We start from the raw sequence: 259,442 nt of genomic DNA on the forward strand, positions 1-259,442 counted from the left end.
CTGACCATTAATTGATTCCATCACCTATTCCATATATTTTTTATTCTATGAGTTAATTTGTAGAGATTCTATTCCTCTATGTTATTTGAACATTTATGTCTTGAACTAAAACGTGCAAGAAAAAAATGCACTGAACATAAAGTGTAACGCAGCAGCCCCAAATTTCCACCAAGTGGCAGTGTTGTTATTGTCAGTGAATGAAGTGGAATTTTAAAATACCTATTTCTTTGTAATAACGTATTCCCACCTTAAAGAAATGTCATGATAGATCCTCAATAGTCCAGTCTTGTCATTGATGGTAATCCCCTTGCCTGACTCATCTCATTTTCTGAACTACTTTATCCTCATTAGGGTCGGGGGGGGGTGCTGGAGCCTATCCCAGCTGACTCCAGGCCAGAGGCCGGTAACACCCTGAATCAGTGGGCAGCCGATCACAGGGCACAAGGAGACAAAGGACAACCATGCACACTCACACCCATACCTAAGGGCAATTTAGAGCGTCCAATCAGCCTACCATGCATGTTTTTGGAATGTGGAAGGAAACCAGAGTACCCGGAGGAAAACCATGCAGCCCCAGGTAGAACATTTTCGCCACACAGGTGGACCGACCTGGATTTGAACCTAGGACCTCAGAGCTGTGAGGCCGATGTGCTAACCACTCGCACCACTGGGCCGCCCTTCTGCCTGACTTGTGTATGCAAGTAATGTGGGTTCATTTCCCACCTCAAAGTTGGTTGTCTGTGCCAGTCTGCTGTGTGCTCTAAACCACCAGCCCCCAACCTTTTTCTCACCGCCGAAAGCTCTTTCGATTTTCCCGCGGACCAGCTAATGGGTCCGGTGGTTGGGGACCGCTGCTCTAAACCATCTCTTTATTAATGGAATGCAAAAATAGTATCTCCATGATGTTGGTTTACATCATGCACAAGTGTATTGGGAAAAACATTCTCCTAGTGGACATTAGGGTGTCATATATGATAGTTTCCATGAAGTGTTCATAAAGGTATCGACATTATTTTTGTTATACTATATGTGCACTGCAATTTGATTGGCAAGACTGTTCAAAAGTAGCTTGGATGGGCTGTAGGTCAACCGTGACTCATTTTTCAAGTCTGACTAACACCGTACTAGAGGACTTTAGGGAAGGAGCTAATTGGCTGGATGCCTTTGAGTTAGGATTACACTGTTTAGTTGTTTCATGTCCATTATTTTCTTTGTGAAACATCACAAATGCCACCTTATGGATTTCTCTTCACCTCTTGGGCCAATGTAAAATAACTTGGCTTTGGTCCCTTCTTCATTAACATTGGTTTTTGTCTCCTGAACACGCCCCCAAACCTGACCGAATTTTACACCTTGTTGTTTGCCATCCTGTTGACTGATGCCTAGAAAAGAGGCATCATAGTTAATCAATTTGACGTCCGCAGTTCATATTCATCAGTGTAGAAATAATGAACATTTGCAGCTGCTTGGCCTACCGTTTTCCAATCAGTTTGGGGATAAAAGGTCATGCCTAACACACCCCATATCAGATGATAATTTGTCAGGATAATCTTTCTGACACTTGGCAGCATTGTACCTTTCCTGACTTGATCACAGTTGCAGAAGGCTGCTAAAATGTGGCCTACATTCGTGTGCTACATCTACAATCTTTAAGGACTGAGGAGGCAGGCCAGTCTACTTCATAGCAAAATGACATATTTGCAAATATTCCAAAATATAACGAAATGCTTCCTGCAGTCTTGACATTTGTGTATTATTTATTGCAATAATGTGAAATGCTACAGACTTGTGAGAGCTTTGAGGAAGTTTGGTCGGCTATTTTGAGCTGAAACGCAACAATCATGACATGATTTTTGGATTCAAACCCATGTTATTGTATATCTTGATGCTAAAAAGCACCCATGCATCATTTGTCAGGAACCCATCACTCTTGTGTGATTTCAGTCCACAGTGGATAGAACAAAAAGCCTGATCCATTTGACCAACCTTCAACTGAAGTGATAACAGAAAAGAGCAAAACACATAGAGTTTAATATTGCGTGGAACAAACCCTGTAAAACCATCCTTGTTTCCACACCTTGACTGTTGACATTGTCTTTAGTAATGTTTGTTGACCTCAAGTTGGCAGTGCTCTGGGAATGATGGTTACAGTTGCAGATGGCAAAATGACTAATAACTATGACTAGTCGCACTAATCACTAGGCAGCGGTCCCTTCAAGCCCTCCAATTAACCCGCTGCTTGTCGTTAACACAACAACTTTGTCAACTATAGTGTGGACTTGAGCCAGTTGGATGAACAAAGCATATTTCACATGTCTGTTACTTTGAATGCAATTTGTGTGGTTCTAGGTTAGAATCAGCTCAGCCAGTTACTTGTAAATAAGAATAATCAGAGCCAGCATTCTATTGAACACACGAGGGAACCTTAGTTAAGACAACAGTCAGCGCAAGCAGCATTTCAAGCAGAGTCACCAGATTGAAGGCATTTCTTTGTAGGGCATGCAGAATAGCCCCCTGGGAGTTCACCAAAAGGCACCAAAATGAATCACCGACCATGAAGCTCAAATCCATCCTTCTGCTGGTGTAAACAGTGAACTGCAATGGCAACAATTCCTAATAGGATGGATGGAAAATCCCAAACTCCTCACATCAATATCTTAGTGATACGATTCGTGCTGAAAGTGTAACGTATGAGACGAAGAAGACAGAGGTAGAAATATTTGAAGATATTTAAAGAAGTGTTGTAAAATTGCACATTTCATCCATGAAATTGTGACGTGTAAATTAGTCTTGCATTGGATTTACCTCAAACTGCCATGCCAAGTTCCTTGCAATAGATTTCCTCATTATAACACTTATTGAATTAACAACTGAGTGTGATATTTGCACAACTAGGGAGTGTAAAACAGCAGCAGAGACGACGTATTACTTGTTATAACATTGTTAAGAAAATAATGCAAGTAGCAGCTCTTATCAAAATTTTATTTGCTTTCTTGTAGAAAAATCTTCTCCATTTTTTTTCACTGTAAAGGTAAGTGAAATCTCTGGTCAGTTTTGTATATATAAATCATTTTCATTACTGATATACCACAACTACTGTATTCAATATGAGTCATCATGCCACAAATTCTTTATGTCACAAACTTTTCTGATCATCACAGATGGACCATATGGTGTCGAATGAAGCGACCCGCTGCTCAACTCTGTCATGTGACTTGATGATTTTACAGTAGGGGGAATAAAATGAAGGATGGCAACAATGAAGTCGTGGGCGGGCAGAAAGTGGGTGACGGGGAAAGATCATTAGAGGAGAACATATTTCTTTTCTGAAAGGAGCAAAAAAAAAGCGATTGGGTTTTCCCCTTTTCTTATATATCTTCCGATGGGTATTTGGTACCCATAGTGAAGCTGCCAAGTTGAATCATCTCTGCTTGCAGTGAGTGACCACACAATATTACATTAAAAAAATAATTCAAAATGGGTTTTTTTTCAGTGCCCAGGCAGACAATTAAAATCACGTATTACGTATATTATTTTGCTGTCATAACTTGATTACAACTACACACAACACATGCCCTAATGTAGGAAAATTGGCCATTACAAAAACAATGCTTAATTCTTTTCATACTAATCGATACTAATAAAATATGTGGACCAAATTCATAGCAATCCTAATGATTCAATGGTACAATGCCTTATACAATAGAAATGATTGGATACGTATAAATTGGCTAAATTGTAAAATATTTGTGAAAAAAGTATCAGTTATTTGTCTTTGCTTTATGTTTGTACAGAGGCAAAAGTTGACTGAGAAATGGAGCACCATAAGGTTGAGACAACTAACAAGAGGGAAGGGAATCCTCATTCATCCACTTTATTATTGTGTTTATAACATCTGGACAGTTGTTTAACTCTGGCAAGAAAGGATACATGTGTGTGTTGTTTGTGTTTTGTGCCTCAGGGAGCCACCTGTTCAGTGTAGTTATTTAGGTTTTCAAGCCACTCAGAGGGACATCTGACCAGACCAGCCTTGCTTTCCCATGACTCCCTCAGGCCTGAGGGCAAGCCACACAACACGGTGAGTATGTGTAAAAAAAAAAAGACTATTTTCGGTGCAAGATTCACGGCTGGTCTTGCACATGAAGTGCAGGCAGAAAGATATGCGGCTCCACAGACATGGGAGTCAGGTGATCAATGTGTTTCACAAATACATAGATTATCGGGACACCCATAGGACTCTCACCCAGAAGCTTTATTTGATTGTAAATTAGCAAATTCCTGACTTTCTATTTTATATAATTTTCTTACTGGCTCGAAATTGTTAACAATTTTTTTATAGGGTGCTCATTTAAATATTTTTTAATCAATATTTAGAGTGTCATTAAGGCAATAACGAATTGGAATTTCAGGTATTTTTTATTGTATAATTTATTGTTATTCTTTTAAATGAGCAAAATTAGTCATTTAGCCCATAACATTTTAATAATAGAGTGGAATTTAATCTTGTCCCACTCCAGACCTTCTGCTCTCTCACAACGTTAATGTGAAATGGCTGAGTACTTGGAAATCACGGCCTTTGATCAATTTGCTTGTCATTGTGGGGATGCTTTGCCTCGCTCACTTTTCATTTCTTCCCTTATGTTTACAGTTATGGCAAAAATTGTCCTTTTTCTTCCAAAAAAAGCTCAGTTCATTTCCATTGGCAAAAACTTTGAAGTTTTCTCATTTCAAAACCTATTTGATCCTACATCTTTCATCGAAATGACATAATTTATACATTAAAAATCATTAAAAAACTACTCATTTTAATACAGTTTTTGCCAAAAAATGTACAGTTCCAACAAACTTGGACAAAAACATTCTCATTCATTTCCAATGGGAATAAATTCCCTGAGATCAACAGGATGTGAACTGAAAAGGCCAAAAATCTACAGGACGTGACCCTAAAACGCCCCCAAATGTACAGCAAGTGACCCAAAATCAACAGGAAGTTACCATAGGTATAAAATTAACAAGGAAGCCACATCAAATTAATTTTCTTGTCTGTGACAACCGTAGACATCCAATTCATTTAAGATGGGAGAATCAGGACTAGTATTCTGGAAGGGAGCCCATCGGGCAAGTGGTTAGCGTGTCGGCCTCACAGTTCTGGGGTCGAGGGTTCGATTTCAGGTCGGCCCTCACTGTGTGGAGTAGGCATGTTCTCCCCGGAGCTTGTGTGGGTTTTCTCTGGGTACTCTGGTTTGCTCCCACATTCCAAAATAAAGCATGGTAGGCTGGTTGAACTCTAAATTGTCCCTAGGTATGAATGTGAGGGTGAATGGTTGTCCGTCTCCTGGTGCTCATAGTTAGCTGGGATAGGCTCCAGCACCCCTTGCGACCCTTGTGAGGATAAGCGTTCAAAAAAAGTATTCTGGAAATAGTTTTGCTTGCATCAAAAGTACATGAAGATTCTTAAAAGAAACACAAAGCTCATATTTCGAAGTTTCTAGTGGGAAGAAAATAAAAATAAAACAATCGACTTAATGCCTCTGGACTTCAACTAAATTATTCCACAGTGCCGTAGATCTAATCTATAATAGAATACGGGCTATTGAACATTTAGTAGTTGGATTTGAGAATGAGTATTGACTACCCTTGCGTGGCAGAATTGAATGCAGTAACCTAAGTTAACCTCTTGAGCGCAGGTTCCGGATGTGAGTCGGGGCACGGGGTCGAACGCTGGCTGACCCCCACGGAGTTGCCGCAGCCCGGGTGCAAGCTACAGGGTGAGATCGGGCTTCTTTTTTTTTGCGCATTTCCACTGCGTGACGCCCATGTACAATGCGTGCGCGTAAACGTGTACGTTGTGTGTGATAAATGGAGACGCGGTGAGGGTTGGGACAGGAAGGGTTAGCCGGAGGGAGGCTTGACTAAATTACGAGGAGAGTAAGAACCATCTAAGCGAGCGAGCCGTGGACGGAAAGGAGTGACACGAGGAGAAGGACAAGGGGAGAAAAGCCGGGACGCGATCCTTTTTCTATTTACATATTTTCTTTTTTTCTTTTTTGGAGGATAAAACGGGGACGATCGGGATATACGGAAGGGTATGAAATGCGATTTCATTCATTGTGCTCGCATGTGGGAAGCGGTTGATCGGTCTCAGGTGCGTGTGAGTGTGGCAGGTGCATTCGTTTTAATTACAAGATGCAAGAAAAGGAATTAAAAGTCAGAAGAGTGTCTTGTGGAGAGTCAGTTTTTAGTGTAATAATCGGAGAAAGCGCGTTAAAACGATGTTAATTGCAGCTCAAAGGCGTAGTCGGAATAGGGGGATCGGATTAGCTCCACATGCTGGAGCAATCCGATCTTGAGGTAACTTTGTTACTACAAGTGGTGTTTTATTCATCGGGCTGTGGGAGAGGTGGGCAGGTGTCCCCCGGGTGACGAGGGTGAGCAGGGTGAGGAGGGTGAGCAGGGTTCCTCATTCTTTCTCCCGTGAAATAACGAGCATCAGTCACGAGCCGAGGTGAGGAGGAACAAAAAAAGTGGGATTGAAGAGAAGAGAGTGGATGAATGGACAATGCCACTCACACACTGTTTTTTTCTCCCCTATTTGAGCTGTCAGTCAAACTTGCTTCATGTTACTCCACCATCTTTTCCTCTGAATTATTCTCTTACACTCTAATTCCTTTGAATTATTCTCATCATTCCCCCCGTGCCCATATCTTGTTTTGTGATTGATTGCCACTTTGGTCTTAATAGGTACCAATAAAATGCTTCAGTAGTTTTAGGTAAAGGGAACATTGTAGGCATCTTTGTTTTATAAACTAGCTCTCTGACAAAGTAAAAAATCAGGTTATTAATTGACAAGAAAATGACCTTCAGATGTTGACTTTCCTTGAGTAGAAGTCTTCAATTATACTGAAGAAATGACGGACAAGAATTTCAAAATACAACTTCAGGTTGGCCTTACTGTTCTTTTGAAAATTTTTTCAAAAGTGCCAAGATATTTTAATAATACATTTTTGAACACATTCACACAGTTGAGAACATTCCAGATGCAAAAATGTGATAAAATGGCCAAAGAAGATGCCATGTATGCTTTTCAGGGGTCATTTACGGAAAATTAGTGCCACTGTCAGTAAGTCATTGGCTATCAATTCGGTTCAAAAACAATGGGTTTTGTTTAGCTGATATATGATCAGTTGGCTTGCAAAAGCACAATCCAACACAACCAAGGGTGCAGAAACTAAAGTGAAAGTTTTTGACATGGGGGTTTACTTCAGAAATATCCAAAATTTGAGGGGTCGTGTCTAATTTTAAAACTGTCCAGGAAGCTCTTATTTTACAGTTGGAGGGCTCTCAAATTATTTTCCAATTTTGGTTATAAAAATTTAGTCCAAGTATACTATGTGCTAAAATATGATGTATCTAAGTCTAAGGAGTAATGCCCTCCATTAAATGATTACTACACAAGCGTACAAAATAGGGTTTAAATTGTTCGTGCTTAACTATCATTTCACATTTATGAAAGCGACCTTGTTGATGTTCTCTTTTCCATGTAATTTCTTGGTATTCTTCCACTTTGTATGAGTGATGCTGTAATGCACAGTGTTGATCAATAATTACATAATTTGTCATTTCTAGTATAGTGATGAAAAAAAAACTTGTTTCAATTTGTGTAGCTGAGGTCATTTAGTGTTCTACGCCTCAAAACGTCCCCTTTTTTCCATTTAATTCATTTGTATTCTTCAGTTTTGATAATATAGCTGTGCTCTTCCATAATAAAACCAGAAATTGGTCGCTGAAAGTCAGTCTCTTTTCTTCTCTTCCTTCCGACACTTTGACTTCTGCTCTCCTTCCAACAAAGTCCTCTACTGTTTGAGCCTCCTCCGTGTGGGCGTGGATGTCCATAGCTGATCTGTGGTCAGTCTAGAGTCCAGACACTAGACTGTCCAACAGCCGTTTATGTCATTGTCTCCGAGTGGACTTTGTACTAGACTCACTCTGATTCCAGATCAGCCCCCTGGGCTATGTGGGGGGCAGGGTGGCAAGGTGGGTCTCCCTGACCTATGAAGCCTCCCCACAGTTGAATAGCATTCTTGAAGTCTGTCACTTTGTGTCTTGTCTCAATAAGCTTTTTGCTCAGCTTCTTTTGCCATTCTTGCAGGTCTATGTTGCTGCTGGTGAAGATGTTCTCTCAGGGTTATTTGTGGGCTCCGCTTGTGTTCCTGGCTGCTCTTTCCAACTTCCCCAGTAAAGCACAAGATCAAGGTAAATTTCCCCGATTCCTCTTCAGGCCGTATGCTTATTTGAGTCCTTTTCGCCCCACATAAAATCATTCTCTTCCTGCTTTCAATTTCCTCAACCTCTTAAACTTTCATCACTTCTCCCTCTGCGTCACGTGTCAAAGTGGCGGCCCGGGGGCCAAATCTGGCCCGCCGCATCATTTTGTGTGGCCCGGGAAAGTAAATCATAAGTGCTGACTTTCTGTTTTAGGATCAAATTAAAATGAAGAGTATAGATGTATGTTAAATTTCCTGATTTTTCCCCCTTTTAAATCAATAATTGTAAATTTTTAATCATTTTTTTCTGTGTTTTTAGTTCAAAAATCATTTTGTAAAATCTAAAAATATATTTTAAAAAAGCTAAAATAAACATGGTTTCAGATCTATAAAAAACTGAATATTCAGGGCTTTTAATCCAGTTCTTTTAATCCATTTATAAGAAAAAAAATCTAAATATTACATAAAAAATGGTCCAGCCCACATGAAATCGAGTTGATGTTAACACGGCCCACGAACCAACCCGAGTCTGACACCCCTGCTCTGCGTCATCTCCGGTTTTGACGAGAAGGCTCAGTCCAATCAGATGACATTACGCATATTCGGATGTTATCGCATCTAACGGGGTACCGTTTCGGGCCGGCATCGTGGCGCCGCTTGCCACCTGGCTACAGATGCCGCCACGCTTCACGGCGGTTTTTAATATATGTGCTGTAATAGCTTGCTTCAGGCTGTGGTGATTTGCTATGCGATGAACGCCACAACGTATACAACGCTCCAGTGTGCCTTGCAATCAACTTCACCTCAGCAAACTGGATTTAATCAAAGTGCGTCCCATCACAAAAGGGAGCTGTCTAGTTTGTACGGACTGATATAAATGAATTAGCATAGTTGTGTATCCTTGGGAAACCCAATTTGTGTTTACTTGAGTCTTTAATAGATGTTTTTTAATGAATTTCACTTGACGCGTTTAACCTTCAGGGAATGGTGACAATGCACAAGGGCGTGTTAAAACTAGGCAAGTATGATTATCATTGCGGCGATAGTTAGGGTTGATATGACAGGGATCATTTCAAACTCATTTTAGCCAACACCTCTTGCTTGAAACATAATCAACGTAATGTGTATATATATACATATGTCTGTGTGTGTGTGTGTGTGTTTGAGAAAGAAAGGGAATAGGTAGTGAGGCGGGAAAAAAATGTGCAATCTACGACATGCAGGAGGTTAAATACTGTACTTATCGTGATAAAAGAAATAAGCCAGAGGGAAATTTTATCATTTTGCTTTTTGTAATCATATTCACACTGTTGTGTGTTTGAAATATTTGTACAATGAAAGGATTTGAAATGAAACACGTTTTCAGCAGGGATGCAATTCAAGACAAAGTTTCCAAACAAACATATCATATGTAGTAGCATCTTTGTTTTTGATTTCATTTCCTGGTGGGTAATAGGACTAATCCGAGAAAAGAAACGCAGCTATTGTACCCTATAGAGTCACTTATTTCATTTTTAGGTAGAAATAAACAGCAAGTGTGACCAATGTGTGTTGGTCTAAATTGGACTGGTAACTGTTGCCTCAAGGTTCAGCATCATATGGGTGACCCCTGTTCAAACCCTTCAATAGGGGGCAGTGGAAAGACAAGAACACCCCTCATTAGGAACATTTTCCTTAAGTGGGATATTAGAGTGAGAATTAGTGTATGTACTGTATTTTAAGAGTAGATTTGTATATTTATAATACTTGCAAAATCATGTTCAGGTACTTTATATGGGACATGACACCATATTAGAGAATTTTTGCAGGTCCAAGTACATTTAATTCAACCTTGTATCATCTCATTTTGGAAATCTTCCAGGAAAATCAGAAAATTTAAACTTGGGGATTTTTTTAGTGAAAATGTTTATTTTAATAAGAATGTAAATGTTGCATATGCATTGCTGCATATCCCGTCTCATGGTTATTGTAGTTTCTTTATTGTTTTGTTGTGTAAGCCTGAGTCTGTTCATGTGTTCTTTTAAGTTTATTCATTTTGTTCCTTACTCGGCCCACAGAGGGAGCAAGTAGAAATAGTTTACGATGTTATTTTGATGGTTTTTTTTGCAGTCCAATTTCTCAGTCAAGCACTCTAGTGTGTGTGTGGGTATGTGTGTGTGTGTGTGTGTGTGTGTGTGTGTGTGTGTGTGTGTGTGTGTGTGTGTGTCCAATCCAGCCTGTGTGTTCAATATCTGCATGTTTATTCATTTATTTCGATTGGTTCTGTTGATTATCTAATTACCACAACCAAGGTTGAAGTCCAAAATCAAGTGATGTTTGCTCGTGTGTCAGCATTGATCATTCATGCATTTGTGCACTACAAGTATGTGGGTCGAGGGCAGAAAATAAGCGTGGGTGAGTTAATGGTGCTCCCCGGGCCTGTGTGGGTTTCCTCCGTGTACTCCGTTTTCCTCCCACATTCCAAAAACATGCATGGTTGGCTGATTGGACACTCTAAATTGCCCCTAGGTATGCGTGTGAGTGTGCATGGTTGTCCTTCTCCTTGTGCCCTGCAATCTTGGCGTTCCCTCCCCCTGGCCCGGAGACAGCTGGGATTGGCTCCAGCACCCTCCGTGGCTCTAATTAGGATAAAGCGGTTCAGAAAATGAGATGAGTGTATGGTGACCAATGATTCAAGATATAATGAATGGACTGAGAATAAAGCCAATGAGATGAAAGTTTTAATTCCTAAACAAAAACCAGAATGAGGTGGAAGCAACCTGCTTTGAATTTAAACAATGCTAATTTATCCAAAGCCATTCAACTGGCAGTGCCTCACCATTCAATGTCCGTTGACTGTAATCCACCTCGTCATGATCTCCCACTCCGGGATAAATGGAGCATTGGATGTGATGTGAAATGACCCCACTAAATTACCTCCTTTGTTATCGATAGAAAATAACCAGTGAAATCAGGATCACTTGATGGGAGCTTGAAATAAGTAAGGAGGCTTTTTTGTGTGAGGATGGACTAAAAGTAGAAGAGATACAATTAGTGTTCCTCTGAATAATTAACTGGAGGGGAGAATTGTGTCACTTCAACCAGTGTGTGCGTTATTGTGAATTGTGAATTGTGTTTATGATGTTTGTAAAAAAAATACAGATACCGTAATTACTCGAATATAACACGCAGGTTTTTGCAAAATAATTAATTCCAATAGTTGGGGGTGCGTGTTATAATCAAAAACTAATTTTTTTTTTTTTTTTTTTTTTTTTTGTGTGTCTTGTTACATGGCCCTTAGCCTGGTGCTTTTTCTTGCCAAATAAATTGAATTGAAATTGAATTGAATAAAATAAATTACAAATTTTCGATCGAAAAAAGCATTGTCAAACTCACTTTGACGCACGGATTTTACGTCATCTCGTAGAGCCGACGCACGGATTTTACGTCATCTCGTGAAGCCGAGACCACCACTGCCCCCCTCTAGCCTCGTAACCGTCTCAGTTCACCCTCTCTCAGTTCAGTGTTATAATCAATAACTAAAATAAATTACAAATTTTCGATCGAAAAAAGCATTGTCAAACTCACTTTGACGCACGGATTTTACGTCATCTCGTAAAGCCAATCGGATGATGTGTTGTGGGAGGAAGAGGAAGTGGATGAAGGAAGCAATGGACGTTGATAGGATTCTCAACGAAGAGATGTATGAGAGGACAGACAAAGAGAGAGAGGAACTTTTCATTTGAAGGATTCTAATGAATAAATTTGTTTGAACAAAACAATCGTGAAACGAAGAAAAAAAGGTAAGATTTCTGATTTTCGTCAGCGGGAAATTTTAGGTGCGCACTATATTCGAGTACTGCGTTTTTCCAGATTTTTTTGGCCCAAGGTTATACCTGCGTGTTATTTTCGAGTGCGCGTTATATTCGAGTAATTACGGTAATAACATTTGTTACAATACCAAAGTAGATCATCAATAATAAAACTGTCTTACCGTCAGGGGAAAATAATTTCAGCTTGTATGGTGAAAACTGTTTGATCACAAAAGAAAGAATACATCTCCACATTTTACTTTCTCCAAATATTGATGGCATGGCACCAAAAACAATCAAAGATAAAAACAATTCCTCCCACCTCCTACTTTTGCCAATTGCAGTGGTAAAAAAAATAGAAAATCATTTACTCAAGGAGAATGCAGAGATTTTTATCAATGATAGAAAACTGTTATATTCCATCTCTCTATCCATTTTCCATCCCGCTTATCCTATTCAGGTGCTCCAGCATTTTGCTGAAATTGCTCAGAAAGACTGACAAGACCCTGGACTGGTCACCAGTCCTGCACAGGGGAGAAAAAGTTATTTTGGGTGGTGAAGAGAAGGGTAGCAAAGAGGGATCTGACAAATAACCCAAGTGTGACCGAGGATGTCGTCATTACACTCCTGTATGTCTCCTCATGTTTGTTTGCGGTCAGCGTGCAGTTTTATGGGCTGACCGCACTGCTACTTTCCACCTGTGACAAAAAGAAAACTGAAGAAAGCTTCAGGACAATATGAAAGAGAGAATGTGAAGGAAGGTAACTTTGCTGCTAGCACAATGTACAAATTAATCATTGTTTAAAATGCTACAGGACAAAATACAAACAACAAAAAATCATATAACCACCAGAAATGACTGCTGGGCCTTTTTTTCTATTGTGGGACTCATGCATTGTTTCAGATTGCGCTAATTACCGTTTTAAAAGGCCTTTGAATGGAAGTTCACAGCACAACGCAGCAAGCACATTTGCACGCTATTGTTTGAAGCATTCCTTTAATTTACAAAAGAAAAAGAAAAAACAGAACTGTGCATAAAAGCCTTAATGTACAGTGTGTTTTTTCACCTGTGACTTTTTCCTCGTGCAAAAATGTTACTAAATAATAGTCACCATTGTCCTACTTTGAGGATCTTCTTTAAATTTACTGCCTTGCATGATTTTAATTTAAAGCAAAAGGAAGCCACTAGAAATTGACATTTGAAAATAAATAAATGTACATGGAATAATAATAATAAATCAATGCGGCCCAGTGGGCAAGCAGTTCTGGGGTCGAGGGTTTAATCCCAGGTCTGTCCTCACTGTGTGGAGTTTGCATGTCCTCACCGGGACTGCGTGGGTTTTCTCTAGGTTCTCCGGTTTCCTCCCACATCCCCCAAAACATGTGTGGTAGCTGGTTGGACACTCAATTGCCCTTAAATATGAGTATGTGCACAAATGGCTGCCTGTTTCTTTGTGCCCTGCGATTGGCTGGCCACCAGTTCAGCGTATTCCCCACATTGTGCCCATTGGTTGGCTAGGATAGGCTCCAGCAGACCACAACACTTGTGAGGATCAGCAGTATGGAAAATGAATGAATAAGAAATCAGGATTTTCATGGGCTCACTACCTCCTCGGCCTTGGGTAGGCCCACCTTTTCGCCGACTTTTATGCCCATGCTGAGCTCAATATGACACTTATATATAGCCACTATATTAGAGGACTTTCATATCCATCTGGGCTATGATTTAACACCTTGTCCACCAGATTCCAAAGCATTTTGGCACCTGAAGCAGCAAAGAGTGAAATATAAACCCTGGATTGCCTTCATATTCTGGATGTGGCAGATGTGCTGACCTGTGAAGAAGAGCTTAAATAAGGGACCCTCAATTTTAGTCCGCATGCACAGCTATTAGCTTTATTACATCCATATTCATTAATCACAGTTATGGTCCGATTCAATATACAGACCTTGGCATACATTGAGCATTATAGCTGTCTCCTTCAATTTTACCTTTGTTAATTATAATTCAGTATGTGTTAGAGTGTGTTCTTTGACATGCAAAGAGAAAGCCGTGTTATTAATCTCCAGCCAACTCCATTCAAACACTATCAAACAGATACCAAACATGACCAGAGTTATAAGGTTCCCAGAGGTTGTGAATTATTCATCGTCTTATTGTAGTGAAGTGTAATTATATAGTTTTGCACAATGCATTTGGACTATTTGATGGTTGATGTGAAATGAATACCCGATATTGCAGTGAGTAATGGCAAAACTCCTGAACTGTATTTTGTCTTCACACCGCAATCAAATCAAATAATAAGGGAAGGAAAAAGAGCATTTGAAGGGCAACAACCCAGAAATGAACTTCCTCAACCCATAAATGTGGGTGATTTTCTTTGAAGACCCTTTTTTTTTAATTAAAACTGTTATTAAGTTTGGTATTAATGACTCGAAATTTAGGCTGCATTTCAGGGAGCCTACTAATGGGATCACATAAGCTACCATTGTTTTCTTTGTACTTATATGGTCAGTATATGATGGTGTACTGAATGTAAAATTGTTTCACGGCAAGTCTCAAACTCAAATCTTTCACATATAGAGTGGTACCGCTACTTATGAATGAGTTTAGTACATACAAAATGTTCAGGTTTTTTTTATTGAATGTGCGTATGTATGTTTTCCACATTAGAAAATATCTTTGTATTTCTTATTCATTTTACTGGCTTAATACAATTAATACAAATTTGGTATACTTTTTAAATGGTTTATGGCCAGTATTAAAGATCGTGGGACGAAATAAGGTAGATGAATGTAAAATATGCTTCTACTTACAAAAAAAAATCCTAGTTACAAAACCACATTTGGTACAAATTAATTTCGTAAGTAGAGGTACCATTATATCTGCAGAAGAAGGAAAGCAATTCCTTCACTTAGCTGCAGTAGCGTCCCCGTTGACTGTGAGCAATTTTAATTAATATCCTTTTGATTAATCGACTTGTGACTAATTTCCCATGTGAGAAGTGTTGATCATTATATATTCTTTCAGTTCCAGCTCCGAAGAGGCTTCGTTTTAAAGTGCTGAAGCCAAACAACTTGCTCGTCTCATGGAAGGAGCCTAAAGGCAACTTTGACAACTACTTGTTCCTCTACAACAGCATACCAGGTAGGATGCATTTTTTGTAAAAACGGCTCATATAAATGATTCACACTCGTAATTATATCGTACAGAGAATAAAAAATGGTCCCATGAAAATTAGAGTTAACACAACTTTGAGAATAAAGAGCTCATTACCTGTTGGACTCTCTGTATCTCTGAAAGAATCGTGCAATTTGGATGTTATCTATTGTCCTCTGTGGGATCCACTTAAATTTGATTTAATACAATGTTTGTGTGATTTATCAGGAAGTTGAAAAGTGAGGATTTTTTTCCTAAGTAACGTCATTAATAAGTTATGATGAGTCAAACACAGGATCAGTGTGAGGCACAAGCTGCATACATAGCAGCAAGATGCTGTATCTCATCCAGACTTTTACAAATAGTTGGAGAGTGGTAAATGTGTGATATGACCTCGTATATTTCTGGGCTTGTATAGCGTATTCACCAGTCACCCTAATTCCCTTTGATATTTCTTGTAATCACAGTCTCTACTTTCACTATCATACGTCTTTGTCACATAAAGTCCTTGACTGCGACGAAGCAGACCTCACAATTATTCCATATTAATGCCATGCAGAAACACAGCAGATAATTCTCTCATTGTGAAAGTGAAGAAACATGTCTGATTAAGCAGGTTGTAACATAAAATATGCTCAACCACAAATAACCCATGGTAAGAGAAGCCGTGGCTGACAATTTTGCACAACGTTTACTGGTGTAGAAAAGAACAACAACAACAAAAAAATCTAATTTACAGCCGTTTTCTCTTTAGAAAGAATGGAAGTGCTGTGGTGGTTCTTTGGCACTCAGCACATGCAGTAAAATGTTGGCCTTCCACTGTGTCCTTTCCGTATCACTCACTCTGAAGATAGTAAAGCGGTCCATATGAATGCATTCAATCACAAGCAATTTGTTACCTCTAATTTCATCTCTGTATTATTTCATATGCTTAGATTTCTGTTAAAACAAATTGCAAAACGGTTGCATCTAAATGGAGACCTAGCGTAAGTTTTGTTCTGAGGCTTACGGTGTTCAGCCAGGTTTCGCCAATCCATTGGAAGTTTGGGCTCACTAAACTCTTCCAGTTATTTGATACCATCGTACAATTATTCTTTGATTGATTAATCCACGGGATAAGAAGCAGGCTCGGGGAACAAGGAAGGACTTTAAAATGAAAGATGTTTAATGGTTTTCTCTGCAGAGAGTTGTCCAGAAATTTGCAATCTGGGAACACAGACCGAGGGAGCTGTCCACCCCTCTGCCCAGTTGCCTTTAATATCCATCTGGCACATATTTAGTTTAATAATTTGTTCCACTCGGCACTTCTCAGGTCGTAGGTAGGGCAATGAAAAACAATTGTTGAAAAAGAGAACACCAGAGTGTTTCCAAATATACCCCTGGTCTAAAAGACAACAATAAGGATTAATATTTTCTAACAATGGAGATTATTTAGCCCGGGAACTAATCTGTTCCAAAGTGTTTTATAATGTATCATTATGTTCTCAAATACACATTTGTTTCAACTAAAAATGTTCGGGGTTATGTGCAGACCAAATCTGCGACACATTGGATTGGATACTTTTATTGGATTCAATTGGATAACTTTGTTCATCCCGTATTCGGGAAATTTTATTGTGACAGTAGCAGAGGGTGATTAGACAGAACAACAAAGCAAAAGCACAAAGTACAAAGGAAATCAAAGTAAATGGGATCATTAAGAATCACCAAATCATTAAGACAGAAAAGCAGCAAAAACACAAAACGAGCAAGAGTGGACGGCGCTACCGCTGCAGGCTGCCACTTGAACGGCGCCATCTTGGTTGCGGTAGCTAAAACGGACACAGACTCAAAAAGACGTTGTAAAGTTGGACAAAAACTGGAACCACACACAGGAAGTCTTCCACAAGATGGGGAACTTCTGCAGACTGTGATCGAGGTAGAGAATATGCAGAGTCACTCTTCCAAGCTTATCCGCACAGTTCCTCAGTAGTCTGGAGCTGAAGACAACAGCAGCAGAGCAGGACTCGGCTTCCGGCCTGGTAAGCGCCGACAGCTCTTCCATCTTATCCCATGATGGAATGGTTGGTCAGAAGCGTTGCTTCTTCTCCCGGCACTTTTGTCCAGTTCCGAATTTCCAGCGGGATTGAGGTGTTGCTCCTTCTGCTGCGTATTGTAACCATGTGTATGACAGCGTAGGCATGGCTGATGGTTCCAAAAAAGAAGTGGCAGAAAGAAGCCAGGCTAACAGAACAAAGAAAGTTGTAAAAACATTAAAGTAAAAAGTATAAAGTACAAAGTAAAGTAAAAATGAATGTATTAAGAAATATTAAAATGTAATTAATAAAAGATAGAAGGGCTGTAAAACACGAAAAACAAATAAGAGTGGACAGAGCTACTGCCACTGGCTTCCGCGTGACAGCGGCATCTTGGAAATATCAATGATAACACTGTACCTTCATTCAGTCAATCTATCACTACCACCATATACTTATTCTTACCATACCAAAAATATTCTAACTTTAAGGCATTATGCTTTCCCCGGTTACTTACACTGACTGTCCACTGTTTTTTCCCATATAAGTTTAGAGGCTTGTTAACGCAAATTCCTCTTTAGTCCAACAATGGCATTTCTGTGGGCGAAAATGCCTTGTTGATGCAAGACCTGAATGGTCAGACTGATGGCTGAAAAGAGTGGCACCTGGTGTGGTCTTTTTCTCAACGTTTGCCATGTTGCCATGTTGTATGTGCAGAGATGCTTTTCTGAATACCTTGGTTGTAAAAAGTGATTATTTGAGTTACTGTTGCCTTTCTACCAGCTTGAGCCAGTTGATTCTCCTCTAGCATATACAAGTGCAAATTATATGCCAAACTACATTACATGCCAGTCTTAATAGAAAGTCTGCAAAGGTGAGATTTTAATCTATTTATCTAATCACACGCTACAAATTTAATATTTTTTGGTCTATTAAGATGTTTGACCTTGTGTGCAGCCTGGGGAAAAAATGGGAAACTATTATTCACACACAGGAACTGCTGATTGTGTATCGCAAATGAGTGCATCTAAGTTTCAAATAGATGTACAGTACCGAGCTGTGCAAAAACATAAAATCCTTCAATTAATGATACAGTGTTTCATTTACTGACATTTGTTTTGGATGAGTGCTATTGCTGAGCACTGCTGTTTCTTCACCTTGCCATTGTACTAAAGACATCATTATCAGTTGAATTGCACGGAAAGGAGATCGTAAAAAGCATGCACACACCTCAGTGATGGATACATTGGTTTCAAGGTTAAAATATATAATATAAGGTGGCTGATTATGTTGCTTCTGAGAATGAAATAAACATACGTGCTATCATCCACACTCCAAATAACACCATTCTTAGAGTGTCACACACACACACACACACACACACACACAAAGAAAAGCAATAGGTTGGCCGTAACGATATCTTTGTGTGTACGCAAGAAATATAATGATTTTATTATTAGAGAACCGGAACATGTTCGCAAGATTTATTTGGCTCTTTTAATGAGTGCATCATGGCATCTTATATAAACAAACTGTGACATCTGCTCGTTAAGTTACATTGATCTTGGACACTTCAAACTTGTACCACAATTATATGCTTCAATTTGGTGGCCATTGGTGGTGATGGGATGGTCTTGGCTGCCCCCTGCCAATTCAGTGCCAAGTGCAGGCCTTAAATCAGCAAATTTGAAGCTCGCGAAAGCAAAGAACTTCCCGTTGACGTAACACATTTATATACGCTCAGCGCATATCAATGACACATCTGAAAATAATTGTTTTTGTCCTCATAATTGTTTACAAAAGGAACAGACTTTCTCCAGGTACCTGAACGAAGAAGCTGTAGTGGTAAGTGTAACTAGTTTTTCTTGTACTCTGCTTCTGATAGGTGGCCACCAGAAGGAGATCATCATATCAAAAAGTGGCAGTAAAATGTTGATAACAGACTACGACCCATCCAAGGACTATGTTGTCAGTGTAATTTCTGTCAGCGGCAGCACTCAGAGCAAAGCACTACTAGGAAGATTTAAAGGTGGGTTTATACATTTAACTCTTCAGTATATGATAGCTTCCACTACCATTTCATCTTTAAGTTCTGTCTAAATATTCACAAGACAATTTAAGATCTGAGGTGATGCTGATATTCTCTCTTTAGTGTGAGGGACTTGTTTACATTTCTTCCATGGGAACATGATTCATTTTCAGGCACGATAGGGAAAATGGTTCCTTCAGGGAGGAAAGGTACTGTACTGTAATAATTTCTGGCCGTGTGGTCTTGTTTACTGGACCCTAAACTGGAGGTGACAAAATTTATTACAGTGAACCCCCCGTAATTATAAACCTTCAAACAGGCGCAACACATGCAAAAGAGTGCGTACATTATTACAACAATTAACAGTTGGAGGAGCAACAGAATGTGTCTGCCTTTTGCTTCTGATATGCTACATCTCTTATATGAGACCTCAGTGGGGCTTGACATATTTCGGCACAATGCACAAAAGGCTTGTGTTTAATGTTGTTAAATTCACCGAAAAAAATTATTGGCTACCTGTATACAGCATAGGCGCAAACAATGAAGCGTGATATAGTGGGGATTCAATGATTTGGGCATCTTGTAACATTTAAATTCCATGTGCAGCAATTGAGAGGGGCAGTGGAGAAGGCGAGAGGGAGCCACAGCATCTGACCGATTCATTGCTTCTTCCTGAAGATGTCAACGAGATCTCCGGAGGTAAGACTAATACTCACAAATTTGCCAGGAGGAACGGCCGACACGTGTATTAATGTGGTGCTCGGATGAATAAAAGAAGACTCAAAGGTCTTGACTTTAGTGATGAATTGACCGAGCACAAACAGATGTCTGGGCCACGTCCAAACAGCAGCGTATTACAACCCAAAGCCCCAACGCGTAGTCTTTCTTTCCATGTCCAGTTGGATGCCATTGAGAATTTTTTCTTGCATGCTGAGTCTTTGTGCTTCCCAGTGAAAACAAAAACCCACTGTTTGAATGCAGCACACAAACAGAAATCAAACGCTAATCGTGTTTACACTTTTGGTAAATCATTCAGAGTTGTGTACACAGCGCTGAGTGATATATATGTCAATGAAAAGCTTGCGTCTTTGTGGTTTCCTATAAACTTGAACTACCTTGTCCCAGACATGTCTACATCTTAAACCCAAGTTATTATTTGAACTGCCATTATAAGTATCCACGCAACATTTCTTTTCAGAAATATCTTGAATTTCGAATGCAATGAAAAGTAAAAGAAAATAAATTAGGTATTTTACACATAATTAAAGTTTTGTTAACCATCATCTTCCGCTTAGCCGAGGTCCGGTCACACAGGCAGCAGCTTCAGCAGGTAACCCGAGACTTCCCTCTCCCCAAAGAAATAATTAACCGTATATCCTGATTTTAAGAAAGATTTAAAACATTTTCCCACCAAAAAAATCAACATTTTTGAATTTTATGAGAATTATTTGAACCCTTAGAAACATCATATCCAGACAAAGCTTTAGAATCAAATTATTATTGCCCTTGCTGTACTTCTCCATCCTCTTTTTCTTCATAGATTAGGCAGTTGAATTTCCTTCTGGTTGCGCTATCAAAAAAGCATTCACTAGCACAGAGATGACCTTCATTAGTGTTTTCCCTCACACCGCTCTGCATTTATAATTATTTGCATGCAATGAATGCACCGTCTGTTTCCAAGCCTTTGTAAGCATAGTGATGACGATAGTGTGTTGCCCTCGATGAGAAAGGTGTTCTCTCATGTTCCACTGTGACTTGTTAGAGATCTATTATAAGCCAATCTTTTTTTGATGGGAGGATAATGTCATTTTAATCAATGCAGATGTGTTAATTTGTATTCCTAATTCAGACATTTGCTCATTCATGGAAGATGAATAAACCCCCATTGTGGGCTATCACTGAAAGTGTGGTGCAAACTCTCAACTCATCTCAGTTTCTGAACTGCTTCATCCTCATTAGGATCGCGGGGGGTGCTAGAGCCTATCCCAGCTGTCTCCGGGCCACAGGTGGGGGACACCCTGAATCGGTGGCCAGCCGATCGCAGGGCACAAGGAGATGGACAACCATCCATTCTCACACCCATACCTAGGGGCAATTTAGAGTATCCAATCATCCTACCATGCATGTTTTTGGAATGTGGGAGGAAACTGGAGTACCCGGAGGAAACCCACGCAGGCCCGGGGAGAACATGCAAACTCCACACCGATGGACATAACCTGGATTTGAACCCAGGACCCCAGAGCTGTGAGGCCGATGCGCTAACCAATCGCCATGGTGAAAACTGAACATGCAAATAACAACATTCTGCCTAAAAGTTCTTGGGTTTGCGGTTGAATACTGTTGTCTGCATATTCACTTTTCTCTCACAATCCCACATAACATTCATTAAAAAACTAACAAACAAATGAGGCATAATAATAATACCAGTAATGCTTAGAAAAATTAAACAGAGAAATTAAATGGAATATATTTTGTCAGATGGGCATGACCCCCTCATTTAAGCTATCACCCTATTCTTGTGAAGGTCTGCATCTTAAAAGCTAAATTTGTATAATTGATCAGTTATAGTCATTTTTCCCTATTTCCTTGCATATCAATCTTGAGGAAAACAGGGTAAAATACAATAAAATGAAAGCAAATGTTATATTCTCATTTAATGTAATTCACAATATATTAATGGACTATGAAGAAACATTTTTCCTTGCATGTGTTCTGTTGCTTTGACCTTCCAATGGAGTATTATTGGCTAATACATCGGTTCATACCAGTATCTTTACAGGCTAAGTATTTAGACATATGTTGATTTATGTCCCATTTATTTTATATAGATAGCTTTACCTACTGGATTGGATGAATTTCATCCAACATCAATTCATAAATAAGTCTCCCATGGCAAAACATGTGCATGTTTAGCTTGTCAAAACAGGAACAGAATCATTCATGAAACTAGTGTTCCGCATTAATGTGCTTTCTTTGGAAGTTGCCCCTTACCAATGTTTCCCAAAAATGAGAGCTGATAGATGATTATTTGGACAGCTGTGTGGCATTACATCAAATAGAAAGGGAGCATGTGCATGTGTTACAGATGTTTTTCAGCTGCCACCAGTAGTTGAATGGATGTTAATCTCCCATTGAACATGTCTATATTGACTAAATTACAACTGGTCTTTGAAACTGCATTTTGTTTCCCCTGAATATATTCCGTTTAAAACTGAAAATTTCACTAAGTAAACAAATATCTGTTATAATCCTCTTCAATATCGCCCCCTTTTTAAGAATCCATCCAAATGATCCTTAAAATTTCTCGTTCTGTCGGGAAATAAGCCCCCTGAACAAATTCTGATTATTTTAGAATCAGTGAAAATCTGACATTGCATTTACATGGCAGACCTGATACCTTTAAAACCTATTGTAAGGTACGTACCCGTTATTATCAATGTCAATGTGTCATTACAGTTTCTTACATAACGTAATACGCACATCATTACCTTCTTTAAGTGAACGCATAAGTCACTTTCTTAGAAGAATTGCTAAAACTCTCAGTATTAAGTATAAAAAAGGATTCAGTTAGGAACAGGCATTATTCTAAGAAGGCTTCCATTATTCTAAGAAGGCTTCCAAATGCCAACATCATAAAAAACCCTCAACAAGCTGATAATAAAAGCACACTGAGCACAGACATGAACAAATGAAAGAACAACAAAAGCAATCGGAGATTCAAACCTGCAGGACACACTCACAAATAGAATTCTTTAAGGAATAAAGATCAGTACCCTCTCCCCTTTTTATTCAATTTATTTTTCACCAGAGGTATGAACGAATCAGATGAGTGTTGCCCTTCACCTTGTGTGACTGAATCTTACAACCAGCACGCACACAAGGAAATATTCACACACTCATGGAATGAACCCAAGGGACAGATGCAGTTAAAGTTGAACTAGAGGCCAATGAGATTCAGCATTACACTAAATGCTATGATAATGAGAGATGGAAGGAGAGTCCTCAAGGAGCCAACACCTCTACAAAGTCAAACCTAGTACGTACGTCTGTGTTAGACTGCCTGGACTCAATCCATTGCAGCATTACCAGGTCCAAGTCTTTGTTCTCAAGCAGTTGTTCACAGAGATAAATATCCAATGACTTGACCTATGATTTGTAATACCAGGCACAGATTTTCAATGAGGCAGTGAAGGGAAAAGAAGCAGAGCCACAGGTCATAGGTTATCAGCTCTGCAAAATTTTGCAAATACGTTTTAATCTTGCAAATTTTAATGGTGTCCTATCAAGGGCATGCTGCCATCAATTTTCTTATGCACAGACAGCAGCCTCTTCTTCCACTTGGATGCTTCCACTTCTGCCTTCATTGTTTTAATCAATTTCTTGTTTGTGCGTTTTCCTTCTTTCCTCTGCGGCAGAAAGATTTGAAATCCTCCAAAATGAAATGCAGAAACGCGTCACAGTGTTGTTGAAATATTGTGGCAAGTGACAGGGTAGCCCATTGAAGTCTTAGTTTATGGTTTATGTTCCGAATAGCGAAGAGTGATAATGATGATGATGACAGGTGGTGATTCAGAATATTGTAAATAGGACAGGTGGAAAAGCAGTGAGAGATGTGGTGAGGATTATTGAAAAATAATGAGTGTAAACTTCAATGCAATCTAAGATGGATGCAAAAAGGAAAGTCATTTTCCTGTTCTTTGCAATTGGCACACTCTTTCTTTTTGTATATTCCTTCAATTTTGTCTCTTTCCATTTCAACAACGTGTCTTGGCACACTCTTTCTTTTTGTATTTGCCTTCAATTTTGTCTCTTTCCATTTCAACAACGTGTCTTGGCACACTTTCTTTTTGTATATTCCTTCAATTCTGTCTCTTTCCATTTCAACAACGTGTCTTTAATGCTTTGCATTGCGCTTAGGCTCACAGCTAAATCCTTGCCATACAGACCAGGGCCACCAGCGTATGCACTTGGTGTGCATTCGCAATCTTTGGGAGCAGATTGACTGTCGCTCATTTTGGTTTAACGGGCTTGTGAAAGAGAGGGGGCACTGTGCACTACTCTTCAGACTTTTGTCCTTGTCCTCACTTATGTAATAGGGTTCACAGCTAGGTTAAGCTAATTGCATGACACTGCACTTTGGTGGCATATGGGTCACTTTTGGCAGGGACTGGTAAAGTAAAGAGGTCAATTAAAATGATTTGTGTCGACTTTTCTCCCTTTCTACCTCATAGAAAAGGCTTAAAATGAAAGCACTCTTAATTGCAATCCTGTGCATTAAAGTCACACAGATTGATGAAAATAGACTTTGGGAAGAGAGCCAGGTTAAATATTATATCTTTTGGAATAGGGAAAGAAATGCGTCAGTATTTTAGGTAATTAGTTACAGTTTGCTAGGTGGAATGAGGGGCTTAAAAGCCATACATTCTCAACACTCTCTCTAAATCTTTAAGTGCGATCCTTGTTTTGCCAATGCTATTCCGGAACATTGGCAAAATACATTTTTGTAAATGATGTGTAAAACACCCGTGTGGCCAGGTATAATACGCGATTTAGGTTAAATTACATTGAGTTTCTCAATTTAATTCAATTTACAGTCAATTTCCAAACACACCTTAAATTTAACTACTACATGCCCGCTTAAAATTAGCAATGCTGATGACTTTAAATCACAAGAAATCCAATCACGTTTGGTCAAATGGCCATTGTGTCCAAAGTCATCCATAACAGCCAAGAAAAATAAAATGCATTTGCCTAATAGGTGCCTACCCAACTCAACAAATATGTGAGCAATGAGGCAAGAGATTAGGTTAAGACAAACAGAATAGAGAAAGCTAGGGAAAGCCAATAGAAAAGGTAGAGAAGAGTCGGGTTTAGGGAAGCTTCGTGCTTTATTGAGTCAATGCATAAAACATATGTGGTGTCATAACGTCTTTGCAGTGCGATGAAACCGACAAAGGCATCGATTCAAGATCAAGAGACCAAGGAAGGTCTTTTGTGCAACAAGACAAACTGTCAAAATACATCTGTTGGCTTAAGCTGTAAAACCCATTGAAAAACCTTCTACCAAGGTGGGCTTACAAATTCTTGCAAGTTTATGGAGGTGATGTGAGGACCACTAAGGAAATGGCAAAAGTCACAAATCACGGCATATTGCCTGATTTAATAAACTTGGCAACAAAGTAGAGTAAAGCTTCCATTTTGACCCCTTGTCAGATTTATCTAAAAATTAGATTTCAGCTCAGGCAGGCTTGGTTGGTGGCGTCTTTTGTGTGACAAAATACACTTGGGATCCTACTTTAAATGTTGTCCTTCCTTCAAAATGGTTGAAAACTGAATGAAAATACAAAATGAATTGATGCCTTTAGGAAGCTGTTCATTTAAAGATCCTGTCAAATGGAAGCAACATCAATAAACAATTTGACAGGCCAAAGAAAAGAGTGGTTTTGACAAGCCTGTCAAATTTAAATCAGGCTTCAAAATCAGGAAAAATAAGGCTGGCCTGTTAAGTCACAGGAGCTGTCATAAACATCTAGCGTAGGCTACTGCCACACGACACACTTCTGCCCTATGATGCTTCCCAGGGTCTCTCAATGGTTTTTTTCCACCTCCTTTGCTGCATTGTGGCTTACAACCACTCTTCAGTAGTTGTTATTCTGTGCATGATATCATGAAGCCCCAAATAACATAAAAAGCCTAAACACCCAAGGGAAGATGTATTTTTGGGCGGTTGTAATTTGAAATCATTTCTTGTGCCCTGCGATTGGCTGGCCACCGATTCAGGGTGACCCCTGCCTGGTGCCAATAGTTAGCTCGGATAGGGCCCAGCAACCCCCGCGACCCTTGTAAGCGGTTCAGAAAATGAATGAAAGAATGAATGCTTGGCCAATTTATTATGAATAAGGAAGTCGTTATCAGGCTGAATAGCCACCGATAGAACTTCGCCTTTATAGAGTACAGGGGGCAGGCCAAAAAGCCAATGTCAGCAGATCCTTTATTTAGGCCCTTTCAAAAAAATACTGCTGGCTGAGGAGGTAAAACAGAATTCATTAGTACAACTCCGAAATTAAATACTACTTAATCTTTGCAGATGTTTTCATCAAACATATTTCATCTATCCAAAACAAAGCAGTGTATTTCTTGCAATGTTGTAGAATGCTGAAGCCGTCCTAACTGATTTATGGCAAGCTAGGGATACTTTTTTGGCCTGCCACACCAACAAGTATCCCATTGTTTTATTGCAAATATGTTTTAGGTTATATCCTACACATTCATGTAATGCAAAACTATTTAAAATATATTATTTTTAATATCTTTGCCAAAAATTATCTTTGTTTATGAGTGAAATGCCACCATGAAAATAGTTCACTTTAGTTTAGAATTCAAAGTTCAATAACTAAGAGAAATGTTGGTGTCATTGGTATTTTTTTCCCACTGTCTGCTATTAGCATAATTTGACATTCATTTCAGTAGATGACAGTAATAAAACCCTAAAAGAGAAATCACTTCACATTATGTCTAATCCTTCTCTAAAAGAAGTCGCTTTTAAATCAAGGCTTTACTATTTTTCTTATTAGGCAATTTATTTATTTCCCACATTTTTTTGTTCCATATAGGTTCTGTAAAAAGAAGCCTTTGATAACATAGTTGCATGCTCCCCTGACTTTGGTGCATGCATCTTGACTTCAGTTCCTAGTTAGTGACACGAATGTGAACGACAGTATGCCTCTCGTATACAGCATGTGTCCTATGATTGACTGTTGACTAGTCAAGGGTGTCATCTGCCTGTTCTCAGCGGCGCAACGTTCAGCTGTGCAATCAATAGAATAGATAGAAGTAATGGATGGTATCTATAAAACCTTTTGCCACAATATCAATACATGTGTTACAGCCGCTAAAACCTCTCCGTCTTCTTGCTCCAGGTTTTGTTTATGATGTGTTTCTCTGCATGTTAACAATTGCTCTCCTTGAGGCGTCGAGTATACAAGCAGGAGCTCCCATTGAAACTGTCACAGTTTCAGTCCCAATTTAAGCAGCCGTGCTTGATAAGGTGGTAGTCACTTACTTTCCCCATTGGTCTGCTCGGTGTTCGAATGTACCTTCAGGTGGATTGTCTGTTCAACCATGTGTTTCCATGTCAATTGAGGATGATGTACCTCTTATTTATATACTTGCCTGTAAATAGGATTAGTTACTGCATGGAGCTTTGCTCATCATGGGTTTATAAGCAAATATGGTTCAAATAGAGTTCAAGTATGATACATCAACACCAAATTAGCACCAAATGCATTAACTCTTTAAGTGCTTGAATGTGAAGACTAAGTGTTTTTCTTCAAATCTGGTGGAACAAAAAAATGTCATGCCATTTGCCAAGTTTTGCTGCAATTATAATTTGTGTAATGTTTTCAAGTAATTTTCAAACATTTCCTCGCCTAAAATGTTCGGTACCAATAGTTGGTACTCGGACGCTTGGTCGCCGGATGTTTGGTTGCCCGTACGTTTGGTCGCCTGGACGTTTGTTCGCCGGACGTTTGACAACATGACAGAGAGTTTACCGTTGAAACCAGCTCTCAAAATTATATTCATGAGAGAGAGAGTTTAATATCTAAATATCTACTGTTGAAACCAGCTCTCAAAATTGTATTCACCCGGGCGACCAAACGTCTGGCGACCAAACGTCCGGGCGACCAAATGTCTGGCGACCAAACGTCCGGGCGACCAAACGTCTGGCGACCAAACGTCCGGGTGACCAAATGTCCGGCGACCAAACGTCCGGTCACGCCAATAGTTTGCAGAAGGCTCCTATGGTGTGTAATTTAAAGCGGTTCAACTTATTTTTATTATAATTTAGAATCCGTCTATTCAAGGTGAATGGACTGTCGTAGACACTTCCTTGGCCATTCTACTTTGTAACATAGACTGAACAGAATGTGTCAGATCCTCTCAAAAAGGCTTGTCGCCTTCCCGGTGTATCTAATTTTTTTTCCCTTTCATTTTTCAATACGAGTGTGAATAAGGAATGAGCTCTCACACGCTATAGCTCCGGATATGTAATTTCAGTTGGAAAGAGCAAAGGGTGTGAGATGAGAGCAGAGAAGAATGGGTGTTGGTAGGGAAAAAGAAAAGAACCAAGGCAGATGAGACTTTTCCTGGGGTGTAGATGCACCTTTGACCGGCCGACTGTTATCTATCTGCAAGCCAGGCAGTGTGTAACGATGCTATGGATCCTCCTGAATGACAGTAGCAACCGAACAATCCCTCCAACATTAACAACACTGTATCCATATCAATGGGTAGCAATAAGGCATGGCTTTGATTTGATGTTTATTATGTGTGCGCATAACTGTGAGTCAATAGCTACATGATTTCACTAATTATGTTTATCGGATATGTGATTTTGGATACCTTGTCAAAATATTGGCCAAATTTAATTTGGGAAAAACATCCTATTATTATGAAATGCTACTGAGATCATACAAGCTTCTGCAATTTTTAATCACAGCCATGCTGAATTTGTGAACGATTCGTTCTGCAAGGTCCAAATAAATCTGTTCTAACTTCCCGATGTTGATTTTAATGAGACACAGTTGCAGCTGACTTGATTCTCTTTGTAAAATCTTTATAATAATTGAATATGAAAAACCGTAAAGATTTTTTTAGGTTATGAGTCACATCTTCAGACACTCCTAATTTGTTTGAACCATATTGCCAGCTTGGCCTTACCATTTTGCATTTAGTGTGTGATTAGTGTGGCTTCTATGGATTAGCCATCTTGTTTTAATTATTTATCCAAGTACCACATACTGTCGATTTTGTTCTAAAATGGTCGTTTCTTTTGCCCTTTCTGTGCACGAAATGGGTGGATCAAAAAGCAGTTTGGTTTGTCATCGGGGTTGTTTTAATTGTCTGTTATGAATACAGGATACAGTATGTAATATAAGTGTTCTTCTGGAAGGTTAGTTGTTGCCCAACCTGGGCTCAGGCCCTCGCCCTGGTCACCATGGGAAATTAACCTTGAGCAAGATGCTGAATCACATTTCGTTCCTGATTCTTCATCAATATGTAACTGATGAGGTAGTGTCAAAGCACTTTGAGTACCTGCAAGTTAGAACAGCACTATACAAGTGAAAGCCCATTTATCTTTTGCTCAACTGGATATAAATCTAATAACATTAACAATGTACATGGAAAAGGTGATGCAATTAACAACTATACACATTTGAGCTATACTAGCAACGATGTTGTTTCAGAACTCTTACAAATCACACCTCTGATGGAGAGATTTAAAAATTCATTTTGGATTGGCTTTTGGTAAAGAAGCAAAACAAAACAGATGTGTTTATTTTCATTTCATTCATTTTGTTGTTATTCTGCTGACCTGAAGTGTTGCTCACTATTCAATTATGTAGACGGGATTGAACAAAAATACCCTTCTTGCCTTCGTCAAATTGATTAGGATTATTCCTCTATAATAACAAGATTAGTCATTAATGATTTTGGAAAGTTTGGAAATGAGTGTTGCAAGGTCAATGGATTTTTAGGTGGATCAAAATTCACTTTGAGATGTTGTAATTTATGGATGGATATAAAATCCACTTAATTAACCCCATAAATCATATCTTTCAAACCAGCTATTTTTCATTTTCTGAACCGCTTATTCTCACAAGGGTTGCGAAACGTGCTTGGTGAAGGTCAGAGCTGTAAATGAATGCCATTTTGTCATTTGGTTTGTATAATTTGTTTCCCCCCCAGCGGACCAGTTTGTATGTCACACGGAGTCCATAGCAGACATTGTAATCCTGGTAGATGGCTCCTGGAGTATCGGTCGACTCAACTTCCGACTGGTGCGAATATTTCTTGAAAACCTGGTTAACGCCTTTGACGTCGCCATTGATAAGACCCGAATAGGTACGACTACCAACACCTTGCTATTTTGAATTTACTATGATTTTTAAAAATATAATCTTTGGTTGTAGGTCTGGCTCAGTATAGTGGCGATCCCAGAATAGAGTGGCACCTCAATGCTTTCACTACCAAGGAAGCCGTCATTGATGCTGTCAAGAACCTTCCTTACAAAGGAGGAAACACTCTCACTGGTACTTTTTTTTTATTGTTGCCATTTTTATTTTACTCATTTCCCCCCAAATTAAATTAATTGTCCATTTCATAGATCTGGTTTACATCTCAATTCCACAGAACATTATGTACTAAACCATTTGTCTTTTCCTAGGGCTTGCACTGTCCTATATCTTGGAGAACTGTTTCAAGCCCGAGTCTGGTGCCCGTGTTGGCGTTCCTAAGATTGGGATCCTCATTACCGATGGCAAGTCTCAGGATGACGTCATACCTCCTGCGGAAAGTCTGCAAAAAGCTGGAATTGAGCTGTTTGCTATTGGTGAGATTGGTAACACACCAGAAGACAAGTGTTGTGAATTATCCCGTTATAGCACCATGCAAGTGCCCACTATTAGAATACGCTGAAATTCCCTCGTGTATTCCCTCTTCTTTTGCAGGTGTAAAGAATGCTGATGAGAATGAGCTGCGCTCCATCGCCTCAGAGCCGGATGACTCTCATGTATACAATGTCGCTGACTTCCATGTTATGAGCTCCATTGTTGAAGGACTGACCAGAACCGTGTGTGAACAAGTGGAGCAGCAAGGCAAGGACATCAAGGAGCGTAAGTGGATAATGAGGCATAAAGTAATTGATGGCTGACTATCACGGAGGAATACATGGACCACCCAAACCAATGCAATTTGGAACCAATGGAAATTGAGGTTTAGCTTAATAATTGTAACTGTAATGGAACCCATATCAAAGTCTGATTATTTTAGTTGTTTCATTAATTAAGTGAAAGTCATATATTTCCCGCCACCCGATATTGCAGTGGTTATTCCGCCTGACTGGGATGCGGCATAGAACCAAGCAAAATCCAAAATCCACCCCACACTGGTATGGATAATAAATGGATAAATATATTACCCTATAACGATTAATTACAAATAACACAGCAGGTCAAAATCTACAGTAGGTAGCCTCAATACTGATTTCTGTAAGATTGTATTGTCATAATTATAGAAATTCCATCATGAATATGTCACTCACCAGTGAAGTTAATGAATTGATCTTTTTGGACAAACCTTAGAAATGATTTGTTTGCGGCCGCCGTGGAAGAGCGGTTCGCGTGTTGGCCTCATAGTTCTGGGGATGAGGGTTAGATCCCAGGTTGGTTCTCACTGTGTGGAGTTTGCATGTTCTCCCCTGGCTACTGTGGATTTTCATCATTAGTCATTGGACAGTCAAATTGATGTCTTGTTCCTTCAGTCATTATACTGAATTTTGTTCCTGCAAGGATGCATTCATGTTGTACTCTAAGCCTTCCATTGATTTCAGGGTATCAAATCTCTGTCTTTCAGTACATCCACCAGAAAGTATTGGTGCACCTTCAGATTTGGTGACATCGGAGGTCACAGCCAGGAGCTTTCGAGTTAGATGGCGTCACTCCCCTGGAAACGTGGAGAAATACAAAGTGGTCCATGTTGCTGTTAATGGAGGACAACCCCAGGAGGTAAAGGATTTTTCGTTTTTGGTGGTAGAGTGTGGCTCAAAACACATTTTAGTAAATGCATTTTATCATAAAAAATATCAGTGACTGGTACACACCTTGTCAATAAATACGTAACTGTGGATAGACTTATGCTTTGATTATTATTGGTAACGTTATTATGGGGGAATTCTTGAATGAGTACTGAGTGTGGGAGAACTCAATTTCACCTTCCCAAAAGCTTTGTTCTCATTATTCGCTCAGAAAAAAAAAATTGAACATCGATACTTTCTGTTTTTGAGGTATGAATGGATGATGATTAAACATGATCTTTCTATTTTCTTGTCATCTTCCCAATAGTCCGATTGTTAAAGCAACACAAATGTAGGAAGGATATTCAGATGGTTCTAGATTTCTAGCTCATTATGACTGAGAAACTATTACATTTTATGCCTGCATGATTTAACAGTCACTATAGTTAGTTCTGTGAGTGAAGAAACATTAATAGAATGACCAGAATTTTAGCAGTGTGTCCCCTAGATTGTTATTTGTTCAAAAGGGTGAAAGGGGACAAGATTTTTCATCATCTGTATCACGGTGTTTGAAAAACCTTTTTCCATTCTTTATTCTATTCTTTCATTTTATTGTTGTGTCCCAACATTGATTTCCCCACTTTCCCTCGACCATCTGTTCCCTGGTCTCAAATGTTTCTCTTCACACTCCTTGTACGCACCGCAGGCTGTTGTCGACGGGCGCGACACCTCTGTGTTGTTGCAGCATCTCACCTCACAGACCGAATACCAGCTGTCCGTGTTTGCCGTTAATGAAAAGCAGGCCAGTGAACCACTAAGAGGATATGAAACAACCCGTAAGTGTTTATGCACATGTCTGCTTTTGCATGGGCCTCATACAAACATGTGACATCACAAGTTTAGTAATGGAATAAACGGTTCATAGGTTTCCTCCTGAAGCAAAACAAAAGTAATTTATGTGTTATACTATCGTGTCCTTTACACCTTTGTCTTAAAAAAAAAAGACAAGCATGTATGGTATTCATATATAGATCATACAGTATTAAGCAGCTCAAATGTTAACCATTAAAAAATAACAAAATAAAACCTTGCATGTTTTACATGATAGGCCTCCAATACCCAGCTGTTGAAACACCTTTTATTCAGGTCATTCTTTTTGTGAATAAAAGTTATTCCATATGGAGTTGCAACTCTGTCCAGCCAAATATTACATTTTCAATATTTGATGGTATTTTTTTTGTTCTGGCTGTGTTACACTGTGTGGGGTTGTGTGCATTTGCAGTGGCTCTTCCTACTGTGACCGGCCTCCAGCTTTTAGATGTGACTCACAACAGTATGAAAGCAAGATGGGACAGTGTGAAGGGTGCATCAGGCTACATGTTGCTTTATGCACCGCTCACGGATCACAGAGACTTGGGCGAGAAGGAGGTAATGTTCAAAACGAATGTTAAGCTTAAATACTATTTGCTTAGATAGCAAAATACAAATTTAAACACACAAACCACGGTCATGATGGTTGAAATTTTCTTGGTTTTACAGATCAAAGTGTCAAAGGCAGTCAAGGAGTTAAATCTCGGTGGTCTGAGCCCCCACACTGAGTATACTGTCACTGTTTATGCTTTGTACGGAGATGAGGCTAGCGACCCCATTACAAACCAGGAAACAACCTGTAAGTGCTACATACCATAAACTGTGTTCCTCTTCCCTGGGTTATAAAGATAGTAGATTAAGATTTATGCATGGCTGTAAGATGACATAAAAACCTCTCCTACTCAGTCCAACAAAATGTACTTTGTTTTCCCTTTAAAGGGTTATATTTTAAAATGTTATTGGATACCCTTAAACTACACTGGTTTGTCTTTTCACATGTTCAGTGAGTGTATTGTAAACATTTGCCACTCTCATTTTTTTCTGGTCAGTACCACTGAGCGCGCCTAGTAATCTCCAGTTCTCTGACATCACTCACAACTCGGCCCACATCAGCTGGGACCCAGCCTCCAGTGGAGTTACTGGTTATCGTATCATGTGGGTTAAGTCAGATGGACGAGTGACCGAGGAGGTGCGTGTGTTATTTTGCTCACTTTATACCAAATGTGATTTTCAAGCAATATAGTACAATTACTAGTTTAATATTGGTAGAAATTATGTCAATGAGAAATCAGCACATCACGACTTATTATTAACTTTTAAAAATGATTCCTTGCAAAATATCCAACGAACAAGTAAAATTGTTATCTAAGGTTTAATTAATGTGCTTGGATGTCTTTCAGGTGGAAGTTGGTCCTGTCAGTTCTTATGATCTCACTGGACTGACATCCCTGAAGGAGTACTCAGTGGCTCTTTATGCTCTCTATGATGAAGGCCAATCAGATCCGCTCACTGACGGATTCACGACAAGTAGGCTTCTTTTGTTGTTTAAATTGTCACTATCCAGGCTGGACATTTGTTTTACTATTTGTGTTTTGGCCAAAAGGTGTAATTGAATTTCATGAAATTCAATACCAACTTATAGATTTGAGAGTTTTGGGTCTTAAGGATAGAGATCTGTGCATATCAGTGGCGAACCATGGGCACTGTAACTTGGTTTTTACCTCAGCAATTCCCATCAAATACATCCATTCTCATAGCAACAGCATAATTAATTGAACATGCACAACTGCAACACAGTGTCTATAAAAAGGTGTATCAATACTGTTCAAAGGTGATACATATTTCTCTCAGTGCAAAACTGTCTTGAGTTTTTTGCACTACTGGTCCTTCTGAAATGTTGGCTGTATGCCCACCTCATTTACACCTCAGCATAATAGCCTCAGCACATTAAAAGTTAATTTCTCTGACCCTGACTATTCAATCATACTAACGGTTATTGATTGGTCAGAATATCCCTTTAGCAACAAGTCAAAATACCTAATTGCCGAGTCAGATGAATGAAATAGACTTTTGGCAAAAGCAAACTACTGAACACTTTCGTCATGAACATGAGAATGTTTTCAATATCAGTTAGTTCAATGAAGAAAAGGCCTTTTTTAAAATGGGATCACAAATACACAACTATCATGTGCAACACGTATAACAAAAGAAAGATTTCAAATGCTTATGTAAAAGAATAATTATAAACTTCATCCCTCAGCTCCAATTCCAGGTCCTCTTCATCTCCGTTCCAGTGATGTCAGTTCAGACAGCTTTCAGGTCAGCTGGGATCACTCATCAGATGACATCATTGTCTATAGGCTCTCCTGGGCACCCCTCGCCGGTGGCAACACAAAGGAGGTGAGCCCAGTACAAATAATGAGCACTTCCTACTATACAGCAGCAGTTAATGTTGTCTTTGAAGCGTTTACACTGACAACAATGAACGTGCGAACCATGAATACTAGGTTTTTAAAAGCCACCTTTTCTGTGCTACTCCCTTCTCATCTATTTGAAAAATATTACACGAGTAAAAAAATAATTTGGAGCCAAACATTGTTATCCTTTGGGATGTCACAATTGTTCAATAAGACAGCAGTCTACTTGTGGCTGTGTGTGCCCTGATAAAGTGGAATGCGGCGTGCCGCTTGGACCTAACTGCTCCACTAGAGCTGGTAAAGCCCCAGACATGACTGAGTATAAATAAAGGCTGAATGGTCCTAGAAATGAATGGTTTGGGTGTTTTATTACACTGATCTAGGCTTTGGAGAGAACTGGGAGGCGGCGATAGAGCGCTCTAATGTCTGTAAAATCTATGTGTGTGTGTGTGTCTGAATGTGAGTGATCAGTGCTGGAAATAACACTCTTGGGAGTTGGAAAGGTAGCCTGGAAGCACAGATAGGGCACACTTTGTCTTTCATTCACTCAGCAAACATGCACCAACACTTAGGGAAACTGTTGAGAAGGGGAACAGACACGACACCACCACCCAAACCCCAGTGTCCCCTCTCTTCCGACACGTTTTTACAGCCATTGGAAAGATTCAATTCCTTGTAAATTCTAAACAGTTTTTGTGCGAAGTTGCTCTGAATTGCATAGCGCATAGTTGTCTCATAGACGGTTATTTACACAGACAGCTAATGAGACAGACATATGGTACCTGCTGATCATGGCAGCAATGAAAACTACGTTATATGAGACAATGTATGGCAGTAAACAAGAAGATAATAGATAAATTTAGACACAATGTTATTCATTCATCCTGAGAAAAATTGCCAAGGGATGATTTTGCATTTTTAAATGGTGCACTTGAAAGGAGGGTGCCAAACAACATGCTTAGTAGTGCCATTCTAGTGCAACCTATTTACAACTGATGTGAACATTACATGTAGTATGAAATAAAATGATTGTAATTTATCGTCATAACCTTTAAAACAACAGTAAAACTCATTTCAAATGTGTTTTTATACTTCTGGGTTATCTAACTATAAAGTAAAATTAGGTGTATTTCTTTGAGAATGCAATACTTTAGCTGATATTTTATGCATTTTTTTTGCTTCGTGCTTTCTGTGAGTCTTTAATTATTTTGCTGCATGTTGTCTTCTGCCATTGTGTTTTGAACTGAACTATAATTTGGCTGTTGGATTATTTAGTTTTTGGGCCCTTTAAGAACTGCAGCAGTAGACTACAATTTACTTGTGAACAATTGGAACTCTCCACCCCACTTCTGAAGTGATGGCTGTGCCCGTGTCAACAGCTATTTAATATTTTTACAATACAACAGTCTCACTAACTTTATAAAATGGTTCTGCTAAAAGTCTTTCTTTGTGAACTTATTTACTTGAGACCTAAGATGCCTTTCGGATCCTTTATTCGTGTTTTGCCTCCGTAATGATTTCTTTCATAAATTAGGCAAATGCCCCCGAGGGCTTTGCATAGAAGAAAAGGTACCATAAATAGATAAATAGAAGCCGCCTCACTAAAATGGGAAAATAGAGAGATTGACTCATGAAGGATCACTGCAGTGCAGTTTTTGAGTCAATGCTAATTCCAGAGTTACTCGGCATGTACATTTTATCTTGGGGTTTCATTCATATTTGTCTCGTACAAATTCCAAATGTTCTTTGGACTTCTGCCACTGCAGCCACTAAAGCTGGCAGTCACTGTTTATGTTACAATTACTATCAAGTTCTTGTTTAAGATGTTACTGAGACTGCAGTAAGAGTCGAGCCACCTAAAGGAATGTTTATATACATACATATATATATATATATATATATATATATATACATATATATATATGTATATATATATATGTATATATATATATATATATATATATATATATATATGTATATATGTATATATATGTATATATATGTATGTGTGTGTATATATATATATATATATATATATATATATATATATATATATATATATATATATATATATATATATATATATATATATACGTATATATATTTCATGGGCATAATTTGGATAACAACTCAGAGATGGATTTGAATTGGCGAAACACTTTTTGTTTTCTTATATGAATCCTGACTTCTCTATTTGGTTAAAATGCAGTTCAATAATTGTGTATTTGTGTTTTAGGTGGCCCTGAGTGGTAGTGATAACCAATACACTTTGAGAGTTCTGGAGCCTTCCACTGAATATGAAGTTATTGTGAGGGCAGTTTTCAAAGATCAGTCAGAGAGCGACGCCGTGTCAGTCACAGAAACTACATGTAAGACATATTTCGCAGGCACCAGAGATGTTTGTTATTGGCTCCAGGACTTGATTTTGATGATCTAATTGATATAATACAATTTCTTGACTTGCATACCCTCACATTGCACTTTGCTCTAAGGACTTCAATCAGGACAAACATGTGTTTAATCATAAAAGAAGACATGCATTTTAGTACTTAGAGTCTTGTGCTGAATGTGACTAATTGCATTGACTTGTTTGTCCTTGTTTATCTCAGAGGAGGGAAATCTATTTTCCCCATCAATGATTTGTATGTATCTATCTAATTACCTGAGCTATTGATATCGAGAGTAGCTGTGTTTCGCTCTAATTATGTGATTGATGCTCTCTGTTTTTCCCCAGTGGCCAAGACAACAACGATCGCCACCACAACCTCTGGTGAGAAATACACAAATAACTGCAGAAAGAGTGAAGATGTACCTTGTGATACGTACCGAAACATAACAATTGGACACAAACTATTATTATAAAGTATTCACAGATTCACTCAAGATTCATTTGTACTTGTCAATTTATTTACATACCATTAGCCTTATCTAGCAAACATACAGTGCTTTTATAGTGCATCACACAGCACTTTTTTATTTGTAAGCAAGGTGAAATAACCTGATTTCATGAACACATTGGCAATCATTGGCATCGTCCATACACAGTAGAATGTTATTATCCCGTAAAAAAATACCTGAAGCTGAGATGTGTTCATATCAAAAGAAATTGTTTCTGTAAAGCTTCGTAAAGAGAAAAAGTCCACAATCAAACAGTTCTTCCTTTTATTGACCACTAATGCAGAGCCTAGATGAATTTTAACTAGTGTTTAAAGTATTTCAAGGCCTTCCATTCTTTAAAGATTCACTTTTTTCCACTCCACTTTAGTCTTCCTGAAATCTAATGAGATCAACCAAGAAATATTTTAAGAAGGTTAAAGCCTTAGCGGTTTGCTTTTCTATGACAAAATCAAATTGGCAATGAACAGGGTTATGATTGTACGTATTACCATATTTCACCAAAATTCTCCTCTGCAACAGTGGTTCAAACTGATTATTTTGGGGTCTGTCTTAGGCGTTGTTTCTGTCCTGCAGCTGATTGAGTTAAAGTAATTTCCCTAGTCAAATCTTTAAAAATTCAAAACCTAATATAACATTGCTAAAGGCTTTCCTTGGGATTTAAAAGACGGAACAATCCCAATTTCATGGTTTATATTTAATAGTTGCTTGACACAAGCAATTTAACGCATTTGAGCAAGTCACGTATACAAACGCTTGAGTTTTATGCCTCAAAAGGTGCGATGAAGACCAGTGGGATAAAAGTCTCCTTTTGCTAAAGTCTTTTTTCTAAACTTGACATTTTAAATCGGTCCATCCCACAGTCGACAGAAGCACACTTAAACCCGCTGCTGGCTTTCATTGACATTTTGATGAATGAATCTCATCCTTGAATACCTCATGTCTTGCTCAGCCCCCCGCCAAGCCGTGAGAAACCTTCATCTGACTCATGAGACCACGCAGAGCCTCAAGGCTTCATGGGAATTGAACGACCCCCGCGTGGAGAGTTACAAGCTGTCCTATGCCAGACTCGGGGCCAATCACAATGAGGAGACAGTGAGTTTGTTAAGCTTACCAAGTAGAACTGTACAATGTGGGAAATTCACTGGGTGCTGTTGCGTTTTCAACAAATTTGCCAACTTCTTTTCCCCCCAAACCTCCATCTGAATTGTAAGTCAATGTCTGTCAATTTAAAGTGGAGTTGCACTAAAACCTACAAAAGTTCCACCTTCCCTAATATGATTTCTACATTATATCTTTTTCCACGCGTTATACATTCTTGTGTATTACACATTGAGGTTAGAAAACAGACAGCAATGCTGTTTTTCCTCAGAATTGGCACTGGTTAGTTCTGGTGATCATTTACTTCCATTAGAAAACCTATTACACGTTTAGTGCCGGTCCACTTGGCCTTTCCAATCGTTGATATACAACAAGCGACTACCTTACCTCCCCTCCATCTGTTCTCCAATCTGATGTCGCCCGGCTCTTCTCCTTTTTTTCCCCGCTGTGGGATCAGATCTGCACAAGATGGAGAGCCCTGACCGAGCCAGAGGACATTCCATTATCTTTTGTACAGCTATTTACCTCAGAAATGGGTCACTGTGAAGAGACAAATAAAAGAAACTAGCTGGTATGAGGAAACAATCGCTAAAAAGTGGGAAAAGAGCTTAAGTCTCACCACTGCCTCACACGTAATTGTTGTTGGCTTTCTTTGGTAAAGAGAAACTCAGGACAAGCGTAATGGCTGTGCAGTGCCTCACATTGGTTTTAGGGTGATGGTGTGGGATCAATTCCCACTCGATTATCCATTGCGCATTGAGTTGTTGTTGTCGCGCGACTGATATATGGCTTCGTTTCCCTCTCAACTTAAGTCAGCTGGGACAAACACCAGCCCTTGCTGTAACTCTCAACTGAATGTCCAGCAGAAAATTGATGAATGGGTTGGCAAGTGTGCAAAAGTAGTGGCAGGTTTTTACCAGTACATGGGCTAATAGTTATTTATTGCACACAGATGTTATTACAAAGGATGGTTCTCTTGGTCATTTCTACAAAATTTTTTAGACATGTTGTATTTGAGAGCTTAAAGTGCCTTTTTGCATCACAGATTATCATAAGAATGAGCTTGCAAAATAAAATGTGTATGTTTTCAAACATTAACTAATTAAGTGCCATTGAAAGACACCTGTATTTAGAATCGATATCTTGAATTTTAAACTTGGAATCAATTTTATTGTCATACAACCACCAGCAGATGGACGCAATTAGCTATATTTTTATCCTAGATCAGCCTTGTTTCAGAGTGCACAAGTTTTTTTTGTAAGAAATGGTTGCAGTTTTTAAAAAAAGGTCTTTAAGTTCATCTCATATATCATCAAAAGATGTAATATTACTTTCTGAAAGTATTCTCTAAATGCCAAGCAATGAAGCGTACCACTCAAGTCGTGTGACATACCAACCTTACTCCACATCAGCAAACAACAATCTCATTAATATATATATATATATATATATATATATATATATATATATATATATATATATATATATATGTATATATATAAATTATGATGATCATATTTGAATTTTCTCACAAAATTTGTATCTAATCTGGAATCCACCATAAGATGCTCGTCAGTCAAGCTTAGGGCACACACACAGATAGACAGCCATTTGCACCCACAACTGAGCCAGAATCGACCCCACACTGCCCGCACGGAAGACAGGCAATTGAACTACTACACCGTCAGGTGGCTAATCGTTCTTGCTGTTTCGTAAATTGCACAACGTGACACAAACTTCCTTCAACTCACGCGGAACTTGAAAAGTTTTTGTTTTGAATTGCCTGTCATATACAATTTCAAAAAGTCATCATCATTTAGTATCAGTCTGGAATCATATCATCCTTTTGACAAGATCTCAATTTTCAGGTTACTTTGTACAATATGCTAAATTGCTACTTGGGTTATTCATTTATCATTCATTCCCCCTTTGGAAAATGTTTATCCTCTTTGCTGGAGCAAATCTCAGGACACAAAAACAAACATACTTAAAAGAGAATGTGGGACGATCACAGGAAGGCATATCTAAACCCACACTTGTCGGATGTATTAACCAATGTGCCAATTTATTTGGTGGGAACAAGCACATTTAAATGCTGAAAGAGAACCAACCTCAACACCAATAACTGACTTTAATTGCTCCTTCTCACTCTTGGCCTCATCTGATTTTATTGACTGTGCTGAAGTGAGCAGAATTGCTGAACAGTTGGGCTTTAAATCCCTTAAGTTACACATGCTATGCTGCTATCTGGCACTAAATACACTTTGTGCCACCCCATTCATCTCATTTCTCCAGTTTATGGATTGTATCTCACTTTCACTGTCGTAGTTGTAACGTAAACCTTGACTGCCACATTTCACGATGGTGTTTGTGTGTGTGTGTTTAGGTGTTAGTTCCTGGTAGTCAGAAAAGTGTGTTTCTGGAGTCCTTACTTCCTGGCACGCAGTACAAAGTAACCATCACACCAGTGTACAATGGTGGGAGTGACGGCATCAGTGTGTCAGCAGAAGGAACTACATGTGAGTCCCACAGGCGCATACATGCACAAACAAACAATCAATGAAATGCAGATAAAAGGCTGTTGAAAATAAATTCTAACATCTCGTGAAAATGTAGATCAGTGAAATGAAGTAAAATTTCAGTGAAGCAAATGACAAACACTGATGCCTCATTAATGGTTTTAATGAGCCCCATTCATAATTACAGCAGTCCCTTTCATTATAGAGGCTCTACTCACTTTCTTATTGATTACCTCAACCATTCCCGTGAGGAATACTGATTGCCTCCTCGTTAAAAACGGAGCAAAAATGTTGGATGAGATGTGACTTTTTCATATGAGGTATCCATAGCTGGCCTTATTGCAAATGAAAACCCATGTGCGCAATCATAAATCAAACCTCAGAGACCCACGTATGAACAGCAGGACATGATCATTTATTTTGTGCCCAGATAAAACTGTCATTGCACATAAATTATTCAGGAAATAAACATATTAAACCAACTGTAGAATGTCAATGGAACATTTTTTTTGCTACTTATGAATTTTAAAGCATGGATGCAATGTATAAACAATCCATAGCAACTATCCAGCTGTGCATTGTTTTCATATTGTTAGTTCAAAAATGGCCAACATATAAATGATTATGTTAAGACATTGACTCAGAGTTAGAATCTCACTATAGTTTTGATTAAAGAGACAAAATAGTTCTAAAATGTGCCCAGTATACCACATACTGTTCAGTGTTTCTTAAATTTTTTTATTCAATACATGGACTTTTTGCCATTGTCGTTGTTTTTCAAAACATGTACCAATAGTATATACTATGAGCAAACATTTTCACCAAATAGTAATTATAGCACGCTCAAGTTACAATAGTTTGTCAAGCTAATTAAAGTTCCGCTTTCACAGGTTTTTACACACAGGAATATATCAAGACTGACACATCCATAACTATTGAAATTGTACAATAAAAGTCATTATGGTAACGGTTTGCCTCTGCACAGTCAAAACTGTTGACGTTGATGGTAAGGATTCCGATAGAGGGTCTATAACTCACTGGGCAACGGCAGTTGAGACTTGTCTTTATCATGCATTGAATTGAAATACAAAATTGAAAGTGAGTTAGTAGAGGAAGTAAATCCCAAAGAACAGGTGGAGATTTTCGATTTTACCATAAAAGTTCAAACCCGAGGCAAAATCACCATAACACGGTACATGTGAGTGAGAGAGAAAACAGAGTGTGTGCACCTGACACAGAAGTCTCTGGGGCTCCATGAGTATTGGATCTCAGGCAGCTACTGAATGAATAATGAATGATGAATAGCTAACATTGATGACTCTCAACTCTACAAGCAAGCACAGCGATTGAAACCTTAAAAACCTATCATCTGAAAATAATAAATGCAGGAATTTTTATTGCTTTACTTTTGGCACGGCCATGGCAAAAACCTTGTTGTTTCAGTTCCAATATGTTATTAACAATCTTCATTGGCAACTCGCCATTTGTAACTTGGTCAATTTAGTCTTCAGTAAGAGGTTTTGATCAAATCAGCAGAATGGGTTTCTTCCTAGTTGGTCCACTCAGCTCAGCGCGTGTACCGGATGGGGAAAAAAGAGGCTTATATCAGCTGTGTTCATGTTGGAGCAATTTCGTACACAACATGTATTAACCAGTTTTCCGGTAAAACTAGATTTTGGAAGAAAAAAAAGCAAAATTGGTTTAAAAGGTTGTTTCGCTATTTTGTTGTTTTATTTTTCAAAGGAAAGGGGTACGTGTTTTGGCAAAGTGAAGTCCAATCTATCAAATTGAGTAAAGTACCCCCTGAGGGGATAGCAGAACATTAAAGTGCAATCCCAATTAATTCAACAAAATGATAATGTGGCTCTGCAAGTAGAATTTCATTTTGTTTCACCCATGTCAATGTAAAACTAAGAAATTGCATATTTTGGTGTTCTGTATTTATGATATGAATGAAATTATTTTGAATTCATATATTTACTCATGTTTCCCAGTGCCTCTTTTATCTCCTGAAAATCTTCGGTCATCAGAGGAGTGGTATAACCGCATCAGGGTCTCCTGGGATCCCCCACAGTCCGCCGCTCTTGGTTACCGGATCCTTTACCAGCCGGTCTATGGTAGATATGCTGACTAAGAGAAAAACTATTCCAAAGAATATGCTAAACTGTCATTAACAAAGGGTTCCTTTCACCTACATTCAAACATTTTTTACATGAGGCTTGCCGCATATACAAATTAGCATCAGTGAAATTTTTATCTGGATGAAAACAGCAGAAGACTTTCGATTATTCTGAGTGTGTGTTTGTGTGTGCAATTGTTTGTCCCTCAGTACCAGGGAGCATTTTGGAGATGACCGTGGGTGAAGACGTTAACTCGATTCTCCTCCAAAACTTGCAAAGTGGCACGGAGTACAACGTGCAAGTGACTGCGTCCTACCCATCAGGACAAAGTGAACCATCGCTAGTGAACGCTAAGACTTGTGAGTTTGCACCCAGTTTTATTTAAACACTTCATACTGCTTCATATTCACATTTTTAAAAAATGCCCTTGGTAGTATTGAAAACAACTATGTGAGTTAAATAAAATATGAAATGGAATCTGTCATGCAGTCAGTTTGATGGAGCAAAAGGTTAATGATGACAGTGTGGTTAAAATTAGATCTTAAATTGAATTCCTAAGCTAGAATGGGACATTGCTGTCAGGTTAAGTCTTCTTTTCAGATTTGTGGTAAGGACAATGCGATTGAGGAAGGACGGAAAGGATGCAATACCAGCGAAGGGATAATTCGAAAAGGCATATGAAATGTTCAGATTTCTTTTGAGACTCCAAAACACAGCCCAACAGTAAAATATTGATATTGCCCAGTCACACGAAGAAAACAATCTCTTGATATTTGGATTTAGTTTTAGTGGCTGTACAAGCCAAATGTGACTTACGCCTCATCCGTTTTCAGCAGATTTAGACAAAAGTGTGTGTAGAAGTACCGTAATTACTCGAATATAACGCGCACTCGAAAATAACACTCAGGTAATTTTGGGCCAAAAATATCTGGAAAAACGCAGTAATCGAATATAGTGCGCACCTAAAATTTCCAGCTGACGAAAATCAGAAATCTTACCTTTTTTTCTTCGTTTCACGATTGTTTTGTTCAAACAAATTTATTCATTAGAATCCTTCAAATGAAGAGTTCCTCTCTCTTTGTCTGTCCTCTTGTTATGATCGCGCCGCGTCGCTGGGTCGTCGCAGCGCGATCGGGGGCATCTGTTACGGTCGCGCCGCGTTGTGCGACGCGACCGTGGATGGAGGTAGACCCAAATACAGGAAGCAGGAGAGGACGAGGCATTCAGCGTGATACGGAGTCCTTAATGAATCAACCAAGGCGTGGAAACAAACGTGGCCGCATGCGGCGCGCATACGGACAGAGGCAACAGAATAACGACAGCTAGCGACCGCTAGCAACCGCTAACAACAGTCAATGATAGTCAACGATAGTGAACGATCCGGCGACGTGTGATGACGCGTCGCTACTTAAATACAGGAAACGAAAGCAAACAATGGATTGGCTACAGCCGGTATGCGTCAACTTCCTCTTCCTCCCACAACACATCATCCGATTGGCTTTACGAGATGACGTAAAATCCGTGCGTCGGCTGTACGAGATGACGTAAAATCCGTGCGTCAAAGTGAGTTTGACAATGCTTTTTTCGATCGAAAATTTGTAATTTATTTTAGTTATTGATTATAACACGCACCCCCAACTATTGGAATTAATTATATAGCAAAAATCTGCGTGTTATATTCGAGTAATTACGGTATGTATAATATGAAAAACAAGGTTCTGGCATGATTCATTCCTCAAGCTACATACCTCACATTGAGGTTTTATTTATTAAAAAACAAGCTTCGGTAGCTGAAGAGAGCTCAACTCACAAGTGCAAACACCAAGAGAAAGTTTATAGTTCAAATTTAAATCTACCCTATTTTTCGGACTGCAAGTTTAAGTCGCACCAGCCAAAAAATACACAATAAAGAGGAAAAAACAATATACATGTCACATTTTTGAAAGGGGCTTTTTTATTATCAGAAACTAAGAACAAACATACTTGAAATTAACAATAGTAAAATGGAGAACAGTAGGCTAAATAGGCATCTGTTAATCCTAACATTTTTTCAGATATTTATAACCTAAAAGAACAACAAAACAGGCTGTCGGTGGTCAGAATTCAAAAATTCATATACCTATAAGTCACACTTAGTGGCAGACCAAGGCCAAACTATGAAAAAAGTGCAATTTACAGTCCGGAAAATACTGTAGTCAATTGTAGAACTTTCCTGACACACATAGTATATACACCACGTTGCAAGAAGTTGAAATTGATATCTGGAATACAAATTACACTTGCAAGTTGCCAAGATTTAAAGTTGCTGCCGGCCTTGATTCATTGGTGGATCTTTCTAATGGTAGCAAACGTGCATGGTTGCACCAATAACTCACAGAGGAGCAAATAAGTGGAAGGAGACTTGTTGACGCCTCGTGTACTGCTGAAAATCTTTCCTCATAATTAAGTTGTATGTGGTTTGCATTCAAATGTCTCATCGTACTGTACAAAGCGGTTTCACACAAATGCATACAAGGTACTTGCAACATGCACTCAATATCTGTTTATGCTGAGCAGAAGCGACTCATAGCTCGTCTGCTACAACACACTACAAATAGCCTTAATTCTTCACTGCATTTATCAAGTTTTATTTAACCATGTTCTAGTTTTCAGTTTTCCAGCCTATCCAAAGCTGCCTTTATATTCACAAACTGTTCCCCACTGCGCTAGAGGCTTTTGTTTAGATTTTATTTTACTTAATTGACCTCTCAGGGGAAGTTCTTGTTCGACTCTGAGAACTTATAAACAGTATGCCAAAAACTGTAAAACTTTATAAATGGCAATGCACTTTTTAAAAAATCTATAGCGAATAAAGCCCACTAACATGGCAAGTGTGTTTGGAATATATGACATAAGTTTCAATTGTGTGTCTGTTTAGGCTTGCAGCGGTTATGCTGAAATGATTTGTGCATTTTTTTATTCATGGTTCGTTTTTTTTTTATTGAAAAGGAGCACCTGGCATATGCTTACTGCACTAAATATCAATTAGGTGGCATTGGAACCGGGTTTATTTCTTACAGTCAGCAAATGTTGTTAACAAGGGGGGAAGTTGTGAAAGGAATCAAAGTGAGGCTGGAAGTGGCTCCTTGGAGATTTGCATGCTTCCAGGGCTATTTAAGTTGTTTACCCTGTCATATAATTCTGTAAGTAGCACATAGTAATCAACTTTTTCAATTTACAACCACATTTCTGCAATGCTGCACTTACACACGATCTAAAACATTTTTTTTTATCAAAACAATACATTTTACATTACAAATCTCATGTCACATAGCAGATGTCCAAAATTTGATATGTTTGAATTTGAGCAGAATTAATTATTGAGGTTAGTCAAAGGGACCGTACAGTTGTGTTACTTTCCCTGTTTTTGTCTGTAGTACTTAAATTTTCATCACCTCATATTGCTATCAACATGTTAAAAATTTACTTTTAAAACAACATTGATTCGTAAAAAATCAAGCCATACCTCAAATTAAAGGCGAAGGCTTATTTAGAGCTATTTTGTCATTTTGGTCAAACAACACATGACATTAAAAACAAAACATACACAATAATGGCCAGAGTTTGAAATTGATCAGTTATGAGGTGAATAAAGTTTTTTTTCCCCTAAAAGACTATTTCTAATTAGTTTGACAACATGGCAACACAATGTACATGACATATCAATGAGTCTCAACATCAATTAAACATGTTATGTTCTCTTATATTATCTGTTATGTTTTTTACTCCCCACTGTGCAGTGTTCCTGGGTATCTCTGACTTGGCAGTCTACCAGGTACGCCATAACAGCATATGTGTGCAATGGCAACCACATCTGCACGCTACTCATTACAGAGTTTCTATCCAGTCGACACTCAGTAAGTACAATACATTGAATGCATGAGTGCTGATTCAATTATTTATGTGTAATTTTTGCGCCCCACTCTTTTTTTTCGTTTTTAACACAGCAATAATTGTTCAACAGATGGACCTACTGTGTTCAGTTACAAATTTGTATTCAATGTTTGTTTGATTTTCTATGATTTGATTCAATCAATGTGAAGTCTAACAGTTGCTTAAGCACATTAGGTTTATTTGTACTTTTTTTTTCTTCCCCAAATTGTCTTGAACTTTTGAACTAACAAAAAAGGCAACAATTTTAGCATTAAGGTGTGTTCACTGTGTGTTGCAGTACCACATACTATTCGGTACTATGAATAAGAGAAGCTGTACCAGTTATGTAAAGTCTTTCCAAACTTTTGAAAAAAAAGTGCAGGTAGATGAGAAAACAAATCAATACCGTTGTATTTCCATTTATTTACTTGGTTTGTTTTGTCACCTTTCACGAAAGTTGTGTTTGTCCAAAGGTCACATGGACCTGCAAGCTATTTGAGGATTGCAATCGAATATAACTGCATCAAAATATGTAGTTTAAAGGGTATTCACTACTAATTGAGTTTTGTGTGTTTGTATACTTGTGAGTCCATAGAATGTTACGGCTTGAAATAACACAAACATGAAATGATTGCATTTTATATAACCCAGTATGTTTCAATGGGTGAGTCTGTATAAAATAGTCAGCGTTTCAATATCTTCACCTAAGCGGCTTACGCTCTGAGAGCTTTTGCCTTCATTTTTCGAATTTCTTAAACTGAGATTCAGCAGAATGAGGGGATTCCTTCTGCCTTCACCCTCATGTGTCTGTTTTCATGTTTTATTGCAGACAGTCAGCGACAAGAAGTGAGCCTAGAAAGCGGAACTTCCCGACAGTGCTTCTACGACCTTTTTCCAAGCAGCCAATACGAGATCAGCATTTGGACGCAAATGCAAGAAATGGAAGGACCTCCTGTCTCCATCACTGACATGACATGTATGTTGTACAGAATTTGACCAAAAAATGACCCCAACTTTTGTCTCTTCTTACGCACTAATCAAACCAAATGCTTTGTAGACGTGCTGGTTTATCATCTAGCCCTGTTGCGAAAATGCTTACGTTTATTGAAGAATGTAATTGTGGTTTTGAGTTAACATTTTCACTGTCTTGCTTTCTTTAGCGGTGGCAACGTTGGACTCTCCTTTCTGGATTTTGGTCTAAAATGACCCAAAGCTGCCATTTGAATTTGGTCCCATTATCGCTCACTCTGCATTTTGCTTGGCAACCTTATACGTTCAGGGGCTGCAGACCTGAGGACAATTATAGTTAAATAGAAAATATACTAAAAGTTTATAGTTTGGATTCATTTCCTGGCTTCTTGTATGTAGGGTATTCTCTATGGTAAATATTTAGTAAAAAGACTTCCATCATTGCTATATGTATGAACACCAAAATGGGTCAGTGTATTACCAAGGCTTCTTCATTTTCTTTTTTTCTCACTTTTCCTCTCACTAAATTACATTTTCATCTTTCTCCACCAGTCCCTTTTTGAATCAGTGTCACAGAGCTGCCTTTGTGCAGCCGTCACTTTGACCTTCATCTTTTTTTTTAAGATACATTGAGGACTCTCACAGGTCACTTTTGCAGTTCATTGGTCAAGTGATGAGCTCAGTTGAATCATACCACTCCTGGGACCTGGAGGGCTCGGTTCGCTGTCAGTGTTTTAACTGGATCGCACTCAGATACTTGCACTCAAAAACACACAGATTTTCTGGTACCTGCTGTTTTTATATATGCCTACCAAGACTGCTTTGGATGAGCCTTAGTTAGAACTTAACAACTTGTATTTGTTTTGGCAAGTCTGCTTTTCTTCACAGAAAACCATTTTGCTGTAAATCTGAATTTGAATCGCAGATGAAAAAACACGATTGAAAAACTTTATATCACATGCACATTCAGTTTGTTTTAGTTCAAATACATTAAAATACTTAGGGTTAGTGTTGTTGTTCTATGCTGAAGTGGAGATCGTTTTGAAATGATTGTTATAACAAGACAACAACTAAAAGAAAAGGAAAAAAACAGCAAATGAGCAACATCTCAGTTCCAGTATAACGAGATTAGTATTACGGACGGACCAGCCCATTCTATTGAAACTTTAATCCAATAGTGAACATATCCCTAAGGTCGAACCAAGAAATATAGAGGAATTGAAGTAGAATTTACTCTAATGTACAGAAAAACTCAACTTTATGAAAAACATACTATTCAGTTATAATCAAAAGTGGTTATACAGTTAAGTATTAACTTACAAGGATGTGCGGTATGGAAGATGAATGAATAATAGATGGAGACATACAAAAAGACAACACAATTGCTCTCACACTTGTTGATTGTCACTACAGGTACGCCCCATAACCAGGGTCTTCTAATACTCAGCTATCGGTGTCAGAAAGTGGATTAAAAACATTAAAGTTGACAGGTAGAATATCAGCAAAGATTTGTTATCTAATAAATTTGTGCTTGTGTCTCCAGTGCCTGCGCCCACACAGCCTCCCACCGAACCCCCTGCCACAGAGCCCACTCCCACCATCCCACCAGCCAAAGAAGGTGAGCAAGGAGTTGAACACAAGCATTCTAAACTCTGCTTACTCAAAATTGGACCTCCACTTTTATGTCTTGATATTAGTTGTAACATTAACAGGATAAGCAACAACTTGTTTCAAAAAGACCTACAACCTTGAGTTAAATTATTTTTCCTTTGTTCAAATAACCTTTTTTTACAGTCAGCAGTCAAGTCTTTATTTAAAAGAATTTGCATTTATTGTAATTTTTTAAAAAGACTTAAAGTAATTCAAAGTAAACTAAATTTATTTTTGCCACTGATTGGGGGGAAGCATCACAAGCGGGAAAATGTTTTTCCTCTACTAAAATCTCATTTTATATCAGTTTCAAGTAACGGAGACAAGCAATTGAAAGGTGAGAAAGAAAAGGAGTCATTTTTTTCACTATACACGCATCACCCCCACACCGAGTGTTGTTCCTGTCTGATAAGCTCAGTTGACAGTCTGACCCGTAACACAAAAATTTCCACAGACATTATCCGACACGCCTGCTGAACCCTTTGTTGTAATCCAAGTTTCCATTTCTGACCTTTGGCACATTCCTATGTTCAGACAAAAATAGCATTTATACTAGAAAATACTTACAGCCAAACATACCTTAGTGAACGTAGTTAGTGATTGGAATCGTAATGATCGGGACTCAGGCAAGGAGATTTTTTTCCTTTTGTAGGAAACATTAGCCAATACATGTAAGGAAAATAAAATTAATGAAAACAATGCGAGAAATTGCAAAAAAAACAAGACATTATGGCAATGTGAGTTAGAGTATGTAAAGATCTGCAGTTGTTTACTTCTGTATTTGACCGTGTTTTGTGCAATGATTGAATAATGTCTGGACATAAGTGGGTTTGTGAACGCTGAACTTTCCTGGTGTGAATATGCCCAGTATACTATACCTTGTTTTTAGCTAGAAAGCTCCCTTTATATATATGGTATTAAAATGTTCCGCAACTTGTAAGTATAATGTCCACATCTCCTGAGATGGTTGTCCATATCCTGTATGTACATAGTATGTGCTTTATATCTGTCTGTCAAGTATGTAAGGAAGCCAAGGCGGACTTAGCCTTCCTGGTTGATGGCTCCTGGTCCATTGGAGATGACAACTTCATGAAGATCACTAATTTCTTGTATAGCGCCGTTGGATCACTGGATCAAATTGGGATCGATGGCACCCAGGTGAGCTACGCTGTTGTTTATCCTTGATATCTGTCTGGTGTATTTTTGCCTCATGTATTGGATACAGTACAGGGCAAATTTTGGGTGGATTGGGTAGAATTATAATGTTAATACTCGGCTGGCCCAATTAAGAAACAGAGCAAGCACTAGAGTATGTTGACATGAGCCATACTTTGAAAGCCCATTTGGTCCTAAGATATTTTGTTGATGATTTTTTTTCAGACAACTACTCACATGCCACTAAATCCTTACACTGATTCATACACAGACATTTTTGGGGGGGACTGCACTTGTAACAAACAAGTTGTAGAATCTTATTGAAGTGACATTCTCAGTTTTCTGTTGCAAAATTAGCATAGAAATAGTCTAACACGATATTGAGATAATGAGCAAAGTTTCCAATGAGCAAACATTGCACCAAAAAGAGTCGCTCTGTTTTTTTCTAAACAGCATTTAAGCATCGCAGTTTATTTTCCGCTACTTTGTTTTGTCCCTGAGAAGTCTACTTTCTGGCAACTTCATTCCGAATGCATTACTCTTTAAAACAAATATCAAGTGGTACCAGCACCAGTGCCTCAAGGCAATAGGACTACTGGAAAACACAATTATCTTGAGCCTTAGCATAAAATCCACCAGGAGGAATACTTAGAATCGGTTGCCAGATTGAATGCTACAATCTCTTCAGCCTCACAGCGTTTTTCTTATATATCAGGTTCATCAATAACGCCAAGTTGTAGTAGACACTCCACCCTCCACTATGTCACCAGTGCTCAGTTGCTTCATTTGTCACTCTGGAGAGGTGCTTGCGAAACGCTTTTCTTTCATTTGTTCAGTACAGTATGTGCTGTTAAGCACTTTGTTCCCATCACCAAGCCCTGCAACACCGGTGTGGTGGGCAACCAACACCGAAACACAGGCTATAATGCCAGAAAATTGCGGGCAGTCTAAATTGAAAATTGTCTGTTGTTGGTTGCCATGAGCCAACAACTGCCCTATTAGCAGTTTGGATCTATCATTGTTCTACCCTGGGTAAGGCACTTTTGAATTTGGAAATTACTCTAATTTTAAAAAGTGTAATATTTCAATTAATTTTCTAAATATTTTCCTGTGGAAAGACCACAACTTTAGTTCAGTAAAACAAACGATCCCCTCATTATACTTGTGAAATGAGGCTCATAACCTGCTTAAAAAATAGCTTCTAGTATGTCAATTTCCAATGTACTGCACTAATTTACCGTGTTGTGTCATTGTATGAGGGTGCAAGTTTCAGTAAATAAAGCAATTTTGATTTAAAAAAAAGATTTTAAATTTTATTGCATTTGCCAAAGCAGCAACTGGGACTCAAAATGTTGATCATATTTGAATGTTTACATTTAAAATGACACTGAATTGTCATTTTGTGTAGTGTGTTAAGGACACTTTTAATATCAGCAATTTTCTTTAATCAGGTGGCCATTTGTCAATTCAGTGATGATGCTCGGACAGAGGTCCAGCTGAGTTCCCATGGCGACAAAGAAGCGCTGCTTGAAGCAATTCAGAGGATCAAATACAAAGGAGGCAACACAAAGACAGGTCAGTCCATCTTTTAGGAGTCTAATGTGAAATTTAGCGAGACAAAAGCCACTTGGCTTTAGCACACCAGTTTGCACTAACGACAAAAGGTCCACGAGCAGCCGTTCTGAACTTTTGAGTGGTACCGCTGGGTGCCCAGCAGCAGATGGAGTTTCCCCAAATGTAATATTAGGTGAGATCATTGTTTCTAAGGGCAAGAAGCAACTGTCGCTCTCAACTTTTAAGAACACAACTTTGCTCGGATGACATGGAAATGACCGCCCATCTCACCAGAACATCTGTTCCTGTAATATACTAATCAAAACACCAGATGAGCATTAATTAGCCATTTTAACAGATTGTCTTTTCAACTGGTAAACAAGTTCAACGTAAAATGTATCCCACCTGTTCCAGTATATAAGGTATCAAATTTCACAGATAATTTCTAGAAACGTGTAGGAATTAGAATTTGCCTCCAATTGGCCTCATTTTGCAGGATATTTATGAAGGCGCTCACATACCATACCCAGGAGACAGACTCTGAGGGTGTGAATTCTTAACAAGTAATGTGGTTTCTGAATCTGTTGTAATATTCATGTGAGAGTGTCCAGCTGTGCTGGTGAGCACAAGGTGAATGTCGGGAACGTTGAGGAGTTAATGAGGCTTTACAGGGAATGTCGCTTGTTGAGTCCATTTAAATTCTGAGTTTGGATCAATGACTGTTCAGAGAAACTCTGTCCTTGTGCATTTCTGACAGCTTCTCATCATTTTTACATCATTCATTACTTTGCTTTTTATCTCCACCTGATCCCCTCCTCACCCTATTCTTTCCTCTTGTAACGTTTCGGCATTACCGTTGCACTCTAATACAGCCAAGTTAAACCACGTATACACCCTAATCACACAAGAGTCTCAAGTGGCTTCACAAACCAGCAGTTCGAAAATATCACTGACCTCCTCGGGTCTAATTTCAAAAGAAAAAAAATGCTGCACATGTCATTGGATGTCCTTTAGGAAGAGTATATTATGCGAATTGTTGATTTTTGCGAAAAACACTAAGTTGAGAGTGGATTTGTCAAAGCTGAAATGAATTGCATTGGCGGATATTGCAAGTTTAGAGTATCAGTGCTCGATTTCTTTCTCTCCTTAAAATGCAAACACCTAATGTTTTGCCTTCTCATTCAAACTCTTCTCATGAAGTCAGTTACGACCCCTCACTGTGCTTCCACCCTCCAAATCCTCTATTGAAAAATCAACTTTGTCCCTCTTTGACCTTTTTCCTCTTGGCAACGACATCCGACATGGGGGGCCATTGATGCCAACAAGAAACCCCACAGCTTCAACTCTTTCTATTGTTGTAATATTATGCCATTGTTGTTTCATTGCTGTCACAACAAATGGCAGGCCGGCTTTATCCCACTGTGTATGATGAAGGTCAGCCACACTTTATGTTTTTTGAACACCAATACAGCATTGATAGTTATTTGTGTTCATTACTCAACCTTGTTTGGTTAAAAAAACAAGGCACATGGGGAAGTTTCATTTCAACATCATAAACAGTTTAATAACCGCACCTTGTTACCTTTTGGGAATGTTGTATTAGGTGCCCTTCGTCTTTAATTTTCTTACAAGAGTTTGAGTGTGACAGAGAGAGACACAGACCAGGAGGGAGAATATCCATACTGTTGCTGAGTTTCCCTAAAACCTCAACCACGTGCGGTTGATCCTTACACGAGGATAGAGAAAAGTGTCACTTTTGTACATGTTGATGAATGTTTGTCAGCAGGTAAAGAAAGTCACTTAGAATGACGTTATGCATTGGCCTAGGTAGGAAATCATTCATAATTCAGTTGTTTCTGTTATTGCTGAAGTTTACTCTTTGTAAGGAGTACATATTCTAAATTGACCTAAAGAAAAGTTATGCTTCTTACATTTGATTTTTTTTAAAGAATGCAAAACTGGGATATTGCAAAGAAAATGGAGCCAAGCTCTGAATAGACGTTCTTGATTGGTCCATTGTTTCACTCATAAAAAATGCCAAATATGTTTATTCTTGATTATAAAATGGCAAACACACAAAAGAAAAACATAAGCTCCTTGGCAGAGGTAAAAATATCTTGCACAAAAGAACCAAGATTTGTGAGGCGGTGAGGCTTTGCGGGCTAAAAGAGGAGGAGATTATTTCAAGCCTTTTCTATCTGTCACATCCCCACTGATGGTGAGACAAGTGAATTTTTGAAAGCAGCCCGATCAATGCTGACTGGGTTGACTAAACACACACTGAGATCACTGGTTAGTTGAGTTGCGGAACCACAATTCCATTGCATATCTTAATATTTCCGTCTCACTGACTGAAACATCCTGTCCTCCTGTCTTCTCTTATGTTTTTTCTTTCCCGATTCTTCTCGTACAGAATGCCATGGTTGCGTCTTAGAGTTCCTGAGCCTCACGTCGCTATTGCCACGGTCCGTGTCTCACTTCATGCTTGGCTAACTTCTGTAATTCCATTCTCGCCCCCATGTGATCCCAGGACAGTGTAGAAGCATGTATCTCTGGGAGATATCTGACAACACTACTCTTTATTGCCAACTGCAATATCATTTGTCATTGCTGACAGATATCTGCGAAAAAGAGGTGTAGGCTGTGTAGATTCTCAGTCATCCAGGTCATGGTAATCTGCAAAAGTGGAATTGAAGGCTTTCTTCTGGGTTGTTGAAGACATTTCACCTTTAATTCCATAGATTGTGTCTGGTGGGTGCTTCAGTACTTGTGCTCGGAGAAAATACAGTTAGATAACTATAGAAACTGTGCAGTATATAGAGCTATCCTAATGTTGGTCTGCTAATTTCCATCTTGTGCTTCTGTGGAGGTAAATTGAATTCAGTTTTTTTTGATGGTCTGACAACCCCAAATTTCCTGGACCGACAATAATGAGGCTTGTGACCTTTAAGATAAAAACTTAAACACTTTAACTTAGCAGCTATGATCGTCATAACATGTGTGTTTTTAATGTTTTAATTAAGGCAGCAGTAGCGGGGTCCAATTGAAACAAATCCGACTTACTACCAGAAATACAGCCTAAACTCTGACCTCAGCCATACAGGGACAAAACTGCCCTTACGAGGGGGCCCACTGCTCACGGAGAACCCTTCACACGGTCGAATGCTTTCTTCACATATCCACAAAACCCATTGAGACCCACTGGGGGAACTCCCAGGGCCTCCTGCTGAGGGTTGGAGAACTGTTAGTTAAAGTTGAAGGCTGAGATTTAGAAATTAATTTAAGAATTCCATTACACGAAAGGTTTAAACAATTTAACGGGGTTGGGTTGACGTTTTATATCTGTTCTGTTACTTGGTTCCATATTTCTCAAATTCCAAATTGTGCTCATTTTGCTCGCCCACAGTACCCAAAAGGGAAATGACAGTCCGGGTAGCTTTTAATTAGTCTCAAGGCTCTTGCTTGTATTAAGCAGGCCTGCCTGAGTGCCTGTGATGGGAATGCAGAGAAAAAGAATAATCTGCAAGCAAGGATCCTCATCTTGAGGGAATGCGCTTGTCAGGTTGATTTTGGAGTCTTGGGAGGTGGCGATGTAGGTGAATGCGACTGATGTCTCCCATCCTCTAACATGTTCTCAAGAGGAAATTTAAGCAGGTAGAATTCACATAAGTACTGGTGCAACCTTTCTTTGACTCAAATACTCAGGGCACAATGGGACACACTAAAGACAATTTAGAGTGTGTGAATGAATTTACCACACATGCTTCTGGGATGTGGGAGGAAACTGGAGTACCTGGGAAAACCCACTCAGACACATGAAGAACATGCAAACTCCAGACAGGAAGCTCCGAACCCAAATTAAACAACTGTAAGGTGCACGTGCTAAACACCCAGCACCCATTGTGCCATCAATGAATTAATTTTCATTTTTTTTTCTACATCTTAAAATCACATTTTTCACACATACCTCAAAATTCCAATTATGAAGCTTTAATTTTGTATGACTACATTTACTGAGGTTCCAGGTTTGTTTTTTATGTTAACATAAGAGTAATTGCACATCATGAACAAATATTAATAATGATCCATCCATTTTCAACATCTTATCCTTATCAAGGCCGCGGGGGTACTGGAGCCAATCCCAGTTGATTTTAGGCGAAAGGGGGACTACATCCTACCAATCAGTCAGGGGGCACACACCGACAACCAGCAGCATTCACAATCACACTGCCAGAGTAGGAATCGATCCCATGCTGGATGCAGTGAAATCAAGTGAATGCACCACCACACCATCAGCAACATGTCTTGTCAAAACAATTGATTCAATAACTAAGTATAAATCAAAATTTAAATGTATATTTAGAAACAAGTTGGTAGATGCATCTGCATCTGAGAGCTATTGAAGCCTAAAAAAAGAATAATAATGTGTTGCCGTATTAATGGTCTCCTTTCCAGCTCTGTTGCCATTAATAACTCAACCCAAGCCAGAGGAAACAGAAGAATGAAGTTAATTGACAGGAGCACTTGTGAGGATAAATGATAGCGATTGGCCATGCCATTATAAAAAGGTCAAGTGGAGTGTCACAAACTATAAATACTAATCTAAGTAAGGAAGAGCTTCAACTTGCTGTGTGGTGTAATGAACTGTTCAATCAAGCCTATGAGGACAGATTAATGATCTGTATTCTTTTGCCATTAATTGCCACCTTATGTTTTATAATAGGTTCTTGACATTAAATACCCATAAAAATGAGACTTAGTGTATGTGTTTCAGATGAGTGTATTCTCGTATGTTTTTTTTCCAGAGGCCAGTGAGGACGAATTTGGTGTGGAACAAAAACAATATCAAATATTTATAAGCTCAAATCCCACTTGATGGAGCAAATGTCTTTGAGCACCATGTCATGAATAAAATGTTTGTTTTGTCATATGGCAGGGTCTTACTTAAAGCCTATCTAAACTGGCCGCTTGATGTTTGTTGACTGATTAAATCCATTAAAGTTCACTGCGAATGACATTTTTAAAGTTAATCAATTTTCAACCTCTTCTTTGTCTTTCTGTTAGTCTTATGTGTAAACATAAGGCACTCATTTGAATTCACTTATTGTAAATGCAGTGGGAAACACTGGCCTTAGCTTTGCTTGCTGCATAATTTTCTACGTCTTGAATTTACATGCATACGTTTTGGCCTTTATTGTATACTTTATTGGTATTGTGGACAGAATTCAATTGTAATGTGTTTTTTGGGGTGTGGATTTTTTCTGGATACTTTGGTTTCCTCACACATTTCAAAAACATGCATTGTAGGCTGGTTGAGCATTCTAAATATCCTCTAGGTCTGAGTCTGAGCGTCAATGGTTGTCTGTCCACTCGTGCTCTGTGATTGGCTGGCCACCGATTCGAGGTTTTCCCCCGCCTGGGGCCCGAGGTCGGCTGGGATAGGCTCCAGCACCACTTGCGACCCTTCTGAGAATAAGCAGTTCAGAAAATGAATGATGTAAATTTTTAATATCTTCAATATTCTCCTGCATTCTGTCTTGTTTCTTTTACCAGGTCGAGCCATTACGCACGTGAAGGAGTCCATTTTCACCTCGGATGCCGGAGCCAGGAGGGGCGTACCCAAAGTCCTGGTTGTGCTCACTGATGGTCGTTCCCAGGATGACGTCAATAAAGTATCCATGGAAATGCAGATGGATGGTTTGTTTCTGTTATCAAATGTAACTCGAGCAGAGAATTCCATAGCATTGCAATAATTTGCAAATATTTATTGGCAAAACAATTCGGTGGTTGGTTGTGTACTGTGTGTGTGTGTGTGCTGTATGTTGTGTGTGTTTCATTCACATAAGGCAATCACAATCAGAATCTTGATACAAGTGAGAAACAGATCAATGTCATTGACTGAATCTTGATCTCATTTGGTCCCACTTTCAGGATACATCATTTTTGCCATTGGCTTTGCGGATGCAGATTATGGGGAACTTGTCAACATTGCCAGTAAGCCTAGTGACAGACACGTCTTCTTTGTGGACGATTTGGATGCTGTGAAAAAGATTGAGGAGCAGCTCATTACTTTTGTCTGCGAGGCAGCCACTGCCAGTGAGCCCCACCATGTTGCAAATCAAACAGATGTGCTGTAAGGATAAGACCTCACTAACTCCTTTTTTTTCCTACCACTCAGCTTGCCCATCCATTCTAATGAGTGGAAACAGCATGGCAGGTGAAGGCTTTAAGTTCACCTCAAATACTGCATAATGTGATCATCAAATGCAGGTGAATTTGCAATGACATTTTTGCCTCCTGCAGGTTTTCGTATGATGGAGAAGTTTGGTTTGGTGGAGAAGGAGTACAGCACAATATCGGGAGTTTCTCTCGAGCCAGGCTCATTCAACAGCTTCCCATGTTACAGACTACACCGCGACGCTCTGCTGTCTCAGCCCACCAAGTAAGCCGAGTTTTCCCAAATCCTAAATTTGGTGCCACTATCTGCCAATAATCTTAAATGTTATAGACCTGTATTGACATGAAATGTATTTTTAATCATTTTGAATTGTTTTAAAAAATTAAGTAAAATCAATTCAAACAAGCTGGATTTCATCAGGAAGTGGTTTAAGTTCACTTTCGAACAGAAACCAGTACATAGTAAATAAATGCACACTGCATTCCGTGAAACTTTGCATTATTGTTATTTTTCAGTGACAGATAAAGATTGTAATTGGTCATGTGATAAAGTATTATAATAGAGCACAACAAATGTGCATGCATGTCATTTTAGGCTGTATTAATTATAGCAAGAAATGTGCACATTGTTTTCTTCTCAAAATGGGCATGAATCCGGTTTAAAAAAATGGGTCAAAGCCATTTATAAACTCATCTAGTTTTGGATGACTTCCACTGCTTTGGGTGTCATAAATGCAGCGTTGAGATGCTTTCTCTCCTGAAATGATGACAAATTTCATCCAGATCCCACACTTATTTTGACCTACTGTATATTTTGTATGCATGCATATGTAAAGAGTGAAAGATTCCCGTCCAATGTCACCTTTAAATGTAGCACGAGAATTCAAAGGCATTCAGAAGTGCTGCTGTAAAAGACTGCTCTGTCTGTGGTGTTTTTTTGGAATTTTTTTGCCAGCCCGCTTTAAATTTAGCCTCCTTAACTAGGAACGCTCAGTTTTTCAAAAGTGACATTGGCAAGAGTGCTGGGTAAAAAAAAGCTGAAATCTTTTGAAGCTCAAGTGCTCAGAGGCAGCTCCCCCACCCCAAAAAGTTTGATTCTCTGATGAAAAGAAATTGGGACTCTGAGAGTGTTGGAGGCAGCCAAAGCTCCGTAAAAGCTCTCTGCCGAGCGGCAAAGAGACTGGGAAAGACACCCTGTGGTTAGTACATACCTTTAGGGCACTGTTAACTCTTTCTTGGGTTGTGTGCGTGTGTGTGTGCGTGTATGTGTGTGTGCGTGTGTGTGTATGTGTATGTGTATTTCTACCAGGTACCTTCATCCTGAAGGTTTACCATCTGACTACACCATTTCGATGACGATCCGCCTTCTTCCCGAGACTCCACGGGAGCCCTTTGCATTGTGGGAAATCCTCGATAAGGATGCCAACCCATTGGTGGGACTCACCTTGGACCGTGGGTTTACTTGGGATCATTTTCCTTTTTTTGTCTCGATTGAGATTAGTGGTGACTTCTGCCATCAGCATTAGCTCAACATTAATTCCTGCATGATGTTGTGGATCTAAAATAATCGGTTTGATTCTAACACACTGTAGATATGGAATTAAGTCACATGAACTTTACACTTGAGAAAGATGTTGCGTTATTAGAGTTGCATTTTGTGTCGTTTACGGAAAAAAAAGATGGATGAGGCGATAACCGTCACAGGCAATTAAATGTACCGGTACATCAGTTCTATGATATAGTACAGCAGACATGAAGAAATATGTTTTATATTTCACAAAAATTCATCAACATTTCGAGAGTTTTCAGTGAATAAAAATAGCTAAGCTATATAGACATAATTCTTTTCCGCCAAGATGCCATGGGATCAAAGCTTTATTTTACTTTTGGCATAAAACTGTATGTTTTTAAAAAGCAAAGGAAGACAAAATAGGGAAGATTTTTTTTTTTTGTGTACAGACAGACAAGTTTCTAAATTGCAAACTATATGTACATATAGTTATATATATGTATTGTTTTACTAACCACAATTATCAACATTTTGTTCAATTAAAACTTCTTGGATTATGTCCATGAAAAAAAACCATCAATTTATTTCTGTAAAACCAAAATTTTAATACACACATAAACTTCATCTAAGATTCTACGTGGTAATCTTTATCTGTCATTATTTCCTCCAGACTCCATGAAGAGTTTGACATTCTTCAACTACGACTATAAAGGGGAATTTCAAACTGTTACCTTTGAAGGAACTCAAATAAAAAAAGTCTTCCATGGCAGTTTTCACAAGGTTAGTGCATCGACTTTGAGTTATCGATAGCGTTTTTTTTCAATTCTTTCTAGTCTGCAAAAAGAGAACATCTTGAGGAGCCTCCTGATATTTTGGAGTGTCTTATTGTACCGTATGTCATCATTCAAGTCTTTGTTTTAAAGTTGAACTTGCAGTTTAGTATTGCCTTAACTCTGCCCAACAGTAATTATCAAATTGTAATAATACCTTGCAATAAATAAATGAGCATTATATTTGCCTCTGGGCATCGCACAAGAAAACATTTCTCTGATATTCAGGTTTAATGATTTTCAGTTTGCATTTGATTTATATTTACCTTACAAAAAAGTTAGTGAACATATTTTCTTTGTCGTAGTTCTGAATGGTTGTTGAAAAAAAATCAGGTAGTTGATTGAAATTTTTGAAAATATCAAGTATATTGAGATTTTCAGAGAAATAACGTCCTTTTGAATTTGAAGTGACTTCTACAAAAGATTAGCTCGTGCATTAAACCAGAGTTTTCAGTTTAACCATTAGACTGCCTAAAGCAATTTTTTGCGAAAATGTAAAGAGTCTCATGACAAGCCAAACTGGCAGCAAAGTACTCAAGAAGTGACATTTTCTTTACACAAATTAAGATATCAGCTCATCGGCAATACAATGCTAGACACAACACAAACTGGTGCTTCTGTGACTTCCACACCAAACGTAGTATTTTCAGCATATAGTATATTTCAGAAGAAACTTTTATTAAGTCAATTTTTTACAGCCAGATTCCATGTTGTTTTTTCCCTCTGTTTGTTTAGCAGTGTTTGTATTTTGAAGATTAGAATCACTTGATAACCTCGTGTTATGGATTCTTGCTCTCACAGCACAACAGAGTTAATAAATTTCCCTCAAATCATATGTGCAATATGAGTGATAATGCATCACTCTGCAGAAAGAACCAAAAGCAATTTGTCTCATGTCTCCAAAACGATAAGCTGAGGAAAACTAAGAGCTGCTTTCTAAACACCAATTCATACAGTTTTAAGTTGAAGACCATTATGATGAAACACAAACATTTTCTATCAAATGTTTTCAATTTTTACTGTTTTATTCATCCTCATTCATTTATTTATGTTCAACTCGCACCCTTGTGATCTCTTCCGGATCACCATGACTTGCAAACAGACATCAAACCACCAAAAATGCTTTATTGCATCATTGTTCATTTACTGATAAAAAAAATTTATGTCAACAAGCTAATACACCCAGATTATATTTGGTGGCTTATTTATTTCTTTTTTTGCTTATGAAAGTTTCAGGAATAAGCCTTTGCCTACATCATTTTCTTTATTTCTATAGTCTTTTGACAAACATGCCTATGTATTTAATGCTTCTCCTTCTTTAGCTCCATGTCACCATCAGTAAGACGGCAGTGAAAGTGACGGTGGACTGCGTTGCAGTCGGAGAAAAGCCCATCAGTGCAGCTGGGAACATCACTACTGATGGCGTGGAGATTTTGGGTCGTATTTTGCGGTCTAAAGGCAAACAAGAGCACTCTGCCCCGGTCAGTATGGAATGTATTTAACCTGCCTGCATATTGACCGCTGCCAGTTAAGATAATTAAATACTGTGCTTGTACTTGTAATGTACTTCTGAAAATAATATCTTCTGGAAAATCTTAACCACGTTCCAGAGAGGGGTGGAAAGTAACACATTGCACTTACTATCGTTATGGTACGGTATTTTTCGTGTAATTAACCATTCATCCTTTCATTCATCGCTTAACCTATCCCAATGAGGGTCGCGGGGGCGCTCAAGCCGAACCCAGCTAACTATTGGAAGGAGGCAAGTGGTTCCCAGCCAATCACAGGCCACACAAGGTAGACAATATTTGCATGTAGAGCGTTCAATCAGCCTCTGAAGCCTCAACCATACGTGTTTTTGGGGTGTGGAACGAAATACCCGGAGAAAACCCATGTAGACAACATGCAAACTTGACATAGGAAGCCTGAAGCTTGGGATTGAACTCTTGATCTCAGAACTGTGAGGCGGACATGATCACCAGTCTCCCATTGTGCCCTTTTTGTTTAATTAAATAAATGAACGTAATATCAGTAATTTTACTTTTACCTAGGTAGGTTTTGTTGGAACTATTGTTTTTAGATGCTTCCCCTGTCAAAGTAAATAAAACAAAAAATTAAATGAGTCGATTTTGGGGGGTATTTTTCCCCACCGCTGCTCAGGAAATTCGTGTGCGACTAAACGGCAAATGAATGATGCCACCACAGGCCAATTTAACAATATCCTCAGCTCACAAAGTAAGCTGCCATGCAGATTTGATTGCGTTTTCACTCAAGGGGGCATTATTTTATCACCAAGCTGCAAAATTGCACTTCCAAATTTATAGTGTGTGGTGAATGACATCGCTCATCACAAATCATCCTTATCACTGCATTGGAACACACATTTTCAAACATTGGTGAATGAATAAAGATTTAGTTGGCTTGATTTTTAATGTGAATGGGTAAGCAGAGCCTCTAGAGAGGGTCAACCATTTGTGTACAATTAAGAGTTCATGTATCCCCCCCTTAAAGTATAACTAAACAACATCTTTAGTAAAGAAAGTACAACCATCTTTTTTGTCGCAAAGTATAATTTATTATATAAAACTGTGCTGTAGTGGGGGAAAAAGACATTTTAAACAAAATACCATTTATTCACTCATTCATTTTCCGTACCACTTATCCGCTCAAAGGTCGTGGGGGGTGCTGCAGCCTTTCCAAGCCAACTAGGGGCAGCAGTTGGGGGCTTGAAATGTTTGCCAGACAATCACCGAAAATAAATAGATCTTTAAATATTTCAATCAAGCAATGCAACCACGGAATAGTCAGACAAGTGGCCTTTTTGTCGATTGAAGATACTACTGAGCCTCAAACCTAAGATGAATCCCACCCCCATCAGCTCATTTATGAGATCTATAAAGTATGTTGGTTGTGTCATACCAGCCAAAATATGCTGAATCTAACATTAGGGTATTGTATGTATTTGCAGTTTCAGCTCCAGATGTTTGATATCATCTGCAGTACATCGTGGGCAAGCAGGGATAAGTGTTGTGAACTGCCAGCTTTGGTAAGAAGAAATCCATGTGCACACACTTACGCTCATCATCTTTCAACGTGCGAGAAATAGCAATGCAAAATACTTTGTAGGCTGAACATAATGTCTGTTTTCTGGTGTGTTGCTCTTAAAGCGAGTGGAAGAGGATTGCCCTTCGATGCCTCAGGCCTGCACTTGTTCTCAAGACAGCAAGGGGCCGCCAGGACCTTCTGGACCACCCGTGAGTCACTATTGTTTGTGTGATCCAAATTTAAGATTAATGAAAATGTGTAAGTTAGTCAACTTTTTTTTGTTGGCCCCTACTTTATCGAAGTTTCTTTCTCTTGTTGGTTTCTTCTTCCATCCTAATTTTGCATTTATGATTCACTCAATTGGAGAAATGAAAGAAAACCCATCCAAAATCCATTCAGGAAGGACAGAACCTGGGATTGAACCCTTGATCTAACAACTGTAAGGCTGAAGCGCTAATCAATCATACCTCGGGCCGCACAAAAAAACACGTCTAAATGAATTAATACATTTTTAGTTTGAGACTAAGCTCACTTTCAAGAATTTCTTTCAATTCAGACACTTGTAATTGAGAATGTGTTTTTTGTAAATTGAAGAAGATCGTAGTCTATGTAACACACAAACAAAGCTGATTTATAGCCTGAAACTTCTTGACATGATCCTCCATTTTTCAATTGTCACTTTTGTTTACTGTGTTTTCTGTTATTCGCTTACAACGCGCCAAAGTCTAAACTATCGTTCGTTGCATTCGTCTCCATCGGCAACATCAAGTTTGAAACGACAATTAAGTGGCAATTCCATTCATCATAGGCGATTGATATCTGCTACAATTCCATTCCCACGGCAACCAATTGATATGAGGGATGCACATGTCCACTCTTGCCATTTTCTAATTACCTCCCTAAGAAGCCTGTAGTGCGACAATATTGCAGCCTAGCAACAAATAGCCAATATACATGGTAATGCTCAACTTTCCCCATTTTATTTCCCCCCTTCAACTCTTTTTATGTGTGAATTTCTATTTCACGTACATTCTTCAGCCAACAGCAGCGCAGTATGCAGCTGTGATGCGGTCTTTGGGGCCATCCTATTATTTTCTTTTATGTCCTCGTCATCCCGACACTGACTCTCTTTTTGCTACTGCTTTATGTCTCTTTTCACTGTTTGTTTTGCCCTGCAGCTTTGAATAGACTAGTTAAATCACCTTGTAACTTCGGCATATGGCAGACGGTAAATCTTCATTGCTATAAAAGAGCAACGGTCATCATGCTAGATGTGCGTCTAGCTTGTAAGGATTCATCATTAAATATAACACACTCCATGTTTTAACGTGTTACATATGAGTGATACAGGCCATCAATCGGCTGATTTCATGAATAGAATGCAAGTACGGTCGTCACATGGTGCCAATGAAATAACTCGCTTCACCATAAGTTTGGCAAAGTGTGAAAAAATAATTGGAAAAAAACGCCTATAAGAAGTTTAATGCCACTTCTAGTTGAAGTTGCTGTTAAACCAAACACCTGCTGGATCAAATTGCTGGAAACCAATTCAGGGTGTACCTCAGCTACTGCCCATAGTTAGCTGGGATATGCTCCAGCACCCCCGCGACCCTTGTGAGGGTAAGCGGACCGGTATATAAATGAATAGAAGGGAATATGGAAAGCAAAGAGGATTCTTTGTGTGTTTAAAACATCGACTTCACTGTAGTTTTACCTTTTTTTAAAGCCTTTTATTTAAATGCTAAGAATGATTTCAAATGCATTTTCAAGGAACAGGTTACACCAAAACATTTAGGATATTTAAACCAATCAGATCTTAAGAGAAACAAATTTCCTTGGTAATGGCCATAATTTTGACTTTTAGAACAAGCGAAGCAAACAAAGTAGTAAAGTTTATTGACCTTTACGACATTTGTCTATAAGGGCAACGAATTAAAACAGTTTACTTCCCTGAAATTTCCATTGCTATTTTTTGCATCATGCATCTAATTCAAAATGAGACAATACTTACAAAAGCAACAATTTGATTATATACTTTCATCATTAAATATCTTATCTTTGTAGTCTATTTAAGTGACTATAGGTTGCAAAGTATTTGGAAATTATTGTATTCTGTTTTCAAACAAATATCTATCCATATTTCACAGAAATTGGGGTCGGTAAAGATAAGAAAAAAACTTATTTTTATTTTATTTCCTTTTTTTTTTACTCTTTTCCATATAGTATTTTTTTTCAGGCCATCCGTCTGGTTTATCAGTCTATTGCAAAATTCCAACGTGTCCCTTGGGCACACCGCCCTTGCTTTACGGTCCTTACTGCACTGTAGTACTTATAGCTTGTGTTGAAGAAATGAATTCACTGCGGTCCTGGTTCTGCAGTGGTGACGAAGCGCACTCATCTTGCCCTATCACACCCCTACGTGACCTATCTTTTCTCCTTTTATCCTTGGGTTGCCCCCACTCCACCACAAAAAAAAACCTCTCAGTCCACTGCAATATGAACAACCACAACTCCCATGCGGTACATTAAATCTTTTCATCCTATAAATACACTCAAATTTGCATTTTCCGGAGACAAGCAGCTGACCAGTATACTAAGCATAGTAGAAAAAAAAATTAAAAATGAGTTCAATTGACAAATTCAGCAATTTTTGTGGCATCAGACATTATTATCTTTAATCATGTACACACCAATAATGTTTTTGTAAAAAGTTTTAATTTTTAATTTCAAATAATTATGTACATCCTTATTCTCAGAGGAATATTATGTATCAGAAAGATTATTTAGTGTTGTGTTGTGCTGTATTTTAGGGTGGTCCGGGAATACGAGGCACACGAGGAGACAGGGGGGAACCTGGAGTCACGGTACGTAAAGTCCTTATGTTCCATTGTAGCTGTGTGTCCCAAAAATACATTTTTTTTAGATATAAATGTTTAAACAGGCTTCATGTTGGAAATAAATTGTGTATTTGGTGATGTCGGAACAATATTTTTCAACGGATATTACTAGCTTTTTCCAGAAACCAAGAAAAGTGTACTCCTTGGTGAAACATGGTATTTTATCTTCACTCTGAAAAGAGAAGATATTAAAACATTAAAATTAATGAGTTCTTATATATCACTTTTAAAATCTGTGTTCATTGACCAAGAATGGGCTGAATAGACATAGTGTGGGGTCGTATAAGGGAAGACATTTTTAAACTCTTATTCCTGCGCCTTGGTCGATTTGGATATGAGATTTAAAGCTTTCACCACATTGTGCACAAATAACAACAACAAACAGACAAATAAATAGTAAATAAGAAACAAATAAACAAGTAGTAGATAGCGGTCTTGTTCCGTCTGAAGTCCAGGATGAGTTCCATGGTTTTGGAGACAAGTTGTTGAGAGCGCACCACCATATATAAATATAATCAATAAATAGTAATAGATAAATAAGTGGTCAACCTAATAAAAAGGTAGTATAAGTAGTAGTAATAAGTCTTGATTATGCGCTTTAAATGTGTTTTAGATGAAGGAAGCACTGTGACTTTTTTATGAGACAAATACAATGTAGTCTTTGAGAATGCCCCCATATAAGGAACAATACTACAATACTACTTCGTGTTACGTTGGACTACAAAACGGCGAAATATTAACGTGACGTCGACTGGGAGCCATGCTAAAATATCTCCACATATATCCAGGAAGAACCTCGAGATGTTTATTCATGGACAAGTTATAAATACAGTACTTATTCTGAAATAACTTTGCATGTAAGAGTGTTTATGTATACGTGAAAAGGAGAATTTAAACAAATTAAGATGTACAATGCAACATATTTATTAATCCCCCATAAATGTTTCGAAAGAAAAGCAACATTAATTTTATTTTTTATTTTTATTTCATAATCTTTAGACATTGAAACTTTTGTCCCCTCATCATATTAATTTATTCAACATAATCCACATTTGAAAACTGAGGATTTCATCAGAAAAATAACAGCTTTTTCCAGTAAAAAAATAAAAAATAAAAAAAATAAAAACATGGAATTGAGCAAGTGCAATCACGAAGGAAAGGAAGAAACTCTGGAAAATTCGAGTGCCGGCAACCGAGCAGCAATAATTTGTCTGCAAAAAGTCTCGCGATCAAAACTACTATAGTGTGTTTCTGCCTTAAACTCTTGATTATTCCGCATACATTTAATGGTTCTTCACTGGCGACGACGTATAGTTTCTTTGATAAAATAGAAAAACAACGTGCCCAAATGTTTGCAGATGCAGCGAAGAAAGCAGCCACCATAAGTGGCGACTGCCTGCTCAAAATCTTCTGCGACATGTGGTGAATACATTGAAGCAAAAGATTCTGCTGCGTTTTTCATTCACACAGCGACGGAGCAAACCCCGTAACGCAGTCGTTTCATTGCAGAGCCCTGAATTAAAAGCATGCGTTTTTACTTTCTGGTTTCATCGTCCCCACCAAAGCCATTCCACAACACAATTGTTGCGATCTGATGTCGGAGCGTCATTGCGTAAACGGGCCTTAAGGGAGCATCAATAAAACCGCCCACTTCATCTCTCAGAAGTGTTGACAAATAATTGCTGACTATACATTTTACATATGTTTAGTCCACGCCTGATCTCCTAGGACAGAACAGCGCCCATCTATTTGTCAATTGAAGTGCTGCAAAAAAAATACTGGAAATGGGGAAGGCTTATAAACAGTCTTTTGAGACACCAACTTATTAATTCTTGAGGCAAATCACTTGGAAAAGGCAAAACAATGTCAGTTTTGTCTAAACAGTGGACAAAACAGGGTAGACTTCATTTCAATAGATTTAAGGCCTTGCATACTAATTTAATGCATTAGAGTCCTGATTATGTATATGGAGGATTTTTAAATGTGGTGTATCTTTTTATATTCATCCTCTGGTACCGCGTAATGAACAAACAGTTCAGCTGTGAAAAGAGGTCCGCAGTTCCGTGCCCCCATCCTTTTCATGGTCATTTAATCCGACATATGGGAAACGTGTTTTAGATAGGGTTCTTCCTACCACTCGATCATGCAGGGTGGCCTTTCAGTAAGTCAATGAGAAAATACTTTCATTATTGGGAAGAGTCTCAAGCTAAGAATATGAGATGGTCCACCCAAGTGTATTTTGAAAAATTCCCAAAGATGAATTACGGGCATAAAAAAGGGACATTTTTATTCTCGTATATAAACCCTATTTGAGATGCATTTCAGGACTCTGCTGACACATTTGTATGCCGAGCACATACTTGCCTGCAAGATCACAATTGCATTCTTTCTACCGAATTCTCTGCCACGCTTTTTGAAGAGCTTGTGTTGACTCCAAGAGCAAGTTCCCATTTATTTCTGGCATAAATGCTTTAGAATGGGATAAAATAGAATTATTAACATTTCAATATAGTCTACCTAATTTTCATCTTTATATGTAGACTAAGTATTTGATGAAGACTCAATTTCTAAGGTAACCAAATTGAATAAAAGAAAAATCTAATGATCTAATGACGTTATATAATAATAATGTTAAGCTCAGTGGTTTCAAACTGGTGGCTCTGGGGCCAGATACAACCTGCTGCCTCATTTTGTTTGGCCCCTAAAATTAAAAACCATGCATTGACATTATGTTTTTGGCTGAAGTAAAATTGACACAATTTTGTACTTCAAAAAAGGAACACAGAATAGGTATCCATTTCTCACATTTTTATAACTGAGAATGTTTTTCCTTTTTTTTAATTAAAAAAAAACAAACTACAATTCCCTCTCCATCTAATGTTTTTAAAAAAGCGAATAAATATAAACAGAGAAAAAATAAAAATTGTTATTCAGAGGTTCAAGAAAGGATTTAGACAATTGGAGGTAAGCAATGTCTCTAAACGGTATGTTGACTCACAAAATAAAGGACAATTCATTCGCTCCTTTGTCATTTAATCATGTCAGCCATAGTTTACTTGCCATTGACGGCGCACAACGTCCAAATCTTTTTTTGACTAGGTAGAGGCAAATAATCGAATGTCCCTATTATGTGAATGACACCCATTAATAAATATTAACATGGATTTTCTACCATGACGGCCTTCCAAAATAAACCATTGCTACAATTTGGCCTGTGTCAAAAATGTGTTTAACACTCCTGATATAGATTGTTCTTTTACGATTTGTTCAAAGGGACCTCAAGGGCCTGTTGGAGAGGCTGGGCCTGCCGGACCACCGGGACCGCCAGGTCTTCAGGGACCTGGTGGCCTATCTATTCAAGGTCCTCCGGTAAGATGTGCTTGTTGACATGTTCAAAATTAGGTTTTAAATTATTGTACTAATCGTCCATGCATAGATCCGAAAAATCTGTTCTCACAAGTGGGCAGAAAGATCACATTGTGTGTGTGTGTGTGTGCGTGTGTGTGTGTGTGTGTGTCTGTGTGTGGGCTATCAAACCCATGCCAGCATAAACTGTCAAAAAAGGTCCTGGCAGACATATTGAGGCTGCAGTCCAAAGCACACTCAAGTTGCAGGAGAACTTAATGAAGAAAACTGATGTTGTTGTTTTTTGCCCCCTTGACATCTGCCGCCATGACTGCTATCGTTCAAACAGCTGACATGTTGAACACTGTTTGCAGGGGACTACTGGGGAGAAAGGAGAAACGGGTGACCTCGGCCCAGCTGGTCCAATGGTAAGAGATGCTGTGCAACTATTTGAAATATCAAACCTTGTAGAAGTGTAACAAATCTGTCAGACATGTTGCTTATGATCAAATGAACTGAAACACAACTGTGACTGTTTAGAAATTCTCCTTCTCCATGTATGTGCGTGCATGAAATAGGAATACAGATGAGCAGATGATGTTTTATCGTTAGTGTCTGCAGCGTGTGCACCGCCATTATAAAAAATTGTTGTCATAATAACCCACAATTAAACGACCTGACTTGGTTACTAATAATAAAACGAAATTCATTTTCATTCATAATTAAACATAATTATACACATTATTCTTTCATAACTGTGTTCAATGAATGGGCTTCTTTCAATCTTGTGAAACAGGGAAAAAAAGGTTACTGAATGAAATTGGCAATTTACCTTGAAAGCCTTTCATGAGCAGGAAAGTTTTGCACTTCCAGTCTTTCTTTAATTTGCTGTTATATTTCACTTTGCAGCCTGGACAAATTCAATATTAGTTACTGGCCACTGTTAGACCAGTCCCACATAAATTGTGCTTTTTAAATATATATTAGTGCTGTTTAGTGCCATTTTTAAAATCATAATTAATTTGATGTTTTCTTGGTTAACTTGTGATTAATCTCATTAAAAAAAATATATTATTTTAAATGGAATGCATATTTTTTGTTTTAAATACCATATTTACTCGCAAATAAGCCACCCTGCGTATAAGCCGCACCCTTAAAATTGTTGAATTTTACGATTTCTCGCGTATAAGCCGCCCACGGATTCACTTTTTTCACCTTCATGTTCATGATTTTAATAGGGAGTACGAATGTGTTACATTGAAGGGAAAATCTTAAGAAAAATCATCGTACGTGGAATTTCTGAGATACTGAGATTTATTATTTAAATTGGTGTCATGCAATTCAATAATAAAAATGGCACAATAAAAATTGAGAAATCGTTTTTTACAGTAGGCTTTATCAAGATGATTTAAACCCTTTTGGTTTTTATTGTGTTTAGGGTGTTCCTGGAAGCCAGGGATCCCCCGGTAGAGATGGTCCCCCTGGAGTCAGAGTAAGACATCTTTTTTTAATTGACTTCAAGTTTATGAATTTTACAACATGCACTCACTTTAAATAATGTGAGTGATTAGAACATTTGGCGGAAAACGGTTATTATTAGGTCTTACCATTTCAGATTACTATCTCCAGTCTTTATTGCACTACACATTTAATCACTGGCTACACTGAGGAGGCTGGGTTGTTAGGCCCATGGCTTTAAAATCCCAAGCTTGGCTAGTCACACTTTTTCATTTCACTAAAGATTTTTGCAGCCTTTTTTATCACTACAGTAACTGGATTATTCTTGTTAAATATGAAGACAATCACATTTTTGTGCATTCGGGAGATGTGGATCGCCCTTCTCTAGTGGCTTGGTCAGGTGATTGCTAGAAAGCTTGACTCTTGGGTGCTTCTCACGCTTCAGTGATTTGTTCGTGTGTGAAAAATGTACGTTTATCGTGCCACTGGAGCGAGTGTTTTCATTTGGACAGATGACGATCCCCTTGATACCCTAAAATGAAACACCGGAGGGAATGTTCTTAGCAATCTTTGCCTCACTAAATAGGATTTAACAGTGTAGGTAAGCTAAAAAAAATGTAAGTAGAACTTAGAGGCTACTTCATTGGAGTATCTGGGGTCTTGTATCTTCAGCTGTGTTCAATATTTTGAGCAGTTTTGTTGCTTTGTGTTGGCTTCACTTCATATATGAAAGGAGAATCGTGAACGCCAAGAAAACTTGTTGAAAGGGCAGCGGGAGCCTAACGGAAAGCAATCCTAATACATTTTTCCAAGTTGGATGATAATTGCAGTTTAAACAGGTTTCCAAGGATGAAAAACACTGGACTTTTGCAGCTTTGTGCCAAAAGTGCAAAAAAATGAAGGTGGATTTGCACAGATAACCCAAATCTTGAGTACATCTCCGAAAACCGAAACAACTTAGAAGTGGAGAAAAAAAGAGCCAGGTCACACAGTATAAATTGTGTATTATTTGCCCATTATTTTCAGGGCCTGCCAGGTAATAATGGACCTCAAGGTCGACAAGGGCCACCGGGCCCTCTTGTAAGTTCTCTCCTAGTAATTTTTTATCAGATACTTTGAATTATTGAGCAACGCTTTCCCTTTGGGTTGCTCAGGGGGCCCCGGGTGCACCTGGAGCTCCAGGACCGATTGGATCAGGAGGTCCTCAAGGGGAGCAAGGACCTGCAGTAAGTTGATTTATGTTCTATCTTTTTTTAAATTGAATGGGAAATACCACTGCGGTGTTTACAATTTATCTGACCATGAATCCTTGAGAAATTACAAATGATTTTGGCTTCTTTAGACATCCAAGCAATTTGAATACGTGGGGGATTTATCCATAATGTGGCCTCAGTTTTCAAACTATACTTCCCAAATTTCACTTGACTCCGTTAAAGATTTTTTTTCTATGATGATGCTTTCAAATGTAACGTGAAGGCATAAATGATAATGTTGCATGTGCAATTATGATTTGAGTTACCGTAACTCCTGTTGCCCTAAAATTCTGAGATTACAGGATTTTCTAATGATAAAAATGTTATTTTATTCACATAGACAAAAAGCTAGCTGAAGTGACTATGCAAGTCTCAAGTTTATTTAGCCTAGAAACCACAGCAAATAAACTCCAGGTCCTCTATTCCACGTTTGTTATTGTAAGGTCTTCTGATGGCTAACGTGTCCACTTTTGACTGTGTTGTTCATGTAGGTGCATATTTAATGTACCCTTAAGGCACAGGTGTCAAAGTGACGGCCCGGGGGCCAAATCTGGCCCGCCGCATCATTTTGTGCGGCCCGAGAAAGTAAATCATGAGTGCCGACTTTCTGTTTTAGGATCAAATTCAAATGGTTATAGATGTACATTACATTTCCTGATTTTCCCCTTATTAAAATGAATCATTGCAATATTTTCAATCCAATTTTTTTCTATTGTGTTTTTAGTTCAAAAAGCATTTTGTAAAATCTAAAAATAAATATACAAATATTTTCCGTTTTCCACTTAAAAAAAATATTTTGTTTCCATTTGAAATAAAAAACATGACATTTTCCAATACTAAGAAAAAAAAGCTCAAATAAACATTGATTTAGATCTATAAAAACTGACTATTTAGGGCTTTTGATCCAGTTCTTTTAATCCAATTTAAAAAAAATAAAACAATCTAGATATTAGATCAAAAAAGGGTCCGGCCCACATGAAATGCGGCCCGCGAACCAACCTGAGTTTGACACCCCTGCCTTAAGGAGACAAATTGGAAGAAAAAAATGGTCTGGCCCAACAGTGTGGCGTTCATCAATAGGACCATCACATTCCCCTGGTAAATTGGATGTAGCCATTTGCGGTTGAGCACTCAATCTAGAGCAGCCAGGAAGGAATTACGATATTTGTTCATACACGCATCTTGTAAGCACTCGGAGGACGTCCTCTTAAAAAGTTGTACCACGCTTTAATAAAGCAATTTGCCTCGCGTCCTCTACAATAGCAGTGTCAAATAGAGCACATCACTCAGGAGATAAAAAGAGTTTTAGTTGGTTATCAACTATCAGGAAGGTAATGTTTATCTTTTATTTGCCTGGGGATTACAATGTGCTGCACTCTGATATCCATTTTGTGTGCTCTTGGCAGCTTTTACTTGTATATGGCGTGGCTCGATATGAAATCTGTGTGCGTTGCAGTGTAGCCAATAGCCCTCTAAGCCAGGGCAATTTTTTGGTGCACTTTTATGTGCGCTCAGAAAACCCCATGGATATACTTTATCAAAATATAATTGCGGCAAAACTTCAAAGCACTGTTTGTGGTAGTCACTCACTGTAGAGTGCAAAAAGAAAAAGGACACGCTACTTTTGATATAATGAGATGTGCTTTTACACCCAAATCTCATTTTTTTTCCTGCTCATGTGCTTTTATTTTGTAGGGTCCTGCTGGTATCAAAGGAGACAAAGGGGAAAGAGTAAGTCTCTCTATTTCCTAGCCAATCAATGGTGGTTAGAATTAATCCAGTGTTGTGAAATGGAACTATTACTTGCTCAGACTCACCAACGGCGGTCTTGATTTGAAGGAATCAATCCCTTGCTCCTCTCATTAAATTGTGCCGGGGCCTTCTTTAGAGAAAAGAACAAAACAAGTCAGCGTTCATGCCACAGATTTGCAGCACAGAAGAATTGCACGTTTTTGACAACGCAATGATTCGAGAACGAGGCGCACGGCTCTCCCGCCCTGAATAAAACCGTCATCCGTCCAATTTTCCCTACTTTTACGGTCGTTTGCGCCCCGCTGCGCCTCATTTATTGGAAGAGAGAAGGTCTCTCCAGGATTGTTCTTTTCCCCATCAATTTTGTGCCTGGTGGGCATCGTGCCGATGATAACACTCACTTTTCACAGCAATAGGGTGGTGTATGATCATTTAACGCAGAGAACTTAAAACATTTACTGCAAGGAGTCACATGAAATATTTAGCTCGCCACTACCACCCGCATCTGTTGTGGGTTTGTAATAAATGTAGCAGACAGGATTCCACAAATTCGCTGGAGGGATTTTAAATGCCCTGCAGAAGTGTTGTGGATGCGTCAAGAGAGCAGAAAGTTCCTCCTGCACTGTGCTCCAAATGGACTGTCAGGATTTGGACTTTAACCCATTAATTGCCCCATCTTTATCTTCTACTTGGCGTTACCATAGGTAGCAGTTTGTAGGTGATACTGCTGCTCTTTTTCTATCACAATACTAAGTTGTGGGTACTGTATAATTATATTCCTCATACAATGATTACACTTTCCTCCTTATTGTGTTTTCGGTACTCGGACGCTTCGTCGAAAGACGTTTGGTCAACCGGACGTTTGGTCGACCGGACGTTTGGTCGACCGGACGTTTGGTCGACCGGACGTTTGGTCGACCGGACGTTTGGTCGACCGGACGTTTGGTCGACCGGACGTTTGGTCGACCGGACGTTTGGTCGACCGGACGTTTGGTCGACCGGACGTTTGGTCGACCGGACGTTTGGTCGACCGGACGTTTGGTCGACCGGACGTTTGGTCGACCGGACGTTTGGTCGACCGGACGTTTGGTCGACCGGACGTTTGGTCGACCGGACGTTTGGTCGACCGGACGTTTGGTCGACCGGACGTTTGGTCGACCGGACGTTTGGTCGACCGGACGTTTGGTCGACCGGACGTTTGGTCGACCGGACGTTTGGTCGACCGGACGTTTGGTCGACCGGACGTTTGGTCGACCGGACGTTTGGTCGACCGGACGTTTGGTCGACCGGACGTTTGGTCGACCGGACGTTTGGTCGACCGGACGTTTGGTCGAACGGACGTTTGGTAGAACGGACGTTTGGTCGCCGGGCTGTTACTGTTGAAACCAGCTCTCAAAATTATAATCATGAGAGAGAGTGAGTTTAATATCTAAATATCTAATATCAAAATATCAACAGTAAACTCTCTGTCATAATTTGACAGCGAGCGAACCCGGCGACCAAACGTCTGTTCTACCAAACGTCCGGTCGACCAAACGTCCGGTCACGTGTGTTTTCCTCTCGCAACTATCCATACGATTTCTAAAAACGTAATTATATGTTAAAGAATTGCATTCATGCTAGTTTCTTTTCTATTTCATTATATGTCAATATTTACAAAATTGTATAATACAAGCCCAATATGTTAATAATATATTTTTTTAATTGGATACTATAATTCAAAAACTTGAACTAGATGGTGGAAAACGGATTCAGTCTAGGATTCTAACAAGTGTCAAACCTAACAGGAAATAATTTAGCTGGATGATGTACAATTTGTACATCAGAAAGAACTAGTGTGCTCCAATGAGTTGAACCAATGAATTTCATTGAGAAAAACCCTCACCAACGGGTCTACATCACAACTAATGGTGTGAAGAAAAGTATACTATGAGGTGAAATATATTCGTCAATGGGCTGTAAATGCATCAGTCTTTGTCTAACTGTATTTTCTTCAGGGTGACGTACAGTCTCAAGCTGCCGTGCGTGCTATAGCAAGACAAGTGTGTGAGCAGCTCATTCAGAGTGAGTAAATCTGCGGGGAAAAAACGTGCACACTTATTGTGTATACTTTCACAATAAATTAAGATTAAATGCAATATTTCCACAATCTTGCAGAACATTTAAAGTTATTATAAAGAAAGGTACTGTACATTCATGTACCACTATATGGTATTATTTAGGTTTACTCTTAAAAACGAGAAATGAGAAGGGATGTTTCAAACTAAATTTAACATCATTGTTAACAAAGGTTTTTTTCCACAAAAATGCTTTGGTTTTTTTGCTAAGAAAGGATGAAGACCCAACATTTTATTATAAGAAAATAGAGGTTTGCATGCTGAGAAAAAAAAGTGCAAAATGAAAATGATGTACTAAAATTTAACCAATAAATTGCCCTCTTACATCATCATCGTCAACTCTTCCTCCTTACAGGCCACTTGTCGCGCTACAACTCCATACTAAATCAGATCCCAGCCCAGTCAGCTACTTCAATGCGCACAGTGCCTGGACCCCCTGGCGAGCCTGGGAGGAGAGGACCCCCAGGACCACAGGGAGAACAAGGATCAACTGGCAGGCCCGGTTTCCCCGGTGCTAACGGGCAGGGTGGGCGGCCTGGAGATAGAGGTGAGCCATAAAGATCTTTGAGTGACATGCGTACAATACCCTCTTATAGAAGAATTGACATGTTAAGAGGCAGACAGTAAGAAATGACAGTACCTGTCAAGTTAAAAACAAACAACAAAAAACATGACCTCTCTGATTGCTTTGTAATAAATTGTCATTCTTTCACATAATGCATTAATATTTGTATAGTTATTCTGACATGTTCATTAAGAATCTATCCAAGAGGTGCAGTGATTCACAAATAGTGATTCAAGGTGGGAAACTAGTATACACTTACTCGTGTATATTAGTATACAATTTCACTATAATTGGGCTATTTATTAACTCCAGTATTTTATTTCAACAAATAACTTCCATATTTTTTTCATCCGTCTACTGGCGACGCAAGGCTAAACAAATATAGTAAATGCCTTCGAATCTATTTATGTGCTTTGTATGACACATCTGAGTAAAATGTTTATCTATTTTTCTTATGGAATATATCTAGGTTGGCAAGCACTGATTTATCTAGGTAATCATTTAAGGGAAATGAAAATTATGGTATGTCACACACTATCTTCAGGTCTAGCAGGTGAGAAAGGTGAGAGGGGGAGTCCTGGTGTTGGGAATCAAGGGCCAAGGGGACCCCCTGGACCTCCAGGTGAGACCAATTTTATATTATTGTGTGCAACATACTGCCTAGATGGATTTTTATGATGGCAATTTTCAATTCAAATTTGATAAGTGCATTCCTCTATTAAATTTCTGTACCGCTTTTCCTCACGTACCAATACCACTGTAGTAAAATATGGAATAATGTAATAATAATAATAATCGGACATAGGCTTTGTCATCATCATTGACCTGACAAAAGCCTAATTGTCATCATACCCAGCTGCGTATGACGAAATTGGTAGTGCTTCTCCATTAGGTGCGCTTTCCCGGCAAAAGGCCCAAATAAGTGATCATTTCAGACTCGTTGGCATTCTGCCGTGATGGATACATCGCATCATCACCCGAGCGGATCACTTACCTCTCACTGTCTCCTCACTTACCTTCAGTCAGCCAGTAGGAGGCAGATCACCGCCATGTATGATTATATTGTGTTCCTATGTATAGTGTTTGGATAAAATCGGACTTTCTTTTGGCGGTTAACCCCAGATCATCAATGTTTACACAGTTCACAGATGACAAATGCTAAGGTCTTGGCAGATCTGGGTCTGCATTCTCACTTCCAACCAGTACTCTTTGATCAAAGCTCAATTCCTATTCAGGCAAATCAAATCCTGAACTTCTTTTCTTACAACAAAGCCATGTTTTACTAACTGATAAATAGCCAAGACTGGTTGTGCTTTGTAGTAGATCCACAGTCAGCTTGAGGGAGTGGGTTGCACTTACATAAAGAAGAAGAGCTTGATTTCCTTGTAAGCATTGGGATTTGTCTGCCTCTGCCTGGTCATAGCCTTGTGGAAAACATTCTTGTGATAGATCATGAAATGCCTTGAGTGAGCCGACTTCAAGTCAAAAATAAGATATATTTAATTAGCTGCTGATTTCAAAATCATAGTGAATTGATAATGCGGTATGTGTGCACCACTCTGGTCTCCAGCTTAGTTTTGAAGGGCTTGCTTTTGTAAAATGACAAATGCAGGTTTCTTTAGCAGAAGAGATGAAATCAGAAATGATTTCTGCGCATCTTTGAAGTCATTTTTACAAAACCACCAACATTTAGGATGGCATGTTTTTTTCCAAGTGTACTAAATAATGTAGTGAGTGGTTTTGTTGGGCAGAAGAAAAGCAAATCACCAAGTGTATTCAATAAATGGAACACTACTGTTGAATTTATTTATGGCATATATATATGTACATATTAATGATTACAATTGATGGATTGAGTCACCTCACCAATCCATCAAAACATTTTATGGTCACTGTGATAAGGAGGAGTGCTTTAACACTTCTTATAAACGGTGTTTTTGAATAAATGATGGAGAGAGAAAAAAGGCTAGCAACCAATTTGGGAGTGTAGTCCACCTTTTTCCAAAGTATAGAATAGGCTTCAGCACCCCGCAATCGCACCGAGGATAAGCGTGTTGAATGGATGTACGTACCATAAAAACGATGTGCATTCTCCTGTTCTGACCTCAGGCTCACCCGGCGAGGGGCGTACGGGAAGTCAGGGGCCCCACGGTCGGCCTGGAAACCCGGGTGCCCCAGGGAGGCCTGGGAATCCGGGTTCTGCTGGATCGGCTGGACCACCAGGTTACTGCGACCCAAATTCTTGTTTGGGTTACAATGTTGGAGGTAAGCAAAATGGCATGTACATGCAGCTGCTCTATCATTTAATTCAACTTAATCCGTTTCATCATAGTTTACACCAGTTTACAATTGCCTCCAATATAAAAAGACTCACCATTAAGTAGTCGTCACAGTAATGGTATCCAAAACAATAATCCCACCACAAAATGTCCTTCTGTTGTTGTGGACCTGTGAGCCAAATTAATTTTGAATCAATATATAGTCAACATTACTCTAGCCGGAAATTTCTCTTTTCAATAATTCATGCATTTGAAGAGTAAATTGTACTAGATGCTGTTTCTTCCAAAAGTAGTTCATTGTGACAATATAGAGAATGGCAGCAGGTTCTCTCTTTGTTATTATGTTATTGTTCTCATAAACCTTTGAGACGAGGAACACTAATCTTTTTTTTTCTGCTGCCTTGACGAGTTTATAGATTCGAGTGTTGGGTTTGGTAAACAAATCCCAAGACATACAAAAGGCGGATTTGAATATTGATAGTGAGGAAGAGGTGCAGATTTTAGTTGCGGTTTTTGAGTCTATAAAATGTAGTAGTATTCCTGCATTGTTTCCTTCCAGTTCAAATGTTTTTTTGTTTACCTTGTCACAACTATGTAACAAAACAACAGTTTTGGGTGTCTTGGATTTCTTGGTGATGTGAGTTAACATCTCTTTTCCTCCTTCCCTTTTCTCTTCTTGCTCATCCACGACTCAAGTTCAACAGGACTATGGGAATGATTACTGAGGAGCCTCTCCAGCTGTCCCACTCTTCTTCCTCTGCATCCTGTACATTAAAAGACAAGACATTTGTCCTCCTTTGCCATGAGGAATCGCAAACATTAGACATGCACATCTTGATTTTCTCAAAACAAAAAAGAGAGAGGGAAAGAGAAAGCCACATTCAACTGACTGTGCTTTCCTATTTTGACAATCTCTGAAGCAAGCCCTTGATTACATTTGACCAAAAATCAGACCATAATGCTGTTATTATATTCGCACAATTCTCGGGCACCATAGCAAATGTCTTCAGCTCTAATCTCGTCTTTCAAATTCAACAGCTAAGTGATGAATTCATCTTGCTCGATGGCTGTTTTATTCACTATTCGTCTGCTCAAAAGAAGGACTGAAGCTCTGAATTTCGGACCGGATGTTTTCAAATGTGTCTAATTTAACAGGGGATTCCAATTCAACCTCTGCATGCTCCTCACCTTGCTTGAAAGCTTCTCTTGTTGACCTGACCCGGGTGTCGGGGCATGGGCATATTTCTGACCCCCTAAAGTACTCCGGAGCCAAAAGAAAAAAAATAATAATACATATAAGCTACTGCTCATAAAGGCCTTCAACTAGAGACACTCTTTCTAAATGAGGGCTTTCCAGAAGGGATTTTCTCAAGCCGAAACGTCCTGTGCGTGCTCCAACTGACCCCCAATGTTCCCCCCATCCTGTCACAGTCCAAACGTTGCCTCACGACGGCTACCAGTCCTACAACCAAGCCTACAATCAACTCTACAACCAGGCCTACAACAACGAGCAAGAAGGCCAAGATGACGAGGAGGAAAGAGAGGAGAGCGAAGAGGACCCTGATTACCGGAGTCATTCAAACGAGCCTTATCGCTACGGTTACCCTTTGCGCCCCTCCCACTCGCAAGACGTGGAGCTGCGTTCACCTGGGGTGGTCAGGAGGTTTTCCCGTGACGTTGTGGTCATGGAGAACGAGAACAAGGACGCGCTCATCCCAAGCACTTGACTTCTGAACACATTGGAAGCTGTAGCAAGACACCCCCACCTCCACCCTCTCCCAGTCATGAAATAATGTAAATATTTCCGTCGACTGTTGTATGGTCATAAAAAAAAGTGCCTGATCTTTGTTTGTTTTCAGCGTCAAGGTTAGTCCACTTACAGCAATCCTGTTTTGGAGATTTATTCCATGCCCTCGATACACAGCTAAATGTTGGTGTACTGAGATCTTGCACTTGAAGATATGTTCCAGCAGTTTTCCATCGCTTCCCACTCATCTTAACGTACTTTACGTCTCTTGGTATTTCAAAATATGAATGGCGGGGTGTTAAGCGCTCGTTTTCTGGCGGCGAAATATCACACGCTGATTGGTTTCGGCGTGTTAATCTACGAGGTGGTGTTCACACTTGGTTTGGTTGAAAAAGAAACCTGTGATTTTGCTCTGCTTGCAAGTGGCGATGTGGTCGACTCGAGCTCCGATGGCAACGCAACACAGACGAGTATTACTAAACTGACAGCAAACTGCATAAACACGTCAGATATATTTAACTGGGGGGAAAGAATCCCCCCTTCCCCTTGTCACCGTCCTTGCGTGGGTGGTTGTTGTGCAGGCGCGAGTCCAACAGTGCTTTGTAAAGTACATTTTACAAGCTTGTTAGTGGCTGGGTGAGGAAAATTATTAAATAAAAATACCAAACCCTCCGCCCAGTGGATACATCTTTTTTGACAGCTTTTGCTCCTTTCATCCAATTTCTATAGCACTTGGAGCAGTATCTTAGAACAATATCATGCCACACCACCAAAGTATGTATCAAAATACTTACAATGATTAAAATCTGACTGATTTAATGGAGAAATAAATGTTATAATGCCAACAGATTAATTTTACCTTAATCCATCTGGTAAAAAAATATACACTATTTATCCTGGGAAAGATAAAAAAATAAAAAAGATTCATTAGAAGTTTAATAACCTATACTATCACATTTTAGGTTACACAACCAGAGTGGTTAGTTCTGCTTATCTGGGAACTTTTACCCATTTATTTGCAAGCACTCAGGTGAAATAAAGCCCCAATTTCAATACTGCAGGAAGTCAGCACCTTGGTGCCGTACTCTCTTATAAGCATCATTTATTAGCTCCGATATACCAGATGAAGTGTGAACACTGCCTTCATCAAAAATAGAATTCTCTGTACAGTGTCGTATTGATGACTTCTATACGACTATTCGATATGGCACCTAACTAACTGAAATTACCCGAACACTGTGGAATCCATACTTGTTGCTTTTAATCTATTGTTAATACTAGTGTTTGTGTTGTCTTTAACCTTAAAACTTGTAAGATATTGAAGTTTCAGCACTATCTGCTAGCCACCATGTGAGCTATTGGGGTGGATGATAAAAATGGTACTCAATATTTGGTAAAATTAGTGTACTGAAACTTTGGATTAAAGATCAACTGACAAGGTGACAGAGCACGTCTAGGCCTTCAATAGTGGCACATCTGAATCAATCTCACCCTCAATAACTATTTTATGGCTATAAAACCTTTACTGCAGCGACAGCTGCGGCACATAAAAAAGCATCAATAATAACCTAGGCGGCCCTGCGGTTGAGTGGTTAGCACGTCGGCCTCACAGTGGGGGACCTGGGTTCAAATCCAGCTCGGTCCAAATGTGTGGAGTTTGCATGTTTTCTCGAGGCCTGCGTGGGTTTCCTCCAGGTGCTCCGGTTTCCTCCCACATTCCAAAGACATGCATGGTAGGCTGATTGGACACTCTAAATTGCCCCTATGTATGAGTGTGAGCGAGAATGGCTGTCTGCTGTTATTTGTGCACTATGTGGTGAAAGCTTTAAAACTCATTATACTTGTATAATGACAATAAAAGCATTCAATTCAAAATTGTCTCCTTGTGCCCCACAATCGGCTGGCCACCAATTCAGTGTGTCCCCTGCTTCTGGCCCGAAGTCAGCTGGGATAGGCTCCAGCACCCCCTGCGACCATAGTAAGGATAAAGTGGTTCAGAAAATGAGATGAGACAATGAAGCATTATTTGTGTTTCAAATGTTAAACTTTTAATGGACTAAGATGGCCTGGAATAAAGGTGAGTTGATGTAAAATACTACGTAAAAATATTACTCAATATTTTGTAAAATTAGTGTACTGACACTGTTTTATAGCATCAAGACCACAAAAATCACGGTAGAGCACGGTAAGCAAGCCACCATCTTTTCCACGTTCAATACGACGGGACAATATGGGCGTGGTTACGCCTATTGGCCCAGCTGCGTAAATTAAGCACATGTGCAGTGTTTCGCCCCTTTGGACAGCCTTTCGATGCTGGCGGACGGTTAGCACGCCAGCGAGGTAAGTTGTCGAGCAATTTACTGCCCTAAGTGCATTTTTATCACGCTACGGGGAGATTTTTAAGCAATCGATTGAGCCAAATCGCTAACAAATCTGTTAGTTTAATGCTAGGTTGAACACACCGTCGACAATGTAAGTTTGGGGTCCTTTTCCACACTGGCTGTGTGCTCCATGTGGCTAGTTATCTTAGCATTAGCGTCACGAACTCTTCCGATTTCAAGTATGTTGCCCGTTTTCTTTCCATTATTGAGTCGTGTGTCTTTTTAATTTAATCGAACAAAGCCTAGACCTCAACCCACAGTTTACTGGGAAAGGGCTCACTCAAAAAGGACATCCAGAGACGCGATTTAGTTCCTGGTGTTGAATGTAAAGATAGTTTTCACTGCGAGTACTAAACACCAGTTTCCAATTTGTAATTGTTCTGTTTTCACAAAAAAAATAATTCATACAAAAATTGTTAAGCCAACTTTCTCCTAGCTGTTAATGTCACCCTATGTTTAATCAAGGGAAAATAGTATACTCAAACTTATTTTCATTCTTTATCTTGATCGTTTATTAAATTTCTTGTGAGATTTCTCTTTCCTGTAATAATTGTTTGGCAACTCCCAAATAGCTTGGTTAAATCAAGTTTTCCTTGTTTAGCATCGAGATGGAGCTCTTCCTGCGTGCCCTCAACACTTACAATCTTGGAGAGGAGATTGGGCTAGACAGATCAAGGTAAGGCATCACCTAAGCCTTTCTGTTGGAACTCGTCTATATATGCTAACATTTGCTTTTTTTGTATGCAGGTCAATGTCCAGACTTTGGAGGACCAGGTGACCTCAGGTTGCCCACTTGAAGATGCCTCTGCACTTTGGAGAATACTGGCAGTCTTCTGATCTTCTGAGGGGTTTATTGTAGAGTATTCATCCAAATTATAATCTTACCCCTAAGGTAAAGGAGATTTGAGCAGCATTTATTTTTTTTAAAACACTTGGTGAAAAAAGACCTAGACCTCATATGGGTCTTTTTTTAATTTTCTATGAATTTTATATTCTAAGTGTTTTTCCCAAATATTTGTGTTCTAAAATTACTAATGAAATGTCATTTTCACCTGTAATGCCAACTCTTCAGTGTGCAAGAGTTAAAATGTTTCCATGTTAATAAAAAATATATGACATGTTACTTGACTTTTCTTGCTCAGTAAATGAAGAATAAAACATGTATACATTTCAACAAATTTTTATTTTTCACAAAAATTGGTGCTTTGAGATGTTCACATAGGCCATGGAGCAGTGCAAATGGATGAAGACTCTTCCCTTTGGGTGGAATTCTGAATAAAAAGACATGATTAGTTAAGTCAAAAAATGTGACAAAATAAAAAAGGCTACCAGGTTAAGATTTTTCTATCAAAACGCAAAAATGAGTGTTTATAACTGGGATCTCCAACTGCAGTCCTCCGCGGCCGCTATCCAGTCTATTTTCCATTAAAACACCTAAATCAAATAATCAAGATCTTGATTGTTTTAATGGAAAATAGACTGGATAGCGGCCGCTGAGGACTGCAGTTGGAGATCCCAGTTATAAACACTAATTTTTGAGTTTTATTGATAGAAAAATCTTAACCTGGTAGCCTTTTTTATTTTGTCACATTTTTTGACTTAACTAATCATGTCTTTTTATTCAGAATTCCACCCAGAATAAAAAGACATGATTAGTTAAGTCAAAAAATGTGACAAAATAAAAAAGGCTACCAGGTTAAGATTTTTCTATCAAAACTCAAAAATTAGTGTTTATAACTGGGATCTCCAACTGCAGTCCTCAGCGGCCGCTATCCAGTCTATTTTCCATTAAAACACCTAAATCAAATAATCAAGATCTTGATCATTTGATTCAGATGTGGTAGGAGATATGGAAAACATACTGGACAGGTGCCCTCGAGGACCAGAGTTGGAGACCTGCTCTAAAAAGACAAGTACCTGAGGGGATATTGGTGTCAAAGATTGTGTCATCCTCCCATATGCCAGCGATTCACGGTGTCATTCTTTTTTGGGGAAGTTGGTCTTGTAAGCTTTCTTTAGCGTTGGAGAGAAGCAAGATACAAAATGAGTAGGTTTAGTACATGTTACATGAAAATAATAAATTAAATCATGACCTGAAACACTTGGATTCTGCCTCCACTTCTTTGGTCTTCTTGTCGGTTTTGTCACCTCTTCCACCGTCTCCGTGGCTTTAAACCTCTACAAAACACCACAGCGTGATTATGCAATTGCCTATTCAACCATTTTGATGCACAAATGACCCACATTCATTTCCCATGTTATTTCATCCTGGATGAGTTTTTCCAGTCAATCATTTCAAATCCCTTCATTTTTAAAAAAAATAATTACAAACTATCATCATTGCTTCCGTTTTGGCTCTTCATACCCTGAGGAAAATGGTTATTTTACCACATGTTTAAACCTGAGTCAAAATTGACCCCTGTGCTATTTATTGTTGAATAATGTCTCACTTAGCTTTTGTCCAAACCACATTTAAAACTAAAAATGAAAAAGGTCCAAGCCCTGAGGTCTTCTTTTAAGAAAGTGAAGGGAAAAGGTATACGTATATTCTTTAAGTTTACTATTTATTCATTTCACCTCCACTGATGGTACTTGTGTGGGTGCAAGTTATCCACACAGGTTCTTGCTATTAAAAATCACCAGTTAGTGCGTTTTCATTCAAAATTAGAATGTATCAAAACAAAAAAAAAGCTAATTGAGCAACGCCTTGAATACTGAACGCTGACATTTAATTATTACACGGATAGAGAAAATAGAAACTAGTATTTAAAAAATGACTCACTTAGCTGACAAACAACTCGTTATGGCGTCGGCAAGCTGCTCCTTTTTGGTCGTTTTGGCCACATTCTTGATGTTTCCCAGCAGTCTGTGCTCGTTGAGGAACTGAAACACACAATGGAATGATTTCTTTTTAAACATAAAGAGTTATAGATAACGCAATGTAGCCAATTTGTTTGCAAACATTTTCGGTCTCCATCCACGTGTGGCTACAGCACGCGATCGAAGCACGCTCCCGTCAAAAAGCACTCTTAAAATGAGACATGGGGCTTCAAAATCCCCAAATGACAACGTACCGAATGCGCTGCATTGTCCTGTGAGAGCTTTATCGGGTCTTTCTTTGGTAAATCGTCAAGTTTGAGCTGCTGCAGTCCGCAGCCGTACTGACTCCTGTCTCATCCGCCATTTTGAAAAATGGCGGTCATTTGAACTCTGACGTCAGTCATGCGCATTAAAAATAGACACCAAAAATACATTGTTTTCACGAGAACGTGTATTTAAACCTTCAGCCATTGTGGGTTGACAAAAACGCTATTAAATCAACAAAATAATATATTTGCTTGTGCAGATCGCTACAGATAATTTGTTCGCTCTGGCGAGTCCACTCTATCACCAGCCAATCATAGCTTGTGAAAGCGATGACGAATCCCTACGCCTATGAGAAAGCCTTGGTGTCGCCAACTCGAAATCTGATTGGTCAAAGCAACAGTTTTATCCACGCGTATTGTATGACGCAGGGCCTGTAGAACTGATTGTGAAGGACTCCAGGTAGATTTTTGACCCTGGCAACAAATAATGGCTGAAATGTGATTGGTTAAATGCTTAAATATGAAAACACACATCTGGAAGCAGCACAACCAGGGGGAAAGCAATGAAAGGAATTTGACAGACAATTTGGAATTATTGAATAAGTATTCATGGCCTAAATATAATTAACATCAGTCTGTGATTCAGATATTTGCAGGCTCTGACGGTCCACCACTGGAAAAATGGCAGAACTTGATATCAATTCTTTCCGAAGTTTGAGAGCTCACCATCTGATTTTGTCTTTTTGGGATGGGTCTGGAAAATGACAAACTTCATTTACAAGGTCAAAAATAAATGACAACAAACATTTCTCATATAACAAATTAAATGTCTAGGTGCCGCTTTTCCAGATCTGTAATTATTTTGTAAAATCAGTAGTATATGCCTGCAACCGTGTCAAAGATACTTTGTGAATTCACTCATTGGCTTTCATTCAACAAACCTCCCGGTCCAAATACAACGTGTTCAAGCTAAGTTCAGTTCCAGTTCAAAAATGGTTTTATGCCTATCACTGTATATGGCAGTGAATGAGTTAAGTATTTTGCATCAAAAAATACAATGATTTCCATTAAATGTTGCCCTTTTGTTCCTGGGACATTGCTCTCAAGAAGGGAAGGGTTTTGATTCCTTGAGTCCAAATCATGTTCAAATCAATGATTCAAAAACTTGAGCGGACCCAGACATTTTTTTAACAACACAAAATGTCTCATAGCATATTTATTTTGTTTGCTTTTATGACTTATAAATGTGCAGGGAGACAAATTGAGCTTTTTTGTGGACATAAGACGAGCAATATTCATTCTGTATGTTTAAAAATAGGGGCGGCCCGGCAGCTGAGTGGTTAGCGCGTGAGCCTCCCAGTTATAGGGTGCTGGATTCAAATCCAGTTCGGTCCACCCGGGGCCTGCGTGGGTTTCCTCCAGGTACTTTGGATTGGCTGGCCACTGATTCAGGATGTCCCGTGTCTGGTGCCCGTAGTTAGCTGGGATAGGCTCCAGCAAACAACAGACAACAGAAGTGTTTTAAATTTTTTATATACAAAATATTTGCAACAAATGGAAAATGATCCTAAAGTGGTCACGGTTAAATTATACAGGGTGTTTCAAAATGTTTGACGATTATCGTTGGAATGACCTCAAATTTTCAAAGCGTGTGTAGAAACTTTTCAAGTTTTTGTATGTAATGTTTGGCCTTTCTATCTTTTCAGGTTAAATGCCGTTCACTGGCTTGCACCCCCCACGACCGTTGGTCTTGAAGTTGGTGCCTTCTTTGCAAAATTTGTGAAGAAGGCAATGCCTTTGGTGACTGGCAAAATGCCTGTGCTTTTCAAGTGAACGGCATGTAATCTGAAAAGATAGAAATGCCAAACGTTACACACAAAACCTTGAAATGTTTCTAGACAAGCTGTGAAAATTTGAGGTCATTCCAATGAAAAATGTCAAAATTATTGGCCTACGAATTGGGATCAAACATTTTGTAACACCCTGTATGAAGAAAAAAGTTGTTGCAACATGGAGCTGTGAACAAATATGACAATATCTTGTTAACATAATTGTAGAATCATTAATGTACTTTACGCATGGGACACCAAGAAGAGAAGTGCATCTCTTAAATACAACCACGGTGGAGTGAGCTGTAAAACTGCAAACTCAGCAGTCATTTCATTCCAGTGACCGCATGGCATTCACGGCCCAACACTTTGCAGCCTCATTTGACTTTTCACTTCATCTTGAAGTCGTCAGGTCTGCACAGTGGATAAGAGAAGAAAGAAGCGCATTAGCATCAGAGCAGGCACGGAAGCTGCAAATATTGAATGAAATATGACAGATGTCAAACCAAAGTGATTATTTCCCCTGTCACTGGCTCTAATCCTCTTCTGTGTCAAAATGACACCAAACACAACATTGTCTTTTTATGTGTTTATCTTTAAATTCAGACCAGAGTCAGATATGAATCAGGTGGCAGTGTTATGGTTCAATGGCAGCTTTATCAACTCTAGCTCATATACTTTATTGTTGTTTATTTTCTGTCTGGTCATTTGTTTGAGTTACGTCTGCGTGTGCCTGCTCTAAATCCAGAGAGTATATTAACAATGTATTTAATAAAGGGTAATGATCAAAATCGCCCTCACTGACCCCAGCCACACACAAGGTGCAAAATGAGAAGAATAGATAGACTGAATATTCACACGGCGAAAAGCCGTCTTGAACAAAACCGGATTAACTTGACCTTGCCGACCGCACTACGGCGACACTGATTGGCTGAAGATTGCACAAGTAAACAATACTTGGTCGCGCTCATTTATCGCCACACACACAGACACTTGAACACAGAGGCCAAAAGGGGACAGGACTTGCGCATAATGCACTAATCCCCATGGCTCAGCATGCAAATTTAAGAAGTGGTGACCTGAAATTCTAAACTGCGGAAAGAACCATTTATCGGTCAGGCACTTCAAGTCTTTTTTCAACCTAAGAGTCAAATTACTCAAGTTAGAAACTCCCGTTAATCGGCACCAGTGAGCTGAGACGATGGCTTGCGACGGGTAAAGAAAAAAAACCCATAAGTTAATGAAGCGGTAGGAGTGTCGATGCCCTGATGCCAGGAGGATGTTTATTTACGATGCGCGGGGCTACGAGGTGACAATATGATTATTGATATGATGACAGCAAAGTCGGGCATCACTGTCATCATCCCGAAAAAAAGGTGACAAACCATGAATATGATTATGGCATACCGCCGAGGAGAAATAGGGTTGACATTTTCAGCCTATTTTGTCACAGCAGCTGTCTGAATAAAATCACAAGTGAATTCAAGTGAAGTCAAATGAATGCGACTCCAGCATGAATGAAACGAAGGGGACTCACTAAATGGAACGCAACCGAAAAAGACAAATATGCAAGTAGATTTTCGTACAAACTTGATATGGGATTCAATTTAAAAGATTTCATTAATTAGAGGCTTTTTAATGGATTCATCTTCATTAAGCACATAGCAATATTTTTCCCAACAGGCTACATTTCTTCAAATTTGAAAGGAGTTTAGTAAGGGAAAATTATTGAAATTTGTGCCATTTAAAAAATTTAAATGGTTGGAAAAGGACCAAAACAAGTGACATAAAGAGCACAACTTTCTTCTTTTTGAAAGGCCTCAAACTGCAAGTAAGCTTTGCAAAAACTATTTTGCAATTTAAGTGGTCCTATCACATATGTCCAAAAGTACATTTTTATCAAAATATGACTGTATTTCAGTAGTTCATTAGTGAATTAGAAAATTGTGCACTGACAAACATTGTGTGTTGTTTACAGGTTCTGTAATCGGCCCGTATTATTATTTTTTTTAACGAGCATTATATTCTGTTATACACGATGACAATTAGCCACACGTTTTGTCTTTTGAGGCATTCAACTTCTTGAGTTTTGCTGTGTTTATCTCTTTAAGCTTTTTACTGAGCCACTAAAGACTCTCGGGAGGGCCTGAGATAGGGCTTCTTTATTACATGAGCAGCTGGAGTGCTTTCAACCATTGAGAGCAAATAAGAATTGGAAAGCATCGAGTCAAACGGCCAGCATCTTAACACCGGTTCATTGTTGTCAATGAACGCTGACAAAATTTGACATTATTGGGGTTAATCTGTCGCCTGGAGCATTCTTTTCATGTACTTGTGCAGTGACATTTTAGTGTGATGGTACATACGGCGTCCAGAGTCTGGGGAAGGCGTCGATCTCCTCCTGCGTGTATTCGCTGAGCTTCCTGGGAATTTTTCTGGGTTGAGGCAGCTCCTCCGTCAGATTGGCTCGGATGTCTTCAGGCAGCTCCTAGTGTTGGTCAAAATGGAAATCAAGTGAGCAGCAACTTATTGGGAATTTGTTGTTTTATCTGTGCCACAAAACATTTTTGGCTTGAATAAACATACCCCAGAAACATTCATTTCAAGTATGCATGCTTATGTTGTATTTGAAGAACACAGCTAGAATAAAATAAGAGATACTTTCATGACATTATATTACATATTTCTGAGTTCATGTAATACGTGAGATGCCAAGGTGGTGGTGCCAATTTTCCATTCATTCTGAAAATCCTTATCCTAAATCTATTAATTTGAACAAAGCGTGAGTCTTGAATGTGATCTTTCATCATTTATTTCTGTATTTTTCCCATCTTTGTCATTTTATCAGATTCCCCAGAAAATTTGCAGTAAAGAAGGATTCTCATTAATGTGACAGGACAGAATATTTCATGTTCAAATTAGAACTTGGTTCTGGTTGGCCATTGGCGAGTTTTTGTGTCAGTGTTAAAAAATGGCAGGTTTATTTTTTCTTGCTTTTAAGTACATCATGTATTTTTGAGCAGCATTTTCAATACCATGATACTGCAATATTTTAGCACGAGGCAATCTTGTTTTTAAAATCTGGTGTAGGAAACACTCCAGGATCACGAATCTAGGTCAATACTTGACTGTACGGTACCATATACTACTACACAAACCCATAAAATTTGATCCCTTAAAAACTGATCAAGCCACAATAAATTGAATTGAATTGTCATTATACATGTATAATGAGATTTAAAGCTTCCACATGAAGTGCACGATTAAATAATCAATAAATAAATAGTCAACATGAATAAGTGGTCACAAAAATAAGTAGTCAGGAACAAAAAGTAACTGAAGCTGTTAGAACCATGATAATAAAGGGCAATTTTCCTAGGGGCTAAAGCACTCACTCGAGTTTCAGTGTCGTGCTCAAGAGCACTTTGGTAGTTCTGAAGGAGCAAACTGTTTTTTCCCCATTAAGCAGTCAGAATTTCCAGAGTTCAACACCAATAAGGGTCCTTAGACTATGTATCTGCACCACCTCCAGTCAACTCCTTGACAAATGAGCTATTGATGCTTTTAAACCTTTGCACGACCTTACGATATTACTCTTCCAGGCCTCTCCACAAGCTTGTTAATGACTCAGTGTAGGTGGAGATAAATATTCATTAAGGGCACCTGCAAAGCCCAAGACAAAAATACGATGGCAACAAAGAAGACTTTTCACATCACTCAAGGGAACCTCTAGCCTGAAGTTCTATGAAAGCTCTACTCAAAATTAAAGAGGCAAACGACACTGCTGTCTGTAGTCGGGTGTCACTTTTGTCATCAGTGATTTAGGGTTAATTACTTTAACAAACTCTTATTTCGCTTTAATACTACCACACCATTTTAAAGGGACTGTTGGGAAAAATATATTTCTTTGATGAGTCATCATGTATTTCCTTACACAAATCAAACAGCAGACAAAAGAGCTACAATTGAATGACGTATAGCGCCACCTACTGCATATTAGCGAAACTACATGAACCAAATAAGACTTGCACAGACAAGATTTGTATGTACAAATGCGTGTAAAGAAAACATTTGTAGTACTAACAACTGATAGAATACAGAACGTGTTAACGTGTTTTTATACTTTAAATTTTGCATGTCTTCATCTGTGAGCTGGATTTCTGTGGGATACGCAATAGAACTATAACGAGTATAGTAACGTCACCTATAAATGATTTATAACATATTACATTGAGTAATGTGCTAAATAAAGTTTTCTTTTAAAAAAAGACACTTGAATAGATGGAGAAAATGTGATTATTTATTTATTTTATCATTAATTATTGATTATTTACCAGTTCATTTGTTTCCTACTTATGTGACTACTTATTAATTACTTATTTATCTATTATTTATTGTTATTATTTATTTGTCTGTTTGTTGTTGGTATTCGTGCACTTGGTTGTGAAGCTTTAAAACTTACTGTACTTGTATAATAACCATAAAAGCACTCAATTCAATTCAGTTTATTTGTCATCTGAAAGAACGCATATCGAACGAATGAATGGTAGCATTTTTGTGCATTACTTTTACTGGTCTAAAAATATGGGTATCAGACCACCATTGATTGGGTTGCTATCGGATCACTATCGGCAAAGTAAAATAATAAAAAATCAGTGTCGGGATATCCCTAATGTTTACTTACATTTCCAGGAAAGATGTGTAAGCGCTGCATCATGGTACGCCTGTGAAGGTTCTTAGGCAACATGCCATACACAGCTAACTTCACAATCTGAAGAAAGAAGACAAGTTTGTGATGAGCTTTGTGAGAATGTGACTTGCTGTGACCCAGGCTGGATTCGAACCCCCAAACTCAAAATTGTATGGCAGACGTGCAACTATAACAACACTGAAATCACAGTCTATTCATACAGCCCTATCAAAAAAATGAATGATACTAGAGTGTGTTAGGTGAAAAGATGTGTGGTGTGCGTGTGCAGTCAGATCGTAGTGCTTCTTACAGCTTTGGGGTCTTTCTGATGGAGTTGTGCAGCAGTGACTTGTTTGAAGCCCCCAGGATAGCTATTCATAAAACAATAAAACACAATGAACACTGTGTATACAATCCCCACGGGCTCTTAAAATACATTTGGTCCTTACTTGTAATTGTTGAACAATGTTCAACACATGACATGTCTCATGACACACCAAACAAAATGATTTATATCTCAATGCACATAAAAGATAAATGAATAAACATATTTCAGAACAACTACTTGAAATTGGACTGCCGTGAGACTCCCTATTTAGTGGGCTTCATTTTTAAACACACTCGTATTTCTTCCACTCACCCTGTGTGCGATGAGTAAACTTTCTGCTCCCATTTATTTCCAGAGAAGGCAATGTGTCTGGAGTTTATTACAACTATGTGGTCACCACAGTCACCTGCGGATAGAGCACACATTTGAGACGCACATTAATACACTGAGTGTTATTTATTCAGGGAGACTATCCATTATTTTATTCATCTAGCAATCTTGTATAACCTATCTTGTTAGGAGCCACAACTCAGAAATGTGTTGATCTGGCACTACCAGAGGCGACATTGTGACAAATTAACTCATACACAATTTTGTACAATTCAGAAACATTTTTTTTTGCATGTAGGAGGAATTCTCCAAATAAAACTAATGCAAGTCCACTAAGCACCCAGACAGTTATCCGAAATGGCAACAATGATAAGTCCAGATTTGTTTTTATGCGCATGACAATGTTAAGTAGTCAATGGCGAATATATAAATTCAACTTCAAAATAAATGACAATAAATAGATATACATTGTAACTTGTCAAAGCAATACATCACTTTTGTTTACAATAAAAATAACTGAAAACACGAAAAAAAAAAATCTCAAACACTTCTGATTGTTTTGCATTTCACTTGCACTGTAACTACATGTTTTGGGAGGCATGCAGAATATTTCAAATGACAGAATTGGTATTGTGTGATAACTCACTGAGTGCGTGATAAATCGGTTTGTGTTTCCCTTGAAGCCTAACAGAGCACGTGGAGGCTATTTTGCCGGGAGGCTGCAAGCGGGCATCAATCAGGAACCACGAGCGAGCAAAGGTGGCCCATTGCTAAAAGGATGGAGACAAAAATACATAATATTACATGCATGGCACAGCACCAACACATACCACTAGTATCGTCACCTTTCAAACTAATACTATGTACTTAAAATTTCACAAACTAGGGACATGGAACAGAATGTCGGTGCGTTATTACGCTTCGAACATATTAACTCATTCACTACCTATTAATAAATCTATTAGCTATTTGGGGAAGATTATCAATTTGTTTATTTAGCTTGGAGCTGAGCAATGAGACCTTGGATAGCCATCAGGGAAAATAACAACGTTGAATCTTCAATTAAAGAGCACGAATTGAAAGACAAATGTAAAAAATATATGTCTATATTACCTGGGCAGACCTAGAGAAATTTGACATTGTGATAAAACTATAGGATCATCGTCGTGTCGTTATTGTTTGACCCCAAACGTGAGCCTGGGTGGGTCTATAATGTGTACCGGTTAGAAACAGAGATCCTGACTCGATGGTTCCGCCAAGAACGGACATAGTAGTATTACTATTTTCCGTACAAAACACTAGTATAATGACTTCAGTCAGATGTAATACAAACACAGTGAAAATATATTAATTTAAAAGCAACTATTCATAAATTATGGACATTCTTGAATTGGTTTTAACACGAATTGTTTTTGTTTTATTTTATTTTACATGACACGTAGTTTCAGCTTCCTTCCGGCGACATAAGAGCGCGCGTAATTTTGACAAGGACGTACATACTATCTTTCTCTTTAAAAAACATCCGCATTTAATTTCGTCTACACGCAAATACTCGATTCAGGACTTATTCTGCAAATTTTAAGTTCAAAATGAGAACTTTGGAGGAGGTTCAGGCGACGCTTGAGATAGCCAAGTTGAAGGCGGAAGACTTGCAGAAAACGATTCAATGTTTATCATTTGGAGAGAACGTCTCATCTGCAGACTACTGCCTGATGGAACTGGATAACACACTGTGCAAACACATTGAAGCTGGGAACAGGTGGGTGAAAATTGTATGTTCTTTTAAATGTTTTTAAAGGGCCTGTGGATGATAAGTGTTTTCCTGGCAGCTTGGTGATCAGAGGAGACAAAGATGAGCACGCTGTGTTATGTAGCGGGGACAAAACGTACGATTTGAAGATAGCAGACACGTCCAACCTGCTGCTATTTCTACCAGGATGCAAAACACCCGAACAACTTAGCAGCAGCCAAGATGTCACACATGTCGTTCACGCTCAGGTATTTGACTGCAAGTCGCCAAATCAAATTCAACATGACATCAAGACTGAATTTGATTATTATCTCTACACAGTGTTGGATGAAATGGGAAAAGAATGAGTTGTAAATATACCATATGTGAGCAGAGAATGTCTTAAGGGCCATTAGGCTCCACTGATGATGGAAATGTGAAAACTTGTATTGAAATGATGGTTAAAATATTCCATGCGATTCCCACCCCTGCACTTTACATACCTCTTATACCAGGGGTGCCCATTACGTGTATCCCGATCTACCGGTAGATCACCAAGGAACTATCGGTAGATCGCAGGGTACTATTGCTAGATCGCACGACAATAACATTTTGAAAATATTCCCTGTGATTCCCACCCCTGCACTTTACATACCCCTTTTACCAATGGTGCCCATTACGTAGATCGCCAAGGAACTATCGATAGATCAGCAAGGTACTACTGGTAGATCGCACGGCAATAACATTTTAGTCCCTCCTCTCTGTCGGTTTCCTTAGCTAGACTCTTATGAATTTGGCATGTCCGCAATAAGCTTTAGCATGAATCGAGAGTGGATTTTAACCCCTGTTCATCGCCGCTATCCATACATGTTGATAGTCATGTGAGGTATATCAATCCATAATTGCTGAGCTTTGTCAGTGGCCTGTAAACAAAGGTAGATCGTGGAAGGTTAACTCCTTGAAAAGTAATTAACCAAGTTCCAAGATCATTGAGGCTCTTTGAAACTGATGGTGGTGAATTTGGAAGGTGATCGACGGTTGAAACGGTTGACAGTGAACAATTTTTTTTTTTAAAGAAAATACCTTCAAGGTCAGAATTTGGTTACTTTCTCGTTGCAGGTCTGGGGCTTCTCCAACAGCTACTGGGAAGTCAAGAGACAGCGTCCTAAAGTGAAGAAGTTAATGAGAGTTTTAAGAGAGAACCCATATACAGGGCCTCCATTGGGAGGGCAGCAGGAGAACACAGAAAACACGGTAGATTGATCTTTCGCTTAGCACATGCACCTCAAACATATTCTGCATACACATGGGACTTCTTCCCATCAACTGAGTTTGGTAGAATACTAGTGGTAGCAGGCTTATCTCATCAGATCTATAAATGACAAACAAGACAGAACTGTGTGTGTACCGATCTTCCGTAGTACACCATGGACGATCTACTGGAGAAGATTCAAGCCAGTGAAGAGGAGCTCAAGAACCACTTAAAAACCATCCACGCCTGTCAGATAAATGGTGACAAACACAATTATAAAGACACTTCAATAAATACTTCACTATCACTGTCAAAACACGACGGCCATTGTTAATGCTGGGGGCCAAAGTGTGTCAGTGACCTTAAAGGTATTCCGTTTTTATTTGCGCGTTGTTGTTGTCCACTAGGTCGGTGGCGAGTGCTTGACTTTGACTACGAGATGAAGTTGCTCGGTCATGTGACTCAGCTAGTGGACTCCGAGTCATGGGCTATCGATAAGGTTCCTCTCGAAACCAGTCTGGAGGAGTTAAGCCCACTAGAGCCCAGGTTGGCGTCATCCGACACTACTGCACAAGAACAGATGAAAAGGTTTGCAGTAACATAATGTCATTCGCAGAGAGATGATCGAACACTGCTTGAACTGCTACGGGACACGTTACAACGAAGATGGTGAGAGAGACATTTGCAGATCTTTAGGGATTGAAAAATAAGAGTCTATACGTCTATTTGGATCCAAAGACAAGGTGTTTTATGCGCTGGATGAGGCTAAAGTTTGTCGAGTTACTGCGGTCATGTTGCTGAAGAATGCCAGCAAGTTCAACCTGATGGAATTTCAGGAGGTGTGGCAACAGAGTGTACCAGATGGCATGAGCACCAGTCTAGACCAGCTCAAGGTTTGGATCCAATGACAACATTTTCTTCACAAACAATAAATGATGCTGAAAACATTGCACTTCACCTTCTTAGAGTGTCGCCCTTGTTGACTGCACCTCTCGCCCTGAGACCATCTGCCTCCTTCAGGTTGAAGATCTTCCAGAGAACACTCTGGAGCGCTTCAACCATCTCTTTACACTGAGAGAGAAATGGACGGAAGAGGATATTACACCTTATATAGCGTAAGTGTCGTCTTTTTTAAAATTTAAATAAAGGTACTATACTCAATGGGCCACGAGTCCCGAATTAAATTTGATTTGAATTCAATCTTAAACCTAAAGCATAATATCTTCTGGTAATACGCTTCTCCCTGAACCAGTTTGGAAATTGTTTTATTTTTTTAATTTTGTTGAATCACGTTGCTTCTGTGACTAATTGTGCAAAGAGCAAAATCTGCTCTAACAAGATTTCAACCTGCAATGAAAGAAAGTGAAATGATTTGTTATTTGTTTTCTATGTTACCATATCACAAGTTTAAGGCTATTATGCTGCTTGCTTTTCAGGGACCTGTGTGGGGAGAAACAGACCACGGGAGCGCTATTGACCAAATACGCTCGATCTTCAATGCAACATGGTGTGAAGGTGTTCAACTCTAGACGGCCTATTGTGACTTAAACACGATTCTCATACTTCCTATCACTTCCAAGATTCAGAGAGGTTTGATGCAGAATTGTGGCATTTATCCCGTTACTGAGGCTGGTATTCTGACTACCTCCATTGTAATTATTTGAGTATTCTTTATTATGCATTTGTATTATAATCACTTCAGCGACTGTCTTATCTTTGTTTCCACTGATTAAAAAAAAATGGAAAACAGGATGCTTTTTGAATGGCTGTCCACGATGAGGCAGACATGAAACAAAAACCTTCTAACTGTTGCCTGTACACCAGGGGTCACTAACACTTTACCTGTGGAATGAAGTTGCTCACAATGATGAGACTATGATGAAAATTGTCCACAACTGCATATTTTATACATATTAATTGTTACATTTTGAAAATTCTTGTTAAATGACTATTGATCCATATTGTGATAAATCCTCAACCCATTCATTTCTCTTTTTGGAATACTTTTAATGTAAAATGATGAAAAGGAAATTTGAGAAATTATTTTGCTTATGGTTTGTATCCAACCGGTTGTCCTTGGCACTTAATGTTTTTAACAAATAGCTTTCAGTTTCAAAAAGTTCAATGACCCTTTGGTAAACTTTTTTTTCTCACCTATGTATAATGTAACAGTAATGTACTGTTGTTAAAAATCTCCATGACAGCAAAATTGCCAACAATGTAACAGTTCTTAACGTGAATAATTAAACTTGATTTAAGCCGTCTCCAGGAAGTGATGTCTGTTGTTTATGTATGCATGTAGCGCCATGCAATTTGTGTCAGTGCAGACGTGTGACTCATTCTACCTTGGTGTGGGTGTGTGCGAACCGGCCCATGAGCCCAGCACGTTCTGACAAAAAGTGACTTAAAGAACATTGCAAGTTACAACAAGGTCCAGTGCACACTCACACTTTCCACAAAAGTCTATTGTAGACACTGGTTGACATCACTGTTGGGAATGATGACATATCAGTTGATTGGGCAATTGTGTTTTATGTAGACATCCTTGGCAACAAACAAGTTGAACTACCAGTGACTTGACAGCTCTTTACACTTATAGTAGCTGCTTTTGCTGCTCAAAAGACATGAAAATCTAATTAGATTAATGCCATGCTCTTGAAAAGCGATTCACAGAAATGGCAGTTTATTCATGAAATGAAAACAGAAATATTCTTTGTTTAAATCTCCAAATTGGGGAAGAAATAAAAGTGCCATTTTCTTGACATGCTAAAATAATTAAAAAAACATACAAGTATAAAAATTACAGCATACATTTCCTTAAAACATTTTTCCTCATTCTCAATACATTTTCGTATGAGTGTTATGTGCAATGATATTATTTGGTAAGGCTATTTGTTGAAATCACCAATATAAAGACTTCTGAATTAGGTTCAGAAAATCCCTTTCCCCTCATTAACAACTACCTTGGCAGCATGTCCTCGAGGTCTGCTACCACATAGGCCACCACGGCCCACAATGCCGAGCAGAGGTCCATATCTCGAGGGTTCTGAACTGTCATGGTATCAGCTTCGGTATGATGGAACCAAAAATATTTACTATCGCTCACGTGGAGGCTGGCACCTAGTTGACAGACACAAGCATACGCAGAAATGACTTATGTCCGTTTGGCTATCACTATCCATCTTACAGATTATGTTATAGTAGAAAACATCTTTTAAAATAAAAAATAAAATAAAAAAGGGACGGATTCATACACATAAAAAATGAAATACTGTTTGTTTTTGAATTGTTAAATATGATTCTTTCTGCTGGCAAGCACTTGATTAAAATCTTAAATTTTTGACGGGACAGTGTGGACTGGCTGAGCAAAGGCAGTAGTACTAAGTGTTCATAGCGCATTTAGTATATTAAGCAGCTAAACAGGATAAGTTAAAAAAAAGACAAAAAAAACTATACTACAGTAAATTAATAATATTTTCCCAACTTTTCGATAGGTAAATAGGAAGTGAAACTCTGTTGTCAGCAATTTCCTACAAAATAGGCTATTCATTATCCACAGAAATAAGGATACAATACTTAGTAATATTTCCCCTTGGGGTGAGGAACATCCTAAAGATTAAACTGACCTGGAACCCCAGCCTGCATCCAAGGTGAAATGTCTGTACCCTCACCATGTGCCTCCAGTTTTGTTGTATTAAGGGGGGCTAAAAGTTTGACCACCTCCTCCATTACCTGTTAGTACACACATGAACAAGTTCTCATCAGCTCTTCACACTTACACATAACTGGCAAATATAATTATAAATTATACAGTTTCCGTTTAAACTTTTGATCTGTGATCAATCAGTTTTGAATAAAATAATCAAATATGGCACTTGCTTGATCATTCCAATGAATTTTTAGTTACTCTTTGTATTGTCCCAACTTTTGGGGAAGCTTGTTTGTTTGTGATTGAGGTGTAAATATCTCACCTTTTGTGCTGCAACACTGCCAGTAAACTGCAGAGCCACTGGGCTGAAAGTCCCCAAGTCGGACTCCATGACCATATCAAAATTGGACAGATTCAACTGGATTGAAGAAGATATTGAAAGGAGTCAGAAATGTAGAAATAGGCACAAGTACATACAGTGTCTCCCCCTAAAATGAAATTATACATCCTTTTTCGGCTGATAACATGAAATTTTAGGACTTGAACTACATTTCCATACGTTAAGTAACTTTTATTTCTATTTTTTTTTTAAAACTATTTCCTTCCAAATTTAGTCTGGCTCCCATCATCTATTCAAAGGGTTAAACTGCAAAACTAACAATAGACAATGTAGTTATGAGCTGCTAAGTTATATGTTATGACACCCTGTATACAAATTTGACAGTACAAAACGACCTAGCCTTATGAAACGAGCCCAGTAGGAAAATCTATTATATGCTCTTCCACTAGATGGCAGATGGTAACTTATATAACTACTTTTTATTGTATTTTATTTGACAGTGGGCCAGGTTGGATTTTTGTTACTCTGTATAAACTGCCATGAATTTTAAGGCCATTCCAAGAATTGATATTAACTGGCGGCCAAAGCCACACATAGCAGAAGTTTCCGGATGCTTTACTGACATTTCATTTGGCAGTGCCATTTTTTCTATTCATCACAAGCAATGTGTAGGACCTTATGGAGGTTGTAGTACTGCTGTGCTCCAACTCCACCCTGTTCTTCACCTGTCCACAGCACGGTGCGCATGGTCCTCCTTGGACGTAAACCTGGAAACAGATTACAGTACAAATGAACATTTCCTCCAGGGTGTACCACTTTATGCTTTTAACTGTAACTGTCCTTTCAACCTTTATTGCTGTTTTTGTAATTATAATGATTATAATAAATATTTAGAATATATTTAACCATTATAAGTACATCATTTTATTGTTTTGGGAAGAAATAGTATGCATTTATAAATTTCTTAATTAAAATGTCTAAACAAAAATATTTATTTGTTAATCAATTGAGTAAATCAGATCAAATTCTAATGCAGCAAATTCCTGGTCTCTTTCAAATAAAACAGAGCTTCCAGATCAATAATATTAAAACATTATGTAAAATATTCATTATGTTTTCATGACAGTCGGGTACAATTTTCTGAGGCATTTTCTCTACAAACTGATTATATAAAACTTTTTGGAATTACTGTGCTGTTCTATAATCCATGTACACTAGTCCAAATTCTATGCGTAACATTTACTCAGCTTTGTTGACCTGTGTGTCATTGTTTGGCTTGGCTCACCAAGTTGTTTTATGAGTGACAGCGCTTCCCAGGAAATCATGGCTCCGCCCCCATCATCCATGGCACCCTGGCCCACATCCCAGCTGTCCAAATGACCACTTAATAGGACAACCTGGCACAAATCAGAATATTCATAAAAGATCAGATATATATACTTTCTCTTGAAAGGAAAAGAAAGACATACAAATTCCAGTAATGTTGGATTAAGTTGAATTCCTGTCAGTGGGATGAGGCGGACAAACAAAAATATGGACCATGACCCAGAAGAATTGCATCACTGAAAAAGAAACACAGGATCGAAGGCCCTGTTTTATAATCGAAAAACAAACAAAACATTGAAATTCTGCAGTTTTTGAGGTCAGCAAGAGACAGCGAACGAGAGATAGAGCTTCTCTGCTTTGCCAATTAAATTTGGTCCGCAAAATGGGAAAAGAATGCAGCGTGAAGAAAAAAAAATGATTATTTGTAGATATAAAACTTTATCCAAAACCTCTATTTGACCCTCTTCCTAGGAAATATTCCATTTATTAAAATGTTTTTTATATAAATAAAAAAGGGAAAACATGAAATGTTTCTTTTTATCTTTGATTTCCTTTTCTTAAAAAGAAAAAAAACTACACCTTATTTACAGTGCATTTCAAAGGGGAAATTAGTTAACATTGTCAGTATACATTTAAAATATATATATTTTATACAAAGTGGAAAAAACTAAATATTCAGTTTTTAAAATAAAAAAAATGTTTTTTTTATTAGAAAGGTACTACACCTACTAGTATTTATCTTTTCATCTTAGAATTGTTTTTTTTAATTTAAAATAGGAAAGAATAAATATATTCAAAGAAATATATTTCATCTTCTAATTACAATGAAAATAAAAATGCAAAACTTGGAAAATGTTCAATTATATTTCTTTTTTTTTTTTTTTTTTTTTAAATGTTTTTTTTTTAAATTAAAAAAACTAATTGCAAAAGGGAAACTCCACAAGAAAAACAAATGATTCACTAATGTCATGTGTTTCAGTTCCCTTTTCTATACTAATGCCACATGTCACATTTTGCATACCATTATACACCTGTTCAAGGGAACAGTGGGTTTTTTCAGTTTAACTAATTGCTTTATTGTCTCTATATTACAGTGTAAATGATTAACGATGCAGAACCATTTCACAATTTCATGACATTCAATTCAAATGCACTGCATGTATTACGCTAACCCTAATATTGTATACAAGAGTATATAATACTTGTCCTCGAGTTACATTTTAGTACAGTACTACGATACTAGGATGGTTTTTAGAGATTTGTATAGAAACAACTTATCTGAATATCAAGTCCTAACCATTATTGTTGGGAGAAAGGTATGTGTTATCTTAAAACAAATCTGTATATGACACTTGACAGGGCATGTTGGCTCAAGTTGTGGGATGTGATATATGATAAAATTATGATCAAGCAAGGCCAACTATTTTCCCTGACCAAAGATCAGATCTTTTTTTTACTGAAAAAAGTGACCTTTCCCCCCAAAATGTAACCTGCTGGACATGACCTTTCACATCTAACCGCAAATAATTTTTTGTACTCGGCAAACTAGTTGGCTGTAAGTATTTAGAGAATAGATTGACATTTTCATCAGACTTCCTGTTCTTTAGAAGGAAGAAGCTGTTGGGAACAATGATGAATACAGAAAACATAGCTTTGGGTATCATTTCATTCAGCCATAATGGGAGCACTAAAGAGTATTAATTTAAAAATAAAAACGTCTTGAAAGAACTTTAAACGCTTTCAACTGTCCCACGTTCCAACACTTTAGAAACCTCAGTCAAAAATCTCCTGTATATACCATAGTCTTTTTTTATGTAATCCTCTTAAGTGAGACAGAAAGAACAAATATCTCCTTGAGGTAGTCGCTAATAAGAAACACATGCGCAAAGATGTTCTCACAGTGCTGTCAGGAAATCTATTTCATGCATAAAACTACTTTTATCAAACTTTGTTTCTTGTCTGTATGGGGATACAAAGTAGAATAGGCAAGTTGGATATTTTAGCTCATCCTTTCCACAAGTGACCACCAAACAGGAGGAATAAATTACTGAAGTGACTTCAAGTTCCCCAATAAATACATTCAAATGTGCGTGTGTGTGTACAATTTGATTTAACATATAAAAAGCAAGAAGGCCTGTAAACACATTTAAATATACATAGGAGAGGGACTAAATAAAATAGGTGCTACCTGCTCTGGGTACTGCCAACCTTTTATCTCAGCAACCGTGTTAAAGGAGTCGGCATCTGGGAGTGTCGTGGCAGCCATTGTGAGTCTCACGGTGATTCTCTGTCCCCTACGCGCAATACGCGACATCAGCTCAGCATCCTCTATGGTGATGCATGCCGTAGGAATTCGCTTGACACCGTCTCGGTAGTCTTGCCAACCTGTGTGCGGGCTACAGAAGGCAAAACGAAGACAAATTGAATATTTGCATGATAATACATACCGGTAAGGGCTAATGCAATACAGTCTACAAGTAGATGAGCACCTATTAATTGAGAACGGCGTGATGGATCGAATTAGTGTGGCCACTGCCCCAAAACTTGCCGCCTCCGAGGCGCCATATGCTCGGTAAGCAACTGTCTCGCCGTAGCTGACAAATGGTTGATTGTAGACCACAATCTTTCCGGGGACCTCACTGGATCTGTGCTTTAACTCCTCAAAAGAACCAACAACCAACACCTCTGCCTCAATGCCTTCAGACAGGGAAGGTTGTGAAACAAAGGGATATGATGCATATATTAAAAATAAAGTGTTATTTGTCTTTAAAGAGCACCAAATATCTATTGGAGTAGGGTCTTCGTCCAAATGTTTTTTTATGCTAAACAATCATGTGGTGTCATGTTTCAATAATGGTTAAATTAAAAATATTTGTAATAGGTTGTAAACTTTAACATTCACATACCTGTCAACAGAGGTTGACAGGTATGCATTCATTTCAGTCTAGAAACTTGCATTGTGTTAACCACTGAAAGGAAGATGGCCAATGTATCTTTAGTCAAGATATTTGTAGGCATTATTTATAGTTGTCACAAGCCTCTTTTAGGAAGCAAGAAAATCTCATTTACAATAACGTCATGAAATAGAAAATCTTCTATTTAGTATGGCTGACCTCCGAGTGGCGTCCCCACACTGCTCCCTAGTCCTAGTATAGCCAAATTTTTGTTCCTTGGCAAAGTCATCACTGCACTCTCTTTCCCTCTGACCCAGTGTGGGATTTTTACCGGTTCTGGTGACAAAGACAAAAAACAACCAAAGAAAGGCGTCACAATTTTTACAGGATGCCGACTAGGTATGGCATGAGGATTAATTTAATTTGTCTTTTTTTTTCCAATCTACTCAAAAACAGTGCACCTATTTTATAGTATCTTGTTGATATATGATGGAAAACTAAAGTTTAGCGTAATATATTTTTTATTTTTTTTAACTCCCAGACAATACTAAGGAACAAGATGATGATACAGAAAAGCAACATTTCTCTACAAGTTGATCCTCTATTAAAGCATAAAAATTTAACCAGCCTGTAAAGATAGGTGCAGGCATGTGATGCCCCACATTCAGGTGATAATGACTCACCCAGATGGACGTTCAACCCATCCTCCATCATAGCATTGTACATATATTTTATTGCCATCTCCAGATTCACAGAGCCACTGACACGGTTCCCAATGGTGTCAGTGAAGTCAGCAAGGCGTCTGTAAGAACGGTTTTGTGCAGGTCCGAACACCGCCAGGTCGATAATCTGTTTGGCCACATCAGCGTAGCTCGCAACCTCTCCAACAATACCTTGAAATAAAATAATAATACACACACCAATTGTATATTTAGAAAACCCGTGGTAACTCGGTCATCATTTTATGCAGCCAACTAAAGACAAGGTACGTAATTTTTTTTGTAGATTACTTACATATAAAAGACATACAATTGAGTTGAAAGTATGTCAAACATATGAAGTGCCTTTACCGCATATTTTTTTACAACAAAACTTCAAATAGCTTTAATATTAATACATTTTAAGATTTTGTCAATGGTTTACAATAGTTAAAAATGACTTCTAATTTCTAAATTGTACTCATATTTATACAATTTCCACCAGAAGATGTAAGGAATGACTTTTTAGTGCCGGCACCTTTCCAAACAGTCCTGTTGAATTCAGATTTGACTATGGAGGGTCGACCATCTAAGGATGCCATCAATGTCATGCCCACCAGGATGCAAAAGAGGGGAGACAGGTTGATGCCATGTGCCATCTGCGGAGAGACCCATTCCCACGATGTAATGTTAGTTAGCTAGCTCAATTAAATCTGTGCACAATTTCATTGGAAATTTCAAATGAAGAAAAAGAATCTTAAGCAGAAAACGCGCCTCATTTGTTCACATTTCTCTTGGTTTAAGACCAATGTCAGTCACAGGAAGTTCATTTTATTGTTTCACTTGCACTGTGAAGTCATAACGAAAGTAAGCTAAAAATGAATAATTATCAACATTAAATAAAACGGAAAACCTATCCATGTCACAACAGTTATTACATAATTATTATTCAATATATACATTTGTAAGAATTCAATTTTAGGTCCAGTATTCAAACACCACATTCATAACCATTAAACGAGTGAATGGAGGGCAGGGCGATCGGGTCATAACAACAACAACAACAACAAAAACATCAAGCTCAAAGATTGACAACTGCGATTAACTTCATTTCAAAATTGTTTGAGAGAAGACAAACCTTGAGGCACTGACGATAGGAGCCGTAGTGGTTATGTCTTAGGGACTTTCCGCGTCTTGAAAAAGGATGTAAGCAACATCTCCATAGAGTCGGAAGCCGGTCTCATCATGGTTTAACTTCCTCTCGGGACACTTTCACAATAAAAGCACGATTTTTTGTTTGTGTTTTGTAAATTTATGTAAAAAATATGAATATCTAAAACATCTTAAAAATCATATATATATATATATATATATATATATATATATATATATATATATATATATATATATATATGTGTATATATAAATAAAAAAAATTGGTATGATCTCAATCAAAATCACAAGAATAAACTTGAATATCTAAAACATCTTAAAAATCATATATATATATATATATATATATATATATATGTATATATAAATAAAAAAATTGGTATGATCTCAATCAAAATCACAAGAATAAACTATTGTGCATAAATAGATAATTTGAACATGAAGTTGCTAAGGATTAAAGTACCACACTCTTTTGCATTAGTTCTGTATTTTTTGCAAATTAAAAAAATGTCTTATTGTTAATACGATTGGCATCAATCAATTCATGCTCAGCTCATTTTCAAATAAAAAGGCATGCATGGTAAAAAGATTTCCACCACTTTTATTAAATGTATTCAAAAGAATTTTGTACACCTGGTTTACAAATAAACTGAACAGGATACATACTAATATAAATTAATACTAACTGTATAGTACCACTGATATAAAAATCACAAGAGCTGACATGTTTATGCATCTCGTTGAGATGTTTTTTGCACTTAAGTTTTAAGCAAAGTAGAATTATAAATGTATAGTTCTATTTAGCTAAAGCAAGGCATGCTTTTCAGGACAGTTTCCTTAGTCTCAATGAGGACAAAATACCAGATGTTTAATGTTCAGAACTTTCTGTTTATTCCAGCCATAAAATGTCAGTTTACTAAATTTCTACAGGAAGTTTAAGAAATGTATGGGAGCCAAGTCTTCTGCAAAACAGCAATTGCGTTTGAATAAACAAATTTTATGACTGACTAAAAGTGGGAAGTAGTGCGTAAGGTTAAAAATTAATTTTAAAGCTTTTGAAAAAAAAGGTAGTGTTTAATTAGATGGGGTTTTTTAAAAATATTCTTATTATAGAGTACTGCATTATTCCACAATAGACCTGCAGGAAATCTTTTATTTTAGTTGTTTTACTGAAAAATCTACTATTCAGACAGTCCCTCAATGCAAAGTTGTTATTATAGGTGCATACAGTTGGCAATTGCGATGGAATGTGGTTTGGCTTTGCTTGCTGCACTCAGTCATCACAGAAAATATTACTGCAAATATTAAGAATAATCAACATAGGTTGACATACTTTGCGTGCAAAATCATAATGAATATAATGGATAGACTGGAATAGTTTTCTCTCTAAAAAGGTTTTCGGGTCAAAAATGTTAAAATATAAAATACACGACAAGCTACAATTTCAAAAAACAAGAAAAAGAAAGTATGTGGATTTGTTACAAAATGAGATTTATATTAAAAAAAAAGTTATGTACCTGCAGAGGAACCAAATCTCGCGTACCAATACTGGACAGAATATGGAATCACATATTCACTAGTCACAACAAAAAAAACATTCAGAGTCAGCAAAAAGCGCTTAACGAAATGTAACAACACATGAAATCTCACCTCGAACGAAAATCGTCATAGGGATCAACATTGGGTTCTTTGGAATGCTAGTACCGTTTTATGACATCAATCAAAACACAACGGTGACCTACGTTTTTTTAAAATTTCAGTTAACTCCATAACTATTTAACCCAGCTGACGCCATGACAAGTCTATCTAAAGCAGGCAGTGTGAGTTTAAGGCACAGTGTCGAATAGATTTGTCTTTGACTAGAATGGCTGTGATCCTGTGAAACGCTAGACCCACATTCCCTCCTTTTTCAACTAGGAATAACATGAATGCATTGCATTTGAATTCTTCCATTCAGCGTAAGAATCGGGCTGATTTAAGACAGAAATGTGAACAGCAATAGAGAATAGTGATAGCAGAGGGTACACACGAGCAGGGGAGTGTGCACCTATTCGCAGAGGTTGGGGAATTGATCTGTAATCAGTCCAAACTGACAAGTGATGATATTATTTATTCATAGTCTATCAGGCGTAAAACTCCTTGGTTGGTGCTTTCTTGTAAGTTGTGGAAAGTTTGCTATCCCCGAGGTCATAGCTCCCTTCATCCTTCTTCTTCATGCGGTAGGCGAGGAGGACAAGAAGGAAGATGGCACAAAGCAATCCGACCACCACGCAAGCTATCACCGCTGGAAGAGCAGAAAGAACCATTGAATTTTTTTTTTTTTACAATAAATATGTAACGCAATTGTGTGTTTGCTCACCTGCCAGCACCTCTGTTCGCTCCCACATGCTCTCAGATGTCACATCATCGGGAGAGTTAAATACTCTGCTGCGTTGACCGATGAGAATTTCATTTGTTTGAACTTCATTTACGTCTTTATCTTCCTCGTCTTTGGTAGCCGAGGAGTCGTCCCATCGATCCAGGCTGTTGTCCTCGTCGGGTTCTCTCTTAACGCCTACAGAGGTGGAGCTGGGAGTGGGAGCGTCTGTGAACCAGTCAGCTTTTGGGCCTTCTTCTGACACCTAAATGGAATGAGCATTTGCAAAATATGCCATAAATAGATAAAATTGAGGTTGTTTTTTTTAGAAACACAAAATATTAACAAAAACATTTAATATACTGTACAGAATGTATTGCTTAACTTCTTATTTTTTTAATAAATAAACTGACGCGCAATTACAAGGAATTTTGATGATGGAACTTATTGGGACATACTTTGAAAATCACTGATAAAAAGGCTGTAATAATAATAATAATAAGTATGGCCTGTGTTTTTACCTCCTTGTCCTTGGTGTCCTCGCGGTTTGCTGTTGTTTCGCTGTCTGTCTCTGTGGTCGACAGATCGCGACTGTCTGCTGCTGTAGTTGGTTGATTGTGAGCAGAGCCTGCTGTTGTCGGAGTTGGGCGCATTTCGTTTTCTTCGCTTTTGTTTGAAAATGTTGTCTCCTCGTCTTCTTTGCCTATAAACAGTAGATTTGCAGAAGTCAGTTTCAATTTAATGTTTGGGCAAAGTTGCAATGATCTAACAATTTGGTAAACTACCCAGAGGAAATCACCTTAAACTGTCTAATGTGATATGTCATCCAAATACCTCAACATAAAGATTTAATATTGTATACACTAGTTATACTTTAAGTTAATCATTTTGCAGAATGCAAATCATTTCGCCCCCTCTTGCTACTGTCACAATGAAATTTCCCGAATACGGGATGAATAAAGTTATCCAATCCAATCCAATGTTCCACCAACAACTATATATTTATTCGTACAAACTACTGTAGGTCCTTCAAAGGGGTAATTATCGTTATGAAGGAACATGCTAATGACTTTGAAGCACATTATAATTAATTTAATCGTTTTTTTACTCGTTATGATAAAAGGTAAACAGTATTTTCACATCTGGTGATTTTAAATAAACCCCTGGTTATCCACATCACCTTGAGAGAAAGATTTAGAACATCTACAGAACTTTTAAGCATTCATCTAAGGGTGTAAAAAAATCTATAATGAAAATAACAAAAGAACATTCTGGTGGAGGTACAAAGCCACAACTGCTACTTTGTAATCCATCATACACAAACACGCCCATTTAATAATTCAAATACATCATAGGAATTTCTTATAGAAATAACACCCTTCAAAAAAGTTTGCACATCGTTTGTTTTGTTTGGTTTGGTTTTCTAGAGCAGCATATTCTCCTGTTGTGAATAACTCATGTTTGTGGTACTTTGAGGAGCTGACAACCTGAACATCTAAGTGAGCACATGAAGCTCCTCATCATTGGTAAATGATGGTGAGTTTGTTTTGCTTGTTCCATGTTACTGATAAAACTTGGATCAATTTACAGTCAAGTACCTGTGACAAAGGTTGAAAAAAACTCACTCAGTTGTATAGCCATCCCACGAATGGGTGGTAGACATTGCTATAAAGCAGGGAACAAATTTTATTTTGCACGAAACCGATTCTTGTGGGGATAAGCGGTTCGGAAAATAAATGTTTTTTAGTTTTACGTGTATCCAAAAATAGTGGATTGTACCAAATTATCCCAACCTCAACAGAGTCCACCTACCGTAATCTCCAGATCCTGAACCTGAGTCAAAGTCATCCCCATCTTCATCATCAACTGGTAGGTCACCTGATGTTTGACCCTCGATGTAAATGTCATCTCCCACAAATGAGAGAGACTGGGACGAGACCAGCTTCTGAGAAGAAAACATGATAATTATGATCAAATAGCATTATGCATTATTTTGGCAGAAGCCACAATTTAGAACAGAAAATATAGAGCCGATGAATATCTAACTACATTTCATTGACTAGTTGACCTTTGGTTTCTGAGAATACCGGTATGTCAATAAAGTGATAACATAGTGAGGCAAGAAAAGAGGTCATAGTTTGAAGTACTGCACAGTTTCATTTCACATCCAAAGATTTGCAACAGGACTGACCGATAACCCAAAAATGTGTTGCCATTTAAAGAAGTTTTACATGAACTCAAGGAACGATTAATTGCAAAAATAATTTTCGAGGTTTGGTCCTAGCAACATTACCTTCGTAGAATGCAGTGATAATCCTGAAATTTAGTAAAATACACACAGATGAATGTGGCCTATTGAGACGTGAAGTATGCACTTCTGGTATGCATGCAATGCTTCCACTAATACGGGTGCTAACGCGGATGGATCCGGGCAAAAGGAAGGAAAGGTCTTATGAAACAGGTGTTTAAAAAAAATAAAAAAATTAAAAAATGAGACAACGTGACCATTAAAGTTCCTCTGATTCATAGAGCACCACTTTATTATTTGACACAAAGCAGATGTGTACCATCATATTTGGTGTAATACTCAAACAAAAGATTTTCATGAACTAAAGACAACATGTTAATGATTAGCCAAATATTGGAAGAGACACTTATTAAGTCGATAAATCAGGATCCAAGACAATGACTCAATGGATTGGAATTATTTTCACATTTAAAGTCTAATTTGGGCTTATTAGAAAAACAATTACAATGAAAACAGCTTATTCCCACCCTGTCCATGGTTACGTGGAACTGGAGCCTATCACAGCTGAATTCAGGAATCACGTGAGAATTGAACCCAAGTATACGTTAACAAAAGCCAGGCGAAGGTAGCACGGCCAACTTCACTTCCCGCTGAGAACCATAGGCTATAAAAACTATGCCTTTAAATATGTATGTGATATAGGAAACTCGTGGAAATTGAGGAACCTTTTTGTTGTGAAAGGAGAAGAATGGTGTGGCTGGAAAACCGCAATGATTTGGACTTCATGTGGTCTTTAGCTTCTTTTTATTGAAAAGAAGCTTCTCACACCAGTGCCTACTTAATACACAGACGCTCTACTGTGCAGGGAACAGTTAAACCGTGGTGAAAGAAAGCAGGATTCCCTTTTATGGTGATAGAAGCTCACCTCACTGTGACCTCAGGTGCTTTCATCTGTTGAACAGCGAAAAACTGCCTCCCATCTTCTTAAATATCACACATTACACACAAATATCACATCAAGTAAATGAGAGAGACTGGGACGAGACCAGCTTCTGAGAAGAAAACATGGAAGCAGAAGCCAAAAGTGGACTTACTCCTATGTTGTTGGCAAAACACCAACAGAACAAAGCCACCAACAAATACAATACATTTGACTATAACAGCCTCATTCCAGAGAGTTGCTATAATGCCTGTTTACATGGAAACCAGACATCTGGAAAACATACATGGCGCCTCTGACACACACACAGATCATACAGTATATATAGCCATCTGGTAGCCTGGTGCTCTATCATGATTGGAGTTTGCTGGAAATAGCCTTATGACAGTTGTAAAACATTAGTGTATACATGTGATTGGCTCAGGAAAACGCATTAATGCATTTTGCGATATATTCTCACTTTGGCTAACCGTTACTACGGAAAATATTACAGTATTTCTAACATGGGCCGAAAGTCAATAATAATGACTGACATATGGTAGCATGGTCATGCAACCACCTTGAGTACACAGCGGGACGGCAGCAATGCCGTGTACTTTATAGTCCATGGATGTATTTCTCATACTGAAACTTTTGAAGTGCTTCACCTAGAGATGGGTTTATAAATTATCTTTAAATGAAACTGTAGCAACTTTTAAAATGGTCTTAGTTTGGCCATTACCTGCTTTTACACTGCAAAGGCCCTTATAGACTAAAATATATTTACCACAACAGTTGGAATGAGGCATATCACTTTTCAACCAATTCTATTCAAGGGGCAACTAGGGGAAGTGACATTTTTTTCCTGCTTTTTCCGTGTATAGTAGCTATTACATTTAATACTCCACTAAAATGCCAGGACAGTAGTCTGAAATTTCACACACAAATTGGAAGTGAATGTTCACTATGATCTCTTAAGTGAAGGCGGCAAATATGACAAAAGAATACCTTGGTAAACATTACAAAAACATATCTGATTTGCACTATGTTAGGCTTTCCCTGCGGCTCTTGTGAGGATAAGCGATACAGTAAATGAATGAACGTTAGGCATACATAAGATACATTTGAACTGGCAGTCTCTCGCAGAGATTGATGGCAGACAAAGAGCTAAAAAAAAATTCAACCAGCCTACCATGAGTGTTTTTGGAATGTGTGAGGAAACCAGAGTACCCAAAGAAAAGCCACTAACTATGGTGCCTGGGAATAGATGTAAGCTCCTCATCAGGAGGCCATTGGGCAGATTCAAACCGTAAACCTCACAGTGAGGCAGTTGCTTAAACCTTAAAACTTAAAAGAATAATGCTGGATTTCTTCATGTACATTGGTTAATTTTTTTTTTTTTTTTTTAGGACAGACTTGTCTTGCCTAATGATGTATCAACGTGAACTTTTGATTGTAAGCACCAAACTCAGGACATACTGTGTGACTCCCTTGTACAACAATGGAAGCAGATGTCCTCGCAAGTCTCCCAACTTCAGTATGTCCCACGCGGATCCGAGCTTGCCTGAACTAGCCCAGAGGAACTCACGGTGAGTCATCCATCCAGAAAATGACACAAAAAACAACGTACATCCTGTCACGAGTACACAGCCCACTTCGATGTTCGTCATTCACATGGGAGCAACATTGCTTGATGACTAACCAGTCATTCTAAAACCACATTTTTCAACTGAGATAATTTCCGAATACGACAGAGGGAATCGTGCCTAGTCATTTTAAGAAACTTTCTCAGAGATCAGATTTTTTTTTTTAATCCTTAAATCTATGTTCTCATGTTAAAAACATACAGAGCCATCAATTTACTGTAAATGGGGAAATAGCATCAACTAAACTATCTCTGGAGCAACATTCTCAGATTTCAGCTGTTTTGCTTTAAACAATCCCCAGCTCACGCGTCCTAGAATTTTTGGAAAAAGTTCATAGATTGATTGTACATGATGTGATTTTTTTTTTTTTAAACTGAATCTTTTGTCCCAGTTAATTCTCCCCCCTTCCCCCAGCAGCATTAGCATGCTTCCAGGTGTTTTCCAGCTTTACGGCACACGGATAGAGGGGAAAAATACGTTGTTTTCTGGTTAGTGAGGGAAGAAAAAGTATGTGGACGTCACTTAATTCAATTTAAATCCTAGTCCAACATCTGGGAGTAAGAAAGCGGTGGCTAAGGTTTTGGGGAAAGAAGTCAAAAGAAGCAAACAAAATGATCCTGAGCCGAACTTGACACCACTAACCACCTACACATGAACGGAAAAGGGTTTGACTGAATATTATTCGGTCGAAAAGCATATTTATCGCTAACTTAACTCGTAGGGATCATGTTTTATTCGCAGCTAGACTGCGCAAAAAGTTATGACAGTAAATGACTACAAGAATGGACCGGTTAAAATGTTTCTTTTTTTAAATTAAAGTAAGATGTAACATTCCACGTCAAGTAATAAACCGTACTTACTTTTTCACTTATGAATCCTGGGGCTAGCCCGATGAATAACAACAACCACAGAGTCCTCATCTCAGTTTTCAGCGAGACGACGATAACTGAAGAAAGCCAAGAAGCTATAGAAAGTGTAAATCTAGAAATGCGTGTTTAAATCAAAGTTAAGTCCTGAGATTTCGCAGTTGCGTTTCAGTCGGTATTTTCGACTAACTGATGAAATTTCTGCTTTGCGGCGTGAGGCAGCTGGAAGAGTCGGGACGATTGTGTGGGACTGGAGTCGCGCAACTCGAAAGTCTGGAAAAGTTGTTTGGTCTGGCAAGGCAGCGTGACGCCACGGTGACGTCACCACGTTCCTGCGTCACCTTAAGTGGAAGTTGGAGGCGGGGCTTATGGCGAGATGCTTGATTAATAAAACCACACTTGCACGTGCAATGCCTACATTTTGCACTACTATCAAATATAGTTTTAAAAAATGACTTCAATCACTATCAACTAATGGATTTTGTAATAATAATTTCAGAGCCAACCATGTTCTAATGCACAGGTGTCAAAGTGGCGGCCCGGGGGCCAAATCTGGCCCGCCGCATCATTTTGTGCGGCCCGAGAAAGTAAATTATGACTGCCGACTTTTTGTTTGAGGATCAAATTAAAATGAAGAGTATAGATGTATATTTTATTTCCTCATTTTCCCCCTTTTAGATCAATAATTGCAATTTTTTAATCATTTTTTTCTGTTATTAGTTCAAAAATCATTTTGTAAAATCTAAAAATATATATTTAAAAAAGCTAAAATAAACATTGTTCAACTGAATATTCAGGGCTTTTAATCCATTTATTAAAAAAATCTAAATATTGTCTAAAATGGTCCGGCCCACATAAAATCGAGTTGACGTTAATGCGGCCCGCGAACCAACCCGAGTCTGACACCCTTGTTCTAATGTATGCCACATGACTCATAATCAATGAATTAAATTTCCAAATGTACAAATGTATTTAAATATGAATTTAATTTTAACTTGGAATGTTTACAACTGTGGTATTTTGTGGTTTTGTGTTTCAAATGCAATACATCCCTAAAGATGAGCCATTTCCATGTGCATCTTATTTCTTTATTACCCATAAAATATACACCAATCTAAGTACTGAAATAATTCATTGTAACTTGGACTTCACAGTTCTTTTTCCCCCCCTATGTGCATTAGTTTTATCCCCGCTGAAGAAAAAAACATGTTATTCATCAGGTATCAATTAAATGTACATATTTGCAGTCATAATAAAAATCCTTTCTAAAACAACAATGAAGCAAGCAACCACACTGAATATTTGATGAGAATCAAATTCAGTTCTGTCCTTGATTTACACCCCTAAGTCAACAGTGGCTCAGTGCTTCATTACTTACCTAGTCACTGTGCTTTTACACTTCCCAACCTCAGTAATCAATGAAGGCACAAAATGACCACATATATATCGGAGCAAAAAGTAGACAAATAATTTATTCTCGAGACTAAACCAGGATGGACAGATCAATACACAAGGGTGATAAAATAGTCTAATGTAAATTATTGTTCTTTTCAAGAGCATAGGGAGTTAAAGACAAGGATATTTGAAAGTTTTGTTCTCATCTGAAACACAAACAATTTCCCTCCTGTGTGACACAGACTTGAAAGGGCAAGTGCATTCTGAAAGATGTAGTAGTGCGTAGACTCTAACTCTAAAATCACACGAACATCGTTAAACTGGCTGCACCACGTCCAGGAAAAAAATCAAAGGATGCACGCCCCTAACACAAACAAACAAACAAAACTCATGCATACTTAATTAAAATTGGGTTAAAATGCATCTGCATTTTTAATTTTTTTTGGTCCATGCTGGTTAAACTTCCTGTGAGGTGCTACCGTCCTTCCGTCAGCATGTTATTGCAGTAAAAAGGTTGCTCTATGCCCATTGAGTGCAATCACTTATGAAGTGAGTCAGTGTAGCCTTGTATCAGCTGGAAGGACATCTGGTGCTGGATGAGGTCGGGAGGGGATGACTCTTAAGGCTCCTGAAGAGGTTAAGTCTTTTCTTCTGCCCTACCAAGCTGGCCCTGGGTGAACTTTTAAGACACAGTGTGTGTTTCGAGCAGTCTCCTGTCCTTCAGTACGTCTCTGAGTCAGAATCATTGAGCTCTTCGTCTTTGTAGAAAACATCATCATGGCTGATGTTGTTGAAGCTGCAGTAGGAGCTGTGCTGGTCACGCAGCACAGGTAGGCTATCGAAGGTGACACTTTTGGAGGGGCTGGTGGTGTAGTGGTTAATGGCACTGAAAGGGAGGGTAGGGGCCTGGGTGCAGGGGGACACAGGCATCATGGTGGCCAGGATGAGGGCGAGGCAGTCTGCCACATCTTTGTTGGGGGCACAAGCCAAGGCGGGTGTGTAGCCTGAGGGTAGGATCAGTGTTAATTATAAGATGTATTGTTACATGTTTGTCAATTGTGAGGATTCAGGTGATGCAATTACCATTCTCGTCCACGGCAAGGACACTGGCTCCTTTTGCGAGCAGCTCTTGAACCACCACCGTCAGACCATTCCTTGCAGCTACGTGCAAAGGGCTTGAATTGGGGAGGGGGAAAAAAGGAATGGGTAGAAAGTAAGAGTTTACAAAAAATGTCTCATAAGATTCCATGAGTTACATTTTAAATGAATATTTCATATTACACATGAAGGTCTGTTAATTTAAGCCATGTTTTTTTCATTTAACATCAAATACATCTCAAATGACATTCGAAGTTGTTTGTCAGGTTCTAAACAAGCACTGCAATACATACGTCTGCAAGGCAGCATTAGTGGCATTGATGAGGTTTCTGTCTGTAATTTTCTCCAATATCCACAAGGCACTGGTTTCATGGCCCTGTGAAAAGCAATATGAGATTTATTGTTGCCAGGAATGTCTAAGAAGAGACAAGTTAAATGATCAAATAACACATTCACATGCAATCGGACAAGCCAAGAACGGCGTAAAAGCGAAACACAGCTCTCTAGCGGTTATATATGGTACTGACCTTACTGCAGGCCAAATGAAGCGCAGTGTTCTTAACGACATCCTGAAGAGTGAGATCGGCTTTTGCACTGCTCACCAACAGCTCTAAACAGTGAGAATGGCACATACGCTTTTAACTCAACATTATATATGGAAGTTTTGTCTTTTGCATATATCTTTTTTATATGCAATCTGCATACCGACAGCGTTGGTTTGGCCATTCTCAGCAGCCATCATGAGTGGGGTCTTCCCAACACCATCCACACCGTTGACCTGAGCGTTGTGGCTCAGCAACAGCTGCAGGCATTCAACGTGGTCCGTGAAGGCTGCAGCATGTAGAGGGGTCCTGATTGTAGACCCGATGAGACATATGACAGTTGAAAAAACTGTTAACTTCTTTAAAAAGCTTTATCCAACATCTTCTGTAAAGCTCAAGCTAAATATTTCACCTGTTTTTGCTGTCTTTGGCATTGACAATGTCAGGGCCCAACGTGTCTATAAGCATCTCTGCAGCACCTTCATTGTCACGGATCCTTGAGAGAAAAAAATAAACATAAATATAAATATATATACACGTGTATTTTTTTTTAAACTTTCCGCCTTCTGGATTCTGCCATCAACTGCAATGCTTTGATAACTTACACAGCACAATGGAGTGGGGTGAAAAGATTGCCTTCAGCTTTTTGGAAAACCTCTTGCTCCAGCAGAACCTCCACACACGTGTCGTGACCTTCAATAAAGATGCATTGTCTACTGAGCAACAAGTTTACAAAATAGCGCTCTTTGCAGTCCACAAACCATTGTAGCAGGACCAGTGCAATGGTGTGTAGCCTTGGCTGTCCGTTAAGACTGGAGGTGCTTCGACAGACTGGGCAGCATGCAGCAGGCCTCCCAGTACCCCAATGTGACCACACGCTGCTGCCAGATGGATAGGTGTGCGGCCTTTACAGTCCTGCACCAGAAAGCTGGCGCTGTGCTGAAGCAATGCTTCCACACATTCCTCATGACCAGTTACAGCCTGCAAATAAGAATTGAATTAAGAACGGTTCAAGAGTTGTTGTTTTTTAACAGATAAATAAAATGACGGCATTTTAACGTTTTGATTGTGTAAATTGTGTATTTTTATTAATAAAAGAATTCACTCACTCCTCTATGCAGGGCCGTTCTGCCCCATTTGTCTTTGGCTTCTACACCAGCTCCCTTATTCAACAAAGAATACACACAGTCCGTGTGCCCACTCAAAACTGAGAGCATTAGAGGGGTTCTGAGAATATGCCAGGAAAAAAGTTTTACAAGTTTGCCATAGACTTGTATCACCATATTTCATGAATAATAAATATTAACTTACTGTCCGTTACCATCTTGAATGTCCACTGCACTTTGAAGATCAGCATTTCCAATCAGCAAACGTAAACATTCTAAATGGCCATTAGTAGCTGTGGGGATTGATCAGAGAAAGACACAATTTACATTAGTGTCGGAGTTTCGGCATTCCAAATCACCAAAAAAGAAGCAACTGAATGATTTACTCCAGCTCCATACCTGCAGCATGAATAGGGGTACGTTTTAAGATGAAGTCTTTAACCAAGATGGAAGCACCTTGGTTGATTAAAACATCCACACACTCCACATGGCCCTTAAATGCAGCCAAGTCCAGAGGTGTGCGCCCTTGGCTGTTTCTCACATTCAGATCCAACAGGGATTGCACCAGAACCTCCATGGCTTGGTGGTGACCATGGTATGCCTGAAAACAGCAAATGAGCATTAGATTTATATTTTCACATCGGAAAAAAATATTTTTCTCTGTAGTGAAAATGTGACTCACAGCAAGGTGCAAAGGGCTTATCGGCGCTCGTACTTCAGAATCATTTAGGATGTCTGTCCCTGAGTTTTCCATTAACTTGTAATGCAAATGATTAAAAAAACAAACAAATGGAAAAATATTTGGTTAGTTCTAGAGCTCAGATGAATTCAAAGCACACAATACATCTAAACACAGCATTTCCTCAAACAGTGGCCATGGGAATAGAAAGAGGAATTTATAGTAATTGAAAAATGGTCCCATTTGAGTGGAATCCTTACATTTGAATATCTTTTCTATCATTTAAGAATCGTGTATGGGTGGTGCTGGACTAAATGTGTAACTGTCTCAATATTCATGATTTACTCTTAGTTGAAATCTTATTGTAATGCAGCTGGGGGCAGACATAACAGTCAATCACAAATCACATAGATGTGGAAGTAACAATCAGGAGAATTGAAGTTTCACTTCACTTCACTTGTTGCATGAGTGTGAGTTTCCTTTGTTTTGTTATATTTGTAGTATCTTTTTAGACAAGTGCATGCCAGATTTGATAAGTGTAAAGATTAAATCCCCCAAATGTTTTTTGAATATAATTGGACAAAAATATGCATTTATCTTTGAAAGTAGCCACAATTTGAAGTTATGCCAAATGCACAATCAAGATTATTTACAAATTCTACTCACCACATCTAGTGGGGTTTCACTTGCAATCTAAAATGATTAGGGAAAATTTAGGCTATACCTATACGCAGCAAGTACAATGGCACGGGATTTAGTAAAAAATGATGCTCTCACCAGCTCCAGACAGAGGCGATGTCCATATGCAGAGGAATAATGCACAGCATTGTAGCCCTGATTGTCCCGGATCCCTGGATTTGCATCATTACGCAGTAAATATTCCAGGCACCTACAGAAGAAAAGAAATGCTTTAGGTCTATAACTGAAGGATTTATTTTATTGATTATTCTGATCAATAACAATGGGATTGATCGTTCAACCTTTTAATCAGAAAAAAACGAGACATAACTAGCCACCAATATAACAGGAAAGAACAAATAGTGGTGTGTGTGTGAAAAATTCCAATGTAGATTGATCATTTCATGTTCATAGCATTACTGACTTTCCATCTGTGTCAGAAGCAGCAGCGTAGTGGAGAGGAGTGCAGCCCCTTTCATCAATGTCATTGACGCTAGCCCCAGAGCCCACCAGGGCAAACAGACACTGGTAGTTACAGTTGGCAGCAGCATAGTGCAGAGAAGTCCTGCAAAGACAAATGTTGTTTAGCTGACTGTTTACACTCAAAAGCAAAATTACCAATGCAACAGGAGACAAACCTGCCAAAACTGTCTTTTTTATTGAAGTCTGCCCCAGTATTGAGAAGTAGATTGAGACATTCCAGATTTCTAAAGATGTAACAAAGGACAAAATGATTGACATTGACTTCATTGTTAGGATGTCTGAATTGATTGAAGTATTTTTTTACAAAAACAATTTCAATGAAGTTCAGACATTTGTGTTAAACAAATTAAGACAGAACTTGTACAATTATTTTCAAATCATGGTCAACCTAAATCCCGAACCAATTGAATAAACTACAAAGACTGATCATGATTTCATGTTCAAACTGACAGACCTTTTTTTTTTTTTAATACAAAATATTCATTGATTTGGACGTTTATCCTGCAAGACTTTCCAAAACACCTGGGCCAGGGTTATGATTACCAATGTGTTATATCACCTTTTCTCTAAACAACATTCAACATTTGGGAACTAAGAAGACACCCAGTATTTTTAGGGGGCCTTGCTGCTTGCATGTCATAATTTCTGTATTTTCTTTTAATCTCCTGACGATATAATGGACTGTAAATTATGAACTCCCTAAATTCTTTTCAATTGTACATTGAGGTACACTGTCGTTAAACTGTTCGACTATTTTTTACACACAAAAAGAGGTGAACCTTGCTCCATCTTAAACTGTGAATGACTGAACAATTGAGGGAAGTTCCCATTATATCCAAAATTGGCACACATCTTTTCCCAGTTAACCTCTTCAATTGCAGGATGTTCCAAACAGGTGTTTGATAAGCATTCCTCAAATTTCCTCATTCTTTTATGATAAATGTCTCAGCTCTTTTGAAACGTGTTGCAGCCATAAAAATTAAAATGAATAATTATTTGCTAAAAACAATAGTATTTCAATTGGAACATTAAATATATCTTTGTAGTATGTTGAATAATATATAGATTGAACATGATTTGAAAATTCCTGTATTCAGTTTTCATTTCTGTTTGACACAGTCCCAACTTCTTTGGAATTATGGTTGTATTTGTAGTGACATTCACCCTCCAGCAGCTGCAGCATGTAAACAAGTCCTCCCAAAGTCATCAGGCGTGTCTATATCAAAACCTAATGAAGGATGATGACCAAAATTATCCAACTCGAGTGCACGGTAAGTACAAGTATTGTAATAAAAATAAAATGTTAAAAAGTATTGAAGTTACCTGAAGACAAAAGCTTTCGACAGCAGTCAGAGAATCCACTCAGAGCAGACAAATGCAGTGGGAACATACCGTGCACCCCTCGTCTGCAAAGAAATTCAATGTCTAAGGTGTTCTCAAAACAAGAATAAAGTTGAACAATGTTGCAATAATTTTATATAGACTAGGTCGCATGTGTTAAAGTGAAGGCCCGGGGGCCAAATCTGGCCCGCCGCATCATTTTGTGTGGCCCGGGAAAGTAAATCATGAGTGCCGACTTTCTGTTTTAGAATAAAATTAAAATGAAGAGTATAGATGTATATTAAATTTACTGATTTTCCCCCTTTTAAATCAATAATTGTAATTTTTTAATCAATTTTTTGTGTTTTTAGTTCAAAAATCATTTTGTAAAATCTAAAAATATATGCCAAAAAAGCTCAAATAAACATTGTTTTAGATCTATAAAAAAACGGAATATTCGGGGCTTTTAATCCAGTTCTTTTAATCCATTTATTAAAAAAAAATCTAAATATTATTTCTAAAATGGTCCGGCCCACGTGAAATCAAGTTGACGTTAAAGCGGCTCGCGAACCAACCCTTGGACTAGGTGTATTACAGCTCTCAAAACATAACATAAGAAAAACATTTAAGTGTCCTCTGTTTGGGGAATTGAATTAACTTGATTGTGTGCCTAATCTATTTAAATTGCTCCTGACACATTTATATTCACAGGTGAGCATATAAAGGGTAAACAAAATAGATAAATGTGATTTAAGATTTCAAAGCATCATTGGGATCATTAGGGCTGTACTTTCCCTTCAACATTTTTGCACATGGCTCACTCACTTGGCGGTGTCAGCTCGGTTGGCAATGAGCGTATTGATGAGGAGCTCGTGTCCATATCGTGCAGCAATATGCAGCGGCGTATTTCCATTCTTATCCTCACAGTCAACCTCAGCACCTTATGTAGGAGTAAAATAAATCTAGCCTTTAAGTTCAATTATACAATTGCTGATCATTTACTGTCAACTGAGAAGCTCACCATTTTCAATGATTGCTAGGGACCTTGAGAATCTTCCATGAATTGCAGTCATATGTAGGGGAGTTTTTCCATCCATACTCTATAAATTAAAATAGAAGCATGCTTGTAAAAAATGTGCACTTAAACAAATTTAGAACTGCAGTAGCCTTCGGGATTAAAGGTGATCAACAAGTAGCCCAGCTGCTTCTATTCAACCCTTGTCGATTACGAGACTGACAATTCACACAATATTGTAGGATTGGCATAGTGTACAGTTAATGCACATACAGATTAGCTAAATTTAAGTAGAGTGAGCATGTAAAGATTTTTGGGAAAACCTCCTGATAAACATTCACACACCTTGATGTTGACGTCAGCCCCATTGCAGACGAGCAGCTCCAGACATAGCTTGCCTTGCCGGGAAGCAGCAGTAAAGTGGAGGGGAGCGAAACCCTTCTCGTTCACCTGGTTGATGTTTGCCCCGCACTCTATGAGCTCATTTACCACTACATCTTGACCGTTGTAACAGGCCACATGGAGTGGCGTGTTGCCATATGTATTAGGCTCATTGATCTAAAAAACAACCATGTAGAGGAGCAGACTTTAGGAAGACCATGTTTATGTATAGGACAGCTATGATGATATCGCATAGCTGATTTTTCAAATGGACAATCAAGCATTAAGTACTATCTGATAGTGGGTGGAACTTACGTCCACCCCCAGGTCCAGGAGGTATTTGACAACACTGATCATCCCACTGGAGGCAGCTGCATGCAGAGGTGTGTATGATTTCTTATCTTTGCAGGCCACTTCTGCACCATGAGACGCGAGCAGCTTTACCACCTCAACATGACCTGAGGGTTTAAATGACCATACAGAATTTAGCATTATTCTATTTACTGAAGATGCTTCCATCAACACACGAATAGTACTGTCCCTGCCACAGTATTCCCCCTCGAATTTATTCATTTACTTTTAGGTAATTTTCATTTAAATAATTACTCCAGCTAGGTCTTTTTTTCTTTATTGGCGTATATTGAAATATCTTTTTTTGGACAAACTCCAAAATTTGGTTGCTGCCATATGAACGTAACACCATTGAAAACTTCCTGGATTTTATTTATTAATAAATCTGCATTCACCAGAATAAGAAAAGGTAATGATGGTGTACGTCTGCGTGAACTGCAAACTACACAGACTATGTAATGATAATGAAAACAAATCAAGTTTCTGACATTAAATGTATTAAAAAAGCACATATTTCATCAGATGTACTGTACTGTACAAAAGATTTGCTGCTTACAAAGATCAGTTCAATGTTACACAGTGTACTAATTATATAACAGAACAAGTGGATTTATTTTTACCCATGTAAGCTGCCCAATGGATTGCACGCCGATCCTTCTTGTCGAATGCATTGATGTTAGACCCTCTCGAGAGCAAGAGCCGCACCATCTGAAAATATCAACAGGCGGAGGCAAAATCCAAGAAAAGGAGAAATTAGTCGTGGTTCATGTTAGGTTGCGGCATAATGAAAATGTTTAAAATTTGATGTATAATTGTAAATTTATACCATTAAGTTTAGTCACTTAACAACTAAGATGAAGGAAATGGACAAGCTGGTGTCATTTTCTAAACTTTTCATCTAACTTGGATTTTACTACTAATCTTGGAACACTGTATTTTAGGAATCAACTTTGTTATTAACAGTAGCACAAATGAGAACATTTTCATTAACTATTAGTGTTTCACTAGCGTAAGGGAGCTTGACTAAGTCTTGAGCATTAATACTTGATTAGAGCAGGCATTTCCTCACCTAAAATAACTAATCCACAGTGTCATGCATCCGGTACATAGAGTTATTTGGGTGTTGTATGCAGTGTGTGCATAAGCTAATGTAGTGTGGAAAAGGCAGAAATAAATTATGGAAACATGTTTATGAACTACGGATGTTATATGATTAATTGCATCAGCAATAATATAAACTGTAAGAAGTAATAATTTAACAAATATAGGGGCTAGATTAAAAGTCACAAAAAGATCACATTCAAGTATTTTGTGGCAATGCACCTAACTTTTTTTATCCCTCTGTAGTATTATTATGATTGTGGTTTTTTTTGCATTTTTAAAATGGTATAAAATTTAGGCCAGTACTGGGACAGCTGTTCAAGTGGCTTGTCCTTTCATTGAATGGTCTAGGGTTTGAATCTGGCGAATGAATAAATGAATTCCAAATTTGTACTGTACTACAAATTCACTGAATTACCTCGAGATGTCCACTAAAGGCCGCGTGATGCAGCGCAGTGCGGCCTGCTCTGTCCGACACGTTCACATTGCTTAGCAGGGGGACAAGTGCTTCAGCACAGCGGACTGCTTTGTTGGCCGCGGCGATGTGCAGCGGCGTCTGCCAGTTCTTGTCTCGGGCATTTACGTCTGCAGAATGTTTCAGCAATACTTGTACAGCCTCCTGCCACAAAACATCACATGCTATTATATATGAAATGGAGTGCTTATTCACATGAGGGGTTGGCAGGATTCTCATACCTCACTACAGGATGCAACAGCTCGGTGCAGAGGAGTGAGCCACTTGCTATCTTTGGCATTTACTCTGGCACCTAAAGGACAGGTCAGGGAACAAAGAGACAGTCTATTTTTGGGCATTTGTGGTAAGTGGACCATTTGCTATAAAGGTAACCTGGCTCGCACAGCCATACAACATAAAAGAACACGAAAAAAAACTCTACTGATATATAGGTGTCAGAATGTTCTCAATTACCATTAAATACTTATTCTCTCATAATCTCTAAAATGGTTGCAAGATCATGAATCGAAATAAATTATATTGGGGGAGAATGGGTACTTAATTTCCTTAATTGAAGTACTAAGTGCAAGTTGCTAGTAATATTAGTATTTGTATAAAGGGTGTGGCCACTTTGCCCACAAACCTGCACTTTGAAATTTGCTTCAAAACCCAAAGTAATATATTCATATTTGCTTTGCAAAATGAAACAGACCTGAGAGGATTAGAAGTTCAATAATTTCTGCATCCCCGAGGTAGGCAGCAGCATGCAGTGGTGTCCGCTTCTCATTGTCCTATAAGAAGAGAGGTAACTACTATATGGCAAGGCATTAAGGTTCTAATATTTGTTGACAACAAATATGCAGGTTTAAGGTCATTATGAAAGCCCCCACAAAAATAGTGGGATAAATAAAGTCTGTCACCCTAAACATATACAGAAAGAAAAAACACCAACACTGACAGAAAAGGAAAAAAATATAAATATATACATATATAAATATATTAATGTAATGTAACATTGCCTGTTTTACACTCAATTGCAATTCAAGGGCATGAACCAAGTAATAGAGTTAAAAAAAAGAAACAAGAGAGATTACCTGGGCATTCACATCCTCCTTTTTAAATATAAGTGAGCGCACTTCATCAGGGTCCACATTGAAAATTGCTTTCAGCAAAGCAGGCTGTTGGAAGAAAATAACACCATTTAATATCAATTTTCTCATAAATGCAAACATATGGACACTTGCAGCATGCATCATTGCAGTATCCATTAATTTTCCATAACAACTACCCCTACAAGGGGGGTGCTGGAGCCTATCCCGGCCAATTATGGGCAGCAGGCGGGGGACACCATTAATTGGTTACTAATCAATTGCATGGCACGAGGGTTCTACATCCTCAAGAATCACTATGCACATAGGACTCATCTGTTCTTTGTCATTAATCCGAAAAAGGTTGGAGGATTATTGGAAGGAATTAGCAAATCTGCTAAATAGGGCAATACACTTAGAGGCCGCTCTGTACTTTCCGATGAACATTCCAAACAAAGTGATGACACATAACCACAAGATATTTCTTTGTGGAACGGAAATGAAAGCAGCACTTGTTGGCAGTTTTTAGAGGAATTAAAGTCCAGATACAAGCTCATAATGATGTCAAAGTTAAGTAAGGACAAACAAAACAATGAATCTTTGTTTCTTTGACAGAGAAGAAGAGTTGACAATGAAAGGTCTTTTTGGGTTAGGTTTCGACTATATATTCTTAAGTTGCAGACGTCCAAGAACATTATTAGGTGGGTGGACGGCAGTAAACAGAATAATCAAACAAGTTCTAATACTGACTTACAAGGCACCTCTTTATAAGCCTGCCTTAAAGCTCTGCAAAACAGTGTGCATGCAAATCTACCAGAAGAAATTTGCCTTCAATCAGAAATACTCTACTGAGGCACTGGATCAGTGAGCCAGGCAGTAAAGAGGAACAGCTTGCCTTGTGCCTCTAAAAGCTTGAGGGAGAAGTTACATTGAACCTTCATTGGCTACATTTACATGCAGGCAATTTCCGGGTACTATTTAGATGTGTGTGGATACAGTGTTGTTGTACTCGATCGCCAGATTCCTGTCTTCATCGTGACACATGGCAATGTCAGAATCAGGCACAGATAATGCAATGAATCAAATACATTTTGAAATTGCAGCAAAATCTGCAAAACTATTTCCCGTCTTCTTGCAAATCTTACACACACACAAACACACTAAGCTCATCCAAAAGCTATTCCTGTGTTTCTTCCCAACTATGACCAACAAAAGCCATAGCAACCCAACCTGAGCATTTTGACCTTGTGTTGTCATGCCTTAAATTGAATAAACTCACAAGTGATGATTAGGGACTCGAAAAGAAAAATAAACAAGTGTATTTTCATACATGTCAGTTACAATGACCATGTCAGGCCAACAAGTGGGCAGTGTGTTTTTCCTCTATGTCTCTCTTGATGCTTTCTGTGAGGGACAAATCCACGTTTATTTCCAGCTGCACCGTCCAACCAACTGCTGCCAGTGATTTCCTATACCCGTTCAGAAGCACAACTGCGCAACAAATTGCCTCATTCTGGCCTTTATTGCTGGTGCCATGGAAACAGCACTTACTAACATAAGATCATTAAAACACAACATGGGATGCATGATCTAGTTTCTTAACTGTATCGGGACATTTTTTTTATAGAACGTACCTCATTACTCTGCTATTTTTTTACAAAGATATGCTACAATGGCGCAGTTCTTATGAAAAATAAACAGCTATAGAGGCTAATATTGAAAGTTACATGCATTTAAACGTCACAGGCAGGACTGTAGTTCAGGTTGTGTTGCCATGGTATGATTGTCCAATAGCATTTATTCGAGTGAGTTACTAAACGCAAACTTCAAAACCACTCAAGCAATTAAAAATTTGTTTTAAATAACACGTCAGTCAACCCTTGAATCATTAGCGGTGAACCGGTGACTGGCAGATCAGCAATCCTGTTAGCAAGTTAGGTTAGTTGAGCATGGGTCTCCATGCATAAATGATCACCAGTACAATAAAAGCTCTCCTCTGATATTGTTTAAACAACTGCGATGTCGCGGGTGAATGTCGCAAATCAAAATCCAAGTGCAGCTCCCCACGAAATAAATGGAAACAGCCATATTCCATATTAAATCCCACTGAAAGTACTAATATAGTAGCTAGCACTAGCTAGTCAAACGTTATGTTTAACTCCAGTCTCGCTTTGGAACAGCTCTTACCTGGTCTCGAATTTTGAGAACCACCATATTTCTGTGGTTTTGAGTGTTTTCATGCAGACCTATTATGGGTTGTCTGTTCGTCTCCTTAACAAAGAGCAGTGTGTGTTTGATCTAGTTGCTGCCCCTGCCGATGGTCTGCTGGAGGCCTAGCGTGACACTAGCTTAGCTACCATGGCCCGATTGCATGCAAGTAGCGGAAACTCCATAACATTACCGCCGCCATATTTCGCCTCCCAAAAACAAGCATTTTCATTGGTCAAATATTTTTCGTTGCAGAACAAAGAACACGATTGGCTGTTGCTGGGTGACGCACTTGACCTTTTCTCGCTATGGTTTGACAGCACGTGCGTTGTCATTTTTACGGCAGTTAAATCAAGTTTTCGTAGTGAAACTTCTTTACTATCAGCATTCTCATAAATAATTATTTTCCCGCATAATATTCGATGATGGCAGTAATATTCCATGTAGTCTTCAAACTGCCTGAACAGAAATAAAATAAGTACTAGAAGAGAAATTCATCAAATGTTTTTTATTTATATTTGGGTATTTGACCAACATAATATGGTTCCAGTACCAACAAGACCAGTAACACAAATTGGATTCATCCATATACTTACATCTACAATTCATCATTTGAGATTTCCATTTGTTATGAAAAGATTCCGCTCTGAAATACTTTCAGATAGTATACAATCGACTGTTTCCCTCTAGTGGTCATTTGTTGAAATTCACGTCTTTGTAGTGTAGGCAACAGGAGATGGATAGTTCAGAAATTGAATCGATGGAATTAATGTATTGGGTCAGGTTTCCCACAAAATCATGCCTTCTTTGTAAAACACAATCAGTTGGTCACACTGAGACTATTGAAAAAAATCCAGAAATGATCACTAAACACCAATTACGACATAATCCGGTCCTGAGTACAGTGAAGTATGGTATTGTTTTCCTCAGGGGTAAATTTGCTCTACCATATCCTGTCAAAGCTGCCATCTATAGCAAAGTTTTGCTTTTTTTGCAGTAATCCCTTACTCGGTAGGTTATGCGGGTTCAGTAAAAAAAAAAAAGTGGGGCTCCAGCAAAAGAATGTGGGTTATCCTCACCATGGGGCTGAACTTTCCAAAGTCTCACGTTTCAAGGCCTTCAAACCTAGTGAATGTAGGCCATAGTAAGAGATGTTGAGCAGACATTAAATTTATACTGCCAACCCCTTCTTCCACCTATCTTTCTTCGTAACTGGAATTCGAGCCATGAAACTACATGCTCATATTTTGTATAAAAAGCCCATAAAAGAAAAAAAACAACCATTACAAAGTGTATATGAGAATTTAACCTCTATTATTAAATTTCAAAAACAAGTAGGCAGCCTGGAAAGTGAATCTTAATTACTTGCATTTGTGACAACACAGTTCATCCCCAAATTGGATAGTATACATTTCTCATCACAAATATCAATGTTATTCCAATATTACCTAAAGCGATGTAAACCAAAAATGAAAACCAAAAACCATCAATTCTGCAATCCAGAAAGTGTAAACAGCAGCAAATTCATTTCCATGCTTGCAAAAAAAACCTATACTACTTCATATAGTACTGGAATTATTTTAATCATTGACTACTATGTACAAATGCAATGGGTTTTCTGTATGACTATACATAATGTGCTAATTGTATAGAATGCCAAAAATAGCATTAGCAGAAACATAATTCGTATACATATACTTTGACATGTCACATGATGAAAAGCAAGTTTTATGCACCACCGACGTAGTCCTGTATATGACCAGTAGGTGGCAGCGTATCTCCGTCTGGCTGGGTGTACGCTACAAGTGCTTGTTTTTAACGAATATATACACATTTACAGAGCTGCACACATATCACCAAGCAAATCCTTCCGTCTAATTCAAGCAAAGGACAAGGAAAATAGCATTTGCAAATAGTAAGTACTGTACTTGTGGATCAATCGGGTTAAAACGTTACAATCACAGGCCTTTTTTGTTTTTGTTTTTAATCTACATACACTTGATGGGGTCTTTTAGTGAGCAGATTTTGAGCAATAGCGCTTTTTTGTTTTTAATTTTAAATTGAAATGTTGCACTACTACGGTATTTATAGGACCGTCTTCATACTGCCGCAGACACAAATTGACTCCTACACGTCTTCTAAATTTAACATGAACCGGTCAACCTCGCACTCAAGGTAGCCAGAAGAACATTTTCTTTCCTCTTGTACACGAGGGCGTTGTTAGTGCAGCAAAATATACATAATTTTAATGCAGACTACCTTTTAAATGGCCTCAAGACATATGAATGTATTCATCTATATACTATGTATATACTATCATAGTATATACAGGATAAAGCGGTTCAGAAAATGAATGAATGAATGAAAAAAATATATACTACATCGTATTACTATGTAATATATTTTTTTCCATTCATTCATTCACTCAGAAAATGAATGAATGAATGAAAAAAATATACTACATAGTATTACTATGTAGTATATATTTTTATCATTCATTCATTCATTTTCTGAACCGCTTTATCCTCATTAGGGTCGCGTGGGGTGCTGGAGCCAATCCCAGCTGTCTCCGGACAAGAGGCGGGGGACACCCTGACCAGCCGATCGCAGGGCACAAGGAGACGGAAAAACATGCAAACTCACACCCATGCCTAGGGGCAATTTAGAGTGTCCAATCAGCCTACCGTGCATGTTTTTGGAATGTGGGAGGAAACCGGAGTACCCGGAGGAAACCCACGCAGGCCCGGGTGAACATGCAAACTCCACGCAGGTGGACCCACCTGGATTTGAACCCAGGTCTCCCACTGTGAGGCCGACACGCTAAAATATAAATATATATATATATATTTCGTCATTGGGTAACAGGTGGTTCGGTGAGCCTAAAAGTCTTCCTTCACACCGTGTACAAGGTAGCAACTGGGGGAAGTTGAGGTTAGTACTATAACTGTTTTCTCATACAGTTCCGAGAATATCTGAAAATAGACACTTGCCTTACGGATGTATGACCTCATTCAACGCAGCAGGAGTGAAAGAGCTGATTCAGTTTTATCACCGCAGGTAACTGTTCGCCAAGGGTATTCAACTAAAATGAAAGAAGATCCAGTTGAAGAAAATGGCTTCATTTCATTTTTCTCCTTTTATCAATCATGATCTCAATGTTCTCCCGCATAGAGTTTTTTTCCTCTTTCCGCTACTTTGATGTTGGTTGTAAAGTGTAACGTCAGCTAACTCATTTGTCTAATTAACTCCCTTATCCACTTCCGTATCATTAATTGTCGATAGGCCATAACATTTTCAGATGTCCATATGCATTTCTTATTTTCATCATTAATTTTTACAAGTTCCATTTTTTTACTGCGATTTACTCACCGTAGTAGCCAGCTACGCATATTCACATCATATGATAAGGTTCCTTATATCACACATGTTTTCTTCAACAGGTACAAATGCAACAGCAAGGCTGAATCGCACAAACTCCGATGACATACAAGAGAGTAAGTTACTGTTTTTTCAAGCTTCATTAAAAGTACAGATGTCTCAAAAGGGTATTAGGAGAGGGTCTCATGGTTTGACATTGCGGATTCTCCCTGTGCAAGGTAAAACAAATAGCAGAATCGTAACCCCACTTGTGTACACATCTTCTCATGACCCTTGAAAAACATCATTCATACTTTCATGAAAGCTGTCCGCAGTCCCCCCAGATGACCTCTAAGCTGTCTTTCCATTTCACAATATTTATTATTTTTACATTAGACTTGTTCTTGGCAGGTTAATGCTCGCAGATGTCTGCACTGCTCAGATGGCTTGAGGGGGCAGGTACCATCTGAGCTGTGTCGGACCAGTACTCTCCACTTTGCCTGACACATAATTTCCTAGTACCAATGAATGTGCTAATGAGACAAACTGTTTTTTTTTGATGGAACAAATCTTGGCAGGCGCCTGTGAATTATTCACTGGACCTGATAAGTTAGCATTGAATCGCCAAACAGAATTCACAGACACAGCTTGATGCATGGCATCCCTGCTGTTTACTGCATGTTCGCCATTATTATAATCTTAAAGTTGTGTTCCATTTTGCTTGAATTTACTGTAGATGCTGCACAGCCTTTATATACACCATACCAAGTGTGAGTGAGCGTCTTGACACAGGTTCTGGTTATACAATGCATTTTTTTTTCCACACTGAAGGTGATGAATTACGCATTGTCACCGTGGATTCGTTTCCTGAGTATGTGGGCAATCCTTGACTGACCGTGACACTGTGAAGACAGTCTTCATGTCACTCTGCAGAAATTGCGGTAACAATAGAAGGAAAAAAAAGAGAAAGCCTGGGTGTTTTTGTGCCCAAGAGTGCGACAAATTGATTGATGCCAATAGCTCTTCTCGACTGGGCTGCACAGAATTCACACATGGAGGTGTGTATGCAGGTGTGCCAATTTAATGGAATGCAAAATAATAATAATAAGAAGAATGTGACAGTTTACATTTGGTGAATTCTTTTTTGCCTAGCTATAAGTACAGTCATTTTTCAGTGTTGTTTGTCAACTTGAATGGTGAAATGAAACCAGTCTATCGTTAAGAATAGGTTTGTACGCTATGTTTCAGTTCAAATTACAATGAGGGTGGTGATTAATTGGTTACAAATTAAGATTTCTCTAGAACAAGGGTGTCAGACTCGGGTTGGTTCGCGGGCCGCTTTAACGTCAACTTGATTTCACGTGGGCCGGACCATTTTAGATATAATATTTAGATTTTTTTTTTTTTAATAAATGGATTAAAAGAACTGGATTAAAAGCCCTGAATATTCAGTTTTTTTATAGATCTAAAACAATGTTTATTTTAGCTTTTTTATATATTTTTAGATTTTACAAAATTATTTTTGAACTAAAAACACAGAAAAAAATGATTTAAAAAATTACAATTATTGATTTAGAAGGGGGAAAATCAGGAAATTTAATATACATCTATACTCATTTTAATTTGATCCTAAAACAGAAAGTCGGCACTCATGATTTACTTTCCCGGGCCACACAAAATGATGCGGCGGGCCAGATTTGGCCCCCGGGCCGCCACTTTGACACATATGCTCTAGAATGAATATCCCTTTTGCAAAGGAGATCAAACTGTAATTATTAGCACAATCCCAGACAGCAAATAGTGTATACAGTAAAATCTCCAAACATCGGCTTGAGAACGTTGAATAGTTTTGGTTTCTTAAATTTGTAAAATACTTCGTGGCACAATTCAACTTGTCAATCTAAATCCTTTATTGTATAGTCAGTGTTTAAACTAACATGTCAAAAACACATTGCCGTCACACAAGTTAGAATTTAATCTGCCATATCCGTCCCCTGCCAGAAATTCCTTCCCTCAAGTTCAATTTAAAGTTTTTTGCTATGAACTCTTCACGTTTTGTAATTTGCCAATGCCTTGAGTGACAACGGGCACGATTTGGTAGCATTTGACTTTGCAAGTTCGACATTATCTGATGATGCTTATTGAATTTATGTATATTATTTTTTCTCCCTTGAAACAAGGTCCATCCGCAGGGTAGAATCAGGTTGCCAGACACCGTCACCACCCAGTGCTAACGCCAGGGCTCGACGAAGATTTATTTTGTTTAGTTGTGATGCTTGATAGTAAGTGACTTCATGGCAGACAGCCAAAATTAAGCACTGCTAGCAGAGCCCGTAGAGCCTCATGGATGTCAAGAGGCGGGCTATATTTGGCTGCTGTGTTCCCTTCTCAGAGACAAATTCTAGGTCTGGACTTGACATTTCTCTTAGACTGGAAAAAAATGGGTTTGGGTCAGTGAATTCTGAATGGTTGCACAGTGTTGTTGATGCCCAGGGGACACTGTTGGCCTCTCTTCTATTCAGAGTTTGTGCCTATGAATTCTTTGTGGTTGCACAATTGTTTGGTGATATCCGTATACGCAATAATAATTGCAGTACAGTATGTGTTCAGATGCAAAATGTGGTTCATAAAGAAATGCATTGATTTTCTCATTTACATCAACGTGGCACAGTCATGTGGTGTGTCGTTTTTGACAAATGATTCCCATCAATCGAGGAGTGGCAATCATGCTGTGGTCACAAGTCTGAGTGTGAATGTGTTTGGAAGGGTTGCAACGTATTAATATGAGATGTCAAAAACCAGTTAGAGCCACGATTACTGAAAATGTGATACTCACTGAATGCTTACATCGTCATGCAAGCATGCCAGTCACTTTAAAGCACCTGTGTTAAAGTTGCGGCCCGGGGGCCAAATCTGGCCCGCCGAATCATTTTGTGTGGCCCGGGAAAGTAAATCATGAGTGCCGACTTTCTGTTTTAGGATCAAATTAAAATGAAGAGTATAGATGTATATTAAATTTCCTGATTTCCCCCTTTTAAATCATTAATTGTAATTTTTTAATCCATTTTTTTCTGTGTTTTTAGTTCAAAAATCATTTTGTAAAATCTAAAGATATATAAAAAAAGATAAAATAAACATTCTTTAGATCTATAAAAAACTGAATATTCAGGGATTTTAATCCAGTTCTTTTAATCCATTTATAAAAAAACACTAAATATTATATCTAAAATGATCCGTCTCACGTGAAATCAAGCTGACGTTAAAGCGGCCCTGGTTTAAAGTGTTAGTGTGGTGTTTAGGTGCACAACAAACATGGAAGTCTTGAAAGTATTAGTTAATATCTTTTCAGTAAAATATCTTTCCTTCACACCTTTATTCACTTGTTTGCACTATTTTGATGCCATTCTTCAGTCCTGAAATCAACAGCATGGCGATGCTCATGAATATTCAAATCATGTTGAATATCACATCTGCAGTTCTCATAATCTAGTTTGGGCTTTGGCTGTTGATTCATAAAGGGGCATTGATACATGCGGGGGAGGAATAGTTTTCTCTTTCTCCAGAAACCCACTTTAAACTGTACTGTGTGATTATTAATAATTGTGGAAATGATACTTTCATGTTTTTCGGGTGGATGTCAAAAATTTCTCAATCAGTCTTGTTCTCACTCAACATGCATTGTGAGTGAAGTCCATCCTGCTGTAGTTAGTTTTTGGGGTGCAATCATTAACAGTGATGAATGAACTATACATCAGAAGGTTTGGTATAACCAACCCGATGGGCAGATCGTCATCCATGTTAAGGCCGGGTCATTCTCCCTGATGGCCTTAACAGACGCACATCAGACCTCATGGGCCCATTAGTCTTCCCATCATCCTGGATACTCATCTCTAGTCACTGTGTTAGACAAAAATGTCTTTGTTGTTACCTTTCATCTGATGGAAACCGCCAAGTCTATCCGGACATCCCGTGAGTTATGGAGCTGGCGATGATTGTGGTCACCGCCCCTCCCGACATTGCGTAAAATCTGCAGAACTAACTGATCCAGGAATTATGCAGGGATTGGACACACTGGCTGGACATCTAAAGTTTCCTTGAACATAGATGTGTGAATGGGTTAGCGACCCACCTGTTTCCAAAGCTGACTAAACTCCCTTTGAGAGGTAATATATGTATGTAAGTAATATATTGGCGTATGTTACAGTTGCTAGGGAGTTTTTAAATGCAAATTTATGCCATCTATTTTGTCATTTTCTCTTAACAAATGAAGCTTGAGTATTTTGGCATTGCCGATTTCAAATATATTTTCTGTGATCGAGAGCTCGTCAAAGCAGAATGATAGTCGATAATGTAATTTATGACATAATTCTAGTCATGATGAAACAGTTCACATATTCCTGAATAAAAACACTGTCATCTTGCGTGCATGTTTAGTTTACATGGAAAGACAATCATCATTTAGTGTGTCATGCTATCAGATTTCATTGCTGACGTAGTGTAAGGTCAGCGTAAGAATCAACTGGAAATGTACTGTACTGTTTCCCCTCCTTGTTTAATTTTATAGAAGTGTCTCGGGTTTTTTTTGCAGTAACTAATGTTTTTAATTGTTTTAGTCCCACCAAGTTAGGCTGACCAATTACTTTGGTGTTAGGGTCACCGCAAAAATTAATATCAATCAACCAGTTGAACTAGTGTTGGCGGCTTCTCTTTTTTGGGTGGGCTGTTGTTTTTGTTTTTAGTTTTCAGGTAAGTAATACAGGACCACTGAAACAGAGAAACAGCAACCATATGCCTGCTGAATTTGATCTTTTTTTTCTTTCCAAGGCTGGTCAAAGATTGGCAATAAGAATAATTCCTGTTCTCCTGGGATATGACTTAGAAAAAGCAGTGAAGTACTTCTGGAGTCCATTTCTTCAATTTGAAAGATGAACATTCAGCATTTACTTTTTAATTTGTACTGAGAGGTATTTTGCGCTGACACTGTTGCATTTCCTTAATGACAAGAGGAAGAGCTATATTTCGGTGGTATTGTTGCTTCGAAGGCCATGGAGACATGCACAGGGAGAGAAACAACTACGTGGTCAAGCTGTGCTGGCGTAAGTGGAAGTGGCCTGGACAATAAGCGTCAAACCTCCCTTCCCATAGTAAACTGGATTTCCTGCTCAAAACATTCGAGGCAGACCTTGTAAAGTACTGTATAAACCCTATAAAATGTTAAACTTAGGAAGCTAAAGGAATCTTTCGTCATTAAACTTCATTTGTGCGACATAATATACGGAATTGCTTTTTATTCTGATTTAGGTCTAGCTCAGAATAGGTAGATGAGAAACCCAATTGCTGGAACAACATTGCTGGTGTTTTAAAAGACATATTTTCTGAAAGACTGCAGTAGTCCTATGAACGTTTTGTATTTTATCGTGATAATAAGATAAAATCTCCAAGCTCCACTGTGGGATGATGCAGCACTCTGGGTCAGGAAGAACGCTTCCGACAAAGAACCTTTGTTTTTATGAATACTCCAGGGGATATTTAAAGGTCAGCCAAGCAGGCTTTGCGGAATTGCAATTTCACTTTTATCTCTTGATTGTGTGTCTGTACACCCTTGGTCAACGGATTTGAGACTTTTTATCATTCAACTGAATGGTGGAAAGTCTCAAAATGCATGACCTCGGATAAATGCGGTTACTCAAGAAGCGTCTTGCTTCTGTGTTTCACCCTTGCACAAAATGACCCTTTTCTCCAGTACTCTGCTATGCTGTAAAAGTTGAAGCGTATCGTCATGAAAGTAATCATTAAGATTTAAATCATTAATTGCATAGTGTCATTTTGAGAGTTTTTTTAAAGAGTGAATATTAAAAAGTGAACTAAATGTCTGTTGGTGGAAGTAGTACAACAACATGGTCAATTTAAATGCAGTGGATCAATGCTTTCCAACAGGCAAATACCGAACACTGCCCTCGGTTTCCAGTGTGCTTTTGTCCCGTGTCTATTTATAGAAAGCCAATAGCAACAGATGAATGAACAGCGTCAGAAACCTTTTCAAAGTGAGAAAGTTAACTGACCTCAAGTGCATTGTACAATCGATGGATTATTTGATTTTTTTTCCTATTTCAAAAGATAGGGCTTGTTTGGATTCAGGTTTCAAAATTCAAAGATAGAAGAATGATTGATAGTGAATTGTTGTGCATGCTTTATTAACTATTTAGCGATTTATGAATGGACTTAGTCATTCATTCATCTTCTCTACTGCTTTTTGGAAACCCGGCTCAAACTAACCGTAGTAATAATATAAATAGTAATAATTTAAATAGATAATAATTGTATTGTACATACCATATTTGTATTTTAACCAATGGCAGCATAGTCTACTGCACAAACAATCCTATTTTGGTAGTAAAACAAGTCAGTAGGTACACTTAGGGATCACACATGTTGCTGATGTCTTGTGAGACATCAAGCATTTTGACAATGTGAACTTTTTCTGCTGACTTTTCCCAGATTTTATTTGTATTAGAGCAGGGGTGTCAGACTCGGGTTGGTTCGCGGGCCGCGTTAACGTCAACTCGATTTCATGTGGGCCGGACCATTTTAGATATAATATTTAGATATATTTTTTACAAATGGATTAAAATCCCTGAATATTCAGTTTTTTTTATAGATCTAAAACAATGTTTATTTTAGCTTTTTTATATTTTTATATTTTACAAAATGATTTTTGAATTAAAAACAGAAAAAATGGATTAAAAAATTACAATTATTGATTTAAAAGGGGGAAAATCAGGAAATTTAATATACATCTATACTCTTCATTTTAATTTGATCCTAAAACAGAAAGTCGGCACTCATCATTTACTTTCCCGGGCCACACAAAATGATGCGGCGGGCCAGATTTGGCCCCCGGGCCGCCACTTTGACACATGTGTATTAGAGTTTCCAGAAGCACCCTAAGAGATTTGGTCGCTCATTTATTTTAACGTGGGGGGCTAAAAGTCTGTGTCAAGGCCCTCATGGGCCTTGTGGATAAGAGGAAGCAATATTGTATTTTCATGTTTTATCTAAGAGCAGAAGCTGAGCTCTAGTTATTTTTGTTATTATTGGCTAAGTTGTGAAAATAGTTGGAGTAACTTGAACAAAGCTCTGAGCATAACTGCTTTTAGAAAAATAAAATCGGTTATTTGATCCAACCTGTTAAGTGCATTCTATATCGCCCTAAAAGTCTAACAGGATATACCACACGGCGCCAGACATACTAACCCAATAAAAAGTGAGCGCACCCAAATCATTAGTGAGGAAACACACACATAAAACATCCAGATGTACACAATCATTAATTTTACCATCACCCCAACAGTTTTTGGTCCCTTGTGCTTTTTCCAGACTAACCCCAATATAAATTCATCATGTTCATAATCTTCCTCAGCAGGGAAAGACACTGAATAGCAAGTGTAGAGATGTAAGCAGCCCTGCCGCACCCCCACCCTCACACATTCCCACGCAAACACTCCTTCCACCGTTATGAAGAGTCATATAGAGGTGATGTAAGTAAGATGGTGGGGAAAAAAAACATAGTTTGGAGTGAGAGTTTTAATTTCCCTACATTGCCAGGACAACCACCAGGGAGAGCATCGCCTAGAACTGGAAACAAATTTTGTGGCGCTTTCATGCCAAGGATTGCTGCCCTGGCAGACTGGCCGTCTTCTGAGAGAAACATTCCCCTCTGAGTCGAGGAATGAGTACCCGATATTGATCTTAGTCACTGCTCTGCCCCCCGTTAACATGAGGAATCTCTGCATTTACACAGGCAGGAAGTCAACAGTAGACACAGACCAACCGCAAACATTTTATTATATTTGTTTCACTGGATCGTCCCCCACCGCATAAGTTTAGAAGGGCCCAGAAGTTTAGAGAACAATATAATGCTCACTCTCTCTCACACATCGATCATCCACTGTGAAAAGGGAACAACACATTTTCACATTTTCTAGCCGGATCACATTTATATAGAGTGGTATTTGCCCACCTAATTTATTTCTTGCAACACTTATCCCTCTCCCGCCTGCCTCCCTGCTGGGTTTCATCATGCACACTTTGTCACAAGGCAGCAGTGCCATGGTGATTAAGCCACAGAAGTCGTGAGTTGATCTGGGACTTCTACAGCAACTGTGTCAGAGTGAGAGGGTTTTTTTGGGAAGAAACATAGAAATTATTCCATGTTGTCCACATTTTATCGCCGAAGTAGGAGACTGTTAATGTACTACGATTTTTACAAAGTACTTGACTCTGTTAAATAAGCCATTCAGAAGACGACTTTTCTTCTCTTTTGGTGGCGCTGTACAAAGTATAAAATATCTATTTTGCCAAAACGATATGAAACTTTCTTTTGACATTTTACATCACTGTCGTCACTAATAGACCTGATACTGCAATGTCCATTCTGGCCAGTAGATGTTCACTACCCGCTGATTTGCTACAGTCCTATTGTTTATTTCCACTAGAAACACATGTAAAGGATTTTGAATCGATACAAGAATTGCGCCACATATTATCATATCCTTGTCATTATCTTAACATACAGGATTATGCATATTGTTTTGATAACATATTTTTTAATAATCATATGAAAAAAAATGCTGGTGACCCAGTGGTAGTCAGTACATCCGCCTCACAGTTCTGAGATCCAGAGTTCAATTCCCGGTGGATTACAACCTTCCTGTGTTCGTGGTTTTCTCTGTGGACTCCGGTTTCCTCCCGCATCCTAAAACCGTGCTTGGTAGACTGGTTGAACACTCTAAATTGCCCCTAGGTGTGAGTGTGAGGATGAATGGTTGTCTGCCTCCTTGTGCCCTGCGATTGCCTGGCCACCAATTCAGGTTGTCCTCCGCCTGCTGCCCCTAGTTGGGCACCCCCTCGACTCTTGTGAGGTTAAGCAGTGCAAAAAAATGATTGAATGAAAGAACATTTTCTTCATTTAATTGGAATTGCAAATTTCAACTTGTGATGATGATACTTCATTTTAATGCATACTCTCCTGAGTCGAACCCGATTAAAATTGGTCAAACACGAACACAGTTTGGCAGTACACAGAGTCGGTATCCTGTGGAGACGCTGACTTTCACACTTAAATGCCTTAATAGGACTAAAGTAGACAAAGGCCACGAGTGACGCAGTCGGAGCTATAATGGTCCTGCCACATTGCCGGTTTACTGGGCCCGAGCAATCGGACGGGGTTATTTCCAATCTACAATCCCTCATCAGCCCCAGGAAGCCAGTCAGAAAACATTTTAGGTTAATCACTGCTAACATATAATTCAAGTCAATTCTAGGAACTGATTGACCCAGTGACTTTCCTTTCGAGTTGTACCATATAAAACATAAATTGCTAAATAAAAATTCATATCGTACCAAACATCAATGCAGGATTTGTTAAAGGGATGAAACTATAGGAGGGAATTCTTCAACCTCGAATGCAACTGATTTTAACGCAAACCAGTCCTGCTCTCTTTGATATGCAACTAAATAGGGATTAAATTTTCATCTTATTCATGTGATGAACTCACTTCCGTGTTCGTTAAACTATTCCTGGCTTTTGTGGAGGTCAGCCTCTGGGGCTGGGGTCAACAATCTCCTACCCCAACAGATGCTGTGACAGATGGAGTTTTGACTCTTTAACCATCATTACCTTGGACTTCAGGACTTTTCAGTCTTTCTCACACAATCACATACAAGAGGGAATGGCAACCTCGTCATCTTGAGAAGATGCACATCTCACAGAACTGACAGGAGCGGTCTTTTTACTTAAATGCAAAAAGTAAACAAGCTTTTACGTTCCAGATTTAAAAAAAATGAACTGTTAGTGCCTATTCGGCTGATACTGTATAGTAATTCATGTGACATGTAAGTTGCGCATTCCCTATCATCAGTTGCATTAACAAAGGATGGAGGAGTTTGTCCAGCTGAAATAACACAGTTAAAGTCTCTTGGTGCACGGGTGTGCGCGTGCACGTGTCTGCAGCCAGTCGTCAGAGCTCAGCACCTAAAAATAGCTGTGCTGGCTACACGCTCCTGGCTGGGGGACAGGTCAAATTATGAAGGAAGATGAAAAATTTAAAGGCACAGGCTGGGTTGGCCACAAAAGCTGCCTTAGTGGTCAGATTTGATTTGACTTTTATGGGAGGGTGTCACGTTATATCAACAATGGATGTTGGTGAGTTTTGGAAGACATTAATGGAACACTCACCAATGTTACATTTTCTCAGGGTTTGGGTGATAAAAATGAGTAATGTGCCAGTATTTTCTAATAGCGCGGATTTTACAGTACATCACATTGCACAGACTGTTGCATGGAGGTGGTGGTAGGGGGGTGTAAACCATGAGAGATGCTCTTGACACAGTCGCTTTATGTAATTGCCATCGTGCTGTTACAGCATCATCCAGTTGGCTTTCCTGGCAAGTTGAAAGCATGCTTCCTGAGTAGCAGCACTGGCCTGGATACACACTTAAACCCACACATACGTACGCTGAGCCGAAACAGAAAGGGGATGAGCACTCTTCAATGTGTCTTGAATAAACACAGTGTTTATGAGGCCTACCACTTGAACACATCATGCTGGCTCTTACTCATAGAAACATCGTCTTATAGCTGGATTTGTACACTGCACCGCCCTATTTCAACTTGATGGCTTTCAGTGTCTCTGTATGTCTTTTTTTAAAACTGTCTAGTATTTAATGTCCAACTGAAGTCAATAAGAACTTTACACATAATTCAGTTTCCCTGAACAGGCTGTTATTGTTTCAAATGCAGGTAACCTCTGCATTACTCTTATTGTAGTTGTCAATGCGTATCTTTTTTTATGCATTCATTTTCTGAACCGCTCATCCTCACAGGGCTCGCGGGGGGTGCTGCAGCCTATCCCAGCTGACTTTGGGAACCAGGCGGGGGACTCCCTGAATTGGTGGCCAGCCAATCGTTGGGCACAGGGAGTCGGACAACCATTTATGGTCACGCTCATACCTAGGGGTAATTTAGAGTGTTCAACCAGCCTACATGCATGTTTTTTGGGACGTGGAAGGGAACCAGAGTACCCAGAGAAAACCCACGAAAGCCCAGGGAGAACATGCACACTCCACAGAGTGAGGACCGACTTAGGATCGAACCCTCACCCCCAGAACTGTGAGGTCGACGCGGTAACCACTCGGCATATCTGATGCGCTTAATTTAATGGTCCAATGGCTTTTCCTCTGGTATTCATTTAATATGGGTGTTTTCTTTCTTTTTGTTTTGTCTAGAGGCATTTGCAATGGAGATGCGGAAGATTTGTTTTGAAAATTTGAATACACATAATTCTGATTGGAAGAATGTCCTTTATTTTTCGACTGCTTTGGCCAATGTCCGTAATGGGCCACTGGGGAGGAAAGTATTAAGAGAGTGTTCCCTCTAATGCCGTTCTACAATGCGAGCACTTAATCCCAGGAAACAAAGGATCACAAGATAAAACGATTACATTTCTGGGATAAATTAGCATTGATTTTGCACTGAGTGTATAAGTAATCCTCCCATGGAACCTTTGTATACAAAGTTACTAAACTCTACTTGTTAAACTCAAGCAGTATGGCTCTAATCAAGCTTTGACAGGAAGAGGGCTTACCTCAGTCTATTTCATGGCTCAATGAACCAATAAGTTTCACATGGCGCAGTATGAATTTGACAAAACAAAAGTAGAGTACTGGGAAGTAAGATTAGTTATTCTGCACCACCCAAAAAAAGCTTCCCGTGGTTTGACCTATTTTGGTTGACTTGGGTTTCCTACCATGGGAAACTTCCTCCAACTGGGTTGCCCAAGAGAAAGTGATCAAGAGGTGGGAAAGCACTTTAAAAAAGCCTTTGCGGTCGCTTGAAGTCGTAAATATTTAAATATATGCGCTAGGTTTTTGCGAATCACATGAAAGAAGCAGTTTTGTGAATCATTTTCCTAACACTTCAACGTAGAAAGGGATCCTACTTCACGTCCACCTGAGAGAACAAAAAGAAGACGCAAAAATAGAGAGCGGGAGACTTGTTCTACAACTCAGAGAGGGAGGGGTGATCAAGACTCCATCTGCAGAGAGGGAGTCAGGAGACATGCCTTCTGGCAGGAGCTGCAGAAGACAGCTGTGTTTGGTGTGGTATTTTTAAACGCATCAATGCTGCTCCAATCCCCGCGCCTCGCCTGACCTATTTTTAGCCAGGGTTGGCTATTGTTCTATTTCTGTCACCTGTGGGCCACGCAGTTGTTGATTCACATGCAAATTCAGCTCACTCCCTCCCTGACTGGCATTGCTGACTGAGTGAGGTGCTCAGTGCACAGTACGCAGCACTTTTGCCAAGCAACTCCGCTTTAAACATTCGCAGGCTCCCCTCTGACACGTAGCCGAGAAGAGAAGGCAGGCGTAGGCAGCGGGGCTGACACTGTGTTTAGTGTTTGGGTGCCAGCTGAAGGCAAAGCGCCTTTCCGAGAGAGTGCTCCTGCTTTCCAGTGAGAGTGCTGTCTGAGAGGAGGAGGCGGAGGAAGCCCGTCGTGGCGCTCGCTCCCCCGGGTGGCCGAAGGGGTGGCTCTCTTGGTGACGGCGTGCGATGAGACCTGAGCGCTGAGTGGAGTATGCTGCAGACGATTTACGAGGGCGAGTCAAGTTTCTCCACAACAGACGGCCGCGCTGGAGTCCAGCCGCTCCCCAACCAGAGCGGGATGCACAACGTGAACAGCTCAGGTGAGCAGCACCTCGATAGTTCGGAAGGATCTCGGCATTTTGCTCTGGCTTCTTTCCTTTCCGCCTCACATCTCACACACTCGTCCATCCGCCGTGTACTTGCCTCTCTCCTTGCTCTCTCGCTCTCTCTTCCTCCCAACTCCGCGCTCAGCCAGTCACTTTTTCTCCGTGCAAAGAACAACTCTCAGCTGAGCTACGCGGTAGGAGCCGGCACTTCTTCCTCGATCGAGGTATTTACTCTTACGATCTCTGTCGTTGCATCGCTTGCCGCTGCTTGCGGGTTTATGCCAATTTAAAGCGGCTCAGATTATTCTGACCGTGACATTGTTATTGTGTTAACAATACGAGTAGGAAGTGTGCCACCCCATTCTCAAGCTCTCGTTGGCCAAAATGACTCACTGAATGGAGGATGTTGTTTTGGTGTACTTTTTAGGGTAGTGGAAAAGTGTGATGGTAACATTATGAGGATAAGTTAAACGTTTCTCTCACAAAATAAAAAAAACAGCTAGTAATTGAATTGGTTTAATTTGAACTTTTTATGGAATTGTGCAATATATAGCGCACTCGGATGATAATGACAATGTAGTAAAAAGACTCCTGGTGAGTCAGGACTTCATCTGTCATTTCGCAATTGTTAAATGTTTCAATGTCTACATAGTAGTTAGGTGTCACTCTGAAAGAATTTTCCCAAGTGACACATTTCATAACAAAGTGAATATTCATTTAATTTTGGGTTTAGTTGAACTGGACTAGACTTTGCTCGATTGGATGAAACTAAAATAAGCGTGTGCATAGTTTTTTCCGAATGGTAAATTGGAAAATTGGTCTTTAAAAAAAGCTGTGTTGGGTTTGAGTGCAGGCAAAACCCCAAAAGGCAGCAGGCCACACAGATTTAGAAAGAAGACAGGAGGATGACACATTCCATCTGTCAATAAATCATGTTGTCACAAGTCTTGTCCTCTGTGTGCGAGGCCTGTGAGGCAAACAACGTCTGCTCAGAGCGCCTGAATTCAGCCTCCTTGCTTATTCTGTGGGTCAGCTATTCTTAGGTGAGTTATTTTCGGCTTATGGCATTAGCCCTCTAAGATTAGGCGTCTGTGCATTATCATTCCATCTTGGCATGCTCCTGATATAACAGTAGTTTGGTACATTTATTAATAGTGAAGTCTCTTGTTTGTTGCATTTGTCTCTTCATTTATGGTAAGTCTTCTGACATCCAAGAAATTGGTGTATATTGTCAGTTATTCACAAGGCGTTTTCTTTATGCTTAATACTGGCTTGGAGCTCATGCTCTGTGAATTGAGGTTAATGGAGAGCTATCTGTTCTCTGCAGGAAACAACCAACGTTTTCATGGGGGTTGGCGGTCTCTTTTATTAGTTTGGGTAAATAAAAGGCAGTGTGTGTCTGTAGATCTGACAAAAGCTTGGTCAAATGAGCTCTTTGATCAGGGAACTAATTAATTTAGTCTCAGAGTCTATGACATCATTCAAACCGAATTAAATAGAAACCTGCAGACAATTATCTTGATTACTTGTCCACCTTCATGCCACATTAGAATATGTTTGATATATCTTGACATGTATACACACTTATTTTGGATTGCTCACAAGAGAAGAAAAGAGAAATATTAGTTTATATAAGCCAGGTGTCATTTTTTATTTTTTTTATTCATCCTCTCCCGGGTAACCATGGGAAATATGCGGGGTACAGCCTGAATTGGTTATCAGCCAATCGCAGGGCACAAAGAGAGAACCCGTGACCCATACTTAGAGGCAATTTAAAGAGTTTAATTGGTATACTTTGCATGTTTTGGGAATGTGGGTATAAAGTGCAGTATACCCAGCAAATACCCACAAAGGCACAGGGAGAACATGCAAAATCCACACGTGACGATCTCCCAACTGTGAGGCAGACAGACGTACTAGCCACTCTATCATGTGCTGCTGCTGTTTTATATTCATTTATATTATTTTGATTTCTGTCTTCACAATGTTTCCCCCTCAGGGTTTCACAGTGTGAAACCCCTTAGCATAACTAATTGATTTATGTTGATCGGAGTTGGCACAAATGATTTTTTCATCAATAACTAGTCGATATAGGTCAGCAATTTAGCTATTTCTGATTAACAATTTAGAGAAATTGTTTTATTTTTTGTTTTTCAGTCTATCAAATTTTCTATAGATTTCTGTAGTCATTCAGGAAAGAACGTTTTTTTTTAATAGCATAATTATTTTTTTCTGAGCTATTACCTACCAAACAAGTGAGTGCTTTTTTTTCCTTTGATTCTTAACCATTCTTCAGCAAAATGAAATGTAAAAATGTAAAATCAAAAACATTTCAGTCCACTATCAACATTTAGATGCTGGCCCACTTGGACCAAATTCAGTTTTCTAATTCACCATAAAGGTTTTTCTTCCAAAAATGGCCCGAATGATCCCATTTCACACTCAAAAACTAATCACCGAAACAATCCTGCCGAAACTGGTTGTTGTGATGATGTAAGAAGAAACAATGAATCATACATGCTTGACTGGATGGAGGGGTGTTAGCCTCAATTTATTAGCATCAGATTTTCTAATCCTGAATCATATCGGTAGCAGAATGACCAAGGAATAGTGGTGAGGAACAAGGGTTGCGATGCAAAGTGACACTACGTCACCATGTTATTATGTCCAATATTGCACGGGCAACAACTCTTTGATAAAACAGAAATATTCATCATTTGAGTTGTAAGTAACACTCCTCATTACCATTACAGTGTGTTACTGTGGTAACACTTGTCGGAATACTGCATTCAAGTGCAGCTCGTTGAGCCTAGACAGTGGTGAGTGAGATTTGCTATTATTGTGTGTCACATGAAAACATCTTCTACATTGACTGCATGATATTATTATTATTATATTATATTTGATGTTATTATTATATTATATTTGATGTTAGTATTGGGTTTTCATCATTTATTAATGACATTTTAGCTTTTTTAAATTATTAGTACATTATCTTAAGTTATTAAATACAAATGCTGACTCAAATGATAGTATCTAAATGTGCCATAGGCAGGTTTGTACATTTTATGAACTCTCAGTGAGAAATAATGTCTTGTTATTAAATAATGGCCTCGGATTTAAAAAAACATATTTTATTCATCAAGTGAATAAAAATGATCTACAGATCCATTATCGTAATAAAATCTTGAATTGCAGAATTACGGTTATGGTGAATAACGTAGTGTGCAAAGAAAATGACGTGTTCATGAATAACATCACTTTAATCTGTAGAGCACAGGTGTCAAAGTGGCGGCCCGGGGGCCAAATCTGGCTCGCCGCATCATTTTGTGTGGCCCAGGAAAATAAATGATGAGTGCCGACTTTCTGTTTTAGGATCAAATTAAAATGAAGAGTATAGATGTATATTCAATTTCCTTATTCTCCCCCTTTTAAATCAATAATTGTAATTTTTTAAATCATTTTTTTCTGTGTTTTTAGTTCAAAAACCTTTTTGTAAAATCTAAAAATATATTTAAAAAAAGCTAAAATAAACATTGTTTTAGATCTATAAAAAATGGAATATTCAGGGCTTTTAATCCAGTTCTTTTAATCCATTTATTAAAAAAATATCTAAATATTATATCTAAAATGGTCCGGCCCACATGAAATCAAGTTGACGTTAAGCGGCCCGCAAACCAACCCGAGTCTGACACCCTTGCTGTAGAGGATGATAATTTATGCATTTTACTATTCTTTTAATGATATGTAATGGATGATGTTGTTTTTTGATGGCCAAACAACAAGACAACAGACAACAAGACTTGCTGGCTCCAACATGGTTTGTGTCCTTTTTTGTTTTAACAAATAGCCTGCAAGTTTAAAATCTGGCTCAGCTGCAAGGACGAGCCTGAGTCTTAAAAATAAAGCGGCGTTTCCTGCTTCAGACTGCTCAAAATAACAAGGCACTTAATGAGAGATCTTGTGCCACATTGCAGTCCCAAAGATCAGCTAGCCCCCCCGCCCTGAACATCTTCTGTGTCTGTTTCTATTTTTATGGTCAGAAAGGGAATTTAAATCAGTAAACATCTATCCTAATTAAGGAAACATGTAGTACAAATGAAGCGTATTAAAGATTTAAAGTTTTCCAACATAGGGTGAACAAAAAATTCACTATTACCACAGTGAGGGAGATGTTTTTTTTTTCTCATATAAGCCATTTTATTCGAGGCAGCTCTCTGAAATTAAGGCTATAATTGTCACTGTAGTCTTGAGCAAGGCAAATGGGCATGTGATTAAACACTTTTTTGTGACATTTGCGTACTAATTGTAGCCATCAGAAAATGGAAGTCCGCCCAATCACCATTTGGCGATCGGTCCTTCTACAGAGGTGACTTTAGACATTGGGCAACAGGGTACTTGTCTTTCTCTGGTGCTAAAAAGACATTTGGATGCTGCCATAAATATCTTGTTTACCAGTAGTATTGGCACTGCCATCAAACCTAGTGGTGCCTCATCGGAATCTAGAAAAAGGAATTTGCATTAAGAGTCACTCACCATGGCCCAAAGCGTCATTATAACTATGACCTGAAGTTTGAATGCATGCAACTTGGCGCTTTTATTTTTACCCGTGTTAAATTATGCTTGGAGGCCTCACAGTGTGACAGTCTTTCACACATTGTCTATATTGAGAGCATTTATATTTGGCCCCAGTTACTGGTGGTTGGTTATTTTTGTCTTGCTGCAGAATAGATTATTTTTCATTTGATAGAAGCTAAAGATTTCTGGTTCAAGGAGCAGCACTGCAGTCTCAAGTTAGTTTAGTTTCAATAGCATTTGTTGTTGAGTGAACCACATAGTGCGAAGACATTTTTCTGATGGCAAAGTCAGACATTTGTGACTTTTCAGTTCTCCATTTGGTGCGCTTGAACAATCCTCATACCTTAAGGATCTCATTATTTCCCCTCCACTTTGCCGCTCCACTCTGCGCTATTCTTGTGGACGGTAGGTGGACAAGAATAGAACGGGCGAGTGAAGCTGTTGTGGTTTCCTCAAGGGCCATTTTGTGCAGCGTCGGTTGTCGAACGTGGCCTTAAGCCTTCGCACTCCCGCCTACGCCCCTCCAAATCTGACAAATAGTGACAGAGGCTCAGCTTGATGCTCCGATCAAAGTGGAGATCCTTAATGTCACTCCCAGTCAACGTAGGGAATGAAATATGAGATTAATTAAATATCCCAGCGGCTAATCCCCCCCGCCAGCAGGTGTTTTTCTTGCTATTTTTAGGTCCATTAGGCAGAAGTAGCACTGACGACGCCTGACTCTCGGAGTCCTTGAATGGTTCGCAGGTTGACGGCTGTCTCTGGAACGGCGCCTATTACAGGAGAGTCCTTTGTCAAGCGCTTTTTTTCGCCAAGATGAATTTTCCTTGTCAACAGAGGAGTCTGATCTACAGGTATACCTATTCATGTGCCTGCTGGGCTGGTGCCCTCCTCTGTCATTTCACTGCAGCTGTTTTTAGAACACTAAAGCCCAGGACTCCCAGCTGACTGTCTTCGCGCTTTGAACCTCTTCTAAGACAAATGATCACTCTCAATTTGCTCTTTGAGTAATTTCTTGGTGTTTTAACGGGTATTTCTCTACCGGGGACTACGTCCTTATATAAGAGCTGATACCATAGTCTACATGTCACATTGCCAGAGTAGGCGGGAGATGACACGCAGCGAGACTACTCCATATCTGCAGGATGGCTTGAGTTGGGGGGGTATAATTACGTAGCCGGTGTTGCCATGACAGCAGCAAGTTAGGGTGGTGGGTAGCAGGGTATGGGGGCTGTCATAGACCAGATTTGTGCCACTTGCTTTTATGTTTCTATTTATAATCAGCATGCACCACGTACAAATAAAATGCCAGAGGGGGTAATAAAAAGGGTGATGGGGTATGTGCCTGTTACAAGGAAATTAAGTGAAGGCAATGATGGAGAAGACGCTTATCTGACTGGTCTAAAATTTTGGAATGGCAATTGATAACAACTATTTGATGCCAGATAAAAGCATCAGGACACAGCCCCTAAAAACATCAAAAGTGTGGTCTGTCCGTATTCTCTCTTGTGGACAGTGAACATGTTAATAGCTAGGTGTGTGCGCTCGTGTGAGTTATTTGTGTTTGTGCTTGCATGGAGAGCATTACGCCGATGAATGCGCTCAATAAATCTGCTTGCAGCTGCTGGAATTTCAACTAGGTTTGGATGTTTTTCTGCTGTCAGAATGCTTTGCAGCATCCTGGCTGAACAGTGTATGTAACAACACCAAGTCAGCCAGCATGTTTCAATTTCATTGGAAATTGCAGACAAAGCATATATTTGAAGTCCTGAGGTGATCAGTAACTTTAATTATTACTCGTGAGTGGAATCACTGCTTTAAAAGGAAAGGAATCCAGAATGTTCAGAATTAGAAAATGTTATTATTCTTAGAAGCTGAATCGGTCTGGAATGAAAGGAATGTTTTACTCCTTGCAAATATTTGTTGTAAAATATAATTATAGAGCCAATTATCCCATTTATAGTTAGGTTTATTTTCCTTTTGTTAACCTTTACAATGTGCAAAAGTATTTAGTAGTTTATTAGTCACTCAAGTGTTGTGCTGTACAGACCTGTTCATACTATCGTGTGTAAATACAGATTTAATTGATGATTTTTAGGAGGAACATCGACATTATCGGGGCAGAAACGGTGACATTTTTACTTGCCATTGTTTACAAAGTACGGTATACAGAGATCAGACCATGAAAGGCGACGTGGTCTTCTTGAATCTAGCAATTACACATAATGATTCTAAACACTTCCGATCAACGTCAGCACTCATGGCAGAAACTGGAAAGATTATAATACAGTATAAATATATGATCCATCATCAGAAAATATTGTCCTTTAAAGATAAATAAACAGCATGATGCCCTGGGAAGAGATGAGAAGAATGCCGTTTGTTTATTAAACAGAACGGAGACAGGATTTAAGTATCTACTTGACATCATGACCACTGCTCACTCTGTGCCAAATGTCCATTGGGTCTGCAGTACAGCTGTTCCCAGGAGACTCCTCCGGATGTGATCCAGTGATTGTTTTTAGAAACCATTGTAATTACAGGTTTGCATAAGCGAAAGCTGTGCTTTTTATCATTCTAACTATCCTCCTTTTCTTCCTCTTTCTCCACTATATTTGCTGAAAAAAATGTACTGTCTGCACGCTAGAGGAGCATTGCTATACCAATAACTTTTACATGCATGTACTCCGTAATAGACATTAACTGTCTTTCTTTTTTCTTTTTTTTTTGGAATCTAGGGGAGATTAAGTCAGACATACCTCTGTCCGTGGAATCCTTATCACCGTTGGACCTGCGCACAGACCTGAGGATGCTGGGGCCGGGCTCTGACCCGGGATTGTGGGAGCGTCAGCTCCAGCAGGAGCTACTGCTCATCCAGAAGCAGCAGCAGATCCAAAAGCAGCTTCTCATCAGCGAGTTCCAGAAGCAGCATGAGAAGTTGACCCGTCAGCACCAGGCTCAACTCCAAGAACACTTAAAGGTGGGCATTGCTCAGCAGAGTTGTATGCGACAGACACACACGCACGGCTTTGTCCGAATGGTACGCGTTCGATTGGTCGCCGGTCTTTTGGTCGCCGATCTTTTGGTCGCCGGTCTTTTGGTCGCCCAGAAGGTAAGTGATAATTACCATTTAAATCGTTGCTCCAATTCCCTAAATACAAACTGAATTACTATTTAGTCATACTTAATGCCCTAGTAATTATTAGGCTAAAGAAAAGCTCCAGATTTCCCAGACTTTTATTGTTTTTTGTTGGAGAACTTGTTAAGACCCTGACTGACATAGCTTCTTAAAGGGACAATGCATGTACATACAAACTCTTATACACTCACACGCCGGCTTAGTGAAACTGCTCATGGCCATTGTTGGCTTTTAGACCGTGTTGTTTTACCTTGTTTTGTCGCCGGTCTTTTGGTCGCCCGTTGTCGCGGTCGGGGCGACCAAAAGACCGGCGACCAAAAGACCGGCGACCAAAAGACCGGCGACCAAAAGACGGCAACCAAAAGACCGCACACGGTCCGAGTCCGAATTGCATGAAAATACTAGAAAATGTAACACCTTGGAGAAAAAGAAGAAGCAGATTAGCAAAGCACAGTATCGAGCGTTTTTGGTGTAGCAGTACAATATGAGTAATCTTTTTTCTTTTCTTTCAAAGTGTTATAACTGCAAAATAGAAGAAAAAAAACATAGTTAGCCCAGGGAAATAAGTGCTATTTCCAAGAACATCAAGTACCATTTATAACTTTTGCTTTCCGCAGTCATATATTGACCGATGGTTCTTTTGTGCTTTCAGCTGCAGCAAGAGCTCCAGGCGATGAAACAACAGCAGGAACTTGCTGAGAAGGAGCGCCGTCTAGAGCAGCAGCAGAACCAGCAGCACCAACAGAACCAGCTGGAGAAAGAGCAGGAGCGCCATCGCCGAGAGCTACACATCTCCAGTTTAAGCCTCAGGGCCAAAGAGCGCTCCCGAGAGAGTAAGAGCTTGACGTCCAAAATATCCAAATGAAATGTAACATTTTTAGGAGCATACTTATGCTATTAAAATTGTTATTCATTTTATTGTTACAGATATTGCTTTTGTCTTATTGTGTTGCATGGGTCGGGTTCATTTGTTATTTCCCATTGCAAAATACAGAATTAATATAACCTACAGGGTATCAAGCAAAAATAATAATAATTCCATACATTTTCAACTTTTCAAAATGTTCTCTGCATCTTTTTTTCATAACAATTTTGTGATTGAGATTACTCCATCTTTAAACATAAAAGATTAAACCTTCCCTGCAATCTTTAAGGCGATAATTAAAATAAAGACTATAATTAAAGCAAATACATATAGCCTAGGCCTCCTGGTGCTGTTTAATCTTAGAATTTAGTTGAAAACGTCTTTTAATAGCACTATGAGAATAGCTTGTGTACTTGGGTTTCATTTCTGTTTTTACATTCTATCTAATAATAGAGGAGATGACTTATGACTTTGTCAGGTCAGGTAATTTGAAACGATGCCCTGGAACTGTCCGCCTCCAAATGGTGTCCTTTTTATTTTTATTTTTGCAATGTGACGCTTTCTGCCACTAGGGGGAGGTCTTCCGACATGACTCAGAGTGGATGTAAAAACTGAAATTATTTTGAATTTAAAGGAGAATTTGTTGAAAAAAAATGGTGTCATTATCATGGGACAAACATCCTTAGGGTAACCCCAATCCTTGTTCTTACACCTTTTGGTCTCACAGGTGCAGTAGCCAGTACAGAGGTGAAGCAGAAACTCCAAGACTTTCTCTTGAGCAAATCAGCAAAGGACCCTGTCATCAATGGTGTCAATCATTCATTCATCCACCACCCAAAGCTCTGGTACAGGTAACAACTTTATCTCCCGACTGTGCTAAATATAAGTGCAGGAAAGTGACATTTGTGTTCTTTTGGGGGGTGGTCAGGTCCTCCCATCATACCTCTCTGGACCAAAGCTCTCCTCCTCTGGGCGGCATGTCCCCTACCTGCCACTACACACTGCCATCCCCCGTTGACGGCAAGGACGATTTCCCCTTGAGGAAGACAGGTCTGCTCATTTCATTTGCATTTGTCTGACACACATACAACACGTTCACTTGCTCTCACACAATCTAAACTCTTGAGTTATTGTATGTTTAGTCACAAATATTGAGTAAAGTGACTTCTTTTAATTTGAGTTCATGGCACTGTGCCTCCAGATGAATTTACATTATTGATACATCAAGGTGCAAATTGGCTTTTCACAAGAATGATACAACAAGCCTACCCCGCATGTTTTTGGAATGTGGGGAGAAACAGGAGTATCTGGAAAAAACCCACGCAGGCACGGGGAGAACATGCAAAATTCACACCGCAAGGTCGGCACCCACCAGGGATTGAACCCCCAAACCTAGTAGTGCAAGGCGGACGCGCTAACCATTTGCCAACTGTGTCACTGATTAACATATATAATAATCAATTAACAATAGTAATACATGAGGGAATAGGTGTTTACTTATTCCCAAATTCTGGGCTTCATATAGATCTTCAATAGCACTTTTTGGGGAAGGGAATTATTGTTCCTCGGTTTTCATGAGCATTAAACTTTTAAAAAATGAGCTTTGAAGTCACCAAATGACTTTATGTCCTTTGGTGTCTCTTTAATTACTCTCCCAAAAGATACAATTGTTGAGTTAGTTAACTACAGGTCTGTCATTTTCTTTATACACCACTTTACAATTTTTTTTTAGGATAAAACTATCTGTAAAAAGATCAACATTGTATGTCCCTCCGACATTGATAAAATTACTTGTTGCTTTGTGGACTCATGAAACTATATATGTGTTCATTTCCTGCTCAGTTTTTCCTCCCCCACTTCCTGTCTGTCTTCATTAGAGCCCTCTGAGAGCGTGGCACTCAAGGCTGACATACAAAGGTAGTGTTGTTCCCAGCCGCCGACTGCCACTGATGGCTGATTGGCAGGTGTTACTGAGGTCTGCTTGGCAAAAGCAGGATGGACCTCGACATGATTGTTTGTTTAAGAAAAGATAGCTCTCTCAAAACATGCTGGGGATGACTAAAGTGCGCCGTGTGAGACATCCGACTGCTCCATTCAGCCAAAGGGCGAAGTTCAGTGTTTATTCTGGTGGAGCTTCATAATCCCATTTGTCACTAATATACATTGTGTCACACACACACACACACATTCTTGCAAACTTAGTGAAATGTCAAGTTAATTCAAACTGTCATCGTCGGTTACATTTCATGTGCATTTTTTTGTTTTGTTTTGCCATTCACTTCCCCAAGATGTCACCTAATGTCTATGTCTATGTGTTTAGATGGCTATTGAGTTCTGTATTAATCGGCTTGGAAAGTAATGTATGCAGTTGATGAAGTGCTTATCTGTCTTAATTTATCTTACTTTAAGTCTGCTGTTAGAATAATTGCAGCTTAGCAGCAGGAACTCTGCTTTCGACCCACTTTCCTACTCTATAAATACACATGTACATTGACTTCTCACCTGAGCTCAAATACATTATAAGTTAGAGAATGTGCAACCACCATCATCAATAACATTTTTAAATGCTAAGGCAATATTTTATGGGTTATTTATCACACTAGAGGAAAAAATGAACCCCTGCTAAAACGGTAATGTCTACTCAACCATTTAAAAGCCTGAGGGAAAATGGAATACATATATATATATATATATATATATATATATATATATATATATATATATATATATATATATATATATATATATATATATATATACTTGGAGGGTCTACTGCACATTAAGACAGCTATAATTCCCTCCTGTGTCACAAAGCATCACTATGTTTTGTTTTTTCTCTCCATGAAGACCAGTGAGAAAGTGTTTCTTCCCATACTGCTGTCTAGCGTTCCCGTGGCGACCAATTGGGATACGTTGCCCGGTGGCAGCAGTGTGTAAAAATAGAAAGCAATCAAGGCAGTGGGGCGTGAAACAGATTCACAAGACTCCCAGCAGCCCCTCTTCCCTCCTTTTCCTCTCTGCTGCCTCCTTTCTCCCTCCCGAGCGCGTTTTCATTCATCCTCACACCCACAGGATTAGAGGTTCGTGCCACGTATTAGGGATGAGGCTTTGCCTGCTTTGACAAATGCCAAAAATAGCAGCATCTGGCCCGCTGTGCCCTTATCGCCCCCTCACCCCCCAACCCTCATACCCATCCCTCTAGTAGTAGTCCTACGTCATGGCCCTACATCCCCATATTTCGCTGTACGCGCTACACAATGCGAACATTGAAATATCTCTTGAAATATTGATTCACAAATTAAATAATTAAGAAGCGTGTCGGTTGTGTAACAGATTTACATAACATGACTGCAGCAATATAGTGCCAAGTATACGTATGGGATTTGTTTCTTGCTTTGGCTGTGTGGGATGTCCAAAGGGATGTGATAGAAAACAGCAATGTGGTGCTGTGTTGACCTTGTGAGTCGCGACATGAAGAGGTCAGCGTTCAGATACCTTCCCAAACTCTGATTGAATTCCAAATTATAAAGAAGTCCACTCACACATACAAACATTGTGCTCTGCCTTTCATCTTTAGTAACTCTTAGATCGATTCAGATATTGTGAATTTATGCTTTGAAAATCATATATAATAGTCAGGTCAGGTCAGTGTCAAGTCAGAAAATGCTGTGTATGGAAGAAGAAATATTGGCTGTTCTATTACAGCTGACTGATTGGGTCTGGATCAGGTTAGGAGTGAGGAGAATGTGGGTATTTCTGTTTTGCATTAGGGGGAGGTGGAGCGGGGAGCCTGAAACATCTGCCATGTTTTTGTGTTAGTTCAACTGTTGCTACTGTATCAAACTGTGGTCACCAGTGCGGCAGGTAGCGGCATAATTTCCCCAGGATCTCACTGTTGTGAGAGCTAATATGGACCAGATGAGGTGGAAATAGGCCCAATCCTGAGTCATTTAATTGATCAGAAACTTTTTGTAATTTTTCTGGAAGCCCCAAATTGTAGAAGTGTGATAATATTTCCTTTTGTTTTTGAAGTTGATGGATTGTCTGTGATTTTAGGATACCTTTCACAAGTTCTATTAAACTAGCTAGATGAAAGAATACTGCTTGACTTACACGATTTGATAATTTTTCATCCTGTTAGAATGATTTGCTAATAATCAAAAGGCCTGCTCCTTATATTTTTTCTTCTTTTTTCTTATTTTTAAGCCTCTGAGCCCAACCTGAAAGTACGCTCCAGACTGAAACAGAAGGTAGCTGAGAGACGGAGCAGCCCCATGCTGAAAAGAAAAGATGGCAACCTTGTGACACCTTACAAGAAGAGGGCTCTGGAGCTAATGGGTATGACAAAGCTATTTTATCCTTTAGTTAGTTTTTCTGCTTTTCTAATTAATAGTTTTTAGGCCATATAGTTCTATATTATGAATTGATTTATTTAAATATTTAAAATAAAGCTTTTCTATTGATTCTCATTAGTATAACAGGCTTAATGTTGAGGCAGCTCATATTATGATAGCATAATATTTTCTTTTTCAAGTCTTTGTGTGTAGCGTCGATTTACATGAATAATAGCCGACTCCTATATGTTCTATAGACTCCACGCCCACTAAAAGTGCCCCTGGCTCAGGCCCCAGCTCCCCCATTGGGGCCTCCAGTGCCTTGGGGGCAGAAAATGGACCTTCCAGTTTGCCAACTACTACAAGAACTGAGGTACATTTGCCTTTTATCCGCCAAACGAATGAAACTGGTATAGTAGTCATGTTAAAAGAAAGTTGGGTGGCGAGAGGGGGGGGAGTACAAAATGCTTGGCTGCCCTTCTACTCGCAGCTATAAAAACAGCCATTTGCCCTCTGTCTGTTCCCCTCCAGTGAAAATGACTACCCGCACTGACATTAAAGAGGCACAGCTTGACCTCTATGTCCGACTGAGCCAGGTTTACTTGTGTTAAAACAACACATTTTGCAGGAAATGTGAGTGTTTAAGTGCAAACAACAGAAAGAGTTAGAATCCAGCTCTTTTTTTAATTTTTTTTTAAATCACTCATTATTCCTCCAGATGTTCTGCACAATTGCGCCTTTTAAAAACAATATAAAGTTTGGCGCTGAACTTCAGAGTTGGCTTGTCATTGGCTTGGCTTCACGACTCGTCCGAGGCATTCCCCGATAGATTCAAGGCTGAGTTCTAGCCCATGATTCCCCTTGGACCGAGCTAACAAAAAAGACCATTATAGCGGGTGGCAGATATGACACATCGACTCGCAATCCCAACAGAGCAGCTGTGTTTTCCTGAACCATGCCGGTTTATTCTCTCGAAGACCTGCAGTGACAGAGAACGCAGAGACGACCTGACATCATGGCTTTGGGAAACAAACGGACCATGGCGTTTAATTGATACTCCAGCCGCTAGTAGCCAAAAAGACACCCGCGTGCGAGCAGCGCAACCACACAAACTGCATATTGTTGCGGTATGAGTGAAGGCTCTCGTGATACTTAATGGTGAAGTCCAGAGCTGCCTGTAGACCTCATGCCTGTTGCAAAAGCAATGCATGTTTATGCACCGTTACATTAGGTATCGTTTTTCAGAGGGAACGGGTCCCTCGGGTCGAATATGGGCCGGATATCCACATACAGGTCACTGAGTACTGGTAGGGGTCGCAAGGATAAACAAGGCTGTTCCAAAGCCACATGCTGGGTCCCTTCTCTGCTGGGTACAGGAAGTGTGCCCCAGTGCTGCTGTCCTCGTAGAGAGCAGACCCCGAGGGCGGGGACCAGCTAGCATTTGATCCACTGGGGATGAAGCAATTGGGCAGGGACACTACTTTTAGAACTTTGAGTAAAACACCCAATGCCTCTTTCCAATGGCTCACATCAAGTACGTATTTTTACTAACTGAATTCCTTTGTTTCTCACCTCCTTCATTTAGAGATGGCCTTCACAGCCAAGACTATTTCGGCCCGAAAGCTCCATGTCTGTGTTGAGTTTGTACACATCTCCGTCCCTGCCTAATATCTCTTTTGGGCTTCCGACTGCATCGTCACCCATTAGCGTAAGTATCTCTGGAGAAGTCCGATTGTTTGGTTGTGTATCTTGAAAATCACCATCAGCGCCTGTCTACAACAAGATCACAGGGTACTGACCTCTTTGGCCCTGAAAGATTTTATCACCCATTAGAGAAATATTGCCGTGCAGTGTCTGGTATCAAGCCGGCTCTTTATCTTCCAACTCATTTATCACCACTTCTGCAAAAAGCCCAAGTTCACTCAAGTGCAATGCTTGATAACCTGCCCAATGATGATTTATTATTATTCAGTTGTGCAACATTTCAATGAAGCGTGCTAATACGTATATCTTTATTGCATCCCATCGTATAGAAAACTACATTTTTCCTGAGCCTTACATGTGGTGTATTAAGTGAGTCACAGTGAGTATCTGTTTTTTTTTTCTTTTTTCAGGCGGCTGTGGGCTTGAAGGACAGGTCAATAGAGCCCAAGACCGGACTGCCAGGCCATCATTTTCAGAATGGTCTCGAGTCCAGAGTAAGCTCCAGTCATCAGGCTCTGCTGCAACACCTCCTGCAGAAGGAGCAGATGAGGCAGCAAAAAATGCTTTCCACTGGTAAGCTTTTCTTGCCTCATGACAAATGTTCCTTACATCATATTAAATACAAAGTCGGAGGAACCGAATATTCTATTTTTACGCAAGCTTGTTCTCTTTACCAAGGTGCAGGCTCCTTGCCATCACACCCTCCATCTCCTCTGACCATTAAGGATCGCACATCGAGTAATCGTCCAAAACTACCCAAACATCGGCCTTTGAACAGGACCCAGTCAGCACCCTTGCCCCAGAACACCCTGGCCCAACTTGTCATCCAACAGCAACACCAGCACTTCCTGGAAAAACAGAAACAATATCAACAACAGATCCACATAAATAAGGTTTGTGAATACTACATTCAACAACTTTCTGTACATCCATTTCTGGAATGAGTAATATAGGTCCTATTATCCAGCAGGGGGTTAAACTTACTGAACTTTATGGAAACAAAATCCAAATTATTGTCAAATCATCAGTGGTTGACCAGTTTGAATTCTGACCTGCGGTCTTTTCTTCCCCGCGGTCCCGCTGCTGTTAAATTTGCCCAGCAAAAAAAACGAGGAAGGAATGCTTCCCCTGCACTAATTCTGTTATCATAGCTCAAGGCAGCAGTGCTGTTCACATGCTAACGCTGTGAAATTCAATTCAGTTATAGTTCAAACGGAGGAGGAGAAAAAAAGCCTAGAATACATTATATTCCTCTGTGGCAATATTTGTGTTTTGAAAGGCTGGTCGAGGTCACCTCGCCAAGACACAAGAGAGTAATTATTCTGGTGAGGGACGCGTGTGAGGTGACCGGCACTGTGAAAGGCGGCATTGTGTGAGCTGCACTGATGTGGCCAAAGACAGGAATAGGAAACCACTGAAGAGGAAATACAGAGCAAAACTAGCTGCCAGTTGATGTGTACAGCTAACAAATAGCAAGCATTTATCACTATCTTTATTTTCAAATACCGAGCAAGACATGGATCGCACTGATTTCCTTTAATAAAATCTGAAATGGCATTATTTCTTCTAACAGAAGATGCCATGTTATAGACCACTTTGCCGAAAATGATTTCAACTTCACCACCTTCATATAAAAAGGCCAATTGAACCATGTTCCTATCAAAATACCGACAGCTATAAACAGTTTCCTGCATTACATTAAAGGGAATTAAAGATAAGTCACAAAACAACTGCTTGTTTTCAAGCAATTCAGTTTTCTCCACTTTCTTGCTGACATAAAAGATCATTTTGCTTTAAATGATTTAAACGAAACATCATTATTTGAACATAGAAACGATAAAAACAAGGCTCTTATTTATGTGAATTTAAAGACCAGTTTTACTGACAACCAAGTCCAAGAAACAGCAATATGGCAATTAAGTTGTCACTATTATTGCACATTTGAACTCATCATTTAACTAAAGTTATGCATGCACAGCAGACTATAAGCTTTCAATGAATCAAATACTTACATAATAAGGTATTTCTTTTTATTTATTTTGCATTTTATGAATAGAATTTCCAATATTTCAAGATTTCATTAAGACAGAGGCCCCCTCCAAATAAACATTAGTGCAGTGGAGTCGATAAACATCTATGATCCTCCCGGAAATGTAAATACGTTCTGTGAAGATTCAATTAAGCTGATTTGATGTAAAAAGAAGTTTCCATGAGCATGCCAGGCTGGTCCAATGAGATCGTGGGCTAAAGCCACCTAAGGCAGAGGTTATAAATGGCCACTAATCAGGGATGAGCCCTTAGTGTTTACAGCCAGGGATCATTGAAACATTGCCCTAATTACTTTCCCAGTATACAAGCTTCTCAGGGACTGTTGTTTTTACACATCCTCTGGTGACTGCAACAGTAGGGGGCAGCAAAGGGAAATTTACAAGAGATTAGGCGTTTGGAAAAAGTCTGCACAATGTTTACAAAGGCTGAAGTAAAGAGGCTAATTCCTCTAAATAGAGAGATTTATAAAAAGATCTAACTACTGTGGATCAGTTGGTTAGTAGGCAGTTGTAGTGGTTGGGTGTAGAGCCCCCTTCTGGTGGAACTGTAATTGTGTGCCACCATGTAGTAAGTAAAAAGTGTATACATATATGCTGACTTTTTGGCCTTTTTTATTTCCAAATAAATGCTCCCATTTAAAATAATTGAAAATATACTGAGGTACCATTCTTTCTAGTGTAGTTCTTTTTTAGTCTAGAAAGAGGCTAACCATTGTAAAAAAAAAAAGTATATACTTGATGACAATTTGCCGTATTGATTCCACATCAGACAGCATTGTTCTAAGTTGCATTAAAATTTAGTTTTGGCTCTATTTTTATGCTCTCAATTATCCATTCAGCACCACAAAAATGTAAAACAGCCAAAGAATAACAAAACACTTTTAAGATGCTTACCAAGCTGAAATATCGCAAGGTTTTTGACACAGATTAAAGAGTTAAATAATTGACATTTGAGGCACCATTTTCCAAATTGTATACTTTTGATGCATTCCAGATTTCCACTTAGGTTGAGCTGCTCATACAATGCTTTTTGTTTCTTTTTTATGTATGCTTTATTACACTGGAACAATTTTGCTGCACAGTCGCAGAACTTAGTTTACACCCTCTGTTGCATTGAGTCTGAAATAGTATGTTGTTCCGTGAACATTCTCTGCATGAATAACTGCTTCCTGCGTCAAATTAAGTTGTCTTCTTCTCTATACGTTGGGCAGCTGCTATCCAAGTCCATCGAGCAGTTGCGTCAACCCAACGCACACCTGCAGGAGTCCGAGGAGGAGCAGGAGGAACTCCTCCGCCGGGAGCAGTTGGAGCGCATGCAGGAGGACAGACTGCCCCCCGGAGGAGTCATTCGGAAACTCACGCTCAGCGGCAACGGCTCCAGCGTCGAGCTCCCCGGCGCGCACTACGGGGTCATCAAGGTGAAGGAGGAGCCCCTGGATAGCGAGGACGAGATTTTAGAGGCGGAGAGGAGCGCCTATCTCCACCAGGTCAAAGGGAGGCTGGTGATAAGAGCCATGATCTGAGGATTACGGGGAGCCGGTCACACACTCCAACATTCACATGCCCTTAGTGTACACGCAGCACTGTAAGGCCCTTCCTTGTCGTAAGAAATGATCGCTTTTTCCACTCCGTGGCTGGCCTGCTCATCAATCTCTTTGAGATCTCTCCAGCCGTGATCCTCATGTACTAAATACTGTACGTAGGTTACATTGTTATGTATATAATACCAAGACAAACGAGCTGCTTACGGTCGTTTGGAGACTGCTCGACAGACAGAAGATGATGAACATGTACACTATAACTGTGGATTTAGAGTCATAGTGTATCTCTAGGGGACAGGTCAAACAGGTGCACGGTGTGGACGAGCCAACCCACGCTCCCTTTGTGCACATTCTCACCACTGAATGCTCCTCAGCACTGAATACGATCGTGAATCTTTGCCGTGTGTTTAAGGGGGGGAGAGAAGAAGAACCCTATACTTACTCTGTTATTGTGGAAAATCTACATTGATGTTCCATTTTAAAGATTGAACATCTGTCTTAGAGAGAATGTACATTTTAAATGCTGACGCAAGACGTTGGCCCGTGTTGACTGATGACGATTGAAGACGGGCCACTGCTCGGATTCCAGTTCTTACGATAAAGCACCAACCCTCCAAACACACACACACACACACACACATATATACCCCCAACTTGCTTGCACATGCATCACCAACACTCATGCTCTTTCACATGCTGTCTCCGTCTGGTCCCAGTGTTAGCTGAGCTCTCCTCCCTGCGGGTCCAAATCAAAACGCTCCTGCCCAGCTTTCAGCAGAAGAGTCAAAGCGAGAGAGAAGGAGAGAGAGAGACAGAAAGAGAGAGAGAGAAAGTGAGAGGGAAAGAGAGAGAAAGAGAGAGAGAGAGAGAGGGCCGGGCAGGAAATGCCTTCTAGAAGCCAGGAGTTGCAGTGATTCATGTGTGTAGGAATGTTTGCGAGAGGAGGACCTTGGCTTGGACTAAGTAAGGAGACCAAGGGGCCAGGCTTCACAATTGATTTACTGTCAAGGCGAATTACAAAGTGAGTGGAGATACGGCCAAGGGAGTCCTATATATGGGAGATGGCTTCCTCTCTTTTCCCCAGTGGCATGCTTACCTCAACATACAGGTTTGATGTAACGCATAAAAAAAAGAACACGGGCTGGGACCTTGACTTTCTTCATTTGGTCCTATTTTCCTTCAAAGTGCCCATTGCAACATGTATAGTCCGTCTTAAAAGTGATCAGTCCAATGTACTGGATAGTCGTGAACCGTCCCGTTCCAACGTGTAAATCTGCTCGTGAGAGTCTGTGTTTGGATCCACGTGAGCTGTCTGTCTTATGAACTGTACAAGTCACTTTGTCCAAGTTTTAATGTGCTAGGTTAAGTAAACACCATCAGAACAATGTGAGTCCTTTTCTCTTGCCTCTTTGATTTAATTGTGATGAGAAGAACCCCCTGGGTGTGGAATATCAAAATGGGGGGGAGGCGTATGCTTTTTTTTTCTTCATTCGATCTTTTTTCTTTTGGCCTTGTGTGACGCACTTTTTTTAAATCAAATAAAGTCAATTTACCCTGTTTCCATGTTCTTGTAGATTTATTTCATTTGTCTGACTTACACTTGAAACATCACAGTTTCAATACTCACCAAAATAGTGAGCAAGTGCCCTTGAGCGATAAACTGCTCCAATTTACAAGCAATCCGCTCACTCTGACATGTTATTCAGAAAAGGAGTCGACCTCTGCAGTTGACCACAATATGTCACATGATGTAATTTCCAAACTATTTCTTCCCATGTTACAGAAATGCAATAAGTTCCAGGCACAAATGGTGGCCATCATAAAACATTTATTAAGTGTAAACTGTAAATGTTTGAAGTAGCATTTTTATCATCTGTCATACAAGTAAAAACGAAATTGTCACCTGACCCTTTAAACAGACAAACCAAAAAAGGTGTTTGAGAGCAGTATTATTATAACTATTGACTTTTTTGTATAGATTCTGAAACTGGACAAAAAATTCAAGTGGACATTTGCTCAATGAAATTAACATATAATTTCAATATAATTAAGAAAGACCATAACCTGAGGGAATGTTTGACATCAAACCGCTCAGCTTGCAACAAAAAAAAACACAGAAACTCGGCACAAAAAAATCTGATGTTGCCTCAGCAACATTGTATATAGTTTACAAAAATGACAGCATTACAGCCACGACTTTGGAAGCTGTCCAGCAAATATCTTTCATATTTGACACAAACCTTCTCAAATGGTCTTTTCCCACACTAATGCAGGTCTTCTTTTCCCCAGGTATCTTTATAAAGCCTTTACTAGGGGCTTAAGAACCTCTTCTAATGCGCCGTTTGAAGTGAATGCGCAGGGCAGATTGTGACAGCACAAGTCCATTCAAGATAAGATGAACTGATGTATGACTTACTCTTCAACACGGCTTAGGCGATTTCACAGCCCGTTTAGTGAGTGCTGCTGCTGGCCTCAGATGCTAGGTAAGAGCCTACGAGGCCAACATTGCCTCCTGAGAGTTTGATCAGGAAATGAGTTTCTTTACTAACTAGGGATGTCCCAATCATATATTTTTGCATGAAAATCCGAGTGACCAAATTTTGAGAATTTGCCAATACCGAGTCCAGATCTGATAACGAGGAAATGTAGGAGGGCCGGGAATAGTAGCAGATGCATATATGTGTATTTGTTTTTTAACTTAAACAGAGCGTCATCAACATCGGGCTAGTGGCGCAATGGATAACGCGTCTGACTACGGATCAGAAGATTCTAGGTTCGACTCCTGGCTAGCTCGTAATCTTTCGCCATTTTTGTCATACGCAGCTGTGTATGATGACAATAAAACCTTTTGATTTGATTTAGTAATTGTTAAATAACAGTGATTACAACAAAGGAACAGCAACAACAAAAATCGGCTGTCAGCAAAATGTATTCTACACCTCTTGCCTTTAATGTCAGCTAATGAGTTAATACATTAAACTGTAAACAAATACATTTTAAAATCTTGTTCTGAAATTTACGTGATCAGATCGCTAATTTTAAATATATTAGTTTGTATACACTTTGTACCCGGACCACCCTTGATGATGAGAACTTTTCTTGGTAAAAATATTACTATTTAAACACACTCTTGACAAAGCAAGCTGGCCAGACCAGGCAGCAATAAATACAAGTTCAAAAATCGTGCAAAACTAGCACTCAGAGAGAAAAATAAACTGTATTCCTTTTAGAGTTTTGATTTTGTCATGCTGACATGAATCAAAACTAATAGCTTCGACCGCACACGTCAGGCTTGCTTCCTAATGTTCTATACGTGACGTATGCTTGCCTTTGAAGCCATCCGTAGGGGACGATGTTGCAGAGTGTTGAATTCAAGAAGGTTTCAGCATTTTGGCCCCTTCACACTTCCATCACGACCAATTGGACTGATGACCCACAGCCGCAACGTAGTTGTTTTGCGGCCGTCATCGGAGACGACTGATTGATTGACTCCAAAAATGAATTCAGTACGCTCAAAAGACAGACGTGGAATGTTTCTCTGGGCCCCAAGGACCACAGGGTTAGAGATTGGCTCCAGTGCAGCCTACAATTCAAGCTTTATGCCGCAGAATGACAGTTCTCTCATTTGCAAACGACAAATCTAGTAAAGAATTATTCAAGATTTGCAGCGTAGGCTGCATCACTAACACCCGGTCACCCATTGGTCTTTGATGCAAGCAATAAACTCTGTGCACATTGTATATTTTTTATGTAACGAGGCAGGACACATGCCAAAGTAAAGACCACTGAAGCATACATCTACTTTAAGTCCACGCTAAAAACACAAACCGAACCAGATAGAAATAACGTTACACACCTATTTGGGCGAGTATACACAATTAACCTAAACATCTCGTTGGTCTGTTTGGATGATTGACATTGTTGAGATGAATTTTTTCTCAGCCAATTAGTGCCTATTTTTCCCCATGTGTGCAAGAGGATAAAGATTTTAGCTGCATGTTCTCCCATTGGACCTTAGTTTCATTCTTTTTATCAAACAGGGCTGGTTAGACATTTGGAATTTGCTGTACATTTAAGATTTAATGAATAATTATGCATCCTTTCATTGTTTATAACGTTTGCCCTGTAATCATGATTTGGATGGAGACGCTCCCCTCAGATATTCATAAAAAATTGTGAATTATTATTTTTTAATACGTTATTCTTTCAAAATATACATAGAGTACGTTGATTGTCAATCATACGCAGACTATAAAAGAGATTGATGTTTCGTTATGACTACAGCATCCACAGAAGATAAACAGCATTCACCACCTACACATTCTGGTCTTCCACAATAGTGACTCAAATCTGTACATGCTGAGAGTTTACTTCACATGTGAGGGCACCCTTATAATTTAGAGATAAATCAGTAAAGACATTTATTCAGTGAAACCCTATTCTGCCAACTCCTGCCCACCAATGTTGAGCATGACAGACAGCTTAAAGCAGCAAAGGAAATTTTCCAGCTTTCTAGCGGGCGCCTTGAGATTTGCATGAATCTGGCATCTAGTGGTACAACGTGGTGTTTTTCTTTCCATGTGCACTTAAACCGTGCTCGAGACTTGGGACAGTGCAGAATTGACAACTAGAAGCGAAGAGTCTTTTGTGTCCTGACGTGTAAAATAGAGAGAAAAAGCAGGGAGGTGGTCTGATGTCAGATGGGTGTGCTGCTGAAAGCTGACGGAATCTTTGTGGCTTGTGATGCACTGGCTTGTTGAAAGGCCAGCGTTTTGTTCTTTACGGGCTGCCATTTGCCATTAAATCATAAACCTCACAAGATTTATTCAGTGGAGGCTGCATCTGCTGTAAAATGTGGAAATGGACTTTAGCAAACTCTTTGAAGTATTTCACTTTCATATCTGGAATGAACAAGAAAAGCAAGTATTCGGGGGATACAGCATGCAGATTAGGAAGGGTAGCTAATGAAAACGTGACCATTTGAGTGGAGAAGTGGAGAGCTGAAGAAGGAAATCTACGGCGCATAAGAGTATAGCCATAGAGAATGATTTCCAAACTTGTTTTTTGTATTTGCATCCATTGGTTTTTCTGACAACAGCCTTCAGAAAAAAAATTGGACACCACAGCTCTTTTACTTTATCAATTCAAGCTTTTTGGTCAAGGACCCTCAATAACTTTAAAGCAGGAGACCTAAATGAGTGTTAAAACTGAGAAGTGCAACAGCATGTATTCTGAACTCAAGCTTCGTGTGCGGACCATTTTCAATGATATTTTGTCATTTGTTGTGACATATGGGCAGCCGGCCGCAGTTGGCCCACGGACCGTAGTTTAGACACCTTGTCAATGGGGGAATAAGGTGAGATGAATGGAAACAAAAGTAGTATTTTTTAATGGTGATATTTAGTATATGTAGTATAAATAGATTAAATATAGAAAAATATATAAACAAAGCAGGAAAATCTTATAATTCTCAGTAGACTTTAAACACCCTTTTAAGAGCAGAGAAAGAGATCCATAACTTTTCCTCCTGTCCACTCAGATAAACCACTGATGACCCCTTGGAGATAACGTTTATAATACTGTCAGTCTCCTTGACTAGTGTCAACCTTACTGTTATCTTAGCCTCTTAAGGATTAATACACCTTTTCAAGTTTAATGAGATAAGAGACTGGGGGAGTTTTCCCTGCTGTGTTCAAAGACTGTCCGGCTTTAGGAACCGCTTTGAGTCGGCCACTGATTGACCCGAGTGATAGTGAGGAATCTTGCGATGCAACCTCACTAAAGAGTGATAGGGGAGGACAAACTTGGACTCTCCTGTCTGTGAGAATCACCATCACCACATCTTTGGCGTCAACAAGGTTGTCCTCTCTTTACTTTGATTGCCCGGACAAGGCACTTTTATATGCCTTTACCTCCCTAACACCGTCCGGTTCTGAGACCATAAAAGTAGTCTCCCGCTCTCCAAATGGTTGGACAAGCTGTGCTTGTAAGTGTTGCCTGACTGTTCTGCTGGCTGAAATGACATCCTGAGGGCTTGGAAGAAACAAGATTTCTTCTGCCACTCCACGCCAATAGACCATCAGGGGGTCCCACTCGGAGCTACTCATTTTGCCAGCTGCGGGTTGTGACTGGGAACCGTTGGGGTTTCTCTAGTACTTTTTACGGGATGTGGCTCTTAAAATGCAGCAAAATGAACCCATGTTGTTGTCTCAAGGTTCTCTTTTTAAAACACTTTTGGAATACCACAGCTGGCTTACTCCTGACCTCCTAATGTTTTTTTCTTCAATTCCAGTGTAACCAACAGTACAATTAGTCTTTGAAAGTTTTTCACTCAGATAAACTACGGCAGAATTGAGGGAAAAAAACATATAAACACTCCTTTTGTTTGCACATAAGATTATACCTTAACTATACTTTTCTTCAATGGGTAATCATTTTCTCATCATTTTGTTTTTTGATTGATTTTACATTCCAAAAGGTACAATCTAAACCCAATAACTTTTAGTGTTTTAGTACTACTCCCTTACAATCAGTCACATTACCACCGTAGCAACTGTGACGATGTAATAATTCAGAGATTTAAGGGCTGTCTCTTCATCACTGGAAGTTACAAATTGAAGATGCAAAATTTTAAAATAACACAACATCCATGGAAGTTGATTGCATGTCACGCTACATGCGATGTATAATATGTTGAACATCTCAGGGCAACATCTGTGTGCATACAGGAGACACATTTTGCTAAAACTCTTTAGTGCGTTGCTGATGCTGAGAAATCAAGGCTTTAAGCTCCATTTTAGTTGCTGCCTACATGTTGCAAATTTAAGTCAAATGCACTGCTGTGCACATTAAGTCTGATATGTCTGTGATGGGTGGCCTGGTGTTCTAATTTTCTTCTTTTTGAAAAATGTAAGCAATTTGATCTCTAACTACTGATTTGATCCAGCTAGTGGCTATAATGGCTGTACACAAGAGTGTCATAAGGAAACGTCTCTGAGAAGACATAATATAATAATAACAAATGGTAGACTCTCTGGCCACTGGCTAATACTTGGACAATGATAAAGTGAGTAATAATGTTAGCATACTTTATTACCCAGAAGGACTATTTATAATAAATTCCATCATCTTTCCACAGCAATGTTTTGTAGCCATGAAATGCAAAACGGTCCTAATTTTAATAAATTAGTTGTTAATAAGATAAAATAAAGCAAACAAATAAAAAACAGTGTGTTGCCTGAGACAAAAAAATAAATTAAAGTAATTGATATACATAGATGAAGATAAATGTCTCATTCACAGATGTTCTCACTTGTTGGTCATTTTGTGTTAGTGTCATTTAATCAAAATATAAATAAAATAAAATTTCGGTCAATAGTGCATGCAGCTTACTTGTAATATTTATAGACTGCTTAAATTATAAACAGCTTAGTTTGTTGTAAATGCCAGTAATGTCGTAATGCGAATGTAAGAGTATTTATAACATTCTCAAAACCCAGCCTGACTCCAATCCACGCAAATACGTTTTTCTATATAGAAACCCGTTTGTAAATCGCTTTAAAAAAAAATAAAAAATCTGAAAATTAAGCGTATTTAATTGAATTGAGAAAAGCATTGGCCTTTGCTCTGCCGTCTTAGAGCCTGCCGCCTGAGAACAACTCTGACCTAAGATGGATGCTAGTTTGCCGACTCTGCCTTGAGACCTCTAGCTTTACATCTGATATCTACAATGCGCATGCCATTGCTGTCTATTTAAATTGTGCGCCACGTTTGAATGTTGTTAGGCGTACTCGAATGTTCCCCAGCATAATCTTTATACAATCCTGGACTGATTAAACCAAAATCGAATGTTTGAGGTGAATGTCATGGGTGGAGGAAAAATGACAAACACCAAAAACCTTATCTAAACTGTAGATTAATAATAGAGACCATTTTTGTGAGGGATTTACTTTTGCCATCCTGAGCCTGAGCAGGTGCAATTCATCATTGGGAAAACGAAAGCACTACCATTTCTGATCTTCAGTCAAACAAGAGGATGTTGCAACAGGTCAGTAATTTAAAACACAAACAAATAAACAACAAAATATCTTCAGAAGACAAAAATATAGTTTTAATGAGGGACCCAGTGACGGCCGAGTGGTTAGCGCATCGCAGTTCTGGGGTTGGGGGTTCGATCCCAGGTCGGTCCTCACTGTGTGGAGTTTGCATGTTCTCCCCGGGCGTGCGTGGATTTTCTCCCGGTACTCCAGTTTCCTCCCACATCCCCCAAAAAACATGCGGGGTAGGCTGTTTAAACACTCTAAATTGTCCATAGGTGTGAGCTTGAATTGTTGTCAGTCTCCTTGTCACCCCCGATTGGCTGGCCACCAATTCAGGTGTACCCCGCCTGGTGCCTGTAGTTAGCTGGGATAGGCTCTGGCACCCTCTGCACCTCTTGTGAGTATAATATACTTTATGCCAAAATTCAAGAAATTCCAACATACCTTTTCATTATACAGAGATAAACATTTCTTAAACACTTGTTGTTTCCCATTGTTTATTGAGTTATATTTACCATATATACGGTCATCATTCCCTAATTAGTATCCCTCTCAAAGGAATGATGTACGTAGTCCTGTAATTTTTATAATGTAAGATGCACCTAGTAAGTTTTATGAGAAAATGTTATCTGCTAATATACGTTATTAGTTGCACTGGACTATAAATTGCAGATTACAAATTAGGTGAAAAAAGTTGCCATTTATAGTCCTAAAATTACGGTAATAGTTCTTTTTTTCTGTAAGGTCAGTTGTTTGTATTGCTGAATTTCAATGTGATCTTTAGCTTCATAAAAAGACAGTTATTTGCTTCTGTGCATATTTAGTCCTGAATTTATAATTAATATTCAGTATGTATTGATACTTGCCAAGAAACTGTGTTTAATGGTCCCTAGGTATAGAAAAAGTGAAGCGACACCTCAACTAATCATTGAGATGAGTAATAGCTAATAGTTGTATTTTGCTATTTTTGTAAAACTTTGGCATAGCAAGCCGGGTTTTTTTCTTTCTAACGTATATATGTAGTGCTGATGTGAACATAACCACACTAAAATTATCAATATGAAATCCAAAAACCAGAAGTCATATTTGTTGCTTGGACAGCTTCAATCATTGATTCCAAATCTTAAATGTTACCAAAGTTTAGACTCCAATCCTGAGTAACTGTAATATGGTTTTAGCATTGCAGAAACCAATAGATGCATAAATGTGCCCTTGAGAGTTACTGTATAATCCACACAGCCTATAATTAGGAGTAAACTATACAATTTCCTGTTTGGCGTAAACAGTAGGGTGACAGATCCACATTGCTACATAGCAGTTTTGATGGAGCAACTTCTCAGGGAAGGTTGTTGTTGGCTTTCCTTAACATAGACGACAATAGTAATGTAAAAGTTTGTTTCCGTATTTCCCCACAAGAAGGGCACACTTGCCCATGCCGGACGGTATGACTGAGTATTTCATTGCACAAACAGACAAATCATCCCAAGTACAAATAAGTATGTATATTAATTTAACTATTGTTAGTGAACTGAGTTCAATGACAGATCAACTCTCTCTCCCAAGTCGCGTGGCCTCGTGTTAATGCGCCACAAACAGGGCTGCAATGTACCAAGAGTGGAAGTGGGAACTTGTTACACAAAGTAAGTCAGCACACTTAATTTGTGTGATTTTCCTCTCATTTCTCTTTGTCATAAACCTCCACGGCATCATTATATTTACACTATTTATTATGCGTAATTAATTGCTGTCACTCTATGGGCCTGTGAGCAGTAACAATTCCATACTCCCACTAGAGTTGTAAATTGGAAAAGGCGTTCTAACCACCGTTTGACATTTACATCAATAATTGTGTTTTCTTTTTCCCCCCAGATTCAGATTTGTGTGTGAAAACAACACACCCCAAAACTTTGAGTCAACAACAAAGCAATCCTCTGAGACAGTCAAGCATCAATGTGACCATTTAAAGGTAAACTTTTTAGCAAATTAAGTTTTTTGGATTTACAGTAATAAATGGAACTGATAAGATAAATTCCAAATATTTTTTGAACATTATACTATTGTGCAATAGGGGTGGTAATCATAAATTTCATGATGATACAATATGATATTCATAATTAATGATGCTTTATTTTTCATTATTACTGGGTGTTCAGCGATTCAATTTTATTCATGGGCTTTTGATCCATTTTATACAATATTATGTGCTCATTTATAAAATTAGTTACATTTTACATATAGCATTAAAAGTAGAAAATGTTTTGAGAATTTATTGCTCAAACATTTAAGACGTTTGAATGACAGCTATTCCCCCTGAAAGATGATAATGTCGATTGATGTTCTGCATTTCCATTGATTTCGGTTTGATGTTGCTTAACTAATAATTTGTTACACTCCTGTGTTTGCCCTTATAAAATTCTGTTTGAAGCCCTAAAATTTTAAATTAAGAGCCTGGTGAAAGTAGTTTGCTGACCAATATGTCTGAATGTAAGTGTGAATGATTTGGTTGGATTTTTGTGTATACCGTGTGATTGCTGGGCGATTAGTTCAGGGTGTACACAGCATGACAATAGTGCGAAATGAAAAGGTAGTATAAAAACATGCAGATATAAAGGACACCAGATTCAAATGCTTTCAAATGGTTCCTCTGCTAATTGTGTGTGTGAATGTATAAACCTACTGAGTTGAAAAAATACCTGATACAGAGCTGGTACAAGTTTTGTAAATAGAAAATGTACTTTATTTTGTAAATAAGAATCTGTAGTCATGCAGGGTTTTGTGAAGCATGTTGAAGTTTCTGCTAAATTCATCCATGCAAAGAGTTGTCTGAAGTCAAGCAGACTTTGACTGATGCCGTCCACTTTCCACATCAGAGTTCACAGAACATTAAGTGCAGGAAACACTGTGTTGTAACTTCTATTTTTTAACATGCTGTAGTGTCCGTCAATGAAACCCAGAGCGGCTATAGAGTGACGCCACCGCGGACCTCTGATGCCACATTTTGTGCCGACTTAAAAGAGCACCGGGAGAGTTAAGCGGGTCTGCTTTCCATAAAGACGTGGTGTCCTGAGAGGCAGCTCCACTTCATAATCATAAATTGTTCACTTAGAAGTCAGAAATGCTGCTCCGTACCAGCATACCAAAGACATTTTGATTATCAAGACAAATTAAGTAGTGGCCAAATAGATAAAAACAAGTTCGATTTGTTTCTTATTCCCGCTTCAGAGAACACTGTCTAGTTCTTTGATGGACCTTTCAATTACTACTCTCTACTCGATATTTTTTGTTAGAGAAATTTTGAATCCCAGAACAACTGTTGGAGTGCATTCATCTTTCTGCTTCAGTCTCAGTCAACTTTATAGTCCACAATATCTCCCTGGTGGGTGCTCCAGACGGCTCCAACCCGTGCGTGTAATGCCATTTGTAATGAGAATTCTAAACATGGAATAGCAGTGAGGCATGACTGGAATGTGTTGCTATTGGAGGTAATGCCGTGCAAGAAAAAGGCTGGGGGAAAAAAGAAAACGGAAGAAAATTTGTCCTGTAGAAGACTAATGTTATTATACATGCATACTGTCACTTGGTTGGACCTATACATCACCTATTCTTTCCTTACTGCTCTGCTGCCAGCTCCCTTGCTTCCCAAAGCTTCCTTGCCCTGTTTGCACAGGTGAACATTGTAACACAGACCATGTGGGCTGAAGTTTGAGGCTCAAATCATCTCATAGTACTGTAGAGAATTGCAAAAGCAACTTTTAAAAAGTTACAACAAGGAGGACACCGAGGGTCAGTCTTGGGGTTAATTGAAGTCTGATGCGGCTGTTTGGAAGAAGACATTTTTTTATCTGAGGATACTTGGCATTGAGAGTAAAGACAAAAAAGGACAGCCACTAGACTGCTGTCCCAGTTTTGTATTTTTATCTTTTTTTTGTCATGGGTTTGTTGCACGTGCTTCATGTCTGAATTATTCTTAGTCTCACGCAATTTACAAATGATCCACAGCCAATTCGTAGGAAACTGTAACTATTCAGTAACATTCATTTTGACTCTTTATATAGTCTTCCGTACTTTGGATTTTCTACTCGAAAATGCATGTTACACACCAACGATGAATCTTTGCAACAAATATATAAGAGTGCAGCAGTTGACCGAAAATGCTAAGAATACTATTGATACAAAGGGTATAGTCAATGCAAAGCAGCCATAGTAAAATCAGCCACTTCCAATAACGTAGGTATCATGCAGTGAAAAAAAATGGTCTTAGAGAGGAAGGGTGCAAGGGGCCTACTTACACTGGGATGGAAATCTAGACTCAGGCCCACATTCATTTTGTATTGGCAGGAGCTCAGAGCCTGAAGGTCAAATGGAGGAGAACACGTTAAGGGAAAATGCAAATGTGTAGAAGTGGAATGAGTAGCATAAACAGCAGAACAAACGAGTGGAAGGAAGAGGTTTTGGTGGAAGCGAGACACAAGGAAAAGTCAGACCACCCATTTGGAAAATGAGATGCGGTAGTTTGTGGAAGGCGTTTTCGTTTATGAGCAGTGAAGGATCCTTCAAACAGGGGCTGTTTATAGTTTATTCTATCATGCCACACACTCTCAGTCCCTCTGTCAGGAGGCTCATTCTAAAAAGACTAATTACAGCGTAAACATAACATTAAAGTCCGAAGGCCACTCCATTCCACTCCACTATTTACCTTTTCCTCTAAACAATCCTGACATCCATTTCCAGATTAATTCTGTTCACAGAAACCCATTCCCGTTAATGTTTATGCACTTAGAAGCTGGCATATTCTTAATGCTGAATTTGATGGATGTCCATTTCAGGGCAGCGAGCGAAAAAACTAAATTCAGTTTGTAAGAATTTTGCAATGCTCCCACCTGCACATGTAATTCAATGTCACTTTAAATCTGAGCATAAAACAGTTATCAGATTACTATAAATTGTATCAAAAGTGTATAAAGGTAAACCAGGGAACTGTGCTTCATTATCACACACATAGCCCCTGAGGAGTGGTCACTCAGTGTCAGTCACCTGCATGGAGGGCTTAATGACTTCCACATGGAGCCCAAGGCCCCGGAAGAGAATGCTTTTAAGGCAGCCTCAGAGTAGCCTTCCACATCTTAAAGCATGTAAAATAAACAATGCAGCTGCTACTGGCTGTTAGTGTATGCCCATGTGATATTATAAACTTAAGATTACATTTGATCATAATTATTAAGCAACACAATATAGCTGACTCCTTTACTGAAAAACAAATCAGTTCGTGTAAAAATGCTATTTGCGAATAGAATGCTGAGAACTTTATCGTCAGTTTTCTAGTTTGCTATGGGCTGGGTACAACCTGTATTGATTGGCACCGAATGATGAAACTGATGAAATATATTTTGTGGTATTCATACTATTTTCCAAAAGACAAAAGAGAGAAGCACCAATAACCATTGACGAGTCTCATGTGGTGACCGGCAACAATTGTATTAAACGTACCCATACTTGTTGACAGTCACATGGACAACAGAAAATGACCCATGTGTTGCTGTGGTGTCCAAAAATTGAAGGCATATCAGATGTTAGATGGCATGTGCATATGTGCTTGACCTCCCTGTGCCTGCTCCTAATGCATCAAGCATTCACGAACACACAGCATTGAGTTGCATTATGCAGGACATTTGGCCATCCTGATATAGACAATGCATTTACAATGTGTGTGCATAAAAAGCAGTATTGGGTGAATGGCCGATTATGGGAGGTAGAAGTTGTGCGCACTTTGTGGTTCTTCTATTGGCACCTGAGGAGTATTGATGCTCAGGCAGGGCTTGTGTAGCCGGCAGCTGCCTGGGAGGTGTAATAGGTTGTCTTACAAAGCACAGACAGGAAATGAACCTTGCTATCTTGCATGAACCAGCTCCATCTGGACTCAATTATTCATCATGGTTGTTTTTGGATGATGATAAATGATTTACTGACACCTCCAACACAATTCCACAAGCCTCAATATACCATCAATGTTAAAAGAGGAGAAAAATACCCACAGACCAATGAAGGATGAATGGAGTGTTACCTATAAACAAAAAGCATACAGGTTATTACAATATTATTTAAGGGTTGCCTGTTTTTTTCATGATTTTGATCTTTGTATTGGGTTCTTTGTGTAAATCATGTGTAATTTCATACCAAAGAGAGCACATTATCCTTATCTTGACATGAGTCTCTGATGTCAAAGCTGATTACAGCTTTTTTTTTCCCCCCTTTCTTTTTTTAAATGTTGCTTTTGTGGGCAGGGTGGAGACTGAAAACACTCAAATATCTTTCCAGTCCAAATCAAACACGGACTTCTCTGGTGCGACCACAGGAGAAAACGTTAAATAGCTCCTCTGAGGTTATGAACTGTTGACAGTTAATAAGTCATAAAATTTCCCCTTAAAGAGGATCTGAGATTCCATCTACAGGGCACCCAGTACAAAGAACCGGAAAATAAATATCTCACTGTGGAAGTGGACTGGAATCTCTCAATGGCTGCTCATGTAGAGTCTCCCAAGCATATCCCTCAAGGTTTCCTGCTTTCTGGAAGCGTGGACGAAAACCACCACCACACTGACTCATTTTTTCTCAAAGTACTTTTTGGAAGAGGGGGGTTGGGTTTGGAGCCTTTAGCGTCGACATTGCAAACCATGCAGTCAAGTGATCTTCATGATTACACCTAATATTATTGTACTTGTCATCTATTTTCTTTGGCCCTTGGGTTAGTTGCCATGGCAACAGCGCACTGCAGGCGATGTTCTGACCCTTGCTGTCCTCTGCATTTCCCAGCTTGGCGTTGATGAAGGGAAGTCTAGGCCCGTGATCCCTAACCCTTGATGAGGAGACTTCTCAATTTCAAGCTCCGGGTCCTAGGCCCCCATGTCCCTCTCTGCTTATTTACCTCCACCCCCGCACCCCACGAGCCCATCCAACCAGAAAGGGCATCGTCCCTAGAGCAACCAGCTCAAGACTTAGCTTAAACTTGGCCCGTATAGCTTAACTGATTGCCCAAATTGTATCTTCTGGTCTAACGTCTCTTTAAGAAAGAAAAGCCACTTGACATTTTAAACATTTCCAGATGAGAAGAAGATTCAGGATCACCAATTTCACAACAGGAAGCAGTCCGATATCAACTGAAAGAAAACACGTAGTCAGTTTCATAAATAATCAGGCATCAAGAAAGTCTTTTTGGCTTTGAACGCTACAACAGTGAATTGAAATAATGAAATAATTTTACAAGTTTGTCAACACACCTTCCACTATTTAAAGAAACAAAAGGAATGGGAGTGAATAAACAAAAGGAATGGGAGTGAACAATCAGAAATCAATTTTTTTTTAAAATTGATTTCAAATCTGATGGCCCAGTGGATGAGTATAGTTAGCGTGTCGGCCTCACAGTTATAATCGATATGAAAAATGAATGACTTCAAATCATTTAACTACAGAATTGTGGAATTCATAGACATCTGCAGATATTGAATTTCATCTCTAGTGACTCTAAGCCAGGCCTTGATGGCAACTGTATATACAGTTCCCTCTTGTCATAGCCAAAACTCATGACTAAGCTCATTGATGGCGTGAAAGACTTGAAAATGTTGTCTTTTATTGGCGATTGCGGGATTTTTCAAGATGGTGGGCTAAGAGTTACAAGATAGTTTAAATGTGCTGGAAACAGAAAATGATTGGATTTTTTTTTTAACAGAAATATGTTAATTGGTCTTTGATTTGCCCAATTCCGGGAAGGGGAAGTATAAATGTGGCAGAGGAGAGTTGTAGAAGCGTTATGTCTGCAACAGAGAAGAAAGCTTGCTGGTCTGAACTCACACTTCAATATGTGTGCATAGTCTTTTCTTCTTCTAGGAATTGCAGTATAAGATGTCCATGCATTATATACTTTTGGAGCATTTCAAATGTACACTTGACTGATCTCCAAGGCCAAACATAAACTGTATACCAGATTTGTCCTAGAGGCTGGAGTTTAGAATATTTCCCATGGTGCAAACAACAATTTCAAAATAAAAGTTTTCTTGATAAATGCCCTCTCAAGAGTTCCAGCGTTGTAAATTGCAACTGCAGTGTTGACAGGTAGCAGTGGCGTGCAATGTAGACTGATGAAGAACAGCGTCTAGAAACCTGACACAAGTGTAGACATGCTTATGGAGCTTCAACTGTGAGCAAAACTAACATCAATGGTTTGAATTCTCTTAAAATATTCAACATCCCAGAATATCTCCACCAGCCATGTTGTGTTTTTGATGTCATGTGGCGTTGAAAGACAAAAATCTATTCACAAAAGCATGAAAATATTTGATCACTAGCAGCAGGGACCCGAGTGTTTAAAGGACCTCATCCACAGGCCTCTGGCTTGCAGCGGCCTTTCTAAAACTGCAAAGACACTGCTGGTCCCCCTGCCAACCTTTGGGGCAGCAGTGAGATGAAACAGATAAGATAATTGTCTCTAATGAAATCCAGAACCCTGGCTCTGTTTGGACCAGAACTTTAGCGCGGGATCTTTTCTCCCTCGTCACTTTTTTTTTGGAAGGGGGTCCTTCATATTGATCTTGAATTTAAAGAGCGACCGTGGAAGTCTGCCACTAATTCAAACCAGAACAGTTGTACTGGCCCAGCAGGAGCTTTGATAGTGTTTGAAGTTCTCTGAGCGATCGTGGCACCATCAGCTTGCTAGGTCCCGTTGCCATGACAACCCTAATTATCGTTCTTTACAGCCTCATTTTTACACAGGAAGGGAGCCATTATGTTCTTTAGGGATTTGCATCTCTCTGGGCCAAATGTCAGAGGTCACAGAAATCCACTAAAGCAACATATAGAATGAATACCACTCTGCAGATGAATGATGAATACTTTGGTACAAATTAGTTTTGTTTCAGAATCTGCTTGCTTAAATTAACAGTCAACATCTTTTGCTGGTGTTTCACTGGATGTGTCAAGGTTAAAGCAAAGAGCCTCAATGATGTAGTGTTACTATTTATGCAAAGTTACTGGTCAAAATTAGACGTTTAGTTCAATATACCCCCTACAAGACCCCCCAGTAGTGTCAGCGCAGTACTTACATTTTCTCCATATACAAGCAATTTAATTACAGTACATTAATCATACTCTTAACACGATAATATGCCTGTAACACAAAATAAACACTTTTGTTTTCGCTGAAGGGCTTCCAATAGAGTTGCGACATAGACTGTGGAAAATTAATGCTCCACGTGTATTTCTTCACTTTTGGATGATGTAGACTCAAGAGACTGTTTAAATAAAACAGCAGCACATTGTTCAGACATAACTGAATTTGATGAGACGTTTTGCTCTGAAGTTAAAAAAAAGACGAGTTTCATTTTATTCTTACTTGCATATGTCCGTCAACAACTAAACATATTCAATATTGGACAGACAAAGCAAAAATAAATGGACACCAATTATTAATGCATATTTCATGCATGATTTGTAAGTAACAATCATTGAATCAAATCCCAGAGAAAAGATGTATCTAGTTTTGTATTCGACCATAAGCTCCAATTTTAGGTTCATTTGTTGAATATCAGTACAACTTACCTGTGAAGATTATTCTCTTTGACCACACATAACTTGAATACATCTCCTCTCTTCTGATTTTCCAAAGAAATGTGTTGGAAATGGATCCTAGGCCCTTTTCAAACAGCAAAAATCTGTATATTATAGAATGTAGGTTTCAATTTAGAATAAACAGGTTGTTATTGCAAATGCTAAATTGTGACTATGTGGCATTGAAACATATATCAGAGGTAAGGGACTCGTATTATTGACAGTCAGACTTGAGCCACAAATAGTAGATAACTTACAATGAGTATACAATTGATTGCCTCAAGAATGGGTTTAAACAGGATAAGTCATAATATTACTGTGTTTGGTTTTCATAGATGATACCTGAACCGAGAGTAAGCTCCAAACATGAATGAGGGAGAACAAAAACATTTGTTTCATTTCTGTTCTTTTTCCAAGGCAAAGGCTTCCCGGTTCATTGGTCCATCTGGGTGGTAGATGGGGCCAGTAAACGAGGGTGTTTGAGTCCATATGAGTTACGTTATGTCCCATTTTTCAACACTGGGTTTTGACAAGTTTAAGCTGAGCCAAGTGTTTTTGCGGCCAAACTTAACCAGAATGACGCATTAACAATCACTTTCAATCAATTTCAAAATTGATTTTCTAAGGGCCGGTATGCCTGTGAATCCGATCAAAGGAACAATGAAATAATGACAATTAAACCAGATCCAACGTCTCACTGTGAGTCGGTGCCAGAAAAAGTATTACATAATATTTGTGGACATTTTGTAATGGCCTTATTATTCTTTTTGATGGACAGTAGACTAATTGCAGTCTGTTGGCTGTGGTCTTTTTCCTTCATGCTACCGTTAATTTGGAATGATTGCGCAACTTACACAAAACTAACAGGTGTCAGAATAGAGTTTCTCTATGCATTCCATACAGCAATATCAAAGACCTTACTTTGCCAGCTCACGCAAATGGGTGCGACGTCAATATGTTTAATGAGTGCGTCCCACCCAGTGTGAGCAAGCCCTTACTTCATAATACATGTTATTGCACGGAGACATTTTGAAGATTTTTATTTCTACGGAAGCATCTCCTTGCCACGCTTACTGTTTTCAGTGTATCTCTGAATATGTTTGCGTAAAACATTATTGCACAGTAAATTTTTTAACTAGAGTACCTCATATAAGCCAGATTTTTTTTTGTCTCGACTTACAATTACTACTACAATCATGCTTAAGTATGATTGTGGATGATTGTGTATCTGGAAGTGAAAGTACTAATGCCCCAATCATTTATTTATTCATTTTCCGAACTGCTTATCCTTACAAGGGTTGCGGGGTGCTGGAGCCTATCCCAGCTGACTACAGGGAGTAGGCGGGGGACACCCTGAATTGGTGGCCAGCCCATCGCAGTGCACAAGGAGACAGACAACCAATTAATCTAACTTAGGGGCAATTCAGAGTGTTCGTGCAGCCTACATGCATGTTTTGGGGATCTGGGAGGAAACCAGAGTACCTGGAGAAAACCCACGCAAGCCCAAGGAGAACATTTAAACTCCACAGAATGAGGACCCATCTGGGATGGAACCCTCGACCCCAGGACTTTGAGGCCAACGCGGTAACTCCTTTTTCCACCGAGCTGGCACTGGAGAAAACAAGTGGGGAAAATTATTTTCAACCACTGACGATGAGTAAGACAACAAAAACCCTATAAAGTGTTTTCATGCAAGCTTGATTCCGTTCCATCTTCTACCACTCTATCTGGGGCTGGATTGTTGAAGCAGCAGTCTGAGCGATGATGATGCCCGGACTTTCCTGTCTACACACACACTTCCTCCAGCTTCAGGCGTTTCCAGGCCAACTGAAAGCCACAGTCCCTCTTTAGTCATCCTTAGGCTTCCTCCCAGCAGGGCAAGCCCAGAACACCTCCCCAGGGAATCGACAAGCAGGCATTCAAACTAGATAGATGTCCAAGCCCCCTCAGCGGACTCCTCTCGATGTGTAATGTTACCGGGTCTGCGACAAGCTAGTTGAGAAGTTGACAAAACAGGCTTCATTCTCTCTGCCGTTACGTAAAACCTCCGAACATCAGTGGTCCACTTTCAATTTGATTTAGCACAATTGTCATTTACTATGAGGAGAATGAAAGGATTGGCCAGATGACAAGGAGATAATGATAAGCAGATCTTCAGGAAGCATAGACACAAAAAAATAATTTTTGGGGGTTTATTTATTGCATTTTCAACATTTGAATGTACACACTATTAACATTACACATCAATTTCGTTAAATTTTCTAGCATTATCCAACAAACAAAATAATTCAAGTAAAACTTGTTTTTCCACATTGCAAAGACACAATATATTCAATGTATATAAATTAGAACATTAATACACGGCAACAAGCAGGAACCAAAAAAGTAATTTGCCAAAAATGTTGTCAGTCTAAAAACTTTTATTTGCAGCCATCAAATATACCTATAAATGTCAGCCTAACATTGATTTAAAAAAAATCTCTGTTAAATTCACAATGAATGTTATACGAAAACTTAAGTATATGTTACTTTTAAATTGACTTTTTTCTAACATCCTGACCAATCCATATTAAATCCCGAGCAGAAACATTATGGCATCATACAGTATTTTTGTAGTATTCAACGTAAAACTTGTCTTTTAAAGTCAAGTGCCGATGTAATCCAGCATTATTTTTTTTCCAAGAAGGTTCTGAGATGATAAGGCCATGGTTCCTTTATCAGTGGAATGATGCCCTTGCTGGAATGGGAGAAAGGATAGTTTTGTGTAAGTCACATCTTTAGTGGTACATTGCAACCAAGCAACAACATACAACAAACTTGAAACGTGTTATTACATTTTACCACAGCAAACAAAGAAAATATGATTGATGCAGTTGTTTTTTCATAGTGGAATGTTTTATTATGTTCTTATACTCTCTGGACTTAGTATCTACAGTTCCCCGTGATATTGTTGAGTTTATATATAACAATATAAAACCAACTGATTTTGATTAAAAAACATAAGCATCCTTTCACATTCCATCTCATGTTTATAGTTTACACAGATAAGGTAGACCCCTTTTTGCTGAAAAAATCTGAATTTGCAATCAAAATATTTGTGAAATTGAGGACGACTCTTGTTGATTTTTGACCAGTATGAGTAATTATAGCACGTTGTGAGAGAACAGTTCTCCGAAGTCATTAAAGTAATTTTTTGTTTCATTTAATACACACAACTAGACTTTCTATAAATTTGTACGACAGTTCGAGGAAGTTTTGTTTTCTTTCTCGTCATCTCGGTATCTCGGCAACAACTGCTGCATGAGATTGACTGGTTCAACTTAAATTACTTCCGATGGGGAAAATAGTTTCTAAATCCAAACAGGAGGTTAACAAATATCTCGTAACTGATTGCATTCAAGCTCAGCTGTTCCTCTGAATTAAGATTTTAATTCCACATTTTCTTCTTCCTTTAAAGATGCTAGGAAACTCACATTTAACTCTAATTTATTGACGTAAGCGCCAAAGTCTGCTCTAGAACAGGGTGTTGATGGTCAATTTGACTTGCCTTGCTTCAACAAAAGGATCCTGCCTTCCTGGAATCCACTTAACGGGATAATAGTGTTTGGAACTGTGTCGGAGCAACAGGGGGATCATTGTAAGTGGGAGTAATGACACATTAATTATCAGTGTGAGCCCCACTATTGGTGGGCCACCAGGTTAATGAAGGCAATAGGATTAATACCAAGGGAGTTGAATGCCTCAAGGGATAATCCCCTCTGGCAATGCAGCCTTCTCTGTGGACTGCAAGAATAGGACAAATTGTCTTGTGCATGCATAGACTCTTGAAAGAATGGGCATGGCATTTGTATGATGGATTATTGTCCTTCTAATTTTGCACCCACTGCACACTTTATTAGGGAAAACCATACAATGTGTTGAGAATCAGATAAAAGAAGCTAAATCAATATCTGTACCAAGATCTTCTCATCCATGTTGGAAGATAGCATTCTTGCTTATGCGTCACTGTGGAATAAGAGGCCATTTCAGCTTCGGAATTCCTGAAAAATGGTTTTGATTGTCTGTTACGTATTGGTTAATAGTAGTGGTAATAGTTGTAGTTTATTTAGTATTGTTGAAAATATTTTCCAGCTTCAGTCGTGTGTACGGTATAGAACAGCACTGAATGACAGTCAAGAATGTTAAATGTTTTGCAAAAAAGAAGGGAAAAGGTCTTTTCACTTAATAAAATCTTTACGATGTTGACAATTTGACCCCAGAAGAGGTCATTCCTTATGGGAAAATGAAATCACTGTCAGTCAGCCAGTGTCCCTCAACAGATTGTTTGACCAAGGAGATTCCACTCTATATGAAAATATTGAGCTTGTTTCTACACTATACTATACGTGTTTCTAGCTACATAAACATATTTTAGATAAATAATATCTTGATTGAACATAAACAGGAATGTTTGAAATGGTTTGATCTCATGTTTATACTTTCAAGAGGGGCCCTCTATTTATGGGCAAACGACAACCACGAATAATCATCGACTCTGAGCCCCTAAAGTCTGATTTTATCATCTGCAAAGTTTTGAACGGCCATTGTGTACGCTCATGCCGCCCCCTGATTGCCTGTTTATTATTCTAGCTTTTCTACTGAGCCAATGGGGATGTGGCCAATTTCACTAGGTGCCAAGCCTTTTTTTCCCAAGCTATTTCCTGTCCTTGACATCATTGCGTACTCCTTCTAATGACACTGATTCGTGTCTTGTCCGCAGCCTGGGTGGCACATTTTGCACGGAGGAGTGCAGGTTTTTACCTTGTCCTGTAAAAAGGTATCAAAAGATGGAATCACATTTCAAGCATGAGTGGTGGCGTCATTGCTCGCAATTGCAGAGCCTTTGGCTATGATGAAAAGCTGACCTGCTGCGCCTCCCATTTATGAGCAGAAATATGTAATTTGCCATTTAAAACACGCTTTACATCCGCAAGCCTTCAAGCTGATTTTAAAGAGCAAACATGTGTTTTAACATGAAGCCAAAACCAAATTATATATTTCCATTCTGCTCATTTTAATCTGGATAGCAAAAGACATGCGTTACCTCTGCAACTCTTGGGAAAATGTACACCCCAATCCTTACGTTTCTTTTTTGGGGACAAAACCCAATTAATTCACAAAGTTGAGCAGCAAGCAAGGAAGTAAAGTCAACACTTTTAGTAAAACAGTCATTCTGAAAGTAGCTTACTAGGACTAAAAGTTTGGCACAGTGGCGCTCTAATAGTGTGCGCAACAATCGCTGGCTGAGTACAGTTGAATTTCACTTCTCCGGTAAACTATATTTGCATTTCATCTTTAAGATTTTTTTAAATAGGGCCTTATTTAAGATTTTCATTATGTAAAGCGCAAAACAACACAGTGTAAATGACAATAATATGAAAGACAGTTGCTCAAAGTATTTAACAATGGGAATTTCTTGGACCTCTTGTGTTTAAACCCCAAAAAATGTAGTTTTTTTGGGCACAGCCCCTTTGCGGTGTCAAATATGCCCATGCACATAGACACAAATAGATGCATTTTAATGGGTATTGATGAGATAATAAGGAAAGGTGGGTCATTTGGGATACTCACATTTGTTCATGTTATTCTTTACCAAATAAAATCCTGTGTTTTTTCTTCTTCCTTTTTCAATTTATTAAGCAGCATTTATTCTGGTGGAAGGGATTTGATAAGAGAATTGTCTTTCCCTTTGTTTTAACAGCATGCTGTGATATTGAGAATTACTTTTTGGAAAAAAAATACCTCACCTCATTTAGACCTGATTTAGCAAGCATTTTTTACTTAGCATGTATTTTAATGTTGGGCATCATGGTCGTTCTTGGAGGGATACATTTTTTTGCGGTTGTATTAGGGATAACAAATTGGGCACGAATGTAATAGAATCCTTAAAGCTATCCTTCTACAAGTCTGACCTCACATTGATTGAAATTATTGAGAACATCAAAAGTGTTGATCTATTTTCAAGATGAGAATGAACACTTTTTGGACGGTTACCTAGTGACATTACATTTTTAAAATGCCCTTATCGTAACAATATTGGGTGAATGAGAACTTAAAAATGGATGAATAAATGCAGTGTTTGTCAAGGTTAACACACTTTTAATATTGTGTGATCTGTCTACAAAGAACTGGATTTTGAAAAAAAAAAAACGCTTGTACACATGAAACCTATGACTTCTTTTATTTTTTCCTGACACGAATCTTTTACTGTTTTACTCTCATGCTTTATCTGACATTTGATTTTCATTAGTTATGAATTAGTGGTAATATATGTGCTATTTTTGTTCTTCTTATTATGTTATGTACTCTGCAGCCTCAGGCATGTTTATAGTTACACCTGCTTTTCTCTGAAAACCTCAGCAAAACTTGTAATATCCCACATGTTTCAAAATTTGCATTTTAAAAGCACAGATTGACATTGACACCATTTTTTTTCCTTTTCAAATCCAGCATAATTGGGTTTTTGTGTGCGCAAATAATAGAAGGAAAGAAAAGACGACTATAATTAAAACCAATTAGCCTCAAATTACAGGGAAAAAGAAAATGAAGTTTTCAAAATGGGAATGAAACATATACATGTCCTGTCTCAAATGTTATGATCTAAAAACAGTTTAGAAACTCTCAGAAAAATATTTCCAACAAATATTGTAGTGCGAGTAGTGTTAAAAAAGAAATTTCCAAGTCATGTTTTCATTTTAAGAATTGTACAGAAATAGAATAGTGGAAAAATACTGTTTTTGTTTAAATACTGTTACATACTAAGTCTCTGGTGTTAGTTTCCAACCTAAACAGCTGCACAAAAATTGTCATACTGCCCTCTGAACACACACACACACACACACACACACACACCAACACACACACACACACACACACACACACTAACACTAACACTAACACACACACACACACACACACACACTAACACACACACACACTAACACACACATACACACACCAACACGTACACCAACACACACCAACACACACCAACACACACCAACACACACCAACACACACCAACACACACCAACACACACCAACACACACCAACACACACCAACACACACCAACACACACACACACACACACACACACACACACCAACACACGCACACTATAATATTGACCTTGCTTTTTTTTAAATTTATCGATGGTGTAATTTATACCTTTCTCAAAACTGTAATTATAATATTAAACGCCGTAGTCATTTGCAATACATGTTGAACACAACGATATGAGTTACCTACCTTTTTTTTTCCTCTTCTGAAATTGAGATTATGATGATGAGTTTAGGTTGACTCCCTGGAATTAGATAATATCCATTCAATATAGGCGGTGGCTGATGAGCGAGCTCGGTTCGTTGGACGTCCGTGCACTGCAATGCAATGCAAAGCAATGCCGTGCAGTGCACATTGTGAGCCTCGCTCTGCACCACACTGAACATCTGCTCATTTCACGTGACACCCCCCACCAAAAAAAGGGTGAAAAAAGAATATACTAACATCTGTTCTAAATAGGTTTCATTCCGTGTGCTGCAATTGGCAACTGGTCTCCCTCTGAAAAGGGGAAACATATATTTAGAGTTGTTTGATCCAGGGAAGAATGTGCTTTTCATATGTGAGTAGCTCAATGTTATGAGTGAGACGTTTAAAACAATAAGGAAATTATTATTAGTACGAAATGGAAGCTTGAAATTCAACAAGTCCATTTTGAGGTGCTCTCTGGATATGTTTGTGGGTTTGGAGAGCCCCCTCCCACGCACGCAAACAGTGAGAGTGGCCCCCTCGTCCACTCTACCTTCACGGCCTCCTTAAATTTCATAGACATCTGGGAATTCCATACATGCCTCGAAGGCCAATTACACACCTTCAAGCGGTCACGGTTTGCTTTTTTGGACAGTGAGAAAAACTTTCCCACATCACCTAAACGTTTCAAAAAGTGACGACAGCCGGAAGCGCGTGGTATCTTGGATTAATTATATACTCAAGCCAATTATTATTGGGACATTAATGCGCAAGCAGCAGTGATAATTTAGAAATTTGAAAAGGGAAAATGCGCTCTGGATGGATTTAAAAGTATTAAATAGGTTATCATGATTATTCAGGAACCACAAACACATGACATGTCATTTTGGCGTGTGTATATTTAAACCCTACTATATATATTATTTACTTTAAAACTTAAGGTTGAATTTCATCCAATGCGATTTTATCATTGGGTTTTGTGGTTTGTCACCTTTTGTATAATGTCACTGCAAAACGACCTTTAATTAAAACGAGCAAGGTAAAAGCAACAAAATATTGTCGTTTTCTTTATTGCAAAAAATATACAAACATTTACAAAAGTGATAATAAAAATAGGAATGTATTTATATTTCAGACACAGGATGTATTCCTAAATGTAATACCAATAAATAAATAAATGTTTTCTGAAAATATTTTTGCACAGGTTTGATCCACAAAAACAGCCTCATAAATGTGGGCCCACCACCAGTAGAGAATCACACACACTCCCACACACACACACACACACACACATGCACACATGCGCACACACACATAAATCAAACTGCCTAGCTCCATGGTGGCAGAAATAAGTCCAAAAACATGTAGAAAAAAAGTTACTCTTTTAAACAGGCAACAGCCGTAATATATTCAACATTCGTCGTCAACAACATGTACATAAACCGTCATCAGAGTGCGTGGTGTTAGGGGCTGCATAGAACAAACACAAGAAATCCCCTGCAGCACCTCCGTGGTCTTTGCTTTAAATAGTGATCCCATGTATCCAGCATTGGACTCCAGAAATGTCCCTTCAGAATGTGAGAATCAGCAGTCACCTGTGCAAGGTCACACGCACACAGTGATTAGTGTTTATTGTGCCAGTATTGGATGTCAGTGCAATCAGTTTATAGGGCCATATTCGCTGCATATGTGACTTGAGTGGCACATTTAAACTGGGGAAAATGTTAGGGACTTGAATTTGAAGTGAAAAACTTGGAGCCTCTTGAATTGGAATTAATAAACACAGTATCAAGCATTTTAGGTGGTAAAATATTCGATTTCTGCAATTTAGCTGGACTATGTTACAACAATGATATTTCAGTGAAAGATAAATGCACCATGCAGTTGAAGAAGAATATTTATTTTGATAGGAATATTCAATGTTTGATTTTGCTGGAAAAAAGCAGCATCATTGGTTTAACCCTTTATAGGGAAAACGTTAAATTCATTGTAAGCCACTGATGGTGCTAGACGTCCAATCCATTTTGACTGGGAGAGGCTGGCAGTGATCAGTTGCTACCAGTCAAAATGGATTGGACATCTAATGCCATCAATAGCACTGAAAGATAAGCACAACTAGTCCCTCCCAGGTTAAATGAATTGACATCGATTGTCGACAATAGTAAGCAATGAGTTAAATGCAATGACATTTTTAAAAAGAGTTTATTGGAATTCATATCATAATGTTCAAATTTTAATAATTTAAATTAGATTAGAAAACAACAATTTGATGCATGTTAAAAATATAAAATGATTATTAATAATAGTTACCTTTGACATTTTGGGACCTAGACCTTAATTATTTTTTTAACTTACCAAAAAAGTCACTTTCCCAAAAAAAGGTTAACCAGAAAGTTTATTATAATTTTAGTAGGTGAGAAATCTTTAAAAAATGTGTTCAAACTAGAAAAAACAAAATTTGAAAACATGCTGCATACATTCTTTTCACGAAAATGAGCATGCATTTACATTGTAAAATAATGCACACACGAATGCAAAGTACACATGCAAACAAGAACTTTAGCAGAAAAAGAAAAACAATCGAACAAATATTTGCCAGGGATTTCAAGAGGAAAAAAAAAAAAAGAAGATCATCATGCATTTCTTACAAGATGTACCTACTATGTTGGGCTTGTATCGTCTTGGCCTTAGTGAGATGTGGACATGGACCAGGCGCCCTCCATCCTCCACACGGAGAAGGCGTAACTGAGCCTTTCGTGGGCCACGTAGCTGCAGCTAGACATCTTGGCATCCAGCTCGTCGCTCTGCAGCACCTGGCACAGGAAGTCAATGTACCTGGCGGCCAGTTTGAGTGTCTGTATTTTGCTCAGCTTGTCCGAGGGCAGTGTGGGGATGATCTTGCGCAGGGCCGCAAACGCCTCATTCAGCGACTGAGTCCTCTGACGCTCCCTCACGTTGGCCATCACACGCTGGCTCTGCAGCTCCTCCAAGGACTGTGGGCTGTCGCTGCTGCTCGACTTTTTCCCCCTTTTGCCCCCCGAAGGGGTCGGGCTGTCCGAGTCGTCTGCGGCGGCGGCGACGTGTTTCCTGCTTGGCCTTCGCTTCCGCGCACTGCTTCTTTTGGGCTGTGTGTCCGCCTCACCCTCACTGTTGCTCAGGCTGTCCACGGGGGAAACCGGGGAGCTGCTCGACTCTTCCCCCAAATTTTCCTCGGACATCTCCACTCGCCACACGGAAGTAGTGCCCCCCTCTAAAAGAGTCCCGATATTACCTCCCTGCCATCAAGTCCACCTGTAGGTCTGTGCGGTTCAAAGAGACCCAGGTATCCATAGATGGGCCTTCGGGAGGACAAGTCTTTTCTGACATCTCAGAAAGTTAGCCTCATCTTATAGGCTGAAAACCTTAAGGGAAGGGACGCGATTGGACGAGATCGCAAGCGACGTCATGCGAGGGGCGGGTCCTCTTTTGACAAAAGTAACAGATAACAGTGCTGTATGTCAATGACATCATACCATTAAAAAACGAACCCCCCTTTGGCTTCTTCATAAGGAATATCAAAACCGAACAATATGACTGATTGCAGAATGAAAGAATTACAAATAATAGTAGTGACTTGCATTTGGCAAATGTGGTGTACTATTCTACTTAGTGTTGTAATCAAATATTTATTTTTGACATTGATAGGAGGTAGTACATTGGCCTGCTCAATTTGAATTGTAATGGAAAAAGTTCATTATATAACATTGTGGCTGAATTCTGCAATGACAATGGCATAATCATTGACTGATTACCCAAGCAATGTCTATAAAACCATGAAAAAGATAACAGCATGGTTGGTCTTCCTTTTTTCCCTCTCTCTGTCTAATATATTAAACTTCTCATGCGATTTCAGTAATACACAGCATAATATTATAACCTCCATAAAGTCTGTTAATTGTCACTTTTCAGTTTCCTCACATCAATCATTTCTAATGATTCAGAAGTTTAAAGGCAAGGGGCCTTTCTTCAAAGAAAATAGACGCAAATAGTTTTAGGAGGATTAATAAAATGCAAAGTAGACACTATCAAAACAGAGTTAATATTAGAATTGAGGGACAAATTGCCTGTTCTATTACCTAGCTGCCCAATCATTTTTGACACTCTGCTTTCATTTGACTTTTCCGACCAAAAAACACATCTCCCAAAAGAATCATGTATTCTCTTATGCAACCATGTGTGCAACCCACATGACGTTTGCTAACAATGTTGCCATAGTCTGACCTAATCCCAAGGAGATCAAACATGTCTCATTATGCAACGCTTGATCCCAATCTGACACATAGCACATGCAGCCAGGGTTTCCCACTGGCCAACTTTTTCCCTCATGCTCCAATTATATCCCCCACAAGAGGGCATGTTTTGGTTATAAACCACAAATGTAGATTTTAAGAGAATCATTCAAAATAATCGTAAATCACAGACTAGTGTCTTTCTGCACGCGTATATGAAACAATGTGCGCACCACGGCCCCCTGTTGAGTCCACGTAGCCGAGGCAGAGGAGAAGGTACCTTTGTGTGCGAGGCCCTCTGGTATTTTCTGGTGTGGTGATACAATATCCATCTTGTTTAGTGGAGGATTACTTTGTTTAGTTTGAGAGGGACGTAGTCCACAGGAGCAGCATCTGGTTCAGGAAAGAGGGGGCAGTCAAGGTGAGAGGTCACAACACCAGCCGAACCATCCATTTACATCTTCATGGAGGCCTGAGAGTGAAGTATTGTTCCAAGGGGAGCACCCCCAGGTACCAACAACACACACAGGCTTGTTTAAGTTGGAATTGGGGCTCCATTGTAACCAAGTAGACTTAAATCTTTTCCCATTTATGTCCACAAATGCACACTAAAATGTTGATGAGAGTTTTGCATAATTATACAGATGATGAATTAGAATCTTCCCATGTAGAGTTTGTATGTTCTCCCCGTGCCCACGTGGGTTTTCTCCTGGTTCTCTGGTTTCCCCCCACATCCCAAAAATATGCATGGGAGGCTAGTTGAACACTCTTTCCCTAGGTGTTAGTGTGAGCATGAATAGTTGCTCGTCTTCGTGTGCCTTGCGATTGATTGGAATCCCAATTTAGGCTGGCATAGACCCCAGCGCCTCGTGACCCATTAGCGGAAAAGTGCAATGAAAAATAATTGAATAAATGAACAAATTAGAATCCGAGAGAGTCTTGCTTGTCAAGGTGATTGTACCTGTGGAAAGTATCTGTCCATGGTCCTGACCTGAGCAAGCACCTGTTACCTGCATGTGAGCAGCAGTCTATGTTCACTTTCTATAATGATTGTCTTCATTAAGGTTGCAGATTATTTAGAGAGTACTACATCAGACCTTGGGCAAGAGCATTGAAAAGTATCCATAATATAGGCAGATTTTATTGTGTGATTGAAAAACAAATTAGTCTGCATGAATGGCTGTCTATCACCTTGTGCCCTGCGATTGGCTGGCCACCAATTCTGGATGTCCCCCACCTGGTGACTGTAGTTAGCTGGGATAGTCTCCAGCAACCTTGTGTCCTCTGTGAGGATAAGCGGTTCAGAAAATGAATGCATTTTTGCATTCTACTAGCATGCTATCTATAGGCTTTCTATCCCCTTGTTGCCATGTGCTAGGCATGATCATCAATTGTGGTTGTGATGTCATAGCCAGACCGTTAATGACAATTCTTGGCGACTTGAAAAACTGGTGGCTAATAGATTCTTAGAGGGAATTTCTAAGTTAAATGGCATGAACTAAAATTCATACCTTTGCCGTACATTTTATTTGGATCTCGCTGTTTTCTCTGCATAGTTTTGATTTGTATGTTTTGTGTGCAATTCGGCTAACTGTGTGTATCCTGTTATTTACTGTCACAATGGCCGGTGAAAAAGGTCATTAAAACAACAAGTCTTGCAGCCGTGGCCTTTTGCACGGTGTATGCATAAAAAAATACAAGCTTGTATTTAGGCCCACTCTATATTTATAATCCTTGGCAGATTGCACAGCCTAGTTCAGTTCTTTGCTGCTGAAGTGACTCTGAGAAAACACAGCTGCTTCTCAGCTACATGATGTCATCACAGGACAACTCCACCGGTGTTGATCTTTAATAAAGACCTAACCTTCATCCCGCTGTCGGGAGACCGGACACACGCAAATACAAAAAAAGGAGCAGGACGAGACCCCGTGACGTTTGCCCACTCGTCATCTTATCAATATGCTCCGACTTTGCTGTTGTGATCTTTTACTTGTGCATTCGCATCTTCAGCTAGCGATATCGAGCATCTTCCCAGAGGTCACATCAAGGCAGATGCAACTCAGGATCTTGTTCACTATACGATCTGAAACCAAGCCAGATCTAGAGACCTGTCTATATTCTCTGGCGGGGCCTTGGAAGGCAGCGTTTCTCTATCGGCCCACTCCTATCTGCTGAAATAACAAACCACAATCCCCCACATGTACAACGCTCCCACAATTGCCTGTGATATCCGTGTTCACTCCATTAAAGTGGCCGACAGCACCGAGTCTGATGCCAGCTCGCCAAGATGGATCAGCTGCACTCTGTGAAGAAAGACAGGGCTCCTTAAAGGGACGAGAGCGCTTTTATTAACCTGAATGTGCTAATGAGGTCAAGCAGAGCATTGGATGACCTCAGCAACAAAATGTGCCATTCAGAAGAGAAATCCAGACCATAGCATTAGTATTTAAAAAAAAAAAATTCTGATAACAGCAGTCCTGTGAGAGTGAGGGACGATTTGGGGTGTTGAAAAGGGAGGTGAGGTTAAAAACAAGCCTTTATAAGCTGTCTGGACATGGAGGAGCCAGGACTCCTGGCAGTAGCAGTAAAAGAAAGTCTTTAAAGCACAGAGCTTTGATGTTGTGCATTCTAATCGGGTTTCAAGTTGCTGTTCCTGGAGCACAAGTCCCAAGGTCTGAAATGTCTGAGACAAGAGTTTGCTGTCACTGCAAAAAGATACATTTATTAATCAGTTTTGTTCTGGATCAGGGGCTGCATTTGAATATCCACATTCAAATGCAAACACATAATTCACCGCCTCAATAATGAATAAATAATGGTACAGTGGATCCCTAGTGGAACACACTCCCTTTCGCGACATTGGTTTAGTCTGACTTTAGAGGCATATTTTTTTCCAGAAAATTTGGTTGAACTTCAAACTGCACAACTGTATTTTTACTTTTCCTACAAGGTGGGCCACAGAGGACACAGAACATAAATGTCAAACTCAAACTGCAAAGTATTAATTATATTTATGTTGGCCAGGGACTAAAAGGGAACTTAAGAACAAAAATTTGCTCGGTTCCCGGTATCAAAAGGGACCAAAAAGTTCCGGCAGGATTCCAACTGGTCCTAGCTTCATAGAACATTGCCTAGCAAATGCAACCACCCTACTCACCTGTCCTGGCTATGTGAATTTTACTATAGAGTCTTGGAACATGGAAAACATTAAAATGGCTGTGACAACGGTGTTGGAAAAGATCTGGGAAGAATTCCTCCTTGGTTACATGAGGGTGGTGAAGAGAAGGCTGCAAAAGTGGGTAATAGGTTTTGCATTGATGGGTTAAATAGGTGTTTTGGGTGTGGATTTGAAACATCTTTTGTGACAAAAGCTCTAGAATCTTTTTGACATACTTCACTTGAACATCTCTTCCTTGTGATTGACTAGTGACCAGTCTGGGGTGCACTTCACCATGTTGCCCATAGTCAGATAGTACAGGCTCGAGTTATCTGTCATGCTAATAAAGGACAGCAGTTTAAAATTTTCTGGTGTTGCAGTTGGTTTTATGAAAATATTACCAGAAAATATATATCAAAGTTAGAAAGGAAATGAGAGTGGGAAGCTTCCTTATCTGGGATGCGCTTGGGGTAGAGTTGTTCTTCCTCTACATCGAGAGGAGCCAGATGAGGTGGTTTGGGAATTTGATTAGGATGTCTCCTGGACGCCTCCCCGGTGAGGTGTTCCAGGTACGCTCCACTGGAAGGAGGCCGCTGGGCCGACCTAGGGCACGCTGGAGAGAATATGTTTCCCGGCTGGCCAGGGAACACCTTGGGATGAGTTGGACGAAGTGGCTGGGGGGAGGGAAATCAGGACTTCCCTGCTGAAGGTGCTGCCCCTGCGACCTGACCTCGGGGAAGGGGGAGAAAATAGATTGAGAAAGGAAATGCCCATTGAGGTATGCTGTCCTATTTAACCAGTTTAGATGTGGATTTTGGAGATTTGCTCACAGGGTCCCGTAACTGAATTTAGTAATTGTTGTACATGTCCTGTTCCAATTTATACATCTGAAGATGTGGTACAGCCCCATGCACTGAACAATGACACCTTATTAGCCACTAAGAACCAACAAACCTACAGTGTTTTCACAGCTTGGAAGTTGACACACACACACACACACACGTATGCACACACTAAGCAAACATAAAGGTTAGGATAGTTGCACACAGAACACCACATTTTAAATTAAAATCTGATTCTGGGTATCACTTCATCTTTCAGCATGTCCTAACTCTTTTCTTACTTTTTGTTTTAGAAACGGAAAGTTAGCATGTGGTTTTTTGGCTGCATTGCTGCTGTTAAATCTGAAAATCTGGAGGCAAGTGAGCTGTGCTTTCGGCTGTCTATAAAAGCTTGCTGGCTTTCAGCAGACCACACACACACACACGCACACATATGCAGAACCACGCTCACACACACACACACACACACACACACACACACACACACGCATGCGCCTAAACACATTCAGCCATGCTGCCAGCCTGCTGCAGCAGACTGACCACCGCGATGACCGACAACATGGAAAGTAATGCTCAGACTACTACAGTACCTTTATCACGGTTTTTGAACAAACAGGTGTAGCAAAATACGAGCAGTAGGCACGGGACACCTTGAATTGTTTGCCAGCCAATCGCAGGGCACAAGGAGACGAACAATTATCCACATTTACACTCATACCTAGGGAACATTTGAAATAGTTTTTGGAAATCATGGATGTCTTGTCCTCCAGGCAAAAGAGGAAAGGGACCACCAGTGCAAAAATCCAGAATCGTTGAGTGTATGAGGATGTTGTAGTTCCAATGAAATTGGTAATTTACATCTGTGAAAGTTAAATGCAGTAAGATAAGAAGAGGAATACCGTATGCTACCATGTAATCGACTTGTTTTGTAGGGAAGTCTCATATTCATGCATGTCAATGTCAAGCCATATTCTGCACGTGTTAGTAAACAAAAGACCTAGCAGTCCATACCTACTGTATCTCCATTTGCAGTATGAACCAGAAAATACTGAATTTTTAAGGAATGGAAAATAATTCCACCTAAAAAAGTGAACAATTCCAGCATAAATTACCAAAACTTGTTAAGTGTAGTTAAAGCAAACATAATGTTAGATTGTCATGAACATGGCCTTTACTGACGTATTTTGGATGGTGTACCACGCTTCAAATTAAAGAGCGAGGAATCTATATTGATAATAAAAAATAATTGCTTTCTTGTGTATTTAACTGAATATAGGTCGTGTTTTAAATAATATAATGTAAAAAATAATTGGGATTGGGTTTAGAGTTTGGACTATAGTACATTTAAGAAGTATTTGAATATCATTAAGTACTACGTGTGCAAGAATGTTTGGTCGGTGTACATAGCATACTTTAACACTGAAGATTACAGGAGGAGATGGTCTGTCCGCTTCCCTTACCAGAGCCATACCACCATTTGACAATGAAAAATAACTTTCATGAAACTCAATAGCAGTGGGGACTTTCTACTCTCTTGACAGTCCACAGGCCTTGCAATCAACCTAGACTGATTTGTATGCACTTGTTTTTTATTGGTACTGGTGAAATTGTCCGTCTCTGATGTTTTCCTGATAACAGGGTAAGCTATTAGATTGCATATCTGTGTTGTGTATTTGGTACCACCGTGAATGTTATGTTTTACTTAATGCTTGAATACAAGTAATGTTGACGAGCGGAACGGAGCGTAGGCTGACTTTCAGTTTTTAGCCTGTGACTGTTACAATAGTAAAATGTGAGCCCAGCATGAGATGTTTTGTAGTAGTGTCCTAATTTTAAAACAATTTCCCTTTGTAAGGGATGTGTTTGCGTTTCAGTTTGTTCCTATAATTAAAACCTTTCTTAATAGTACAATTAATCTTCACATTTTAACTCGTGTAATCGAAACCAATGCAGAACAAAAAGTTATTCACTTTTCAGCAAGGCAAAAATATAGTGCAAGACCCCTTGAGGATATTTGACATTGAGGATGGAACAGGAAATGTGTTGTGGGAAAAGTTAAACAATTTGTCAATGTGATTGCTGAAAATAAAACTATTTTCCAAATTGTAATGAGCATCTAAAGACTTTCAGAAGCAGAAATAGTCATTTTCCCCATAATGGGCTCATTTGGACTTGGCTTGACACAAGTAGCCAGTATTGCATGTTGGAAAATTAAATTGGGTGCACCAAATCGATACCTTGTAAATTATCTTTGCGAGCCAATGTGTAGCACCTCACACTACCAGTAGTTATAGTCACATTGATAAGTGTTCCAACAGTCACTGCTCCTAAGTACTAAACCTCATAAGGACTCCTCTAACCCTGGGAGCAGGTCAAGCAGAGTGCTCCAGCTGCGTATGAGGATAAATATCGTATGAGGGGGATGATGGGCAGAGGTTTGGGGGTGTGGTGTCAGGATTTGCAGGGTGATCTGGGCGGAGGAGGGTCTCCCATTGCTTGCCAAGAACAACACAGCAGAATATCCTGCTGACTTCTATATTAAATAGCTGACTCTTATCTTTCTTCATTTTGTCATTCCACCGTCATACAGTCCAGGCGATAAGAGTTCAGAGACAACTCAGGCATCCCACAATGCACCGAGCGATATAGTTCTAAATGATGCAAAGTTGTAAGGAAGCCATCGGTCTCTGAACTTCAGCTGTACTCTCATCCCGGCTGACTTCTGCTTCCCCCACTGTGCTGGTTAGAGGTGACCTCTTCTTCCTCCTTTCTCTTCTCCTCCTCCTCACAGAGGACACAATGGGCTACCTCGCAAGCCATGTTGTTTTTGGAACAGGAGCCCTTCAGCCTTGCTTGGGTTGACAGAAATTAGCCAAGAAGACATCCTTAGAGAGATTTACCCCCAAGTGCTCAGCTGATTGTAGATTTTTGTGTGTGTTTGCTCTCAGGAGTTGTGTTTATTTTCACTCATCATTGAGGAAGTTGTGTGGTCACCCAGCTGGGCATGTCATCAAGTCGTGATTCCTTTTCAGCTTGATTTTCAATATTTTAAAGTTTAGGGAGTGACTTTAAGGAGTAGATTTTATCTGACTTCCAATTTGGTAGATTAAGGCAAATAAAGCACATTCATGGTGAAAGTGTCACCATTACAAAATCTTTATGACCGCGCAGTGACGCTTTTACTGTAGCGATGAGACAAGCTTGGGTACCCCAAAAAGATTGCATGCAAGTGTCACATTTAAAAGTTTAATAAATATATATTTGTTCACGGCGTCCAGGGTTTTAGCTTTCCCCAAGTCAATTGGGATTGACTTAAAGCCTCGTCACTAATCAAGACAAGGAAAAGTTGAAGAATTTTTCACTGTGTACTAATGTGTTGGTGGTTTGACTTCCATGCAGACATTGTGGAGTCATTTTCAGCTCAGAAATGTGTAAATTGCTTTTTTTCTCTATGTTATTGGGCTGCAGCCCGTGCAGAGTGTAGTCAGTTGGTTGCATTTTGCTCGAAGTCAACTGGGAACAATAGGCGTTGGCAGTTCATAAATCCAAGGTTTTAGCATGGAAAGAGTGTGTGTTATGAAAGCTCCCATTGCCGATTATCAACATACCTCAACACCAACCCTGTTGGCTCCATCTGTTTTTTAGATCACTTGTGCACTGGGAGTGTCACACTTGGTGCATCAGGCCTGTCAGCAATCACACTCTCTGCACATCCCCCACACCATCGATACTATACACCTGACAAAACTTTTGACTGCATCATAGGGTGTGATCTTAATGGCTCAGGTAATAAGTAAGATACTCATTTTGCCTTTATTTGGCTAAATGATTCTCTGCAAGGGATGCTGATGTTTCTCAAAGCTACGTTCATTAATGTTCCTTCATGAAACTCAATTTAAAGCCACGAGATGGAAAATGTGAGAGGAAAGTATAAAGGTCCATGCAGGATGTAGACGCAGATTACTCATAAAGCTGCTTGAAAACGCTGCCAATTACTTGACGGCCTTGTTTTTTCTTTCTTTTTGACTTTTCTTTGGTTCCCTGTGAGTCATGTGGTAATGGAGCTTCCTTCTTCCCAGCGGTGGTCATGGGAAGAGGCTCCATGCAGGCTGTTAGTCAGAAGAAAGGCATTGAACACCTAGTAACACCACAAATCTTCTGCTGTAAAACATTGTGCTTAAAAAAAGTCACATTGATTTGAAGAATGGAACAATGTATAATGCTCAACATTTTTTAAAATGTATTGTCCATTGACTGTTCGGTTGAACTGGAATGCCTATTTTTTGGGAATGTGAGAGGAAAACCCAATTGATCTCAAAGATATAATACAAACTCCAAAAATGAAGCCCTGGGAAACCTGAATTAGAAGAAAACAAATCTCAAAACTATGAGGCAGTTTCACTAAACTGCCATGGATTTTCAATTAGAGTCAATCACCAAAGATAAATTAAGTGCCAGTTTATAAACTTGAAGGCCGCACATCCCCCAACTTTCAAATTATCCAACTTGCTCAGCTCTCACATCATCCATTACCAGATCTTTAGGGCGTAAAGTAAAAAGGGTGGATGTTGTTGTAGGAGTCACCAACACAGCCTCTGCAGTGAGCATAAATCAGTAAGCTAATAAATTGAAAGCCAAATGACTTCTTGGCCCCAGCATATATCATGGAATCATGGCGGCAACTCAAATGAAAGCTCGTGCACCCAAGGGGGACAGAGGAATGCTTCTGTTCATACAAAGTGATTTGTGGATGGCTCGCAAGTTTGTTGGCTGCGGAACCTACCTTTCCACAAACTTCCAGGCTCACTTATCTTAATTTGTAGTGAATCGTTACACCATTATGGCTTTGATTCAACAGCAAATCTTCAAAATGGGACTTTAAATTTGCTGACGTAGATATATATAAATAAATTTTGCTTCTTAATCTGCCTCACAGTTCTGCGATGGAGGGGTCAATCCCAGGGGGGTTCCGAACTTACTATGTGGAGTTTGCTTTTTCTCCCCATGCCTGTGTGGTTATTTTCCCGGTGCTCTGGTTTTCTTCCCGCATTCCACAAACATCCATGATAGGCTGGTTGAACTCTCTAAATTGTCCCTAGCTGTGAGCATGAATGGTCGTTCGTCTCTGTGTACACTGTGATTGGCTGGCAACAACAATTGGCTGGGATAGGCTCCAGCCCCCCATGGCCCTTGTGAGGATAAGCGGAATGGAAAATGAATGAATATATCTATACATATATGTACATCATACATATATTTTATAACCCCCCTCTCTGTCTCCCCTCTCTCCCTCTCCCCTCTCTCCCTCTCACCCCTCACCCCCCCTTTCTCTCTCTCTCTCTCTCTCTCTCTCTCTCTCTCTCTCTCTCTCTCTCTCTCTCTCTCTTTCTCTTTCTCTCTCTATTGTTGGTATAAGAGCGCTATCTTTTGGATGCAGAATGTCACGACAGAGTGATTTTTAGTTTCTTCTAGTTTTCATTTGATTTTGAAAACTAAAGGTATGGTCTAAAACGCGTGTTTTTTTGTTTTATATTGTTATTTATTTTCGGGATATTTTACATTCAGATATTAGTGGCCGGTGGACAAGTGCTTAGCAAGTTGGCCTCAAAGTTCTGGGGTCCTGGGTTCAATCCCAGGTCTATCTTCACTGTATGGAGTTTGCATGTTCTTCCTGGGCTTGTGTGGGTTTTCTTCGGGCACTCCGGTTTTCTCCCTCATCCCAAAAACATGTGGAGTAGGCTGGTTTAACACTCTAAATTGGCCCTAGGTATGAGTGTGAGTGTGAATGGTTGTCCGTCTCACTGCGGCCTGCTACCCAGTTTTTATTGACCCACAGAGATATTATGAAAATATCATTGACTATGGCCTGCAAGGAAGACTAAATCAGCATACACTTGCACTTCTCTGGTTTAAAAGTAGAGGGAGCTAGTCACTCAAACAGCCCCTATCCATTAGCGGTAATGTAGCAGTGTGTGGAATTTCAGTATTTTGTTTTACATAAATGCATACATAAATATATGAAAAAAATCCTATGTGTTATAGTGAGCTGTGCTGGTTGTGGTTTTTCTGGAAGTTTATTTCAGTAGTTCTTTCACTGTGATTGACGGTCCAATCCAATTTGATGAGGGGATAAAACCCTTGCTGCCATCATTCCTGTTCAAAATGGATTGGGCATCCATTGCCATCAATGGAAGCCTTTGAGTTAATACTAGTAAAACTAAAAACACTTTAAGTTCTACATTTTTCTTACCCAACTCCGATCCTCTGACAAATGAAAGTGGATTTCAAGTTGACCGTGTATACAAATTCCTGAGTCCATTTCTAAAGATTTCAGGAATTTAAAAACTGCACTCAAAGGTGGGACCATCAAATGTTGTTTTTCCGTCATGCTTATTTTCTCACGACCGTTGAAGAAAGTGGCCACACCTCAAAGTGAGATTTTCTTTCCAGAGGCAGTCAGTTTAGCAGTGTGTGCTCACCTGCAAATGAGGACTAAAGCATTAAGAAAACAATGGCTACTAAAGAAAACAATTGGGGAAAATAATTTTCAACTATTGTACCAAGACCAGTTAATTGCAGTTTATATTCTTAAGAAATGCAATATCATTCTTTAATAGCACCAGAAACATTGATCAACAGTGCCTCTGAAAAACATTTGGTAACATATTGCATAGGAAGTAACAATGACTTGTACAATACATTACAATACAACACATTAAGTAATTATTCACTTTGGAAGAGTACTCAAGAAATACATATAAATCATGCAAATTAATGCACGTAAATAATTCACAATTATATTTCTGTTTCACATTTTTTGGTGTCTTAAACCAGATATGTTTCCTCATTAATAGTAATATCACATCGATGGATTTAACAGGAACATTTTAACTTTAAGCACAAAGTACAAAAACTATACAATACATTGTGTAACCATAATTATATTGTCAATGTCAACAAAAATGGATGAGGTTAATTTCTTCAGTGCATATAAACTTCAATGTGAATTTTACTGCGATACTATCTCACTTGAGCCTAATTTTTTCAGATTTTTTTCCCCCAGACAGGTTGATTACCCCTGTATTTAAAGGACACAAACATTCGGTTATCAAAGGGAAGAAGTCTAAGGGCAGAAGCATTATCGTGTGCTGATTGTAAAGTGCTTAGTTTTTTGGGTATGCAGAGGCCCGGAAGAGGTCGAGGCAGTTGACAGTTATAAGAGCACCTGTTAGTTGTCTCCACTGTCTGGTGGCAGGGTTCTTCATCTTATCTAGAACCAGGTGAAGGTCTTGAATCATGTCTCTGTAACCGTTTCCATAACGCTGACTCCAGGTGTAGAGGTAGTCGTAGGCTGGCTTCCACATTAACTGAAAGAAAATGAGAGACAAAAATTCTGTAATTTTAAAACAAATTCATGAAACATTCTGTCCATACTGTTGGAAATTTAAAATGTTATGTTTAGAAAAATCATTAGCTGTCAACCCAACATTTTTTTAACCATAGTGATCATAAGAAACAGGATGAATATATGTATTGTCTTAGCACAATTTAAGATTATGCCTGATGCAAATACACTGTGGTTGAGCAATGTCCAAAGTTGTCCACAATAACATGACAGCCACCGTCAAGTCGTTAGGTTGTAGTCAGAATAACTGCTGTTAAAATTAGCACTTGACCGATTATTAGTAGTTAGAGGAGGCCGGACGATGTTCATTTGCTTGAAGAGTGTAAAATTGGTGTTAAAAAAAAAAGAAGTAAGAACTGAACTTTATTAAATCACACAAATGGAAATAATTTCACCATAAATAAAATACATTTTCAATATAGTAAATGAAAGCATTTAACTTTGTTATAACTTAAAACAAAAACAAAAATGCAGGTTTTCTCAGGCTTAGCATTCTCTCTAGTAAATCCCAATAAAAACGTAAGGTCTCACTGAGTTCGGAGAGGGGCAGCTGAGAAGTGTCTCATTACCAAAAAAGGATGCCGAATTGTGGCATAGTTGTCATGTGTCCAACATCAAAGGAATGACTTAACAAGCAGCCATGAGAGGTCATTTGTGTTAGCCGAGGCTGTCGGCTGTCGATGATTGTTGAAACAGTCAGATTGTGTGTTCAAAAAATGTGAGTCTAAAAAGACTACCCAATTTAACAATTGATAGAAAATGAAATCCACCGGTATATCTTTCCAATCAGGCAAGAAAACAGAAAGAAAATAAACAAGGGGTAACTGACCTGAGACCCAACTTCACCATCCTTTCCTCTGTGTGGTGCCTCATACACAGCGATTTGAGCGCTGGTCAGTTTTCCCATTTTGTCAGCGAGCTCCCGCCATCGACTCCCCAACTCCACGGCAGTGGACAGGATTACTGTATTTTGAATCACTAGGGTCACAAGTTTGAGGCTGTCCATCTTTAATAGACCCTTAAAAGAAAAACACAGAAATATATTCCCAGTAGAACAGTCAGATTAGATTTAGCAGGAGAAGGGTGTAAATTTCGAGTACTGTCTGACAACAAAATGGTCTGCCAAGTGTTGGCAGTCTTTTTGGTTTTACTATAACTACTTACAACCATGAGTTCATGAAGGAATTTCTTCCCACTCCTCTCGGCGTGGCAGTCTTCCTTTAGCTTTTCCAGCACGCAGTCCACCTTATCTGCCTCTGTTTCAGCAATTCGACGAGTGATGATGTCCAGCGACAGATTGTAATACCCCAAAGCATCTGCAAAACTTCTCCAATTGGTTACATGCTCTGTGACTAGTGTCTGGATGGCCGAGTACATGTATGTAAGCTTCTTGAAGGGCAGTGTCATATTGTCCAGGAGTACCTCCGTAGTCACGTGAACGCCAGTGAAGTCGATCACCTGATCCGCTGTAATGAGCTTGACATTTTTGCAATGAACCAGACCAGTCCTGCCCCTCAGGAAACCAATGTACCACTGCTTTCCCTTTGAATTCCCCACTGATCTAACAGTCGCCTTTGATAGGAGAGCTATCGTGTCTCCCTTAAAGTACTCCAGTAGGTAGTCCACACGTGGCTGACGGAAAACTGACTTTAACGATACTCCATACCATTTTAGGTTCACGGGCCCATCTTTAAATAGGGGGACATCTGGAACTCGGTCCTCAGGAATAGAGCATGTTCTTGACATCTCAACAAGTTTTGTACTAGTTTGATTTAGCATGCGCCTGTCACATCGAACTGGTGCTGCAGGAGGGGAAGGGACCTGGAAACATGCAACAATTGATGTGTTGGGTTCGCTTACTTGCAAGTCTAACTGAAAAGGAGTCATTTCTTTGCAGACAGTGCAAGATAACGCAACTGGCAAATGCAGCACCGTCCCAATCTTGAGTTGGCTCTGCCTCACTTCTTTCACCTTGTCCTCGTGTCTGATTTTAAACGTGGAGCCCTTGATACTTGTGGTTACAAACAGGTCCTGCAGGTTGTCATTCCTGAGGTGATGCGTTCCCCAGAGCTGCAGCACAAGTGGAGGAAGTTGTTTGTTTCCTCGACAAATATCTGAAAAAGGAAGCTTTGGTGGTATGTTCTCGTGACAGCAGACAACTAATACAACCTTAAAAGATGGATGGATGTACCTGGGGCCATAAACAGCAATAGTGGTTTGGCGGTGGAGATAATTCCATACTGACATATCCGGAGACTGAATGACTGAAGCCTTTGCAACTGCTATCACATAAAAATGTGTCTTCAGCTGGTGGAGTTGCATTTGCATTATGTTCCTTAAAATTTTACAGTCCTTTACGTCCTCATATGGACCTTCTCGTTTGCAAGACAAGAGTCCGATGACTGTGGTCAGTTTCTGACTTAACGGGTCACTCCGCACCTCTCCAGAAAGCTTCATCTTCAAAGAGATTGAACCTTTTGTGTTGATGTTGCTGAGAACTACCTCCACAAGTGGACTCACAGTGGTAGTGTAGTTGTTGTTGAGTCCCGGTGGAGGGTCAAGCATTGCTTTCAGTGTTACTTCCTGTACTTCGCCAAAAGGGACATGGCCATCTGGGACATGAATACTAATTTCAGAGTCTGGCAGGTAGACTGTGCCTCCATCATGGCCAAGTTTAGAGATCACCTGAAAGTTTGTTGCCTGAGTCTGAGCCCATCCAGGACTTTGGCTAATCACATTTAGGTCTAGACAAGAGCGAGTTAACTGTCTGTGACTCAGCCAAGCCATTTTATAGGCTTCTCTATCATTTTTTAGCCACTCAAAATCAGGATTTAGAACAGGGTTTGACGGCTTGAAGCTATCACCCCTCTTTGGTTTCTTCCTTTCAAAATTATCCAGAAGATCTGTGGCACTTTTCCATCTCCCAGATTTGTTGTTGGCTTTGTTTTTCTTTTCCAGAAAGTTCTCCACATTGCCTTCATCTGAGGATGTGCTAATCGCGTCCTCATTTTCTGTATTCAGCTGTTTTGTGGTCCCTTCGAATGTATGTGATGTGTTGGAAGTGAGTCTTTCTGAATTGTTTACAATATCATCTAAGAAAGGATTGGATCCAGGCAGCTTGTTCCAAAATGGATTTTGTCGTAACTTGTCATACTTTTGTGGAACATTTCCATCTATTTAAAAAAAGAAAACAAAACAGTATTTTATCTTTTGAAATATGTTTCTTACAATTTACAGAAATTACCGTTCAGATTTTTCCCATTCAGAGCATTTTCATCCAGGTCAATCAATGTCCCCTCAGATCTGCTTCTCGCAATACTCCCTGCACATGGCAAGGAATTATCCATTTTTAATCTGTAATTGTTGAAAAATATCTTGTGGTTATAATCAGAACGTCAAAGAGAAGTCAGTAACGTTACGCTTGTTCCAATTGCCCCTGTAGACCCTGAAAAGTTATGAGCAAATGGCAAAGAAAAGGAAAGAAAACATAACAGTTTAACAAAAATCTATTTAATTTAATTACCTGTCCCAGATAGCCACCCATCGAAAATACAACCCATCCTACCAGTTCTGGAGCATGGAACCACAGAATAAGTCTAATTTCCTTTGCCATCAAAAATATTTGAGAATAACAGGTTTCAAAACAAATTCAAATGAACTTTGACTGTGCAGCACCCTAAAACTCGGTTATCATCAGCCCAGAGATATGATAAGCACACACAAACAGTGTGCATATTCTCTACTGACAAACTCAGAACCTACAGGCAACAAAAAGTTGGCAATTCATTAAAACAAGGATATATAAATATACATTCCTGTACCAAATTTCATTCAGATCCTTTCATGAATGATGGAGGCGTAGCCATTGTAGTTAGTATCCTCACTAAGAGTAACAAAGTGAGTGAAATCTTGAGTCATCCCCCCGGGGGTCTAAAAATCTTAGCAGACTTAATTAAACTCAGTCAGAGGACGAACTCCACATCAATACACTGTCCTAAAAATATCAATGGAACGTCTGTGTCAGTTTTATTGTAAATAAATTATCATAAATAAATAATCCCTTTACATTCCATCAAATGATAGTACATAATTTATTTAAGAGGCAACCATTAACTAAAAATATGATAACGGTTTGACTTCATGCTCTATTCTTACTTTGTTGTACACTGTTTCTGTCATGCAAACCAACCCTTTTTCTTTGGATAAGTATTTTAATTTTACTCACGAACATATCCTGTGCAGTTAATAATGGTCCCATACTGATGAGAGTAGCTTAATGCCCATTTAATGTTTAGTATACTATTCTTATATGCTACATACAACCTAACAAAAAGGAAACATACCATCGTCGATTATCCGATCCTATTGGTTCCACGGTACATTGCCTTAAACAATCTCAATTTATGAGATGACAGTTATACTCTACTTAATGTCATAATAAAAAATAGTTTAAACATGAAATACTTGAGTGTCTGGTTGAACATTACTGAAACAGATTTGAGAAAAGAATCCCAAATATAGATAATTGTCAGCTGTGGCCTTAAGAGTCTAAATAAGTAAGAAAACAGCACACCCAACAAACCCACCCATTCACAATATGCACTATTGAAGTTATTTTTTGCTCAGTACAAGTCTTTGTCTTTCTTGCTATGAAACAGTATTCAAATTGGAGAATAGCTCCAGCTCGCCAATGTGTCACTTGTTGGCGTAAAAACGATACAACCCATTCATGAAATGTCACAGTGAGTCACTCATCAATATTGTGCTTTCTTACAACGTGTGAACCAAACAGGTTGGTCTTGTCAGTCTTTAAAATATTACTGTCAGTTTCCCTCTGAGCCTCCGGTTGTGTTCAAACTGTAACAAAAACTACCGTTTACTCCATTTCCTTCAACGATTTGAGCCAATGTTTTATATACAACCATAATATTGAAATAGTATTCAAATGAATGCAGTCCATGCTCTCAACAGTGATAAACAGTAATTCATTCTCAACAGGTGTGAACCTGGAGGCTTACAAATGTATGACTTACTCATACAGTAAAACGGTGATGTCAGAGCAAGACTATATAAAACAATAAAACATGCCATAATATCAAGAAAATAATATCTCACCATCGGCATTAGATGTTTGTAGTTTTTCCTTGGGCACGCTGTCAGAAAAAGAGGCTCCACTAACATTAACTTTTTGTTTGTGCTCTTGTGTAGTGTGTCCTTGTTATGGGTCAGCCGTGCCTTCACACACTCCGAGCATATTGGGCTGTCACATAAACTTGGTGAAGGAGGAGCTTATAGTACACCATGCATACTTTACCCTCCACAATGCACCTTGGTATTTACCATTTGACATTACAACACCTGAAACTGAGCGGTGGTTTCGAGGGCTTCCAGACAAACCGAGCCTCAGATGAAAGATTGTCATACACTTGCCACAATAATTATAATACACGTGTGATACAATACAAATAATCAAATTTAATTAAATGTAATAGAAAGAGAACATAGTAAAAATATCAAAGTTTTCATTTGAATTGCCACAGGGTTTTTTTTAAACATTGATTTTACTTTGTTTGGGTATCACTGCTCTTTTGTGTGATCAAGCCCTAAGCGAAGGTTAACTGGAGTTAGTAATCTCTACAAGGGCAGTTGCCATGTTAACTAAAGAACCATTTACTCTATTCTATTACTGTGGGCTGTTTTGAAAAAACCTTAGAACAGTGGCTGTAAGCCAAAGAACAGCAGCAATTCCTTTACAAGTGGTTTTATTTTGGTATACAACAATATTTAATACACTACACTCAGAATTTTCTTAAAGATAATAAAGCAAAAGATTGCTCCCAAAACACCCTTCCATACTTATACAGTCAAAATGAAAAGTATCAAGGTGGATTTGAAATAGTACGCAAGTTATAGAAAATAAAAAAAGCAAATCAGGGGCAAGGACCATAATGAAAGGATAGAGTGAAAAGAAGAAAGGATCAAGTAAGGAAGAGGGCCATTGACATTTTTAAGTCAATCATTAATTTCTTGCCTCGGAACCTTTAAACATTAAGTGCTGTCAGTTCTAAGATACAGAAGTAAGCATATTCCATTAAAAAAGCCCAAACTCTTTTTCAAATTAATTTATTTTTGAAGTTGTTTTTTTGTGATTTTAGTATTTTTTTAAACCATTGTTTTTCTAAATATTTTTTTTCTGGAGATGTTTTTTCCCAATTCCGTTTTTCTGATTACTTTATTTTGAGGGTTGTTTTGTAATTATTATTAATAACTTTCTGAGTAATTTATTTTGACCTTTTGTAAATAAATTATTAACGGCCAGGTTTTATGTTTCATTTTTAACATGAATGAAATTCACTTCAGTACTTAACCACATGGTGGAGACGTACCATTGTAAATTGTCTACAATTGACATCAAGATTTATACTTCCATTTTTAGGCATTGTTTCTTCAGCATTTTGGTTGACCTCCAAATGGCTCTACTTTGGGACAGCTACTCTACTTATCATTCATTACGCTTTTGAAACCTTAGTAGAGATAATGATTTGGTTTGCAGTACACATTTGATATATCTTGTATACTGCTCATATACTAGACCTACCTGAAAAATGTCTGGTTTCATTGTCAACATCGCGACGAGTGCAGGCTAATCGTTATAAAATCAAGATTGTGATTTTCTTTTTGTAGAAAATCATGAGGGGTGATCTGATCTTTTTTTCCATATCGCCCACCCCTACCCCTTAGCCTGGATTAAACTGTATCATATATGAATCCAATGTGGTTACAGTGGGTGAACCTTAGTCTGGTCATCTGATGAAAAATCTTACATTTTTTGAAGCCCAATCAACATTACTGTTACAACTGTTAACAACAACAGCAACAAGCTCAACTCATGGTGCTGTGCCATGAGGTTTTTCAAAAGTTAAATGTAGGTCTTGGCCAAGTGAAGACAGAGAAACACTGAAATAAATGAGTAAGCCAGAGACATAACAATACTAGATCTCAAATTAAAATGCACATTGTTTTCATTGCAATGCACCATTCCACTCATTTAAAAATCAAAACTTGTTACATGAAAAAATCTAAATTCCAGAAAACATTGGAAATGCTACACTGGTGGTACACTTACCTGAACTTTATCAAACTCTATCCATTTTTTAATACCTCAAATAGGTCAGTTTGATGGGAATGGTAGTGTGATTTTTATTTAGAAAAAGAGCTTATGCCTTGTTTGTTGGATGGAAACAGTTTCTTTATCCATGTTTGACAGCCTCAGATATCTCATTGGGGCTCTTGTCTTGTGACTTTTGTATACAACAGGTGATGAGTATACTTCGCCATGGAAGATGACCACTGATGGCGTGAAAACATCTCACTTGTCAGGCTTGGGATAGGCTTCAGCACCCCTGCAACCCTGGTGAGGATAAGAGGTACAGAAAATCAATCGATATAAAAATATAAATGCGTTGAGGGTCATGCGTTCAGGCAGTTTCGTGGTTCATTGTTTGGAATAGAAGCACATAATGCTCATCCACAAATTTGTGTTAAATTTGTTCACTGAGTTTTGCCGACGTCCAAAGATCAGATTGCATTACGTGGACAAAACATTTTGAACGATAGAGGGCGATGAAAGATTGCATATTGTTGTACAAGTTTAAACTACTTTACTCCCTTGCCTTAAAAGCAAGGCTTTTAAAATCACCTCTATCAGGTGGTGCATTTCTTAGAAATGCCTAAATGCCACATTGAACTTAAGTACTCAAATGTTAGTACACACTGGCATTATAATTCGGTGTTCTCTTTCCATTATTCAATCTTGTGTGTGTGGTCCAATTGTACTGTATAATGTGCAACAGAAACGTACGTCGCAGAAGTTGAACCTTCACATTCATAACCCTCCAGTGGATATGACGATTTAATTAAAAACACACAGAAAAATTTTATCATATCAAAACGGTTGGTTCTACTTTGAATTAATTATATAATCAGATGTAACTATATTGTTTTCAACACAAAGTGTGTATTTTTTGCAGCTATTACTAAATTCGTCCGATCAATTACAATAATATTTACAGAGGCAAGAAAATTTATTATTTAAGCGTTAATCAAGTTAGAAAAAGACTCTGCACCCATATCTCCCCCCTTTTCAGACACCACCAGCCTAGCCTGTATGTTTTAAAATATGTAAATATGTAACTAAATTGATTTTTTTTTTAAAAAAGACTTAAACGCTACACTAATATATGTAGTCATATGGCACACTAATCAGAATGCAAAGCAACAGAAATGCTGTAAACTACGCAATTAATTTTGGAACAATTCCACACTCATGTAGCGAAATGGTCCAACTTGCTTTAATTTTTTTCTAAATCTAACTCATATTTAATTTTCCCCCCAACATTTCAATATACATATGGTTTAATTGGTATTTGTCGATTCTTAAACGTGCATGTGTTTGTTTGAATAACTGAAAATTAATCATTAATGAACCAATGCAAGGCCCTGTTGGTATTAAATATAATGTAACTTGTGATTTCAAACGTAAGATACTTAAAAATGTATTTCAATATAAAATTATCATTGAGTGTTTTCCAATAATAGAAAAAGTTGAATTGCCAATCATTTAATCAATCCAACAAAGTGATTCTGAGTCCATACTGCCTTTATTGAGTGGCTCACATAAAAAGCCATTCTTAGAATGGGGAAAACCAAACGAAAAAAATATATTGTAAAATTAAGATCACTTTACAACATGCTTACTTAAATAAAAAAAAACAAGAGTGGGTAAACAGTAATCATCTCCAAACCTTACAAATAAATTCAAAAGTGCGCCTAACAATAGACCCCTAAATACAAGAAAAATCGTGGTTAAATAGAATTCCCCACAATACAATTCATATCATGTCAAAGCAAAATATCCAAAGTACATCTCCGCGTATATTTTCAAATATTTACTAGAGTCCATATACAACTAGAAATAGCTATACAAAATCGTCTCCTGGACAAATACATACTCACCTTTGACATGGGCGTATATTCTAACCTACATGGTTCAATATTTACAGCACATTTTGCAGTCAGATAAAGGACCTCCTCAACTAAAAAGTACAAACTTGCCTTGGCACAAATGGACTAGACACAAAGTCTGCGAATATGTGTGTGAGTGTCATGGCCAGATAACCAAACGGCCCAATTATCCTCCTTTATTCTTCACCGAGTTAGTATTTTCATCATCCTTCTCAGTAATATAAAGTGCCAGAGTTTGCTGCGAACAAAATCTATGACAGCACAACTTTTTGCAGCCTCAATATGAATGAACCCATCTCCCCTTTTTTGCACGGTTACACGAGATATTTCTATTAGAACAGCAAAATGTCAATCAAAAAAGAAGTGCCTATATTTTTTTCCAATAAATGACTGCATGATGGAACATTGTTGTTCACTGTCATGCCCTTACTCTGTAATTTGCAGGCCTATGTTTCCCTTGCAAAATAGGGCATCATAAACTAAAATACACAAACTAGTATGCACTTAACTATATGTCGGTCTCATATCCCAATATGACAAACTTCCGTCGTGCATTAAGATAAGCATAACTGTTGAGTCATTGCCCCAAAATACAGCGGTCTATTTTTCAGTGAAAGGATCACCGAGAGTACTCAAGCATACCATTAACGACCCCACAAAAAAATGTAAAAGCTTATTTTCTCAAAACATGACACGGATCATTGTGCATCCACTAAATTAGATAATGGTGCACTACTGTCTTTAGAAAAAAAATGACATAATACATTGTGCACACGCCAATTTAGAATGTAGAAAAAAAGTATACACTCATTTTCTTCATGAGTGACAGAAATGCACTTATATAATATAACTGTTTTGGGCCATTTGCGCAATAAATTAGATGGAGTTTTGTGCATACGCTGAATGTCATTCTATTTTAACCAATGCATGATCTGTACTTTCGTGCTCTTTTGGAGAAATGCTTTTGGAGCTCTCTTTCTTAAGAAACGAATGATACATGCATACACAAACTGGTACATCCCTACTGGGAAATTTCTAGGCCTATTTTAGAAATGACAGTTTTATATGTTCTGATCCAATGGGATATCATTTAAGAAATATCTTGGCTTTTTAATAAAATACCCACTAAACTGCATGTGACAGAAAATTCTAAAGGCCTTTTTAGACGACAGATCATTGTGCACACACTAGTGTTATGTCCTTACTGGGAAATATACATGATCTATCCCCCTGAAACACGCACACACACACACGCACACACACAAGTTACAGTATAATGGCCAGCACTGTCAAGTCCTTCCAGCAAATGTCCGACACTTTATCGTCGTTCATACACTTTTTGAACGTCAAGCAAGCGAAGTTAGAGGCCGTTCATGCTCACCACGCCCTGCCTCGCCTCGGCCGGGTGCAACAGGTCCGGGGAGTGGCACGGGGGGCTCCCCGGTGCGCTGTGCTCACTGTCGGTATCGCTCCCCCGCTTCCCCCCGCTGCCCCCGGAGCCCGAGCCGGCCGATCCACCGGCACTGTGAGTCTTGACGTGCTTACTCAGGTGGTCGCTGCGCATAAACCTTTTGTTGCACACGGGGCAGGCGAACCTTTTCTCGCCGGTGTGCGTGCGCAAGTGTCGCTGGAGTTCGTCGGAGCGCGTGAAGCGCTTGCCGCAAAAGAGCCAGTTGCACACGAACGGCCGCTCGCCGGTGTGCCAGCGCAAGTGCGCCTTGAGGTGCGACGTTTTGCCGTAAACCTTCCCGCAACCGGGGATGTGACAGCTGTGGAGGCCCTTCCTCCGCAGGCTGGCCCCGGCCGGTCCCAGTCTCTCGGCCTCCTGGCAATTGGGACAGTCGCAGGTGGCTCTGCCCGAGTAGCGCCGCGCGGAGGACCTGGGGGAGCCGGCCAGGGAGGCGGGCGGACCCCCGGAGAGCATGGTACCCCCCGCCCCGGTTAGCGTAGATGGGCTCGTGTCCGGGTAGGAGGAGAGCACCGGCTTGAAGCCGTCCATCAGGTGCTGGCCGCCGGTCAACAGGTGCGGAGAAGGGTTGGCGCTGAAGGCAGAATGACTTAAAGTGGAATATTCAGAATTATATCCGCCCAGGGGGGAGTGCAAGGACGTCTGCAGTCCGCCGGAATGTAACGACGTCTGGAGCGCGGCTCCGTTGGGGTTCTGGACGTCAATCCAGCCGGCTCCCACGTCCCACCAGGCGGACGCCCCCGTGCTTCCGACGTCTCCCGCGGGGATGCCGGGATGAGACGACTTGAACCAGGACTCGTAGGGATGCGCCACGCTCATCCTAGGGTAGATGCCCTGGAGGCTGTCCACGGACGTGTGCACCTTGGAGATGAACACGGGCTGGTGGGCCGACTCTTGCGAGCCATTCGACACGGACGCTTGGAACACCGAATAGTCGTTTCCAAAGTGGGAACCGGACGAGGCGCCGGACGTGAGGGAGAAGGCGCTGGAGCCCGTGGGGCCGTTGGAGGCGAACGAGTCCGAGATGGCCGAGCCGTTGCGCGAAACCCCGAAGCCGGACAGGCCGGAGCCAAGGCTGCAGCTGCTGGCGGCGGCGGCGGCCGCGGCAGCGGCGGCTCTCTTCCACGGGTGGAAGCCCTTCCCGAACGAAGAGGAATTATCCGAAATGGCGGAAGGCGAAGGGCTTGGACTGCCGATTTTGTTACATGTTGCAGCTAACATGGCTAAAGGAGTCGATCCCAATCTCGGCTCCTCCTGGACGGAGAAAACAGCAAGTTAGTCAGTTAAGCGCTTCTTTGCCGAGACGCCCTTTTTCATCTAGACCTGCGTACCTGTCTAAACTTGGACAAAAACAATGACAAGCGCTCTCAACTTTTATCCCATCTACCGAAAACAGAAATCACTTTACCCCGATCTTTTCTTTAAAAAAAAGTGTAATCCCCCCTAACCAAGCAGCAGCCAATGACAAGAACTAATTGAAGCAAGTAAGAAAGTCCTTTTCGGAGACTCACCCCTAGAAGTGAAGTTGCCATCACACACAAAAAAACCCACAGCCCTCCTCCGAGGATCTTTTTATATTTATGAATCCGAGCAGTGTTTTCCCCCCGTTTTCTTTCTTTTCTTTTCTTTTCTTTTTTTTTTTTTTTTTTTTTTAGAGGTGTGCAATACAATGATGCGTTCCGCCCATTCTTCCACGGTCCCGCGGCTCCTCTGCGGCTTTGAAGTGGCGCTGTGACACGGGCGTCCAATCAGCGGCTCCAGCGCGCCGCGCGGACACCGAACGGCCCCCGTGAGGTCATCAATAGACAGGGCTCTCCACCCCCCAGGCCGCCCCCTCCATAATAAAAGACAGCGGAAGGAAGGTAAAGTTAAATGAGAGTGAATAAGGAGGGAGGAATTAGGGGGCCACTTATTGAGATTTTTTACAGAACATCACTTTCCATAAATTAGAAGAGTCAAGGGCGGATGAGCAGGGCGTCAATAAAAGTTTTACATAAAAAAAATCCACTCCTTTTTCGTTCATTCAAAACATTATTATAACATACGTTTTTGTTGCATTTGATCGAAAGCATATTTCTCACCTATTCCTTTTAAATCAACACATAACATTTTATGCACATTGAAAAAAATCCGCATGCTTAACTTAATATACACAAACTTCCAGCATATAAAGATGGCTTTGTTCCCTCCTGAGGATCCTATATTGAAAATAACTCCCATAATTGACGTCAATTATGTCCATGCGTTTGATGGTACACTTTTGGTAAAATCGCCTATATTGAGATAATGCTGGGGTCGTTATTATTTATAGAAATAAGTGATTGCACGGGCTGAATTTCGAATATAAATATTCCACTGTGCAATAAGGTTCATCACTTTATTGGCATGCTTTTTGTTAAAGGTGTTGTTACGTAATGAGAAGTTGGGTGCAAAGCGTGCATGCAAGCGTTTACATGCACGCCACTCTCGTCCTTTTCTATTTTGCATGCAGCGCGCACTGGAAGCGTTCATTTCATTTGAATTTCAAATTTAATAACGCGGGAGGTTTTTAATCATCCGCACTTTTATTTGTTTGATATTAACATGCTTATTGACCGGCTCTGTTGACCAGCTTGGTCATTACAGGACAGGGAAAAGTTAATTAAAACGACCAGGGATTATTCATCACATCATCTGCCTTGGCCATGTCGCTTCCTTTATTACACAGCGTGATAGATGATGTGCCTGATTAATTCTTGTGTTTCTACCATTGGAGACAAGTACCCCCCAGCCCCCCTCTCGGATTAATTCACACCACTTTGCTCTCAGGTGTATAAAAACGAAGGAATGAGCATGCACCTTATTATTATTTATTTTTTTAATGACAGTTACACGTGATAATTAAATCAGATTAAGATGACGTTGCTTGTAACGGAATTCTTGATGTACAATTTATTATTAGAATATGCATTATTTTAAGATTCTTAATCATCACTTAGATCTTAGTTTATTTTAGATTTTAGTCAAAATCTGGAAGCCATGCACGATTTTTTTTGCTCTTATATTTTAAATATATATGTGTTCATATAATGAATATGCTTAAAATATCAACATTATTTAATGAATATTAAAAAAAATCGTTATCCATTTACATTTGTGTCGAAAGCCATGGATTCGATGCAACATAACAAACAGCAATGTGGCCTGGAAAAACAAAGGTGACAATGACGATGACATTTAAATAAGAGCTACATACCGTTCCTCTCAGCTCCGTCGTCCACCGATCAGTGTTGGCCTTTAAAAGCTTAACATCACCACCCGATGTAGCTGCGTGACTGTGCACCGTGCACATAAATGATACACTTGTAATTCCCTTTGCTCTAAGTTGGGAGACAGTCCGCCAACCCCCTCTATTAGAATATGCAAACTGGATCCCCCGTAAAAACTTTGACAAATTGGGAAAATAGCATGAATAAGAGAATGAGGTCATTTATATAATAATCAATAAAACATTATTAATAAGAAAGGATGATTTTTTAAAAATCCGTTACTCGTGCATGAGTGAGCACATGCAACTGTGCTGCATGTAGGGGGCTCAAGAGGATGGGGGTGGGGTGCATGCTGGCCCTTGGTAACAAATTAGCAAGTGATTATTGCAGCAAGGTCCAGGTCAAAGGTCGGTGTGACAGCCAGCATGTTGCTTATGCGTCCAAGTTTATAGAGGACAAGTAAAATAAAATATTAATACTATTTTTAAATTTCCGTCCACAGTCGTCTGCTGTGTATGTGTTCAGATGGTGCACAGGTTGCTGTGATAGCGAACTGTAAGCCGCCCTGAACAGATGTCACCATTGAAGGCTTTCTTTGGGGCTATATTACCGCCATGACATCAAACTCAAAACCTGTCCCCTTGGCCGCCATAATGAGCAACTTATTCTGGGCCGCTGAGCACGAACAAAGTGGGCGCAATAATGCGTGCGGCACAATTGCTCACGCACAAAACAACTGGGGCCATGGCTGCAGACATTATGCTTTGATGGGAAGCTTTGCCTTCAAAGTGGCTTGTGGAGGAAACAAAATCAAACCTGATGGTCAGCACTTGTGGCTTCAGACTATAAAGCCTTAAATAAACAACTTTTAAAAAATACATTTTGTTTACAGGCTTTTTTTTTTCGTTAGAAGGTAGGAATGCTTCTGTTTTTTTTTGGGCTGACCATTCTGATACCACTCATTGATGTATAAGATCTGATGATCGTGATACCGATCACATTTGCTTAATTTTTCTCATATTGGGTGCTCTTAGCTGCCTTGAAAGAATCACCTTAATTTGAACAAAAAAAATCAATTTGTAAAACTAAATAAAAATCTGACAAAACCATTAAATCCAAACGATTAGAAAAACAACAACTTATATTTTCCAGCTTTTAGTTCAAAAAATGCAACTGGATTCTCAACAGGCTAAATAATGCAAATGTCAAACAAAATTAATTGATCATATTTTATTATATAAGACATAGAAATTGGCCATTAGCTTCTCATCTGGCTTGAGTTTGACTTGTTTGTCCATGCTTGTTCTTTGGATGTCGAATTAAATTATTGTAATTTTTGGACTACGAGCCGCACGACTAAAAGCCGCACCCACCAAGTTTCACAAGAATGAAAGACTATAGGCCACAGATGTCGACAGTGTTTTATGAGCTATTTTCACCAATAGACATGCAGCTCATTAGGATATTAAAATCCCTTAATAGACCAGACTGGAATATTATTTACATGCTCAAAAACTCTGAACAGTTTTATTTTTTCATTTATTGTCACAATCACAAGGGTTGCTGGGGTGCTGGAGACTAACCCAGCTAACTCCGGGCACTAGGCGGCGGGACACCCCGAATTGAAGGCCAGCCTTTTGCAGGGCACAAGGATACGGACAACCATTCAGGGTCACACTCATACCTAGGTGCAATTTAGAGGGTTTAATCCATGCATGTTTTTGGAATGTGGAAGGAAACCGAAGTACCCGAAGAAAACCCACACAAGCCCGGGAGGTGAGGATGGACCTGGGATCGAACCCAGGACCCCAGAATTGTGAGACTGACACGCTGACCACTCACACACCACTGTTTTATCTATTTTATTGAAATCAATTGAAAATGTTCATCAAACGAACTCTTGTTGAAAACAATCCACCACTAAACAAGCTGAAAAAGCATGGTCTCCACCTATCTTACAGAGTGAGAGGTGATTTATCTGAAGTTCTAATTCAACACAGTTTTTGTTAATGCAGAGTTTACAGAGAAAAGTGAAAGGAAAGACCGAATTATGTCAATAACTAGGTCACTATTGTCAGAGTGCTTATTAGTGGAAATTTTTGTGGAGGAAGGGCTTTTGCAAAACCAGTTATTTTTAGAAGCTATAAGGAAATAGTCACATTTAGAATCCCTGAACAGTGAACAAACTAATGTATAATTTTATCAATGGCTAGAAATATCAAAGAACACATTGTCACTTATTATTGTGTTTCTCCACCAGGAGTTTGGTGGGAAGAGCAGATGTCTGCATGCACAGGGAGCTGCCAAGAGGGTGCAAAAAATGGGGCATGCCCAGACACAAGCACCCCAAATGGTGTGACAAAGGAGGTCCAGGAAGCCCCTCTCCGCCTGGGTGAATCCCAGAGAGGGTCTACTCCTCTGCCAGCCTGTGTCAGCCAAAGCCTTGTGCTCTTTACCACGATGATGAGGTGACGCACCTACACTCAAACAAACACAAATGTGCGAGCATTCAAAATATACTAATGCAGCAAAATTCACAAATGTTGTTATAAAAGAAGTCTGCACTTGTTTTTTTATTCCTCTACATCAACCAAAGTTATAAGGGTTAATGTTTAATTTTCAGTAACAATACTTGTTGGTAGTATGTGATTATTCTCAGTCGTAACTTACAACTTCATAAATTCATCACTAAAAATGACTCTAGATAGTAAAAAAAACTTTATTTGTGTCTTCTTATGTAATATTTCAAATCAGCTGCGAGATCCTATAACAGATTTGTTGATCAATTCCTGAAAGAACTGTCCCAAGGAAACATGTTTTAATGAATACACTAATGTTTACCTAATAATACTGTATATTTACCAAATTTGATATTTAGCATACACAGGTAGTACACTTGTAAAATCTCTTTCAGTAGCTACTGTATCTAATTTATCGTTCATTCATCCATCCGTCCCCCTAACGAGATGATCGTGTCATGAGGCCTTGACCGTGCTCCGAGCACAGGTGTGCAGCCTGGCTCAAAGTGAAAGGGATGCAGTCAACCGTAAACAATGATATAAATGTCTGACAAATAAAATGGCTAGTTAACAGTCTTTTGACTGCTCTAACCTCTCAGCCTTTTGTGGAGTATCGATCAGCCAGCTGTTCATGGCTTTGTGCGGTAAAACGAGAGCTTCTGGTTTCTTCTGCACGGATGAATGAGATCCACCAGAGCACTTTGCTCCTCTTCTATAGAGCGATTTGTCCCAACAAACAAAGCTTGAAATGGAGAGCAGAAGCTCCCCTCTGCTTCTAATTAAGCTTATAAATTTTAATATTGTCTCATAAAGCTACACAATAAAAACTGCTTCTTTTTTGATCCCACTAAATGTTTTAATGCAAAGCATCATTTTTCTTCTGTCTTGGCAATTAGTTGCTGTTTTTGGTTGTCATGGAAACTTGTACCTGGTGAAATGGACAGGCATTAAATATATTTTCTAATTGCATGTTAATAGTAAACTTTCCCAGAATTGAGGCGTGGTGGATTTTGTCACGTTACCATGTCGCGGTAGGCCGATAATGATCCGTCTCGGTTCCTGTCAATCAAACTAATGCAGCCAAGACTTTGTCATATAGCTCATGTAAGGCCCCGGCGTTGCCTCAGTTTTACAAATGATTCTTCCTCTATTAACAAAATTAAAATGTGTGGAATAATTTATGTGTGCCTGTTGGATGTTATGATCTGCATCCCTCGTGATAGATTGCACTGTTTGTTTATCATAAACCGAGGTAACTGCTGTGCCTGCTTCATCTCTACTTATTGACTTTGACTGAGGCCGACGTTGCACTTTGTCAGCAGCCGTCTAAAAGAGTCGAGCGGCTGAGGCGCTCGTACAAAGTGAGGTACTTAGGATTAGCATCGGCTCTTCAAGTTTCACTAATTATCCTCCTGAAGGCATTCTTTCTTTCTGTGCGGGTTAAGAATGGAAGTACGCCTGTCACCTCTCAAGTGTTGCTGGAAAGGTCGGTGACTGGGGGCTGGTGGGGGTCGCCCACGAGAGGCACAAGACAGAGAAATGTTTGCTTTTCTGTTATGTCATCCGAGCAATCACAAGAGGAAGAGAAACTGGTTGTGTTTGCTGAGCCCAGCTCAAGCTTGCACACAAACATGTCTCCTTGGAATCTTTTCAGTTGTGGATGTGCTAACAAAACAAACACAACCAGGGGAAAAACGCCAAGTTTCATGCATGGGTGTTAATTGCTAAACAAATATGCCGACATGGTTATATTTCTTGAGGAATAGAAGTATTTTGTGTGTAGATTTTACTTAAACATAAAAAGAGCGTTTTGACTGAAACGGGCTGACGTTATTTGTCGTAGTATTTTGCAATGTTGTAGGAGTGCTCTTGATGCTGACCGCTTTTGCTAAGATTTGATTTATCAGCTTTCAGAAAGGTGCTATGCGGTACAAAATACATATTTGGAATCTTTTCAACTCCATTTGCGAAAAGAAATTACACACAAAAAGGACAGGGGAAATACTGAGTGTTATGGACAGGTGTTTAATGGTGAATACTGTATGCAGCGATGTGATGAGACTGTGTTTTTAGAAGAACATGGCCCTTCATAATAAATGCTGAGTTTTGATTGACATTAGGAGAGAGGTTTTCATTTAGCTAAATGTTTATTATTACACCAACGGTGTGGTTTGCAGTGGTGTACCTTTGCATTACAGCATGCTGACAGATGTCAGTAATATAGTACTGTACATGCATATGACGTTATTTACAAAGCACAATCACTCTAATACAAACATGTGAATAAACTCATTTTTTTCAATGATACCTTTCATCCAATTATCGCTATATATATCAAATTATACTATAGCTAGAGTTGCTACATTGAGCAATTGAAGCCGATAAGAAAATACTTGCATGACTAATATTTCATTTTATGTTTTTACATTGATAAATACCCATGTACTAGACTTAGTATCAATTTTCGAGGTTCATCACTTTTATTTTTGCACCTTAGCCTGTAGTGGTTCTCCTTTGATTATGCAGGCTTAAGTAATGTTGTGTTCTCTGGGTACTTGTTGTCCTTCATTTTGTTGTTACAAGCTTACTGAGAGGAACAAACTAATATTATTTAAGATCAGGTGCAATGTTGGATAAGTATAGATCTCCTTCTACCCAGCAGAGAAAACAATGCTTTAATTAAGAGTTAGACCGATTTCCCTGAGGAGAGATTGTCTGCTTCCATTAACTTAGTTTATCATATAATAAAGAGGTTGCCTTGTCCTTCGTCACCCAGACAATTGGTTTTAATCAGCCAGTAGGCCTTTCATGACTGATAATTTATGCTAAATTGACAAGGGTGGAGGATGTCACACAAAATCATTATGACAGGGCTCATGTCACACCCTGTCACCGTCTACTTCTAGCATGTATCCTTCGCTCATGGCCGCCAGGTCGCCAATAAGATAAAAAAAATAACCCTGGTGAATCTCCATTGCTGTCTTAGAAAAAGATATGGGTGTATTTCTCCATATAAGGGTTACTTTTAGCCGCCATATTTCAAATGAAGGCTATAGTGTTGTATTGTCTCTTTTTTAAACTAAATGAGTGCCAATTTTTTTTTCAAGATGAACAAAATAGATTTGCCAGACAAATAACAATGTCACCAGATTCAAACACAAGTTTACAGCTCATCAACCATAAAGCAACACAACACAAAATGAATGCAAGATTTTAAACAATAATTGAATATTTTAGTAAAGTCACAAATTTAGATTTAAAGTAAATCTGTCTGTGTGTTGGGGGGCTCTGTTGGACAACAAATCTAAGATGAGCATGGCAAGGGAAAATCGTGACATACTCCTGGCCGTGCAATTTAATCACTGTATACCCAGGCAAGTATTGACAGTTGTCCTGTGGAAGCTATTAAAGTTGCTGTCCAAGGTTAAATGAAATTGCAGTTTATCAAGGCTGCATTGAGAAAATAAGGGAATCTGTTCATGGCTGTTGATTAATGTGGAGCGTGATCAACACAAGGGCTTCATTAAGCCATACATCACAGGGGTAATTTAACATGTCACCCAGCCTGCTGTCGGTCCCCTTCACACGTTCCGTGCTCTGTGTACATTCCGAGTGTTTGTTGTGTGCTTATGAGATGACGCGCAATGACCTCACACTCTTGCTTCTTTACCATTTGCCAACTGTCCCACCGAAAAAGTGTGTATTTTTGTTAACAATTATTTAAAATAATCACTTATGTGCAATTTAGAATCGTTCGCAGGATTTTGAACTAAGGCTTTGCTGCCAATAGTTGGGTCTACTGCCCATGCAATTGGAAACACTTTTTTTTTTTAAATCAGCATATCAGTGGAATGATCACTCGTCTTTGACAAACACACATTTATAGGCAGGCCTATGCTAATCAGGCATCAGGCCCAGGACTGCAGCTGTCTTTTTTTGTGCTTAGCGGATTTGTTTGCTAGCAGTAGATAATTGATGGTGCTTGAGGGACAGACATGAGTCCAGCATGAATCACGAGCGACATGTCTCATGATAAGGAGCTGAAAGTCGCCTGTAATTAAGCTCGGCACTAGAGACCAATTGTTTGTGGAATGATTTGGTCGAGGCTAATTGACACTAATTGTTTAATCAGATTTTCTTCCTCCTTTCTGCAAGTGTGTTCTACCAGCACTTGACACCACACTGTGCTGACAGAAGCCGTCACCCACCCTTCTTAGTATGAGATCCATGCAAATCCAAATTCTTTCTGTTAGCAAGATTATACAATAACCACATAACACTTCTCCTAAACCAAACACTTTAAAATTAGAAACTGCCCTGCTATCTCACATACGGTTATTGAAAAACATCTGGTAGACTCGTTTTATTGAATGAAAAAAAAAACAATTTTGAGTTGCGTATCTTTCATTTGTAGTGGCTGAGTGGTAAGCATGTCCTCCTCACAGTTCAGAGATCAAGGGTTCTCCAGGGTACTCTGGTTTCCTCCCACATTCCAAAATCATGCGTGTTAGGCTGGCTGAACACTCCAAATTGAATGGTTGTTTGCTTTTTTTTGCCCTGCCATTGGCTGGCAACCAATTCAGCGTGTACCCTGCCTACTGTCCATAGTCACTATCTGGGATAGGCTGGTGAGGATAAGCATCACGGAACATGAACAAATGTCTTTCATTTGAATTGGATTCTGCAATCCATAATTCCGTTCATATAAGTGAATTTTAAAAAAGCCTTATTCCAACAGCCTGTTATTGTCTGTTGTCGTAGTTTGTATGCATATTGCAGTTCAACTTTGGCAGACAGCTGCATTTAGTTTTCTAGTTATCATTCTTCCATTTAATGATGATATCTCCATAAGTATATGATTCAGTCATGTTGTACAACAGAGGGAGACGTGTTGATGAGCAGCAGAATACACCAGATTTTACGGCATTTGGAGCATGAACAGAAATTAGAGCATTAATATTTGTGGTCCTCCCACATAGGAAGTCTCCCATTTAGTGTATGTTTGCACAAAAGTTGTTTTGGAAGTCTTTTGAAGCCAAGAGTCAATTACAAAGCTATCATGTGGTTGTTTTGGAAGAATTGGAGGCTTTCTATTTTTATAGTGAACCATGAATAGGACTCAGAGTTAGTATGACTTGACCATTTGTATATACTGGATCAAGTTTGCATATACAGGATCACACAGCAAGGCAGAAAAATTACTAAAAGCCTTGGCGAGTAAATGCATAACTATGCAAATGAGTAATTGTATTGGCAGAACACGCTATGACAGTATTTCATCATTTGACAGCAACAGTACATGCGAGGAGCTGTTTTTGAAAGATTAAATGATGAAGCGGAGCAGATAATTATAGATGAAAATTCCTTTGCCATCTGATTAAATTCAGCAAGTCAGGATAACGAGCCTGTGGTAGGCGGAGTTGTAACACATGAACATGAGAGGTAACATCATTAGGTTTAATGGCAATTACGGATTTTAATTAACACAAACTATGATTGGATATTAATGGTTATTACACATGGGCCAGAGGAGAGGGCACATGCGGTATCCTTCACATGATATAAAGTTTACTGTAAAGAAAAGAAAGAAAGACAGAATTAAAAGGTGAAGGTACTTTAAAAAAACAATTGCATTATTCTGTTCCTACCTTATAATTCCCTTCAGTTAAAAAGTCAGTTAAAATAATTTCCAAACACCCAATAATGTTTTATGGTACATTTTTTTTTAATTAACAAAGTTTTAATATGTAGCTTTGAGAGATGTAAGGAAAATGAAATAGTATCAAACATTACCGTATTTACTCGCAGATGAGCCACCCTTAAAATTGCCTTAAAATTGTTGAATTTTACAATTTCTCGCATATAAACCGCCCCCAGATGCACAATTTTCTCCTCCTTATTCATGGTTTTAATAGGGAGTACAAATATGTTACTTTGAAGGGAAAATCTTAAGAAAAATAATTGCATGTGGTATTTCTGAGATGCTATATGAATCAAAAGCACATTACTAGGGTCAATATCATAAGGAAGTTAATATGCCTGTCTTTGTAAATGCAAACTATCAAATTATTCAATTTGAAAAAAGAAATAAGTCTATTTTAAAGAGAACCTGATGCTTTTGAATGACAGAAATTACAATTTTCTTGTCAGAAGTTTAAGATGTTTTGGCAGCCAAATTGCTTCTAATGTCGAAAAATCTAGATTTTTTTCTATGCTTCATATTACTGCAATAGTTGTCACTTTCAAACAAGAAAGAAAAAAAATCTAAGCGGAATTTGGTTTTATTTCATAATCACAAATGTACAATCATTTCCTTTCAAAAAGGAAGTAACGTAAGCACAACCAGGAAGTGTGTCCGTAGCAGGATAGAGTTCTCCAAGTCTTTGGGTGCAATAATAGCATGAGATACACATTACGCAGCTATCAAGGCTGATATTTTAACGATCGACCGCAAGACCTTCGATTAGCCTTAACAACTAATGGGATGTGCTGACATGATGAACACATCTATCAAGGTTACTCGGGTCTGGCTAGTCAGGGCACGTTTAACTAGGTAAGACAGCTGCGCCCTAGGTAAGATGGCGACACCCTGAGCGAGCAGTGACAGGCACAAGTGAGTTTTTTCACGTTTTATGCAAGATACGTTTTTTTTCTTGAATTTCATTCATAGACGTCAAAATATATTTTGTTTAGCGTTTTATCTGTTTATCTTTTCTCTATTTGGAAATAAATGACCATATCGGCCGCATTGTCTTGCGTTATGGCCTTTCGTCTTTGTCACCTTACAGTTTCGTGCATGTCGTGTTTTTTGCACATATAAGCCATACCCTGGATTCAGTCACCATTTTTTTCTTCCGACAAATGCGGCTTATATGCGAGTAAATACGGTACATTACATGCTGTTGTTGGAGGCAACAACCAACAAAAAAAACAACCCCAAAAGAATATACAGTCATGTAGATTAAATCGATTATAAGTATTAGATTATTTCTTGCCTTTAACTATCCAAATGAAATCATTCTTTTCAATTAGAGTATGTCAATGTTAGTCGTGTATCTTTTGGGGTGTTACAAAGGAGATGACCGGTTGTTTATTTGTTTTTATTTTTCATCATAGGACCGGAGTCACATTCCAATTAATGTTTATCTGCTGTGTGTTGCTTTTCAATAAACTTTTCCAATCTCTTGAGGAAGGCTACCTTTACTTTGTGCTAATAATTGGATGCTATTGAAAGGATGAGTTTCATTGATTTTTTGGATGACTGGGAACATTAGCAGCCCACACCATATATTGTCAGCAAGGTTTGCGGTGAGCTGGGATCGATGCCGCTGAATCCCCTCTTTACCACCCTCCTCTTCTGCTTTTTTTATTTACTTGTGTCTCAATTGATTGAAACATGCAATAGTTCAAGGGCTATTATCACACTGATGTTAAGTTTCTCTGTCTCGCCACTTGAAGTAGCTCCGTGTGTTCTTGGGCAATATCTCACTCCAGCAAGTGCTCCCATCTTTCCCTTTCTAACTAATGAGTTAAGAGTATTGCTATGACCTGTACACATCAATCATGGCCAGCGAGGCAGACAGTGACTAACAGCGCCGGGAGCTCAGGAATCAAATGAGAGTATACGATAAAAGAAGCATTTAGAAATCAACAAACAATGGCAAAAATGAACTTCCTTCAGTTGAAAATGACAAATTTATATGAAATGATTTTAATAGAGTGCAATGTCTTCTCCATTTAATGGAGGGTAGCTAATATTTTAATAAGTTCTTTTTTTTTGCTGCCTAGAAAAAGTGCTGGAAACTTTTTTGTTAACTCATTGTGTATTCAGTGGCATGCTCTTAATCCAACTCGGTGCACTCAGGCTTTAAAACAACAACAAAAAGCCATGAATTTCCATTGAGCTGTTAAAATGAAACTTTTCTTGTTTTCTCCCAATGGATACCTCACACAATGCACCCTGCAGTGTCTGCCGAGGTCGATTGTCTCCACAATACAACATAAGAAGGCTGTGGCGTTAGAGCGTTTACATATCGTATTTCCCGACAAGACGGCAGAAAGGTCAGCATCCAATCCAACTGAGAAAGGCATGATTGAATGTAATCTGTATGTACTTGTTATTCCGAGTGCCGGGCCTTTCTTTTTATTTGCTGGCCCAGAAGTTAATTTCCCTGGTGACCTTTTGTGTAATAAAACAGTATTATCTGTTGCCGAAGCTGCAGCGAGGAAGCAAATTAGCTTCTAGTCAGCAGCGTTTTGTGACCTCGTCAATCGCTTATGAGTTTATTTGCTTTAATTACATTACGGCTGCTGTAAAGGCATGTTCTTAGGTGGGATTCATTCCTTCTCTACTTGCATTATCTGATTGTTTCAAGATAGTTGGGCAATTTCAACAATGGCTTTGCCCTGTAGCTCTTTTAGGAGACATATTTGAACCAGGCTAACAGGGGAAAAATGCCCAAAGAAAAGTTTATTATTCAGGTCGATCATATAGTGCTTTATACAGTTTTATATTTACTATACAGCAATATTTTCAAAGTGTGGTTTGTGGACTACTGTTGGTTGCCCAAAGCAGATCAAGTGGTCTGTCTATGGGTAAATATCAATATTTAGGATAGTTGTTTGTCTCTTTAGTTAAATGTAAACAACAAAACACGGACAAAATGTAACATTGGCAAACTTAATACTAAATATTGCCGCAATATATTTTTGGATTCAAGCCTCATATCAAACCATTATTTCACCAAAATTTTGAAGTTTAATTCAAAATCATTAAATGCCAAGTAAAGGTCTCTTGGTATGTCAGTATGGTAAACAAGTTGTATTGAGAAACTGTAGCTGGATACTTGGGATAGATGTTTGATAATTGCAACTATTTTTTTTACTCTCTTCCATCATTAATTTGCATTGAGTCAGTTTAAAAATAGACCAGTGGTAAAAATCGAATGTTTATTTCTCAGTTTTGTGCAAACATGTCACTTGATACTGTGGAATTCTTATAATTCTTCCTCGAATATTTGAAGGGAGTGACACTTTTGACACATATACACACTCATATTTATATATATATATATATATATATATATATATATATATATATATATATATATATATATATATATATATATATATATATATATATATATATATATATATATACGTACACACACACACACAGCATTGGCCCATACGTATTCTGTGTCGATTGTATCAGTTGGCAAGCAGTCGTGGTTAAGACTAAAGGTGAATGTGTGAGCGGCGGAGGCCAAAGTGAATGCAATGCTTTAGTGACCCGAGGAATCTCTTTTATTGTAGCCTCTTTGTGCCTCTCCCTGCACTGCTCTACCAGCCCATTCAGACTCAGTGGCAGCCACCTACATTATATCCTGGATAGGCAGGACATTCATGCCTTTTTAACCCATTGTCCTTCCCCCTGGGGTGAGGGCCCAGAGCGGGATGTGAGAACCCCAGGCCAGGCATTGTGTCCCTCCTCGCGCTCTTCACACACCCGGCGGGGGACTTCCTTTCTGGTGTCACCGAAACCTGTGTGGTGTAATCCACAGCTCCCCGCTGAGCAGGATGGGAAGGTTATTAAAAGTGCGCCTAATGTCTCGTTAATAAATCGCTTCCATTTTCCGCTTCATTTCGGCATAATCGTGTTGGGATTGTGCATAGGCAGGAATGTGTGTACGCTCTGTTCCCGTGTCTTCCGCTATCAAAGCGGCGTGCACATTAGCATTTCTTTTTTACTGGCCCCAACACACGAGTACAGATCCATTAGCGATGTGACCCCAGCATCGGGGATCAAGCAATGCATGCTGCGGTGCGACGGGGTCAAGCGGCAAGGTGTTGATGCCACTCTGATTGCCGCAGGAGAGATATTTAAACGTGGCCGGTCCTGGGCTCGGGTTAATGGCGTCTCCAGTGTGACCTGCTGGATGGTGATTTTTATCTCCATAAAAGCAGTAGAGGTCAGTGCAGTTAGAGCTGCGCTTGTGTCGGGGGGTTAGAGAGCAGAGGTCCCCCTCAGTGGGCTTCCACCAAGCGCTCTTCATGATGCGTTAAGGATGCTCAGGACTCTGATTGCCTCAGTGGGACCTGGAGGTGAGCTTAGGGAGCGCTTGGGTAATCCCATTAACTGTGACTTCTCAAGCCCTTTCCCCCTGTGTGTAAGTGTGTGTGTGTGTGTGTGTGTGCGTGATATTTGCAGCGCAGGCTAAGGACCCAATGTCTGAGACATTAGCTGGCCCTCCGAGGTCAAAGAACAGAGGACATGCAAATAGTTATGTAGCACAAATATGTGCATCTGTTGCGTGAAATATGAATAGTTGCAGTTCAATCAGACCAACAAGTTGCAATCCTGTCCACTCTTACTTCAAGCAAATGACTTTTTCACTACTACTACTACAAATATGAGGTCCATTTTAATTGACAACCAAATACAGGATATTTATTAAACATTTGGTCTTTTACTGTAAATTTTATAGTTGAGTGACACAAACAATGACAATATATTTAGCGTGTCAGTTTTTTCTTTTTAATTGAGCTTCCTGTTATATCTTGGCAATAAATTACTGGGCCGTCTGGAAGTAGCATTAAAAACAGACTGAAGCCTCTTTTTGATGAATTGTTCCTAACTTCTCTATATTGTGAAATAAGTCAACAAGTGCTACAATAGGCTGAAGTGTACAGCCATTAAGGTCATTATTTTGAAACACATTTGTTTGTACAACACATCCTAGTTACCCTGAAAAATTGACACTGAATTCTACTCAGAGTTCCTACAAACGATATATGAATTGACATCCCTGGCAGTTAGTTGCAAGTATGTTGCCATTGACCGATTTGAATCGCATTGTTAAACGCTCGGTGATGGTGGTCATTATGTGCAATACAGTGCCAAGGCTATCGGCATCACTCTAAGGCAGGTGTTTTTTTGTCAGACTAAGTCTGCAGAAATATAAAGCATTTATGGAAAACTAAGAGCTATCAGTGATTGTGAATAGAGGACAATTACTAAGGGTCAAATGTCAATGGCGCAGAGTGGGAGAGTGTTTGCTGTCGTCAATAATGGATTCTCTTTTTGAGGTTTATTGTGGAAACCTTTGATGGTCAAGATGGATCATACATGATAACTAACTATATTATTGCCAGAAGGCCAGGCAAACACAGGGTTTGGACTGCTGATAGTTTCTGCGTTGTGAAATAAAGGGCTATAGGAGGATGAAGTGAGTTTTTGCAAGAATAAACTATTTTCCCCTTTTTTGTCCAAGCAAATCATGGTTAAATTATTGGATAAATAATAATATTGACACTTTTTTATCTTATGTGCGCTAAGACTACATGCGTGACTCAATTCCAAGCATTCAAAGTCACACCCTGTGTCACATTTCATTTTATTTTGGTGGTTTTCTTCCTTATAAATTCAAAAGAATATACTGGAATTAGGTTGATAATAAACATGTTAAGTCACAATAGCATAGTAGTATTTTTCATGAGGATTCAACCTCTGTATACTATATTTTTTTTCTTGGTGTGTTTTTAGGGTGTATTGAAACTGAAAAAAATCTTTTTCTGTTTGTAGGGTATTTGGCCAGTAAAGATAATTCTCATTTTCAATCTCATTATAGATTTTATGCTCAGACCTCTAGCACCTAACGTCATCGAGGTCTAAAAGGGTATGTTTAATTATTTGACTGTAACTAATGCCTTTAAGACGGATACTCACAGTTATCGGGATTTGCTACAGTATAGCGAGTGTATGTATTGATCAGACTCACGTCTTGTCGCATCTGTCAATAGCCGTAGATGAATCTAATTATAGTTCCTCTCTGTAGTCTCAGTTAACTGTCAGCTTGGGAGCCCTTAACCTGTATGTTGACTATTAGTTCACTGACAAGCACACATACAGGATACTACTCCTCTAATCAGTCAAGTGCAGTGGGCTTAGACTACCACTTCATCGCCTAATGTGCTAAACTGGGGTCTATAAGAAACATAACAGTGAATTTAAACTCCTGAAAAATAAATTAATGAATAAAACAGTGTGAAAGTCTGCGGCAAATGTGATCACTGCTTGTTCACTTTGCTGGACAGTTATTATTAATATTTTTTTAATCATCAGAGAAACCATCTTATCGATTTAACCATCTGGGGAACTCTTGCCATTAAGAAATTGTGGTCATAGCTTTTTGCTCTGCTACACATTTGCATCAAAAAATTCGCTGGTCCAATCTGACGCTTCCATCTTTGTTTGCTCGGTGTGCCACCCCGGTGCAGCACGTGTAGCCACTCGGGGACAATCCCCCTAAACCCACCCCTCCTCTTTTTAAGCCAAAGTCGTTTGAGTCAGAAATCTTCTGCAGCAACTGCAACACTTCATCAAGGGTGAAGACTCCGTGGCTATCAGAGATGTATCAGTTGGTGTGATAAAGGCCTCGCTGTGGTCCCCGCACAGCTACATCCCATCATAAATAAAAGCAGCAGAAAGGAGACCTTTGTCACTGTTTATCTGCACTGCTTTTCTTCCTCGCCCTTGATTTCCTCTTCAGAAAATTGATGCACCCTTAAATTGAAGCGGAGGGCTTGACAGGTAATGGTTAGTGTGATAAGCGCTCAGATTTCATCAGCCCAGGCTTTTTTTCTCCCTTTGTGCGCAATTGTTGGAACTTTCAGCTAGATTACCTGTCATCCAGTGCATCAGATAAAAATGCAGAGTTGATGAGATACGGCCAATACAGGAGCAGATAGCAAGAAAAACATCTGGATACCGGATGTTGGACGGCAGAAGAAGAGCCAGCTCACAAATCCACATTTATCTGATAGGGTGCCAAATAAAACACATTACTATCACAATCACTGGTGGTTTCCAGAGAGATTTGTGGTTGTATATTATGGGATTTTAAATAGCCTACATGCATATGATTTGCACATTGTTGCTTGACGTGGAATATTTGTTGCATTTCTAATATATGCATGTGCTGCGATTTCGATATAGTGCGTTTGAAATGCTTTCATTGATCCTTATATGGATTTTCTCTATTTAATGACATATTGACTATTCATCAGCAAGATATCCAGCAAGGCACAAAGCTGAAATCTTCTGACAGATGTGTAGCAGCTATTTTTTTCTCAGATATTTCCGCATTATTGACACTAGGTTGGAGTAACATAAAACATACTTATTTTTTTTCAGACAGGGAAATGCTCTGACAAGAGAAACATCTGTGCTGGCCTTACAATGCATTAAGTATTTCATCCCTTTTTAGATGGTTAAATTGTGCATGAAATGCTGCTGGCGAAGGGTTTTCCCGAGCTGGACTGATTAGGCAACATCTGTTACACTGGGAGAAATCTGTGTCGCTTCTAATTAGCTGTCAGGGTACAGCTACGTTGTGCCTGATGGTGCTGAGAATCTGCCACAGGTTCCTCTCCTCGTTCTGTCACCTGCTTGTGTGCGCCCCCTTCACCCATTGCCTCCACCCACTATCCTTGCCTCGCTCTCCCTAACATCATGTGTAATTAGCGAGCAGCCTCCATACAAAGGAGGGAGCTGGGAGTCAAGCCCATCTGTGCAAAGGCCATCATCAGCAGGCCTCCAACGCTGGGGGACGCTCCTGAGCTTGGGCCCTCCGAAACTAAAGCCGATCCTCAGAACAACAAAAAAAACTTTCCTCATTTTCTGAGGATGTCTTTGCCTCGCTCTTTCTGCCCTACTAGTTAGCCCTAGTCGCTCATCCTTCCTGTCCATATAAAACACTCTCAGAAAATAAAGTCTCTGGCATGGCTTTGTGGAAAAAAAATCCTTAAAGGATCGAAGAAAAAAAATCTAGCACAGTTTACATGCAATATTTCTTCTCTTTGCTGAAATTAGCTTCTATGAAGGCTGGACTTTGACATGCAATTTAGTCAACCTTTTGTCCCGCCCCATGTATAGCTGGGCCAATGACGACTCTGGTTTTTGTGACAAGGATGAACAGTGAGTCGATTCTTTCTGGGTGAGAAGGGGCGTTCCAACCAGTGTTTGGCCATCTCTTCTGTTGCATTACTCAGCAGCGAGTTTGTGTCTTGGCTAGCTGCTTAATTTTGTTGACGCGAAATCAGGAATATTGTGGCAAAACCGAGATTAAAACATTTTAACTCATGCAGTTTGTGTCACAGAATATATGTGGTGCATAGCCAAAATCTGGCCAATTGCCCCACCAGGTGGTGGTCAGGAGGCCCCCCCTTTCAGCGCAACATTCGTATAAATTTACTAGCCACCCTACTGGCTTGTATAGTTTATAGTAGATTTACTCATTTCCTCTCAAATGTGCTGAAAGCAACTATAACTTACAGTCCAGAAAGATTTTCAAAGGGCGCTTGAATTTCTTTAATACCATGAGTAAGCAAGCGTTCGTTTGGGTCATTTTTATGTTGATAAATGTCGGAAATGACACGGTACTAAGTTCGTAGGCGCGGCCACACTAAATTATGCTTGTTGTTGTATCTTAGATGGTGAAACGCTATCCTTGTGTGACTACAAATCATAGAAAATTTGTCGCCTGTCATGGCGCCGTCCTGAACAGTGAGAAATTGGGAGCATATGAAGGCCAGTTAATGGTTGGAATGACACAATCAAGGGTTTGTCATGTTCTTTATGACGGTCTGAACAGGAATTATTTTGAGAAAAATTGTCCTCTTCTTATGAAACGTTTCCTATACAGGTTAAAACAAAAGTTATCAATGCATTTTCTTTTACTCTGCAACAGACCTTGAAACATCCAGAGTAATTTGCCTTATATTTATTTATTTATATATTTTATTGGCGATGCTCAGGCACTAATATTCATTAAACAGACAGCAGATTAATTGTTAATTAAGTGAACCCCAAAAAAGAAACCGTGAGCTGAAATCCATGTCAAAATAAAGAAAACAGAAGCTTCAAAGACACAGATTTTCACCTTTACTGTTTGCTTTGGTGCAAATCTTGAATCATACAACATCCTTTTTAATAATTCTGTGACAGATGTTATTGCCAAGCTGTCATTCAATGCCATCACTGACTAACTGATGTATTACATCATTGTTAAAGGTCATTCCCCAAACAGAACAGATTATTTCTCTGATGATTAACTTCATAATCAATAGTTTTTCTTTGCATATTCCATTGAATCACAAATTGCTTCAGCCACTGATCCTTTCCACAAGGGAACATAGTTATTTGAAGGCAGAAATGCCAGAAAATAAAAAGTAAACGATATTTCTAACTAAAACATAGCCACCAACCTATCAGCTGTGTTTTTGATTAGTCTTCCTTTTAGGACAGGCTCGTCCGAGTGTCTTATTGATTATTATTCACGTTCAAGGAGGAAAGTGGTGGATCATCTTGGAGTCTACAATTGTTTCTCCCATTATGTGTGTTTTTCCAGAAAACTCATGAATCCAAGATACATTTTTCTCATTGTCAGTCGCGGAAAGATAAAGTTAAGTACGGGTGATGGGGGACGGCGAGGGCGCAGTCTTGCCTTTTACAATTGTGAGCAAATCAAGTCAGAGTGGAAAAAACGTGTTTGACCGAGAGTGACAGGCTGGAGAGAATGTCACAGCAATTGCAGGGCCATCACCGAGGAGAGATGATGGCTGATTGCTCAGTGTTTGCGGGCCGAGTCCATCCTGGAGGACACAGCTCTGCCTCACGCATCTGTGGCCCCACAACCTGCTCTGCTGACATTTAAAGTGTTGATTTTGGAGCACTTATGCTAATTGTTGTAATTTTCCTGATGAAGCGCTATTCTGATACCTTGATGTGGCCAAGATAGTTTTACATTTGCCCGCACGCTCCTCTCTTTGCCATTTGCGCCGTGTCGTGGCAGCTGCGAGGGCTTCTGAAAGCAGACAAAATTGCAAGCAAATTGCATCAGATTGCCAACATTGTGAAAAGGTAAATTGCTTGCAAATCTATTTAAACCACTGCCCTATTTTCATCAGCTATAGTGCTTGGTTTTCATGATTACTTAATTGTTGACCTTTTCTATTGTGTAGTGCTTTATAGTGTGACGGAAAACGATCTTTACCAAACCAATTACCGTCACTATTTTTTTTTCTTCTTTTAACTCTGTACTGCATTAGTGAAATGATTGGGCAGCTCATCCTTTCTAAAGGAACTGTCAGAATGGAAAAGTGGCATTTGTTTTCATGTTGTAGCCATTGTGCTTTGGTGTTTTTTAAGGACATTGTTACACAGCTAGATAGGCAGCTTTGTTAAACCCTGTCACTGTGTATTAGTAATATACCCACATAATAGCCATGAGACTGTGTCACTTTATCAATCTCGCATGCCTAGCCTACCATGACTTTACTTCATGCAGCTGACAATTTACATTAAATACTGGAACTTTTAAACCGCGTGCTGACACCTGAATGCATCTCAATTCCGTTTTGAACAATAATGAGCACAGTGATACACTGTTTCTCTGCAAACTAGGACAGTTGAATTGATATTGAATTAACCCACTCAGTCTTAGAGTAAAGTGAAGGCCTTGACTGCATGTGTGTGAGAGACAGCACAACCTTGGCTGTAATACTGGCATGTGTGTGCCGCTGCCAGGCAGTGGAAATGTACTCTCTCACTACTGGTTGTTTGGGACTACTTGAATGGCTCTTAAGAATGACAAAAATCTTTATTGGATCCAGCATCAAGTTGCAGGGTGGTCTTTGGAGTGACGCTCACCACTTGTTTTTCCTCTTTATTCAGTCAAGTTGAGTGAAATTGATTCAAATTCGCCTGGCTCACTTTTGGTGAAGGTTTAATTTCTGGTATTTAAACCGTACAGCCTTGTATTGTATTATTTGACATCCAGTTGACAAATTTCCAAAGCACATTTGTGACAACAGTAAAACAGCAATAAAGCAATAACTTGAATAGATTTATGGAGCATGAATTAATTTAAAGGCCAAATAATAGTTGTTTGTTTTACATTTTTTATTTAAAAAAATCCTTCAGATTGGTCAGGTATCCCTAATGTTGTGGCCTGTACGTGAGCATATTTGTCCGATGGTTTCACCAAAAGCATGTCACTTATTGAGGTTGTGAAGGCGGAAAGTCAGGGTGCAGCTGATTGATCTGTGATTGTAAAATCAATAAGGAGACACTGTCATTTCTGTAGAGTAAGAGTTGGAGGGAGAAAATAAATGAAGACTCCCCAGATTGGTATAGATGTGCACATAGCACGACTTGGGTCACATTAATTTACTTGCCGCTGTATTTTGGTACCCTGGCATCCGCAACTTCAATCTCACAGCCGTTGAGCCGTAGCGTGCTCTGCTGGCAGCTAGCGGGGCCTGTTATTAAACTATGTATATTTCATCTCGGCCTTGCAGGGAAATCACACTCTTGCCCTTGCACCCCCTTCATGTCATCATTCCTGATAAATCTATTTAGTTATTTTCTCAAGTGCATCATCCTGAGGGTTGATTAAATCAAGAAGTGAGAGCCATTGTCTGTCTTGTATGTCCCTTATCAGAAGCAATGTGCAAGCCGTGCTCATTTGTCTTGAGTTGTTATAAGAAATAAAGAGAGGGGGCACTTTTCTCTGGCACCAGATATTGCGGGAAGATTAATTTACCACTTCTCATCTCTTACCTTCTCAGTTTACTGTTGACAATGTCTCCTCTAATATTTGTCATGCTTATATATGCTGCTTTCGCCTTTTCATTCCTGCTTCCCCTCTGTCTTCTCATCTATTATATCATACTTTTCAGAGCTCAAAGAGAATACTGTCCTCTGTAGATGGATGCTTAGAGGAGGCATAATATCAACTTTTGCCGGACCATTTGTCACAGAGTGTCGTGTGGTGTTTTGTGGGTGCATGATTTGACTGCATTTGCTTAGTGCCATGTAAGACATGACTGTGTCACGCATTATGGTCAGCAGCTACAAGTCTTAAAAGGCTGGTTTCTGTGTCGGTTGTTACTGAGGATCCACTTGTCACGCTGTTTTCTCAGTGGGGTCGTTGCAAACACATCAGACTTTCAGGAGGCACTTTACGTAGGACTGGCGGGGAAAAAAACAATCGACCTCAGTGTGAATAATCTTCAGGTCAGGGAGGCCTCCGATGCAGCTGGAAGGCCTCAAAAAGCTCTGTAAAATGAAACACTCATCGATTGATGACATTACCCAGCACCACTCAATTTCTGCCTTCAAACTTTACATACCAGTTTTTCCATTATATTTGTTGTAAATAGGTTCGATAATTTTTTTGTAATAACAAATCTAATGAAAATGTATTTAATAACACTAAACATGTTAACTTTTGCTCCCAATAATTAGGAACCTGATGAATATCAATGAAACCCTTTGTTTTCATCACTTTTCAAATTGTCTGAACACTTTTTTTTTTGTATTTTACATCACATTCCAACTTCAATTGAATTTAAATTTGAGGTTTTTTTTCCAATACACTCAACACCATTAAGATGTTTTTTTGTATGGTAGCAGTGAAGTATTCTACTGCAAAATAGATGTTTGTCTAAATTGAGAATAATGAAAAAAAAACACTTTCTTTTGCTTACTGTTAGTTAAAATATCGAGACAAGAAATATAATAATACTCACATGCATACATTCTTTATCCTCTTTTGATAAACAATGCTCAAATGTGTATACCCCACTTTCGTACAAATTGGTCTGATATATATTTGTTTGTCATTAAAGCAGGACTCTACTCAAATCTATTTATCCATTGGTAGGACAAACTTCGTTTAAGACGCAGGATTCACAGACATATGTTGATGCCGGTCAAAGGTGTAATATAAAGCTTGGTGGGCGATAATCTGTTGTTCATTGGGACCCATTAAGGACACATCAAACCAGTGGGAGGCCGAGCTTGCAGGATTGACAGGAAGAGTAAAAAAAAAGCACTCCTTGGCTTGAGTGTGAATAATCTCCAGGTCAGAAAGGTTTCACATTCAGCTGGCCATTTTAGAAAAGAGCACTGTGGGATTTGGACCTGACACACCATGAGCTTAGATTGTCACACATCAAATGTGTATCGCTAGATTTGAATTTATAGACCCCAAAGATTTTTACTGCACAAACTGCCTATTTGTTGGCCACACAAAAATGAATGAATCAGATTTATCCCTATGTATAAAACAAAGCAAGGTTCTGAGACATCTGTTGTGGCAGAGCTAAAGACTAATTCTTTCAAGCATGGCATGAAAAGAGATAATTTGTATGTGAAATACTCATTTAATTCACATTCACTAAGCAGGTTATCAAATTAAATCAGGGCTCTGTTAGGCCTGCCACTTGGGCTTTTGGGTCGGGCCTCATGTGTAAAATTGGCCAACAAGAGATTTAGGGGAGCATTTTGCACGCCCCTGTCACGTCATTCCTTGCCTCCCGTCAGGAGGGCGATCCTGGGGTCAGCACTTGTGGTGAGGTGCCTCTATGGACTGCCACAGGGTGACAGGGCCACAACACCACCTCCAGCTGGGCAACTTATTACAGCCCTGGTCTTTCTCACCCCTCCTGGGCTACGCCAGCCATTCACAACATCATCAAGTCATCACTTATTCATGAAGCTGTGTGCTGGTGGAGTGTGTGTTTGGGGGAGATGGCTCGGGTGGGGGAGTTTGTCAGTGAGGTGATGCCGTGTGGTGGTCGGGTTGGGAGACAGCATGTTGCAGACAGTAGGGGGGTGAATCTGCAGGTGGCTGTCACATCCGTAATTGCCTCATACTTTCCGCCACACCGTAAAATTGTTTTCATTATGTCATGCACACAGTGCCAAGCATAGGCCCCTTGAGAGCGTTCCCGAGAGCCAGAGGGAGGAGGCACTCATTTAACCAGTCGCTCAGCTTCAAATGTGAGAGGAGAAAAGGAGGCGCGAGAGGAGGTGGAGGAGGAGGAGGACAGGAGAGAAGGAAGGGGTGTGGAAAAACAGAAGAAGCTCATCATTAACTGTGTTCGAACAACAGCAGACAAGTGGGAGCTCATGCACAAAAAAAACAGCCAGAGCTTATCCTAAACATCTCAGTTACCAAGGGAGGGGGGTGCTTGTGTGGCACACACTGTGAGCTCCTGGAGTGCTTCCGTGGTCGGAGGGGGAGAAAAACAAGAAGCGGGAAAAGAAAAGGGTTTGAAAAAAAAAAGTTTCCACCTGACTGGAGTTCCCATGGTTTACCATGCAGGAGGCTAAGCAGGTTTGAGCAATAAACTCTGGCATTGTCAGGCAGTAATGCTCAGTCAGGTCCCTCCATTGGGATTCAAGGGTGTCTTTTTCTCGGCTCCCCGTGCTGCACTAATCACAGGCCTACTTTGTTTAATTTTGGAAAAAAAGGAGAAAATGTGTTCAAGAAGTCATCCTAATCCCTCCCCTTTACTCCCTCACAACCTCCCCAGCTCTTCACACTGTCCCTATGTAACTTCAGCCCTTTTCCTCCTTTAATGTATTTTTGTGGACCTGGAACTTCTGGAAACAGAGACAACAAACAGCTGAACAAAAATAAATGAAGGATTGACCAAGGGTGAATTGTGTGATACGCGAGTGCCTGAGGTGTTGGCTGCTCATCAATGACAAACACTTGCGCTGCATTTTGCCACCACCACTATGCAGTAGTGTTTAGATTTTAATTGGAAATTAAATTAACCTCACATTTAGCCGTTACTCCCCCATTGGTTGAATACAGCCTTAGTGTCATCACGACTGTAAAGTAAAAAAAATAAAAAAATAAATAAAAGAAAACTCCCTCTGTTTTCCAGTGGCAGATGTAGAAAGTGAGGGCGGCGTGCATTGTAGGCGATGACTCTGAGGTCACAAGCGCCAGGGGGGTAAGAGAGGGGATTTATCAATCAGGACTCCTCGTATTTCTAAAGCTGAATAAAAAGCCAGCCTTGAAGAGACAAACCAGTCCTCTTTAAGGCAAAGCCTTTTCTTATTCATTAGATCCACACTCTGCCTTCTCTTTTTACCTCCTGGTTCTGCTGAGGAACGCCTTGGCTCAAAGTCAAGAAGCAATTTTAAACTGACTGTTGTAATATGAAGGAACCAGTACAAAGTATTTTGCTTACAATAATCCTATTAAGTAAAATCGCTCATTTGATTTATTCTAATAATCAATCGCAAAACACTGGCAGCTATTAATTAATATATAGAGTGGTACACTGTTGGATAAAATTCAGAAAAATGAATAGAGAATAAAAAAATATGATTAGATTTCTAGAAAATTATGTAATTGTATTTATTTCGCAAAGTTTACATATTTTAAAACGTTAACAGTACTTTTTATACAGATATATAGCTATTCAGAAATGACTTAAACATAGGGACATTCAACCTGTCAAACCAAAAAATTCTAATGACTTAAATGTTTAATCTAGTTTTTGCCCCATATGATTTTTATAAATATATAAATAAACTTTTATTATGATAAAATCTTTAAAATGCCCTATAATTTCTATGAATGCATTGTTGCAGTTTATTCTCCAGCACGCGATTAAGTGCTGTTGAAAATGATTGATTATTGCACTGGCATAGAAAAATATTTAGGTTCTTCATTTTTCATAAATTCTTAATCAAGTCCATTTTAAATGAGACTATATTGAATTAGAAAACCCCAAGAGACCCTGAGTGGATGAGGATTTAGATGAGAAAATCCAAGCTAAATAAAGGACTTCCCATGTGACCTGTGGCGAGTCACTTAACCTCTGTCCTCATGGCTGGCACCCAAAGTTTAAACAAGAGGATTGCTCAGTTGCATCTCCATACAGCCCACACCTCCCCTTGGAACAAACTATTTAGCTCAGGGTGAAAAGTCCTCACCACAGGAGCCCTCTGCATTTTTTTACATACATATGATTGTCATAAGAATATCCATTTAAGATTGCTTTGCTGAATTTTTCTTGTTTTTGGACAAGCAGTAACTTCCTTTTTTTCTGTAATGCATGATCCTGCTTTCCTCCAGTAGGAAAACAGCAATGACTTGGTCATCTTCAAATATTATCTTGGTTTTCCCCACTTTTCTTTTTTTCTTCTACAAATCCACAAGCGACAGTTGCAAGCCAATGAGGGCCACCGGTGCCTGTGAATGTTGTATTATGGCCCAATCTCTTTCTCCCTCCCTGAAAGGCTGTTTAAATGGTTCTGGTTTATTATTGCCTAAGGAAGGCTAAAGGCTTCTGTCAGCATTTGGGCGAGGGGAATCACTGGCTCTTTACTGGACAGCTGTTCCAGCCTTAGCCCACTTTTCATATGGATATGTATGTTAATGACAGGCAATGGACTGGAGATGAAGAGGCCTGAGCGCTAGGCCCTCTCTTCAGCGCACTTCTAAAGCCTCCACAAAAGGAGCAGTAAAAGAGGCTGCAATGGCGAAGCTCCCACTTTTGTGCGCTGAATTAGTTCTGCAAGCAATGAAAGTGATCTTTTCTGGTCGACAGGGGAAGTCTGCCGATGGCGGGACCGCCTCATTAGCACAAAAGTCTGTTGGGACTTATAATTGACTGAGGCAGAACCCCCTCCTGTCAAAACACAAGGTCAGAATATATCCTGAAAAATACCTTTCCTTCTTTAAAAGCCAACTCACCGTAGACTTAAGTTGTGCCCTTCTGACACAGTGAAGTTTACCCCGACAAATGTTGCACCTCGACACACATGATCACAACCCAATCAGCTTGCTGATATCTATCGAGTACCAATTCCTGTGGCTTAAAACACTGGCATTTGTTTTTTATATCAGTACTAGAGAAAAGTATTGCACATACACCATCATTTATCCTGTTGAGTACTTTAGTACCACAGTGTGTGATATTATGAAAAATATAATGTGCATGAAGTCCAATATACATAGGCTGTATGCAAAAATCTCACTTTGTGTCTGTCATGGAGTAATATTAAGAGCGCAACAGATAAGTCACATAATGATTAAATTGCTGTTTTAATTTCCATGTTAATTGAAATGAAATATTTGTTAATACATTCCCAAAACCAAACTACAAATGATTTTGGTGTATAATATAACAATATGATATTCATTGAATTTTCTTAAACATTTTTTTTCATCGAATTGAATCCATTCAGTACAACTTTCAAACAAAATGCTTTCCAGCCATGTATTATAGCTAATTCAACAATAATTACTCTCTTTTTTTCAAAGTTGAATTTAGTGGATATTTTTATATTTTCTTCAAGGAACTTTGGACAGTGTAAAGGAGTCCACTTGAAAACAATTGTCATTGTTTTTCCATTTTTAAGGCAGAGAATTTTGTCAAGTAGCTAAATAGGGTATTCTTCATGGTCTCCCTCCTTCGCAGCCAACTATAGAAATTAGCCCTACGTTTCTCGGCTCTCACACATGGATACACACGCTTGCATGGACACAAGAAAAATTTCTTTTCTTCTGTCAGCATTCCTGGCCAACAATGGCTAGATTAGTGGACGTGAGGGCCCCCTCGGGGGCACGTATTGTGGCACAGAATACCCTCGGCAGGAACAGCTGGTAGGGGTTAATGGCTACTGAACCTCTCAGCCGGAGTCCTTTCTCTATTGTGTGTTCCGCTCATGGGAAGGAAGGAGGCTACTGACAGCTTCTGGGGTGTGAGGAACTCTTAGAACAGCACCCAGGTCACCCCCAAATGGTGCGCAGCAGAGAGTGGGGGTGCGGGGCGACAGGGAGGAGGCGGGGGGTCGATGATGCCGAGGGTGGTAGAATGGTGGCAACGGGGAAGTCTCGGAGGACCCAAAAAGACGTACACCGACAAGGCCTGCAGCAGCATTAGCAACAGTATATATTCACTAGATAACAATAAGGGCTCATCAGAAGGAGGGGCCCACTGTACCCAAGTTAGGATAGGGTAGGCGGGAAGGGGGTCTGCCCTGGCAAACAAATGAATGGCACTCAGTAGAGTGCAGACTTCCACCAAAAATAGAATAATTAGAATTTGGATCACCTGAATAGAACTACGTACACAGATGTGTGAATTTAAGGTCTGTGGACCAACCGCAAAAAAATTTAATTCTGAAAAAAGACCACCTCATTTCAATTCAAACAGTCTAATCATTGGTGCAAACTTTAATGGAAATGTTTGTTGAAGGAACCAGTTTCATAAAACATATTGGATAAAATATTTGGATACGATATTTACTATTTTTTAGACATATGGTTTCTCTCTACTCTTGTGGTTATGTTTCAACCATGAGAGTGCCTCTCCCTGCCTGTCCTCTTGATGTGTGTGTGGCCTTTGTGGCCTTGTCCGGTCATCGTCACAGGGCTCCCTCCATGCCTGCCACCCAGAGGAGCCCCCGTTTCGGGGCCCATGGGAGACGGCACCTCACATTTAATCCCTCAGACGCTTACCCCCCGCTGGCAGCATGGAGAAGCCCTTCTAGTTGATCCATCCAAGCCTCTCACGCCAGCGGCCACACTCATTAGGCAGCTGATTATAATCGCGCGCCGCCGGTGTAATGTTTAATCGAGGTTGACACCTGATTCGCCATGTTGCAAATCTTGTCATGCAAATTGAGTCATTTGTGCTGTTTGATATGGCGAGATGGGCTATGAAATGTACGATTAAGTCAGGGAAGGGAAAGGGGGGTTGACGTGTGCCCTCTGCTCCTCCTGCTGTGATTACAAAGATAAGAACAAGCATCTTTTTGTAGCATATTTGGCATGACATGTTAAATTAACATGCTTGTTGTGTGGGTGCGGGAATCACGCAGCCGAGGGAAAAAGGTTTCATCTCTGCCGTGCAAACAAGGGCAGGATAATGGAGCCCTGATAGTGTGTTGTGTGAAATCAAGCCAGCCTCTAGCAACAGAAATTATTCAAATGTCCTCAGCCATTTGGATTTAGAAACTTTGCATGATAGAAGCAAATAGCCATTTGTTTGGGTCCCTGTTAAATTTGCCTTGAGATGAATATTCTTTTTTTTTCATTCTTGAGTGTATGGTAAACTGATCAGTGGTTTGCTTTGAAATAATAATTTGTATGTTGTTAAAGTATATGCAGGAATTCCATACATAATGCATTCAAATCTTATGGGTTGTGGACTAGTTAAAACAGTGTGCACTTTAGAACCCTCTCCCAAAGTTAACAAAAAAACATATTTTTTTGTTGGTGTTTCAAACTGATTGGACTTTGATATATGTTGGTGATGGTTGATGAAAGTAGAAATTTGTACATGTTTAATCTTTTTAGTCCTCAGTACAATACCCCACACTATCACTAACTATGATTGTTTATTTGCTTAGTGACAACTTACTGTATGTCAAGTGTAACCACAGCAATTGGACAAATAAACACTGTAACTTAATAGATAGGTTTGAATTCGCAAGAGGAAACATGTTTAAGTCCGTCTCTGAATTACTGCTCAGTATGCTGGAAGATTTTTATCCATGACAATGCACTTCTACGATGGTTAGATTAGGCAAGTACTGTGAAGGCCATTAAGAATAACGCAATTTTTCAAACCTAGAAGATATCGACATATTCTTCCACAGCGCAGGAGATAAAGTGTTTAAGGAAGCAACCACAATCTCATTCTTTTGCCTGACACAAATAAAGGAGCAACTGGTTGTGGTTAGTGTTCATACAATTTCTCCAAAGCATTCAACACATTGAACAAAAACACTTTTCACCACAGTGCAATGACAACATCAGCTTTGTGTATATGTTGTTTCTTCCATTTTAGAAATTGGCTAATATACTATCATTTGTATTGTGTACCCCTTTAATTATGACATATCGCGTCAAAATCCCCATGGAAAAATATTCATTTTGCATTTTTTGTTTTTAATAGTGTGCCTCTTGCAAATTTATTTTCCTAATCCTGTCCTGTTTTTGTCCTTACAAGTTGCTTGGAATTTAATCTGAAAGCTAAAGTGCATTTTCTGTCTATTTCTCTTTGCTTTCTACTCTGTTGTCTTCAATGAAACACGTTTGTATTTCAGAGTTTCTTGCCATTTAGCATCGCTGTAAAGGTCATTTAAAATACATTATAGTCACACTAAGGGCCTTCTTTTTGTCTTTTCGTCAAACACAAATGTTTATCTGCATAAAGGTTACCAAAACAATAATGGTTACTATAGCAGTTACAGCAAATATTTCTAATGGCTACAGTTACTCAAGAACTGTTTGAATTGCATTCATGGAAACATTCGGTACTTGTTTCAATCAAACATTGCTGCTGTGATTTTGCCCTTTCTGGGCAGGCGACCAGGACTTTAGATTAAGTCACTGCAAGCGCAAAAAAGCTTTTACGTGAGTCACTTCTTGTCTCGCTGCGACATGGCAACCTGTTTTTACAAGCCGAGTCCTCAGAGGAACACCTGTACGGAGACATCGACTCATTGTTTCCTTTCTAGTTATGTCGTAAAAGATAGAAGGAGCAGTGAGGCAACACCAGGCAGGTTTGCTGAATCACTCATCCTTCCTGGCGCCACTGGCCTGACAGAAGAGTTCCTGTCAGGAACACTTCATCATGACTGATGTCTTGGTTGAAGTCTAACAGCCCTTTGGTACGATTGGATTTTGGCTTAAGGGTAAATGCTGCGCACTATGTTCTGTGCAAGAGACCTGAATCAGGTTCCATGGATTGTCCATTGCCACCAGACATGCCTGGTAAATTGAGGCCATTAATGTAGGTTTAAAAATTGAACCTTTTTCCCCTTGTCGGTTTCACATGTATTTTTCAGCTATCACATGTGACATTACTGCTTGAAGCCCGTTTCACACTAGCAATGCTAATCAAAACTAGTGTGAAGGGGTCTAGAAGTGACATTTAAAGCATGTCCTAACTTAGAAGAAAATGCATTTTTTTTATATTGTTGCACAAGAAAGCTACAGCTTTTGTCATATAAGGAGGGCTCTTCTATTTGAGTTGATATGTTGCAGTTCCATCCAAAAACAAGTTCAAGATCTTATTTTGGGCAAACAAGGAGAAATCTTTCCAGTGTTCCAAAGCCCTAAGGAAGCATATTTAACATTGTCCTTTCCTTATTACTATTTACACCTCACTTATCCCATTTACAAAATAGTACAAGGTCCTATTGGAGGAGCTTTCAATCAGTGTAAATGCCCTGCAGAAATATACTAGCCTATTCCAGATGGTTACCATTCTGAAATATGATATATTTTGATGATAGGATGATGATGCTTTTAAATCAAAATATATAAATTTGATCATACTGCTTTTATGGCGAAGACAAAAAGATTACCTTGATCGTTCCTTTTCCCACATTTTGCCAAAAATGCAAATAATTCATTTCTAAAGCCTGTGAGAATGTCAATTACAAATGCTTTGTTCAATTTTGTGTCAGGTATTTTATTCCAGAAAGTATGCTGGTATCTCAGTAATTTGACACAATTAAATTTTTTCCAAAAGCTACAAATTGCCACATGATTTTCCAAAATTTTGAGTCATCAAACATGTACTGGCCAACCTATTTATGATTTTCAGTATATAAAAGAAAAACAAGCTCTTTTTAAAAATATAAATGTTAGTGTTTTGCTAAACTGCCTAGCATATTGTGAAGTTATTGATTAATTGTCATGTTTGAAGCGCTTTTATTGATGGCAGCAGAATGTGAAAGTAGCCAGCAAACGTGGATGTAAAGATCAGGATTTATTGCCTGGAAGCTCTTGAACAATTTTATCAAAAGCCCATTCCACCGTGACACCTTTTTTCTGCAATAAATCAGTGAGGGGAAATCTATCAGTGGACAGTAGTGAGAGATAGATGAGTGCAGGGATGAGAGGGTCAGCAGAGATTTTTCACTGGCCCTTCCTACCACCAGCCCAACTTCACTTTTTCACTTTTATCAATTGCTCTTTTACTGACTGGCTGCCCTTTTTCATTTGTTTTGCACACTCGTATAAAAAAAAAAAAAAAACGTTTGGGCTATGTGCATAAGATAATGTATTGATTATTAAAGCACTAGTGCAACTGGCTCATGTTTAGACTAAAAAAACTTGGTGATGAATGGCACTTGAAAGATGGATTAACCCTAATATAATATGGTTAATATTATGGATATATTCCACAAGGGCATCCGAGAAATGACACACTGGTTCTCTTTTAATGCATATTGTTTTTTAAATCACCTTGCAAGCTCAGAGGGGGCACCAAAATGAATGTGGAAGGAGAGTCTCCTTTTTATCTTTGTGCCCCAATCACAGGGTTGAGTAACATTTATGTATCTATACAATAGATTTTGGCATTTTTGTGTAGGTCAGATAAAAACAGTTAGTTTATTCATCTAGAAAAAAAATAAGTATCAAAGCTACCTGGCCCGGTTTACTATAGTAATTGCTCCCAAAACGACATGATAAATAAATGGTTGGCCCACCCTCAGTAATAACAACTGAAATCAATTGAATAGAAACCTTAACTGGCAAATAACAATGAGACTACTCACCGAAATGTTTATTTGAACAACATAGGGGGAAATACCTTTTTAAGGTCGTGGAACAGCTTTTAGATTTTTACAAAGACACTTTTTTCGTGTGTATGTGTGTGTGTGTGTGTGTGTGTGTGTGTGTGTGTGTGTGTGTTTGAGAATTAACACAAACTGTAATTAGATAATCCAAATGTGCTTCACTATGAGGTAAAAAAAATCAATATTTAAAGAAATGACGTAGTACTTACAATCAAATGTTGGTAATGTGGTCTTCTGGGGTTGCTTTCTTCTTCAGGACCTAGACAACTCGTTGACCTGGCATATTGTCTGACATTTGCGTTTGTTTGAATATCCTTAATATTAAATTGAAGCAATGATGGAAACGAATTGGGGATTTGGGACATTTTTCAAGGCACTTTATTTATCCTACAAATTCACCTTTGCACACTTGTAATCTGTAGTCAGAAGCTGTTTTTGTGTAATCATCAAGGTGCAGGAGTACAATGTGATGCAAAACCATTTTTGTAGATTGTCTGTCTAAACATTTGCGTTATGACCCTGGGGTTTTCTGTCACTTCATTTTATTTTCTTCCTCTTTACATCTGATGGATTTATTTCTTTTGTTATTACCCGCAATGCTGAGTGTTGAGCTCACTCAATCCCACTTGATTGAAGGCCTTCATTTGCTATGCAGCCATGCAAAGGGGAAGCCTTGAAATATCATGCTGCCCTTGGTCTTCCTGTTTTTCATCTGACACTCTCCCCCCATGGGAATTCTCCCTCAAATATGGGCCAAGCACATAGATTGTAATTCTTTCGGCAATATTAAATACAGACTATACGTTGAGATACTGCAACCTATTTCTGCCATCAACCATCAAATCAAAAAAGGAAAAATAGTCATTCCACATTAAATAAACACATTCCCATTAAATAGAGATAAATGGAAGTAGCAAATTCAGAAGTGGGTTTATTATAATATAGGACTGATGTATTTGAAAAGTTTGCTTTAATGCAACAGTAATGTAAAAATGATATATATTACAATTCCCTCCAAATGCTATGACCTATTTTTGGGTCTGATATGTTGTTATTTTTTAAAAGTGATTAAATCTTTGAGTCTACCATTTCAATGATAATCACCTTTTAACAGTCAGCATTTCTGCAGCATCGTTTCTCTAAATTGTAGTCAGGTGACATTACTGGCATAGTTGTTTCCTGTTCACCCTCGGGCGGCGGAGGGAATGATCGCGAGGGATGAGTGAGCTGCCTCATGTTGTCTAACGGTCTGATTTACTGCCCTGTCGTGTTTGAAGTCGGACAGGCGGAATTCACTTGGCTCCGCTTCTTTGTGATCACTCCTCCCAGATTACAGCCCAGGTGAGGCTCCTTGCCATCAAGCACAGGATATAGGAAGTTGCTTACCCTCATAGCCTCTGGACATTGCCCCTGAACTGTCCGGATACTTAACCTTGTGCTTATGTTGCACTGTGTTAAAGCAAACCCTGCATGTGATTTTCTGGTCACTACCAATTGAACTCATATTATTGGCAACTGCCGCAGAATTAGAATATTCCAGTGTTTTCAAAACAGCCCTCGGGCTACAACCTTCAGCACATCCAGACAGCACAACGCAAGATTGGCGTCAAGATTATTGCTCTGTACAGTACACAGGCCAAGACACGAGTTACCGCGTTGTTGGTAATGCATTTGAAAGCATGCAACAGTAAAAAAAAAATCATTGTCCTCCATTTTCTAACTGACTGTTTGTCATTCAGTAGCACCGAGGAGTCGTGTTACGTCTGCCTCACATTTCTGTGGTTCATGTTTTGAATCTTAGCATCTAGCCTACTTGTGTGGCGTTCTCTCCTTGCTCCTACTGTTGAAAAAAACAGTTCCATATGATGATTGAAATCAATATAAAATAGTAAGAGTAAAAATTGTCCCATCTGTTGTCAGGATTTACACTAGTAAGAATATTATGATATATATCAATTATATACTGTTGTGACGGTACACGGTCGATTGGTCGCCGGTCTTTTGGTCGCCGGTCTTTTGGTCGCCGATCTTTTGGTCGCCCATCTTTTGGTCGCCGGTCTTTTGGTCGCCCGGAAGGTTATTGATAATTACCATTTAAATCGTTGCTCAGATTCCCTAAATACAAACTGTGAATGACTATTTAGTCATACTTAATGCCCTATTAATTATTAGGCTAAAGAAAAGCTCAAAATTTCCCGTACTTTTGTTTTTTGTTGGAGAACTTGTTAAGACCCTGACTGACGTACCTTCCTAAGGGGACAACTCTTGTACATACAAACTCTTATACACTCACACGTCGGCTCAGTGACACTGCTCATGGCCATTGTATTTTATTGATGCGTAGACCGTGTTGTTTTACCTTGTTTTGTCGCCGGTCTTTTGGTCGTCGATCTTTTGGTCGCCTGTCTTTTGGTCGCCCGTTGTCGCAGTCCGGGCGACCAAAAGACGGCGACCAAAAGACCGGCGACGAATCGACCGGCGACCAATCGGCCGCACACGCCGGTGACTGAGGTAAGATAAAATTCATGACAAACATTGCACATTCTATCCCAGAATACAACATTGGTCCTACTATATTCTTGAGAGGGCATAGGTGCCAAGTGTTCATCTACTTTTTCAACAAAGATAATACACAGCGAAAAACAGTAAATAATAATATCATAGTATAATTATATAATTCGGTGATTAAAATAAAAGAATTCAAAAAATGATGGAGAAAATGTATGCATTTTGTGTTTAGCCAAGTATAGTCTTCTTTCTTAACTAAAAAGAAGTTTATGCATTTTCTTCCCATGCTGATTTGGAACTCAATGTCAAGCATTTCTAATGCATTTATGGAAATGTAAGCTATTAGATGAGATTCGGAAATATCCACACTTTTTAAACAAACGTTGATTATTGTGAGCACAACAATATACCCTCCCTGTGTAATCAGGTACTGACACACACACAAAGCGCAGGCCAAAACGGTGTTGGCACGGTGCGGTTGATTAGAGTCAATCAGCTCAAGGTGAAAGCAACATTTTCCCCTCCAAAATATTGACACAGGTCTAGATTTCTTCCCTCAGCGCATCAGTTAATCGCGTGGGCACGTTGTCAGGGTCCAAATAGCTGCTTGATTGTGAGTAGAGTGCGATTGAGTTGATCCACCGAGTCACAAGGCAGACAATAATCAGCATCTGGAAAAGTTCAATAGGATGCAGCCATCACAGGAGGTGATCGGGGCAGGCACTGAAAGCTAGCTGATGTGTCCTGAGAACAAAACACCTTTAAATGTGACATTTGGATTGAAAGCAGGACAGGACCTGATATTGGGATTTAATTGCACAACAAAATACATTTGCAAGCATCCTTATTTAAACTTGCATGAAATTGGACGATTGAGAACCATGTTATAAATATTCATATATCCTGCTGAGTTGAATTCAATGTATTCCGTCACATTGGAATATCAGTTATTCAGTTACTGAATCCTCTATAATATTTTCCCTTCAAAGCAATACTATTCACAGTATTCAATAAAGTGACGAGGTCAGAGGTCAAACTAAACAATGACTAATCAAATTTCAGATGCTGAATAAGGGCTTTCATTCGACAAGAAGTGGATGACTGCTGTGACATAAACATTAGTTAATTAACGTGTCAGATAAGAGACTTTCGAGTGACTTCAGAGGACTAAACAAGTGCTATTGTTATTTTTGCATTTCAGTGACCACCTTAAGTCTCCATGCTGTCATTGTTTTTATTTTAAGACTCAGTCCTTTACTATTGGTATTAGTGAAGTTTCCTATTGAAGGGGAAATCAGAAGAAACCAACATTTGAAGGTAGGATTAGAGCTCTGCGAGAAAAGGGCCGCTGCATCTTGTCCATTCAGAGATTAACATCAAGGCAAGGCAAAATGACAGCACTAGACTCATGTCATAACGGAATCTCAGATTTAAACAGATTCAGTTTGATTTCCTTGAATTGCTGATGGCCCGGTAGACGAGTAGTTAGTGCGTTGGTGGGTCATCATCATCCTGTGCGTGAACTTAGTGTGGCTTGACAAATCTTTGAGGGGCGTTCTCGAGGCGAAAGTGAGGCCCAAATTGAATTACATTCACAATTGTCAGCCACTGGGGGCATCACTAATTAAAACCATGTGATTGATGACGCTGATGCTTCATGCCAAAGGAGAATAAATCACCCTTACAGTCACTTTGCTGCATTGGATCAAGTCTACACACTTCAACTTCAATACTTACTCAGCTAAGGGGTAGCCTGGCTCTTCTTGAGTCAAATGTGCTCACTGTTGATACACCCCACGCAGCTGACCTAACTAACAAAGGCGTCCCTACCAAGTGCTCTGATATATTTAAAAAAATACACCTGTCCTTTAAGGTCATCACTTTGCGAGTAATCACTGAGTAATATGTGTCATACTACTTTGCACTGTTGTGCACATATTTTTGTTTTCAACCCATTGTCTAAACAGGCTGGTTGAGCCTTGTTATATGTTGCCTTAGCGTAATTGTCAATTTGCCTAAAGATCTTGATGATTAAGGTTGGGCATAATAACCGATTAGTCGGTCATTAATAGACCATTCAAAAATGTGTTGTTAATTAATTTTGCCTTGTCGCACTATATGGCTCTTGTAGTGAGAATGGACACCACTATTGAAAATTTACATGCACTGCTGTGTCGCAGTTTTATTTGACCCTTATGTTTTTTTTTGGGTAGTAATTATATTTTTTATAAGATATTTGATGTGAGCAGAATCATTATTGGAGAAACTTCGGGAAGCCAACTGAATTCACGTTGGTATAGCTTGGGTTATGTCTCATTGGTTCAAAATTGTGGCCGTGAGTTTAACCGTCACTAAATGAATACAAGTTAGATCCTGTTGGTGGGTTACCTTTGTTCAAAGGATAAATTAGTGGGTCCTACCCTGGCCTCAAGCTAAGAAGGCCTTGGTGGAGGTGGTGGTGTGGGGGCATATCCACCTGAGTATATCCAACTGCTCTCCTCACTGGGCTTTAATTGGGGAGATAAAGGTGGGGGGCAGTTTTGGAGGCTTTTAACTTTACATAGGACTTCATTGTGGCTGGTGACCGTTTGATCTTAAAATAATTTACTTAATGATCTCACCGCAGGACCAATTGGTACTGCTCGATTAGTCTGCAGTGTCTAATGGAGCTAGGAGAGATGCAGAAGGGGGTGGGCATGGAGTGATGCGGGACGAAAGACTAAATTAATCTGCTGTTTAACCTTGGGGAGGTTCACTTTTTGCTTTAACTCACACGGGAAAATTTGACAGCGTTACAGCCAAGCTCTATATCTGTGCAAGATATTACAGGAATTTAACAATCCAAAGTAGCAGTGAAACTAATGTACCTGTGGGATTTAATTTATGGCAAATATTTTGCTAGATTACCTCTCAAAGCACAAAGATGTTGAGCACTGAATTGCGAAACTAAGGCACTATTTGCCATTTTTTTCATCCTATTAAGAGGACTCAATGCCTCTAAACTATAAAATACAAATATAAATGTTTTTGACGGAGTAGATAGAAAAATAATATTCACACATTTATATACCATGAATGAATACATTTGGCATTTTCAAATGCCTTTCAAACTTTTTATTTTATTCATATTTTCACAGGTTAATTTGTATTACATTTTAAAATAAAAAAGAGACTTTGCACACATGACCTTCATTGGAAAGATGCTTGCTTGAAGAATCAAAATGTGCACATCACAAATGTCTTAAAGTTATGTCAATGGCATAAATACTTATTACATAATAATTATGTTGACAACCATGAAAATACCTACACTTTTTTGACAGGCCTGCAAAAGATTACAAGAGGACAAATAGTGAAACCACGTTTGATCTTAGCCATTTGTCATTTTACATTCATCTCACTTTTTTTTCTTGACCAAAATAAACTCTGCTTTAATAAGATAACAGTGTGAGCATATAGTGATAGATAAAATAATGTACAAATCAGAATACAAATCTTCTAACTAAAGGCGTAGTCACACCAGTTTTCTTTGCTCTGGACAAAAATACAATGTTTAAATTTAAACTATAACACCTTGTTAGTGTCTTGGAAAGGTACATAACACTTTTAAAACAGGGTTGAAAAGGTCACCGCACTTAACTACACAACTGCAAAAGCTTCCTGACCTCTGGGTCTAAATTGCTAGTCAAGTGCTGAAGGGGGGTGGTCTGTAAAAGCCGCCATTAGTATATGAGATGGTTCCAGTCAGGTATGTTGAAGCCGTTTACTGTAATGTTGGCTACATTTAGGAGAGCAAAGATCACTGTTATAAACTCATGGGGGAAGCCTGTCAGAGAACATAAAGTTGCCTGTTACACACCTTAACAAAAATGTGGCACATTGACAAATATATATCTGAATGTGGGTTTTATTGATGAGACAATGTGGTGTGTTATTTAATGATGAACTACATCTGTTCCAAGATGAAATTAGTTTTTTTTCAATAAATGTACAAGATAGATGTGATTAAATTATAACTTATGTGAAGACAGTGAGACATGTATTGGTTTGCTGAGTGAGGCTAGTGTGACGCCGAGGCTTTTACTGTAACAGCAGCAAACGGCGACCTATTCACCTTACCGAGCCCTTTAAGTGCACAGTTGACAGTAATGAATAGCCACAACACATTTTGTTTATTTTATGAGCTGCATTTGAGCAATCTATTTGTCCTTATAGGGACGAAGCATTGTGAGAAAGCAAACCAAGATTCTAACATTACACTTCAGATCCATGCTTGTATATTTTATTTAGCCTATGTTGTATTACCAACATTTTTTTTACCAGTATTCCCCCATGCCCAATGTCTGTAGATGTCCCAAGTTCTGCACGTAAAAACTTTTTACACAGGCTCAATCTACCTGTCATTCTCTTGCTCGTGAGTCTCGCACCACGGAAACATAAATCATAGTTTGCAAGTGGAATATCTCACTGGCATTCCGCGTAGCTCGTGCAGGGATTAGAAAAGCAAAATGGGACGTGCTCAGGAAAATGCTATTCAAGACCCAGAGGAAGCCAGAGTGCTGATAAAACAGCCGACGAGGCTCCCTCGGCTTTTAGAACAGTGCCAGATTGACACAAGCAAGCCCTTGCAACAAACTACATGCACTGTGCAAACAGGTACAAATTATAGTCGTAACAAAATGGAAATTTCCAGAAGCATCCTCGGGTCTCTTCATTATCTTGTGTTGTGGACAGTGTTCCCTCTAAGCTGCGCGCGTGCGCAATTGCGCACTACTCTCGTCCTCGCTGCGCAGCAGCAATCATATGGCGCGCAGTAAAAAAAAAAAAAAAAAAAAAAAAAAATCGGATTTTTTTTTTTTTTTTTTTTTTTTTTTTTTTTTTTTACCCCTTTCCCCATGATGGCGCCGTTTAAGCGGCAGCAAGTGGCAGTAGCTCTGTCCACTTATGTTTTTCGTGTTTTACAGCATGTTTTACATGAAAAATGGACAGGTCGCCGAATGGACGTTCCGCCGAACGTTCATTCGGCGACCTGCCCGTCTGTCAAACGTCCGTCGGCGAAACGTCTTTAGGCGAATCATCCGAGTACCGATGATGTCGCTCACACTGGTACTCAGTGCGCTCAGGGAGGTTGACTTTCTGCTCAGACCAACGAAAAATTAGAGGGAACATTGGTTGTGGATGAATGTGCTCTCAACCCCACGACGCTATGATGATCAATTTGGGTGAGATTATTTTACCCTATAGGGCGAGTTTTGCTTAACATACATTATGTAAAACAGTGTTTGAGAATTTGAGCCTCTCAAATGTAAAGGAGGTGTACAGTCTCTCTCGTTGTGCGAGATTAACATTGCATAGAGGACACCGATGGTTTGTCCACGTATAGTACTGGCGAACTTTACTGTGATAAGTGGAAGAAGGTACGAAAATAGACGCTCCAGGTGTATCCTTTCCTTGCAGTAGTCAAAACATTGATGAGATTAATTTGCATTTATGGAGTGAATGATTACACAAGTACACTATATGAGGAATAAAAAGCCCAGCTCAGGTTAAGACTGATTGACAGCAGCATTGTCTGTTGAGGTTGCACTTCATTTGAAGGAGCCCATAGTGACCTAGAAGCATTATGGCAAGGGAGGGGGGCAGTGCCAGTCTCTCGGGATGTTGATTAAGTGGGATCAACCAGCCCCTTGCACACAAGTGGCCCGGACGTCCCCAGGGGAGATTTGCCGAACCGCCTGGACCTGGACTTCCGCCATAAAACTCCCCGCTCCTCACCTTGTCGACAAAAACAAAAACACGCCACAGGCCCATTCTAAAGATGTCAGCGGGACGTCATAGTGGAAAAAAAATAAAATAAAATGACTAAACATCAGCTTGCTTAACTAAAGCTATTTAAAATGTTTAAAAATGTTATGCTTGGCCGTAAGTGTAATGTGTGGCATATGCTTAAATATGTAGTCTGTGTGTGAACCAACTTAACAATGGGAATTGGAGAACAATTGTAAGGTAATGGGGGCCCTTAAAGCTTTTGTTTGACTGCAGAGGAGGCTCTGAAAACAAGCCTTTAAAGATAAGCGGTCCGTCCAGCTGTTGAATTGAGGCTTTGGTGCTCCCTTAGGACAGCATATCCATCACCAGATGCCCTCGGGTGTGGGCTAACAAATTTGTACCTTCTGGGGCTTACATCACACCTCAAGAGCATTAGCACTCACCAGGGGGATTTCTGTGTGATGTGCCGCAGAGATCCAACTGTCAGATCATAGCAATCCTGTTTTTAAATACTTGTTGAATGTTAATTGACAACAGGTTACATCACCCCCCTTCCCCGTACTCACAAGACTTATTATTGGCCACCAGTCGATCAAATGAGTGTATGTGTGTTTCTGCAGTTAGCTCACTAAGGATTGAATGACAAGATATTATTGTTTGGTCCGTGTGAACAATTATGAAAGAAGTGAGGTCACAAAAAATAAAAAAATAAAAAATCAGTAGCATGCTGGCTTCATAATGGCACACTAAATTTTAAACTGTACTAATCTTAAATAATAACAGTACTTTTTGTTTTTCGTCCTTTCCCTCTTTATTTAATTCTTTCTTTACTATGTTTTTTTTTTCAATTTTTCTTGCAGTCTCTCCTTAACCTCATGCAGACCAATATGTCAAAAGAGAAAAGCTAGTGCCCTCTACAGGAAAGCGTTGTAAATAACAGGCTGTCTGAAGGCTTTAAATTGCTACATTGAAAAATAACAATTTTTTGGGGGGGTCTGCTATTTATTTCTAACTTATTTAACAAAAAGCAACACCTTGTAATTTTGACTGACTTTACGATGAACGAAAGCCAATATAAAAATCAAATAGCAAACAATTCTGCAAAAACAAAACAAAAAAGCATCAATAAAACCAGCATCGCCTCAAATATTGTGAATTATGCATGTTTGGGGGAAAAAGTATAAACCTATGTTTCTTCCCCCTAATGGTCAGTAATTGCTTTATTTAAGCACCAACAAAGATATATAACATGTAATATACAGTAGTTTATACACTTACATACACTTCCCTATAACAAACAGTATTCATACATACTATGTTGCAACTCATGGTATACAGCACTATATGATTCAATAGTATTCTACCCCTAAAAATGGTTACTGTTACTGAATTAACAAATTGACCCTAACAATGACAGGTTCTGATGAGCCATTATGATTAGCAACCACATAACACCGAGTTATCAATATCAAATACATGTAAACTGTAATAGGTCAATTAATCCATACATTGTTTATACTATTTATAACCAGATATTTTCCCTGAACTTGTCCAAAGTACAAATCACAAACGCAACTCCAATGAATTGAAAATATTTTTAACAGTCAAGCAACTACATAGACTAGATTATGTCCATTGGCAGACTTCAAATATTAGTGATTGATAAACACATCATACACATTTAAATGAATCAAAGAAAATGGAAAAATAACACATTCTCAACAATGTCAACTCAACTGTTCTGATTTTCTAGAGAAAATAAATGTTTGGCCGACATCGGGAACCATCTTCATCTTTACTGCTTCATTGCATTGCTTGCAACTTGTTATTAGCACCATGGCAACAGACATGCCATCCTTGCCCTGCAGGCAGTCCTGTTATTTTTGGTGGTGTGGGCCAAATTGGCACAGCCATCTGCAAAGCTTAGCCTACTGTTTGAGTAACTCCTCACTTTTTTTTTTATAAGTAAA

General features: G+C 39.2%; 10 protein-coding genes, 1 long non-coding RNA gene and 1 other non-coding gene across 20 annotated transcripts; 5 read left to right on the plus strand and 7 right to left on the minus strand.

Annotated features, from left to right (window-relative positions):
* The first annotated feature begins 5,628 nt into the window (after positions 1–5,628).
* col14a1a (collagen, type XIV, alpha 1a) lies at positions 5,629–85,474 on the plus strand. 3 transcript variants are annotated; one of them, XM_077597666.1, is made up of 50 exons: positions 5,903–6,086; positions 8,150–8,253; positions 15,087–15,203; positions 19,116–19,259; positions 19,866–19,958; positions 30,009–30,164; positions 30,233–30,352; positions 30,487–30,651; positions 30,770–30,934; positions 31,674–31,825; positions 32,540–32,669; positions 33,116–33,261; positions 33,373–33,502; positions 33,753–33,892; positions 34,104–34,230; positions 34,964–35,103; positions 37,357–37,489; positions 37,855–37,890; positions 38,968–39,110; positions 41,503–41,635; positions 43,630–43,752; positions 43,965–44,114; positions 47,535–47,651; positions 48,497–48,643; positions 50,180–50,254; positions 51,305–51,444; positions 52,893–53,016; positions 58,549–58,692; positions 58,927–59,091; positions 59,174–59,212; positions 59,299–59,437; positions 60,482–60,624; positions 61,353–61,462; positions 62,835–62,993; positions 64,481–64,558; positions 64,680–64,766; positions 67,368–67,421; positions 70,728–70,823; positions 71,174–71,227; positions 72,238–72,291; positions 73,284–73,337; positions 73,412–73,483; positions 75,206–75,241; positions 77,260–77,326; positions 77,735–77,926; positions 78,489–78,566; positions 80,054–80,209; positions 81,655–84,310; positions 84,953–85,027; positions 85,099–85,474. In XM_077597666.1, exons 2-48 carry the CDS (start codon positions 8,154–8,156, stop codon positions 81,948–81,950), a joined length of 5,619 nt encoding a protein of 1,872 aa, XP_077453792.1. In that variant the 5' UTR covers positions 5,903–6,086; positions 8,150–8,153; the 3' UTR covers positions 81,951–84,310; positions 84,953–85,027; positions 85,099–85,474. The 3 variants fall into 3 exon arrangements, with proteins under 3 accessions (XP_077453791.1, XP_077453792.1, XP_077453790.1); XM_077597665.1 differs by lacking the exons at positions 5,903–6,086; positions 84,953–85,027; positions 85,099–85,474 and adding an exon at positions 5,629–5,768 and having other exon boundaries at positions 80,920–81,720; XM_077597664.1 differs by lacking the exons at positions 84,953–85,027; positions 85,099–85,474 and having other exon boundaries at positions 80,920–81,720.
* A 41-nt stretch (positions 85,475–85,515) lies between these two features.
* mrpl13 (mitochondrial ribosomal protein L13) lies at positions 85,516–96,571 on the minus strand. Its single transcript, XM_077597670.1, has 11 exons — positions 95,728–96,571; positions 95,261–95,384; positions 94,597–94,690; positions 94,267–94,327; positions 93,951–94,037; positions 91,633–91,754; positions 87,426–89,680; positions 87,134–87,234; positions 86,445–86,529; positions 86,269–86,364; positions 85,516–85,622 (listed from the first exon to the last, which is right to left on the minus strand). Exons 1-7 carry the CDS (start codon positions 95,752–95,754, stop codon positions 89,656–89,658), a joined length of 540 nt encoding a protein of 179 aa, XP_077453796.1. The 5' UTR covers positions 95,755–96,571; the 3' UTR covers positions 85,516–85,622; positions 86,269–86,364; positions 86,445–86,529; positions 87,134–87,234; positions 87,426–89,655.
* dscc1 (DNA replication and sister chromatid cohesion 1) lies at positions 96,051–99,859 on the plus strand. The gene is made up of 9 exons (XM_077597669.1): positions 96,051–96,373; positions 96,444–96,612; positions 97,463–97,597; positions 97,765–97,855; positions 98,003–98,141; positions 98,212–98,264; positions 98,334–98,488; positions 98,562–98,710; positions 99,032–99,859. Exons 1-9 carry the CDS (start codon positions 96,204–96,206, stop codon positions 99,141–99,143), a joined length of 1,173 nt encoding a protein of 390 aa, XP_077453795.1. The 5' UTR covers positions 96,051–96,203; the 3' UTR covers positions 99,144–99,859.
* Positions 99,860–100,261: 402 nt separating this feature from the next.
* On the minus strand, positions 100,262–107,758 carry LOC144072569 (carboxypeptidase Q-like). Its single transcript, XM_077597668.1, has 11 exons — positions 107,641–107,758; positions 107,041–107,161; positions 106,488–106,697; positions 106,024–106,140; positions 105,400–105,607; positions 105,099–105,306; positions 102,870–102,981; positions 102,260–102,351; positions 101,567–101,662; positions 101,222–101,327; positions 100,262–100,715 (listed from the first exon to the last, which is right to left on the minus strand). Exons 2-11 carry the CDS (start codon positions 107,159–107,161, stop codon positions 100,555–100,557), a joined length of 1,431 nt encoding a protein of 476 aa, XP_077453794.1. The 5' UTR covers positions 107,641–107,758; the 3' UTR covers positions 100,262–100,554.
* Positions 107,759–108,542: 784 nt separating this feature from the next.
* LOC144073334 (uncharacterized) lies at positions 108,543–116,043 on the minus strand. Its single transcript, XM_077599070.1, has 6 exons — positions 115,901–116,043; positions 115,705–115,825; positions 111,844–111,976; positions 110,553–110,734; positions 110,035–110,296; positions 108,543–109,959 (listed from the first exon to the last, which is right to left on the minus strand). The coding sequence occupies exons 2-6, from the start codon at positions 115,762–115,764 to the stop codon at positions 109,799–109,801; spliced, it is 798 nt and encodes a 265-aa protein (XP_077455196.1). The 5' UTR covers positions 115,765–115,825; positions 115,901–116,043; the 3' UTR covers positions 108,543–109,798.
* Positions 116,044–117,156: 1,113 nt separating this feature from the next.
* On the minus strand, positions 117,157–129,813 carry ankrd28b (ankyrin repeat domain 28b). 2 transcript variants are annotated; one of them, XM_077598948.1, is made up of 28 exons: positions 129,589–129,813; positions 127,408–127,491; positions 127,026–127,104; positions 126,556–126,626; positions 126,278–126,478; positions 125,379–125,466; positions 124,723–124,865; positions 124,372–124,584; positions 124,033–124,111; positions 123,837–123,951; positions 123,015–123,097; positions 122,856–122,919; positions 121,847–121,915; positions 121,633–121,773; positions 121,308–121,419; positions 121,197–121,223; positions 120,534–120,608; positions 120,251–120,452; positions 120,057–120,144; positions 119,855–119,972; positions 119,507–119,726; positions 119,351–119,438; positions 119,158–119,241; positions 118,909–119,054; positions 118,731–118,813; positions 118,497–118,579; positions 118,189–118,280; positions 117,157–118,109 (listed from the first exon to the last, which is right to left on the minus strand). In XM_077598948.1, exons 1-28 carry the CDS (start codon positions 129,613–129,615, stop codon positions 117,826–117,828), a joined length of 3,159 nt encoding a protein of 1,052 aa, XP_077455074.1. In that variant the 5' UTR covers positions 129,616–129,813; the 3' UTR covers positions 117,157–117,825. The 2 variants fall into 2 exon arrangements, with proteins under 2 accessions (XP_077455074.1, XP_077455076.1); XM_077598950.1 differs by lacking the exon at positions 121,197–121,223.
* A 1,637-nt stretch (positions 129,814–131,450) lies between these two features.
* Positions 131,451–164,761, plus strand: hdac9b (histone deacetylase 9b). Of its 5 annotated transcripts, XM_077599361.1 has the most exons (12): positions 131,451–131,524; positions 133,050–133,103; positions 153,033–153,274; positions 154,086–154,266; positions 155,026–155,149; positions 155,227–155,348; positions 158,505–158,636; positions 158,890–159,005; positions 160,218–160,340; positions 160,747–160,909; positions 161,015–161,229; positions 163,596–164,761. In XM_077599361.1, exons 3-12 carry the CDS (start codon positions 153,104–153,106, stop codon positions 163,905–163,907), a joined length of 1,659 nt encoding a protein of 552 aa, XP_077455487.1. In that variant the 5' UTR covers positions 131,451–131,524; positions 133,050–133,103; positions 153,033–153,103; the 3' UTR covers positions 163,908–164,761. The 5 variants fall into 5 exon arrangements, with proteins under 5 accessions (XP_077455487.1, XP_077455484.1, XP_077455483.1 ...); XM_077599358.1 differs by lacking the exons at positions 131,451–131,524; positions 133,050–133,103 and adding an exon at positions 145,099–145,710 and having other exon boundaries at positions 155,026–155,143; XM_077599357.1 differs by lacking the exons at positions 131,451–131,524; positions 133,050–133,103 and adding an exon at positions 145,103–145,710.
* Positions 164,762–166,646: 1,885 nt separating this feature from the next.
* trnar-acg (transfer RNA arginine (anticodon ACG)) lies at positions 166,647–166,719 on the plus strand. The gene has a single exon. It is a non-coding gene; the product is annotated as a tRNA-Arg (tRNA).
* A 4,976-nt stretch (positions 166,720–171,695) lies between these two features.
* Positions 171,696–211,920, plus strand: LOC144072567 (uncharacterized). Its single transcript, XR_013299835.1, has 3 exons — positions 171,696–171,972; positions 173,834–173,930; positions 211,837–211,920. It is a non-coding gene; the product is annotated as an uncharacterized LOC144072567 (long non-coding RNA).
* LOC144073257 (twist-related protein 2-like) lies at positions 189,902–192,189 on the minus strand. 2 transcript variants are annotated; one of them, XM_077598954.1, is made up of 2 exons: positions 191,509–192,189; positions 189,902–190,442 (listed from the first exon to the last, which is right to left on the minus strand). In XM_077598954.1, the coding sequence occupies exon 1, from the start codon at positions 192,063–192,065 to the stop codon at positions 191,535–191,537; it is 531 nt and encodes a 176-aa protein (XP_077455080.1). In that variant the 5' UTR covers positions 192,066–192,189; the 3' UTR covers positions 189,902–190,442; positions 191,509–191,534. The 2 variants fall into 2 exon arrangements, with proteins under 2 accessions (XP_077455080.1, XP_077455079.1); XM_077598953.1 differs by having other exon boundaries at positions 191,505–192,189.
* macc1 (MET transcriptional regulator MACC1) lies at positions 203,679–209,774 on the minus strand. Its single transcript, XM_077599737.1, has 5 exons — positions 209,635–209,774; positions 207,764–207,873; positions 205,684–207,692; positions 205,349–205,537; positions 203,679–204,481 (listed from the first exon to the last, which is right to left on the minus strand). Exons 2-5 carry the CDS (start codon positions 207,864–207,866, stop codon positions 204,278–204,280), a joined length of 2,505 nt encoding a protein of 834 aa, XP_077455863.1. The 5' UTR covers positions 207,867–207,873; positions 209,635–209,774; the 3' UTR covers positions 203,679–204,277.
* A 1,246-nt stretch (positions 211,921–213,166) lies between the features above and the next one.
* sp8b (sp8 transcription factor b) lies at positions 213,167–216,566 on the minus strand. The gene is made up of 2 exons (XM_077598768.1): positions 216,523–216,566; positions 213,167–216,265 (listed from the first exon to the last, which is right to left on the minus strand). The coding sequence occupies exons 1-2, from the start codon at positions 216,541–216,543 to the stop codon at positions 214,904–214,906; spliced, it is 1,383 nt and encodes a 460-aa protein (XP_077454894.1). The 5' UTR covers positions 216,544–216,566; the 3' UTR covers positions 213,167–214,903.
* Between the last annotated feature and the right edge of the window lie 42,876 nt (positions 216,567–259,442).

Source organism: Stigmatopora argus, chromosome 4 (genome assembly GCF_051989625.1).
Source record: "Stigmatopora argus isolate UIUO_Sarg chromosome 4, RoL_Sarg_1.0, whole genome shotgun sequence".
In the NCBI taxonomy this organism is placed as follows: domain Eukaryota; kingdom Metazoa; phylum Chordata; class Actinopteri; order Syngnathiformes; family Syngnathidae; genus Stigmatopora; species Stigmatopora argus.

Bases quoted from the DNA above. Each gene is read 5' to 3' on its own strand.
- hdac9b (XM_077599357.1), top strand. From the start codon at position 145,602: ATGCTGCAGACGATTTACGAGGGCGAGTCAAGTTTCTCCACAACAGAC. The intron at 154,267-155,025 runs GTAAGAGCTTGA...TTGGTCTCACAG, and splicing joins CAAAGAGCGCTCCCGAGAGA to GTGCAGTAGCCAGTACAGAG. The intron at 160,910-161,014 runs GTAAGCTTTTCT...CTCTTTACCAAG, and splicing joins GCAAAAAATGCTTTCCACTG to GTGCAGGCTCCTTGCCATCA.
- LOC144073257 (XM_077598954.1), bottom strand. From the start codon at position 192,065: ATGTCCGAGGAAAATTTGGGGGAAGAGTCGAGCAGCTCCCCGGTTTCC.
- ankrd28b (XM_077598948.1), bottom strand. From the start codon at position 129,615: ATGGTGGTTCTCAAAATTCGAGACCAG. The intron at 123,098-123,836 runs GTGAGTGAGCCA...ATTTCTTTGCAG, and splicing joins AACCGAGCTGACACCGCCAA to ACGAGGGGTGCACGGTATGT. The intron at 120,453-120,533 runs GTGAGTCACATT...TGCTGTTTTCAG, and splicing joins TAAGCCCTTTGCACCTTGCT to GCATACCATGGTCACCACCA.
- col14a1a (XM_077597666.1), top strand. From the start codon at position 8,154: ATGTTGCTGCTGGTGAAGATGTTCTCTCAGGGTTATTTGTGGGCTCCG. The intron at 71,228-72,237 runs GTAAGAGATGCT...TATTGTGTTTAG, and splicing joins TCGGCCCAGCTGGTCCAATG to GGTGTTCCTGGAAGCCAGGG. The intron at 77,327-77,734 runs GTGAGTAAATCT...TCCTCCTTACAG, and splicing joins GTGTGAGCAGCTCATTCAGA to GCCACTTGTCGCGCTACAAC.
- macc1 (XM_077599737.1), bottom strand. From the start codon at position 207,866: ATGGATAATTCCTTGCCATGTGCAGGGAGTATTGCGAGAAGCAGATCT. The intron at 205,538-205,683 runs GTAAGTAGTTAT...TTTTCTTTTAAG, and splicing joins TCCTTCATGAACTCATGGTT to GGTCTATTAAAGATGGACAG. The intron at 204,482-205,348 runs GTCAGTTACCCC...ATTTTCTTTCAG, and splicing joins ATGGTGAAGTTGGGTCTCAG to TTAATGTGGAAGCCAGCCTA.
- sp8b (XM_077598768.1), bottom strand. From the start codon at position 216,543: ATGGCAACTTCACTTCTAGGG. The intron at 216,266-216,522 runs GTGAGTCTCCGA...TTCTCCGTCCAG, and splicing joins TGGCAACTTCACTTCTAGGG to GAGGAGCCGAGATTGGGATC.
- LOC144072569 (XM_077597668.1), bottom strand. From the start codon at position 107,161: ATGGCACATGGCATCAACCTGTCTCCCCTCTTTTGCATCCTGGTGGGC. The intron at 106,141-106,487 runs GTGAGTCATTAT...CTTTGTCACCAG, and splicing joins TGGGTTGAACGTCCATCTGG to AACCGGTAAAAATCCCACAC. The intron at 101,328-101,566 runs GTGAGATATTTA...GTGTACTAACAG, and splicing joins GCAGTGTTGCAGCACAAAAG to GTAATGGAGGAGGTGGTCAA.
- dscc1 (XM_077597669.1), top strand. From the start codon at position 96,204: ATGAGAACTTTGGAGGAGGTTCAGGCGACGCTTGAGATAGCCAAGTTG. The intron at 98,265-98,333 runs GTGAGAGAGACA...TTGGATCCAAAG, and splicing joins GACACGTTACAACGAAGATG to ACAAGGTGTTTTATGCGCTG. The intron at 98,711-99,031 runs GTAAGTGTCGTC...CTTGCTTTTCAG, and splicing joins GATATTACACCTTATATAGC to GGACCTGTGTGGGGAGAAAC.
- mrpl13 (XM_077597670.1), bottom strand. From the start codon at position 95,754: ATGTCAAATTTCTCTAGGTCTGCCCAG. The intron at 95,385-95,727 runs GTAATATAGACA...CCATCCTTTTAG, and splicing joins ATTTCTCTAGGTCTGCCCAG to CAATGGGCCACCTTTGCTCG. The intron at 94,328-94,596 runs GTGAGTGGAAGA...TTTTATGAATAG, and splicing joins GTTTACTCATCGCACACAGG to CTATCCTGGGGGCTTCAAAC.
- LOC144073334 (XM_077599070.1), bottom strand. From the start codon at position 115,764: ATGAGGACTCTGTGGTTGTTGTTATTCATCGGGCTAGCCCCAGGATTC. The intron at 110,297-110,552 runs GTAAAAACACAG...CATTCCATTTAG, and splicing joins AGGACACCAAGGACAAGGAG to GTGTCAGAAGAAGGCCCAAA. The intron at 109,960-110,034 runs GTGAGCAAACAC...CTGCTCTTCCAG, and splicing joins GCGAACAGAGGTGCTGGCAG to CGGTGATAGCTTGCGTGGTG.